The sequence below is a fragment of the Gavia stellata genome, chromosome 3, assembly GCF_030936135.1.
Source record: "Gavia stellata isolate bGavSte3 chromosome 3, bGavSte3.hap2, whole genome shotgun sequence".
NCBI classification, from domain to species: Eukaryota; Metazoa; Chordata; class Aves; order Gaviiformes; family Gaviidae; genus Gavia; species Gavia stellata.
The window spans coordinates 91,377,864-91,624,677 of record NC_082596.1 but is presented as its reverse complement, the minus strand read 5'-3'; the positions used below and the strand labels follow the sequence as shown (position 1 = coordinate 91,624,677).

The following is a 246,814-nucleotide window of genomic DNA, read 5'->3' as shown; positions in this document are numbered from 1 at the left end:
TTTCTTCTGTGGCTGCCCTGAAACATGCTCTGGATCTTTAAATCAAATGTCATCAACTTACTATACTCTTAGTGTACTTGTTAGTGTTGCTTAGTACTACCAGCCACAAATTTGGAGGTTCCTTTCCTGTAGTTTATAGGAATAACGGGAGTAAGTTGCTCTGTAAACCCAGCCAGCTGCTTAGATGCTGAACTGTAGATTTAGGGGGGTTCTTTCCTGTAGTCCCATTTCAGACATTTAATCTCTGCTAATGTTTTTTAGTTGAGAAAAAGTGCAAGCATATATATCATAAGTATGGGGTTTGGCTGTACAGCTTGAAACAGCATAGAGCTGCACTCATTCAGTCAGGTGCAAGTCCTGTACATGCAAATGAATGTGACATGTTAAAGATATTAATTGAAACCTGCAGTCTTTCCCTCTTTTGAATCTGAGATCAAGAAAGTTGCATACTGTTCTTGTACCTCTAAAATAGTTAAAGTTGGAGGAATAGCAGCATATCCACAGTTTGGAGCAGCTGTGGTTGATTATGTGACCTGAGAGGCATCTGGCGCTAATGACTGCGGAACCACAGACTCTGTGAATCGTCATACCGTACCTCACCTGTGTTCTCCAGAGAGTGAGGTTGAGAAGAGAGAAATGCCTTTATTCCCAAAATAATTATTAAAATTATAAAAAACCAGTTTTAATGTGACACCAGGTTTTCAACGAAAAAGAGGTATTTCTACTCAAAGCTATGGTGTACAAAACCTCATATTTTGCACGCCTAAAAGTATTTGACAGTCAAACAGTGTAAGATATATTGATAAGGCAAGGTAAAATTACTGTATATGCTGTCTTTTTACCTATCTGTCTTATACTTACCTTAAAGTTCTTAAACATAATATCACTTTTTTTTCCATATTAAAGAATACAAATTAGAAATTATATTTTACTTGGAGAAATACTTACCCACAAACTTCAAAGAGGCACGTAATAATCCAGCTTGCCAGCTGAACCTAAACAGATTTTCTGAGCTCTTGGTGATATATATTGTACCATTTGAGACACTCCCACTCTTAGCCTTCAAGGAGTCGTCTTTTGAGTCACTACCTTTCGTCACGACCTTTTGATTCATTGCACTTTGAAACATTGAGTAGACCAATGTTAGACTGGTACTCTTGCAGCAAGTCGACCTTTATTTGTTGAAGTAAAACCTAAATAAAAAAATAAATTATTTAAGATTTTGCTGTAGCTTATAAGGCTGTATCAAAGCAATTGGAGTTCAAGTCTAAAACTATGTTTCATGCAGTTCTTTTGAATTTACACATGAATGTGTTTGGGCCATATTAGGTAACTAGAGCCAAATGAAAAACAAATGCAAAACAATGAGGAAAAACAGTGTTACAAATATATCCAGTGAAACATAATACGTTTTTAATAAACCTAGCTGTAACATCAGATCAGGTGATTCTCACAGTGAAGTCAAGCTAAAGATCCCAAAATATTACAGGAAAATAAGACCTAGTCACAGTGCAGTGATCTGGGAGTGAGCAAACAGTTCCCACCACAGTCCATTGTTAGTGAGCATCCACGGATACAGCTGAGGAAAGAGTCTTGTATGACCAGGGAGTGCAAAAAAGTGCATCAGTCCCTGAAAACCCTAGCTGCCTCTCTTCTCACCTATGAGGCACTGTAAGTACAGAAAGCACTGTAACACAGTGCTCCCACCAAGCATGAAGGGAAAAGTGGATACTGAGCTAACTGCTGGGGGTCTGATATATACACAACAACTCACTACAGCATCTCTGCAGTGGAATGGAAGGAGGGAAGTTCATCAGGGACAGTGAACATCTGATGTTGCCAAAACAATGCAATTCCAAGCAGAACCCGCTGCGGGATGGTCATTCTATTCAGAGGGTTTTGAAATGGATTTTTTCCGTGTAAAAACAAACCCAAAACTTTCTGTTTATTTTTCAAGACCACAATAGTACTGAAAGGTGTTTTGATCTGCCAAAATGCAGAAGTATGCTCTGGAGTCCAAGGACTGGTGTGGTTTATAGCTTGTATTTGTTAAAAGCTCAGCCACATCTATTTCTCTGCCTAGGTGAGACCAAAGTTTTTTACCTGAGGTCAAACTATAGGGTCTACAGCATACATGTGGAGGGGGGGGAGAAGTTCTCTGAGGAGAAATCACGTTTTGTTAAAACTTCATTTTGATTAAAACATTCAGAGCGGCAGTGTTGAGATGAATTAGAGGTCTGAGGGTGGGCATGGCAGAGGAAGAGATTTGAGGAACAGTCAGGAATTACATATTTGCTGGGCTGTAAGTCAGGCCCCAGAGTACTCAGATGTTCAGAAACGGATTTTAACCAGCCAGTAGGATTTAAAGGATGATTGAGGGTCAGCTTTTAATTTTCATTCTCCGCAGGTCATGGCAGCAAGGCCCATGGTACATGCACAGGCCATTCTCATAGATCTTCCATACCTACCTTTTTACTATGGCAGGTGAATAAACTACAAAGTCTTTCTGCAGGAACATTCATGGTCTGTTAGACAATCATAATGCACAATATCAAATATAATTCAATTTTTAAAAGCTATTACTCTTTATTCAATAATAGACTTGATGAGCAGTAAAGAAACAAATCTGGCATCTGTATAGGCCATAGGGGTGGATACTAGAAATCCCAAATTTGTACATATTAAGTCACAGGGCATACAGCAGCAGCTGCACCCTCTGTGAAAGGGAAAGGGAGCTACTTTACCTTTAACAGTGTGTTTTGTTTTGCTGAAATGCAGGCATGTACGTGCAGAGCCTGGTAATTGGGGTGGCTTTCAGTTTCCCAACTCAGAATGAGCTTTTCGTCTGAGGATGTTATAGCAGTCATGAGGATGGGAAAATCTAAAGACAGTAAGCAACTGTCCTCTCACCTTATTCAGTGTTCCTTATTCTGTGAGCTGGGCTGCTGTAGCTTTTACTTTGTCCTATCAAACTGTTACTGCCCAAGGGCACAGGTTTTGTGTGGAAAGAGCTGTAGTGTGTCTTTTCTTATTCTCCCATTTTCACATATTCACATTAGACTTCCAGCTATGGGTCAGCAGTTGCTCAAACATGCCTTTGGGGCTTCCATGAAGAGTTTTCCTGGGTGCCCACACTTCTTTGTATGCTCTGATTCACTGTGTGTGTCCTGTGTGGACATCTGTGGAGCATGCACCTGAAGGACACAACAGGCCCTGCACAGATGGTCAGCTTTTTACCTAATGTCCAAGATTTTCTCAGCAAACATTTTGTTGCACCAGCTCCTCTAGAAGAGGGCATGTAGGTGTTTCTGGTATGTTCTGCCAGCCAATACATTTCCCTTCTTTGTACACTCTACATTTCGTTCCTCTGCAGTAGCATGACCACCAAAACAGTTCTCCACACAGGTAAGCTGGTTGAACGTCTGATAACTGCTCAGTTTCTGAATTATGCTAGCTACCCTAATGTGAAAAACTACTTTGTCAAGGCAGGTAGGATAATTTAAAACACCCAAAATAAATGAGCTCATGGAAGAGAGGAAGTTTGGTTCTGCCAGCAGTCATGGATGGGGCAGTACAACTTCTCCAGAGAGTAGCTTGTCACTACACACCCTTGGGTTTGTTTTGTATTTTTTTCTACACTGAATGTTAGTGCAAAAGTGGTTGCAGAAGCAGCCTGTGAGTAGCTGAAAATTTTGATCAAAACGGGCTATCCATGTGCAGTCATCAGCAGACAAGTACTCTTTTGTAACTTTAAAGAGGGCATTGGACCTGGGGAAATCAGATGCTTCTCCTGAAATTCAAAAGCTAAGAGTGTAGCACTGTAAAGCAAGTAAAACAGATTAAATTCTGCTCCATATCCATGTTTGTCCCAGGAAAGAGGTCAGCAAGGACTATGCTGCCCTTTATCTGCCAGGTAGTCCATTGTGGAGCTGTTCTTAAACGAATTCATGGTGTTTGCCATTCTTCCCCAGTGTTGGCATAATCAAGGAGATATTAAGCAGCAAAAAAAGCAGCTCTTTCCAACATTTCTCTGTTCAGATTTTCACATTTAATTTCTTATGGTTTCTCAGCAACTATTTTGCAGTGTTTGGGGGTAACGTTTGCTTATGCTTTGGATGGCCTATCTATCTGCATCACACTTAGCAAAGGCTATACTGGCATGTCTCAGTAAACCAAGATGTGGCCAGAGAAGTCCCATGTGCAGGATTTCATGTGCTTTTTATTCAGTCATGGTATCTGCTGTGTTGGAGATGATCAGCTCTGTGTGGTGTGCACACAGTCTGAGGCAGACTGTCATTGGTATTAGTGCTGGCACTTTTAAGACAACCAGCACCTTGTGTTAAACATCTCAGAGAGTCAGTAAAGTTAATGCCTAACATCTCCTTTCCCCTTCAGAGCTCATAGAAGCTAGTACGTCAATGTGTATTGTGTTTGCACAGCAACCCAAGGTAAAAGGAGGCCAAGCACATCCACCAGTCCTCTATGTCCTGTGATTGCTGGTTGGGTCTAGCAATAACTCAATTTGTTATAATAAAGCAGCAGTAAAACGGTGTCTTTTTTTCTGCTGCACATGCTTGCCAAAAGAAAGAAAGAAAGAGGCTTACCCAATTGCCACTCCTCAGGTAGCCGGACCTCTCACTGCAACTGTGTCATGCTCGTGGTGCTCTCTCGCAAGTGGTGCTGCTCTTCGCCTGGTGCACACAGCTGCTGAGTAGCTTATCTGCAGCCTCTGAAGGCACCTAAGTTTATCAATGCTTTCTTATTTTCTTTATGGTATTAGCACCAATAAATGGCATTTGAAGCGATACCTTACAGAGTCTGAGTGCCTTTCTTACTGGGATCATAAGGAACCAGGACTTCCTGGTATAAAACCTTCTACCAGTTATAGTTTGAAGGAAATAAGCACTAGTCTTCATATGGGAAAAAAAAATTACTCAAAACTGCTCTCTTTGGCTTTTTCAGGGAAAACCCAAAAATCTTCCTCTGCCCTTCTTGTCCATCCATTGCAAATCTTTTGAAGATATCGTAACAATTATCTTATACATAGGTACTAATAAACAGTTTAAAGAAAGCAAAATATCACAGAAAACTGAGAACAACTGCAGCCATCAGAGAGATTAGAGTCCAGTGGAAAGGTGAATATGTAAATTGAGAGTGACTCAGTAATCAGACTGTGGAAAGACACAGATCTGTCTAGTGTGGGACAAATGGGCGTTATCTTTCCATGGATGCTCATGCAAATAGTATTTGACTTCTTTTGCTTTTCTTTTTGGCAGTGTACATGTTTGTAGGCTGTGAGGTATGCTGGCATGGTTCAACAGGCTGTGCAGCAACACTCAGCATCAAGCCTGTCCCTGGAGAAGAGGTGGTGGCATCCTCTTTAGGATCGTGTCTGCTCCAAGCACCATTTGGAGTCTCCGGCTTTGCTCTGCAAGCTCTGTTCTTTGGCATTGTACATTTACAAGCTACAGTTCCCAACAGAAGCACTTGCTGTCAGAATGGAGTGTTTACCTTCTGTTTTTAAGTAAACATCTCTGATTTTGCGGGAGCACTGCCCTCTACACTAGGAGCTGCTACCACTACACTAGCAGCAGAAGGCTACTTTCCAGCAATTAGAAAAGAGATTATGTGAAGAGAAAATAGATATTTTTTTTATTTATACTGCATTTTGTTCCTGGTTTCAAAATTATCTAGATATCCCTGGAGCAAATTTAAAAAAAAAAAAAAATACAAAGATCATAAGTGACTACTTCTGCTGTAGTAAGCTAAGTGATAATCCTTGTTTCAGCCAGACCTTCTCCTTTGCTGACGCACAGAATTCCTTTTCCTATTGTGAGACTCATGCTTTTCAGGATAATATTTTACAGCACTTGCCTTTATCACATATGCCATTAATTGTTTTTCTTTTACGTTTTATCTGAAAATATATATGTCTGATTATACAAGCTAATACATTCTAACACTGTTCATTTCACTCTTTTTTTTAACATAAGTAATTTATATTTGAGACAAACCAGATATACACAAAATACCAATGGCAGTTGTTGAAAAACATGCATGGCGATTTTTTGCATACCCTATTCATCAGAAGAGCCCACAGCCTGTGTTTTGTGTTCTCTTCTCTTACCAGCTAATTGATATGAAAACTGTGCATCTACTGGTAATTTTACTATTTGAGGCTGTATTTCATACTGAAATTGCCGCCATGCGAGACAGCTCCACAGACTATCATCAGTCTGCTTTATTTAGCAATTAAATTTGTGTTGCGTACTGTAATTTACTGTAATTTTTCCTGCATATCTCAGCATTTGGAAAAGTCCTTTGAATCCGCAGTTCTGAAATGGCACTAGTATGCTCCCAGCGTCTACCTTCTTCCCATCAGCGAGCAACAGGAAAAGGAGAGTGAGTCATCAAAGAGGTGGAATATTTTTCCTTTAAAAGCAAGTATTTTTCATGTGTCTGTGGGATTTTGGACATTGCCTGCTGCCAAACTGGGTGGGCTGCTCTCTTCTTCATTACCCCTCCCTATGCCTTCCCACCACCTACTCTGCAACATCCAGGAGGTGGTTTAGCGAACTCGGTCATCAGCAAGCAAATTAACTTTACCAAAAATTTTCCTCTTGATTTAGGTCCCAGAGAACTGTTCATCACCTTGTCAGGCAAATAATAGTGGTGGTGTAGGGGAGGAAGCAGGAACACATGGAAGGAAGGAGAGACAAGGGGAGCAGCATCCTCCTGGCATTAGACTGGCTCAGCCATGTCCTAAAACTGGATTAAATTCCCTGGTAGAATCAAATGCAAGAGAGAAGCAGTAGGTGAGGCTCAGGGTTTACCTATCCTAATGTGAAGTTGTCCAGTGCCTAAACTTAGCACAATGAACATTTAAAAACGGGAGGTGACTTCAGTGTCACTTAGATGCTTTTGAAAGTATTACCATTATTTTTACCTGCTATATTAGACTACTCCTCTGTCCACTTAATTCTGCAGACTACTGCATTTAATATTTAGTTTGCAGTGGTTTTATTACAATAAATGGAACAAATACAGGATACCAATCTAAATACCATCACTATAGATGTTTTAATTAGTTTTTTATGCTGATGAGGAATAAAACAGATGGACCAAGAAACTCATAGTATCAGAGGCATAAAGAAAGCAAGCTGGTTTTTTTAAAAGCAAGAATGGCTGATCACAGCTTAAAGTTTTATATGGGAATTAAGTGTCTAATTCACAGCCATCGCAGAGCAGACCTTGTCAGAAAAGGCCTTCCATTATTCTGAAACCCTGTTTTTGTTACGTGGAAGTTTATGAAGAAGTTGGAGAACTTTCTAGTACATACAGGGTCTCTCACAGGAAAAAATATGGAATGGGTCTGCCCTGCTTGAGAACAAGCAAGAATACACCAGAAAAGTCTGCTTTCTCTGCTCTCTGAGAACAAATCCCAAGAGCCTCATTCCAGCTTGAACCATTACCCCCGATCAACGTTTAAAGGAGAGGTCCCACAGGAATACTTTGCTACTCCCAAAGTGGTATTTTGCTTGAGACCTATACAGAGGTTGGGTGGATAAAGCTAAAAGAGACTGAGTACCTAAGTTTATCCTTTTAATGCAGATCCCTATCCTCCTGTCTCCTTCATGTGGGAGAATCTATCACTCATCTTTAGGGCACTAAAATCATGGGTTTATTGGAGACATGCTACATTAGGAAGGGATGAAAATAACATTATCTATGCAGATGTCTCTAGAGGCCTACAGCTCTTTGGCAAATATCACATAGTGTATTTTAAGGTAGATGTCATTTTAGTGATGCCTCCTAAAAGTAAAACATGCCTGAATTTGATGTTAGAAAGGAAACAGTTAACAATTTTTACATTTTTATCTCTAATTTGGCTCTTACCAGATAGTCTTTTTTACAGCAAATTCAGGCATTAGGATAAAGCCTAGCAAAAATGTGTCCTCTGTGCTTGCCAATGCGGGTGTTAGTGGACAGAAAGATCTAATTTCCCAAAAAACCTCCACTTAAGGGGAAGAATATCTTCCAAAGAAGAGAATGGTGTTGGTTGGGTTGTGTCTGATGAAGAAGAGAAATGGATGGTCAGCTTTGAACTCATAAGAAATTGGGCGACACAGAGGCACTGCAACAAGTCCCATGGCACCAACTGCTTCAGTGCCCTCTTCGTTGACTTCCACAAATGACTTCTGGACGGCCTTGGACACAACTAAACCATCTTTTGTAGAGATTCCTGACAAATCAGCTTTTCCCCAGTCAAAAACATTCATCACTCCCATCTTCTGGAGAGTTTTGTTGAGAATGTAACTTTCCTCCATCTTGAACTGGGGCAGATACACCTTCACTCTCAGCTGTTGCATCCTAGCCGAGCTGGTCCATCCTGCTAGTTTTTCAGATGTGAGAGTGCTTTCAAGCTGTAAGGTGGTATTAACAGTAATGATTGACACCATAATGAATGGAAGGAAAAGATAATAAGGTTCGTTTTTTCCTGCTTGTCTTCTGACCACACTGGAGCAATGTTAAATTATTGCTCTGTTTGTAGCCCCTTACGTATGCTACTAGAGAGAAAAAGAAGTATTACCTGTTCTAGAACAGTAAAGTCCTCACAGACAACTTCAGGAAGCAGAATGAACATGCTCAGTTCATTCTTAAAGTATGGGAGCTCTATCACTTTCATTTTCAGTTCTTCTATGATGGCCATGTTAAAATAACCTTCTCGAAACATCATCTGCACTGTCCTTTTCTCATTCTGGAAGACATGAAATAATATATTAAGCAGAAAATGCAGAAATACAGAAATGATCACTCTGGTTGTAATTGTTTCAGTGTTGAGATTAGCGTTCAGTCCAGAAAACATTATTTACACTGGTCATGGATTTAATCTACTTGGAGCACTGATGTGTTCCTACTTCTTAACTGTAGCTCCAATGAAGTTATCCATTTTAGAATCATAAAATCTCCTTTTCCATTTCTACTGGTGCCCAATTACTTTGCTCACAACTCCCTTGCTATGACATTCTTTTTTCTGGCATGTCAGATGAGGAAACTGATGCATCTGATGCAACCATGTATCTAAATTCTTCATGAATAATGTATACATTCTCCTGAGATAATTTGTCTGTAACTCATTTTTTCCTGAAAACAAACACTTGTCTGTTGGTAAATAGTAGTAGAGGAACAGAATCCTCAAATTCAGTTTGAAAAGCAGACTGTTTTTGAAACAGCATCCTTAGGTGCGAAATCCCCAACAAAGTCAGTGCATGTGCTCAGTGACTTTGACCCAGCCAGGATCTCAGCTGCACGAGAGCCATTTCTGATGGGAAGTGATAGAAAGAATTACATATTTGGTTATCAAACTGGAGAGAAGATGTAGCTTTCCATTGTTCTAGCTGAAGACCAGTGTTTTGTCTTGGGATAACAGAGAGGAGGAAAGCTCCCATCTGTTGTTACAGGAGACTGACGTCTGATTTCCATCCCCCAGCTGTTTCAGTTCCTGCCCATATTGTACCTTGTTCAGTTGGAAATATGCTTCCTTAGTGTCTTCTTTCTTAAATTCTCCTGCCCACTTTCCTTTAAAATATATAGCATTGACCAGGACAAGTACAGTGGAGGGATCAATAAACCCAGCAGCAAATAGGTCTTTGATTTTACCTTTTAAAATAATGAATTAAAAAGAATTATTACTTTGTTCAGGCAATCAATCAGCTGCATTTGACTATTAATAATTACTTCTGTAAATCTGAAAAGTAGTATAATGGTGTCAGACAACTCAAGGCATTTTTGTACTTCTTCCTACATTTATTTCCTATTGAGCAAAAAAATGCAGTAAGTGTTTAATACATAGAAGTCTTGCTATCTTTGAAAAGAAAGGTGGAAACCGAAATTCAGACAAAATATTCCTAACTGGCTGGATTGCAAACCAAACAACCTGCACATACTTTTCTTTACCTTTTGTCTCATTTTCCACCCAGAAGTTAATCTTCTCTCTGGCTTCTTCTTCAGTGTATTTAAAATTGACTGGTTCCAGTTCTGCTCGATAGAACTTCTTTGTGGAATCCAAGTATTGCTGGAAGGTACAAATGAAAGAATTTTATCACAACATCATGATTTTTCTAAGATTGATAATTTCATGGCTTCAACATAATTCCATGTATTAGATCGGCAAGAAAGGAATGAGTAAAACAGGCATATATAAAAAAATTCTTTGAAATAACTCAAGCATGCAGTTTTTAGAAAGAGATTATTTATAATAAGTCATATTTGCAAATATATTTTTCTGTATTTTCAAGCTGTACTGAACAGCAGGAATGTCTCATCACAGTAAAAAATACCTAAGACCAAAACTTAATACCTCTCTTTAAGTTTATATATCATTGTTATGCTGCCTGTCTTCCCCCAACCAGCAAATGAAGAAGGTTGGCTTATTTTGAACAAATAACCAGGACTGATAATATCACAATGAGATATGTGTGTGTGTGTGTATATATGTTACTCTGTGTAGATACATATACTGTAAAACTTATAACTGTATTAAGTATAAAACTTTTCCAAGCTGCTGGTCACCTTTTTCTGGCTCTGAAGATCTGTCTTTACCTAGAGTGCAAAGTTTTGGAAGCAAGATGAAATCTTGACTTGAAAAGAGAAAGGTGGTTACAGAGATAAACCAGCACTGTTCCTAGCAATACTCTCACAAATGCCTTATGTCTGGTTTCCTGAGGAAATTACTTGTATGCACTCGCCTTGCCTAGGCTGTCAGTGTTCCACAGGAATGTTCTGAGATGGTCAATTCAACTTAAATTAGACTAATTGACAAAAATCTCAAAGATGCTACTTTCTTCTAAGCCTTGTTTGAAAAGGCAGCAGGAATCAGAGAGTCCCATATTCGCATAGGCTCTGAAGGAAAGGTGGAAGAGTGACTACAAACATTTTATTAAAAACAAAGAAGACACTGGAGGAGAAAAAAAGTCTTTTGCTCATCACAGAGCTTCGTTCCTTGGATAGAAATGATGCAGCAAGCCTCAGCTCTGTTACACACCACGTGTGCGTGGCAAGGATATAATGATGGTGATTAGTGCTACCACAATTTCTGGAACAGCCAGGGAGAGCTGTTACTGTAGATCTGTTTCGTTATATAAAAGCTTTTAAGTCATGGCTTCCCAGTGCTCTGCTGTTCCCACTGTCTAACCGCTGGGCAACTGAGATGGAAAGGCTTCCTCACTGCAAGGGCTGTGGAGTGCAGTCATTTGGAAGCACAACCTGACAGCACCGTTGTGTTTCATTTCCCTTTGCACTTTATGATGGAAGAAATTCTGCTGAGCTCGTAACTCCCAGAAGCCATTGAAATGGACACCATGGCCACTTACCTGGAAGAATGGATAAGTAATTTCTCCAAAGAGCCTGTTGGCAATGGTGAGAGAGCAGCCTGGTCTGGGTTCACTGACTGCAGCTAACAGAGCCTGGAACTGGGAATGGAATCCTCCAGCTCCAGCTTCTTCACACTTCAAACAGGAAAACAGAAGTTTCTTAGTAGGCTTGAGCTTTCCTATGCAAAGCTGGACCTGAGGGTGAAGTGCAGCCTCCCTCTGTACGAGCAGCCTGACTCCACTCAGTTGATATTGCATCAAGACACTGCCTCCAGCTCCTCCCGTACCAGATGTACAGAACGACAAAACGAATCCCCCTCAGGCCCACAGCAGTCCACCTCCAAATCACGCTGTATCCTACAGTGATCACTCTGCGCACACTGAGCTGAAGTCCGCTGGCTTAGAGCCTGGAAGAAGCAAGCTCCAAGGTGCCTTTGGCAGGCCCGGTAGACAAACCTTTGCGGGTGGCAATTTAAACACTTCTCACATTTTAGATTGGTACTGCTGTTTTGGTTAGAAACCGATAAGGAGAAGGCTTAGCTGTTGAAATGTGTGATCTCACAAGGCCCCTTAAATAACTAATGAAAGAACAGTAATAAGCAGGTCTGCAAATCTGGACAGAGAGGCAGCTCAGCCCCGCTGTGCTTTCTGATTAAGTGATGGTTTGCAAGGAAAAGGGCTGAGAAACCGGCGCCCATTGATTCATCTCAGCTGCAACTGTGTCTTACCTTCTCGGAAGGGTATCTGTTTCCCTGGCTTGTACTGCTCAAAACGTCACTGAAATGAAATACCTGCAATGTAAATGTTGGGTGAATGCAGCTGAGTGACGGTGCCTCAAAGCTAAAACATAGTGTTGCAAGCCTATCCCAAAACACAGTCAGAGAGAGTAAATGTGGAAAGTCCAGTTGTCCTTTATCATGAGATCATTGCAAGTGAACAAGAAGTTTTCATAGAGGGTGAGCTCAAGACATCTTTTAAAACTTTCTTCTTGGAGTGGTACCTCCAAAACACTTTCTTTAGCACTGATGTATTCATTGAATAATCAATTACTGTAATAGTGTGTAGTCAGAAAAAGTTTGGTATAAGGAATAGCATAAGAGAAGGGTTTTTAAAGGTATGCTTGCACATCAGACCTTTGGATGCTTAGGAACTATATCAGACGGTACTATCAGCCTCTTGGCTCATATCTTGTCACCATTCCCTTTTCAGAGCAAAGGAAACCCACCTTCTCAATCTGTTTCAGTGTGCTGCCCCTAGCTCCAAGGACAACCATCCCAAAGGCAGCTGAGAGACTTAGTGGGGAGAAAAAGATGTTTTCATTTCTTTTTATTTTGCTCAGTTCTCTGAAAAAGTCAAGACAGAACTTGGCATTGGCTGCGCTGAGAGAGCACATTGTGGCTCTGCGATCGCCTGCAACAAGGGAAACAAAGATTTAGTCTTCTCATCCTTAGGCCTGCTAAACTTAGATGCCTTGGTAGAGCACAGTAAGGTTTTCTACAGCAGCATGGCTGAATTGTTCAGCACTTTACGGAAGAGTCTTGACTCGCCATGTCTGGGATTTCACAGTGAACTTCAGACTGAACCAACTCATCTGAAAACCAGCACCCTGAATGGCAGGAGAAACACATTTCCAGAAACAGTATTCTGAGTTCAGCTGTTTCTCCAGCTCAAGCAATAGCTATGGCTTTGTCACTTAGCTTTAACCTTGTCCTAACCACAGTCCGAGCTCACTCTATGTCCTGATCTTTATTGCCTCAAGTCCTCTGGGCATAGCGCTTATTAATTACAACCCTTGATCATACCTCACTCTCTGCGTCTCTCTCTAAAAACTTTGTGCGTATTAAGCTGTGCCTCACATACTGTCTCCTTCTAAGGCTGGTTGCTTAATGAACATTCAACAGAAAATTCAACTATAGATAGGCTCACTTAGCAGGATTTTCAACAAAGGCACATTGTGTATTAGTGGAAAATTCCAGTCATATTTTTTATTTTATCTGCAGCTTTAACTCTTTTCCCAGATATACTTCAGTTATGATCACAATTATTACTAGCAGATAATCTTGAATGTTCTGCAAAACTCTTCACATCTTACACCTAGGAGGGCGTTCCTTTCTTATGAAAGTCTTTTCCCAGTGTCTTTATTCAGTAAAGTGATGCAGAGGCATCTGATCCCTTAGAAAGTCAGTTCAGTATTTTAGAGTTTCCACTATTCTAAGTCATTTTTGGTTTGATTCTTATGGAGGTTGAATAACTTGCTCCACAGATGTGGAAGATACCTTCCCCCATGACACAAGAAGAATTAAATTATCCGTATAAATATTTAAAACATGGAATGGTGTAGAAAGATTTTGTTCTCATAAATTACCAATCTGGATCATGCAGAAAAAGTGGGAAAAGGTTTGGTTTCAATCTTCTTTTAGAAACACACTTGGTAAAGCCATTGTGCAAGTTAAGCACAGCTTCGTCACACAGCCCATGCATTTTAATGTATTCCAAAACATTGCACAGCATCTTGAAAATATTCTCACTTCCTCAAAATATGTTATATACAGTATATATGTGCTAAGCAGATATGTACATCACCAATGCACGTATCTATCTTTACACATTCATTTGTAATGTAAAGGTTAGAATTAAACGTCAGGGAGATATTTACCTTCTCCTCAGGACTGATGGTGTCAACTTGACTGTTGAGTTTGACGACAGGGCTTCTGGAGCAATGGGATATAAAGCCATTGCCACTCCCAGTGGCAGCATAATTTTCATTCATGATGAATCACATTCCTGTCTGTTGCAAGCAGTTAGTATAATTAGGGGACCTTTTGTGGAATCTTGCATTTTGCCTTATGCCCAGGAGTTCAGAAAGAAGTCACCATTTCAACTGTGTACTGAGATGTAAAAAAATTCTACCTAGCTATAAAAAAGAAAAAAAACACCTAGAAACAAATGAGTTTTCAGGTTTTTTACCTGTAAAAAAATAAACTCTACAAAATTTGATCTGTGTTGCAGTCAGAAATGGCACCACAGAATGCAAACACGTATGTTTTTGTAATAGAAATTAATTATTAAAACCCCTGCAGGTGACACAGTAGCAAGGGAAAGGAAAAATACAAAATATAAAAGTACCTATTTGTCCAATTGTGACATGAGGCAGTGGTTCCAGAGTGGAGGTAGGGCAATTCCCTTTGACTGCTCCAGTTCTGTGATTCTGAAGACCTGTCTTAAAGATCCCTTCCAGGGACTTTTCTCTGCCTGTTTTCTTCCTCAACTGGAAATTTAGTCCTTAATGGAGAAGAGGAATTTAGGCATTTATTCCAAAGTTTGTTGAATATCCAACAGCTTGGACAAACAGTAGCTTGGTTTCATTTGTGTGACATCCTAGAAGAGCGGGCCTGGCTCTTGCACAGCATGACTGTGCCAAGTGTGCACATGGGGTATGCTGCAGCTGAGCACTCTGCAGTTGTTGCAGTGATGCAGCACAGATTGTGTGCATTCGTATCAACCACACAGCATGTGCAGACTAACTCTGGTGCACCTGGGATGCTATGCTTCCTGCAGAGACACTGCAGTTAGGGGCTCCCCATGCATCATCTGCATTTCTTTACCTTTTCCAGGTGGAAATATAGAATCATAGAATCATTTAGGTTGGAAAAGACCTTTAAGATCATCAAGTCCAACTGTAAAATGAGTCCTGTTCCTCTCCTGGGGATTCCTGATATTTCTACTGTAAGTGGGGAAGGCATTTGTGGCACAAGGGGCAAAACATAGAGAGGCTATCCCTGTCCACATAGTCTTCTTTCAAAACCTTGCATTCTGCAGATATGTTTGCAAGAGAGCTGGATGAGTTTTGTCCAGGCAGGCTTTCCAAGACACTGATGTGTCAGCTAAGTTTAGCCCAGGACTTCTCGATACTCGTCATTTTTATCAGTGCCCCTGAGGAAGTCCAGTCCTTGCCTTATATTGCTTCAGCAAGGCATAGCAGGGACAGAGCAACCTAATTATAAGAAGTAGTATGTTTCTGGGGTTATTTTCCTGCAAAAAAATCTTCCTTCACATTTAGGTTGATATGGTGTGTGGGTGTATGAGTGTATGCAAGCGCAAACGCTTATAACACTGTTTTGTAAGAAGTACTTAGTTAAGGCTACTAACATATACTTACATATCAACCCAATCAGATACTAAGCTTCTCTGATATTTAGGAAGCTCTGTAGGCAGTTTCATACCAGTCATAAGATACTCATGAGTTTATTTCCTTTCCGGTTTGAATTTTCTCATATCTTTTTCTTGGAGGAAATAGAAATTAAAAATGCGCTGTTCATTCAAGCCCTGAGGAGAAGAGGGTTGGACCTACACAGATGTTGCCTGAAGGGAAGAAAGCTGTGGAGTCTGGTTTTGCTTGCCTTTTTTCTTTTGGCAAGAAAAATTCCCAAAGAAGTGTCTGTTCTGCTTTCCTGGTTTCTGTCAAGGAAATAACTTCAAAACCCAGCTCCTGAGCCTGTTCCTCATGTTGTCGCCTCAAGGAAACTGCAGAGCAGAACCAGGCAGATGCTGTTCCCTTTCTTGCAGTGGTGGGCTGTTCTCTGCATTCTTATTTTTGGCACTAGGCATAGCATAGTTGAAGGAAAAATGTTGTGGTATATAAGAGGGGAGAGTATGCAAGCAGGAGCACCAAGGTGCAACAGCTCTAAGTCAGAGTAACATTCAGTCATCTCCCAGAATAGAAGAAGGGAAATGGTTTTCAAGAAGCAAGACACAACTACGTATTTCTTTTTCAGGAATACTGGCAATTTTAAATCCCAGTTAATATAGTAAATGTAAAATTACAATCCTGGAGCACAATAAATCATGTCCTTTAGGCACAGGGGTGTGTGCTAGAGCTACAAGTCCCGTTAAAAGTCATTCTTCTGTATATGAATCTGTCAAGACAAAATTCAAGTTATCTAATATGCTAGTAGAGTGAAACACTAGATTCCTAGCCCTGCTTAGTTTTCTGATACTTTTGAGCTCTTTTCTTAACTGTCTTCAACGAACAAGTTTCTTTGTTGTTGTTATTTCTCTGTTTCTTTAGGTACTTCTGTTCCTATTACATTTTGAACTATCCTGAAGATTAACTGTCGCTCCATTGCTCCATTTCATGGAGGTTTGTTTCACAGGGATCATTTTCTGTCAGTAGTTAAATTATAACTAATGAAGTATCTGGACTGGCATTAATTCCTAGAAAGGGACATTTTCTGCTGTTCTTCTAGTCTCTTCCTTTGATATTTTCTGCTCTTCTAGGTTAGTATAATGCAGGTTAGAGAGTGGTTGAGACAGGCATAGCTCTTTAATGGGAATGTCTGGGAAACATGGGAGTTTTCGTTCAAGTAGATTGAAGGATCTTCTGCACTGTAGGTTCTGAGGAGACTCAGTAGGCAAATGCCTGCTGGGAAAGACAAAGCTATAGTTCATCCTGCCTTTGGACAGGGAGCTGGACTAGGACTCACAGCACCCCTCTCAGCCCTGTGACTCCCTTCTTGCTCTTGGAATAATGCAAAGGTTCATTGCTGGCCAGAGGAAAATTAAGAGGATTGAAGATGGTCATGTTAGTCTCAGAACTGGGAATCTCTCTTTATTCCTTTCCAAGGATAAGCCTCCTAACAGAAAAGGATAAATAACAGGAGGATTTTTTTGAAAGGTTACAGAGAAGTAGTTGCTGAGATGCATTGTGTGGAAAGGAAGATGAAGATGTGAAAGCACTGCAAGTACAAAAGAAGTCACAGATTTTGTTTCAGATGATAGTTAGACTACTCTGGAGAGAATGCAGATTTCAAAGACAGCCCTTTTAGCTGGTGGTCAGATGCTTGTCATGGTAAAGTTGCTTTCAGGCACAGAGGAGTGGATCACAGACTGAGCTGCTTCCTACCCCTAAAGATCCCCACATTTAGATAAGACTGTAAATAGTGCCACATCCTTAGGGAGAAGTTTTGTTCAGCACTGTTTACCTGTTTCCAGTCATTTTGTCTGGAAGTCTCAAACTTTTCCTTCACTTGCCAGGGACTTTTCTATTACTGTTTCTGATGGCCTTGGGGCCAGGACCAAGGGAATGAAGACTTCTCTATGTGATCTATAAATTGCAGAGTTCTGATGACATGGATGAGGTAAGCATAGGAAGGCCAAAATGCAGAACAAGAGGTCCACTCAGCGATGTCGATCAGCAGAACACAATTTCACAGCAAGAAGCAACGACTTACTCTGTACAGAACAGACCATCAGCATGTCCCTTGTGATTATTCTGTGCTGCAAGTGGCCACACTGCAGTAAGCCTGGATGGCTATAGTTCTCCCTTGGCTTTTTTCTCACCATTTGCAGCTGTATGCTTCCCTTGCTGTCAGTGTCTGCAGGACGCAGCAGGGAAGCAGATTCTTGTGGAGGAACCAGAGGCTGATCTCAAGCTTGACAGAAAAGGCTCTTCTTGTCCCTTTCATCTGACAAAATGCACATTCTGCTACCACTCTGAAACTGCTCAGGTGGTAATTACAGAGTACCTGATGTGTCTGAGGTTGCCTGTGAGTAAAGGTACCATTGGATAATTATGGCTACTGAATAGTAAGAACAAAACAAGGACTCCTGTGATTTTCACTGGGCCAAGGACCAAGAGGGCCCACCCTGTTTGCCAGATATCTGCTACGTAAGCATCACAAAAAATAACATACTTTATACATAATATCAGAGCAATTAGAGTGATAAAGCATCTGTGGTGATGCACAGCAACTTTAGCATGACAGAAAATAACTCTTGAAGTTGATGAAGAAGTGGGAGAGACTTCAGATGTTGCTGATGGTCTCAGCTCATTTGGGAAGCACCATGTGAGCAAAGTCTGACATTAATTCCTGTGATTTTCACGCTGTATGATTCAAGAACATAGTGAAAAGCAAGTATCACTTTCTAAATTGCGCTGCTGTCTGCTGACTCTCCAATATTGAATTTATTGGCAACAGAGTGCAGGAATTGATGAGCGTCAACATTGCAGAGACTTGGGCCACCTCACGCTGGTCGTTCAATTTGCTGGGGAAGAGGTGAGCCCAGCACTAGTTTTTTCCACCTGAACTTCTTTCTGCACCAGAAGTCTTTCCATGATTGCAATGGACCCCTTGACTCTTCAGGGCGATTTAGAAATGATACAAAACAGCATCCAAAAATTCTTCATCTTTGATTCACTTACCTCATCAGCATCCCAAAAAAGCTCTAGCAATGCAGCCACTTCTGCCTGTTGTACCTTCTCTGCTCACACCCTTTCTCACCTGCTCATGAGCCATAACTAACAGGAAATTGCATTTGTAAGCAAGGATGGCTGCATGTGTCTTCTTAACTGGCTTCCACAGAGTAAGGCGTCATAGCTAGACAGATAAATATTTCTGCATGATAAACCTATTTTATAATGCCAGCTGATCCAGGCTTTGTGACTGATCTCATTTACAGTATCTCTGGATATCATTCCTTTGTGGCAGTTTAAATAATTTTGTAAGTGAGGTCTTTTTACCTAAATAAAAAATGTAGCATTTTTTAAAGCTGTGAGATACAGAATGTCCATAAATATTCCTCTCCTAGCTCTACCTCAAGTAGTTAAACTTCTGTCCATCTCAATGCATAGCTTTTCTTGTCAGCCAGCATTGTGGGGTGCAGTGATGAAGATAGCAGAAATCTTCCTTTGCATTTTAAAAAAGGGGCTGTTTTTCTATATTGATTAACCACTGAAAAAGTTAATAGATATTTTCATGCAATTGAGCTGGTTTTTGGGATTTTTGAAAGTGCAAAAGGCGTTGATTTGCATTTTGAAGTTCATTCCTACAAAGGTAGCGACTGGTTACATTTTTTTTTAACAATTAAATGTATGCATGAATGAAAATTCTGCTGAGATGAAACATCAGGATTTTGACATTTCAGTCTAGGCAACAGTCAATAGATGATATTGCAGTGGTCTCTCCAGACGTAAGTTCTTATTATTTCATCGCTGAGGCCCTGATAATCCTCCAAACTAGTCATTCTGCAGCCCAGAAAATGATGAAAACCCCGAACACAAATTCGAAGTGAAACTTGCCTATCATAATTCTGGTGGACTTTGGGGTGCTTCAAGTGATGGAAAAGAGAGTTAGGTGTGTTTATGCACTTGTGAAAAGGAAATTCCTTGGTGTTTATCACTTAAGCATTTCTCCTTAGAATCCTCAAGCTTTTTTCAATGTTACTGAGGATGTTGGATAGTGGTAAACTCTCATCACAAACATTGTTTCATCACTGATAGAGACATAGGTAATATCATAGAACGAGGTATATCTTCAGAGAATTGAGGATTAACACAAGAATTCATACAGTGCTAATTTAAATGAAATTTGGTGAGGAATTCCTAAACATTTTGGAGAACGCAACACATTCAACAAAGACCGGTGTTCATTTTCACATTGTTCTTGGAGCTGAGTTGTAAAGAACAAAGGACTGCTTGGAAACATTTTGTACCTGAAGAAATGGGAGACATTTATTGTGAAATCTGCATTCACCCGCTGGCCACAATCTACATGGTGTGCAGCCTCCTTCCTCTGGGGCTCTGGTACCCAACCATGGAAAATACAATGGATGGGCGATGGTTTTAGCATAGAAGAAGCTGATAATAGAATCTGTTGTCCATATGGCAAATGAAATTTCTAAGAGTAACATGTATGAAAAAGGAACGAAAGATCTATTCCCACCAACAAGTCTTGTAATAACTCTGAACAGATACATTGAGAAAATCTCTGTTGTTCTTTTGCAACTCCGTGTAGCTATTAATTATCTTTCACTGGAAATGACAGAAATGTGTGGCTGGAAGGAGCCTTGAGATTGTCTAGTGCATCTGCTGCCCTAAGGCAGGATCAAAGATGTCTAGATTACAGTTGATAGGTGTTTGTTAACCCATTTTTAGAAGCTTCTAGACAAAGAGTTTCCAAGCCTCTGTTATGCTTCAGTGCTTCCCTATCCCCGGAGTTTAAACTCATCTCTGTCCTAAATCGTCCTGACTGTAAATTGGAAGTTACATCCAGGCATCTTTAAACTTTGACATATATTACTGGCCAAGTCATGCAAATACTTATTAGTCAATTTATCCTTTGCACAAGATGTAGTGTTTGCCAGTGTCTCCCTGGTCATAAAATGTAATTACTGTAGATGTACTTGTGACCAAGAACTTGTTACTACACTAATCACACTACCCAAAACACTGTGGGTATTGTTAGCTACTGAGCTACCTCAACAAATTATGGACTTGGAAACCTGAAACGCCCTTCAGGGCTGCTCAGCCCTGTAGAACATAATTTTCACAATTCTGAGGAGAAAGGTATTGCTTTTGGCCATCAGACTGGATGTTAAAAGTAATTGTTCTTTCTCATTCCCGTGACCATCCTTGTGGTATGATTTCCATAGCTAGTCAAATTATGCAGTTGCTTTTTAGTCTAATATGTTATTAGCATAAAAGTTAGTGTCAGGATGCTCTGCCAGTCCTTACATCTAGTGAAATCAGATGTATTGTGGGCCAGAAGCAGAGTGTAAGCGATAGCCAATGTTGTGCACATATTGTTAGTGATTGAGTTTCTGAAAACAAAATAAAATTTGGAAATACTGCCAAGCCCTGTGAGGAACTGGCGGGTGAAAACACAGGGTCAAATTTTCAGCCTATGTAAACAGACTGAGCTCCAGAGGAGGTTTGAAAAGAGAATTTGTTCCCATGGAAAAAGACTCCTCTTCAGGCCACAGAATAAAGTGGATGTGTAAACAGTATGTTTTCCCCATCCTGCCATGGAATTTGTATAAAATATAATTTCATCATTCTGCAATTCAAATTCCCCATCTCCATGCCTGGGGTAACCAAGGACTACTAAACTGTCCTGAAAATAAAGTTCTCTACATCTCTCCTGGTTCTGCTTTCTCTCAGTTGCACTGATTTTTACCATTGATGAAGTTGTTGCCTCATATTATCCTAAATAAAATTTGACAGCCTCTTTGTTTCTGGCCTGCCTTTAACCCAGATACATCACCTTGTGAATACCAGATACTTGGTATCCCAGCTGGTTGTAAACATTTATGGATAATCTAATGTAGAACCTGTGACCAGTATCGCGTACCAACAACCTTCATAAAACAAGATACTTTTACTACACAGAATAAGATATTGGAGAAAAGCTGACTTTAAAGCAGTATGCTTCCATGAACCATTATTTCATGCAGAATATGCAAAGTAGCCCCTGCTATTTTGGTCTTGAGTGCTTGTTGGATGCGAACAAGAATGCCTTGACAGAACATGATGTCCAATAGCTTTGGTATTTGACCTGGGACACCCATGTGAAATCTATTCACACACAGAAGTGTCTCACACTGTTCCAGATGAAGGCAGGTATCTAACTATAAAATGCTGATGAAGGGACATTAAGGGTGTCTGGGAAATCATGACACAATGCTTCCCACACAACCCTCTATTTGTGGGCCAGTGGATCAGTGTCCCTGTGGTATAGCAGCACACACAACCACTGCTGCTGCTAGTGGAAAGTACCATTTCCTAAACCTCCATCTTGTACAAAGTAAACTTTGCCACTAAGCAACAGAAGGTAAACAGGAGCTGGAATGCCATCAAATGCTTGTGGGGTGACTTCAAAGCTCTGATCCTGCCAGCAAGCCTTCTCATTTGAGAGTGGTGAAAGCCTGCAATTACATGTCTTCATTTGCAGAGCTACAATTTACTATATATTTAAGACGTGGTTCATTTTTTTCCCCTGTATTTGGAAACTAGCTACAGGATGTGCTTATAAATATATTCTCCCTTTGTCTGCCTTTCTGCTACATGGAGAGACACAACAGTGTGGGTTCATTTCTAAATTGAGCCTTCATGATGGCCCTTTTTTATTCCCGGTAGGCACAGGTGTCTGAGCAACTCAGCTGGAGACTTGAGGCTGAATTCTGTTCATGGGTGTAAACCTATCATAACTCCCCCTATATCAGTTCACTGATATTTTAATAGCTTGTAAGTGCACACTGTGTAAAAGTGCAGAAAATTGTATAGGCAGAAGAGACCAGAATTACACTCAATTTAATTTTGCGGTACAGCTCCATTCTCTCTGTCCCAGTTGTGAATCTCAACAACCAGGACTGCAGGTTTCCAAACTTTGGAGCTACTAACATTCCCTAAACCCTACATTTATTGCAGTGCTTCATTCACTCCTGTACAGACAGAAAATGAGCTTTGCTATGCAGAAGCAAACTGAGTAAACTGCACAAATACATTTAGATGATAACAATTCTTATCACTGAAAATCAGTAAAGACAACCTTAATGATTCAGGGCCTTACCTGAAGTGAGTTTTGGCATAGAAGAACACTCAGCTCCCTATTCCATGTTATATTATAAAATGTATATTAAAACCTATGAATACCATGCAAGAAAAATAAAACAAAAAAAATTGCCATGTATTTGCTGTTTTAAAATACTCCCCTTTATATTACCACATTTGACAAACTGCAGTTAAACCCTGTGTTGTGGGTTGGCCCCAGCCAGCAGCCAAGCACCCAAACAGCCACTTGCTTACTCACCTCCATCCCCAAAGGGATGGGGGAGAGGATAGGAAGAGCAAAAAAGAAAAAAAAAAGAAGTGAGTTGAGATAAAGGCAGTTTAATAGGTAAAAGAAAGAGGAAAAAAAAACAAGCAATGCAAAAGCAATCACTCACCATCTCACACAAGCAGGCTGATGCACAGTCAATCTCTGAGCAACGGACACCTTGGAAGCAAAAAAAACCCCACCGCCCTTTCGTCCTCAACCCCAGTTTTTATTGCTGACATATTATATGGCATGGAATATCCCTTTGGCCAAGTTGGGTCAGCTGTCCTGGCTGTGTCCCCTCCCAGCTTCTTGTCCACCCCCAACTTACTTGCTGGGGACAGGGGCAGAGTGGGAAAAAGAGAAAGCCTCAATGCTGTGCAGGCACTGTTCAGCAACAGCCAAAATATTAGTGTTATCAACACTGTTTTAGCCAGAAATCCAAAAGACCACCATACAGACTGCTATGAAGAAAGTTAGCTCCATCCCAGTCACACTCAGTGCACCCCAGTACAGATACAAGACAATTGTATTAATATATTCTGAAAATATTATTTGGATGATATAGTACCTTAGAGGGACTTTCATCCATGATGAAATTCTGGACTGAGAAAGCCTTTCCCCTCAGTGGTTGCCCCCTCTATCGTTTAGTAAGATAATTTCCCACTCATCAGGCAGAGGGATGTAGAACGGGCAGGATGGGAGATTATAGACTTAGAACAATCTTCCTCCAAGGCCAAAAGTCTTGTGGTCTTGAAGGAGTGTGGTTTTTCAGGCACATGTCAAACACCAGAGCTTTGGGGAGGAGGTTTTTTTAAAGGTTTCCCAACTGGTACTAAAAACCGCCCCCACCTTTTGCATCCATTATTATTTTTAGAATGGCAAGTCAGACAAATGCAGGTGGAGGACATTTAAGTTCCTGGAAGTTGTAAATTACACCTCACTGTGCTTTCAGTTCATGGGTGAAATACAACAGGCAAGAGACAAGACATGTAGCAAGATGTTCAAAAGCATCGAGTACCTAAGGCATCTTTCAAATCAAGATTCAAAAAGCCAGACCAATTAAACACTTTGAATACGTTTATTGTTGCCACACTATATGGTTCAAGAAACTACTACAGTTTAACAGGACTACTATAGTTAAAATTACTTCTAAGCTGTAGTTCATTGCTGTAAATGTATCAAGCTTTGGAAAACCACACGCACTCATGGCATGCAATGTGCCAGACCATGCGTCTACACATGGTCTACAATTTGTCTACACACGATGCTTGCAGCAGGAGAGAAAAAAGGGAAGAAAGCAATATTCATCTGTCCCCAGAAAAAACACACAGGCATGGCACAGCTGAGGACAAAGGAGATGCAGCCAACTTTTTGTGGTCAGACAACACGTCACTGCAGGGTTTTCAGATTCCCCCTGAAACCTGCCCAGGCACCGTCAGACAGACAGCTGGCTTCGTTGTGAAGGTGTTCATGGCTTGAACTTGCACAGCAGGGAAACGGGACTGCGCTGGTGCCCTTAGGGACCCCTTACAGCACAACACTGATGAGCCGGCACTCCCTCAGGAGATGCTGCATCACACTGCAAAGGCTCGCTCCTGAATCACAGCCAGGCAAAGACCACAACCCTGCAGGACCAACCGGAGAGTATAAGAATTTCTCTCCCTTGTGCTGAATGGGAAGACCTGTTACCTCTGCCCAGGGACACCTTTTGTGTCTCTGCCCCTGTGGGAAGGGCTCTTGTCACTTCAGAGGTCCTTCCCAAAAGGGAGGGCTGGAGAGGGTGTCTGAGAAGAGTGAGGGACAAATGCAGCTACGTATCTCCATGCCCAGCATCTGTGTGGAGCTGCACTCAGGACATGAACATGACCTGTGGGTTTCACTGCCAACATGGCAGCCAAGACCCTCCCCTCATGGTGGTGTTAAGGCACTGGAGATGTGGTTGCTGCAGACATGTGGGAGGGAAGTGGCGGGTTCAGCACCGAGCTGTCTCTGGCTTGGGACCTGATGGCTGGGGAGGAAGATCTGCAACACCTTCTGGAGGCTGGTCCCACCACCAGCCTTGCCGTACAGCTGAAGAGGGGAGGTATCATTTTGGACTTCTTATTTATACAGCACTTCACCCAACTGTTTAGACAACCCAACTCCAATGAGAGTTTTCATGGCTGAGAATGAAATAAGAATGAAATAAGCTCCATTAGTATTGTTCTCTTGTTATAGAAGAGCTCTAAACAGGAAAGGCCCATTATAATTTTTTCCAGTAGTCTTGCCAAAGCAGCTTGGTGTTTTACCTTGGGATCAAGATTATGGATATCAGGAAATGCTGGTGACATTTGATAGCAACATGTTGTTTATACCTTACTCCTTTCTACCACGGTATTGGGCTCTCTTTGGGAAGAAAGAAGTAGAAGCTGCTCTACCCTTAGGGGGTGCAACATCGGCCAAAGAAAAGGATGTTCTTGCTAGGCTTGTGTTTGATCAAGAAGAGGAACGGGTGGTCAGTTCTGAACTCGTAAGGAATGTGGAGGCACAATGGTAGTATAGGCACCCCTGTAGCAGCAGCTGCCTCAGTGCCTTCTTCATTACTTCCACAAAGAACTTGTGAATAGCCTTGGAGAGGAACAGCCCGGAGAAATCAGCTTGTTCAAGGATGAAGGCATCCCTCATCCCTAGAGCCTGCAGTACTGGTATGAGCTCACAGTTCTTCTCCATTCTGATGAATTTTGCAGATACTCATTCTTCATGTTGGTCCATTCTACTAATTTCTCATAGGTGACAGCACTCTCTAGATGCAAGGAGAAAACACAGGGCATCACGGTCATGAGAAACTACATCAAAGTGCTCACAGCAACAGTTTCCTTTAAGGAAAAGCCTAGTTTTCATAACAAAGGCAGAACCTGTGCCCTAGAGCTACCGAGTGTGAAATCAGGCAAACTCAGATCCAGCCTTCTCAGAGGGATCATTCTCATTTGTTCAGATTTTTACCAGACACCAATATAGCATTGTATCTTGATAGTTTTGCAAGGAGGAAGTTCCCTTCGCTAGTGCTATGTTTTGTCCACTGAAACAGGCATTAACTCCCTTGGAAAGGCTACAAAGTGTTGCTTGTGCGTAGGTTTTCTCAGTCTTTCTCTGCTCTTCTGAAGCAATCTATAGAATCATGAATCTCTCTAATCTTTACACAGGCAACAGCATTCCACCTATGGAAAGCAAGATAAACCCCATAAGGATAAAAGATACAAGCTTGGCTTGCGTGGCTGGGAAGTTTAAGTACTGGATGGACAGGTAGTTTCTCCTCCCAGGAGCAGAGACAGGAGTGTTACCTGTTCAAGGCCAGTAGACTCATCACAGATGTTTTCTGGCAGAAGAATGAACATGCTGATCTCTTCTCCAGTGTACAGGAGTTCCAGCACTGTCACTTGCTCTTCTTGTCTCCTGGCTAGTTTATATTTTCCTGTCTGACACATCATCGGTACATTCCTGTGCTCTCTCTAAAATATAGAATGTCAATCAATACTCAGAAAAAAACAGGCAAAATAAAGCAGGTAATAAACCCCATAGGATCAACCTGCTTGAAATTTCTTGCTTATTTTCCATGAACACTCCTCAAACCACTAAATATTTTTGCTGAGGGCATTGGCAGAGGCTTGAACTCTGTGAAAGCTGTAATAGTGGCTTTAAGGGCTTCTTATCGTCTGCACTGTAGTTTGTACTGCTCCTCTCTTTCCTAAAGGATAATGCCAACTTCCACTACAACCCCTGGGAAAGGCTGATGTGCCCTCGGCAAAGTCTCCTCTATAACTTAGCCTCTCCAAGGAGATACCAAAGCTTGCCTTCACATGACCTCTGTCACAGAGGCACTTGGGAAGAGGATGCTGCTTTCCCACTTCACAGGGTGAGGGCTCTTGGCTTGGATAAACTGGTCCCCCACACACAAGCCAGGCAGGGATTTGCCCTGCAGACAGCAAAGCACAAGTTACCAGGACTTTCCCCGCTTTCCCCTGCTCCCCACAGCTCTTGTCCCAGCTGTGTAAATGTAAGGCATTTTCCTGGTGGTTTCCTTCTCAAATTTTATAGCTCATTGCCCTTTGAAGTGTATAGAATTGACCAGAGCTAGCACCATCAATAGAGCCAGGAGGGAACAGATCTTTGAGTTTCCCTTTAAAACAACAAACAAAGGTGAATTATGCTTTTGTTTTGACCATTAACTGAGGATGATCCCATTAATTCCTCACTTGAAAGAACTGTCCATTCACGGCAAGAATTGATCCTCAGTTTTAGTAGAGTCAAAGGTCCCAGGAGCTTGGGGCTATCTTATGCTCCAAGCTGCTTTTACAGCAGCCGCAAGCAAAATGAATCACTCCATAGCATTTCTGAATGTTGGTACACTCAGGAAAGAACAAACTCCGACACCAGGTATTGACTTCTCACATGGTCCCGATGCACACTCCCCAGGCAGCCAAGTGCAGGCCTTGTCCTTATCACCGGTTTGCTTTTCCACACAGGAATTCGTCTTCCCTCTGGACTCTTCAGCAGCATTAATGAAGTCCATGGCTTCCAGCTCTGCATGGTACAAGGCCCTTGCAGAGTCTAAGTATTGCTGCAAAACAGGGAAGAGAAGTGGCTCTCATGATGGTCATCAGGGAGCTACTTGACCACAGGAGTCCAAGAAATGGATGCCAGCCTGTAGGTCAGAGCTCTGTGTGGGGCTACCTGTTCCAGTATTAATGTCCTGCATATGCACTGAGACTCTTCAGGAGAGACTTTCTGGGCACAGGGAGGAGCCAAGCAACCAGTTCCTGGGACACCTTTCATGTAAGAGAGTCTCAGCTCCTTTTACTCTGCCTTTTACGCTTGCTGTTCTTTGTGAGAGGGTGTTTTGCCTTTTCACCACAACAACCATTTCAGCAAGATAGCTGTCGGGGAGGGCTGGACATGACCCTGCCAGCCTGGCCATGACCCATGGCCCCTGCTCCCCTGTCCTTGCAGAGCAGCCTCCCCAACTGCTTCTCCCTGGCGCTGGTTGCAAGCTGGCCCTCACTTCTCATCCCGCTGTGTGGAGCCCCATTCAGTTCAAAGTGCCAGCAAATAAAAAATGACATGCGAGAACTTCACCTCCCCCATTGTGCACAGCACAAACGAGCAGAAAGAACGCTCTGGGATCAGGCCATTAAGGTCAGGTCTCAGTATATACATGTGTGTGCAGAGAGAGAAGAAAACAACGTGAACTCTTTCCCCAGGATCCCAGTTTGCAGCCTGGACAAACTGGATTTTTTCCCTTGTCTGGAATGATGATTTCTGTGGAAATGCTCTGCACTACATTACTTTTCAAAGATGCAAATGTGCTGCAGCATTTTAAAAAATGTAGATGAAGGGTGCCAATTCCATCTATATTAAAGCATGAAGAAACATAATTTTGGTGAAAATTGCTACCCAGGGCTTTCAAAAGTATTCTTATCTCCTCCTCAGGAAATGCAGGCCCTTTTCCTTGACTTTGCCCAAAGCCTATTTAATCTCATAAGTTGCTCTCTTTATACTCTGCTCGTTCTATGTTTCATCCATCTGTGAGAGCTTGCTTTTCTGTCACAACAGCAGCAATACAGAAACATGCAACTTGTTGTTCTTAGCAGAAGTTCAAAGTGTAGTACAGACATTTTTCAAAACCACAAAACCTGTAAACAGTTGTCACTTACCTGCAGGAACTGAAAAGTCACTTCTCCAAAAAGCCTGTTGGCAATGCTGAAGGAACACATGGCATCAGCTTTGCCAAGGGCAGACAGAAGCTCCTGGAACTGAGAATGGGCTCCTCCAGCTTCTTCACACTGCGAGCGGCAGGGGAAAGGTTTCTTTAGCAAGACGCTCTCCCCTGTAGCTCCACCTGTGTACCCTCAGACTGAAATCATAGTCACTCTCCCCAGATGTACTTGTGGAGCCAAGGGGCGCGCAAAGACCCACGAACACATGTCTGGGCTTCCTGACCACCCAAAGTCACACACTTGTCTCCCTCCCCTCCCGTGATTTCCACCTCGAAAAAGGATTGTCCTGTTTAAATCTGGCAGCACTTTATGCAGCAACGCAACACGGTGTCTTCTGCATGCGCACACAGGTTTCAGAGTTTGATGAGAATAGGGCTGAACTCAGCTTTTACCATGCTTTTGGATGAAGTGCTGCCATTTAGCAGGTAAGTCTTCCTTGCCCTGCTTCACTTCATGCTACAGTTTGATGTTATCACACAGTTCAGATAACTCTCTCACCTTTCCAGTGGTGCTCTTGGTTCCTGGACTTCCCATGCTCAGCACCTCGTGAATATGAAGCACCTGCAATATAAATGCAATATAAATCTATGTAAATATATTAACGAAGACACAAAGAACGCACTGAGGTTGCACTGAGGCCTCACAGGCACTGCAAGTCAGATGAGCGTGTTTGGAAAGGAGAGCTTTGAGACCTGTAGCTGCCACGTCTTTCAGTTTGCTCTTTGTGAAGAACATGGCCTGGACTGCCAGAAGGCTCCTGCCTCTTTTCCATTTCCAAATGTAAGTCTCTAATAGCAGTTCCCAGGAAAAGGGAAAGAAATTCACCCTTTCCATCTCTTTGGCTGTGTTGCCTCCGGCCCCCAGCTGGACCATGCTCAGGGCAGCTGAGATGCTCAGTGGGGAGAAGAAGATATTTTCATTTCTTTTTACTTTGCTCAGCTCTTTGAAGAAGTCCAGGCAGAACCTGGCTTTTGTTGCACTGTGGGAGCCCACTGTGGCATGGCCAAGGCCTACAACAGGACAACTATGTAATCCATTTCACAAACATTGCCATGGTCAGAGCACGCAGTGTGGAGAGAGTTGGAAACACAGAGCTTTTCTCAGGGAGCTCAGCACCGCAAGCACTGACTCGCTCCTGGGAGCAGGTTTCAGACCATGCTTAGCACTTCATAGCAAAGTGCACCCCACACCCTGACCTAAACAACCACCTCTGGGCAAATCACCCCTTTAGTCATTCTCTTTCTCTTCCCCTGTCTGCTCCAGCTAGCTCCACACTCACTTTCATGCCCTCGATTTTTTTTCTAAAGGCTGTACACTGTGTAAATACGGTCACGTAGTCAAAATCCTGTTTTTCTTGCAAGAACTGCTACATGATTTAGAAGCATTGGTGAACCTTCAGACACTGTGCTTCACTGAAGTATACTGTATAAAAACTTACTTTGTTTGTATATTGCGTAAAACATGAAGCACATTGTATGAAAACAACCAGCAGAGAGACCAGTGAATTGGATTGCCAAGTCATAGCCAAACAACAATGTGGAAAGGCCTTCCTCTTCCTCCTGAATTTGAGGTAGCAAGTTCATACATGTCCCAGCACTTCTAAGATAACTGCCTTGCCATTTATCTCCTTTTGCCTTTTACCTTCACCTGGGAAGAGCTGACTCTGACAGCTTCTTCGCTGATGAAGGGCGGTGTCCTGCCCTGTCTTAAATCAAAACCAACCACTGTGTAGTCTGGCTCCCTGCCCAGTTTATTTCTGAAGAAGGAACGTGCCTGGGGAAATCAAGGGCCAACAGACAGAGTACCAGGAGAATGGCTTTTCACGTCCCACAGCAAAATGGGAGACACAATCCAGCCTCTTCTGGTTTTCACTCTCTGAAACAAGTAGTGAAAGAAGGAAATACATCTTTCCCCTCCCAGAGAGAAGGCACCCTTTTGATGCTGCTGCATCTCATTAGCTTGCTCTGCTGAATCATCTCAAAGACGTGGCAAGCATCTACAGAAAGCATACAGTAACAGCAAGAGGGAAACAGGAACAAATCATAAGAGTCTGATACACAGCGTTCAGAGGCACCTCTCCCTCTCCCTGAAGTATTTATGTGCATCTGATAACCTCTGTCTCATATTAGGGCTCATGGGGAGCCCTAATAGTCTTGCAGCAGATGATAGAGCTGGGCCCACATGTTATTTCTTCTTTAACCCAGGCCTTCCCGGAGAGGTGCAATGATCCAGACTGTGCCGCAGCAGCTTCTCTGCCTGAGGGCTACCACAGCAAGGGCACTTTGTCTGTCTCAGAGATCTCAGCATGTTTTCCTTTCTGTGTCAGCAAGAGCCAGAGAGCAGAGGTAGCACATGGTGGCCTTCAGCAGCGCATCCCACCCTGAGTTTTGAGCATCTCCTGGACTGTGGGTCAGGAGGTGGCAGGCCTAACCAGGTGCTACAGGACCTGGTCCAGAGGGCAGAAGGAGTCCCAGTTACACAGCTTTGGGAACAGATCCTGGCACCAGGATGCTCCCATATGGCGAGAATTCACAGAATCACTAAGGTTGGAAAAGACCTGTAAGATCATCAAGTCCAACCATCAACCAACAAACACCATCATGCCCATTAAACCATGTCCCACAATGCCTCGTCCACACGAGCGAACGAAAAGTGCAAGAGGAGGTGAAGTGAAGGCACCACCAGCCCCACTTAGGAGAGCTCAGTATGGCCAGCACTGCTGGTTATGTGCAGGGAATAGCACTGAGCTGGAGCAGCTCCTTCGTTCAGACTGGTGCTCCTTGCCCCTCCAAAGCTGGATGTGGATTTTCCCCGCGACACCACAGAGAGTTAGACACTGAAACGGGAGCACTTTCAGTTGAGGTGCTCAGCTCCGAATATTTGCTGCTGTACTCCAACTATGGATCTGGTTTCCTAACCCCCAGGTCTATCCCACGCGTTTCAGCAGAACTGTGTGGGGAGCTTGGGGCATCGATGGTTTTGGCTTGAAATGCATGTGGGGCTCAGGAAGCTTTTCTTGAGCTCCACGGTCATTGTCAGTCTGCACGTCTGGATGGCTTGCACAAAACAACAAGCAAAAAAGGCAGCAATGTGGAGTTGCTTCTGTCTGGGGGCACAGGAGATACACCAAAGGCCCCTGGGTATGTCTTCCAGTATCCTTCATGTTCATCGGCATTCATGAACAAGGAAATGGGCACCATGCTGCCAAAGCACTCACTCGTCTTTTGACCCTGGAGTCTGTTCTGCTTCACAAGCAGCAGTCAGCTTTCTCACAGTGTTTCCCCTTGTGTCTCGAGGCTGGCTGTGGGCTGAGCGCTGTCTTTATTTCAGGCCAACTGTGCTCAGCACTGCTCCGGACAGAATATTGTGTTTCTCGCAGAAGACCACCAGCTGACTCCATTGAGCAAAATACAGCTAAGCCCCCATATAGATATCACGATGATTGCATTAACATAATCTAAAAAGATGATTTGGGGGACTTTCCCCTATTATGAAACTCTGGATTGAGAAAGCCTTTCCCCTCAGTGGTTGCCCCTTATTTAGTAAGATAATTTCTCACTCAGCAGGCTGAGGGCTGTGGAAAAGGCAGGACTGGTCATTACTGGCCTGTGTTTGGGACTGCTTTGTGCTGAAGGAGTGCAGGAGAGAGAAGAGACAGGCAGCAGAGCGGGTTGCAGCTGGGGTCTCTTGGAAAAGGAGCTGTCAGGGGTGTGAGCAGAGGCAGAGCTGCAGCTGGTGCTGCAAGGTTGCAGGCTGCAACGAGCGCTGTGCCAAAAGCTGGCTGCCTTGCAAGGCGTTGCAAGAAAAGAAGACATCCATCAGGATATGCAAGAGAGGTCCTTCAATAGTGCTTTTCCAGCGTGTTTAAAGCTGTCAGTAAGTGCATGGAAAAGGTGGACCCTGTTGCCAAACTGTAGCAGTCAAGTGAGAGGGTAATGCAGAACAATCCTGGAGCTGTGTAGGCAGCAGTGCTCTTATACAAAAGCTGTGACACACCATCTCATAATTAAAGAGTATACAATTCCATGCCTGAGGATTCAGACAAAAAAGCTGCACAGCAGCACCTCTGAAGAGCTGAAAGGAAGCTCACAACTGAAGTGCTTTATTCACTATTTTCTTTTCTAGGCAGATACTAAGGAAGTGAGGAACAATTCATGCTATCAGACAGAGACCAAAATACTTCTATATCATTGTTGTTAGGATACTTGCCCACATACAGATACTTTTTTTCTGTCCTGGGAGCAGAGACTGGAAACCAGAACTCATCTACAATATAGTTATTGAACTGCAAAGTTATCAGTCCTTGAGTACTCTTCTTGTGTCATTAAGCTGCATTCATTCGAGTAAGGGTTTCAGAAGGAAGGTGGGCAGTTTTCGCACCCAGCCTGTGCTAAAACCTAGTGCCTGATAGTGCTTGGTGCATTCTCCAGGGAGATGCAGGCTTGAATTCCAGCAAAGGTATGGGATACACTGAAGATTGGCCCTTCACCTCCTGAGCCACATAGGTTTCTCCACTACAGACGTTATGTACCATTTTCACTTTAAAAAATGAAGTAACTCTAATGGCATTTTTAGGGAGCCCTATTTGAATAGCTTGCGTGAAGTCTGCTTTGAATGCTTTCACTAGATGTTCTCCAGGGACTTGTGCCTCATTCCACCTCATTGCTGAATTTCAGCATGGGCAAAGCACCTCATTGGTCACATCAAGGCAGTTCAGAGCAAGCAAAGGAAAGTGCTAGCTGCTAGAGAATTTACAAAAGGTGAAAATAAAATGCCTACAAGTTTTTGATACTTCCACATGCATAGGAAAAGAGAATTTTTCTTTCAGATGGCTTTTTGGATGTACATGCTTAAGGCCAGCCTATGTTCTGTTTAAGAGAGCCACATCATTATTTGTGTTGCTTCTCCTTTCTGAAGCTGTCTATAATTCTGTGCATTAAACATCTTATTCACTGATTCTCCATTACATATACACGATAAAATACAGTCAGGAAGTGTGACTTCTGAATATGGTTTTCATAAAGGCTATGAATACCATGATGTAGTACCCACTAGCAGTGATTATAATTCCATATAGAAAATGAGTGTACTTTACCAATAAAATAAAATCAAGGATTTACTAACAGAGACTAAAGTGACAAGTGACAGGACAAGAGGAAACAGCCTCAAGTTGCGCCAGGGGAGGTTTAAGCTGGATATTAGGAAAAATTTCTTTACTGACAGAGTGGTGAAACACTGGAACAGGCTGCCCAGGGAAGTGGTGGAGTCACCATCACTGGAGGCGTTCAAGGAACATGTGGACATGGTTTAGTGGGTGTGGTGGTCTTGGGTTGATGTTTGGACTTGATGATACGACAGGTCTTTTCCAACCTTAGTGATTCTGTGATTCTGTGGATTTTTCAATAAATATGGAAATTAGAAGTCTAGATTACCCTGCTGCCATTACTGTGTGACTGACTATACAACTGGAGTAGAATAGCACCTTGTACAGTACAGAAGGCATGAAACTACTTACATTACCATCAGTCAAGGCCAGCCTTTGAAGTGTGGTAATTTTCTACTGTATCAAATATTACATTATTATAATTAATATTAATAAATTATAACTGAATAAAAGTTAACCTATTTATATTGATAATAAATCAATGTAATAAATTATGTACAATTTATACTGTATACCATACCATGGTTGAACTTTGAATTTTAGTCCTGATAATCTGTTTATAACACCTTGTGCAGGTCTTTTAGCCAGCAAATGCTAACTAGTAGCACTGCCGTCCAGCTACCTTCCAGTCAGATTGCATGTTTCCTCCCTTGTTCCTCTCTTCAAGGGGAACAAGCCCCAGTATTATCTGAATATAGATAGATGCTACTATACGTTTACCCTGCTAAGTTGACTCTGCTGGGCTAATGGAATAATATATGGTATAACATGGAAGTTGAAACAAGAAATTAATTCAAAGCATCACTTCTGGATGATTTTCCGAAACCATTCAAGAAAGTGAGCTGGCATTTTCATACGTGTGTTGGAAGTGTGGGATGGATGGTCCATGAGAAAGGCAGTGAGTTGATAAATGCTGGAAGGGAGACTGGAAACTAGAAGTTTTACAATGCATCAGACTTTTTTTTTGTAGGTTTGGGGAGATGAGATAAGAATATTTATAAGAAATCAGTGACAGGATTGTTTCTAAACATCGTTTGATTACTGTTAGTATTTTTACTAGTGATACTGCTGTGTTCAGTCTTAAGATCAGAAAGAATTACTGTATTTTATTTTATTTTATTACTATGCTTATCTGAGTTTCTGTCTAAAATAGATTTGTCTCTAGCAATCCATAACACCAAGGCCAAACCCAAAAATGACTGAAAGCCAAATTCTGAGACATTCACAGCTTATGAAATAACAGGTCAAAGAAATCCTGCAAAGTAGCCTCTCTTGAAGTGCACCACTTGAACATTTTCTGGTTTATTTTTTAGCCTTTGGTGTAAAGCTTTTCCCAAGAGTCAAATCAGTGTTTAAGATTTCTACAGCAGTATCTCTGAGGGTCTTGAGTCCTCTGGAAACTTAAGTGTGCTGTCTTTATTAGATTTGAAATACACGTTGAATTGGTTTCTAAAGTAAAGTTCAGCTCTCCTTGAAGATAAGTGAATAATACAAATAGTTGTGTACAGGGTAGGCATTTCACTTTACTGCTTATAAGATACCGACTCATTTTGTGATTTAAGGGCCAAATTGTGGCCCTTCCCTCAGTTGATACCAGTGACAAAATGAGTACCTAACTCAGTGAGACAATGAGCACCACATGACAGAGCATCCACAGCTACTAATGAACCCTCTAAGAAGGGCTGTGGCCTTGCAACTTGGAGAAGAAAGCTGAAACGCTGTGCAACCCGAATGCACTGTGCCAAGCTTCAATAGGAGCGGCAGAGACTTGCTGTGTAAATTTCTACTGCCACCACTTGCCTCGCAGGAGAGGAAACCACAGGCAAAGTTAGCTCAGACTGAACACAAGCATTAAAAGTGATACTGTGAAAGTGAAACTTTCAACACTGATCATGTCTCTAAATCTAGTCTCAGGCCACAAGCACTGAAAAGTAGTATTACTTCACCTTATATCTTAAAAGCTATATATTTTGCCAATGACCATTATTCCAATCACAGCTGAGTTTCTCCCACTTCCAGTTCCAGATGGGAGTAGGAAAACGAGGTAGGTCCTACACGGTTCAGTAAGTATTACACGGGATATTAAAGTCAGCAGAATTTGAGATTTTAAAATGTGCATGTATGTTTTGGGTCTAAGACACAATACCTAATAACTCTTCTGTTTTTTACCGACTCAGTCATTTTGTCATACAATGTGGTTACTATAAACTTGTTTGACCAGCTGTAAATCAGTAACTGACCAGAGCTGAGTGGGGTTAGCCAAATTCAGCTAACCAGTGTGTGAGACACAGAACCATAGAATGGGGTTTAGGTTGAGAGAGACCTTTAAACATCACCTAGTGCAACTCTGGGGGCTCGGGGCAGGGCAGCAAACACATCTGAACCTTGCCATTTGCAAAGGGGGTGCCAGCTCCCCTGGCGAGCTGCAAGCTGTGGGGAGAGAAGAGGCATTGGACCTTGTTTGCATGGATGGGTCTGGCGGAGGGGCATCCCCCTTCAGTAGAGCCTGCACTGAGGGGAAAAAAAATAATGTAAAAAACCTATGTTGCATAGATGTTCGGTTTTTTCCTTCGTGACATTAGTCTTCTTTTCATAGTTCATGAGATTGTGGCAGTAGTAAAACGGCTGCCATGGCATGTACCAGAAATAGCCCAGCCGCATCTCTTACACCGTGTAGGGCTCACCACACATCTTCACAGCTGCCGTGCTTTGGCGGCACAGGAACAGCCCAACGTAGCTGGTGCTAAAGAGAGACTTCTATTGCAAACCTCCCTCTCCATTTCTTTCACTTTCAGGACTAAGCTCCTGCATTCTTCACTGGTAGCAAGTGCAGATCCATCCCCCTGCTAACCCACACTGTCGACGGAAACTCCTGTTTTAACTCAAGGGTGCCGAAAAAGGATATGCAGGGGGCAGGAGACTGTCTACTCATTTCTGAGAAAAGACGGAATAAAGGAAGTTTTTTCCCCCTGTGGCATTTGCCACTTCATCACAGAAATCCCCATCCCTGCATTTTCAGAAACATTATTGATTTGTGAGGTTGCAGTGCTCAGAACTTCCCTGGGGAATGTAAACACTATATGATGACAGCTTTAGGTAACAAAAACATCATCTAATAGGCAAACTGGGCTGCCTTCCTCCAGAAGGGAAACATGGACACAGCCTGGAGAACTACTCCTGCAGCTGTACTGCACTTCAGATTAGAGTGGTTTAGATTCAAGAGTAGTTTGTCTGTTTGACTCTTTTATTGCCCTGCTTCTGTCTGTTCTCACTCATTCATCATTCACTCTTATTTTCTAGACTTCCTTGTCCAAAGGGCCCCAGGTAAATTACGGTGCATAAGCTATGGTAATCATGAATGCAGAACATGAGGGCGCTTTACACCCAATTATATGGTGAATAGCTAATGTATATTTCCCTTTTCATGGGTCATAAAGCACATTGCAAATGTTAATTTGTTAAACCTCATGCAGAATCCCTCTGAGGATGATTTTACTTTTGTTAAACCAGCAAATTAGCAGTAATGTCTCCCTATCAGTCAGCAGCAAGTTTTATTTTTCTCCCACGGACTAGAAACATTCCCAGGTTATGTTTAACTGTGATTTCCATTATTTGCACTGCCCTTTACAAAACCTTTCTTCATTCCTCAGAGCATGGAGAGAGCCCTGTCTTTCAGAACTGCATCGCAGATTGTTAAAATTCACAATAGCAGCATGCGAGGAAGAAAACACATTTCTTGGAAGTTCACGGCTAAAGTTTTCCACATCAGTAACTTCAATGGAGTGCTTTAGACCATTTTCCTCCTATTCCTTGGGACTGAAATCAATTGATTTCTCCCCATATAAAAGTCAGCCTTCTTCACTATGTAAATAATTAACCCTCTTTAGAAATGTGTGTTTTCGTACCCTGTTCCTGCAGACACCGTGCATACAAAATTCTCTTTGGAGTCACTTGAGAGCTTGGGGGGAGTTAGGGGAGGTTGTCCAGTCAACCGTGTCTGTCTGGACACGGTCCTGGCCAGATGGCTGTATGTGGCCCTGCTTGACCAGGGCATGTGGACGAGATGACCTCCAGAGGTCCCTTCTGACCTCAACCGTTCTGTGAGCTTTTATTTCAAAAATGAATGCAGAAGAAGTCCAGTAAGAAGAGGGCCCAAATCCTGCTCTCCTGTACATATAATTACTGTTGTAATCAACTCTTTTTCTAGACGTGTCCATGAGGGCAGAATCCTGTCCTTTTCCCTGACTGAATATTCCTACTGTTATTATCATAAAAACCAATGCTACTACTAAAAACTCACACAAAAAGATCCAGGGCTCATGAAAGGAGTACATGTCACATCATTCTTCCAGTTGGTAAGATGACACTTTAGATGTAGGTGTACATCTAAATAAATAAATGAAGCCAAAGCTGCTTCTAGCATAAGCTTTTTATATAATGCAGAATAGCACAAAGGCAGATCCAGTACACATCACTGGGGAGAAAGTAGTACAGTTATCAGTAAATACAGAACGCAGATAAGGAAAAAATGTCTCTAAAGCACCTCTCTGGTGACCAGGACCCAGGAATCCAGTACACATCACTGGGGAGAAAGTGGTACAGCTATCAGTAAATACAGAACGTAGATAAGGAAAAAATGTCTCTAAAGCACCTCTCTGGTGACCAGGACCCAGCTGGCCAGGAATCAAAAAATACAGAGCAGGGGCTCTTCTGTTTTTACTGGCAGTTACTGAAAATTGTTGCAGACGATTCTCCTCAGACAGCAGCATACCAATTCCATCTTTGCAAGCCCAAGAAGGTGCTGTACTACACTACATGGCTGGGCTGGGGAACTGTAAGGAATACAGGAGCATACGTGGGCATCGAGGAAGCAAAATGTTCTTCATATCCAGTGAAGTTAAGGCAAAATGTACTCCTGTTCTGGATTCAGGTCAGTATTTGCAATTCAAGGAGCCTAGCAGCAGAGCATCCAATCGATGGGTTCTAAGCCAAACTGCTTGCAGTGATTACTTCGAAGTGCAAACTAGCTGTCAAAGGATTAAGAATGCATTGGGAAAAAATACTATTTCTGATTTTCATCCAGGTTTTTCTCACAATGTTAGAAAATGGCCCTGACTTTAAGGTGAGCAGAGTTTGCCAAAGAAAAGAATGGTATTGGTAGGATTGTGTCTAATAAAGAATAAGAAAGGGTGGTCAGCCATAAACACCTCTGTGAGAGGAAGAGACCTCCTCACGATGACAGCTCCTGTACCAGCCGCTGCTATGGTGCCTTCCTCATTGACTTCCACGTACGTCTTATGGACAACATTTGAAAGCACCAGAGATTTTGCAAATGACATTGCAGAAAGATCAGCTTTTGATTCAGTGAAGATGTCAGTCATCCCCATCTCTTGTAATACCTCATTGAGGTTAAAGGTGCCTTCAAGCTTGAATCGGGGGAGGTACACCTCGACTCTTGTCTCAAACATGTGCTCTGAAGAGGCCCACAGCATTAAATTTTCATAGGTCATTGTGCTTTCAATCTAGAAGACGGGGGAAAAAAGAGCTTAAAATGGGTGGGCAGCTTTCAGAAGTTTAGATCTTTACCCAGCCCTAATTCAGACAACCAACTTTCAGCCATAGTCCATGATATATGCCGTCTTACCTGCTCCAGCCCAGTGGTAGATCCATCAGCCATGTCACCTGGCAGCAGGATGATCATGCTCAGTGACTTCTGAGCATAAGGGAGTTCAAGGACCTGAGCACCCATCTCCTCAATGTAGCCTAATTTAAACATGCCTTTCTGATACATCATCTGCACAGGTTTTCTCTCGTTCTATTTAAAAGAAAATTATACAGTCACTTAAGCAATACAGCTCTTAACAATTAAACATTCTAGGTGTAATATCAATAGTCAGGGTATCAGCAGCAATTGGTGTTAGGCTAAACATTTTTCTTTATTTTGTTGCATCTACAGTGACACACAAAACATCATCTTTGCCATGCATAAATAAAGGGGATAATTCTCTGAAAAAAAAACAATTTCCCTGCAACTGATCAGATGGTGAAGTTGCTTAGTAGTGTTACACTTCCAAACAGGCTGATGCTGGTTGGATTGCAAGTCCTAACTTGGACCGGGATAAAGAAGAAATAGCACTGCAAGAATCAGGCTGTCATTTATCAGACTGTTTCAACAGGAAGCAATAAATATGTTAAGAGCAAAATCACAACCTTTCTCAGGCACGCTCTTCTAGTTCTTGTTATCTTGCCTTTTTTGTGACGGGGTTGTTTGAAAGCTGTGTAAAGACTCAAGTTTCCTTTTACAGTTAGCTAACTTTTCAGCTAACTTCTAAAGCAGTGAAAGAAGAATTTTGGTAGATGACATATTTTCAGAAAAAAATCCTGCTAGTATTGATTAGCATACAAAGAAAAATCTATACAGCTTCTACCTATCTCATAGTTTCTCCTACTGCAGTGGTGCACCAAATGTTCTCAGCTATAGACCATTCTCAATATCTATATTCAAAGATATATTTAAAGTCACAAATATAAGTACTCAGTATGACAGTTTCTTACCAGTGTCTTAACAATGGAATGCAACGTGATAACTAGCAAGATACATTTTTCTGACCTTTTCCTTTGATCTATGAGGAACACTCAAAAGAGACTTTTTCCCATACAAAGCTCTGCAAGTTAAGATCAGACCTAAATCTGTTGGGTTTTTTTTCTTTTGTTATGGATGAGAACTAATAGACTATTGGCACAAGATACGGAAAGAAGATAAAACTGAATTAAATTAAAGTTTTTCTGATAACATCTGTTAGGCTTAAATGGCACACACAATACTTGGAGGAATGTTCTTAAAGAACTAACTTTGCAACCTTATTGACAGTACCTTAGTTAAACAATGAAGGCTTTGGTGATATCCCTATGGCATGAAAAAATGGCTAAAATTAAAAAACATTTAAAATAAAACTTCAAATGTTGCAAATACTACAAATAAACCAAAATACCCTATAATAATTTTTCCTTTGTCAAATTGCAACTGTGTATTTGTAGGTTTTTTACTATCTGGCCTAGTTTGTTTGGTCTGTTTTAATTTCTTAAATGCATAGCTAATGTTAAAATGTATTGAACATATAAATGCCAGGATGACCCACTGGAGCCTGTATAAAATGGGATGTTCAGATTTGCTTCCATCCATGACAACTATCTGTAATGAATACTATGTTCAAAAGTGCTAATCAACACTAACACTTGTCTTTGCCAGTCATCAAAGCAAAACTCTGAGTTGTTGCAACTTCTGAGTGTCGCACACTTTTTTAGTAAAGATTATGTTTGTCTGTGAAAAACCCTCCTGCTACCTCTTTCCAACAGGAGAGGCAGGTTAAGTTCCCAGCACACCCACACCTTGCTCACAGGGCAGCTGATGCCTGGACATTGTGCTTCTGTTATGCTTGCTTCATTGCTCACAGTATCTAGGGTAAATAATGTTAAGATTTACAGAATGCAGATGTACCTGATTCAGTTTAAAATCTCTCTGTACTGTTTTTTGTTCCTCAAACTTGTGTTCCCAGGATGCTTTGAAGTAGATTACATTCACCAGCACCAGCAATGCGTGTGCGTCGATCACACCAGGAGCAAAGAGTTCCTTTATTTTACCTAAAGGAAATTTTGGAACACACAAGTATTTGCTAGTTGTCATTAGGACTCTGGACTGAGACTCAATTACTTGTCTGTGAACTTAGTTTTGGAGAAACTTAGAAATCCATTTCTTGGTTTATTCAAGGGACAGGGACAATATAGGCACTGTTACCAGCCAGGGAGGACAGGGGGGATTGGGGTCACCAAATTAGCCAGCTATCAGTGTCAGTGACCATACATATGTGCCAGGTGACATTAACCACAGGGAAGGAGGCAGCACCATTAATCACATATTTCGGTTTACATGAGGGCGTCTTTTCCTTTGCACCAAGCGCAGCAGTTAACCAGCTTGTGGAGCTTTTGACTTTCTACAGAGAGGCTGAAGTAGGAGTTAGCAGGTCCACAGGCTTCATATGAGCACCCAGAGCAAGGATGGCTCCTAACCCTGTGCAAGGTGGCTCCTGAACCTTCAGCCCTCTTACTGGGAGCCAACTGGGGTTAACAGCTCTTTCCCACACCAGTCACAAGCTGTTCTGCCAGTACAAGGACAGGTTTGGTCAGGAGATGGGCAACTGAGAAATTACAGAAGCCTTCAAATCTATCTGCCTGTCCCCCAGTAAGTTCTGGTTTATGTTCAGCCAGAAGATTTAGCAAATTCTCATCCCGCTGCTACTGCAGCTCTGGTAAAACTAAAGGACAATGGCATATATCATGTTTAGTCTAATCAGCAAGAGCCAATGGCCCCTGCTAGCCTGTTAAGGGCAAGAGCTGATTGATTGTTGCTTGTGATAGTGAGTCTGGCTGGCGGTCACATCTCTCATCTTTGTGGGCATCGCTTTACATATAACCAGGTGCTCAGTCATCCTCCCTCCTCCCCCAGGTTGTTCCCAGTCTCACCATGAAGCTCACAGCTTCCATTCCCTGCTGTCCTGTATCTGTATTTGTGGCTGTTCATGGAAGCAATTTGTCTGGTCAAGCCTTACAGTTATTATTGCAATTATTATGCCAGGCATAAGGGTGGGAATACAAAAGTATTTGACAACAAACACACTTTTAATTCAGAAATGATTTAGCTGATAACTTATTCTAATATTTCAAGAGTGAATGGGAAGACAAACCGTCTTTAAACAGCATAAGATTGAACACGCAGAAATGTGAACAAGTCTTTGCTTTTCATACCCTGGAATTTCTTTTGTTGAAATGGTGGAAGAAGGCACTGATAGTATAGCTATGGTTTTGCTTTATTTTACCTTGTGTCTCACTTTCAACCCAAGTATTAATTTTTTTTCTGGCGGCTTCAAGAGCACCATGGAAGTCCACTGTTTGCAGCATTGCTCCATACAGTTCCTTAGTGCACATCAGAAATTGCTGTAAAGCAAAATAAAGGTTATGAATTGGTCAAATCTGTTAAGCACTTATTCCCTTTTGGAAGAAATCCATGGTTCAGAACTATTTTAGAAATGGTGAGAGACCTGTTGACTCCATAGGGCAAAATTTCATTTTGGAAACATCAACTATCTGAAGTTTATTCAGAGAATCTTTGAAGAAGCTATAATTATCCTATTGCATAGGTAAAAAAGTAAATAAGTAAAAAGAAAGCCACTAGACAGAGTCTTCCCATGGAGAACGGCATACCTGAGATCCAGATAAAAATAAAAAAATAGAGAAGATGTAAGATGTGCTGTTTAATGCTTAAGTATCCACTTAAGTAAATTAAGAAATAATTGACAGGAAAGCAAAGATGTGACTAGCAAGATATCCATACTAGGTAATCTAGAGACCACTCTGTCATTCAGTAAGAAAGGAGTAAGACGTTCAGCACAGCAGCTCTGCGCATGAAACTATATAACATCTCAGGTGATAAGCCCTCTCCAAGCTTACTGCTGCCCTAGTCGTGCCACTTGCAAACCCAGACGTAAGTACCTTACAGACAGCTTGAATAGGCCATTTTTGGCTGTAGTCACACCTTTGGCTGAGTGTAGACATATGCCAAAAGCGAACAGCCTCCTGCTTTATTTTTGCTCTATAGCCATTGATATCCACAGGGTGGGGGATTTTTAAACAAAAGAACTGAAAGTGGACACTCTTGTCTCTTTTCCACCAGCCCCAGGAGATAGGGCTCCAAGAAGTACATCAAGTGCTCCAAAATACACAGGAGGGGGGCAACAGCAAGGCTCACCGTCACAGGGAAGCTTGAGGTCAGAGCCACAGCAGTTAACAGACACAGGTAACTTACCTGCTGGAGTTCAAATCCTTGTTGTATAAAGAGATTGTTGGCCAGGGTTAAAACATAGCTTTCACCAAGGTTTTGTAGTTGTAAAAGCAGTGCCTGGAACGCTTTATGATTAAGGTCCCCATCCTTGTTACACTAGGAATATTACAAACAGAACAATTACAATGATTCCTCAATATAGCTTTGGTTGTTAATTTGCATCCTAATTAGATTACACTATAGGGCTAATTCCTGTTGTACTGATTTTTAAATCCAGCCTGATCCTCCTTCAGATGAGATCACTGAAGGCTTTGGTATTGACTTCATGGAAGACTTGGCCCTTAGTAAGGTAACACCTTCTATCAGGCTTTTCCTAGCGGATTAGGCAGACTTTGTGCGTGTGACCTTGACTCCCTCCAGTGGTAGACTCTAGTGCTTTATAACTAGCAACCTACCCTGCGGTGAAGAAAAGGCTCCTGTGCTCCCCACCCACAAGGACGTACCTGTGAGAGGGATGACTGTTTTTCCTGCCTTCGTTCTGGCTCCATTTCTGGGGCTGCACTCTCAAGGTCAGATCTAAGGCTCATTCTTTCTGCAGCTTTCCTGACATGGAGAACCTGCAATTGAAGATGCCAAATTACGGCAATTGTAAATGGGATAAAAGCATTTTCCTTGTTTAAAAGATTTGCTATGTTGTCCTGGATAAACGGTGTAGATTTATGAAAGATATTTTCTCAGCTTCAGCCAGACTGAAATGACAGACTTGAAATTGTTCATATATTCATGTTCAAATCACATCTCTATATTAGCAAACCAAGAAGAACTTGCACTTAATCCCTCAAAATACTACTCTCCACTACCTCAAAATGTTTACATTTGATTTGTATTTTTATTGCTACAGTTACCTTAAATTTCAAAACAACAACTTGCCTCAGGCAAAAAGACAAAAACAGTATTCTTTGAAAACATCAAAACTGGCTTTTTGTAATCATTCTTAATCTTTGCATCAGCTTAGGAAATATATCAAAACCACAGTGCGCATAATGGAAACCAGTCCTTGATTCTAATGTGCAAATATCTCCCTGAAAAATTTCCAGCAGCTTCTCCATTATAATAATGTTGCATCATACATAGCCTTAATCTTTTTTATTGAGGATTCTGGATCCCCATTACTTTCCTAAAATAAGCAAGAGTCCCTGTGTATTTAGTTTATATGGCACGGTTATGGTAGCCAGGGGGCTGCAGGGGTGGCCTCTGCACGGAGAGATCAGGGGCTGCCCCCATGTCAAACAGAGCTGGTTCCAGCCGGCTCCAAAATAAGTCGAGTCTGTTTTGCCATGACAGTAATTGGTGAGTGATGTCCCTGTCCTTATCTGGACCCACAAGCTTTTTCATCTTATTTTCTCTCCCTGTCCTTGTTGAAGAGGGAGAGTGAGAGTGTGTCTGGGTGGGCACCTGGCAGCCACCAGCCAAGGTCAACCCACCGCACCCTGGGAACCTCGTGAGGAGGGCATGTCTGCCTTGGTTGTGGGTGACCCAACAGTCAAACTGTTCACACGGCAGTGTTAGGATATGCAAGCAATGTGGAAGCATCTCAGCATGTTTCATTAATACTTACTTTCTCTATTTGAGCAGCAGTGTTGTTTTTTGCACCTAGATGGACCAGGGCCAAGGCAACAGAGATGCTCATTGGAGAGAAGACGATGTTTGTGTCCTCTGCATTTCTGTTGAGCTTATCGTAGAGATCAAGGCAAAACTCAGTAATCGGTCTAGAAATGGACCCCATCATGAAGCAGCTGCTGACTGGGAGCACAAACGAAAGAAGAAATTTAATGCAGCTTGTTGCCTAGCTAGATCACACTGTGAAGCATCTGTCTGCCCTGAGATTTTCCCATAGCTGGTTGCTAAATAATAGAAGTTTCCTAAATTCTGAGAGTTTGAAACAGACAACCTTGCACGCATCTGTCAGTCCATGCTACACAGCGGGTGCAAGGACACAGCAGGTCTGGAATAGGGACCGACGCTCACAACATATGTGAATTCCTCAGAAGGGACCATTTTTCTGTCTTACCCCATGGTGTGTCTTATTTCAGATCATGGTACTGAAATCATTCAACTGTGGATTAACATTTTGCTTCTCCAGACTGCTTTGATGTATAGAGTTACGTCAACTCTTTCCTCTTGTAATAACATATTAGTGACAGAAACTACACCTGCATATAACCATGTCTGGTAACCAGAGCTGTGGTATGACAGTTTCAAACAACAGGTTTATAAAAATAAAATCACTGTTAATTAAATGTTTTCATATATGAAAAAGGGTCATTAACAGCTATGGAGACGGAACTACATATGGAAACATGGACAGTTTGAAATACACTTTTTCCCTCCTCATGAGTTTCCCAGGAGCCACAGATTCAGGCAGGATACACAATTAAAATTTCCAAACAAAGCAACAGTTCAACAGCCCTGAAAAGAAGTCTGTAAGGTCCTGCTCAATGATATGACAAGATCTGTGTCACTCTTTTCTTTTGTACTAGAAACACAATGGTCTGATACCTTTCCCATGGGTCATTTACATTAAATCCACTCTGCTAAGAACAAGTTGGGACCAAGTTCCAGCTTGGTCCTTGCAAGCAGGAGGCCATCTGAAAAGAAAGGGGTTTAGAAACTCCTCTCCTGTCCCCTGGGAGAAGAATTGTAAAGCTCTTGGGTGGATACCAGTGGGATCACACAAGCTTTTCTGGAATCATATCCAAAAAATCCCACATCACTTTCAGTGTCAAATAAATGATATTTTGGACAGCACACCAGAAAAATGTGTAAAAAGCAAAGCATACACTCCTGCCTGCTTGCAGACATAGAGATGAGTAGCTGTGGCCTGTGTTCCAGAAAGATGCTTTATTTAGGGGAAAATACACAGCCACAGTAATGGAGAGAAGGCCCCCATGTCTCCCACGGCACAGATCTGGCTGGCTCTAGCTTTCAGCCTGCATCAGGACAAGTGTGGGTCAGGCCCATAGCAAGCTGCCAGAGCTCCTCTTCATTGAAAAGATGGGTGAGGGCACGGCTGGGTGGTTATTCCCACTGCCCACAGAAAGCCACGGCAGAGCAGGTGCTCTTTCTCAGCCCTGTGCCCCCCGGCTGCTGCCGCCCACAGGACCAAGTTATGTGAGGAGCTCCATCCTGTGTCAGCAGAAGGCTAAGGGTGGGGAAAGGCTGGTGCAAAGCTGAACTTCAGGATTTTTCATCAGTAAAGCCCTTGCATGGCCTGTCCTGGGCTGTCGGTGTCCAGCAGCCACTTTGAGAGGGGTCTAGAGCCTTCTTGGGAAGGGGCTGCCTGGTGTTGGGGACACCCATCCCCTCCCAGCCAATGGTCCCCTGCCACCCCGTTCACCCACTGGGGCTCCAGCTCTTCTACCACAGCCACAGCCCCCCCACCACACACAGAGCCTGCCCTTCACAGAGCTTTCTTTACTCCAAGAACCACTCAAAATGTCTTGCGTTGTCCTCAAGGGTGCAGAGCACACGCTGCCTCTTGCTCAGCCATGAGCCAGACACATACTTTGCATGAGAAGCTGGGGCTCGGGCACCAGAAGTTACCAGACACAGAGAGTTGTTGTGGCTCAGCTGAGATGCAGAATTTGTCTGTGCAAACCATCTCAACCCGCAGCAAATGCCCGACAATGGGAGTGAACTCAGCCCACAGGAAAACAGACTTAGCCTAAGACAGATTGCTGCAGTGGCTTGGAAAAGCTGAAAAGTCAAGATAATGAATATACGAAGGTGCCGTGTGTGGCAAATGCAGACGTTTCTTGCCTTTTGACTAGCTTGAAAAGCACAGCAATAATCAATGCTTCATCATGTTTCTGACTGATGCTCTGTCGAAGGAACCTGCGATGCTGAAAGAAAAAGTTCCTAAGTTTCGTACTGAGACTTATTTTACCCTGAAGTCCAGAAGTACTTCACATAAAGACCTAATACAAATGGGCAAAACAGAGGAGAAATACCCAAAAGGTTCTCTGAACAAACAAATTAAAGATGAGTTATATCTCATTAATTCTGAAAACAGCTGTTCTAGCTCTGCTGTTTGTGTCTTTGTATGTTCGTGTCTTTCATTTTCCTTTTAATAACACAGTCATCTTACCACAAGAAAAAGACATTGCACTAAATAATCATTTCTCTTTTCTTCCACCTTCATTACCTACCATCCAGAACCTTCTGAAAACAAAACTCAGTGCTTCTTTAGTGCTGAAGTTTGTATTGCTCCACTTCCACACCTCTTGAAAGATCTGAAATGGAGCTGTGAATTCGTTCACGGCAAATGTAGGTCATGAGGCATATTGTAGGTGTGCCCAAACCTCAGAACGAGTCAAGGATAAAAAAAGAGTTAATAAACTTCCTCAGCAGGAAGGAGGCACCTCCACCCCACCCTGCAGGGAGAGGACCGAGTGCCAAGCGTGGAGGGAGAAGCCAGGAGCTGCGAACAGGTTTTAAAAGCAAGTGTCTGATGTATTGAGGTGGCCACTCCTTTAGAAAAAGCAGCAGGCAGTCCTCAGAGTGATGTCCAGGTGCAAACACTACGGCCAACTCCATGGTTTTGTGAGTGGGAACTGCTTAGAGAGCTGCCCTGTAAACCCAAAGCAAGGGAGGGGAGGTGTGGGCTCGTGGGGGAACTTTCTCACTGCAGAGCGAAAGGATTTAGTGAACTTTCTTAATCTAAGTTGGGGCGGGCACAAGCATATGAATGATTCCACATCATAAAGCCATGTGTGTAATCTGTGTAATCATTCAATCAGTGAGAGTTTTGGAGTTACTGTGAGGACAGTGGAGTTTGGAGAACACCTGCACGGTGAACAACTAATGGTAATGTTACTTTTAAAAGATCGTGGAGAGGTAAGGAGAGAAGATATAAGATCAAAAGAAGTGTTCCAGGAAGATCATAGCTGCCGTTCCGCACTAGCCAAAGCGTCTGCCCTGAACATTAGCAATAATGCAGAGACAGCAAGCTGGGTTGGGTCTTTACAGATGACGAAGGGAGATGCTTTGCATGATGGTTCAGTAGCTTTTAACAGTCCGGCAGATGGAAATTGCTGGCGCTGTTATATGTGAGTGAGAAGCGACCCAGGAAAAGAGCTTCCTTCAGAAGAAACCACGGTATACCAGAGACCATGGAAAGATGACAAACTTCTTCCATGGCTGGAAGAATGAAGAACACTCCTTTTCTATAACTATTCATGAACTGTTCTCTCTTTACGGTTTGTTTTTGGCTAAGGGTAGATGAAATCAAGACAAAAACTCTCGAAGTGTAAAATGCTGTGCTCAAAGCTATCATAATTAATAGGTGTATTAGATTACATTATGCAGTCAACAGGAGGAGGCAGTAAATAAGGCGGGGAGGCTAAGAAAGCTGTAGGTTTGTTTTTAAGGTAATTCTATATTTAATAAAAGGTAAAGCAAGAAGGAACCTGTTTTCCCTCATGCCACATGATAATTCCCATTGCGTGTTTTACTTACTCAATCTGCCTCCCATTAAGGTGCTTTAATTCACATTCATTTCTCATACACAAAGGAAGACAAAACTGGCAGAAATGACATGTGTCTATCCTAGAAAAGGAGAGCACATGCCAGATAATACTGAAAAATCTATGATTGGTAGAAGTGACTTTCTTGTTTTTCATGACCATTCATACAAAAAGACATTTCCAACTGTTTCTGTGCTCATTTGGAGTAAAAGGGACAAACAGCACATAAGAAAAATGAAATTTTCTACAATGTGGAAAATCTAATCATCCCTATGTGACACAAAATATTTCCAAAGTAACATGCTTTAAATTAAAACCCAATACATTTCAGTACAAAATAACTTTTCAAGGGAAATATTACCAAGTTCATTTTCTAAACAACTCAGCTTCTCAGGCTGCTACTTTTATGCCAAAAAGGCTTTTTCTGACTGCTTTTATTATTTTGCATCAGTACCTCCAGGATGTATCTTTTCTACCTCTTTCTAGGCCAATTATTCCTGCATAAACAGACGTGGATGTACATTGGCCTGTTGCAGGCTGTACAGTGGCAAGATATTTGCTATGCCCGCGTGCAGCTGCATAGGCTTCTCGGCAAGCTTCTAAACATCGTTGCCAAACACAAAGGCTAATGTGATGCTAGCGAAGACTAGCATCCCCACTAACAAAACACAATCTGAATACCACTCCACCCTTCCTATTTTATATAGTCATTGTTTAAGAACATAAACAATCCCCTGGCAGCAGGGATCAGGGTACAGGGGAAACGCCTCAGCACCCAGTCAAAGAACTGCATGCCTTCTCCCTCGTCTAGTGAACATTTCAAGGCTTGTTCTTGTGCCATGGAAACCTGAGTAAAGAAGGAAAATTAACCTGTATCTCCCACTTCGTGGGTGAGTTTACCCAGGTTATCAGCACCATCACTTCATGTGAAGCCCATTCCTGCCAGAGTGGGTAGAGGTGCTCTGAAAGAGCCTGCCTTTCAGCCCTCCCGGAGACATAGCCAGAAAAGCATCTGCCTTCTTGTATAAGCTACTGAGCTGACCAGTCCTGTGACAATTAGAGCTTTCTGGATGAGCAGAGAGGTCCTGGGGAAATTTCAGATTCAAAAGTCTGTGAAATTTAGTCAAGAATCATTAGATTCATAGCTTTGGACACGTGTTCCTAAATTCCCCATCTACGTCCCACTGAAGACCAGCTCCCTTTGTGTGAGCTCTTCAGCCACCAGAATTTTAGCAGTGTGTTTTGCTGCCTGCAGCCTGTAAAGGTATCTGCCCCTCTGTCCCATCTGTAAACATGAAGCTTACTTTACCAACCTGCAGACTACTTCAGAACTGCCAAAAAAAATCACAAATTATTTTTGAAAAAAAGTAATAATAATTGTTTACCTTCTTGCCCGAAGAGGTTAAATGAAGAGCACAACAGCTAAGCTCTGGAGCACGTTCTTGTGACTACTGTATTACAAAAATCTCCCACTCTCTTGTGGGAAAGTTCAGCCTCTAACCAATTGTTGATGATAGCAGCGTGTTGCAATTTAATGCAAATACCATCAACATGAAGTTTCCTGCAGAAGACTGGGAAACCTGTATCTAGCAATATGCTAATAGTATTTCTCTCAAAGCTGCCCAACAAGTTTAGTAGGCAGTATCTGCTGGCAACATCTCCTGATTACAATGCCAAGTCACCCTCAGCTGGAAAACTGGGCATTAACCCTGGAGATCCATGGCTGTACTGCTGTGCATAGTCCCTTTCAAATTTGATGGGGTCTGGCCCGGACACAGGGATGTTTAGGGTTCATGCCAGGATTCAGAGGAGCCTTGTTTGGAGCTGAGCTTACTTGCAGACACAGAGCAAATGAATGGGAAATGCATGAGCTTTATGTTGCCTACAGCCATCTCTCTCTCTCAGGTAAGGAGTCAGCTTTACGCATATGGAAGGAGCTTAATTAGAGAAGGGAAGAAGTATTTCCTTGAACTGTAACAGGAATACCCAGCCAGGGGGTATTCTTTTAAATCGTTGGAGTTAAGAATAAAAGACCAGGAGTCGTTGATCACATAGGTTATGTCTCCAGCACAAAATGAGATGGAAGTAAAGAGATGGGAGGCATGGACCTGCACCAGCACAGTGTTTGATCTCCCCTAATCAGCACCAGTGAGCTCAGGTGCAACACTGGGTTATGGCAGCTGGGCTCAGGGGTCAAAATTAAGTCCTCTAAAGTTGTATGTGGCTTTGCAACCCTGAAAATCTTCTGTCTTTCCTTTCTCACCTCTTTCTTCCCACAAAGCATAAAACTGGCTTTGGATTCATAGAACATTTGAGGGATCAGACATGGTGAGGGGAGGATGGAGGAAGGAGGAAGAAGGTCTCTCAGCACCATCTTGCCCTTCCCACACTTCCCTTCTAGTGCTGAAGCTGGGCCACCCTCTTCCTCAGGCACAGCTCCCACCAGCTTTGCTGTTTCCTGCTCCCCTGCCAAGGTCTCAGCCCAGCTGCCCAGGCTCCAGTGCTCCAGCACCCATCCGAAAAGAGGTATTTGTAAACAATGCAAGATACAATGATAAAATGAGTGTTCTTGTTACCCCTATTCTTTTCCTCGCTTTTTTGCTTCCATTTGCCATTCACCTCTTTGTTTCTGTTTTTCCTTCCTGCATGTTCCTGTAGTGTTCCTTAGTCTCCCTCCTCAGCTCTCTCTGTCTCTTTATGGTTTTTTTTAATTTATTTCTGCACATTGCCTTACCATGTATCTTTTCTTCTGCCTTTATGAGTCCTAGCCTCTTTTCAGTGGCTGTCTAAGTATTTTTGAGTATCTTTCAAAACTTTCCTTTTTCCAATCTCTGTGCTTTCTCCTTCCCTCCTATATTAACATCGTTCCTCCACTGATTTATTTTACTTGCTCTGTACATATATTCCCTCAGAACTTCCTTGACATCAGTTTAACTGCTTTGCCTCAGGAAATGTCAATGTATGTGCAAATTCTGTCTTTTCTAGGCCCTTAGGATAGTATATTCAGGGTTCGAAACTGTACTGCTTTTCCAATGGGGCCAATTGGCTCTACATAGCATTTTTCAAGTTTCAAAACCAAACTGCTCTTCCCCCCAAACAACTTTTGCTACCACAAGACATTAAGATCTATCCCTTCTCTTCTACGAAATGCTGGGAGCAGGAAGTGGGCGATGACTGTGCAGCTGAGCAAGTGATGTGATGACTAGACACATAACGCTGCAGTTTGCAGCTGCCTGCAAAAGCCAGCCACGGCTTGCTTTTTTCCATCAGGGCCATCACCTATCTCTGGATAGTAATGCTCTGTTGAAAGGTAAGGTGGAGCAGCTTGGCGATCTGAGCAAGTCCTCAGCTATGTTCACTTTCTCCATCGTAACCAACGCCTTTCAGTGCGTAAGTGTTCCTATACAGAAGCTCCCACACATGTTTTCCCATGTCCTCCCATACAATTTCTTGCCCAAGGCCCAGAGGCCAGCATAGGCGGAACCGAACAATAGACCGTAACAGCATTTCTCACACCAGCAGGAGCCTTGCTGATACTTCTCCCTCACATGCTGTAGGATGGATAGGTTTCATACTGCGACTGGTAGAGAGAAGAGGCAGAAGTGAAAAATGAACCTGAGCTTTTCATGTGCAAGCTACCCTGTTTATAAAAGACCGATAAATGGGCTTGCCTTCTGTAGACTAGGACAGCTTTGTATCTTTAACATCTGCTTGCCTTGCATAGGCTAGGATACCTTGGTATTAGTCAGGAAGTGGAGAAAAATGGGCCCCACCCTGAGACAGTGTTTCTCTCTACTTTCATGGGATAACCCTTCCTGGCAAAGCTATCACAAGGAACTCTCTGAGAAGATATGCTCACGTAATTTTATGTGGATGTGCTAAATGCTCTGATCAGCATTTAAACAGAGTATGACCTCCACTGAATGAAGACTGGCTGCTGGACTGGAATGTTTTCAGAACCTGAAAAAGCTGAGAGACTGACATCTGAGCTTTTCTCCTTCAGGAAATCTCATCCAGGCAGAAAAAAGAGAGATGGTGCAATCTGCCAGAGGTTTTCATCAGTCTAGAAGACCAGCACAGATGTGGCTATAAGTGTGATATGTCCTGCTGGACAACTGGAACTACCTGACCAAGAGTCAGTGCCCAAACACAAACAAACTGTACAGACTACAGGCAACTAGTCCATCTTCCCTATGTATGGACTGCTGTGCAGCTGCTTAGTCAGTCCTCAACCCCATATGCAATGCCCTGACCCACCTCCTACAGGAGAACGAGTAGAAACCACAGTGACGACAGCTCTGGATAACTCTCACCCCAGCCTCCACAACAGATGAGACAATGATGGGGTGTATAAAACATTTCCCAATCATTTAGCTATCACCGAAGTTATTGAGCTGGTAAAGATCTTTGCAAGCAATTCCTTCCAGACAGGATGGGCTGCAAAGTAATTGTTGTATTTTGCATTCTTCTTCTGACTACTATCCATGCATCAGGACACCTGATACATATCAGCAAAGATCCCCAGAGGTCTGCAGGGTCTCACCTCCCCTTGTTTTTGGTGGAAGTTAGTCCCCTCAGTACCTTCAAAGATATGGGCCAATGACTCCAGTTAACCCTCTGGTATTAAAATGCATTAGAGCCCATTAAAGGTCCACAGAGGGAAGGAAACTGGTAAAATCACAGAATCGTTGTGACTGAAGTCTTCTCGTGGGTTGGCAAGGTCAAGAATCAAAACAGAACTCCAAATTCACAATAACCACCATGCTCTTCTCTGGTGTTAGAAGAGAAGTATGCATATGAGAGGTTGCATGTTCCCATTTAGAAATGTCTTTCCAGTTTCTTTCAGACCTGAAGCACCAACAGGAATTCTGAAGTAAAATGCTCCCATTTTCTGAGGATACATAATTGAACTCTCTGTATATTGTGACCAGCTAGTAACATAGTCCTTACTGGGAACTATCATCATGTGGTCCAGAAGGGCAATCCAGACATGGATTTAGTTTTTTATTTTGACTTTGTGGCCTAAGTGAATCTGTTCATTTCCATTCGTACAACTTATTGGAGGTCAAGAGTGAACATTGACACTGTCAGTGAACACACAAGAGTGAACACGCAGACTGACGCTGGAGGTATTGCAGACATTTGACACGGGTTTTATAGTGTTTTATTCTGAACAGTAATTAGGTAAACCAGTACTGAACATATGCAGCAGGCAGTCTTTAGATAGAAATGAAATCTGATTACCATGATTTCGTATGGAATTTGGAGACGGGTAATTGCAATGTTAATCTCAGACAAGTTGAAGTCCTTATTTCTTTCTCATGCCCCAGACATTAAGTAATTGTATGGAGTCTCCTTAATGCTGAATCCAGAACTAGAAATGGCAGATAATCTGTGCGTGGAAAGTGTGGCACTTCCAATATTAATCCAACTGTTTTCTGTCCTAGAATTGCATAACGTTCTTTTTCTTAGGATATATACAACAGTGCTCCTCGTAGCTGCTGTGAACTGGTCCCCTCTTCCATGTCTGAAGCACAATGAGTCAAAAAAATCCCACGCAGCAGAATCCAACCTCCCCAATCTATGAACTGACATAGCTCACGCTGAGGAGTCTTATGGGTATACATTTTGTCACCATCATTATTGCCTCTTGCATCCACAGGTCTCAGTGCAGCTGCTGTTTCACAGATGTGAGTTCTGATGCTAGCCTGAATCGTCTAGCTATGCTGCAGAGCTTGGGCGCTGTTTCTCTGGGCGTTGGCAGGGTCCAGTAGCGTACCCTGGGCCACCAGAGTGTAGCAAGGTACAAGGGGAGGACTATCACACCACACATCCACATTTTCCCCTTCTAGGCAGTAGGAATCCACAGAGCGTGGCTCATGAGGGAGAGTGGTTTGGCTAGGGAGAGGGAATGTAGCTCTTCCTCCCTGAGCCCTTTCCAACTCCCGGTCTAAAACAGGCTCTCAGTTCACTTTGTTTTGGGAAAAAGATGTCACAGAGGAACAAAATATACTTGTTGCTGAGGCTGGGATACTTCTCAGTAAAATACGATGTGTTCTTCACAGGGGGAATCCTTCAGCTTAAGGGGATGAAACATAAGGAGATAAACTAGTTCTGCTGCATATGTAGAGTACATTCTATTACCCAGCTGATATATGAACCTCTTAGACTTCCTTTCAAAGGTGATAGTCAGGATGCCAAGCTTTACAGGAACATGCACCACCATAAATGTAATTGTGCTTTTTCATAATGAATACCCTCTGCTTAAGGGGAACAGAATCGGCCTGAAAGAATCACATTGCGAGTTTTGTTGTGCCTAAACAAAAAGATAAATGGATGGTCAGCTTTAAATTCATCTTTGTGTTGCAGAATCCGATATCCTGGTACCTCTCGGGACTCGCCACCTTGTTCATTCACTTCCAAAGAGACTTTATGGATAATCTTTGACAAAACCACATCTTTTGCCTCACACATCTCAGAGAAATCTGATGTGCTCTCATTGAAGACATTTGTCATTCCCAGGCTTTCCAGAAGTGGTTTCAGGTCATAATCACCTTCCACACTAAACTTCGGAAGAAATACATTCACTTTGGTGTTGGCCATCATGCTGGGATTTGTCCACTGTAATAATGTCTCAGGGGTGAGTGCCTTTTCCAGCTGAAGACATAAAGGAACAAAGAAAATTAATGAGCAGTCCAAGGAAAGAGAGAAAAAAAAAGACCATTCCTGAACTTCCCACTCCTATCAAGACCCCAAAAAATAAAGTCCAAAAGGCAAGCTTTGCTTTTGAATTCATAACTGTAGCATTCAGGGTTAACATATGTTCAGTTATATTGATGCAAGTATGATTTAATCCATAGGATACACCTCTGGAGCAACTCAACTGTGTGTGCATGCTCTGACTATTAGTCACTTACAAGCTTTTGATAGGCAGTCACCTCCACAACCATATGAAGGAATCTGAGAAAGACAGTCCCTACCCAGGTTACACCCGGCCAACTGGCAGATCCAAGTGTCTTGATTCCTGACCCTACAGAGTAATGAAATTGCTGGTAGAGACAGAAAAAGACTCTAAATCCAGAGCCTGATCTCAATCAAACATGCAACTGTTTGAGCAATTTTTTATTTATTTTTTTAAAAAAAACTGGGAAGTGAGACGGCAGAATTTGGGGCCACAACAAATTGGTATCAGGAAAGGCCTCACTTGCATTTTAAGATATGTGTGTTCTGGAATTTACTCCTACATATAAAAGTACCTTACAGCTGCAAAGGCAAATTCCTCCTGCCTTTAAAATTTACGGCCAGTTGCAGCAAATTACAAAGGAGACTTGTGTGACCATCTGTCTCTTAATCCTTAAACTTTGAAGAGAGGTGAAAATATGTTCTAAAATTTTCATAGAGAAATGACATAAGAAATAGTTGTTCTTTAACAAATTCCTTGTTCATTTTCAAATTCATGTCTAATTTTAATAAAAAATGGCTCATTTTCAGGCACCTCTGCTCAAAATTAAAACTTAGAGAAGTCTAAGACCTTAGTAAAATAAATCACGGATACACGTCAACTGAAAAAAAAATGAGGACACCAGAGTAAACCCAGCACTACTGAGTACCCAGTAAGTAAGACTTTAAGCACTTTACTATATAGCAAGAACAAAAATTTTAAGATAAAATTATTTTGGGGGTCCAGATTTTCAAATCGATGCGGATTCCTGAAGCGCATCATGGGCACCTTCTATGCTTTACACTGTCTTCTGTTCACACGCTATCTAAAACAAAGTCTTGTTCACAACCTCACACTTGGCTGCAGTGGAAACAATGATGTCACAAATATGAAATCAGGAACAGAAAAGCAGAATGTGAAGGTAAATTCACAGGAAACTTACTTACTTTTTGTTTCCTTCTATATAGCATCTAAATAACAAAAACCTTCCCTAAGCATATGGGATTATAAGCGGGCTGTTTCCAAGAGAAGCATCTTACCAATTCTATTTTTTTCTCTCACCTGCTCCAAGCCAGTGGTCTCATCTTCAATCTCTTTGGGCAGCAGAATGACCATGCTTATATGTTTGTTAAGGCATGGAAGCTCAAGGATAGCAACATTTAATTCTTTTACATAGCCCAGGCAAAAAGTAGCTTCCAGATTCATCATTTGCACTGGTTTAGTTTCAGTCTGCAAAACACAGAGGAAACAATCTAGCATTCCTTTTAATTCACAAATAAGATGGCGAGAGGAAAGTTTGTAAGCTTGCATGGAAGTGGTACATTGAGTTACCATCAGAGAATTTGTTGGCTTTCATAGGTAATGAAACCAGCTGTAAGAGACCCTGTTGGCTTTTTACAGTAGGCAGTTTTCCAAAGAAAAGTGGGAGAGAATTCTACTTAATGCAATAGCAATGTATTGGGGATGTGCCTTAAAAGATAAATTTACCTAATATTGGTGGCCCTTCATGCCTGTTTCACTGAGTGCTACAAACTATACTGTCTACAGGGCATCATAATGCCAGTAAGTGTCAAGCAATGAGCACTCCTCAACAGTGAAGGTCAAGCTGTTCATATGAATAATTGATATTTTGGTTCAGGAGCTAAAACAGAATAAGAAGAAATTTCAGGCTTACCTAAAGCCCTATGTCTTTGCTTTTCATGAATGAAACAAAACAAAACAAAACTCTTTATTTCATAGGGAAGGTTTACAAACTGTTCTGTTCATCTGGAAACTCATTTAAAATTTGAATTCAGCAGAAAAATGTTTCTTCAGGAAAAAAACCCTTGAGATGTTTCTTAAAAATTTTAGTGTCAATTGTATAATTTTAAAAACTTTTTTAGCCAAAACTGTTGGCTGATGTGGTAATTTATGAATATTTTCAGTAAACCTGAAACTCCAACTTTTCTCATGCACATATATATATGTATGTAAATATATATTTGGAGTATAACCTCTTTATCTCACAAACGTTGCCAGCTTTATATCTTGGTTTAAAGCTGACTGTCTTATCACAATATTCATCACTGGTCACAGATTCTGGAAGGCAACAGCCATGGGTGCTGCACCCACTTGAACCTCATGGCTAAGCAGGGCTGATATGCAGAGGGCTGTGGTCCTGAGCCTAACTGGAAAGAGGGAGATTGATGGGGCACCATCCCTGAAGAGGAAAGCACAGGGCCAGGCACCTAAGGGGTATGCTCAAAGAGACGCCACGGGTGTGGATGTTTCACTAGCTCTGTGACCACGAGAAATGCAATGTTTTGTGCTTCACACCCGCCAGTTTTGGGATGCGGCCTCTGGTACAGGCTGCAATCTCTTGGAAGAAGCTACCCATGAGAATGTGCATCTCCTTGTAGGCAATGGCTGCTTCTGATCACTTGCGCTCAGCTCCTGTTGTCTAAATGTACTAAAAGGACAGCCTGTTTTCACACTGGGCCTTTGAAAGATGGATGTGAAAGCACCAGCAAAGTTTTAAAACAACATGACAAGCAAACTGTTTTAGGAACCCTTGCAACAGCATATAGGTTTAGATAGAGTCTAATGGCTTCTAAGTCTAGTCTAATGAAATCTAAGAATGCCATAGTAATAACAAATGTTTCTCCTTCTCTCTTGTTAGGATTTCCTTAGCTCAAAGTTTTCATTTTCTTAAGTGGAAACACTATTATTTTTTTCCAGAACATACCTTGTTGACTTTAAAAGGACATTCTTTGATCTCTGCCTCTGGGAACTTCTTCATCCAGTTTGTGACAAAATACGCTGCATTAACTAGGAGGATCTGAGTCTGGTCACTTACACTATCCTCATTCAAAATATTCTCCATTTTGCCTGTGAACAGGTTTAAGGTGGTCATTAATACAACAATACATTATCAGTATATCAATTGCTTCAACTGAATATGGAAACATTTCACTGAGTTTGAAAAATTGTGTCCTGCACCTCACAGGTAAAAGATTTTAATTCTAATGGAAAGTTCCAAAAAGAAGCACTTACTTAGAACTGCAGTTTGAAGTTTGAAATAGAATTTGGGATCAAGGCAGATCTTCCAAATGACAGGTTTTATTGGCTTATATAGCATGGAATAAAAAATATGTCTACCGCTTTTGTTCAGTACCTTAAAGAAGGTACTGAATTTTCAGTGACATTCAACAGGCGTAAGCAAAAAAGCATTTGTCATTTGGAGAGCAAGACTTGAAGGGAAGTTCTGGATTAGCAGCTACTCATTTCTAGACTGATACATGAGAATAAAATATGCAGAATAACAAAAAGTGCTGTTCTGATTACAGTTCCTAACCAAATACTGCTACAGACTTCAAAAAGAATATGGCAATGTTGTCCCCCCCACCCTCCCGCCTCTGTTTTAGACCTGTTCAAGCACTTCCATGAAAGACCCCGAATTCAGAGCACTGGGGAGGCATGTCCTGTCGTCATGGATGGATTGCACAGGCAGGGCAAGGTGTTTCCACACTGGCACCTGTGTCAGCCTGGGAAGGACCAGACTCACCCACCCATGTTTTCATATCTGTACCCCAGGAGGGCAACAGGCAGCAACCGCCCCCAGAGCTACCGCTGCATAGGCTAAGCTGAGCTATTAATTAACAGCCTGAAATTCAGAGTCCAGCAAGTACTGCCCATTACAATAACATTTTTAAATGAAACCACAGCCTGTGTTCAATATATTGATGTCAGATGTTTGTGAAGCTCGGCAGACAGGAGCTGTCATTCTCCCAAACTGTCCTGCTGCAGTCAAATGTCAGCAGCTTTCCCTGAGGCTAATGCAAGGTCAGTCTCACATTTCCTCCTTCAGAAATGCTGCAGTAGTAAAGTTAGTGATTTCAAAATAGGGTGACGTTGCTAATTCTCATGAATTCAAATAGTAGGTCTAGTCCCATTGCTTTCACTATGTATTTACTTCTAAAAGCATTAGTAAGGAGGTGTCACGAGGATGAAGATCTCTTTCTCCAAAGAGGAAAACAGCATCCCCACGGTTAAGCTGTACTCACCATCAGTCAGCTCTGAAAGAGATTTGTTGATCTTCTGTCGGGTTTCCTCAGTTTTTTCTTTGAACTCCACTAATTCCAGTTCAGATGGAAAAGGCCTCTTTGTGGAGTTGACAAAGTCCTGAAAGACACAAGGTACCAAAGTCGTCCTTGGTTAAATGCCATCCACTCAATGGCTCTTTACAGAGCCTGCAACATCAGCATCCCGAGCTTCAACACACCACGGGGTAGTTGGGGAGTTTATTATGATGGGCAGCTATTAAATAATAGCGGGTGACAACCAGGATGCACAGCTGCATTTGGCACAATGCTCCCAAGGTTGTCTTCAAACCAGTGGTGTTACATCAGCAGCTAAAGTAACTTTGGTGTTGCAGGAGTGACCACGTTGCCAGAGTTTGAAAGGATAAACCAACCCTCAGTCCAGGCCTGGGTAAGAGAGGACTGAGATAAAGACCACAGGCTGCTCACATCGTGTCTGTCCTCACCAGGCGAGACGTTTATTGCTGTGGATGGGTATTGGCCTTTGCTGTAGCAGAGGCTGAACAGCAAGCAATCCGATTATAGCATCATTTAAGCATGTTGAGTTTTCTGAAACACCACTTTTAGTCTGACGTTGTCCTTGCTTGGGGCCCTATTCCAAGGCAACTTCGGGGAAAAAAAGCCCCACAATATTTTTCTGTTATTTGCAAGGTCCGTAAGTTTTAAGGCCAAACACCACCTTCCTCACTTGTGTTGTTTGAATAGGTGGGCTTCTGCCTCCTCAGACAGATTAAGAAAACTACGGCTTATGCAGTAATTACTTGGGTGTGTGAACTGACACACACTTGCACTGCCAACTTTTTTCTAAAACTCCTTTTCGCTCATGCTTAGAATGCAAAGACCTTGATGTGGCATAGAAGTTATGCTGCATTCAAAACGTACTGAGCTACTGACCTAAAGCATATTAATGAAAGAATTAGAAGTGTGGTAATAGTTGCATAGCTTGGGGTCAAGCAGCACACTCATCCATCCTCCTACCAACTCTTATGGCAGCAGAGAATATTATGTTGTTCATCATCTGAGTCTAGTCAAGTAACAGCCAAAAGTGAGAGAATTTATTTTAAATAACATTGCAGTCTGACACCATAACCTGTCAAGGTGCTGGCCAAGCAATTCATAGCACCAGGGCTTTTCTGCAGTACTTACTGTGGTAGGATTAAGAGACTTGTCTACAAAGAGCCGTTTGACCATTTTCAGTGCAAAGAAAGAGCTGAGTTTAGAAACATCTGAAGTTACTGTTTGAAACCCGAAAGAAACATCTTTGACATCTTGTAAATGGAGTACCTGTTAAATGAACATAATAAAATACTAAGCGTCTTCTTTATTATTATTATCTAAACATTCCTAACAGCAGAGCAAAAAATAATACTAGTTTATGATCAGAGCTGTGGCTTTTTGTATTTAAGCTAACAACACAGCCTCTTGCTGTTTTTACTCAAAAATCATTTATTTGACATCCTCACATAAATCTAAAAACCTGATCCTACCAGAACTTTGACCAAATGCATTTCTTTCCTGTGAGCAGTCCAAAGAAATCAATAGAGCTGTTCATGCTGGTGATGTGGCTTAGTTGACTAAAACTCTGTAGTATGGAGTCATAAAGTTTTCACTACTTACATTTCTGTCCAAAAACCTGGAGCTTTTAAGCCAGATAAATGAGGGTCCCAGTTAGTCTCCTTTCTAGAAGCGGGCTACACCCTTAAAAATGCTTAACAGATCATCAAGTTTTCTGATTGCTGTGACTGATACATGACATCACACGATATTTCAGCAAAAAATGATCAGATAACTATGTCTGTTTTGGTAGACAAAGTATGAGTTGGAGGTAGGGCTGCTGACCCACACATAGCCACCTCCCAGCTCCTGGGAATGACAAGTCCAGTTCTAGGAAGTTCTGGGGTGACCTAAAACTCACTGCTTTTAGGCACCAGATGTGAGAGGTTATTGCTGGTTTTGTTTGAAAATAACTGTGTAAATATGGATTGAATTTCTCATGCCTGCTTATTACAGGGTCTTTGATGGTGCCTGTTTCATTACAGGGAGCCTGCCCAACCCTCCTCACCCTCTCAAATTCCCGCATGAGACACAGTGGGTGCTAGCGACCTTCTTTTCCCTTTGTCCCTCACTCCTGCTCTTCCTCCCTGAACACATCATATCTTCACAGACACAACAAATTCCTGTCCTGCCTTAGCCACCCCTCCGTGTCCTCCCCTCTCCTTGCTCAGTGGGAGCAGAAGAAAGTAAGTTCCCAAAGACACAGCACCAGCACAGCTCTCACAGCCAAACTCCACAGTCATTTCCTCAGAAACAACCTTCTCAACTTATTTCCTTTTCCTCCAACAGTTTTATTTCTTAGCATGTTAAGTGCAGAAAGCTTCTGTGCCTGGAAACTCTGTTTGGGGAGAAGCTACGCTACTGCAACTTCTCTACCTGGCTTTTGGCACAAGCTTGTTAACTAGTATTCCAGAGTAAGACTGCCAGTCTGGCTCCTTTTGTATCTCGTATGGAAAACCCGAGCATGAACTCAGTGGCAGGCAGAAGCTAGAACAGACATGGAAAATAGAAGATATTACATTTAAAAACATACCAAGTTCTCCTTAGTATCTGTAGTCAGCACTTTTTATATACCACTTGAGAAATATGAAACATAAATGCGCTTGTGTAACAGAGCTCCATTTGTGGAGGTGTACATTAACTTATTACGGGATGGTTCAAAGCAAATTGCAGACACAAGTGAAAACAAAATTCAGGGCAGGTTAATATTTTGAACTCTCCCATTAGAAAGACAACACTTGAATTTTGAAATGGTGAGGAAGCTGCAGGGTCTCATTTAAATTTTAAAAAAAATCTAGATTAATTTTTAATTTTTTTTAAAAAACAATGCTGTTTGGAAAAATCTGCAATGCCTAGAAGATCTTAATGGATATGTTGCTGTGCAGCTCTGTGAATAGCACAAGACTCATTGTAGTATGTGGCATGAGTGGGGCCACAGGAGGCTGTGCTCGGGGGTACCTTCAGTGAATGAGGAAGTACAGGGAGGAATTCCCAAAGGAGGGAAAATATATTCAAATATGTAGAACATCCCTCAGAGCCAGGTGGTAATCAGCATATAAATGCATACTGAATTTGCTTCTCATCCATCTTTAGGTAACTGCAGAAACCGTGGGCACCCTCACTGGGATAAAAAGCAACTATGCAAATCTCTGCTTACACAGAGGCAGCAGAAGAGGCTGCAAGGCTGCCTCCCTGCACCACAGAGTGACCTCGGTAAACTGATTGCATCATGACTGACTGCCATGCTGCATCATGGTGTTGTAAACCCCTTGAACACCATGAGCTGCTTGTAAGCAGAAACATGGTTGAAGTTGTGCCCTCTTCTGCTGCATCCACCTCCTCTTAGCAGTACTGCGGGAGAAATGGGAAATGTCAGTGACAGGGCTGCTAAGCATACTTGCTGCTGACAGATAATGGCAAAATTACTTCCAGTTCTATAAAGCTTAGGCATTCTTGATAATGAAAAAAAAATTATCCAGAAAATGCAGTGATCTTGACTGTGACCTGCAGGCACAATCAACACTATGCTAAAAGGAGACAAGGCGTTAATGCAAGTGTTGAGGACTCTGCCACGGCCCCTTCCACCTTGTACACGCTTGAGAAAGCTTTTTCTTTATGCCAGATTTTCAAGCTCTTTTGCTATGTGGGGTCATGGAGTGTGGAACCATTCAGGAATTTTGGATGGATGGTTTGCAGCCTGGCTTACAAGGGAACCAGACCTCCAGTAGAATATTAAGAAGAATAAATAAGAAAGCCACTTCCAATACCCATATAATTTTGCAGCCACGGAACAGGATGCTGACAGCTTACCTGTTTCATTTGGTCTGCAGTATCACCTTTTGTAGCTTTATATGCCAGAGCCAGAGACGTTGAGGTACACAGTGGGGCAAAAATAATATTGGCTGTTTTGTCCTTCTCGCATAGTTTTTTGAACATATCAACTGCAAAGGCAGTGTTCGCTAGTTGCAAAGCGTCCATTGTCATCCTGAAACAGAAAACGGAAAAGAGAGATGACTGAGTGTAATTCTAGCTCCTGCTGTGGTGGGGCTCGGTCAGAGCACTGAAGGAGGCTGGATACCAGTATGGGGACTGGGCAGCTTGAACTTTCAGGGAGAGGAGAGGAGGACCTGAGCAAGCCCACTCAGCTTCAGAGCACACTGGCAGCTCCTGAGGAGCAGGGAAGGTCTCATCCATGTACAACCAAGGAAACACGAGTGGTTCAGTAATAGCCATCATCTTCTAGTGACAGCTGGCAATGCCACGTGTTACATGGAGTGAGTATTACCAGAAGCACTTGAAGAAATCTGGGTAGGTCAGGGTGACCCATGCATATTGAGTCAAATTGTATCACATATGAATTTAATCTGTTTTTAATTGATACTTTTACAATGTGCCAATTTATAGGGTACTTTGCCTATGCTTTGGGCTCTCTTGGCTCTCAGACAGGCCCTTAATAGTCTCATAATCTTTCCTGTCTCTTGCTTCATGGCTAATTGTTCATCAAAGCTTTAGCTTTGGTACATGTCCTTCCTCTGAGGGATGATTCCCCATTCTCCCTAGCCTTGCTAGAAGTCTCCAGAAAGCTGTCTGGTCCTGTAGGTTGAGATTGTCCCTGAAACTTAAAGGAGGCCTCCTAAATAAATACTGCTGTGTGCCCACTCATCACTTACACTGTTTTAAGTGCAAATATTTTCCTAGCCATTCTTAATCACTGCAATTGCCACAGGGCTGTTAGATGATCTGTGCAGTCAGGAATGGGAAGGGAGGTGCCCAAGGGACAGTTGCTGCAGTCCATGCTCTGGGAAAGCTAGAGAGTATTCCCATCTTCCAGACTGCTTTCACATACCTGACATTGCACTTTAGTGTAAGCAGGTTTGTGTAGATTCAAGCTAACACGGGTGAACCACAGAATTTCAGTCAATAGCACAAGTCTGGCTTTAGACTAGCAAGCACACAGAAGATGACCCCTTTGGCATAGTGAATTTGACACTACTCTGCCCCCAATATCATGCATCCCTAAAAAAAAGGCAATCTGTTAAAATTGGTGTTAAACAGCTCCATCAAAGCTATTGACAGAGGCAGAAAGGAAGTGGAAAAGATGAATATTGGGAGAGACTTCAAAAGGCATAAGATTTCACACAGAACCTAAAAGGTGTCTCCAGCATTTGCTCTCTCCAGGAAAAATGGCAAAATAGTGGAATAAATATGGTGTGGAGGGGTGATTTTAAAAGGTGTGTTCTTATCCGGACACATACCTATCTACATTTGCATTTCAGGCTCTGACACTGAAGATCTAGGGGTCCTATTTTATCCTATCATGAAAAGGAAAGTCAGTTATTTCTCACATAGATAGGAGGTTTGCTAATCTTTTGAGAAACACCTTAAGGACAGGGATTTCTCTCCAATAACTGACTACTTAATACTGCAGTCTCAAATATTTACTTCCCTAGTTCATATCATTTGCATCCTAGCCAGGAAAGATCTCACTGGGTGAAAGCAGATAGGTATGAGAAGACAGAAAGGGGAAGAGGGAGCATATAGGCGGGGAACTGTCTCCAGCAAGGTACCTTTCTTGACCATTCACTCTCATCCCAGTTTGGAAAGGCATTTTGAATTACAACAATCTTCTATTATGTGTCATAATGCCCAAACTTAGCTGAACATGCGACACCATTATACAGAGATGCTCTGGAGCAGTTGTGGTACTTGACAGTAGTGAATGACTTCCAAATAATCTGTGGTATTTATACATTTTTATGGGAGTAACAGAACGGGTGCATAATTTGCCTGCGACACTGTAGATAAAACACTTTGATTTACTTGTAAGGCCTGTTTCATTAGAGAAGGCCTTTTACAAAATAAATGTCTTTATTTTTATTTTAATTAACTTATGCAGGTTCTTGGATCTATTTGGTAAGACAACTGTTTTATTTGGCAGCTGGTTTATTTTGGGCTAAAAGATGCTGTATAAAAGGTTACTGAAACGCACTGCACAATCTAATTAAGTAAAAAAAAAAAGATACTGGCATAAACCCAAGGCTTTTTAAATCCATGTTTGAAAAGCACACCTAACCAGCACTGCACTCTTGCAAAATGTTCTGACTGTTGGTATTAGCAACAAACTGTTTGCTAACAAATCCCCTCCCACTGGGAAAAAAAAAAGGAAAAAAAAAAGGAATTTGTCTTGAAGAGGGGAAACATTAACTATATATCACTGAATAAAGTTATCCCCACATAAAAATATAAAGCAGTATGATTTGCAACATCTAGAGGCTTTGCCAGAACCCTGCATTCAGAATGGGTCTGGCTGGACTTCTCCATCTCCCAGTAGCCTGGCAGTGCCCAGCAGCTGCTTGGTAAAGAAAGATTATCCATGTGAGAGCCCATTTTACAGTGTTAGCAGGCATGGAGCTGATGTCAGAGTGAGCTTCAGGAAACGTATCTCAGAGATCCTATGGGTGTAAAGGGAGAACTAAGCACGAGCCCAGCACTGCAACCATCTATCTCCTTTACGTAGTCACAATTTCTCACGCATGAAAGCAACTAATTACCAGAAAAGTCAAGCTTGCCAGAAACCATGGGCTCAGCACACACCTTAAAGGAGGACAGTTTTGGGCAGAACAGTGGCAAAAGACAGTTAAAACAAATTTGAAGGACTGATACTGCTGATGAGGGAGTAACTTGGAACAACAGGGGCAAAGGAGCAAATGCAAAATCATCCTTTGAAATTCCTCTCTGCAGTTGCTCATCCCAGACGTGTACCTTTGTGCCTGTGCATGTCTTAAACAAACTCCCTTGCATAGGCTACCTATCTTGTCTTCCACTTCAACTCAACCATTCACACATGAACACAAAATACAAAAATATATACGTATATTTTGTCTCCTTTGCTCTCTCTCTCTGCCCCCCGCCCCCCGCTAAAATTTGAAGATTTGGGGTGGGTACCAACTTCCCAGGTATTTCTTGCTGAGAAGCTGGTGGAAAATTACCCAGGGAACCAAGAATGTGTCATTCTCTACGTGTCCAGAGAAGGGCAACGAAGCTGGTGAGGGATCTGGAGCAGAAGTCTTATGAGGAGCAGCTGAGGGAGCTGGGGTTGTTCAGTCTGGAGAAGAGGAGGCTGAGGGAAGACCTTATCGCTCTCTACAACTACCTGAAAGGGGGTTGCAGAGAGGTGGGTGTTGGTCTCTTCTCCCAAGTGATACGTGACAGGACAAGAGGGAATGGCCTCAAGTTGCGCCAGGGGAGGTTCACGCTGGATATTAGGAAAAATTTCTTTACTGAAAGAGTGGTGAAGCACTGCAACAGGCTGCCCAGGGAGGTGGTGGAGTCTCCATCCCTGGAGGTGTTCAAGGAACGTGTGGATGTGGCATTGTGGGACATGGTTTAATGGGCACGGTGGTGTTAGTTGATGGTTGGACTTAATGATCTTACAGGTCTTTTCCAACCGTAGTGATTCTATGATTCTGTGATTCGACATCTACCACCCTCAAGAAGACAAACAATATGAAGAATCTCACAATGCAGAATAAGGCATGCAGTTCACCTGAAAGAAATCTTATTTGCTAGTGGGGTAGAATATCATTCTTTAGTGCTGGCTGGCCTGATGTTATTCTATTTAGGCCTCTGGATCTTCCTTACAGGCTAAAAATCAATACGCATTCATAACCACTTAAAAATACTTCTTGTTCCTTTCTGGCTTAATATTGCAAATGCTATGCTGTCATTCTAACATCAGTATTTTCAGTTATATTGGCAAACCTAGGGTGATTTTAAGGTGTGTATGTGCTACCCGAGTTTCGCTTCCTTGGGTTGCAAGAGATTCAGAGTAAGAAAATAAAATAGGAAATTTTGCAAAATTGAATGACACTCTTCTTCCTTATGCCAGTGAAAAGCTGTACCATGGCTTAAAACCCCCTTTTTTCTGACCTCATTGGTGACTCTGATACTGTTCATATTGGATCATTTTCTACAAAGTTTTGATGTTCCTTTTCAGTGAGGAAAATGGGAGGTATTTCGCGGTGAAACTTTTCTTTACCTCTCGTTCATCCAGTAACTGCTGATACTCTCAAAGCTTCTTTTATAGCGAGTGAAGCTATTTCTGGTAGTGGTAAATCTCTCCATTCTTATAATTTCTTTCTTTTAGTGTGACGATTGAAATAATAGTCAATTCAGGGCATTTTATTGTGAAAAAAGCTCAGTTTCACCCTTAACCTTGAATGATGGGCTGGGTGGCAAAGAATAATCTCTATTCCACCATCTGTTTCAACTTCACCTAGTCAATCAGTTGTTTATGCTCCATTTATTAATGATGTATGATATTTAGGAGCTCATGACATTCATATTCTTTAAAATAATTTACTGTATTAAATATTACAAAATCTTAACTCTTGTTAAAGCCTTGAGCGTCCCAAGCCTTGTGAGTCCATTACAGCCAGTTCCAGTCAAGTGAGAAGGATTGAGGCTCCCATCAAGAGGAAAGCCCATTAGCTGCCCATTAGCAGTCTTAGAAACCAGACAGCTCCTGAGTCAGTAATCACAGGGAACCCTCAAACTGGGAGGAGTCAAAAAATTGAAAAAGAAATTTTAAAAAGGCCTGCTGGATGGATGCTGGCTGAGTCCCTCCTTTCCCGGGAAAGCGGTATGTCAGCATTTCCAGAGAGGCCTGTGGCACTGGGGCATCTTCTAAGCACAGATAGCTTGTGATCCACCCAGCTTTGCTTAAAACTGTGACTCTGCCACAGCATTATAGAAACGCTTTCGGATACAGAAGGGAGCTGAAAGGCTACTGAACCAGTTTAGAAAACCCTGATTTAAACTTGTTTATTGGTATAAGACACATTTTTGCTTAGTCACTCTTGAATGCAACAACAACAAAACAAAAAAAACCCAACAGAGATACTTTGTTTACTATCTGCTTACGAAGAGAAAAGCTAAATATAGCTTATCTTTTAAAAATATAATCAGGAGAATAGCAATGTCTGTGTGGAAGTGTCTGACAAGTCAAGTTAGCTATATGGTAGGGATAATCTGATAAAGCAGAACAAGTATTTATTTTATTCTTGTCTCGGTTAAGCAGTCCTTCCTGGGAGAAGACACCTGTGGCGGATAAAGAGTGGATAGTGCTGGACATCCAGTGCTGGGGGGATGCACTGGGTTTACAGCTTAGGAGCTGTGAGTGCTACTGCTATAGTCTCTCGAGTTCAAACAAACCCACCAAGAGGATAAATTATATGAAACAACCCACACACATGTTTCACAAGTGAGGCATTAGTATTTGAAACTAGCTCAAGCATTTAACATGACTCCACTTCAGCTCTTACTCGGCAAACAAAAAATATAAAGGAAATAAAAGACTTTTGTGAGCCTTTTCTTCTTACTTCTACACAGATGACAACTCTCCACCTGGCTATGCAACAAGGACACAATTTCCTCTGCACAGACATTTCTTTGAGGAACGCAAGACATCAGACTGATGTGGGACCAGAGCGTCTTGTATGGTTGGGGAAAAAGCACTGTCAGCAATATAGCAGGGAAAGTCACTCCAGGAAGGAAAGAGAGAAACGAGCCACTGCAATATGCTTTGTTGTACCTCAATAGCCAGTGAATTCTTCATACTAAATGGTCACACTGAAAGTAAGTTGGTAATTACTGGACCTAAGCTCCTGCCCTTCACTTTAAACAAGTGCAGATTAGTCACTTGATTAATAACTCAAAGCAAACATGGCAGAGCGTACACACCTCTGCAGAAAATGCAAGGAATATTCCCCTGTAACAGAAACTTACAAAACAGCCTAAATCCTACTTTGACACGTGGAGCATTTTCACGGCATCATACACAACCTGCTTTTTCTGATACGGGGAAAACCATTTGCAATAAACCACAATATTTTAATAATTCCTAATGCCCTTGCTGTCTCACCTGCCAGATGCTACACACCACTTCCAACGAATCTTTTCAGGGGGAAGAAATATAGCACAGCAAATGCAGCAATTTTGGGATGAAACCAAAATGTTGTGGTTTGGGAAGGCTTTTTTGCTCCTCTAATTCCACATGATATCTTTTTGTACAAATTTCCTTATCCCACTCCCTCTACATGATTATGTTTCACAATGGAGATATGTTAACTATTAGTTAGGCATTAATTAAAGTATCAGAGGAAGAAAAAAGCTGTACTTACTTTGCAAGGCTATAATCCTGGTAAAGGAATCAATGAAATGGGTACGGCACGAAGAACTAGCTACCTGTGGTTAAACCTTGCCGAGCTGAAGACTCTGTTAGCTTGCCTGCTCATTGACACCACTCCCACTTTCCCAACCTTAATTTGTGCACACACACACTCCCTCTCACTCTCACTGTCTTTCCCCCGCCCCCCCAATCATTCTTCACTGGCAACTCCTACACTGGAGGAGCAAAATGATTCACACCAGAGTTGTCTTTGCCTGCCCAGCTACTGAAGACAACAACAAGCTCCAGCAGGAAAGAGCAGCCTTTGTGCATTGCCTTCAGCAAGCGCAGTACAAAAGGCACCAGACAAGAATGAACGAAGACTACGAAGGAGAGAACACAGGACTGGATGAGCAATTAAAAGACCTTCTGAGCCAACCCAGTACTCCAAGTTACATTGGAATTGCCGCTATTTGCAGAAAAACTGTAATTGTGAAAAAGACGCCCAGGAAGACAACCAAAACCTGTAGGAGTGTGTGGCTGGGAACTTTGCATCTGTATATGCATTAAGACAGCATCTTAACTGTCTTTGTAAGGGGCATGTGTGTGCATTTGGTTGCCTTAAAAGTCCAAGGCCAGACTGGAGTTAACGCTCAAGGAAAAATATCTGCCCTTCTTGTTGCTGTAAAGCAAGAGCTTCCTCCCAAAGGCAGCCAGGTCCTCTGCAGGGGAGCAGCCTTCCCTGCTGCTAGCTGTCCCCAGAGGTGGCAGGGGAACAGAAAGTCCCATCCCTTCACCTCCAGGACAAGGACTGCTGGGTTCATCTCATACAGTCCACGTTACTACTGATGAACATGACAGGGTGGGAGAAGAAAGTGAGAGGGAGAGGTGATGGTGCATTTTTATTTGCACCAGGTCCATTTTTATTTGAAAGGTGTATGCAGTCATTAGCAAGGAAAGGGTGGCCTACCCCTGCTCCACACAACTCCCTTGTCGGGCAGCCGAGCCACCCGCAGCGGGGAACACAAGCAAGGACTCGCTGGGAGGCCATAGCTACACTTCAGTCCCCATGAGGAAACGGTGTGCCACACCACAGGCACAGCTCAGGTTCACCCCTCAGTAACCCCAGCTGGCCCTGCATACTTTTAGGCTACAAAAGGTAAATGCAAGATAATTGAGTTTGCCTTCAGGTTTGCAGTGCTGGTGTGCCCAGCTGCCCAAATGAAAGGGCTAGGAAACCAAAGGATGTGTTTTCACTGACATGGTGCCTCCTTGGTGACAGTGGGAATTGGGGAGCTGTTATCTCCTTCTGGAATGACAAGTTCCTGTGTTGCTTTGAGCATACAAATCATGTAATGTCACGGCATCCTGATCAAGTCCTACCCAAGTTTCCTTCCAAAAGGCTCCTAAGCTTTTATTACCCAAAGGAAATTATATTTTACCTTCTGCTGTGATGCAGATGGCGTTCACCTTCCATCACTACCAGACAGCAAATTTAAAATTTGTATGCTTTGCCATAAGTGAATTCGTAACAAAGACAGGGTGTGGATATGTTTAAGCAACTAAAATAAAATACGGGCCAGCTGGCTAAACTGTGCCATGTGGGCCATCATTGTTATATATCTAATTATGCCTTCTGTAGGAGAAATTTTGATGAAAATCCACAATAATGTGGGCTGCCAAACTCTGCCAGATGTCTGCAGGTAATCTAAAGCCAAACATTGCCATCTCCACAGGAGCAAACTTTCCCAGGTCTACCAAGTATGGTCACTGAAGTGGCTCAGGAGCTTCTGGATAAGCTGCAGGGAGGTGGACAACAGCCAGACTGCCTTAACAGCGACAGCACAACTCACCAGACCCATTTCCTTGACAGTGATAGGTGGGAAACACAGATATAAGTAGGTGCATCAGTTTCTTTTAAAGGCTGAACAGTGGAAAAGGGAAAGGATTCTACATTGCCAAGCTGAAGGTGTGTAAACATCACTTAACCTCCACTAGATAACTGCTCTGTGATAGCTGAGGTCTGGCACTCCATAGCTGTACAGAATCCTTCAGCTTGACCTAGTTACTGCTGAGAAATTAATTATTTCTGGTCATGGTGCCATGAAGTTAATAATCATTGCTGTAATTGTGATGCTTCAAATGAAGGAGCCCACACTGGCACTGGTAGCTGAGTGGCTCAGAGGGCAGTCCTGCTTCCCCTGAGAACAGGTATTTTGGGTTTGTTTGCTGTTGGAGGTAATGTTAAAATAACTGTGACTTCCCAGTAGCTTCTTATTCATATTTATGGGAATTCCTGACATACGACTGAGTCTCACTTCTAGCCTAACCAGGAAGATGTGGAAAAGCAGAAGATGCTAACTTGAAAAGTAGAAGATGCTTAACCTCAGGTAGTCGAGATTTGCAAGGGACAAGAAGTGAAGCAGCTCTCCCCCAGTTCAGAAACACTCTTTTTCAGTCTGACTGAATGACAGCTACTTTCATCAGCTCCCCCATCTCCTGCACTTACCTTTCACTAAATTAGTCTTGTTCAGTTTAATCCCAAAGTATTTTCAATACACACCTATTATGACCTGTATTTCTATCACCAAGTTAAAAAAAAAAAATAGAACCAATAACAGGATTTTTTCCTTACCAAAAAATCAAAACTATTTTTAAGCCCTTGGTGAGTTGGACACCTCCTACTGTGATATTATCTCAGAAAATAAGGTAAATAAATACGGTAGAAACAATGGGTATGTGACGTGGAACACTTTGAATATTAAAGTCTGAAGCCTTTTAACACAGACAAGTTACAGTCTGCTGACTAAGTAATAACTGAGCTCTTGTCCTCACTCTTCCAGGTCTTCAGTAGCCCAAGGAAAAACACAAACTGAGACATTGCTGGATGCTAGGATCCAGCAGTTACATATATGTGTCTTCATCTATGAACTGGCAAGCCGGACATGCTTTGTTGCAGAAGAGATGCGACCAGCCAGGTGACTCTCCTGTTACTCAGCCTGCTTTCGTCCCTCGCTCCCCTGGCTCTCCCTGCCGCTCCCTCTGAACACCTCCTAGGAACGCTGCTCCTACATGCTGCTGGAAAGGAAAGAAAAACAGCCTCCTTCTCTCCACTTTTTGAACAAACTCATTTGCAGGGAGAGAATACTCCTGCTGCTCAACATAGCATGGAGAACTATTTCAACTATTTCAGAGACTCAAAGCATCCACTGTAGTCTTTTTTTTATTTTTCTACCCCCAAACTCACTAATGCTCAGTGCATGTCTGATTGCAATTAATGCTGTCATGCTTTGGAGACCACACGGGAAATCATCTACAAGTGGGACTGAATAATGAATAGAACAAACTGGTGCATTCTTTCTATGCTGCCAGTCATGAAAGGTCTTCTAATTGAGTTACAGCTTTCACAGTAAGCTTTAGCTCTTGCAAGGAAGCCAGTGATAGGAGGTCATTTGTATGCTTTTATTTTGATTCAGTGACCTACAATTTTAACACAATTAGAAAAATTCAAAGGGTAAGATTGCAGTGTCTGAAACAGGTATACAGAGCAGAACTTTTTATATTCCTCACATAATATGGGTCTAGATTACTATTTAGCAACAGGAATAAGCCATAGCCAAAATATTTCTCATTTTCATAAGAAATGCTAGCAAAGATCAGACCAACAGTTACAAACCACAAGTTAATCTGAAATTAAAGTAACACTTAAAATAATAAAGTGTTGTTCTGTGGTTCCACTGAGAGAGACACAAACTAAACAGTAACAAGCGGTCTCTCTCTCTTTTCTCTTTCTTCCCAAGGCGTTTGCACTGATACACATAAAGGATGGTGTCATTTAGCAACACACTGATTCAACATGTATGGTAGCAATACAGTTTTCCTGAGACATGTCTGCTGACGTAGAAGTATTACTCACTGGTGATTACTTTAACAATGGGCAGGAAATTAATTTCTCATACTTAATATGTGCTCACTGTTGGGTTTTTTTAGTGAGGCTATTCTGGACTGGGGTATACGTTTCTTTGGGGAAAAAAATTAAATAGGCAACCAAACAGCTGCCAGCTTTCAGTGAGAACAAAACCTTTAAACTGGTGAATGGGAAATGAATGATCCCATGTGCTGGAATCAGGTTGTTGAGGATCTGACTATTTTCCCTAAAGGCGTTGCTCCCAACACTTACACTGGGCATAGGGCTTGGTGTAATACAAATAAATCAGCTTAATAAACAGATAGATTTGACTGACTGCTTGGAAGAGCCTGTGAAAATAGCCTCGCAATATGACTAGGAAGTCAAAATATAAGGGGAAATCCATATATGTAAAAGAGAAAAAAAACCCCGACACATTATTCTGAAACTTTATCTTCTTCCCAATCTACAAAGACTAAGATCAACTTCTGTGAAACGAAAGCAGAGAGACAATGCTTTGGATTAATTACTTCTCACTAAAGCATCTGTGATCCACTCCTTCCAGAGAGAAAAAATTTTAAACACATCCCTGTGTGCATTGCTGGTTCAGGGTGCCATCTCATGGGGACACAGATAATATTCTTTTTCCTTTGTCACCAATGCCCACAGTTACTGCACCAGCTTCCTTTGCCAGGCTAGAACTATGACTCAAAATCACCTGCCTTACCTTTGTCCCAGAAGAAATGCAAACACACTCACAGTTGTCATGTTTCCTCAGTCATTTTTTTTTCCATTTAGTGCTATTTTCAAATCTTTGAAGTGCTACTCCCTAGTATTGTTTAGGTGAATGGATTCACCTTACTGAAACCATCTTACCGTGGGAGTACTGTTACTGAGGATGCTTTCTCTACATATCCACAAGTTATTGTGCTTGATTATAGATCTGTGGAGGACCTCAACTAGTGAATTATTGGCAGCATAATAATCCATGAGTAAGTTCCTAACTGAGCATAGGAGCAATTTTAGAATTATCCTCTTTCACCTAGCAAAATAAAATCTGCAGGGGGATAGGATTGCTCCTGTGACTAGATCAATGTGGAAACTCTTTAAGAGAGAGGAGGTAACATTGACATAAGGTAAATTAGCAGAAGTACCTGTCCCAAGAGGAGTAAAGGGACCAAGCAGCCCTCTCCCTCAGACACCAAACTCAGAGCTTCAGCAGTTTCTGGAAGGGATTACTACATGACCTTCACTGCCCACCGTAGCAGACCTGGACTCTGACACACAGCTTCCCTTCCAGCTCTGTGTTTGTATTACTCCCTTAAGTGTCTCCTTATAATGTACAGAGGAAGGGGGTATGAGAATTAGGGATTTTCCCCCTTCTTTCTTTTATCCATTGTCATCGGTAGATGAGTCACTTTCTTCTGTAATCCAAGTAGTTATGTATCTGTGTGATTAATGTGGGTGAAGGCACACACTTTCCCAGAGTTGCTTAGTGCAGTTTCACAGCCTGAATATATGCATATTAAAGGAAAATAAAAGCCTAGAATCAATGTTTGCTCAAGATTTCACTGGAAATGGGCGTGCCTTCACAGGCTGAATTTTCTCCCGTTGTGTGTTTTCAGTGGAGGATGGAGTGAAGGCCTTTGTTTATCCCTGAATGCAGCTAACATGAGGTGTGAACATGTTAATTCTTGCTTCTCCAGTTGGTATTTGGCAGACCTGTTAAAGGCAACCAAATCACAGTGTGCATTCTTACGCACTACTTGAAGGAACACACCCTGCACATTGTATTATCAGTAAATTACAGAAGTTACACCTCCAAACCTATCTTGACTTCCAGATGTAAAATGTACAAACAATGGCCCAAAACCCCAGCTAATATGTAAACTGATTAGGGCCCATGAAAGCAAGGGAGCTAGTCCCATACTCAGCAGTTGCTTCAGTTCATATCACCACTAACCCCTAGACTTGTATCACAAAACACATAGAAAAGAATACTATATTAGCCCATAACAAGAAAAATATAAAAAAGTTGTAAATTGTAAAAAATTATTCTATATTTTACAAAAGTGCTAGGACTTGATAATAGAATGCCTTTTTTCACTTTCCCAGTTACATTTACCTAGGTGATAGGTAACCTACTAAGAAGTAGCTTTCCTTACCCCTTCTGAGATCTAATGGTCCCATTAAGCTCTATGGGGAAACTTAAGAGGATACTGCATGCATATTCCAGCAAGCTAATAAACTTATTAGCACAATAACATTAACATTTATATAACACAAGTAGGCCGTAAAGATGTAATTAGGTCTATAGGAACTTGTGGTAATGCAAATACCTACCCATCTGTCTATCTAAGGTCAAGATTCAAAGCCCACTGAGAATGTGGTTACTGACTTCAGCGGGTTTTAGGTAAAATAGGGCAACAGACTTGTTAGTGAGAATTGTATTGAAAGGTGTGGAGAAAGTGTTGTACATGTGGAAGGATTATAGACAGCTTATGGTAGAATAATAGCCTGGCTCAAAGAGATTCCTGCTTAAGATGAAAATTATTCTGCTAAGAGTAGCTTGGATGAAGAGAAAGTTAAATGACTTCTGTATCCAGTTTCTGCTCCTTTGCATACAAGATCTAATTAAAAGGCTTAGGGATTAATAAAGAGGGATCTAGGAGGAAAATGCTAGCCCAGAAATCTAGTGCAGACTAGATTGCAGTAGCTGCACAGCCTGCTACTCCTAGTACAGCTGCTGGCCTTTGGTGGCTGTGGGACTTCCATGTGCTCCCCTGAGCCTACATAAGTGAGAGTTGCAACAGCAAGTCTCTTACCACTGCACTGCTCATCCCCCAATACACCACCATTGCATCTTCCGTACTGTGGAAAGAGGGAACATATTGGTTGGAAGACACCTTGGATGGCCCCATTTCTTCCTACCCTCCCATGAATTAAAGAACTGTGAGAGTTCTTCTGTATTTAAGGTCTTCTGCAGTTCTGAAGCAGAGGGCATGTTTAGACCCTTCTTAAAATACCATTTTGAAGAAAATGACAAGACAAACCACCATTCAGAAGAAAAATTATTTGAAGGAGCTGCAGTATGGTCTAGCCCCAGACCAGTTCTCTTCCCCTTTACCTTCTTACTCATTCAGACTGCAAGTCATTCAGTAACGTTGTAAACACTGCTCTCTACAGTCACACAGGCAAAAAACACTTTGCATTTAGCATAGGAATAAAGTCTGCTGGAAGCATCAGAGGTAGCATGCCAGTTTTAAAACTTACTCATGCCGTGTGACTCTCCGTTTTGCAGCAGCTAAGTTGAGTTATCCTGCTGTCTATTGGAATGGCAAAAGTTATTCCCCTGTCATCTGTGTAGAGGAGTCTGGTAATACTTTTTAAAGTATCTACTGAAGCAGAACTGCTTTTGTGCTTCTCATTGCCTAACGCAATTTAGATTTCTGGTACTCTGGCAACAGTAAACGCTACAGGCTTTCCATTATGCAGGAGAGCAGATTCCCAGAAAGAAAATCTGGGTCAACTCACAGATTTGTGCCTTTTTAAGACAGTGAGACACAAGCTGTGACAACCAGCTGGCTTGAACCCTTGCATAACACAGGCTGTAGAACCTAAGCTACCAATTTTATGAGACCCATGATTTCTCTTTGGATTACAGCATGTATTTTTTAAAAATCTGGCAGTGATTAAAAAAGACCCCTAGGTGATGAGAGTGTCTACAATATCCTTAGGAGTTGTTCCAAAGATTCTACAGGTCATCAAAATCTTAAATGAAGGCAACGTAAAGCAATCCAAAGTGCACAGTCTGAACCTGAAGCTTTCTAAACTCGAAGAAACATTGGCTGGGGAGCATTTTTTCATTTTTTTAACAATAAAATCTCTGAAGTGAGTAGGGCTGTAAGCTTGTTAAACGCTGTGACTGTGAAAACATTTCAAAGAAAAATGCTGCTACACCAAATTCAACAATGCATAGCACAAAATCCCTCCCTGAACTCATATATAGGTAGAAAAGTTGGCAGTTCCAGCTGGCAAAATCGGGTATCTTAAATGAACTTGAGTCAACCAATACAGCCCTGAAGCTACATCTGCTCAATCGTGCATGAAGTCATCATCAAAGAAATTTTATTCCATTTAATCTCAGTGAGTTAGCAAGACCTAACCTACAAAATGCTATGCGGAGAAGAAGACCTAGGTGAAATGTTTCTCCTTGGCCTGTATGCAGAATGCCAATATGAGTGTCCCTGTCTGGTGAGTTTATGATGAGGAAAGCCTCAGAAACCCCTAGACTTATGCTGTATAGGGCAAATACTACCCCTGAAGACGACACCGGCAAAGCTAAGAAAAATATTGTTTCAGATTTCAGTTTTGTTCCTGTCAATTTCTGCTGGTACTCATGTAACAGTAGAAAAAAGTCCTGAAATTCACTATACTAAATGTCATTCAAAAAACATAGAAGTAGTGGACTTCACAGTCTAAGAAGTGTATATTTCACAATTTAAGAAAATAAGCTACATTTTGATTTCGGTGCTTTGTCAAAAGATCAAGTGAACTGTTTCAAAATGTGCCCTCAGATATATCTGCAATCATTTTCTCAGGCTATTTTCCTGATGCGCTGGATTAATCTCACTATGAAGTACAGGCGTATACACCTGAATCAAAATCACAGTGCATCTTCAAGCATTTACATATTTTGAGTTTCCAAGTTTAAAACCTAAACCAGAAGTAGAGTGAAAATTAACATAACTAAGAAATCTGAAGAGTTTAGCTCAAAAGGTACAAATTTAAGTTTTCTCTTCCAGCAAGGCACAACCAGACCCATTACTGTACTACGCCAGGAAATATATTGCCACCATCCACCACAGACTTTGAATGTCTTCCCAGTGAAATGGATGAGTAAGACCAAGGTCTACTAGCAGGCTTCATGTTCTCTCAAGCCAGACTGTAAAAGCAGGAGATGAATTAAGAAATGTTAGTTTTTGAATGCCAGTTTTGCAGAAGTAGATGATTCAACCTCTGAACTTGGTTTAAATTGGATTCTTCTCAAGAACCTGTGAACCCACGGTCCTGCCCAGCCATGCCAGGTCTGTGCCTGACCCCGCTTCCCCTCCTGGGGGCTGACCCTGGCCCCCACCTGTGGGCCCATGTCCCAGCCCAGCCTCAGCTTGTCCCCGGGGAGGTGCCCGATGCTTGGGGCTGGGGCTGCCCCGGTGCCCCCAGCTGCCCTGCTCCTGGCTGGGGTGGTGGGTTGGGCTCTGACCCACCCGAGGAGCCACCTCAACTCAGATTTGCTCAAGAACTGATCATTCCCATGGAACAAAATCTAAAACCAGTGGCTGGCGGCAGCTGGTTGTCCCAGCTGCGAACCACCAGGTCTGGTGTGCAGGAAGGGGTGGGTGGCATGCGGCCACGATGTGTGACTGTGTGACCAGTGACACTCAGGTGGGGGAATGGCCGGGCATGTAGGAAATCCTTGCTCAAAAGCCACTTCTTCCTCTCCTATGACTGTGCTGAGCCTGCAGGCTCTCCTAGAAGGGCTGGGTTTGTCCAGAGAAGACTCTGCCTCTCCCACCCACTGCTTTTACCTCCACAGACACAGGGGAAGGGGAAGGTGGGAAGGGGACACGTCAAAGTGGGAAAGTTCTGGCTTTCAAAGCAGGACTCTATTTTCCTTCAGTTGCTGCTGCAGCTGCTGAAGAAAGGAGTGCAAAGACCAAGGGCTCTGAGAAAAGGATCCCTAACCTATGGTGGAGATGCTTGCACTGACACCTCAGGCCATGGGATGGGATACAGAGTCTGAGGACCATTTACTCCTCAAAATCCAGTGCTTCAAGTCTTGTCCCAAAGCTCACCCTTGCCTCTAGTGCTATAGATATAACATGGCTTTATTTTGGCTTCAGTCTTTCTGGTCCGGAGTACAGCTTTAACTCTTTTCCTCCTGGGCTCCATAGCTATACAACACCCTCTCCAAGCCCAAAGTCCTGAGTGCATTAGAAATAAGGGCTCTTAGGACACAACCCTCCTCCACAGTGCTGGCATGGTTTCAGTGCTATTAAAACTGGTTAGGGATGGCAGCCATCCACCTGGGAATACCGTAGCAGCAGTACTCCCAAAGGCACTAGGTTACAGGTGGACACGTTCCCGAGGACAGCTGGTGGCTTGAATCTCTTAGAAGAGCAGTGCTCCTGCTTTTTGGCCCAGCATGCTTCCCAGTGCAGAGGAGGCTTGCAGGCCATGTGGCCAGATTGACTGTCTATGCTCAGCACAGCTGCACTGCACGTCCATTGGAGGTCCATTCTTGGGTGCATGTGCTCATTGTGTGTACACCAAACTGGATCAAGGTAACGTAATGGGATTTGGACAACCTGAATTTTACTTGCTAGTTTCGTTACTGACAGCCTTTGTTACCTAGGTCAGATTGATCTTTCTGCATCATTTCATCAGGTAGAAAAATATAGAAAAATAGAGGTTATATTTTCTTACCTTTCTTCTCTGCCTTGTCTGTCTGCACTGTCAAGTTCTCTAAGGCAGTGATTTCCCTTAACTGCATGGGTCTCATGTCATCTAATTAATACCAAAGTCTCACTCTGATACTAACATTAGTCAGCCCTAGCTACCTCTCAGCTGACACAGTGGAGGAGAATCACAGATACAAGGCCTGGCTGTGCTGTAGACATGACTTGCTTTATTGACGTATCCATCTATTCTTGGCCCAAGATGTTCACGCAACATGCAGTGTGGACCCCTTCCTTCCATACCAAGAGACAGCAGCAGGAAGAGTTCTCCACAACAGCTTACTCAGCCTTAAGAAACATGGGGGACCATGCGTGCCTGTGCCACCTAACATCATAGCAATGTGAGTAACAATGTCCCAGGCAATGAGGAGATGGGCTTAGCTGAGGCCAACAGGTACTTATACTAACATCTTTAATATGTTTTATTTTCATTACACTTAGTTGTACACAATCATCATGATATGGATTCTTAGAATGTAGTAACACAGAAACTTCAGCACTGGGAATTATTAGGACAATGTGACAGTACTTGCCCCTCATACTGAAGTAAATACCCTTGATGTTACACTTCATTAGCTTCTCAGGAATTAATCTTGATGTCATTACTCAGCATTCAGCTGGTCTTCCCTCAGGCAAAACTGTATGAGTAAGGAGTGCAAGATTTAGCCTGTAAAGACACAGATGCCTTTTCTGATTTTTTTTTTTTTAAATCTCATTCACATTTGCAGAAACCAGTTGTTTTTTCCGGAGTTTCAGAAGCCAGTTCAGTGTGACTGGAGAGGCATTTACTACTTGCACACCTCTGACATACTTATTATTTTAGACCTAGATCTAAAAGCTAAATACAACATTACAGATTTGAAAATTATAGGTACACATGACACAGCCAGAAATATTAGTGACAGGAATGTACCTGAGAATACTCTGTTGCACTAATCAGAATGAGAATGTAAAGACAGAAGGGAAATTATATCCCCAAGGAAGTAGTGTGTTTTAAAAAAAAGGAGGTTAAAAGTAGACCAAAGGCTCCATGATGGCATAATTAACAGTGAAAAGGTAAAAAGGATGTTTTTGCCTCATGCTTTGAAGATGGAATAAGAAAGGAACGGATATATGTGATTTAACCCACAGAGTTTTCTTGAGCACTTCACACCATCAACGCTATGCTTGAATCCTGATGACAGCACAGCTATAAGGTTCCTTTAGAATTCATCACCTTTCCCGTTGCTTGGCCAATTTCAGTTGTCTCTTGTGACAAACTCAATAAACTGCACCTTCTCCACCATCTCATTTCCCAAAGCCTGATGGACTTAATCTTTGGTACATTGTCTTTTCACATTTGCCATTGAGCCAAGGAGAAAAGCTGTTACTGACCATGCCTAAAAAACAGCCAAAGCGTCCTCCAGCATGTGGCTATATGAGAACACTTACCAAAATAAACTGCCAACCAGATGATTTGAGGAAGAGATTACCGCAACCTTCTTAGGTATAGAGGTGCCTGTGGACGTGCCTTTTACCCTCTGCCCAGAACAGGCAGCCTACTGACAGTATTGAAAAGGTTCAGTGAACTATTTTATTACAAAACAAAATCAAAAAATGACGCTGAAATTATTAAATCAAACTTGCATTGCGGTTACTTGGAGGTAGCTGGAAGAATGGGGTTTATTAATCTAGTGAAGTTTCCCAGATATTCCTTTTTTGCCCTAAAGGAATTACAGTAGTACGGGGAAGGACATGGCACTACTTTAGCAGACGTTCGTAAACTCATACAGCAAGTTAACTCTACAGAACTGGTTTGTAATTTGCTGCCTGTTCTGAGTCACTTCCTCCTTCATAGTCAGCGGGCACCGCGTACTACCCGAGTTCTATTACTGACCCACAGGTGAGTAAGACTTGACTGCTCGCGGCTGGGCCCGACCTCATTAGGAGCCGGCTCCGCGCCTTAGCGCTCAGCACTCCTCCCAGGCCGTGCAGAAGACGGTGCCGCTGAGGGCAACCACACCTTGGGAGAGGCCAGGGCGGAGGTGTAAGAAAATTTCTTAAACTTAGTGTGAGAGCGGGAAAAATAAACCTTACCCCAAACCCTAGCAGTGACCTTTTAACACTTTAAAGAAGTAATGCAAACATCAGGCCGGAGCGCTGGAACTCCCTTTCCCTGTGAAAAAAGCACGCATGCGCAAAGTACCCTCTGCGGCGGGGCGGGGCGAGGCGCGTGGCACTGACGTCAGGCGAGGCGCGCGGGGCGGTGCCCGGAAGCGGAAGCGGGTCCGTCGGTCTTTGGAAGCGCCTGGCGGAGGCCGCGGTTTTGGTTCTGTGGGCGGCGGCGGCGGCGAGAGGGGAGCTCCGCCACCAGCAGCCGCGGGCCCACGCTCTTTTCTCCAGTCTCCTTCCCTCTCCCGCACTGCTCCGCAATGGCGGGCACCACCGGCAACCTGCAGGTAGAGCGACGCCGGCCCTGCCCGGGGCGGGGCGGAGGTCGGGGGGCCGCGGGCAGGAGGGGCTGGGATTGGGGGTGTCCCGGGCCGGGCCTGCGGGCGGGGTGGGGGGACAGGGAGCGCAAACGCCTCCTGCTCGCTCCGCCGGGGACACTAGCGGGAGGGCCGCGGGCTGCCTCTGTTGGCAGGCGCAGGGGGGTGGCGAGGGGACTCGGCTTGGGGCTCGGAAGTAGCAGAGGGTACAGGTTAATCCCCTCATCAGCACTGGCCTCTGCTGGTGGCGGGCGCCCAGTCCCTGGGAAGGGGACGGGGGTCTGCCGGGCGGGCGGGATGTCCACCTGGGAAGCACTGTTGGCTCTTGTGGTCTAGACACATAGTTTGGCTTAGGTTTTTTGTAAGATTACTGACTGTAGGAAGTTTTTGCCCGTTACGTTTTTCAATTTGTGTTAACCCTCAGTTGGGACAGTATAATCAGTTCTGTGCCTGCTTGGCAAAACAGATCCAGAAACTACCTGTGTTAAAAATAGTCATTTTCTCTTTGGCTGTTTTGAACCATGATCGTATCTGTAAACTCATTATGGCCATGTAATGCTTCTACTGGCAAAGTTGGGTGGGGGTGGTATTGCAGGGTCTAGAATAAGAATGAAACCTGTTTAAGTTGACATTCTTTCTGAGGGTGATGTTCATCAAACTATCAAAACAGAGCCTGATAAATACGGTTTGTGCCTCGTGGATAGTTACAGCTGGTCATCTATGCCCTAGTTCATACAACTTCCTAATAAATTATTTCCTGTTTGATAGCAGTGCTCTTCATCACAGTAACAGGCTAAGATGCCTGCTGATGTAATGAAGCACTAGAGCTGAGAATCTAATACCCAAGTAACAGTCTTTTTGGTATTTACAAAGACAGAGTATACCAAAACCAGTCAATACATGATGTAAACCTTTTTCTATTTCAGAGGAGCAGGGCTGCAACATGCCCTGTTTTCTCACAGTTTCATTTTAGCAGGTGGTCTTTGCCATTTATTCTTTGGATTTAGTGACACATGTATCACTGTCTTTGTACTGGATCCAGGAATCATTGGACTGTTCTGTGGTAACTGAAGTCACTAAAGGAACTTAACAACTTAATTCTTAAAGTAACTTCTTTTTTGGGTTAGTTTTTGCTCTTTTGCTGGATTTGAATGGTGCGTAGAGGGGCCTAACAGAGCCAGCATAAGGTGAGCAGCAAGGAGGGGACTGCCCATTCATATGTAGTAAACTGCTTATCAGCTCATGTCTTCTCCAAAAAGGAAAGGCTAAGATCTGGGCCAAAGAAACAGATGCTTACAGTGTTCCAACACTTGCCACAATAGAACCGTAGAATCTGCTTTATTGGATTGTTGTTTTTAAATACATTACTCTTTGATTTCAGGTAGTTCTGATGAGATGATCTTTGCTTCCAAGACAGCCACACAAAGCAGTAGAATGAATTTGCTGTTCCTTCTCTCATGGCTGCTGTTTACTAGCTTTGTTTTGCCTGAAACACATCAGAATGTCTGGATAGTGGCAAGAGTATCTCTTCTGGAATGTCTAATGAAAACTCCTTGCTGCAGTTGAAGCTCTTCAGCTTGCTCCCCGACATTACCATAATCATCCTGAGCATACTAACAATGCTTAGGAAAAGAAGTTGACTGAATGTGGAAAAATACATGTGAGGCTATAGAAGATTTAGCGTGGGTTAACTCTGGCTAACCAACTGGCTTTTTTAAACTTACATGAATTAGTCGTTCAAACTGACAGTTTTAATTGTCCTGAAGTGGTATAGGCATTCCCCAGGAGCAAAGTGTAATAAAAGGTAATAAGCACTTAAGAGCAAAGGAATAACGGTGATACCAACAAATCTACAGGCCAGTGTATGCCATACGATGGCTTGGATCACAGTCAGTTTTATTTGAAACTAGCTCAGCAAACAAATTAAAAATCCATCCATAACTTCTCCTAGAACTTTTCTCAATGCTTATGATTTGAGTATGTTTTCTGGCTAGTGGGTTTTTTCTCCCTGCCTACTGGAGTGATAATTAGAATTTCTCACTCATATCAAGAGCCTAAATCCTTCTAGAGAAGCCAAACAAATAGTCAATCTTTGAAGCTGTCTCCCAGCACATGGTTGGAAAAGTGGTAGTGCTTGTTTCAGTGCATTGTAATCACATACTTCCTGTATTGACTCTGGTATATGACAAGTTATGATGTCATAACTCGTAGTTCAAAGTGTCTGTGTCTGTGATGAGAAAGCTTAGAATGGATTTCCAAATCCTTCCATAATAAATGCAAGAGATTGGTAAGGAAAACTGCACAGACAAACCGGTAGTAGTTCCAACTTAGTATACAGAAATTTTTTCTTCTCACTTACATTTTTTTGTGTGCTATTAAGTTTTATCAGTTTATTAATCACTGTTCATAAAAGGATAGAAATACTGTGTCATGAACAAAGCACCACCTAAGACTTACAATCAGTTGCCTTCAACTTCTTGGGGTAAATGTTGAAAAGCAGAAAAACTGGCCATCGAAAACAGTCAGAGCAACAGCTTAAAATGTCTCTGATCATGCAAAATGCTCTTGCGCAGCACTTAATTATTTGCTTGTGTTACAGAAAGCAATAGACCTTGCTAACAAGGCAGCACAAGAAGATAAAGCAGGAAACTATGAGGAAGCCTTCCGCTTGTACCAACACGCTGTGCAGTATCTTCTCCATGTTGTTAAATGTAAGTGTAATGTATTGGATGATTAAGTAGAGTTTAGTAGTCAAATTGCCCAGAGTAATCTCCTATGTTGACAGCAGTATTTAAATTTTTACTTTCATCACCAGTTGATACTTGCTAATTGTAGTTTGACTGAGGTCATATATTTTGCCACTTTTGCCTTTGCTGTGTTGTGTGCTTGCTCCATTCTTGTAAGAAATCAGATTACTTTTTACTTGTATTTTGGTTTAGGTTTTTTTAAGACAGGGAGGCAGGGGTTTGCTGTCTCTCCTCTGGACTTCTGTAGCAATGTTTCAGGCTGGCCATTGCGCATGAAGAAATGTGACAATAAGTACAGGGATCTCTGTGTTTCTGTTGTGCTGAAAACCACTTTACACAATAAGTCTTTGTTGTATCTACGGAGTGTTTTTTGCTCCTTAACTCATGCCGCTTGCCTTTCTACAACCTCTCTGCTGGCATTTTTTGCTCCTTAGTGTTATAGTCTTGCTGTTCATCGTGGCCAACAAAATGTATGAGATGGATTTGTATGTTGTAATTTTTCTTCAGTTTCCATATTCTCATAATTATTATTTTATGCCTTTCTTTTCACACTTCGTGTACCTTTTGCGTCATGTCCAGTGTTTGTATGCAAGGAGTGGGCTTTCTTAATGTAGGTACGGCCCTAATCTAAGTGGGCTAGGGTTGCTCGCAAGTAAGTGCACTTGCAGATCTCCATGATTTGAAAAAACCACTATTTTCTTTATAGTCTTCATAGGATAATTTGTGTTTATCACTTCCTACCCATTTATATCTTATGGACTTTATCAGAATATCACTTTCTCTGCTTTTAACAATACTGACATACTTTTGGAAACTTAACACATAAACCTAACGTTAAATTTTGATTGCTGATTTGAAATACTTTAATAGTGACTGAGAGAACAGTGTGGCTGTTGAACCACACCTAACTCTTTGAGATGTTTTATGTATTTTTTCTTTATGATGTGAACATCTTTTAAAATTAGCAGGCTATGGAAAAATAAAGTATGTTTCTAGATAAAAATTGCTCAGCACAAGCAGCTTCCTGGTGAGCTATTTTAGAAAATGAGTTAAGACAATGTATAGCAACCTGAAAGGCTGAGAGAAAAGTGTCCAGTGCCATTGTCCTTAATCCTTTACAGGCAAATTTTAAGCCAAAGCAATGTTCAGGTGTATATTTGATTTCTGGTAGGTGATGACATCCTTCCTGTCACTTCTTTCCATCGTATAGTGGAAAAATAAGTAGTTGAGGTGTTTGGTTATGTGGTGAGCCCTGAGAGAGGTATATTGATAAGATACAAAGAAGACAGAGATTTAGTCTTGTTTTCTGATTGATGCACATGTGTTTTGCTGTTAACAAAGCATTGTTTCTCTTCAAACTCTTAGATGAAGCACAGGGTGAGAAAGCAAAACAGAGCATTAGAACGAAATGTACAGAATACTTGGACAGAGCAGAAAAGCTGAAAGAATATCTGAAAAAAGAAAAAACTGCACCAAAACCAGTTAAAGAGTCTGGTCCTACTGATGGAAAAGGGTATGTTTTTGGCGAAGGTAAAGCAAAATACTTCCTGAACTCAGCTTATTCTAAAATTCAGCTCTTCAAAGATCATTTCAAGTACTGTTTTTGAAATGCTTCAGATGGCTACTAATGCTGAAATACTAAATAAAAGAAAAATAACATGAATTAGCATCATGGGCATTTCTGTGCTTGTTTATTAAAATGTGTGAACAGTTGCATAGGAAATTCACTGAAGAATGAAAGCTGTTTCAGACTAACACATTCTTATTGGATTTAATGGCAATGAACCCAATGACCCTTAACATTTTTCTACATGTAAATACTTACTAACTAGAAAATAAATTCAGACTGATGATTACTGTGGCCCAAGTTTGATCTGTCTCACACTTGGTAAGAGGTGCAAAGCTCTATGTAGGGTGAAGTTCTGTAAGATGGACTGAATCACTCTAATGTCTTGCTGCTGCCTAGTCTCTCCGCTGCTTTCCTTTTATTAGATTTGTTTTTCATTTTACGTATCGGAGAGCTGAACAAGCAGAGCCTCTTTTGCATTTGCTACTGCCTTTATTGGAATAGGAGACAGGAGGGGTTTCAGAATGATGCTTCTGGTGGGATTGCCCTTTTTAGCAGTCCTGAACAGTTAGAGTTGCTCAGTTGTCTCTTGAAACGTCACCTGATTTTTCAGTCTCCTTCATTGTCTACTTGTCTCATCAGTTTTATTTTTTGAGCTGTGCTGTGTTCTGCTGGTTTATAATAGGAGTTGGTAATATCACAGAAACTACATGTATTTTCTTGACCTCCACTCCAGTTGTTCACTATCTAGTCTCTTTTTTCCTTCTTTAACTTCCAGTTTCCTTTGCGCTGACAAGATGAGGGTGCAGAGTTTCATAGTACTAGATGGAATTGACCAAGTCCTGTTGCAATTCCAGATAGGGGATAAATGCCAATGTCTACAAATAAACCATTTTAGTGCTTCCATGTTGCTCGATACAAGGGCTTTTGTTTCCTAGAGGCTGGCTCAAAGCATGTAGAAGTGTGTTAAGAGGGCTCAGACCCGTAAGAGGAAGTTGAAATGGTGAGGAGGGTGAATTAGAAAACGTGGTATAGAAAAGCAGGAGTCAAATGATGTAAACTTGTAGAGATCTGAAAGCATCTCAAGGTTTCTTTCATTCCTCAGATCGGTGGGTTTTCTGCTTTTTGCATTCTGATTTTTATCCTAGGACAGCAGTCTCTTTTATTGTATTTCAACATTTTTCCTTGTTTCCAAATCAGGAATGACAGTGATGGGGAAGGGGAGTCAGAGGATCCTGAAAAAAAGAAGCTACAGAATCAACTTCAAGGTAATTTTGAAGCATCCTTTTCTTTAAGTAGGAGTAGCTTCAGTCAAGCAAATTCCTATATTTTTGGTGCCTGAATGTTATGGATTAACTTACTGTCTGTAAGTGGCTCAACCAGTATGTACCCTTCAAAAACAAAAGCATAGTCTTTATGGAAGTAGGGGTTTGTGTGCCATGAAATTATACAGTGACTGTGTTGAAATCTATCTCCTGTACGCTGTGTTTCATGTTAAAATTGTACCATTTATCAGGATAGCATTTTTCAAAGGGAGAAGTTGCAAGATCCCAGGTAGTTGTTGGCTAAACAGAATCAATATTTTCTTACTCTTAAGTGCATTAGAGTATTGCCTAGAGGCAATACACTTAATGTAAGCAGGACCATTTTCACAAAATAGCTTGTGCTCAAGTTTACGAGTTGAGAACATGGATTCTTGCTTGTTTATAGTAATGGGCAGCATTTTCTCATATGCAGTGATGATGCTCTCCCAGTTGAGTAACATAATAGTTTGGGTTTTTGAATTCAAATGCTGAATACAGTCAGTGATGCAATGTATAGCAGCTACCGGTAATTTTCTACACAGTGAAAAAGAGGCTTTGTTTGATATTTTATTACCCTCTAATGGTGAAGAATTGTTCAAAGCTTCCCTGCCAGAAGGTGCTTATGGATCTGAAGAAACTTCATTGTTCTCCCTGTATTTTTCAGTGTAACAAAGACATTTACCAGATTTCTGACTGTGTAATTTCAGGATCTATTGTGTCATATTGGGAAACTGTGCCATGCTTTCTCTACTTCTCTACGCGTTTATGTAATCCTACGCACAGTTCTATGGAACAGTTTCCTATATTTCAAAATGACAGAAAAATTATGACCATTGGACTTTTATGCTGTCAATCACCATAAAGACTTCATTTCTTCCCACATGAATCTGACCTTCAGTTCTTACTTCAAGAAATAGTTTCTTGCACCTGCCACTTCTTTGATACTTTCTATAAAATTACAACGTTCTTGCTTATACATTTGATTGCTTGAAAGTCTGAGGTGCAAGATCCTCGGTACCTTTAAACTTAACACAGGAGCCTGTTACTCAGATAATACAAGCTCTGGGTGGTCTTCAAATTACTCATCTTCATTTTGCTTCCCACAACAGCCACAGAAATTTCCTGTATTTAGTTTTGCTGCCTTGTTACTCTTAGCTGACTTTGCCTTATGGAACTTTCCCAAATCTATGGGTATTTATCAAGATTTTAATTATAATAGCAACTTGGCTTATTGTAGAAATGACCCGTAACATTCAGACTGGATAGTTGTTGTGGATCTATTGTCATGTACTCTTGTTTAGAATTTTAAAGGCCTTTTGTGCTCTATTGTTTAATCTTCCAGCTATTAATTTACACCTACAAAATTAGGAAGCCTACGATTCCAGTTCCATTTGCGTCCTGGTACAAATGATCTCTTACAGTGCAGTAATTTCAGTTACCATGGTATGTCTGGTGCAGATAACTCTAATATTTCAACTTTGAAATAATCTCCTGTTCCTATCCGAACTGTTACCTGTTCTGCTAAGTATTTTAGTGATGGAGCACATAGTTCTGTTTAAGAAAAACTGGGATGTAATCAACCTACCAAAAGAATTTAATGCATTGGAACTGGGTGGTTGATTAATTCCGGTATATAGATTGTAAACTAAGACAGTTGGCAGTCAACTTTTTCTATAACATTTTTAACATCTTTAACAATATGATGTTGCTTTTGGACTCTAAATTCCAAATTGTTAACAATTGCAATTGCTAACAGAAATTGTTCATTTCAATCTGATGGAAAAGGAATGCAGCAAAAGAAAAAAAACTCAAAGGAGGTACTTAAAAAGTAAGCAAGTGTTATTTGCTTTATTCATTAGCCAGTGAGTAACAGTAAATTTTCAGTCCTGTAGAAGAAAAGCCTTAAATTACTTCAGAACTCTGAAGGCGTAAGGTGAAAGTGTGAAGAAAATAGCTGGTGAAAGCTACTTGTGAAATTGTAGAAAGCCCCTTGTAGAGAAATAGGGCAACTGAAACTTTCAGTGTGTTTGAGGACTTAGATAAGCATTGGGTTGGTTGGCATTTGTTAATCTGAGAACATTTCTCTTACCCTTTGGATTTGCCTTGGCTAGGATTACAGGAGCTAATATTCAATCACTAGTTCAGATCCAAGTTGTCCCATCTAAAAATAGTCAAGACAAAATCATTTTTAGCATGTCAGACAAACCAATCTGAAGTCTGAAGAGAAGGCTAAATTACAGCTCAGTTGGTTAAAATCAAGCTGGACTTGGTGATAAACTTTGAGAGAACATGGCTAGACTAAGAAGATACTTCTTCTGCAGCTAAGCAGGCTCCATATAACCTTTCTGATGCTTTCAGCCCTAGCTCTCAAAGCTCTACCATTAGATGGTCCGACTCTTTGCTGCACATCTGGAGATACTCAACAAGTTACTTCATCTGCTGGAGAACCTTATAAATCCAGGGCTAGTGCAGCTACATTAAAATTCTTCAGGAATTACAAGGGTGATTGAGTGAGGACATGGTGCCTGAGTACCTATTAGAGAAGGTACTCATTTGTGACTACTAAACGCACGTTTGTTGGTCACTTATGGACTAGCTTTGACCATTGCAGGACTTCTGCTAACTCTGGAGTATTCTGGTTATCTATGGTTTATTGTGGTAAAACAGTGTGACAGATTTCTGTAGATATAACATCCATTCGACTAACAGGATTCAGTGTTTATATCTACTTAGAAATGCCTTGGTTTTATTCAGTATGGACATGGGCATAGATTTCTTACTTTTTTTTTCCAAAATGGAATTTATTGAAGTTGTGAGAAGATACGTGCATCACTAACTTATACAATCTTTTCTTATAGGAGCAATTGTTATGGAGCGACCAAATGTCAAATGGAGTGATGTTGCTGGCCTCGAAGGTGCCAAAGAAGCACTTAAAGAGGCAGTGATCTTGCCCATTAAATTTCCACACCTGTTTACAGGTCAGAATTACAGTATTTATTTGCTATTGGCCAGTCAGGACCGGCACTGGGATCTGAGGAGAGTGTTATGCCAATGTGTCTGAGACTCAAGCTGAGCTCTTAAAGAGATTGTGATCCATGTGACAGAAGTTTGGCAAATGTGGAAAACCTCTAAGTAAATTAGAGGGGCTTCATCAGAAAAATAGGTTCAGTCTTCCTACAGTATTTTGAAGACTGCTGGTTTCTCTCTTGCAGGAAAGAGAACACCCTGGAGAGGGATTCTCCTGTTTGGACCACCAGGAACAGGAAAGTCTTATTTAGCAAAAGCAGTGGCAACAGAAGCAAACAATTCTACTTTCTTCTCCGTATCTTCCTCTGACCTTGTCTCAAAGTGGTTAGGTGAAAGTGAAAAGTAAGTTGGAGTTGCTAGAGGTCCAGGAAAACATTGGCAAGAAGAAATTAATATACAGCTAGATAAGTTGCTGTAAAGAAATTTAAGGGAAATGTCATGTCTTTTTAAAAACAAGCCTGAGGTGTTTCTATGCTTCATGCTGCAGTGCCCTGTAAAGATATCATCATGGTGCTGCGTTTTGTACTGCTGCAGCTTGACCTCTCTTCAGTGTTCAAGATAGGTTTTGGGAGCACCACAGAGCTAATTTTCCTTCTGAACTCAGCTGTGATTGCACACCGCATCAGTCTGAAGTGTTGGGGTACTTTGCTTCTTAGCATCTCCCCACTCACCTGTCCCAGCAGCTGTGCCATTAACATGTTGCATTTCTTTGTCCATACAGAGGTGTTTCTTCTTTATCCTGATTTCAAACAAAATCTGGAAGACATAAGAGGCCTGCAGAAATAGGTTGAAGGAGAGGAGTAGTCATGAAAGAAAATTTCATGGTTCCCCATGCTAACTTTTCGTTTGTTACTATGTGATATGTGAAGAAGACCAGGAAGCCTGAAGTGACATGTTGGCTGCAGTCTAGCAGTGCAGGAATTTGTCCATCTAGGCTTCCAATGAAGATTTCCTGAATTAAGAAAAAGCTCTGGGTTTGTTATACAGAAAGGACTTTCATATGATGATAGGAATACTTGTCAAAACCATGCTTTAATAGTTTGAAGTGTGGGACAACTGAGCAACGCTATTTGAAGTTGATAGGATGAGGAAGAAAGACCATAAGATAAAGTGTTTGAACTGGGTTTTTTCCCCCAAAAGCTGGAAACCTTAAGCTGCTTTTCTTTTGTTGCAAGAGGAATACAGAACTGCAGTCCAGCTTGGCATTTTTTTTCTGGTTTGATTTCATTTGAGACTATTGCCTGAGATTTTAGTGCTGGTAATGTGAACAATTTCCCAGCATGTTCCTATTTACTTTCCTTTTTAACTTAGTAAAATGTGTTGATAAGATGGCTAGGTTTTTGGGGTTTTGGTTTTTTTTGGCAAACCAACTTTTCTTGTCATATAAAAGGTATTTACTAAAAGCTGTATGAAGTAAATGTACATGTTATTTCTTACAAAATCTCTATAGAGTTAATCTGATTAGGTTACAGATGTTAAATAAGAGCAAGCCCTGTTCTTTTGAATCTGTCTAGAGTGATGGTTTTGTATAGTCCAGGCTGTCTTGTAGAAATGTAAACCAAAAAAGGGCTTTTTCTTGGAAAACCATGCCTGGGGTACTCTAAAATGTTTCACCTCCCTTTATGCTGGGCTATCTCACTCAGTATAATGCTGAGTCTTGGAGCTGGAAGAATATTGTATCTTTGAGTAGCTTTATGTTAATACTTTTCTTTTTTTAGCTTTCTCTAAAGGAAGTGACTATATCATAAGTTATGTGTTTTTACTGGTGTAATCATTAAGATAACTGAAGCTGTTTCCTTTTTTAAGATTAGTGAAAAACTTGTTCCAGCTTGCCAGAGAAAACAAACCTTCTATTATCTTCATTGATGAGATAGATTCCCTCTGTGGGTCAAGAAGTGAAAATGAAAGTGAGGCTGCTAGACGGATAAAAACAGAATTTCTAGTCCAGATGCAAGGTAAGTTTACTTGGTTTTCAGAATCAGTCAAAGGAATTAAGATACGCATTTTAAGCATAACCTGCATGAGAACACTAAAAAGATCTGCAGTTCCACCCTGTTATATTTTTATGACATTTTGAAACAGTCTCTGTTTATCATCTAAATGGTGAAATTATTTCTTCCCTGATATAGGGGTTGGTGTTGACAATGAAGGCATCTTGGTCTTAGGAGCAACAAACATACCCTGGGTTTTGGATTCTGCTATCAGGAGAAGGTATGATGGCTTTTCTTCATGGTACGGAATTTCCAAATGTTATAAGGGTTCAGTCTGAGACTACTTGAGGTAGTAATCTCGCTCATGTTTGCAGACGTGGCTTATGTTCTACAACTCAATTCCATGAGATGGACTGAGCAAAACTAATAGCCCCTTGCCCCTTTAAAGAGGTAGGTTGTTCACTATTATATCAGCCCTGTCGTTTATTGGTTAGCTGATTGTGCTTGAGCAAGCAGAAAACTACTGTTTCCTTGTTGGTTGGTTTTCTGGTGGGCTTGGGGGACAAGTTACAAAATATGCACCTCAGAAGGGCAAGAGGGGGTAGAGCTTTCCTTTTCAGCTGTTAACAAGCTGTTGAATAGCTTGAGATATTTCATGGAAATGTACCCTTGTGTTACAGAGAACACCATGTTTTTCTATTGGTCAGGCATAATTTGTCATCTTTCAGTGCATGTTTTAAGTGCTTTTTTGTAGATAAACGGCTTCAATACCTGTATCTGAATAGCTGTATCTTTCTTTGAGCTGCAGACCAGCAGAGGACAAATACAGCTATGTGACAAGTATGATTATGTTGTGATGAGGACACAGCTTGGATAATGGTCATTTTTGTAAGCTAAAGAAACATTACCTTTTTTGTGACTTTCACTGACTTTTATTTACATGCTTTATTCAAGCTGGCCATACTTTGATTGGGGGTTGGACCAGGTGACCTCCAGAGGTCCCTTCCAACCTATATGACTACAGTTTTGTGTGAGACAGATTTAGAGGTGAACATGTTGCTTAAAATTTCAAGTCATTCTTGAAATCCCTGTTCTGGGGTCCACAGTACAAGGCAGAGGTGGACCTGATAGAGTAGGTCCGGAAGGGGGCCATGAAAATGGATCAGAGGGCTGGAACACCTCTCCTGTGAAGAAAGGCTGAGAGACTTGGGGTTGTTCAGCCTAGAGAACAGAAGGCTCCAGGGAGACCTTGTTGTAGCCTTTCAATATATAAAGAGGACTTACAGGAAAGATGGAGAGATGTTTTTGTGGTGTTTTTTTTTTACCAAGGCCAGTAGTGACAGGACAAGGCGCAATGGTTTTAAACTGAAAGACGGTAGGTTTAGATTGGACATAAGGAAGAAATATTTTGTGATCAGGGTGGCAAGACAGTGGAACAGGTTGCCCAGGAAGTTGTCGATGTCCCATCATTGGAAGTGTTCCAGGTGTTTAAGGTTGGATGGGGCTCTGAGCAACCTGATCTAGTGAAAGATGTTCCACTCCCGTGGCAGGGGGATTGGACTAGATGACCTTTAAAGGTTCCTCCCAACCCAAACCATTCTCTGCAGTGTGAGATAGTAGCTCTCTAACTCTCGTCTATAAGACTTAAAGGAACTTGTACAACAATGGCAGTAATCAAATTATTTTCATGGATTTGGCCCACTTTGTCATGTATATCAAGTTAATTGTGTTCTACAGAATTTGGAGTCTCTCTTATTTTGTTGGTGGGAGGCAATCCCCACTGTGAGAACAGATGCTGCTTCAAAGGAAGAGCTGCAGTTATCAACATTTTCTACTAACAACTGTATTGAGGATATGGCTTCAAATTTGCTTCCAACTATGAAGTTTTCTTTAATTTACTTGGAGACTGTAGAAAGTGGTTGTGTCAGCTTGTTATCAGGCAGTTCTTTGAGTGTGAAAACTGTTCAAATATACTTCAACACTTAAAGACTTTTTCCCCTCAATTTTTTTCTTATAAAACACAAGCTCTGCTGGAGAAAATATGGAAAAACTTCAGTCTGAAGAGAAGATCTTTGTCATGAAAAGGAAGTAGTTGTTATATTCTGGATGTTAGCTTATGCCAGCTACAGTATTATTTATGAGAACAGGTTGTTGAATATTTGCCTTAGATTTTTTTTTTAAAGGTTTAATACTGAAACTGCTTCTTTCTAATATTGTTAGGAACAAACTATATACTTATTTGCATAAGCTTCTTTCCACTGTGCACCTGCATGAGGTAGCATCTGTGGCACATCTTATTTTTTCTTTTTTAAACCAGGTTTGAGAAGCGTATTTATATTCCTTTGCCTGAAGACCATGCCAGGGCTGCAATGTTCAAACTTCACCTTGGTTCAACTCCAAATCTCCTAAAGGAATCAGATTATCGAGAGCTTGGAAAGAGAACTGATGGCTATTCTGGTGCAGATATAAGCATCATTGTACGTGATGCACTGATGCAGCCTGTTAGAAAAGTGCAATCAGCTACTCACTTTAAAAAAGTAAGTAGGAATCAAAAATTTTTTAAGTTACTTCATCTCTGACAACCATCTTAATTTGAAAATTCTTTGCAAGTAAACTGAATTTGGTTTTGGGTAATCCTGCATGCTTATGAATGTCCCTTTTATTGACCAGGGGAGAACTTGGGTATTCCCCTCTTTTTTTTCTTTTTTTCCTCTCCTCTTCCCCCATCACCCCCCCCAGTCCTGCCATAAGTCTGGTGGAGCTAGTTTCTGGGTATTCATGCTGTGTAATCCAAGCTCTGATGACTCTTCATGACTCTAGGTAGTGTTAAAAGTGTTCAGTTTGAAGTTTGACTTAAATGGCAATGTTAACAGGTGCTCTGTTTCTGGATCAAGTTACGTGGTTCTTCACGTTTTTCTAGCATGTTTAAATAAATGTATCCTTCATCCACATGGGAACAGATGGTTTATAATTATGTACGTTCTGCTTACTTGGTATTTTTTGAACTGAAAAATTAAGGTTCTTGTAAAGTTCTGGTAAAAATATTGAATCAGTGTTACTTGTGACACTAGTAAAGATCCAAGACAACTGAGCAGGGTCTGTGTTTCATTGGGCAGCATGTAGCATCCTATGGATGCTGCTGTAATGTGAAAACACTTTTACACTTATCTAGGTGCACTCTAAAGAGACTGTTGAAACTATATGGTTTGGCTTATCTTGCAGTTACCTCTATATACTATGTACTGACTTAAGAAACATTTCTTCTAAATGTTTGGATTTCAATAACTTTATCTGACAAAGAACCAACTAGAGTTCTCTAACACCAATATAAATCCATTAAATCTGGGGATGCTTTTTTCCTTTCGGAGAATTTGCACATATGGGTCTTGTTCAATCAAATTAATAGAGTTCTCAATTCTTGGCAAAGTAAGGAGGGGGGTCAGCAAAACCACTGCGATGGACTTCCGGAGGGCAGACTTTGGCCTGTTCAGGACACTGATTGAGGGGGTCCTTTGGGAGATGGTCCTGAAGGGCAAAGGGGTCCAGGAAGGCTGGACCTTCTTCAAGAAGGAAGTCTTAAAGGTGCAGGAGCAGGCCGTCCCCGTGTGCCATAAGAAGAGCCGGCGGGGAAGACGACTGGCCTGGCTGAACAGGGAGCTTTTGCTGGGACTCAGGAAAAAAAGGAGAGTTTATCACCTTTGCAAGAAGGGGCAGGCAACTGAAGAAGAGTACAAGGATCTCGTTAGGTCATGCAGAGAGGGAATTAGAAAGGCAAAAGCCCAGCTAGAGCTCAATCTGGCCACGGTCATAAGGGATAAAAAAAAAAAGTTTCTATAAATACATTAACAACAAAAAGAGAGCCAAGGAGAATCTCCATCCTTTACTGGATGTTGGGGGGAAACATTGTCACCAAGGATGAGAAAAAGGCTGAGGTATTTAATGCCATCTTTGCCTCAGTCTTTAATAGCCAGACCAGGTATCCTCAGGGTATTCAGCTCCCTGAGCTGGAAGACAGGGATGGAGAGCAAAATAAACTCCCCATGATCCAGGAGGAAGCAGTTAACAACCTGCTACACCACCTGGACACTCACAAGTCTATGGGGCCTGATGGCATCCACCCAAGGGTGCTGAGGGAGCTGGCGGAGGAGCTTGCCAAGCTGCTCTCCATCATTTATCAACAGTCCTGGTTAACAGGGGAGGTCCTGGATGACTGGAGGCTTGCCAATGTGACACCCATCTACAAGAAGGGTTGGAAGGAGGATCTGGGGAACTACAGGCCTGTCAGCCTGACCTTGGTGACGGGGAAGATTATGGAGAGGTTCATCTTGAGGGCGCTCACAGTGCATTTGCAGGACAACCAAGGGATCAGGCCCAGCCAGCACGGGTTCATGAAAGGCAAGTCCTGCTTGACCAACCTGATCTCCTTCTATGACCAGGTGACGCGCCTAGTGGATGAGGGAAAGGCTGTCGATGTTGTCTACCTGGACTTTAGTAAAGCCTTCGACACTGTCTTCCACAGTATTCTCCTGGAGAAGCTGGCAGCTCGTGGCTTAGACAGGTGCACTCTTTGCTGGGTTAAAACCTGGCTGGACGGCTGAGCCCAGAGAGTTGTGGTGAAAGGAGTCAAATCCAGTTGGTGGCCGGTCACAAGCGGAGTCCCCCAGGGCTCAGTTTTGGGGCTGGTATTGTTTAATATATTTATCGATGATCTGGATGAGTGGATTGAGTGCTCCCTCAGCAAGTTTGCAGATGACACCAAGTTGGGCAGGAGTGTTGATCCGCTTGAGGGTAGGAAGGCTCTGCAGAGGGATCTGGACAGGCTGGATCGATGGGCCGAGGCCAATTGTATGAGGTTCAACAAGGCCAAGTGCCGGGTCCTGCACTTGGGTCACAACAACCCCTTTGGTCACAGCAACACTACAGGCTTGGGGACGAGTGGCTGGAAAGCTCCCCTGCAAAAAAGGACCTGGGGGTATTGATTGACAGCCGGCTGAATGTGAGCTGGCAATGTGCCCAGGTGGCCAAGAAGGCCAACAGCATCCTGGCCTGTATCAGAAATGGTGTGGCCAGCAGGAGTAGGGAGGTGATCGTGCCCCTATACTCGGCGCTGGTGAGGCCGCACCTCGAATACTGTGTTCAGTTTTGGGCCCCTCACTACAAGAAGGACATTGAGGTGCTGGTGTGTGTCCAGAGAAGGGCAACGAAGCTGGTGAGGGGTCTGGAACACAAGTCTTGTGAGGAGCGGCTGAGGGAGCTGGGGTTGTTCAGTCTGGAGAAGAGGAGGCTGACAGGAGACCTCATCCCTCTCTACAATTACCTGTAAGGGGGTTGCAGGGAGGTGGGTGTTGGTCTCTTCTCCCAAGTGAGTAGCGACAGGACAAGAGGAAATGGCCTCAAGTTGTGCCAGGGGAGGTTCAGGCTGGATATTAGGAAAAATTTCTTTACTGAGAGAGTGGTAAAGCACTGGAACAGGCTGCCCAGGGAGGTGGTGGAGTCACCATCACTGGAGGTGTTCAAAGAACATATGGACCTGACATTATGGGACATTGTTTACTGGGCATGGTGGTGTTGGGTTGATGGCTGGACTTGATGATCTTACAGGTCTTTTCCAACCGTAGTGATTCTGTGATTCTGTAATTGTTCTCTATAAACTCTTAAGCTCTTAAATGGAAAAGAAGTGTGATAACATTATCGATAGTTATAAACAGAGTTCCAAATACATACAATGTGTGTTTGTTAAATAAAATTATATTTTTCCTCTGTAGTATTTTTTAGAGTAGACCCAGACTAAAATTATTTTTTGTTTATATTTTTACTGCAAACTTCGATTTTACAGAAACTCATGTATCTTGGGTGAAGGTGGGCCAAGGTCTTCTGCAGAAGTTTTTGTTGCTGTAAAGGGAAGCTTTCATTTTGTTGCTCCTTAAAAGAGTAGGGGTGGGATTGGGTAAGGTAGGAAAAATTTCAGATCCGAAACTGTCAAGAGACACACACACTATGTAACTTGTGTTGGCAGCAGTTCTTGGTCATGTCAGTTACAATCACAATTTTTTTACTAGTAACTCAGCCTGACATAAAAGGGCTAAGGACCCTAAACTGAACAGCTACAGTTATTTTGAATCGAAGATAGGTTCTTTTTTTCCATGTAGTTTCTTCCAAGGAACACATTCAGCTTAAGACTCGAAGACGAAGGAACACTTAAATCCAATATGGTCCAGAATATAAGAGGACTGCGTAAGTCTCCAGAGTCTGCATTGAGGAAACCCTTGTCAACTTTATTAAAAAATAAACCTGCAGCCTGGCATTTTGGCGGGGGCGGGGGGGGGGGGGGGGGGGGGGGAACAAACCCCAAACAGTTTAAAGGGTTTTTGAGGAGCTTTTTCCAGTTTAAAAACAAAATTAGTATTTTGAAGCACTGATTTGATAAGTTTCTTCTGGGGGCAACTCAGAAGTAACACTGTGATGTTAACTATATTTGTTTAAAAATAAGCATCTGTTCTGATATATCAAGGATTTTCTAGATGCTTCCCTCCCTTAAGCACTGATGCCTGAAGTATTTATCTGTTGTTGACTTTAAGTGACAATGACATTTCTGGCTAAAGGGCTGTTACCTTTCAGCCTTTTATTCAAATTTGGAAGAATCTGAGGCATGTCTCAGACTACCATGGAGCAATGAAATAACCTCAGTTGTCACAGTTTGCGGAGCAACCCAAAAGCAATTCTTACCTCTTATCTCCTTTTGCCCCAAAAATAGGGGCAAAAAAACCCCAAACCCCCAACTGTAATACTTTGAGGGCTCTGACATAAGCCAGGTTGATTCCACTTGTGTTGTTAGTGCTTTAATTGGCTGTGATTTCCTAGTTTTATAAGCAAAATCTTAGCTTTATTATTTGCATCATAACAGACAACTTGTCCCAGTTAAACAGTGCTTTCCTCAATTATTACTAATTCATTGTAAACCATTCCTTGCTCTATGATAACACAGGTTTGTCAGAGTGCATTTTGAATATTACAGTCTGTGCTCTTCAACATCATGCTTTAAGTGCAGTTTGGAATAGCAAATCCAGTTCTCGGCTGTTAAAAATAGCCAGTTAGTGTGTTGTCTGTCAGTCTTTGCATACGTTTTGAGTTCCCGTGGATGTGTGATGCTTCAGGTAACGATGAAGGAAAAAAAAGCTGTGGGTCCCAGATAATGTGTGGCAGAAAGGGTACAGACACCTGGCGCAGCTTTTTTGGGTCTGTCCGTGTGTCTGGAAAAAAAGGATGGTTTGTGTTCTCCCACTAGATGGCCCTGTTTTCTATCGAGTGCTGCTGAGGTGGTGTCAGAAAAGGTGCTTGGAGCTTTGTAGTGCAGTATGTCAGAGATTAAAAAGCCACCTCTGGCTTCCTGACTTGAGGGGCACTCAAGGGTAATTATTGAGAAGTTAACCAGTGCTGAATGGACTCCCAAAGTGACCAGGGATTAGGCAGGGTGGTCGTCTTCAATTCAATTCCTGGCATGTTAGTTTTCCACAGAAATCCTCAACCTTTCGGAGGAAGCAGCTCCTGGGATTTGACCTGATGTGAATATAAGTATCCGGCTACAGCTGCATGTTTTCAAAGTGAATGATGCCAGTAAATTTACACAATTTCTCTTTCACAGGACGTGTCTTCCCAATGGGTGGGACACCTGTATAAAATCAAGGAATGTTTTTGCTCTAAAGATGCTGTTCAGCTTCTGGTTTTTGTCTTTAAAATTACAACTCCTATAAACTGCGTATTTTCTTATTTTTAGGTAAAAGGACCATCAGTGTCTGATCCAAATACGATGGTAGATTTGTTCACACCTTGCTCTCCAGGTGATCGTGAAGCCATAGAAATGACATGGATGGAGGTTCCAGGTGATAAATTACTGGAGCCTCAAGTTTCCATGGTAGGTATTCTTTTGTAGCATTTCTTTCTTGCTTTGCAGAACTCTGAAGAGACTTTACCTTAAAGATTCTTTTCAAATAGTTATGCAAGTCAATTGGATGAGTTGTTTGTTTTCAGAAATAGTGGACATAACAGGTAACATTTGAGTTCCCAACATACAGCGCTACAGTACAGCATGCTTGTGAAAAAGCCAGCTCTCTATCCCTGATAAGCATTTCTTTCTTATTGTTTTTGTCTGCTGGCATGCAACTGCTGTCTTTTCATCCATAGACAGCATCTGGCTCTTCCACTGTTCTTTTCACTTGTCTTTTATTCATTTAAAACCTTTGGGATCCCTGCCCCATGATGTGCTTCCTTCCCATCACTCTGTAGCATTAATGTTGATACTGGGAAATGGAAAATTATATTCAGTGTAAATTGGGAAGTGATGTGCTGTAGGTAAATATTGCCCATGAAATAAATGCAAGCATAAACAATAAAATGTAAAAAAAGATGGTGGATCTAATGGTAGTTTTGGTTAAATTTCATCACAGATGATACAGCTCTTTCAGCTGTTTCCTTTGTGCATGTTAAAATACTTGCTTTGGTCTATGGAATATAATATGTCATCTTAAGAGAGACTGAAATTTCAGTTCACTGCTTAAAAAAAAGATAAAATTGCTGGACACTCATTCTGTATTTTTCCCCAAGAGCAACAAAAGATTCTGAATTTAAGTACAATGTTTGAAGGAAGGACTTGATATCAAATCTGTGCTACTGTCAGTTCTTGTGTGCAAACAGTCCTGTAATGAAGGAAAGACATCTGTGTATTTCACGGGAATCACAAACCTCTAAAACAGTAGGCACTGCTTTGTAAATATAACTGTCACTGTATTTCAGAAAAGAATTTTCTGGGCGTATTTGCATACTGAGGAAACACAAAAGGATGTATGCAGGTGTAGGCCTGCCCTAAAACTTCTGCCTGCGTGGTCTGAGCAGATTTTTTTAATCAGTCTTTCCTGGAATTAAACATAACAAGTGCTTGTGTGCTTCTAATGGTACCTGGGCTCTGATGCACTGTAGTTGCATTGGCAGTTGTTTCAGTGTCCAAAATGAGTTCCTGTCCTTAAAAAGATCAGGCTTTAATTCTTTCTAAGCAGGGTATCTCTAGTCTGATGAGACAAATCACAAGTCTAGAAAATAATGATGTTAACTTTTGGGTTTACCCATAATTTTATAGTAATGTGAGGTGTTAGGCATCTACTTTTTTCAGTTGCCTTTGGCTAGGAACTTGATTAGTTTCCTTGCCCCTTTTTATTCATAGGGTGTTTTAACTGCTACTTTCAACTTTATAGACCTGTGATTTTTTTAACTCCATTTTCTAGTATCTAAATATTTATCTAAAAAATTGACTGAATTGAAGAGACAGAAATTACCAGTCATGAACAGTAAAACTTTGCTAGAGATGAATCACAAACTACTGTTCTATATTGTTGGACTATGAAGAGTACATGGGAACATCTGATTATTTTCCACTTTAAACTGCTGTAGGTAAAGATGGGTTGAAAATAGTAACTGACAAAAAAAAAAAAACGGAAGTTCAGTTCTTTTCAGTAAAAAGAGATGAATAAAACTTGAATGGATGAGCAGCTTAAACCTAAACCTGAAGTTGTGGTTTCGTTATTAGAAAACTCACTGACAGTTGTCTGTCTTCACAGGGTTAAAAAGCTGCTTCTGTGCAGAAATGATTAGGCTTACTGAAAGTTTTGTGTAAACAGGAGCTCCTGTGGTGATCTTGTTTTAATGGGCTTTTTAATGCATATTTGTCTTGGCAACAAGATTGTTAGCAGTGGTACTGTACTTGTTTCTGAAAACACTTGTGGTGGTGTTTGTTTTTTCTGACAGGACGATATGCTCAGGTCACTAGCTAGCACAAAACCAACAGTTAATGAACAGGACCTGGAGAAGTTAAAGAAGTTTACAGAAGACTTTGGTCAGGAAGGCTAAACCAAAGATTTATGTGGAGCATTAGAACTTTTTTTGGTACTCTTGTATCTTTATTGATGGCACTTCAAATAAATGCCAATAAAATCACTCCTTTCTTACTTTGCAGAAGGAATAGAAGATACCTTTGCAAAGACTCTTAAGCTTTTGTATTGTACTGTTTTCCTCAGATGTCTATTAAATGTCTTCTATTGAAAAATAATATGAAAATACAATTTTAGGGTGAAACAGCAAAGTGATGTGGTAAAGTCTATCAAATACTAGAAAACTTTAAATTATTAGTTCAATTTTAGGTATTATATTAGACTTGGGTACAAGTGAGCTTTAAACTTCCAGTAGGCTCATAAACCCCTTTTTTGAGGGGTGGAAGAGAACGTATTTGTCGGGTGTTTTCAGTATCAGTCAATCAGCCTACATATTAATTGCTTTCAATTCATTCAGAAAAAAGCAACAAAATTTGCTAATCAAGCATACTGCAAGTGTGGGTTTGCTATTAAAGTAAGAAAGATAAGACTGTGAGAATAAGACTACATGGGCCAGTACTTTGTTTAAATACTGATGGAACTGGTATTTGGCTTTTTCTGCTATGCTGTGTTAAAATTTTGCCTTAAACAGCAAGCTTATGTTTTTAAATCTACTAGCTGATACACACGTGTCACTATGCAATTTAGCAAAAGTTTGTTAAATGCAGGTATCTTGGAAGGTTTTTTTTACTGGCTGTTCTTGTTTTTTTGGTTGTTTGGTTTTTTTTAATTTGGATTTACTTTCTGCAGGAGTTTGACTAAAGTTGGAAAAAAGCATTAGTAACATCCTGTAAGATTCCACATGTCAAGGCTGGCAAGGTATAGATAGTCTTTGGAGAATGTATGGGAGGTATTTTGGGAAATAGCATACTTTCATATGCGAGGAGAGTATAACAGATGTTTTAGCCACAGACTTTCCAGTGATAAATTAACTCAGAACCTGACTGATAACTGTTGCATATAGGTTACATCAATTTAGTGCTTAAACCTTGAGAAAAGGCTGGCGCTTCAGTACAGAAGTAGCACTTCCATTGATCTTTTTCTGAAGAACTACAAATTGAGATGTGCCTGAATGTAACTTACAACACTAGAGTGTCAGCATTGAGTTTGTGCCTTGTAAGTTTGCACTGGCTGTAGATATGAAACATCATTAGGATACCTGGAATGCTCTATGTTCCATTATCATTGTACAACTTTATCCTGCATATGCTTTGTTTAACTTGCATTAAAAGAAATTTGCACATTTTGTGTGTGTATGTTATATGTACATATACATATATATGATCATCTTTTGATGGAGTTTGGTTTCCTTTATGTACGTATTTTGTGTACTTTATAAATCATAGGACGGGTGAAATTTGCTGTACTTAAATGAAGTAAAATGTTGTAGTACAACATCAGCTAAGTTCTTTGAGTATTTCTTCAATGTTATGTTCAAGAATTTACTGCTTGATTTTTTTAAATTTTTTTTAGTCTTTGGTTTTTATGTTCAACAATGAAACAAGGTATTTAGTTAAAAATTCTTTGATCTGCAAGGTGCTGATATTTTGTTCACTAACATGATGAACTATTCTTTCCAAAATCATTTAGTTATACACAGCTTTACCTTTGTCTTACGTTGGAACATGTAAATGTGAATCAGAGGACTGCAAATCTTTTTGTGGACCTTTGTGGGGGCAGGGGGCAGGAATTCCAGTGTAGGTGCAGGCAACTATGGTTAGTAAACTTAATCGTAGTTGCAACAGGATTGCTTTTACTTGATTGCCTCTTGTGAACTCTTTAGAAGTGAGCCACATACTGGCAGGGCTCTCGCTCAGAGGTTTGAAGCTACTATCTGAAGTACTTGTCTCTTGACCTTTTTAAAACAAGAGTTCTTACTGCAATCTTAAAATTCTCAGGAACTTTTTTTTGTGGTAGGTTGATTTGTCCTATGGGTTTCCATAAGCTTGACTGTGTAATCCTTTTTCTTTAATGTAGAAGAAAAGTATACTGTATGTTTTAAATTTACATCTTGCTGCTTGCTCAGTTGTGGGATGATATCTGTAATGGAAGCATTAATGTTTGGTGTTTAAAGTTGGTTTTAGAAATGCATTCCAAATAAACATTGCTGCTTAGAATTGCAGCTACAAGGACAAGTTCCTGGCTTGCTGTCTTTGTAAAATGGGAACAAATTAATATATATCTCAGAGCTTCCTAATTAAGTTATCCCAGAATAGATGATAGCCAAATGGGGGGTGGGGGCTGCAAAATCACTTTTTAGTTTTTAGTGTTAATAGAAAATACTCTAATTTATGAAAGGTTATATTTGCTTTACATAAACAAAACCTCTGTAAATACTGAATAGATGATAGCCAAATGGGGGGTGGGGGCTGCAAAATCACTTTTTAGTTTTCAGTGTTAATAGAAAATACTCTAATTAATTTATGAAAGGTTATATTTGCTTTACATAAACAAAACCTCTGTAAATACTGGATAAATTAGTTGTACATTTTTCATGAGGTCTGATGTATGACTCATCTTTGGCTAGTTAGCTTATGAGTTTTATTTCCTAACTTCTGGTGTTACTGCTTACTCTGTCCACAATATGAAAAAATGTAATTTTCTTTCCTTCCTGTGGGTAAAATAGTTTTTCAATTAAATCAGTTGTATATGTGCTTGTTGTGTTCTTCACAGATGGTTTCTTCACACTGACATGAAACTTGGGATTTCCTGTCACTTGTGGTATATATCTCAATGCATAAACTTGTAGGGTTAGAAAAGCTCTGCAAATTAACTTGTTATATTTTTTCCCATGTTCCTGACTGACCTCCAGATCACAGAATCACTACGGTTGGAAAAGACCTGTAAGATCATCAAGTCCAACCATCAACCCAACACCACCATGCCCACTAAACCATGTCCCACAATGCCTCGTCCACATGTTCCTTGAACACCTCCAGTGATGGCGACTCCACCATTTCCCTGGGCAGCCTGTTCCAGTGCTTTACCACTCTCTCAGTAAAGAAATTTTTCCTAATATCCAGCCTGAACCTCCCCTGGCACAACTTGAGGCCATTTCCTCTTATCCTGTCGCTACTCACTTGGGAGAAGAGACCAGCACCCACCTCTCTGCAGCCTCCTTTCAGGTAACTGTAGAGAGCGATGAGGTCTCCCCTCAGCCTCCTCTTCTCCAGGCTAAACAACCCCAGCTCCCTCAGCTGCTCCTCATAAGACTTGTGCTCCAGACCCTTCACCAGCTTCGTCGCCCTTCCCTGGACACGCTCCAGCACCTCAATGTCCTTCTTGTAGTGAGGGGCCCAAAACTGAACACAGTATTTGACGTGCAGCCTCACCAGTACCGAGTACAGGGGCACGATCACCTCCCTACTCCTGCCCTGGGCACACTGCTGGCTCATATTCAGCCGGCTGCCAATCAACATCCCCAGGTCCTTTTCTGCGGGACAGCTTTCCAGCCACTCGTCCCCAAGCCTGTAGCGTTGCATGGGGTTGTTGTGGCCAAAGTGCAGGACCTGGCACTTGGCCTTGTTGAACCTCATACAATTGGCCTCGGCCCATCGATCCAGCCTGTCCAGATCCCTCTGCAGAGCCTTCCTACCCTCAAGCAGATCAACACACTGGCCCAACTTGGTGTTGTTTGCAAACTTGCTGAGGGAGCACTCAATCCCCTCATCCAGATCATCGATAAAGATATTAAACAAGACCAGCCCCAAAACTGAGCCCTGGGGGACTCCGCTTGTGACCGGCCACCAGTTGGATTTTGCTCCATTCACCACGACTCTCTGGGCTCGGCCATCCAGAGTCTTGTTTCTTCCCCAATTTACCTGTCGGCTTTGTTTTGTCATTCTCTAGCACAACGAAAACATACAAACCTCCAAGTTTTTTTATTTGATTGGTTTTGTTTTTCAAATTATCTGCTGGTCTTCAAGTATGCTTTTGTTTTAATTAGCGAAGCAGAACACATTTAGCTGAGACAGATGCTCGCATGCTTCTGTCTGTCAGGGGTGGCTCATCATAGTTTGCCCTTTTTGTCAACTGAAGTAAAAAAGCTGCTGAATGTTCTCTGGTCAGATATTTTGATCTACTTTTTGTGTTTATTTAGTTGTCTTCCTAATAATATATTCTGAAATTTTTTCATGTTATTTCTGAGGATTATTTTGACAGGAAGCTTTCTAATGGTTCTGAATTTGTTGAAATATGCAGGAGCATTTTTATTTTGCTGTTTAGTCTTTCCTTCCTCCAAAATTACAAGCTTGTTTCATGATTGCCTTCCATACGTGTTTTTGGTCTTAACCAGATTCATCCAAGTAATTAACCATGGTTGACTTAAAGCCATTCCTGTAGCTTACGTAAACTATTGCATGAACTTTGTGGACTATTTCCTAGTGTGCTGCTTTTCCAACAGATACTTAATTCTTATCAAAACGTTGTTCCTTTTACTCTTGAGCAGGTAGCTTTTGTTGTAGCTTATGGCATAGCTCCAGTGCTTTCCCCTTTGATTTTTCTTGAACTTTTTATTAACAATATTTTAATCTAGTGATTTTATTCCATAAATCCTCTGTCGTCATAATTAGCTGTGTAAAAACTCTTGATTGTTTGTTCATCCTCTGTCCTGGCATTTGTGTACTGACAGCCCAGGTATTAGATAAGCTTGTCCTGTTATTTGTCTTTTGGTCCCTGTGACCTAATTACAATTCTTCCTCTCCCTCCCTGCCTCTGCATAAACACGCCCTTCTGATGGTAGCTTTTTGACTAGGTCACTGTTTTGTGCCATTTTCTGTTTACTCACCTTTGCATCCTTTATCCTACCTCAGAGGCTTCAACTTGATGAACGAACTCTCAAGGATACTTCTTCCCTTCATCACATCAACTCAGTGTTTGGGGACACCAGAGTCCATCTGTCCATACCATCTGTGCACAGTATCTGCCATGTCTACAATCTGCTGTTCTTTTGCAGAAATACTTGACATTTTAGGGCTCACTTATTTGGACTTCTCAACCATTAGTCATGAAAACAAAATACGATGTCCTATCTGCCTCATAACAGGAGCTAAGTTCCCTTCTAAAAAGGCTTTGGTCGCGTTTTGAGACATCTCCAGGAAATAAGTCACCGACACCTGATCGCAGGTCTGATGTTGATGATGGAGCCAGGGTTTTCTTTCCTGCTTGGTGACCTATTACCAGGCACTGTGCCATGAATTGGCAAGACTTGCTTTTGCTTGCCCTCCCTCGTCCTCCACTGCCTTGGCTAATTTAAATCTAAGCTACTGATGGCAGGGACTTTGCTTTCAAACATGCTCAGTGTCACATGCGTTCTGTAAACTATAAACAATAATTTCCTCTGACTCACTGTGTTGTCGGCTGGTGACTGTCCACAGGTAATTTGTTACAAAAATCTCAGTTGGAGTAGTTACCTTCTACTACTGCTCCATCAACATCTTGGCAATAGCAAGTCAGCTAGGCGAGGGACTGAGAAAGTTGCTATAAATATTACCATCTCATATAGGAAATACAGTGGCAAATGAGGACTGTTACTTACAGCTGTGACTTGGGCTCTGGAAGAACCAAGTGAATGCTTTGCCCAATAGAAAGCTCAGAAAAATGAAAATTCAAACTATATGAATTCAAATGATCATTTCCCCTTCCTCCCCTCCTTGAAGGCTGGAGCATAGGCTGTAGCTGGGAGGCTCTGACCTGTCAAGGTCTTATTTTTAGGTAAGAATTCAGAAAATCTGGAAAAGTAGCTGACTACTGTTTTCAAATGTGCCATTTAAAATGCCAGTTGAAATGCTCATGCTCTTGCCTGGCTGAGCCTGAGCTCACTTAAAGTTTTAATGATGTTTTAATGAATTAATCACAGCCATGAATTGTTCTGTACACAACCAAACAGCAAAGCAGTTACTGTTTTTTTAACCTTTACACCTGCTCTTGTTTTGGTATGGACTTGTGTGTTTGTGTCCACCCTCAAAAAGGTGCATGTACCTGTGTGATGACCCACCAAATGCATAACAGGTAGTCGCTGCAAAGTTACCTTCATCCAGCACTTGTAGCGCTGCGAGGTGCCTGCTCGTTTCAGGTTTAGGTGGGCTCAGTCCATCAGGGAATGAAGTTGTTGGAGTGTGCGGGGGCAGGCGGGGGAATGTGGTGGTGGTGTTCTTCCTGGGCAGTCTGAGGCTCTACACAGGGTAAATGTGTCTACGGAGACACATGTCAGGTGAGGGACACCGGTCTCTGCCTCAGATCTCCTGTAGCTACCACAGGGTGGAAATCAACTGGTGAAGAAGCGCAGCGGCGCTGATGCTCTGGGCTCCCACGGGGGTTTTGTCCTGTTTTTTGTCCTAGGCGTCAGCTGTGTCAAATGGTTTCCACAAGCTTTGTGGCTGTTGGGCTTATTCTCTTGGGCCTTCTTTTGTGTAAAGTGTGCTCGCTTCACCATAGTGGATACTGGAAATGTATGATGCCTCTTAGAAGAAAAAGGTTTTGATGAGAATTTTCCTTTGATGTGAAATGTTAATTGGCAATCTATGCCTGCCTCTTTCCTATTGATTTTGGGTATTCTTCTTTTTTCCTGTTCTTTCTAATTTTGGTTTCTTTCTTTTTTTTGTCTGACTTTACACCATTGGTTTTTTTCTCAAATGGAAGACAAGACACTGATTCCTTTTTAAATGCTATTTCAAAGCTCTTTATGTTCCTGTATTTCTCCAGCTTTTCTACCAAAGCAAGCCTATTTGCAGCAAAGCAAAAGCTGAGAGTCTCTCTGACTTCCCTTCCCTTCAAAGCGACGGGGCTCATCTGTACACGCTGCCCTTTCCCTGGCTGACAGCAGGATGGCAATGGGCTGTGCTGTTAGAGGATTGAGACAGACTTGCAGGAGCGCAAGCAACTCCGATATGTTTGATAGCAATGCAAGGGGGAGAAACGGCTGGAAGTGTAAGTTTCCTTGTTTCAGCAAGTTATTTTGAGGAGGATAGAGGAGAACTGAGCTACGTACAAGACATCTTCTAAATTTCCATGGCGTAACAGCCATTTCTCTGCAGTCTGTGCCAAAGATAATTTATCAGGGATTGCTAACAAGGGCAGATGTTGTGTAATTGCATCCAGGATATAAACACCAGCCTCTTGCAAGTGCTGTGTATATCCAGTGTGTTACCTCAAACTGGAACAGACTTAATTCATGTTAAAAGATTGAGCAAGAAAAGTTCTCTGAATTGCTTTGAAAGAGAACCTGGCAGAAACCTGGAGGGAGGTAATTTCAGTTCTTCCAGTATTTTTAAGAGTGCAGCAATAAACCAAAGAGCAACAGGAGAGCATGGAGCTCTCCCATGCAGCAACATGGGGTCGGGCAAGCAGCTCTAGAAATATGAAACGCTGTCAACGAGAGGCACGAAGATGATCTCGAGAGCAACGCAGTAGCTTTACAAGCACAGAAACTACCTAAGAAGATTGCCTACAAAAGGTAAGTTTGTAAGAAACCAGAGGCCTACCAACACTGCACATCATGAGCTCAACCTTTTGCTATAAGATTGAGTCGTATGAATGCATGTGTAATAGTCGTGGCTTGACTGAATGACTTGGGGTAGTATAACTAGTAGCTTAATCCCAAAGCAGAGCAAACTCACAGAAGTTTAGGACGTGTCAATCTTCAAAGATTACCTAGAGGTACGTGTTTCCAAAGGCACAATATAAAGCACAAAATTATGCCTATTTTGGAAAAACAACAATAGTGGCTTGGGTGGGAGCAACTTCACCACCAAATTGATGACCAGAAATCAAGTGAAAGAAATAGGCCAGAAGTTGCTGGAAGTATAATGCCAAAATTGTTCCCTATCTGGCTAAAAAGTGAAAGCATTCATGAAAATATGTATCCAGGAAGGTAATAATGATAGAAATAGGGAAAGAATGCCTCTGAGAAAAGGCAAAACAGGATACAAACATTGCTCAAGCAATGTGATAGCTTCAGTGGTAATTCCTGAAGGACTAAACTGAAACAGCCAGGAAAGACTTCCTCCCTCAGCTGTCCACCTATAATTACTATCTGAAAACCTAAAAACATGTAGTGATCAAGGAGCTCATTTCTCCACAGGTGAAATTCTGTATTAAAGCTCTCTGTCACTGTATCAAACATGAGCTTAGAGATGGTAACTGCAAGCCGCAGCAGCTGTGGATTTCCTAGATAGGTAGGGAGCAAGGGCAGGTGAAACCACGGTGATCTTCACCTTACTGTTCTCAGGACAAAAAAAAAAGTACTACAAAACCCACATGCACTGCAGGTTTGTTAAACAAGGGGTCAGTGGGATTTCTTAGGTCTGTGAGACTCCTCCCTTTCTCTCATTATCCAGTTTCCCAGGGGGAGGTAGGTGCCACCCCACAGTGAGCACAGCACTGCCACCTTCTCTTCCATCCCCTTAAGCATGGGATTCCCTGTCGAAGGACAACTTCTTCGCTCCCTCCGGATGGCCGATCCTTGCGTTATGCACTCAGCTGTTCGGCTCTTCCCTAGTGCACTGGGGAAAGGGAGCAGCTGCCACCAGGACAGAGAAAGGAGTTACGGCATCCAAGTTCACTGGCAAAGGAGGAAAGGCTCTACCGCAGCGCTGAAGCATGGAAGGTTGCAGGGGGAAGGCATGGAAAGCCAAAGCAACTCCAGAAAAGACTGACATGTGTCACATCTTGAAATACTGTTATTGTAAGAATGGCTCTACAGACCAATTTTAGTATGAAGATCTTCAAAATACAAGGACTAAGCTTTCTGCAATAAAGACTACAGCATGTCTGCTATTAGAAAAACAGTAACTTTTTATTAGGAATCAAAACATCCTCTTACCCAGCATTCAAGGTAGAGTACACCTGAGAGAAAGGAGATTTTGGTGGACTACATTTTCAAACTGACAAGTCTGTCGCTTCTACTCGTATCATGCGTTTTCCTGTACATGTTCAATCATGGTGGCCTGGTAGTGGGTAGAGGCAAAGTGAATGTCCCCATGTGAAAAGCCTGTGTTCACTTCTTACAGGTACTTGAAAGTTTTAGCACTGAGCTTTCCAATGCCAAGGACAGCCATAGCCTGTTCCCTCCTGTGCCTATTCCTGCCTGCTTTCAGCAGTACTTGCTTCAGTGTGATCTCCATGCCACTCGAGGGAGGAGAGGGAACCCGCTCAGCCTTCTCCTCCAACCCACGATCCACAGCATCCCTAGGAAAATTTAGCAAGCTAAAGGAGTCTCTTATGTCCAACTGTGATCAGAAAATTGTTCCGGCGTGAAGTCTGGTATAAGTAGGTGTACCAAATGAAAAGAAACACAGATACTAAACGAAATTCAAGATCATCTTGGTACCAAGTTTAATTTATGCCTTTTTAAGTTAGACAGTAGACATTTCCTTTCTCTACTGAGTTGTCGCTGATTTTATTTCAATAGATCTGTTGCTCAATATGCAAAGTATCAGTACAATTATTTCTTCAGCATAAAAAATAATTAACAGATAATGGTTCACAATTTATGGGTGGTTAATTTTGGATATTTTTACCTTTTTTTTTAAACAACTACAGCAAACACATTAAACAGTTAAATAAGCTTGAAGAACGGTGTGAAGACAAAAATCTGATTTAAACAGTGCTTTCAGCATTCTTGTTTCCAGTGTGTTCATCCCAAAGCAGCTGCAGAAGCCCTGGGAAACTAGCCTGGTGGCTGGGCTATACGTGAGTATGTCACCGGCTTTTGTACCACACAATCAGCCACCAGCACCTCCTCTGCTCCCAGCAGGCAGCCTTGGTTCTACCTGAGCCTGGGCTGCCTACAACCACCACCTGCCTGTGTGCTGGCAACCTCAGGGAGTGATTCTGCAGAGGCCCCTGTGCCATCAGCCCTGCCCAAGTTCATGGTGATAAGGGCACCTGGAGTAGCTGGAGGCTGCAAGAGTGCTGGGATCTGTCCCTGCTGCAAGCAAGCACCTCCTGGGTGATATGCTGAGTAGGGGAGCACTGGAAATCTCCTTCTAGGAAGACCCACAAGATCAGCCCAATGGCTCTCCAGCAGAGAGAGTACCTAGACAGGGCATTCTGGCCTGGGTAGCGCTCTGGGAGCCGTCCGGCCTTGCAATACAAGGACAAGTCTATGATCTTTGCCCAGCATGATAACCAGTACATAAGCCGTTGTCCAGCTACAGGAGGCCTGTTTTTTTGTTTGTGGAAGCAAAGCCTGGCAGGCAGCTGGCTGTGATACATGTTTCAGTCACACTACATTAGTCACCACCATAAATAGGCCATCATTTCTTTCCTCTTTCTCAAGTAGCCTCTACAGACAACTGTCAAGGACAGACAATATGTTAGACAGATCCTTTTCTGATCAGGTACAGTTCTTATGTTCCTATTAGCAATTCTTCCTCAAGAGATAAGGGATCAAGAGAGCCAGTTGACAGGAACCACCGTCTAGGCTGCCATTATTCTAATACCTGGAGCTTCACAGGAATCCCAGAATTACTAACATGGCTCTACCCTCTTGTAACTATTAATGCTCATTTCCCAAGAGGGCTGTTGGATGCCGCACCTATGCTCACTGCAAAAAAAAAAAAAGGGGGGAAGTCTGGAAAAGAAAGCCAGTCAATTTGGAAGGACAGAAGGAAAAAGTTGTTTTCCTTGGCCATGGAAGTTACTCTTTTGCTGCTATTTCTTTTTCTAAATGCAGAAGGACAGGCTGGATGGAAATCACATCAAGAAGCCTCAGGTTTTATCACAGTGTAGCCTACAGATCCTGGTCTTCCCCACCCGCCACTTCCCAATAGGCAGACAACACAATCGGAAAATCCAGCAGGTGAATAGATGGGCACAAGACAAGTGACTCCAGAGGCTGCAACCTTGCCACCTGCTCTTCTAAAACTTCACCGCTTCTCCTGAAGGCATCTTTAAACCAGCCCTGTGTCTTTTACACATACCTAGTATGTTTTGGGAGCACTTACATTTCAAGAAGAAGATCAAAGGGACGCTTGTAGTATCAGCCATTTGTGCTGTGGTATTACCGATTCACAAATTTGTTTCCATGTTTAAATGACTACTTTGATTCTTTAGTTGCCACACTTTGGTTCGTACTGAATATTGCAACCCACAATATTGTTATTGCAAAAATCTGTTGAAAGATTTAAATTTACAAAACTGAGGAAGCAGAAAACCACAGCTGCAACAGCTCTTACAGTTTGGCTGCTTTCACCTGCTTGTATTGTATTCCCTCTCCTCTAAACATATCACTGTTGTGTTGAAGCTTCTTCTAAAGATTAATTAGCAAAGCAATGCGCATGTTTTATCCATTCTTTTTCCCTCCCCATCCTCAGGGTATATTCAGACATCGGTCAGCTTGCTCTTTAAAGTTATACATTTTGTGATGTTAATTATGAAGGTCAGATTAATTAAGTATTATTTTATGTACAACTGCAGTTTGGACTGGAAAGTAATGACGTTTACGTTAGCGTTCAATTTCCAGTTCCACAGTCATTGAGAAAACAGTTTTATAGTAAACAATTCCCTTATGCCAGGAATGCATTTCCTCCGTGAATGAGGTCATATGAGATGAATACAAACCAGATAACTCAGGGAGGGCAAACTTTAGTTTCCACTGGTGTATTTTAAAAGAATCAAAAAAAAAAATCTGCTGAGGAATTCATAGGTGAATTATATGCAGTTCATAAGGTCTTCACCTTTGAATATATTTTTCATACAGAAATACATGACACTTTACAATCCACAGAACAAAACAAGAGCAGACATTATCCAAGGTGCATTGACAACCCCAAGGTTGTAAGGTGGCCTCTTAGCCAAAAGAAAAAAAGCAGTATGGGTTTGTCCATAAGATCTACTGTAAGGGAACTCCACATTAGTCTAGAAGGGCTTTTAAAATGCAGTTAGTAAGGGGTGATCATAACTGTGACCCATAAGGACCGTATCATGCATCAAGGCTTTTAAAGGCGCCCTACCAATATGTTTAACCTCCGTTTTACCAGGAATTTACTACAGATGATTTCTTGCACCCATGCCCTCACCTCATTGCGATGTTGAGAGTGATACTATATTGTGAAAGACTGATTTATCTCTGTCTGCTTTGCTTTATCTCCATACTGCTGACATTTGAGCTTTGACAGTCTTACCGTCTTCTGCGGTGGAAGTCTATAAATAGCCTATAGTTATTACCTGATTAATCTCCTCTTTTGTGTTAGTTTAATATTGTTGGAAAGATAACACATCTAGACTGTCCTATATGTAAAAGAGGAAATGAACATATTTGATTGCTGCTTTTTCCAGTCCGCATCTTATTTTGACTTCTGCTAACAACATAATTAACATACTGTCTTTTCTTAGATGGATCGCTAATCAACTTCCATTGTTGTCACTGTAGCAGCTAGCATCTTCTTATGCACGATTTCGTCCTCTCACTTCCTCATACCTCTGCCTCTGTAGCACTGAACTCAAAATGCCACCAAAGTCATATTCCAGGTCAATCCCATTTCAGGACTAACTCTTGGTTTCTCACCCTTTTACTGCATCAGCTTCAGGTTCTTTGTTGTCACCTTGAACACTGCATAATCCCTGCCCATATCTCTGTTCCCATTTCCGCCTACTCACTACTTCTAATCTCCTCTCCAATATTATTTTCACACCCTTCTGCACACCCTCTTGCCTAGGGGTTTTTGGTTAGGGTTTGTTGCTTTGGTTTTTTTTGTAAACTATTCTGTATAAGTCAATGACTGCGTAATAACTAGTAAGAAAAAGTAATTTGAGACAGTTTTTCAGTTACAAATAATGACACAAATTAAAAAAAAAATCAAATGCAGACGTATACTAAATAAATATCTAAATATCTAAGTCAAATATATGGAATTATTTAATTTAGACCTCTCTGGAAGGGTTTTTTTGTTTCTTTGTTTTAATCTTTGTTCTACTATTATGCCTTAAAGCTGAAAACCATGCTTTTATCTTTTTTTCATGCGAGTAACACGAAAAACCTGTAGTTTCACCCAGCAGGGAAGAGCATGCTGAAGAAAAAAAATCAGCTTTAGATTTTAGAACAAGGGAGCAGCATTAACTCCAACTGCAGCCAGCAGAAACCGGCAGAGCTCAACCGCTCTGAAAACCGAGTCTTGCAGAATCCCCATCGGTTTTTACTGGAGGCGATGATGTAAAATAGGCTTTAAAACCCGCCCGTGATAAAGTCAGTTAATTATCTTTCATAAAACGTTTATGTTTTCAACCTCGCTGACACAGGATGTTTTCCCATACAAGGCAGCGCTCTCTGCTTTCGTCCCTTTCCGAGTGCGTGTCGCAGGAAGGCTCTGACACATCTCCACCATTTTAATCACGACAATTGGTAACCTCGGGCAATGTATTAAAAAGTTTGGGCACAAACAGGCGCTTAATATTCAAGGCTTTTTCGTCAGCACAGACGGAAGACAAGAGAAGTGCTTAGTATTGCCATACTTAACCAGCATCACTTTTTTCCTTCCCCTCCCAAAACCGGCGTTCACTGCCCCGTGAAGGGGGCCCTCGGCGCTAACACCGAGCGCACCGGCCACCTCCAGCCCGACGGCAGCGGCGAGCCCCGGCAAGGGGCCGCCCCCAAGCCCTCTCGCTAAGAGCCGGCACCTTCACCGGGGCCGAGCGCTTCTGCCTGAAGCTCTTCCTCGGTCACCTCCGGAGAGGCCTTCCCTCTGCCCCAGCACCCATCCCCTCAGCGCCCCCCGCCCCGGCTTCGGGGCGCCTCAGGGCGCTACGGACGCGACCCCGCCCCCTCCTTTCGGCGAGAAGCGGCCGCCCGCTCCATGTGACGGGGCAGGGTCCCGGTCCCGGTCCCGGTCCCCGTCCCCGGTCCCCGTCCCCGGTCCCCGTGCAGCCCCGCCCGCCCCGGGCGAGGACCCCGCGGGGCGGCAGGCGCAGCACTTCCGCTCCGCCCGTAGGGGGCGCCCGCCCACTCCCCGCCTCCTCGAGAGACATTCTCTCTTCCCCACCGCCCATTTGCCTCCAAAGATGACCCTGAAAACAGCCTCGGGCTCCAATCTCCGAACACCGTCCCGCCCCTCGGCCAATCCGCGGGCACCTTGCCCCCCCCACCCCCGCCGGCCAATCCTACCGCGCAGGTCCGCGCCCGCCTCGGCAGCCAATCAGGTCGCGGAATGGCGGCTGGAGTCTCCTCCTCCTCGCTCGCCCCGTGGCAGCGCCTTCCCCCTCCCGCCAGGTGCCGCGGCGCAGGCGGGCGGTTGCGGCGCCAGCTGCCTTCCTGGCTGCTGCGCCGGGCTGCGGTCGGCGCCCCCCCTCCCAGCAGCAGCCGCCGCCGCCTGACAGGCTTCGCCCCCTGCTCGCCGCGACCCTTCCGCGAGGGCAGCCCGAGCCATGCTGCTCCTGGCGGTCGCCTTCATCGTGGCCTTCGTCCTCCTCCTCTACATGGTGTCGCCGCTCATCAGCCCCAAGCCCCTCAAGTTGCCCGGCGCTCACGTCGTGGTGAGTGAGGCGCCCCGGGAGGGGGGCGCGCTGTGCGAGGAAGGGTCCCCCTCATCGTCCCTTTCTGCCCCGCGCTGAGGGAGCGGGGCCGTTGGCGGGGCGCCGCCGCTCGGCCTCGGCGCCTTCCCCGCCGCGGCGCGGGGGCGGGGGCGCTTCCGCGCAAGCCGCCCGCGGACGTTTTGTCCGTTGGGCCGGCGCGCGGGTCGGGGGGAGGAGGGCCGCTCGCGCCGAGGTGGGCGCGTAGCGCTGTGGGAAGGAGTGTCCCGCTGCCAGCCGGGCTGGCACCCGGGGGGCATGGCGGCGTGAGGGGCCCCCGCGGGGAGGCCCCGCTTCAGGCGTGGTGAGCGGAGGAAGCCTTTCGATGACGGGAACGGCGGGCTGCAGGCGGCGGGGGAGGAGGGGGGCTCTGGCGGGGCGTGCAGGCCGTAAATCCCTGCAGGCTGGTGTTCAGCGGCAGCCGGAGCGGGGCTGGTGGCGAAGGCCCGCGCTGGGGAGGTTCAGCGTTAGGGGTGCTTGCGAGGAATCTTGGCAGCTGGCTGCAGCACCCCAAGCTACCAAAACATGGGAGCCACAAGTCCGAGTGATAAGGAAATGACCTGTACAGATGACTCTGACAACCGCTGTCTATCTCGGTTGGCTTAAGGCAGTCTTCTGAGTCACCAGAAACGCAGTGTTGACTTTTTGAGACGTTGCTTTTGTACTCTTGAAGTTACTGATTACCTTGAGTTTTGGTTTTTTTTTTAGCATCTCCCAAGGTATTTAAGTGGTGTGTGCGCTTATAAACAAAAGGCAAAATCTATGGTTTCCTTGGTTTAAAAAAGTCAGACGTGAGGAAATGGGCAGACAAAGGATGTGGTCAGATGACACTCATGCACCTTTTCGACTTGAAGTACATAGATATCGATGTCTATGAGCAATATTTTGACTGTCTGTAGTCAAGATGGTAGAAGTACGTCTTTAGAAGGAAGTCTTCAGAAGTACATACTGTTAAAACAGTTGATGAGTAGTACACCACCAGAAGTATGCGTGTGTGGCTTTGGGGGGCGGAAGGAAGGGGAGCAATACCTAGGTGCTTTCAGGTGGATCACAGAGTAGTGAATTTGGACGCATGAGAGCAAATGAGTTAAGCGGTTGAAAGAATCAGGGTCTTAGAATCAGCTCTTTTAACTTAGCTTTAAATCCCTAAGGTATGTGCTATGCAGATAAGCTGTAGTTTACAGTTTGGTTAAATTTGCTTTTAAGTGGTGAGTAGTGCTTGCAGAAGCCCTTTATTACAGTGGGAGTTTGGGATAATCCAGAAGTTAGACCTTTTAGGTGCAAGTGAATTTACAGCTACTCTAATTTTTGGGTGCCTTTTTTGTTTTGTTTTGTGTTTTTTATTATTATTTTTGGAGCTCCTCTTTGGAGGATGGAGCTGTCCCCAGAATAATTTAGACCTGTCCAAGTTGCAACAGTATTCCCAAGTTACTTTATACAATAGGTGTTACTTGGATGCTGTAACTGGCTTTACAGCATGATATACTGTATGAGGTGTGTTCGAGCTTGCATTAAGGTTCTTTGGTTATGGCTCTTCCCACAGAAGTAATGCTTGTTAAGGAGGAGCCCTTCAATAGGATTTTAGGAACCCTTCAATACTGTGTCAGAGTAAAGGCGAAGCAGACTTTCTGCAACTTTTATGCAGAAATAGAATAGCAAACAATAAAAAGTTTAATGGATTTTATTCCAAAATTTTGCTGGTTTGGTTTTTTTAGATATTGTGATTATCCCAAGTTTTGTCTGTTCTTTATGTGATTAAACTCTTTAAAAGCTGCTGTGCTGGTTCTTCTAATCAGAACAGTTCATTTAAAAAAACTCACATTGAAAATGATGAGAATATTCTTGTTGGAGAAACCTCCCTATAACCACTGCCGCTAATTATATTAGCAGTTTAAGCTCGATTTGATACAAGTGGATGTCTCAAGAACAGTATTCCTACGTGTCTTACAAAATCAGGGTTCCAGCTAGAGACGTAACTGTATTAATATATATTGATGGAGGAGAAGGCTGTAGATGTATTTAACTTGATGATACAAATAAAAATCTGCGGGTAAACAGTTTTGTTGGTGTTACCACTGGCAGAACTACTTGTTTTATTTTGACTTTAGTTATGCTCTTAAAGTATTCGTGCAAACTAATGAAATATGGAGCGATTCACTAGTTCTTAGATTTGTAGATGCTGCTAATAATGCTGGACACTTGTACATTTGGATTTAAAATTTTGTAGTGTAATGCATAAGGAAGAATATTGGATGATGGTACTGTAAATCAGAAATAGTGTTGAGGGAGGCTTTCCACATTGCGTGTGTAAAATGGATTCTTGCATCGTATACTGGGAGTGTTTTCTGCTAGTGAAATGACTGAGAGACTTCATGAAAATATTTAAGGACCATAATATTATCTAAGGACTTCTTTGAAGTCTTCTCATAGAAAAATATCAAAATCTGTTTAAGTGATCTGCATATAAAAATTCTTTTTAGTTTATTACTTTATTCAGATAAGTCTGTAGATTAACGTTTGGTAATCTCTGTCAAGCCTCAGTTCAACCCTTGAAACAAAGAATAAAAGAATAAACCCCACAAATTGCATATTTAGCTGGTTAAGCCCTCTCAAGACGGCAAGTGATTACCATTGCACAGTAAATAAAATTTTTCAAGATATACTTGAGTAAATTGTTTTTCTAAAGTAGGAAAAGTCAGTCTTATCTAGAAATCCTTCTTTCTGGGGGCCTGTTGAAAGTATCCTGAAAATATGTTACATTTCTGAAGGAAGGTCATTGGGCAACTTCAGGTGCTATTACATACCAGTTACTGAATTTTAACTTAAGACAGCATTCTTTTCACTCTTAATCCTTCATAAAAAGTATTTCTCTTCACTCCTAACAGTTACAGTGAATAGATATTTGAGTTATGGCTAAGTAACTGGCTCTGGCTGCTTTTTGGGATAGAAATTTGAAGCAGAAAACTGGTGAGTTTTTTCTCTCTGTCCTCTCCCAGAGTCATTTGCGTGATGGAAGCACTCGCTATGTTAGGCAAGGTAGGCTTTCTGGAGGAATCATGATCATAGGAGTCTCTTTTTCTTAGAAAAGAATAGGACTGTTATTCAGAGTGGGAGTCTACAGAACTCCAGATTACTAGTGGTATAATCTTGTGGGGTCCTCCCCCCCTTATCTGCTATGTATTTTGGTGACCCCAATGAGCACCATTATATAAAAATGACTTCTCTGCTACCAAATTTGCTCAAGCATCAAGTTTAGCTTATTTAAAACAAAATGCTTTTTAGATGTTGTTTAATACTACTTGCTTTGTTTCTAGCACGACTAGGAAAGTGTTTGCAAATAAAAGGTATAAAAGTTATTTTTGTGCTGCAGAGCTGCCACTTCTTGTGCTGAACTTCTCCACGCTTTGAAATCCGGAGGACTATTTTACACATCTTTTCTTTTGCTGTCGGGTTTAATTCTCTCCTTGGGTCTCAGGCTACATACTAGCACACATCACCTATTCTCTGAGAATAAACTGTTAGTTTGGTAGCTGGTTGTAATAGTAGACAGGAAAATGAAAATAGGATAAGGTCAGGGATGTTACACCTGCCCTACACACATTCTCTTTGCTCTTTCTTCCATTTCTCTACAGAGGTACTTTCCTTGATGGAGCAGAATGCAGCAAAAACTTAAGATGTCAGGGCAAAAGCAGCCTTCTGTAAATTTCATGAGTGATGTTTAGAAACTGTCTTTGCTGAAATACCAATGCTAACCTTCCCCCCTCATTTCAGCCTTAATCTTTCTAAAACCAAGTTGAAATTGCTGCAAAAAAACCTGAGGTCTGGGTGGTATGAATGCAGTTTATCAAAGTTTGTGGACTAACAATGGCAGGAAATGTAAAGATGTTCTCTGCTTGGGACTATCTCCCATTCAGATTGAAAAGGGCCTTTCACTTGGACATAGTTCAGGATGATCATGCCAAGTCCACACACATAGGGGTCATCTCTAGTCTAGAAGTAGTTTCACCACTTCTGTGCAGAACCCAACTTGATAACTGCGGTCAACTTTAAGGATGGCCAGTCCTGGTGTCTCAGCATTGTAACTCTTGTGTTGGGAGTGATATGATCTGTGGTTTGGGTGCATCGAAGTGGTTCGACAAGAGGTCATTTGCAGTCTAGTTAGGCATACTAACCACTTAGAGCAGATTACAGGGATGTTCTGTTTCAGTGGAACTTAATATCTTCTGTGAGAGCACCGTCAAAGCATGAAGTCAGCTTGCATCCAGTGCTCAGTGAAAGTTAATAAGCTCTGTTGGAGACACCCTATCGATCAAGTCTTGATTTTGATCATTCCTGATGACAGTTCTGTTAATTTGGAGTTGGACTGTGTCTCATCAATTGAAGTGAATTTCCAGTATCTCAGATTCAAAAGTCAAACACAGCAATTCCCTGTACCTTACCCCAACATTTCCATTTGTCAAGGGGGAAATAAACCCCATGATCCTTAGAAGCTGAACTCTGTTATCAAGGATCATAGCTCGAAAATTGGACCCAGACCCCTTTTTGGAATGGCTAATTTGGTACCTGTTCTTCTCAACTATAAAAACAGCTCAGTAACACTGCTCAAGGGCTGGTAGTACTGCAAATTAGTCTGTGTTTTGAGTTGCTGTGACCAGATACTTATTTTTGCTAACTCCTCTGAGGTTGGGTCACAGTGAAATTTAAAAACAGGATCAGTGGCAATTCAAATGTCTCAAACTAATGAAACACAGTAGCACTGTAGAACTATTGGCCACAAGGGTAAGTAACCGTACTGTCTTGTTTAATGGAGTAGATGTGTGCTCTTCCTTTATTTCTGAGCATCTATGTTAAGTTACTTATCTACCTAATAGACTTCATAGATTTGCTTAGGCTAACTTCACTGTAGCACAAAGCAAAGTTTTCACTACTGTTAGGGGGCTTTTTTTCTGTTACATGAGCATTCACGGCGAATGTTCCTGAAAGTAACAGCCTCCCACCTAAATGCTGAAGTTCCCAGCTAATTGATGTTGCCTTTTGTCACTGACCTATCTGACATGAGCCCTATCCAGTTTTCTTGGGTGTGACTGTGAATAAAAACTTCCCTTTTCCATTTCTTGCATGACTTCAGACCTTGTCTTCCTGAAATGAATGTTAGTGTTGTCTGACAAGCCTGAGGCTTGGTGCCAGTACCTTCACCTTCAAAGTATTCCTCAAGCACTGGTGTAGTTGACCTGTTCACTCAGCGGTTTGTGCAGATAGTAATCAGCTGTCTGTCAATGCTATGCCAAAAATTGGAATTGGAGCAGTCTTCCATGCACATTGATTAGTTCATATGCTGGTGTACCTGCTGCTGTTGAAAATCTGTAGAAGCAGCTCATGAGTGCTGTGGAACTGAGGTCTGTCTGAATGTATCAAACTGCATCTTTTAATCTTTTCAGAGATGTATTGAAATCTTGCAAGCTATTTTGCCAATACACTAAAATTATTAACTTCTTTCCATCATGAAGCATTAAATTAATTCTGGGGTTCCGCTGAAGTCCTAAATCGTTAGCTAACGCTCACACTCTTATGGACTTAATCTACTTTGAAAGCAGTCATCCTTGATTCAGAACATTACAGACCAGGTTTCACGTTTCCAGAACAGAACATGCATCTTGGAGGCATCCTTAAAGGTTAGTGTAGTGGGTAGCTAATCTTGCAGAGAGAGTCAGTTAGAAGCTAATCTGAAGCAGCTATCTCTAATAATGGAGGAGGCCTAAAAGGTTGAAATGAATCTTTGTGAATGTTACCCATTCTTGGCCCATTTGTGACTGCAGACAAACCGGTCAGTAATCATAGACCATGTTGTAAATCTTTGTTTGCTGGGATTATTTGATTTACACTAAGCTATTTTTGAAGGTTAGTGATAAAATACTCATATGAGAGAAGAGTTTAGTGATTCATGGGAATGTACTTCTGACTCTTCTGCTCTTACGGCCTCCAGTAGTGGAAAGAATTTTAAAGATAATGCATCTCTGAAAACGAAATTCTGAGGCATTGGCAGTTGAGGAGACAACACGGGGTGTGTAGTTAGAGTTTGGGGATCTTTGCTTTTCCACTAATGACCTTAATGCCGCCATTTTGTCATACTTAAAATGGAGGAGATGCTTTACTTTCTCTGAAGTCTTTTGAAAGGTTTTGATAAAGAACAAAAAAATGACGATTTCCAGAGCAATCTGAATCACTTCTTTTTCCAATTATTAGGAAATCTGTATTTCAGATATCATTTCATCAACAGAATTTTTTTACAATAACTGCTTCTAGGCATTTTGTTCCAATATTTTCTTAATTATAGCCTCTTAATATGCTGTTAAAAGAAAATACAAATAATTTGGGTAAATGAGGAAGATACCAGTGTTTGTTTAAGGACCAAAGGCACATGCAGACTGAGACTGGGCTTAAATGAACAAGTCATCTAAAGGCAGTGCCAGACAAGCAGACATTTTTATTTTAGTCAAAAAGAGATGTCAGGATTGTCATCTACGTCTTGTTCCAGATGGGGTTCATAAGTAGGTTTATTGAGGGTAGTGAGAGGTGTTAAGGTGACTTTAACCTGTATATCAGTATCATTTGGCAGTGTATCCTCCTGCAATATGAGATGCAGGGATGTAGTCATCACCCCGCATTTTTCTGTAGGCAAACTATTAATTTCCTATTTGCGTATGAGACTATTCAGTGTTAGAGTTTAGAGGAAGAAGAAAAGGTAATGGAAGTTTAGGTGGTGGCATCCCCACAAAACTGGAATTGTGGGATGGCACAGACAGTTCAAGGTCCAGACTGGGGGACTGAGAAATACTCTACAGAGGGCCAATTTTTGAATTAATTGAATTTTTATTAAATAAGAAAGAAGGTATTTTCCGTTTATGTTTACGTGACGATATCTTCAGCAGGCAATCTACAATTGTTAATTTTACAAATAATTTCTACTGCGACCAGGTATGGAGGGGTGGTATGTAGTTTTATTATTATGGCTAAGTAAACTAACTTTAGTGTATCTTCTGTATGCATACCTCATTGGGTGATATTTTAACCAGTATATTTTTAGAATTTTCATTTGATTTGACTCTTATCTTAGGGGAGAAAGGATGAGAATAATGGACTAACACTGCCATTTTCAAATAACTTCTAGGTAACTGGAGGCTCCAGTGGGATTGGAAAATGTATTGCTATTGAATGTTATAAGCAAGGTGCTTTCATAACGCTGATTGCAAGGGATGAGGTAAGTATGTGTATTTTTACTGGCTAAACTCTGTTCACAAAATCTGTGTAGGTGGGGAATAGTTTTAGAGTTGATAAATATTCATACTTTCTTCAGTGTATATTTTAAGGGGATGCTAAGCATTTCAAATTAATGCATTTGAAGAGGACAGGTGGCTGCCTTTTTAAGGAGTATAGCCCAACATGGAATTTGTGATTAGCTTGCCTTAAAACTGTGCCAGTGCTATCACTTCTATTAATGGCATTCATTGTTTCACTGTCTAGATCTGTGGCAGAGAACAAAAGCAGGAAAAACCCTATATTCTTTAAAACTGTAGAATTTCCCTACAGTAAGTGACAACTGGGGCATTAAAGACAATTCACATAATCACACAGAATCACTAAGGTTGGAAAAGACCTGTAAGATCATCAAGTCCAACCATCAACCCAACACCACCATGCCCACTAAACCGTGTCCTGCAGTGCCTCATCCACATGTTCCTTGAACACCTCCAGTGATGGTGACTCCACCACCTCCCTGGGCAGCCTGTTCCAGTGCTTTACCACTCTCTCAGTAAAGAAATTTTTCCTAATATCCAGCCTAAACCTCCCCTGGTGCAACTTGAGGCCATTTCCTCTTGTCCTGTCGCTAGGCGCTTGGGAGAAGAGACCAACACCCACCTCCCTGCAACCCCCTTTCAGGTAATTGTAGAGACCGATGAGGTCTCCTGTCAGCCTCCTCTTCTGCAGACTGAACGACCCCATTTCCCTCAGCCTCTCCTCATCAGACTTGTGCTCCAGAACCCTCACCAGCTTCGTCGCCCTTCTCTGGACATGCTTCAGCACCTCAATGTCCTTCTTGTAGTGAGGGGCCCAAAACTGAACACAGGATTCGAGGTGCAGCCTCACCACTGCTGAGTACAGGGGCACGATCACTTCCCTACTCCTGCTGGCCACACTGTTTCTGATACAGGCCAGGATGCCGTTGGCCTTCTTGGCCACCTGCGCACACTGCTGGCTCATGTTCAGCCGGCTGTCAATCAACACCCCCAGGTCCTTTTTTGCAGGGGAGCTTTCCAGCCACTCTTCCCCAAGCCTGTAGCGTTGCATGGGGTTGTTGTGACCCAAGTGCAGGACCTGGCATTTGGCCTTAATTCTTAATGAGCAGAATATTTTGGTGTCTAATCAGCATTATAGCATACTTTTTACTAGTGAAAAACTGTTCATCAAGACAGCTTTGGAGGAAAAATGGTTGCTTTGGTTTTTTTGACTAAGAGATATTCAGAATTTAGTTAGAATGACTCTGTTTTTATAATGCGTTGTTATTTCATTTGTAGAGAGAAAACTAATTATTCAAGAAATAAAAGCAGTTAACTTTTTTTGGGCCTCAGTCCCAGCTGTCTTTATACTTGAGAACTTACCTCACATAACCTTGAATGCAATCAGAATTAACACAATTTTTCTTGATACAAGTATGACAATTCGAATTTACCAAATTTTAGTTTAATTTTTATGTTGATTCCATGACAGTAATTGTTCTTCAGAATAGTTTATGTAATATTACGTAAATATAAAATAGAACCAAAATACAGGAGAAAAAGTAATATCTACAGTCTTAGGTGCTCTGTGTAGTTGTATGAAACAGAAGCATTAAATCTGTTCTAGAAGTTGTTACTGGCTTTAGAAGATGAAGTGGTGAACGGGGAAGTGAGTTCTGGTAACTTGATGGAGTTCATGTTTTCATCATATATTCATAATTCTGTAAAATGGCAATAGTAAAGTGTTATAACTAGTTGAGGATAACTCCTTTGGGTTTTAGGGAATGTTTTTAAGCCTTACTGAAATACTGAAGACTAATACTGCTCTCAGAAGTGTAATGCTTTAGCTGTTCTTGTATCCATTTCAGAACAAACTGTTGCAGACAAAGAAGGAAATAGAAAAGTACTCTGTTAATGACAAGCAGGTAAGATCTCTGCTAACAGTGGCTGTTGTGTGTTTTGTTTTGAGATAATCACTACAACATAGTTTGGTAGTCCTGTCTTTAAAACAAAGCTGTTTGACAAAAATGAGTGAAGACTCAGTATTTGAATTTAAAAATACCAATCTGCTTACATGATATGTTGTTTTGAACTGCCACTTTGATGTGGCCTAGCTAGTGCATTAGCCTGCTTTTCTTAGAGAAGAAGATTGATGTCTTCAGCTGTAGGTGTAGTATGCTTTTTTGGATAGCTGCAATTTACTGTCACTTGATAAGCGTTTGTATTCTTCAAGATGATGTGGAAGAACCAAATTTTTTTCAAATATCTCACTTTTTGCAATTCATGAATACAGCGATTGTCTTGGGAAAGAAGTTTAGATACTTGTTTACAGGTTTAGTTCACCACATCATACTTGTATTCTTTTTCCTGGCAAAGTACTGTAATAATTAAACTTGTGAAGTTCTGAGACTTCTAAACACTGAAGCTGCTTTGGTGAGTAGATAGTGCACTCGTGTGTAAAGGCACTGTTTTAGAACTTGCGGAGGTACTGGCTTAAAATAGGTAAGCTTGCTGTGTTTGGAGTATGCAACTTCAAGATTAAATGCTAGAATTATTTTTTTGCAGTGCTAATAATCAAGGTGAGAGCGAAAAGAGTATTGAGACTGTTAACAGCTTTGACTTCTCCTTTCTTGTGTTCCAGAACTTCTTTGTTACTTTCATGATTACGAATACAAGAATTTGTACAAATGCAAATATTTGTCTCTGTAAAGGGATTTGAATTGATAAATTAGATATTCTGTTGAAAAGAAGCAATGGAAAAAGCTGAATATTTGGAGGCAATAATGTTAGTAGTAGTTCATACAAAATTTTCTTAATACCTACATTTGTAAGATAAGATTCTGTCTTCACTTCCTTCCATTTTTGTCAAATGGCTCAAGCTGATTTTTTTTTTTCTGTGCATGCTGCCTTACTCAGACCAACTTTATTTGAAAAACTAAGCTATTTGAGGTGAGGAGAAACTGTATTTTGCCCATTTAAAAATAAAATAAATCCCAATAACCATTTTCTTTTAGCTGCTCTAGTAGTTTCCCAAGTTTAGCATAAAGTTAAATCCGTTGTCAAACACTGTGTCAGAATGTTCTTTATAAATCTAAACTTGATAGATGTGGACTTCTTAAGAGTATTACTTGTTGCACGTTCATAAGAGTTTCAGTTAAAATCTCAGAAGGTTGAGTAAGCTCCAGTGTGGACTGAACAGGACTGCTTTTGCAGAAGCAGCTTTAGACTTGCTGCCAGATTAAGCATAGGCAGTGGGAGTGATAGGTGGGCTGGCTCTTCTGTAGCTATTGTTGAGTTGCAGACAACACAGGGAAGCCTGCCTGATCTAAGCACAAGGAACAGAACTAGAAAAAGCAGGGAGTCTGGGGCAGAGCTCACACTGGAACAGCAGATCAGAAGCTGGGAAGTGAGGGTAGCTGAAGCAAGAGAAGCTGTACTAAAGGATTGCTGAAAGACTGTAGAGAAGGGTGTTGTCTGATACTGATCACATACACAGAGACAGTTACGTTCACTCGATGTCGAGCCAAGAGGCAAAGATCCTCAGGAAAGATTACTTTTTACGTGAGCATATGCTGTCACCGTTCAGCTCTTGGATATACACATGAAACCAGGTTGCATTGACAACCAGGGTCTGGCATCTATGTACGTTTTAGCGTTCGACTGGGCAACTGTTCTTTTAAAGATGTTTGCATGCAATTTATTTAGAGTGCTGACAGTGCAGCCTTTAGGGTATAGGTGTGCAATGGAACAAAATCCTTGCCCTTAGAGGATTTTTTGCAATATATTTTTTAACCCTGTTCCTAATACAGAATATTCCCAGTTATTTCACTGGGAGTTGAATTGATCTTTTATTGTGAAAGCTTATTAATGATCCAACACTATGCAATATTTAGAACAAAAGGTGGGGGACAGGGCTGGGGATATTAGACTATTTCTGGCAGCGCATTCTAGTGCATGCTCTGGGGTGAAGGTAATCAGTATATTGTAGCAGAAGAAAGAATGTATGATAATAGAAGCAAAGAGGTGAATTGTATAATGTGATAGTAGTCAATAAAAATCTGTGGTAGTTCCTGAGTGTGTTATTCACAGTATGAATAACTAATCTATGCAATCTGATTCATTAACCAACTGCTCCAATTTTGATACAGAACTGTGATTTTTAACCTCCTCACTGATCTTGCAAAGACATCCAGATAATAAATCAATGTCATTTTTGTTCAACTGCTATTTTATTCTTAAATTTATGTAAAAGGTAAATATTTCCAAAATGTAATAAATACCCTAAGGGGAGATGCATGCAGACTCGCCAATAACTTGCACCACAAGTTTACTCTGATGTCCAACTACACACAATGCTGGGAGGCAGGAATAGCCAACCTGCTGTACAGGAAGGGCAAGCAGATTCTGTTTATGCAGCTAAGAAGTGTTGCAGTCCAACCAGAGGCAGAACTGACAAATGACTAGCTGCCAAAGCAGTTAGTTTACACTGTGGTAGGCTTTTCTTTTTTTGTGTGTCCACGTGCTCCATGACAAGCGGTCATGATGATACTTGTTGCAAACTGGTGATGACTTTGTTTTATTTCACCTCAAACTGAGTTTAAATGAGTTGACCAAAGTAATAGGAAGGATAGAAATTGGAACAATAATATAGGATCCCTCCTTTTATTGTGATATGAGACTGCTTCTCCTTTCAAGATGATGAATTGCCCAAAGCTTTCCTGATTGCTCAGCGGAGAGGGTAGCTTATTTGTAAATACCTGGCCTAGCTGGAGTTTGTAGCAACCTTACAGTTTGTAAGTGATAACACAAAGGCAGTGCTTCCTTTGGCCAGAAGTTGATTTGAAGGTGCTTCAAAATGTAACTTCTGAGATCATCTTGCTGAAAGTAATCAGTAACTTTCAAGAAAAACAGGGCCTAACTTTTAGCTGCAACAAAACTTACATATCGGTCATCTGTTTTTTTGTCGCCCTGTCCTAGCTGCCCCCCCTCCCCAGGCCAATGCTTGTTTTCATTTTTCTGTATCTTTCAAACTAAACCCCATAATCCCTGGTTTCCAGACAAAGAGTAAACATATATACATTATTTCACTTTTTAGATATTTATGACACTGTGCAACTGGTCAGTTTCTCACAGAGTTTTTATTTTAGTTTTGTCCTTGACATGTCCCAATTAAACAGTATGCAACTAAGTTTACTACTGTTCTTCAAAAAAAAAAATTATTAAAAAAGTGGGTAGCGTGCATTGCCACTACTAAAGTTAGCAGGTTTTTAACACTTGCTTTATAAATTTTGGAAAAGTTTTTGTGCATTTCTGATGCTGCAGTTTCAGAGCAACAGTCTGTGACCATGCCTTTCTATGATGTGGAAAAAAAAATGTTTTTTCTTAAAAGGTGAGCCTAAGCCACACAAATGGTTTGATTTGTGTTTAGCGCTGATGAAAGTTAAGTGTAGCACTGTGGAATTTTGACTGCCTTAGTTAGAATAGTTTTTACTAAACTTTATGTAAGTAACTCGAGTCGTAGTGTGTCTTAGTACAGTAAATTAGAAATGATACTTTGCACATGAGTAGCTGCTTTGAAGATCTTGAAGTGCTTATTCGTTCTTAATTTAATCTTTATTATACTAGAATGTCTGTGTGTGACGGGGAGGAGCTCAGAGGGGGCAGGGATTGCTTTCTCTAGTGTTGGAGAATTGCAAACTGTCCTATCAAAAAGACTTCTTGTTTTTCTGGAAAAGATAATGTCATTGGGTTTTGTTTCATTTTGAAAGGCTCGGAGTCAACAGTTACTGGACTTACCATGTTGTAAAAATGTTCTTTCACTTTCCTTTTCTAGGTTGTACTATGTATTTCTGTTGATGTATCTAAAGACTACGAACAGGTGGAGAATGTTCTAAAACAGGTGAGGAAGTAACTGATTCACCTGTGTATCTTAAGAAGCTTATCTCTGTGTGATGTATTTCTAATGGACATAGTTTCTTATAATGATACTGTGCTATAGGAAGGGTTTTTCCTGCTAAAGAACATCTTAACCTCTGTCCCCTCTTCCAGGCTCAGGAGAAGCTGGGGCCAGTTGACATGCTTGTAAACTGTGCAGGAACATCAGTTACAGGAAAATTTGAGGATATTGAAGTGAATTCTTTTGAGGTGAGTGAGCATACTTTTTTTTATTTTATTATATGATGATTTCTTACTCAACCATTGTAACAATTAGATGGCATTCCGGTGTCTTTGCAGACTTTGTACGAACAGTGATACACTTGATTTGTGGTAGGTGTCAGAATTAGAATGTATCTGTAGATTTGTGAGGATTGCCTCTAATTTCTCACCTAACTATCGGCCCATTGATGGGTCAGAACAGTGAATTCTCCCTCTGGGATAGAGAGAGTCCTCAAGATAGCAAAAAAGCCTGGCATGTATTTTTATAGTTTTAATGTACTGTGAAAGGCACTGAATTTCACATGGTCTCCTTTTTTTGCTGGTGAAGATTTTTTTTTATATATTTTTAACCTGTTTAAGAAAAATACAGCTGTTACCAGTGTTCAACTCTGAGGTGCACAAATTGTTTGCAGCTTGAGAAGCTGCTGCTCTGATGAAAAGACCAAAAAAAAAAAAAAAAAAAAAAATATATCCCCAAACCCCTGTATTTTGGTTGCTTTATGCCCACAGCCCTCAGGCCTCCAGTCATCTACAGGTAATGCTGAATGATCTGAAAATACTAAATAGGCATAATTTTATAATAAATTTGAATCATCCATTCTGTTGCTTGTATAGGCTATCAGTTGTGTTTAAGTTCTTCTAGAGAGTAAAATTTAAGACTTCCCCTTATCCTGTCAAAGATTAAAATCTCTGAAATGTGTAAATACATAGATTTTTTCCTGTTTTAGATAGCTCTTTAAACTTTCATTTTGGTATGTTTTCATACATCATGTGTAGATTGATTGCTTCCTGGATACTGTTTAGGTTAGATTTTCCCTCGGGTACTCTTCTTTTTTCCTTGAAGGCCGTATGGTTCACAGTATTATCAGTATCCCTGGATGCTATTAAGACTTCTAGATAGACTGGATTTCTCTTGGCTTGAAGTGAGACTTTTAGGTATAAAACAGTTTATGAAGCTGTAGAATAGAAAACAATTGTTGTTTCTTTTCCCAGCTGATAGAACTACAAATCTAGTGAACTTCATTGTTAAAGCAGACTGAAATAGCAGTTTTTGATAAATAATACCAAACAGCTGAAGGATTCTGAATCTGTTGCTCAAATACTGTATTAATATCGTTTGTACAGAGATTAATGGCAGTCAATTATCTGGGTAGTGTTTACCCGAGTCGAGCAGTAATCGCTACCATGAAGGAGCGAAGAATGGGAAGGATTGTGTTTGTATCATCTCAGGCTGGGCAATTAGGCCTATTTGGTTATACAGCTTATTCTCCAACAAAGTTTGCTCTTCGGGGGTTGGCTGAAGCCCTGCAAATGGAGGTAAGTGTGCAGTAATTTAAGTATTTTTGATTGTAAACAAAAATACTTTTTTTTAACTAGCAGCACAGCACATTTTCATTTAAATAGTTCTCTTTTTGTCTTGTGCAGCACTGCTGATATCTGTGTGCTATGTTGGCCCTTTTTTGGCAGCAGTACAATCCTATTGCTCTGCATGGGATTCCAGAAACTAAGCTGATTTCAGTTGCATAAGAGGGAATAGATTGAATCTGTTCCTAGAACTGAAGATGACCACATGTGCAGACTTTTTTTAATCTTTTATTTTAACTGAAAGGACTTGGATTTTAAGTCTTTTGAGTAAAAGTCTTTTTCAAGGCTCTAAGTGCAGAATGATATTGAAGATCCCATGGATGCATGAGGGGCAGGCCAGTGATTCCCAACTTGTTTATGAGGCCATGGTAAGTGATTTGTGAACCATATGAAACAATAAAACTTGCAAGCTAGAATTTGAGGATTGTCCACAAAAAAAAATGGTGTTGACAGTGGTTCACCCTTCTAAATTTCAGTATATATGAGCTTTTTATAGTGCAATGATCTAAGCTTATGCTTAGGTCAAGACTAAAAACCAAACAAACACTGTTTTCATTATGCAATGGAACGAGGTTGGTAAGTACATTGTAGTAAGACAGGTAAAATGGATTTGAAAATCACTTCCCTTATTCTTCTGTTAAGAATGTATATTTCAGTTGTTAAGTGTTTATATATTAAGTGTCTGTGTTTGGTTCTAGACCCTTGCATAGTCCCTGTTGTTACCCTGTTCTGTTCAATGTAGTTGTATGCCTTGCTGGGATAAGAATGTGGGGTAAAACTGCATCTAATCACTTCTGGCCTGCCAAATAGAGCAACGTGACTGCAGGGTCTTTCGTCAGACTGGTGACAGGTATTTTTGTGAAGGCTGAATTATTCAAACCTAAAAATAGGGCATTTATGGACCTGTAATGTGGTATTTTAGTAAGTGTTTTCAACATAGAATTTTTCATAAGTAAAAATGCTTAGCACTTTACAACACTTTGCTTTATCTTAGCCCTCTGAATATTTTCATTAATAGCTTCTTTATTTGTATTGGAGTACAGATTTGCATAGTAGTAGTTTCTGAATAGTAGTGCAGTAAGTGATATAATTCTATACGTAACTAAATGCAATCCTTGACATGACACCTTCCATTTTTCCTCACATTTTCTACTTATTTCTTGTCGTCTTAGATTTTGACTCTTTGCAAGTTTATACCATGGATTGAAAAGCCTTGTGATTTGAGTATACCTCTTAAAAGATACCAAATTTGAGTTTGACATTTTTGTTGTTTTTTTTCTCAGCAGTGAAAATATGTTGACATAAACAACAACAAAAAAGCATGCTAATAAGCCTCAGTAAAAGCCGTTTTGGCCTTGTGTTTATGAATGCTGCGTACTGGTGTTTGGCTATGGTTTAGTCTTTTTTTTTTTTTTAAATTGAAATTGGTAAAATTATAGAGCTAAACTTTCACATTCTTCCTAAATGTCTTAAAAAAAATGCTTAGGTTCATCAAATAATTTACATGATATGCAGATGTTTTAGATATTTTTATTAACTAAAACAACACAACCATCTCTAAGATCTTTGCTGTTTTGCTTTCTCATTTGACAAAGCTCTGAGTCTTGCAAGTGCTGAATATGAGGGTGACTTAACACTAGAAGCAAGTTGAATTCATGCTTGCTGTATTTCTTCAGTACAAGAGAAACTAACGAAGTTATGAGGGATGGGTAAAGGCTGTCAGTATTAAGATAACACTTACTTTTGTAAAATACAGGTAAAGCCTTATAATATCTACATAACGGTGGCCTATCCTCCAGATACTGACACACCTGGCTTTGCAGAAGAAAGTAAAACAAAGGTAAACTGTTCTTCAGTAATATCGTAATGTTTTTAAAACTTCACTTTGTAGTAAGCAATGCATTTCAGACTTCATTCACTTCCGTAGTACTTTTGAAATCTATGCATATTAAGATTTTAAGAAGTACTTTTCAACACTTCAATTTTAACAACTTAACTTGTCAGAGTTAAATAGCTTGTAGGATAGTTTTGTGTAGTTTATTATTCTGGCTTTAAATGGAAGAACTACCTACCTTTTAATATCTGAAACACTGCGAAGTCTTTTGTACACAAACAAAATATTGTTGTGGAATGGTAAACTGTAAAACTACTATTTGTTTTGATATCAAAGCTTAATGAGCCAAACCCAATATTCCTATTTTGCATCTTTGATAGTATGCAGTTGTTCTGATAGATGTGATAGATCAAAATAAGCCCCAGTTTCTGCAGTGAAGTCTGCAAACTAACCATGGTGTATGAATATATGTAATGACACAATTCAATAGTGGCTGCTGTCTAGTATTAAAGTAGGAAGGAAACTCTCTTGCACTGTGTATGTAGTGCAAATGACAGTATCGCTTCTGAGAAGGGTGTGTCAGCAGTAGGCCTTTTTCATTTGGCTTACCTTGAAAAGGAAAGTTTTGACCTTCAAAAATTTAGTCACCTCCTGTCATTTGACATACCCCTACATATGAAGTACCATTCCAAAAACTGCATTCAGGCCCCCTGTTCAGACCGAAGTATCGGGTAACCAGAGAAAAATGTGTCTATTTTTTTACTTGCATACTGTGAACTAGAAACCTGATATCTAAGGAGATCAGCCTTTTCAAGATTCCCCATCATGTATAATAGGAAATTGGAGTTGAATTCCTTTCTGTCTTTCACCCTTTGTGAAAGACAAACACAACTTTCACCAACACAATTCTTACTTCATAATTTCTTGATATAGATATTCTGTATTAAGTGTATACTCCCACACATTCATATAAAGTGCCAGAATTAGACATCTGCAGATACCTGTATAGCTTGTGTATTGTCTGGGATTTTTTCTTTGTAATAGCCTTTTTCGGGGAAATACAGTCACCAGCAAAATGCACTGTTCATCTAAGATTTCTCTTTTAAAGAGATTCAGTGAGATTTATCTTATTTGTCAAAAAGGTGTTGTCTTTTAAGCAAAAACTTACACTTTGTTTTAGCATACATGAAGTCTTTGGGTGACTTGCTCCTATCATGATAGTCCACCTTAAATGTCTGCAATATTGCATTGTTCTGACAGTTCAGATACTCATTTATTATTGTTGCATTTATTTAATACTACTTAGTTTAGAATTACTGTCTCTGTATCTCTTTAGGACTGCGTTTGCATCTCTTTACGACTAGGCTATTTTTCTCTGTAATTGAATACAGTAAAAGAAAACGTCAGGAACTAGGATACAGCTTTTTTTTTTTTTTTTTGAGGTAACTGCTTTACAAATGGCAACTATGCTTTGGCTGGCTGACTAGCCAGATCAAGTATTTAATGGCTGATTTCTGCCTGCCTTTTTCTCAACATGTCATTAACTTTAGATATTGCTTCTGAACAGCTGCTAATTTTTTCCCAAATTTACAGTATTTTAATTACTGTTAACATCCCTATATCTCTTTCAGATTTGGTTGATACTGGTCAGTCAGCTCAAAAGTACAGAGGGGTTATGAGATAGAGATCTGATGACATTAAGCCATATCACTGTAGGAAAGCACGTAAAATGTGTTTGTATGTGATTTCTGCTGGCAAAGACACTGATTTTGCCCCTCCCCCCTTAAACTACATATACTTTAAAAAAAAAAGTTGTCAGTGAAATCAGGATTCATAATTCTACAAATATTTGGAAATAGGCCTGTTTCTGTGAAACTTAATTTCTGTAGTACTTTGGATTGATAATGATAGAGAAACCTGTAGTTGCTTAGCTCTTCCCTAGAAGTGCTTTTTTAAAGTATTAATCTTGGAATTAAACTAGTCCCAGTGTTTGATGAGGCTTGAATGATTCAATTAAATTTTGTTACTAAATGTAACTGAATTACTCATTACAACAAGTCAACTTGCGACCAAGTACTCTTTTCTCCCTAATTTAGCGTTGTTTTTTCTTCATCAACGGGACCATGTATCTTGACACACTGAGTATTTAAATAGTTTGCTGTGCAGTTAGCTCCATCATTGGTTTATTTGTTAAAAGGACATGAATGACAAACATGTTTCTAAATACTTTAAAGCATGTTTTTGCCATTTGTTTTTGTAACAGACCAAACTTGGTTCTTGTTTTGGTTTGGGTTTTTTGTGTGTTGGGTTTTTTGTGAAAGAAATTTGTGATTGCTAAAATAACTGCCATAATTGCTTCCTTCTAGTGAGGTAAAGTGGCATAAATGCTCTAAAACACAAAGAAATAAAATAAAGTGATGGATTCTGGTGGACACTAGTGTGGGGAATTTGAGAAATTAAAAAAAAAAAAGTTCTTTTGTAGGCTTTTAGAATATTTCAGGCCTATCTTCTGCTTCATTTCTGGCAAAAACCATAAATGAACTAATACAGGTGTTGAGGAGATATAATTTAAGCATTTTTATAGCTTCCACTGAAAATAAAATACTTGAGGGAAAACCCACTGTTTCATATTTTATTAATAATAAACTACATTAAAAAAGTACTTCTCAAAGAAAAGTTGGCATTTGCCTTCATAAAATTGGATTATTTACGAAGGTGCTTTTACCTTTCTTTAAGTTCTAGGTGACAGTATGATACCACTTGCTAACAGTGATGTCATCCATCACAAAAGACCCTAAACCAAAATTTGACCTTCATATTTTTCTCTCCTGTGTGTTGTTACTCAAACTTATATTTGTGTTTTTCTACTAAAGCCCTTAGAGACAAAGCTAATTTCTGAAACCTCATCTGTTTGCCAAGCAGAACAAGTTGCCAGAGTTATAGTCAAAGATGCCATAGTAAGTAAATTATCTTTTTAAAGTATGTGTTTCGTTGGAGAGACTAGGATCGCATGTATTGCTTGTTTAAGGTTGTAAGACAATGGCTAAGCTAAATGCAAAATCAATTTACACCAAACAGTACTCTTTGCTGGTTAGTTTGAACATGAAGTATTTTCTTTATCCTTCTTTTGCCACCGTGCCCACAAATGATTTTATACGATCTCTTGGAACTAAAAAGTATCTGAAGTTGTATGTTAGACGGAGCAAAATAATGCATCAGTATGATGCAATGTCTCAAAGGCAGATTATGACTGACTTTAAAGCACTAAACTCTATTGACTTTTTATGTATCAAATACCATTTGTCTAACCTCAAAAGCTTGTTGGCCTATCTTATTTTTCTTGACGATGAGTTCACATAAAAATAATTTTACAGTAAATGAAGGCGTCCTAGCCTTTTTGGCTTTTAATGGCTTAAGTATGTGAATTATGAGTGATTAAAATACATAAAATACTGCTTTTAGTGGTTAAAGGTGTATTGCCTTTCTGAGGATTTTTTTTTTTAATGTTTTGTGCTATGGGATGCTTGCATGCTTAATAAAGCACCTCAGAACAGAAACAATGTGAAATTTCATGTTCATAAAGCCCAGTGATTGAATCCCAAAATCTGTAATTATTTTGCAGTGCCAAATACTCTTGATCTTCAACATGATTTACATCTACAGCAGGTGTTCAGTTGTGAAGCTTTTACAATATTTTCACAAATACAGCACATAAACACAAAATGATGTCTTTTTTTGGGGTGGTGAATTTTAAAAGCAAGTACTACCTCACATAGTGTTCTGCTTTGGTGCTTAAGGAAGACTACTCTCCTCTCTAATCTTAAGCATTTGGTATTTCTACACCATGCTTTCCAGTACTTTAGATAATATATTAGTTCGGACATGGTCTTCATGCACTCAAGCCATCAGCTGAGAGACTAAAATAGAAATTAAAAGGTAGCTCTGTACTGTTAGAGCTCACAGTCCTCTCAGGTGTGTGCTGGGAGATAGACTCACTCCTAACTCAGATTCAGGAATACCGCCTTTTCCTTTCCCTTCTGCATTCCATAGATTTAGTCCTGCAGTGTTTCTGAAAGTGTTTTCCAGCATAAAGTCTGCTGGAAACAAATGGGAGAAGCCTGGGAATCAGAGCTATAGAGCTGCAATTTTCCTGATGAGTAGTCAAAAACCAACCAACCAAACAACTTTTTCCTGGTGTCTGTCCCCCCTCTTCTGCCAGTTGAATTGCTTAGCAGGCTGTGTATCTCGCGATTTTGAGGAGGGCAAGTTAAAAATCATTGGCATAGATGAAGGAGGACCTGTTACCTAGCATTTGAAATACACCCTCCTGCCAAATCTCATGTGATTTTAACAAAAGGCAAGTAGCATTTTATTCTACAATTATAGTAGTGATTGGTGATCTGACAGAGCTAGGGTGTCATTCTGTCTCTGAAATATGTTTACAGATGGGGAGACCATCATGCATTTTCTCCATCAGTAAGCATGCTTCAAGAAGAAATTTAGAGCCTTTCTATCTTGTAAAGAAAAATGCAGTAATTTAGCACACCTCTCTCTAAAGAGAAGTTAGCTTCCTTATCAATTAAGTGAATGCCTTTTGGAATGTTGCTGTATAGCAGAAAATATTTTTCAATATTTTGATTCTTAATTGTGTTCAAATATTTTTATGTAAAAAAAAAAAAAAAATTGTTGTTGGTGACATCAGTCAGCTATGTTAATCAAGAATAGCTATTGAAATAATATACATGATTTGCCACAACTGGGTAAATTACTTTTTTCTTCTCTTAATCTGTTTTCCTTCCATCCAGCAAGGGAACTTTAACAGCTCAGTTGGATCAGATGGTTACATGCTATCAATATTGACAAGTGGAATGTCACCAGTCACTTCTATTACTGAAGGTCTTCAGCAGGTAAGATTTGGCCCCATAGCCACAATTTCTTATAGTTTAAAATACTTTAAAAATGTAAAACGTTACGCAAACATTGATAATTTTTTCATCAAATGGCTGTTAATGCTGTGGCGAGTTGGGTTTAGGAAACTGAAGTAGTATTTTCAAGCTGAAGCAGCAAGTTGGTGGGAAAGCTAAGATTACTACCTGCTACTCAGTCCTGAACTGTTAGATAGTTATGATGGTTTTAATAAGTTTGTTTTCTTGAGGTTGTATAACATAATTGCCTGGAACTTTTTTATTTCACAAGTAATATGCTGCAATCTGGGATCTTAAATGAATTGAAAGATGTTTCTCTTTGTTTCCAGGTTGTTTGCATGGGCATTTTTCGCATCATTGGCCTATTTTACCTAGGAAGTTTTGACAGCATAGTTCGTCGCTGCATGATGCAAAGGGAAAAATCTGAAAGTGCAGATAAAACTGAGTAATCTTTACTTTGAATTGAAAGAAGAATGTCAAACAGTCCTGGACAGCTTGCTGCTTAAGTGGGACTCAGTTTTTCTTCTGAAGGATTTAGACTGGAAGTACTTGCATATGTGACAGATGAGTCCCCTCAAAAGCTATGAAAGAAAACAAAAGTACAACTCCAGAAAATGCCAAACTATGCAAAAGTGTGAATGAGGATTAGATTTTTTTGGTGATATGAGTTGGAGAGAATTTGGGGAACTTGTAAGTGATCTGCAGAGTAGAATTTGAGAATGGACTATGTGTGGTAATTCTGGACAAATGCTTAAGTTTTCACACTTCGGTGCTTATGGGCAAAATAAGTACCGTGACAGACTGGGCTGAAGTAGACTGAAGTCCCCTGAATAAGTTGGTACCTTTTGCTAACTTTTTGGGACTGTTTTTAATTTAGAATGTTAACTTTTCCTTTGGCCAATCTACAGATCCTTCTGTCAATGACAGCTTTCCTTATTCTGTTCAACGTGCAACTGTGGAAACCTTAAGATGGCAGATACATGATCCAAGCTTTCTCAGTCTGGGAATAATTAAAAAGTATGGTTTAATACATGCATACTTTCTAAAGGGAGATGAAGAACCCGTTCCCACAGAGAAATGCTAGGAGATGTGACCAGGTCTGTAGCTCTTCTGGCCTTTGAAGTATGTTGTGAACAAAAAAATCAAACCAGTATCAAATGTTGATTGTGTTGATTATGACTTTCAGTATTTTAAGCCATTGAAATAATGTATGATTTTTACGGATACTTACTTTTCCTTATCTGCCGGTTTTTGCTCTGGAAAGGAAAGTAGCTTAATGCTACAGTTATGCACATTATTTTTCAAAGCTGCAAATGATGAGCCAAACTAAGTTGATGATAGAATCAATTGTAATTAAAATGCCAGGCTCTTCCAGTAGCAGGAATGTAGCTTTTTGGGGCAGGGAATCGGGAGGGGGAGGGGTATATGTCAGAATGGCATTCCACACTTAATTATATCATTACACGGAAAAACTTTCATATGACAAGAAATGATTTAAAATAATCTGCTTCTATGCCCCACTTCTAATTTGTTTCATTTACATTATATGAAACAAGGCTGCTCAATAACTGCTTCAGAATATACAGAACCCAGTGGTTGTTTCTAATAAGCTGAAGTTTAACACTGAAAAAGCTTGATGTATAACAATGATGTTTTAAGGGTGCACTATGTATACTTTTTATTTAATGGACCACTATAGCAAGTGCCTTGTGAGCTGCCTTTTTCTCCCAAAAGCTGCATATTTTGTGTTTGTTAGCACTGCTGTGTTTTCAATGTCATATTTTCCATTTACAGTCAGTAATCTGAATCTGAAATTACTCATAAAACTGGGCACTTTCACTTCCTTGAAAGTAGTATTTAACAACAAAATAGGCAAAATTGATTGCTTTTGTTAAGATATGTGATACATCTATTTAAGAAGAGGTATTCAGTTATATTGAGATGAAAAATAATAGGTGGTTAACTGGAAAACCTTTAAAATGTAATTTATTGATGCTATTTATTTTCCCTATCTGAATTTGGTTGTTTGCTTTTCAAGTTTTGTTCACATAGACTAAAATTCCTTTAATACCCAGTTTACAAACATATTTTTGGGGGAGGGTCACATTGGCACTCTCGTTTTAAGTGATTAGACTTACATTAGGTTGCAAATGTTGAGGCATTGAATTCTCCACAGAACCTATGTTTTAGGTCCTGCCTCCTGATTTTGTTTAGATATGTGAAGTTGTGCATGACTATAATACAATATTAATTTTGAGAATAGAGTGTATTCCTGCATTTTTAAACAGCTGGGCTTCAGTGCAAAGAAATCTAGTGTGCATATGTGTTTCCTGTGCTGCTTAATGTGAATGACATAATGGAATATTTATCATACATCAATTGTCAACATTGCTATGTTTCTTAAAGCAACATAACAATGCTATTTGGACCCTATTATCTATGTTAATTCTTATTTTCGTGCAAATAAAATACTCCCTTGACCACCTGCAAAAGATACCAAAATGGGCAAATCAGTTATGCTGTAGTTTGAAAGAAATACTTATGTAAATTACTTGACATCAACACAAGCTTTTGAAGGTCAGGAGGACTTAAAACCAGTAAGACTTTGGATACTTGAATTTTTGGATTTTCGACTTGGAATGTTAAAGGGCTTGCATTTAAGAAACATAATGCAGAAGGTCAGAGCACACACAAGACACTATGGCAGCTGTGCCTCTTTAAAATATTTCAGGTTGGAAGCATCTTAGATCACTAATTACTCTTTCTCGACTGAAGAGTCCTCCAAATAATGACTGATATAATTCAGCGCAAGTGTCTGTGAAGGAGGAGTAATAATACTGGGTGAAAGTTATGGCCCTGATCTATAGAGACTTCAAGTCACACCTAATTTTGCATAGTGTAAGTGGTTGCATTGATGGTAAAACTGTAGGTTGAACCCCGCAGCAATTCTGGAAATTGGAACAAGGCAAGTTTTTTGAAGGAACAAGTAAAGAATAATTTTTTAAAATGTTCTAGTTTCTGCTGTTGCAAGTTAATGCAGTTAAAATTAACTGATAAACTTTTCAACTGTTTTATTGTCAAAACATAGTAAATTGTCAACTACAGCAACCTTTGTTGTAAATTTTGTTTTCTTATGCACATTCTCTGTCTACCAATGTACTTATTTTAAGGTCCAATATTAAGTGAAGGAGATGCCTTGTAATTGTGTGGAAAAATGTTTAGCAGCCAAAAAACTGCTTTGCCAGTTTAAATGTTACAAAACTTCTGCATTGAAATGTTTTAGCAGTGTATTAGATCCGTGAAGAACTTCAAATAGGCTTTATTAGTTCTTGTCAAATTGTCAATAATTTAATCACTTGTGCCATATCAGTGTCTTGTCTCTTGTTTTCTTGATCAATCTTTAAGATTCAGTTTAGGCTTTGATAGTCTCTTCCATTCCATGTAGTTTCTAATGACTGTCTGCTTTAAATACAGATTTATTGTAACTTTTACATATAGTTTACTTCACCAAGGTGTTCATGTGCAATTTAAATAGATTTAATATTTTACTAAGAAAAAAGATATAGGTAAATAAACTTCATTTGCTGTGAAAAACTCTAGGCACTTTTAAATGGTAAAAATACATAGCATTATTTGTAAAAAGAAACTTTGTGCTTATTGCGTCATCATTTTTGTGCCAGAACTGTAAACTAGTTTTCGTATTTTATATTTCTCAAAATACGTGGAAAATCAACACAGCCTGTAATTTCTAAGTTCTTTGGAGGGGATGAAGAGCAATGGATAAATTCATTTGCAGGGTTCAGTAGTGTTCTTTTTTTTCCCCCCTTAAAATCTGGATTTAGTTCAGCAGGATCTTCTTAATTTTGTAGGACAGCAGAGGGGGCAATATATCCCTCCATTCTGGCAGCTTAGGGCAGAGGTGTACAGCAGGTGAAGGATGTAAAGAATTCAACTGAACGTTGTCAGCAGACCCTGTGTCATCAAGCCATAATGAAAGTGGGATTAAATTGACAAAATCTGCATTTATTGCAGGAGGTGCTGCCAGTATAACTAGTGCATGTGCTCTCTGGAAATGCTTGGGAATCCTGATGGAGCCAAGTGATGCTCATTCTTCCTAGTGGAAAACAATAGAAATGATAGTTACGGTAGCTGTCTTTCTGTACCACTGCTGAGCATGTAGCTGCATAGAAAATTAGTATATTGCATTTCAGCTCTGTGGTAGGAGGGCTTGAGTGGATAGCTAGCTCCAAAATAATAGTAGGGGAGAAATAGCCCTAAGAGACTTATTCTCAAAGTAAATCCAAAATGGCAAAAGTTCAGTCTTTCAGAAAGACATTCTTATTAAATTATCAGAGACCCAAAATCAAAGATGGATTGAGGAGAGTATATGCTATCTAAAATGTGTTTTAAAGCTGAGGGGCTGATGTTAATCTTAGAATGTTGGAGAATGAGACGTTTTGAAATGGAAGAAGGCCATGTTGCAAGTGGAGCTGCTGATTTTTCCTTTTCAGTAAAAGTAGCAGGCCAAAGTAGATTTCTTTTTATTCCTTTTTGTAATCGAATTTCAGCTACAAGGATAAATTATCTGGTAGCTTTTTTTTTTTCCCCTGCCCAGCCAGTACTAAGCACGCTGAAGGGTAAGTGCGTGTTTGATTGTCAGTCAAAGCTGGTAGTAAAACCTCATGAAGTCACTTCCTTTCCTCTGTCACTGGTGGGAGACTCTCGGGAGAGCCAGAGACCTTTAAATTAGCGGCTGTCTTGCCACACCTCCCATTCTCTTTCTCTTACTTCCTTTCTTTCAACCTAGATGCACTAAATTGGTGAAAAAGAAGACCATGCTAATCTTCCGTTGGTGGTGGTCTGCGGTAGGGGGAAATAATGCTGTTAAGCTTTTGGACAGAAACTTGCACTGAAGGAAGTGGAGAGTGCAATTTTTTTTTTTAACCCCAAAGATGCATATCTAATTTGATGGGGTGGGGGGAGGGGGAAGCATTTCATAAAGCTGATTGGGGAGGTTTGCTGTTTGGGGAAACCTTGATGGAGGAATATAATACCAAAGCTCCTCTGTGGTAGAACACCACCAAGCCAGTCTGAAATTTTATTTTTCTAAGTTGAAAACAAGTTTGTTTTCATCTTTGAGGGGAATCCCCATGTTAATTTTAAACCTTTCGAGTTCTAACTATGAAGTTGGTTCTGTAGTAGTGCTGCTAGAGCAATGTAAATAAACACAAGGGGCGAAAGCAAAACATACTTGACTAACAGTAAATCATGCTACCAAGCACTGAGAATCGACTCCCTTGGCCAAAATAAGGTCTTAAATCTGTAACTATAACAGCTGTAAATAATGTATATAAAAATAAGTCTAAAACCGAAATTTAATGTTCTAGGTAACTTGTAACTGAAGGGAATATCCTTTTCAAAGCTAACAGGTGCTTCAAAGAAGAGTAGTTAAAATTATGTGTGTCAGTCTTTATTTCAAAGCATTTACTCAAAAAATGCTTTCCCCCTTTTTACTTTGAGAAATTTTAACAGGTGTAATAAAAGTTTATGGATCAGAGATGGATGTTGCTATTTGTCCAGCAGACTCTTCCCATTTCCTATTCTTCCATGCTGGAACTGTCTCCTTCACTCTTCTGTTCTTTCAGCTGGGAAGTTATTCCAAGTTTTTCCTTTTTCCATAGCAGAAAGAAGAAAGGGCATAGGCGGCATTGCCCAAATAACAATAGGTTGGTAGCTTGCAAAAGGTGGTGAGACAGCTCAGATACTGTAAAGACAAGACCCTCTTGCCCCCTAGCAAAGTAGAGATGTCAAAGAGAAGGGGTTCCAGAGCTGGATGTGATTGGTTTGCCTCCTTACACTCCAAACCATGGGGCTTCTCTATCTTGACAAGAAGTGACGATGATTGAGGGATGAGTACAATAAAAGGGGTCTGAAAGTCAGGAGCCTTTTGCTATGTTGGATCCTAGGGATATTATCCGAGTACCTCATCCAGCTGCCTTTCTTGATGAGCACAATTAAGCCCCATGAAATAAACCATAATTGCAGGTTGAGCATGCTTTAAGTGTTTTACAATAGCATTCTGTGCTCTGCAAGCACTTCCAGCCAAAAAAGGTCCACTCCACACCTGTAGCATTTGCAACACCGGCAGGATGAAAGGCAATCTTCCATTTCAGGAATGCACTCTGAAGAAGTTTGTTCAGGTTAACCTGCCACTGTCCTGGTTAAAAATGAGGAAAATACACATCCAGGCTTCATGGGTGCTACTTTTCCCTATCTTTCCACATGCAGAAAACTTTTTTAAAGCATTTGATAAGACAGAACCTAGCTGCCACCTAGATAGCGATGTTGGGCAACATGTTGAGCAAAACAGATGAGACAGTCTTAGCAATAAATGGTGTTGTGCAGTTGATAGCAGAGAATTATGTGCACACATGCATACTGCGTTTAGCTCTGGGGCCCCCAATGTGAGAAGGACATGGACCTGTTGGAGCGAGTCCAAAGGAGGGCCACAAAGGTGATCAGAGGGCTGGACCACCTCTCCTGTGAAGACAGGCTGAGAGAGTTGGGGTTGTTCAGCCCAGAGAAGAGAAGGCTCCAGGGAGACCTTCTAGCAGCCTTCCAGTACCTGAAGGAGGCCTACAAGAAAGCTGGGGAGGGACTTTTTACAAGGGCGTGTAGTGATAGGACAAGGGGTAATGGCTTTAAACTGAAAGAGGGTAGATTTAGATTAGGTATGAGGAAGAAATTCTTCACCATGAGGGTGGTGAGGCGCTGGAACAGGTTGCACAGAGTTGTTGTAGATGCCCTATCCCTGGAGGCGTTCAAGGCCAGGTTGGACGGGGCTTTGAGCAGCCTGGTGTAGTGGAAGGTGTCCCTGCCCATGGCAGGGAGTTTGGAACTAGATGATCTCTAAGGTCCCTTCCAACCCAAACCATTCTATGATTCTATTCAAGTCTCTAGAAGAGCATTGTTTTCAAGTCGTTTCATGCAGCGTGGCAGAGATACCATAGGTCTGTGGGTCTCGTGGTCTCATGGACAGAAACAAAAATGAAAGATCATGCGGTTGGTGGTTAGTTTTAGTCAGGGCAAGTTAGAAAGCTCTTGCAGGCACAAAGGCATGCAGAGCAAATACATGCTGGCATGGAAGGAAGAAGCACTGAATGCCTTGAACAGAGGAACCCAGATGAAGCATGGCCATGGGTAGCACAGACAAATGCCTCAATGGACATAGCACCAACAAGCATTTACAGTGCCATTGGCTGCTAATTTTCGTATGTGCAAATTCCTCACCCGTGGGCACAATCTTAGCGGACTCTTTCAATAAACCCAGTATTTAAGCTGTGCTAGAACATCATAAGGCAAAGGACTTCTTTGGTTGTCATAATAGTATTTGCCTATACAACTCTAAATAACTACTTTTGGGTTACTCAAATTTAGTTTTTTGTTGGGGGTTGGGTTTTTTTTGTTTTGATTTGTTCTAGAGTAGAAATTCTTCGCAGATCTACAGGAAGAGATGTGGCAACGTCCTTGCTCACTTCGAGTGCTGACACACGGTGCAAACATACACCCCAGTTGTTTCGTGCCCGCTCAGGCAGGGCTTTAAACAATAGCTTGCTTCTCTCCAACTTGCCTGCTCGTGAGCCAAGGAAATAAAAGGGTGGGCAGGTTACCAGGAACCAGGGTTGCTGTTGAACTTCTGTTGATGTTAATACAAAGGTACAGGGAAAAGGTGTCCACTTTCAGATTGTCAGGAAGTTCGGTGTGGCCAGGCACAAAGAACTTTTCTAGAGTGTTTGTTAATAATGCACCCACTGTACATGGGGCATCTGGGAAGCTATCAAAGAAACAGCAGGCTTTGCAGGATCCTGCCTGTTTGGTCAGTTGCCCAAGCACGGATAAGAAAGCCGCATCACAAAAATAACCTGTCCTTCACACTGCCAGACCTGACCGATGCCTGTTGTCAATGCTCCTACCTCTGTAATTGTCAAGGGAGATTTTTTTCACATGAGCTTCTCTTTGTCTTCCTAACTGAGTTCCAATTCTTTATGCAGCTCATTCTTCTTATTAGTCTGATTAACTTTGGCGGGCCAACTCACATAAAGGTAAATGTGTGTGTGGAAGGATTTGCAGGATCAGATCTTGAGTAGTTGGCGTGTTATTCTGCTATCTAAAAGCACTGTAACAATTTCTTAGCTGACTTTAGGTGCTCATTCCATGTTCCTTGATAAATCCTGAGCCTCTCTTGCCAGTTTGTTCTATCTACCCCCAAAGGCGTATTGCCTTTGGTTTGGATGTCTTTTTAACTGTCATTTTATCCCTCTGAGCTCAAACAAACAAACAAGGTAAAAAGCAGTACTGTGATGCAAACTTGTGACACTTTAATAGATGCTCATCACCCACTCAGGTAGCATTATAACTGGTTTTAAGATGCCGCTCCCTTCAATTACAGCCATAAATGCAGGTCAGATGCAATGCATTGGACACATTACATTAAGAATAAGAAAGACTCTTTAACGCACATAATTCTGTTTTGCCTTTTTACAGAGTCCCAATTTGTCATTCTTCAAGGCACAGTTTTTGTTTCCCATGACTCATCCCTAATACCCTTGCTTAAAGCAAACAGTTCCTAGGATTTTCTCTTGTGTTTTTCATTTTTTTGGTACAGTCTCAGCTGTGTTTGCTATTAACAAGCTCTCTTGTGAACCATGACTGCTATTTTCCTATTAAACTTTTAAAAAGGCTGGGATCTGTCATTCCTATAGCAAAGCGCTGAATGCAGAGCTGGTGGGGAAAAAGCATCATTACTAAATCCATTCCAAACAGAGTATCTCATAAAGTTTTGTCATACCTTTTTCTATCAAAAATCAGTTATCAATTCTGAAACTATTTTATTTTACTGATTATATGCCCTCAGTACACTCTGTTCGTTTAGTTGATCTTACTTCCATTTCCACATACAAAATACATTTAAATACCCTAAGCAAAATCAGTGGTATTTTCACTTTCTCCTTACAAAAGTCCATCAATTTTACATGCATCTTTGTTTTCTGTATTAATCCCACACCGATTTATCCTCTGGGCTTTAAAACCAATCCTGCTATGACATTGTTGTGCCGCTTACCCAGACAGTTTTCCTGTGTTACTTAACATCTGCGTCTGATGTATTTTCAGTTGCGGGACCAACTATTTTAGATTTAGTCACTAGCACAGTGATGGACTGAATCAGCAGCCTGTTTGGTTGTGGCTATTCAGATTTTCTGTACCACTTGTTCCATTTAAATCATAGCATGTTACATGGAAAAGTCAGATTACTTTCTATATTCAGAGACCCTTTTTTTTTTTCTTTTGATGCAAGAATATAAAGGCGGTGATTCTACTTGGCTGACAGATCGCTTCTCTACGTTTCTGCCATGAGAAGCAATCCCTCAGCGCATCACAAAGGCCTTGATTTCTGAAGGCTTTTTGACAGACAGAGATCAGGCGCGTTTGCGCTCCAGCATTTAAGCATGCCGTGAGTTACACGCATGCCCTGGTGGGTACAGCCTTAGCCCATGGCTGCGTAGAGCATCGTCCATCTTTTGACTTCATTTCACCTGCGGTCCTGCAGCCTGTGTCCCTCTTACTCCCCTAGAACACAACCAACCGCAGCCAGCCCCGTTGTACACATCAGCAGGCGGCAGTAAATGCGAGACGGGGGAGGGGGGCACCGCCTTACTCCCCTAATTCCCCGGCCGCGTGCGAGGCGGGTGAACCCTTCGCTCTTTCAGGCCTGCAGGGACGGGGCGGGGGGTCCCGGCTGCCGCGGCTGAGCCGCCGCGCCCGGGGCGAGCAGCGGCCGCTGGGTGGCAACAGCCGCCCGCCGGGGAGGCGCTGCCGGCGGGGAAGGGCGCGGGCGGCCCCCGCTCCGCACCGCTCCGCGCCGCTCCGCACCGCCTGCCGCCCCCGCAGCCTCGGCCAGCGGGAGCATCGCTCCTCTCGGGGTCTGCATGTGCTCGGCTCCCCGACGGGGAGAGGGGAGGAGCGCTGGCAGGGAGGTGGAAAACGCTGGCAGTAGGTATGGTGCCGGGCGCGTTCCCGTGCCCCCCTAAGTAAGAGACGCCGGAACGATTAAACATCCTGAACGCCTCTCCAGGTGCCTGGAAAGGCGCTGGTTTGTACACGTTAGAGACAAGTTCCTTGGTGCGGCCTCGAAACAAATCCCTGGATCCCCCGGGGCACGAGCGCGCTCTGTTAGCGCATGGGGAATCCTTCCCCTTTGGATGCCAGGACCTCCCTCCCCTTCTTCTGGATGGAGCAAAGGCTGGTCACCCCCCCGCTCCAGTGCCTTTTCCTCAAGCAGGGGAGCTGCCAGCCTGTGAACCAGGCGTGATGGGTCAGCGTGTGAAGGAAACGTGAGCCTGAAAACGGAGACTTGGAGGGCAGCATTCATTCCCTGTGCCCCTTGTCAAAACCCGCTCACATTCACAGCTTAATTCATGCCTTGTCATCCTTTTAGGTTCAGGGTAGTTTATACATGAGATTATTATCCCAGTCGCCCTCAGATGGACAAAAATTGAGAGAATTTATCAAACTTCTCTTTTTCCCCCTCATATTAAACAGAGAACGGTGCTGGGGATCTCCTGCTCCCGCTTCACTGGGCTTCACCCTGGGATGGCTCCCGATTTCAGCCGGGGCTGGCCCAGCATCGCTCGTACCTGCCCTGATGTCGCCCGTGGGGGTAGCAGGGGGGCTCAGCCATCACCATTTCCCAGCGCTGTGGGTTTAACCTACTTGGAAGGTAACTCCGCTTCTTTGGTCAAGCTCCAGATTAACCTTCTCTCCGAACAGTTCGGTTCCCCCCCTGTTCAATCTAAAAATCTTCAGGCCGGGCGCCGAGCCCCGTTTCTGCAAGACGACCCCAAATCCAACTCCCCGCCTGTCCCACGGGCACGCCTGAAAACCGACCGGGCGGCGTCTGTGGAGCAGGTGTGCGGGACCCGCACCGCCCGGGCTGCCGCCGGAGGGGCCACCCGCAGAGGCGGCGCGGGGCCCCGGCCTCTCCCCGGCCTCTCCCCGGCCCCGCAGGGGCTCCGCGGCCGCGCAGCGGCTGCTGCCAGGGCAGACCGCTCTGACCCCCCCCTCCCCTGTCCGCCTGAAGCCCCTGTCCGCCTACACCGGGCCACTTTTCGTTTTAAAAGGGTGATTGGGGCTTTTTTCTCCTCTCCGCCCCCCATTCTATCTTTTTTAAAGTACTGTTTGTTAAGTAAACCCGCGCAGCTGCAGCAGCCCCACGCCTGCCGCACGGCGCGGGGCGGCAGAGGCGCGGAGCGGGGCGCGGGGGCGCTCCCCCGCCGAGGGCCGGCAGCCCGCAGCCACCCGCCGCGCTGCCGGCCTGCCTGCGCCGCCCGCTTCCTCCGCGGAGGCGGAGGCGGCGGCGGAGGCGGAGGGCGGGCGGCGGCGCGGCCCGCCAGCACCACCCGCGGCCCGAGTGCCGCCCCTCCGCCCCGCGCCGCTCCGCGCCGCTCCGCCCCGCCGCCGCCGCCCCGCCGCCGGCCCCAGGCCCGCGCCGCGATGGAGGGCGGGCCTGGGCTGCGCGGGGCTGCTCGCCTCCCCCCGCCGCCCTTTTTTTTTTTTTTAGCACCCCCCCTCCCCATTTCCCCCTTTTCTTGAATGAAGCGTGAGGCGGAGCTCTAGGAAACCACCGCGCCCGGCTGCGCCGCGCGGGGCCGGGGCCGGAGCCTCCCCCTCGGGCTCCGCTCCTCCCCGCCTCTCCCCGCCCCCGCCGCGCCGCTCCGCTCCGCTCCGCTCCGCTCCGCTCCCCCCCTCCGCCGCCGCCGCCGCCGCCGGGAGAGCTCCCCGCCCGCGCCCGCCGCCGCCGCTCGGAGCCGCCGCCGCCGCCCGGAGCCGCCCGGAGCCGCCGCCGCCGCCGCCGCCGGCAGCAGCAGCGCGGAGCGCCCGGAGGAGCCGCCCGGAGCCGGCGGGGTGCGCGGGGCTGCGCGGGCGGGCGGGCGGGCAGCGGCGCCGCGGCCGCGGTCCCCATCGGCACCAGTCACACCGCACACACGCCCCGTCCGCGCCCCTCCTCGGCAGCGCCGGGGGCTCTTCCTCCTCCGATACAAAGCTGCTCGGGAAATGGCATTTCTCCCCGGAGCCACAGTCAAAAGCAATTTTCCTTCTTTATTTTTATTTTTATTTTTTATTACTGTTTTTACGCTCTTCCTCGTGAAAAAGAATTAATTACCTAAATTTTTTTTTAATTTTTTTTTTTTTTTGGTGTGTGCGTGAGTGTGTGTGGAAGCACCGGGCTCCTGCGATCGGTGTCTGAATGAAACTACGTAAATGCATATGTCCGTACGTTGCACTGGAGGGAAAAACGGAGCACTTCTGCGAGAGCTTGGATTCAAATGTGGTTCATCTGGTCTCCAGGATTTTCCGTCTCTTTGGGGTTGTTCGCCTTCCCGGGCTGCGAGGCGGGATTTTCTGAGCTTTGACACATCTTTGGAGATGTCTGTTAAACAGGAGTCTGGGAAAAAACATTTGAAATCGTAGAGATTTTTTTTTTTTTTGTCCCTTTCCCATCCCCTTGGTGACTTGAAGCATCAAAGCGGCCAGAACTTAACGTTTCTGAAGACTTGTGATGTTTGGGTTTTGTCGTTGCTATTTTTTTTTTTAGAGGAAACTTGACAGAGGAATATATTTATAGTCCAAGTAAGTACTTTACAGAGGAAATTTAGTTTGTGTAACGTAACAAAAAAAAGCAGTGTTGAGGTTTCTAGCTTAAAGTGCGTTGGATTAACGTTCATCCAAGGCTGTTTAGCAAATCGTATCAAATTGCAGCTTTTACGGTGTGTGTTCGTCCGCTCCTTCGTGTCCGTGGTAGTTCAGCACCTAGGGGAAAATGCACCTGATTTTGAATCGGTATAATATTTTTTAAGATGTATTTCAACACCGAGGAGGAAATGGTCCTAAAGTAAATTTATAATAAGTAATAAATGTGCACCTGGAAGTAAAGTATTCACAGCATTTTAATCCCTATTTATACCGTGCATCTCAAACCGAGGAGGAAACACTGAGAAGACAAAAGTCCCTCCGAGACCCTGAGAACTCCCCCACACCACCATGAATGAAACCGTGCCCGATACAGTAACTGGATTATAATTTTTGGTGTTATTAATTTTATTATTATTGGCTGCTTTACTTTTTTGGGTTCATCCTGCTCCTCTTCTTCCTCTCTCCCTTCCTCTTGCTGCTTCCTCTTGGGAATTATGGCTCATCCGGGGAGAAGAGGCTACGATAACCGGGAGATAGTGCTGAAGTACATCCACTATAAACTCTCGCAGAGGGGATACGACTGGGCTGCCGGCGAGGACAGGGCACCCCTGCCTCCAGGTCTCTCTCCTCCTGCTGCTGCTGCGGTTGCTGCTGCTGCTGGGACTTCCTCTGATCACACTGGGCTGGTGTCTCCGCACCCCGAGCCCCCCGGCTCGGCTGCTGCTAGCCACGTGCCCCCGGCCGAGGGGCTGCACCCCGTGCCCCAGGTCGTCCACCTCGCCCTGCGCCAGGCGGGGGACGAGTTCTCCCGCCGCTACCAAAGGGACTTTGCCCAAATGTCCGGCCAGCTGCACCTGACGCCCTTCACGGCCAGGGGCCGCTTCGTGGCGGTGGTGGAGGAGCTCTTCCGAGACGGGGTTAACTGGGGCAGGATCGTGGCCTTCTTCGAGTTCGGCGGCGTGATGTGCGTGGAGAGCGTCAACCGGGAGATGTCTCCCCTCGTGGACAGCATCGCCGCCTGGATGACCGAGTACCTGAACCGGCACCTGCACAACTGGATCCAGGACAACGGAGGCTGGGTACGTCCCCCCAGTTGCTCGTTCCCTCTCCCGGCTCTAGCCCGCGGCCAGTGGGGTTCTGGGGTGGGCAGCGCCTGGGGGGGGTTGCACTCGCGGTGGGGGAAGCAAAAGGTTTGCCTGGGGGGGCGTCTGCGCTGGCGCGTGCTGAAACAGCGTAGGCCTTTTGCCGGCTGTCGAGTTTCGCCTCGTCGTGGTGTTACGGTGGAGTGGTTTGGGATGGGGGGAGCAGCTACAACTCGGGAGCAAAAAGGATGAGCGAAGCACCTTCTTCATCAGAGGGCTCCGCTCTCCTACCCCCAGCCACCCTTGCCTGCTGGCAGCCCCAGCCCCAGCCAAGGCAGGGTCCTGCGGTGGGGCGGCAAGGGGCAGCGGAGGCGCCCGTCCAGCTGCCGGGGGCTGCCACGTCGCGGCAGCTCCCAGGCACGGGGGCAACAGGGACAGCGTGTGTGTGTGTGCAGGCATCCCTGCCTGTGAGGGGTGACGTGCCAGGCAGGCGCGCGACGAACACGGGATCCCGGTGCTACAGGCGAGCAGGTGGCCGTCGGTGCCGGCGTCTACAGCTGTGGTGGCAACGGGGTTTTACAGTGTGGGATACGTCTAGTGTGAAAAATCTGTCTTTGTCTTGAGATGAAACAAAGGTGCCAGAAGCCGTGCCCGTGGGGTTGTTCTGGAAAATGAGTATTTGTTGGGATCCAACGGGTGACTGTGTTTCTGGGGTAGAGATCACCTCTGGCTGGGGCTGGCTTCAGCATCGTCCAGAAAGGGAAGATTTCCACTTGTGGAAAATGGACAGCTTTTCACTGGTAGTCAATCAAAAGCCTTTCCTTTTTCTCCCTCTCTCTTTCCAAAATAAACAACCGCATTGAAATTGGAAGGGTATTTCTTTCCTTTTTTCCCCTATTAATTGATATACTGTAACAAAATGTGGTCCCAGCCGCTCTCCCGCAAACCAAACCTGTTGTATGTGTAAAGCTTATGATATTAATGTGTTGAGGGAAGAAACAGTAAGAGTTATACCGAAGAAGAAAGTTCACGTATGGGCTGAGAGCTGGCGTAGGTCACCTAGAAATGGAGGTCTGCTAGGTAGGAGACTGGCAATTTCAGGTCGGGTCTCCTGTGAAATCAGAGAGCTGACTCAATTACACAGCACACCTTTAAGAGGCGTGTGGAAAGGAATGTAAAGTACAGTATATATTTCCCAGTTAACATGGTGCGCAAGCCCCGTGTTTGTGAAGCATTACCACATTAAATTCTCAGCATTGGGTCTCTTGCTAAGTCAGTGTTAGCCTCGGTAACGTGCCACCCGCATTGACCATCTCTGTTAAAAAAATGAGGATGCTGCCTTCCCGCTGCTCAACTCGCCTGACTAAAGGGTATACATGTCTAGGGATCCAGAGGACATCTATGTGCTGTCGTTAACTGAGGGAGTAAGGCTTTGGGGCCCTTTTCTCAGCAGGAATCCACACCGCGCACCTCCCAGAGGAGTGCTGCAGATCCCTGGCTGCAAGTCACGTTGGAGGCAGGATCATTCTCCTGCTCTCCCCTGCTTCCACCAAGAAGAAAAAAAATTCAAGACTCATGGGGCCAGAAGGGGGAGCAAAAAATGTGTGTGCGCGTGCATGTGTGTGCCCGTGTATTTATATACATATATACATATGTATATACATATAAGCATACATATACAGACACATACATACACACACACACACCCCCCACGCACACACATAAAATGACTCCGGTGCCTGGTGGTTGGCATCACAGCTGGGAGAGGGAGACCCATGCCCTGATCCCTTATTTCATGGGTCGCTACAGTGGGTTTGGTGGTGGTGGGTTTTTTTATTAAACAGATAACTGGGGAAAAAAAAACAGTCTGCAAACAGTTCAGGCTTTTGGAGACCTTGGCTGGTTAAAAGACGAGCAGCTAAAGGGTTAGGGATTTTGCGATCGCACTTCTGGGCTGGGATGCCTAACTTGTGCGTAAGTCCCTCCTCAGGCTGGAAGCCTGGGAGCGGAGCTGGGGCCCTCGGTTCGCTCCAGAGCCAGTGAAGTCATTCTGTTGACTCCAGTGAGCTTTGGATTAAATCCGTAAGCATGCTGGAGATGTATTGTCCTGCGGGTGTATTGTGTAAAGAGAAACATAAATAATGAATAAAACCAAGAACGTGAAAGGGCAGGTGTTCCTAGGCGTGATTGGCCAGATGAGGTGAGTGCTGGAGCTGTTTCTCGACGGTTAGAAATACAAGAAACTCGGACTATAAACACTGACTGCCTTTAAAAGGAATAGATGCTTCTTATCGATAGCTGTTTAGTTGTTTATTGAGGTTTCCTATAAACAAAAGCTCCCCGGTTTGGATGCATGTGATGCCATTTACTGCCGCGTATTATTTGTAATGTACACATTGAAGAAGATGGGCAAAATACTACCCCAAGGTGGCTTTTGCCTGTCAGTCTGGTAAACGGCTGGTACCTTTGAGCCATGGGATTATTAAACACAGGCAAAACCTTCTAGCCGGTTACAAAGAGCAAAAGGCTAACATGGAGTTGCAAATGCAGCTTTTAGGATCCCCTCTTCAGACAGAAGAAATCAAGGATGGCATGGGGCGGTGGATTTTTTTTTTTTCCTCTTTTTCCAGCTTTCAGGATATGTCAGTGGAAAAGCACGCTTTAATATATGCACTCGGTCTTCAACTTGGCACTTACGCCACACCCCGTGTGCAAACCTTATTAAAGCATCATAAATGGCTCTGCTGAAGTAGCTGATCACCTTGTAGGTGGTGATGCTTTGTGGGACCTCAGCAGGGCTGCGTGCAAGATCTCCCAGTCGCGCAGGTTCCTGCAATAAGCAGGAGTGCCGGCTGTTGTAGCCTTCTCCTCCTTTACACTGTGGCTCCCCGGTATGTTGTGGAGTGAGAAGTTTATTACAGGCTGTGTAGTAGTAGAGAAGAGAGCATCAGAGTTAGTCACGCGCGTACATTACACAGCGAGTAAGTTGGACAGCGTGTGCTTTGAGTCTGTTGTATGGGCCTATATCTTAACACTCAGGTCTGAAGTTTGGTTGAAATGTCTTTGTTATTTATCTGTTTCTTTTGAATCGGTTCTATAAATTGACAATGTATTTTCAGGATGTGAATTCTTTCTATAACAAGAAAAAAGAAGGAGGAAAGAAGCGTATTGAAGGGCAGGTTGGAAGGGGATATAGCTGGGGGAGTATAAATTCTAGGCACCAGGCATCCACTATTAATGGTGTCTGGGGATTTTTAATACCCTCACAATCCACAGTGTCATGGGTTTGTTCAAAACTTAGAAAAAGCAACAGATGGGGACTGCCTGCACGAAGGCTGTATTATTAGGTTGTGGTTCTGGTGGCAAATAAATGCAGCTTTCAAAGATTTTCACATAGGTCAGGATACCGCAATATTGTACTTTGGCCTGATAACATCTTAATTGCATTACAAAAGAAAGAAGAGGAGAACCAGCTCGTCTCTGCAATTTCGTGGTACTTGGTATAATGTATGCTTTCTGATAGACAACTGCATGGCTTCATTTCATTTTTTAGAGCCTGGTGTTTGAGCTGCAGAAGGACTGTCTTGGCAGCGGGCTGACGCGCTTGGTGACTTTTGACTTTGGCTTAGGGAACGTTGAATGTGATGCAGCCAGTGTGGGGGAAATAACCCTGTTTGACTTGCAGTGATGGGTTCCCTCTTTGGGCACACAACCTAATGTACGTGGGAGCCATGCTCAGCTCTGGGTGTTTCTAGTCCTACATATTGCTTCCTCCCTGAGCTGTTCAAGGAAAAGCAAGAGCATGAGCTATAGAAGGAGACACAGGCACCATCATATCGTGTAGACAAGTACATTTTTGATGTAAAGAATGTAAAGAAGCCCAGGTGAGAGAAGCAGCGTCGTGTTGAAAATTCAGCCAGGAAAGCACCATTTTAAATGACAGTATTTACATCTGAACCAGGAACGTGATAGGCATGCGTTTTTGTCGGATTCTGTTCTTTTATTGCATTTCTTTATTCTGTTCAAGAGTTAAGGCCAGTTACGGGGAAGGATTTAGATGTCTGAAGTGGGCCTCAGGTGGAATATAAGCGCGTGCATCCTCTGAGTGCCTGCCTGGCCAGAACGCTGGCAGAAGTCCTCAGCTTCCCACCATTCCTCGCCCAAGCCAGCCGGGAGCTGCCCCTGCCTTGAGAGAGGGGAGCTGACCGGCACGCTGCAGGGGATACCATTCCCAGGACCCTCCACGTCCCGAAGCTGGCAGGCATCCTCTGGCCTGGCTGTTGTAAGTCGTGTGCCATCCTCACCGGCAAATGCAGCCGGGGAGAAGCCCCGGCTTTTCCTGGCGGCTTCGTGGTTTAAGGCCTCTCCTGAGGTGACGGGAGGTTTGCCTACAAGACCTTCTCCAGCCTGGCGGGGGGCTTTACAGCTGCATCTCCGACATCTCAGGAGGCTTCGCCTGCCAGATGGCTGCTGGTTTTGCTGAGGTGTCCTTCCCTTTGGCAACAGGGCTCCTCCTTCTGCAGGGGTGAGATTTCATTTGGCGGAGGAGGAAGAACTGGGGTGTCTAATTCCTGCTGTCTGATGTGTTTTCTCAGGTGGCTGTCTACAGCCAAATGCATGAACGCTTCTTGGACCAGCAACTAGACCCCAGGTTTCCCTCCTCCTGGGTTGACTGCCCTAATCACTGAGCTTCCTCTTTTTTTTTTTTTTTTGCCTAGTAAATCATTAATTCTCTTTGCTCGGTGGCACACCTTGGAAAGGAAGCGTGGAGAGTCGCCGTGCCCCAGGATGGTCCATAGCCCCCTCACAAAGGCGAGGAATGGCAGACGTGTCTGCCTCCAGGGCAGTGCTGGAGGTCGGGGATGTTGGTGTGATGCTGGGGCCTTCCTGTGCTCACGTGTGGGGCACCAACCGAAATCTCATCCCTTTCGGGCTCTGGAGCTGCTCTCCCAGCAGCTCAGCTGGGCACCCGCCTGCACAGCACGTTGCTTCTCTTATAAGTCCTGAGCAAAAGCGGGATGGTGCCTCGCTCGGAGCCGGATGCCTCGCGCTGGAGCAGACGTGCTTTGAGATTTTTTGCCGGCGACATGCGGCCTTGTAACGACTCAATCCCCAGTGGGGCTAACCCCAAGTCGCTGTTTGACTGGTAAAATGAAACTATCTGAAATCCACTCAGTTAAATAAATGAGTTGGCAGTTTCAAGTGTTACACCTTCTAGGTCCTTTGCCAGTTTTTGTGGCTTTGTGGGTTTATAATCGAATTCTCAAAATATTATCAAAATATTTTTCTTTTTGCTGTTGCTGAAGAGCAAGACATTCATTCTGCGGAGGATCTGTGCCGAAGCAAGGAGTAGAAGAGCTAGGGCAGAAAGAGAAAATGATTGTGGTTCTCTAGTCCCTTTCATTTATAATAGGTTTCTCTGTAACTTGCAACAACGTTAGGTCGCGTATTTTCTCAGAAGTCTCGTCTGTTTTGGTTTTTTTCCCTTTTCTTTTTTTTTTTTTTTAAATATGTATTGACCGTGACCTTTAAAATTTCAGAACCAGGGGTCTCGGTTATGGAGGTGATGTCATTTGCCTTGATCTTGCGAAGAACCATAAAGTTCAAACAGCAATCCTATTAAAGTTTTACTTTACTTTCAGTATTGAGAAAGAAGTTAGTTCTGTGCCTGCATTAACACAGGCCTCTCTTGAGCTGTTGCATTAGCTCTGCTGGGCAGTAAGTAGCTTAGTTTTTCGAGTACGTAGCTTGAAATTCGGAGTCAGTAATCCACGAAGAAAATCCCGTTGACTTTTTCTGCCAAGGCACAAGTGTGTCTGCAATGGCAAAGCACAGCTCTAGCAGGAGAATCACAAGACCTATGCAATGATGTGTGTAATTGCATGGGGAGCAGAAGCGTTTTCTCAGCAGCCAGATACCGGGGCCCGGGCTTCCTAAGGCAGCGCGGGAACTTTGTGCCGCATCGCCAGCAAACATTAAGCGCTTGTGCCCGATACAGGCGTCCCTGATGAGAGGGTCATCTTTCAGTGGGTAGAACCTGGGACAGTGGAGGGAGGTGGATGTAGAAATGGGAGCGGTGGTCGGGTGTCGCTTAGAAACCTCTGCTGTGGCTTTGGTCTCGCGTGCTGGTTTGTGCCTGGCACGCTGACGAGCCAGCCTCACGCTCTGCCGTCGCCGCCGAGGGATCCGGGCCCGGGGCTCAGGGCAGGGCTGGCTGAAGCGGCGGCTCTCCGTACGCCACTCTGCTCGCTAACGCAAGCTGCCAGCAATCTTGCTGTGTCCTTGCTTTCCCTCTCCCTCCGCAGCCGCCTCGCCAGGCTCGCCCGCACTGTTCTAGCACCGCAGTCCCACCCCAGGGCTGCCGGCAAGGCAGCGGGCGCTCGCTCCTGGCCTGGGGTCTGGGCAGCCGCAAACTGGGTCAGCAGCTTTGACAGTTGAGCAGCCGTAGCTAAAAAACTGTGCGATAGGTCTGATTAAGTAACAACTTTCCTGCGGCAAAGTGAATTTTTATTTTTTGGCTATTGCATTTCCATCCCTTTTAGCGATCGGGGTTACGGTGAAGGGTGCAGCTGGGCAGGGGTGAGCACGCAGCGGTGCGCCCCGTGGCATGCTGTCCAGGCACGCTCCTCGCTCCCATGGCACGCAGGCTTGTATTTGGCGGCTGTCTGGTTCTTTGCCTGTTTTGTCTTTCCGCTTCATGGAGGGCTGGCGGTCCTTGGCTTTTTGCAGGCCGTTCTGACCGTCCCTTTCCATCACCGCTGCTGGCACCGGGCATTGGGCATCGGACGTGGTCCTGGGGGCTGCTGCCCGGCCGCCGGCCGAGGCGTGCGCTGGGTCCGGCCCTTCCCACCTCCCTCCCTGGCCTGTTTTATTTTCCTTCACGCCCTTGGGAGGGTGGAGCCCAGCCCTGTTCGGTTTGTTGGGTTTTTAAAAATAATTTATTTATGAATACCTCGTGGCTGCTCTCGTACCTGCTGATTTAATAATAATAATAACACTTGTTACTCGGTGGCAGCAAAATACTGATTATTTGTGAGGGCAGTACTGGCCTGTTTTATTTTCCATTTCATATAGAATAATAGGACGGATGAAGGTGTGCGGTGCCATAAATCTTCTCTTCCCCAGCAGGATAACATCCAGGCCTTCTTGGCAAACATGAATGCCGATGACAGATTTGAGGGATTTTTATTTTCCTCTGGCTTTCAGTCTCATTAACAATCTGATGGCTTTTTTCTTTATTTTTGCCCCTTTTTTTTTTTTTTTTTTGGCTCCTGAAAGACTATGAAACCAGATAACTTTTCCAAATGCATCTAAGAGTCTGGAATTTATTTTCTGTTATTTTATCCTAATGTTAGTTTGCTGTCATAATTATTGTGTATCAATAGACTTTGCTAAATCCCCCTTGCTGGAAAGTTCCTTGCAAGTTTCTGGATTTTACAGTTAATGAGTAAGAAAACAAATCTGATTTTAGAAAGTGTGGCCATTGACTTCAATAAGAACAGGAAGAGGCACTTAACTGGACAATTGTAGTTATGTTTACTTTGTATATGCAGCAAGAAAAATAAGATCAAATGAAAAAACCACAGGTTTTCAACTAATAAAGAAAACCAGCCTTTTCTGCAACGCATGATTAACCTTTGGGAGCTGTTTTCATGGGAGAGCTGTGAGTGGAAGTACTAAGTTGCATTCAGGAAAGGTTTAGGTATTTATAAGGGTAAGGAAAACATCTATACTTACGTTCGAATAAAATTGCTTGGAAGGGCAGTCATACACCTTGGGGTAAATTTAACATCAGCTGCTGAAACGAGATCACCAGGTGCTGAGGGTAGACCTTTCTCCAGGGAATTATCTCTTACATTGCTTCTCCCCCAGAGCACCTGGTGCTGGTCAGTGACTGGGGATACTGGGATGGATGCACTGCTGGTCTTATCCATCCGGGGAAAACTTCTTACTTCTGCATGTGTTTGGTAAAAGTGGTTGTAAATGCGCTTGTTGTGTTGCTAAGAGCACCCACGTTACTGAATTTACTCCTGTGCTGACTGAAGATCTGTTATGAATTGCTGCATTTAGAGTTAGTTAAAAGAAATAGTCAGCATCCTTCTGTGCATACATAATTTTATTGCTATTTTATTTTATTGAAGCATAAAAAGGATGATTCCATTTTGTTGATTGAAAAGGTAACTCAGTGGGTTTCAGGGTATTTCAATGAGTAATTTATGTACATGGGCCAGGTACAATCAAAAAGAAAAGGCCCCATTTTTCCCACATAGTGATTGAAAGAGGCTGTCACGCAGTTGTTCAAGAAAGCAACTGAGAGTCAAAACTTAACTTCCTCTTCTTGGCTCTAGTACTGAGTACACGATAGGAAATGCGGCAAATCATTAATATCTCTCTTTTTCAGTTAACCCAGCTATGAAATTGATATTCTTGCTAGCTATACAGCACACCGGCGCTGGGGAATGTATTGTTGCCCACCATGCTATCATGAGTTGGGCTGATATTTTTTAATTAAAGAAAAGAAGTCATACAAGGTACAATTTTGAACAAAATGTCTGTCGTGGTAATTTGGGGCTTAGAATAAAACTCAAATCTGTAGCATTACATTTTGTCGTTGCTGGCGCTCGCTAACCTGGGAAAGAGCAAAGTGAGTCAGATTATGAAACTACCTGGGGGTGAGATTTGAGTGGAGAGAGGTAGAAGAAAGAAAGAAAAAGTTAAATGGAAATTAGGCTTAAACTTTTTCAGCTCCACTGTTCGGATATGTTTAGCAGTGCTTGTGATGGAAACAGATTAAACAGATCGGTTTCAGGTGTCGATTTCTAATTTTTATTTAGGAAAAGGGTGAGCAGTGTGAGAAATGGCAACTGACAATGTTAGCATTTTCCTTTATGTATCAGCACAGTTCATCGGGTGTTTCAAGACGGAAATTGTCCTTCCTTTTCCATTCCCACCGTCTGTGGGACTGGAAGGGGGAAGGAGCAACAAGCTGTAGTACATGCACCTGTAACAAGTATCTTCATGCACATGTATTCTTTTGCTTCCATTCACAAGCTTCATTAAGTGTTCAGATTACAGACAGAAAAAGCAATCTTAAAACATTAAAAAAAAAAAGTGAGTAGTAAACAAGCCTTTGGGCTTGACTGTGAAGTCAAAGTTAGTTTTAACTATCTTGCTGAACTGAGGCTTAGGAGACAAAATTCCTGTTGCATGCTCTGGAGAGACTTGGGTGAGTCACTGGAAAGTCAGGATAGGACCTTGGATGGGAGGCCAGTGAAATGCCTCTCTCTGCGGTACAGGACAGTCCTGTAGCGTGTCTTTGTGATGGAGTAACTGTTGCCAGCTTTGTCTGTAAAGGAAAGAACTCCTTTCTTAAGAATATTCATCACATGTTCGGACTGTGTATTATAAAATGTAGTAAAGGACCCTACTTCTAATCTTCTTTCTAGAGAAAAACGAATTAAAAATAATTCAAAGACAAATTCAAATACAGTAGTAAATGAGTTGGCATTTCCATTAGCAGAATAAGATGGTCAGTGTTGTAGATTAGTAAAATCTGTTGAAGTTCTCAAGAACGTGCACACAGCTCAAGTAAAAAATGACATAAAAAACCCTGAAGTAAAAACTCCCTCGTTCATAACAGAAGCAAATCCTACATCGTGCTCCAAGTGTCTGCAAATTTCAGCTCAAGTTAGACATATCCAAAGCCCCTCTCTTGAAGTCATCTGGCAAATCACAGTAAATCATGCTGTCTAAATATCTAATCCCCAGTCTGCTGCTGGATGCAAAAGGTCCCGAATATAACCGAGAAGGAGGCCTAATGCCCGTGTTATTTTTGGGTTCCAGCTTGACCTGCTCTTTTCTCCGTTGCCCAGATCTGCAATAAGTAGCAGTGCTGCCGTGACGCCTGGGTGAGGGAAAGGCTTTCCTCCTTGCGGGGCTGGAGTGAGGCGGCGGGGCGCACAGGCAAGGGAGGAAATAAAACTGGTCGCCTGAAATGTCAGGTGGCAATCACGGCCGCAAGTAAACGAGCCGGCCTGGAGTCTGTTCAGGCTTCTGCAGTAGCTCTCAGCTGTCTGCAAAAAATTCCTGCAGTAGAAAATTTGCGTATTTGGCTCTGAACTGAATGTGTGAAATCCTTGTCCGGTTGGAGTCAACAGCTATTTTTTTTCCAGTGGATGCTAAAACCGGCGGTATCCAGCCTCATATAGCAGTAAGCATGAGGGCAGATCCAAGAAGGGATCTATAAAGTGTCGTACAAAGCCTTGGTTGTTATGGATGGTTGGGTACGTCTATGCAGCGGTGGAAAACTGGAGCAGGGCTGCGTTGGGTTTTGCCTGGAGAATGCTCCTCAGCTTCCTTAGGCGTCCCCGCTGGAAGGGGAACCTGGCCTGGGATGCTGCGGACGTCCCTCTGACAGTGCCTACGTGGGCCAGGGGCGGTGGTGTCCCACCAGGACCACGGTGGCTTTCTAGAAGTTGGTCCTATTCAGCTTCTGCCAGTAAAGCCATGTCTCAGCCCCAGGGTTGAGCTGATGAGCCTCCCTGGTGCTTTAGGATCACGAGAGGTGGAGCTCCCCCCTCTGCTCTCCAGCCTGGATGGCACAGGTGGTGGGGAAACCTGTCAAGGCATCTCTTCGTACCTTTTTTCGTATCTTTTGAAGTTGATTGTTTCACAAGGGAATAGTGTATTTATTTTGCAAGCAATTGGAAATTTTTTGCCTTTTTTTTTAGTATTTCATTTTATTTTCCCCAGCCCGGTGAGAATGATGTTTGGGGCATGGTAGCACATCCTGCAGGCTGGGGCTTCAGTGGCAGTTTAATGGGCTGAAGGCAGAGGCAGCGCTGGCACGCAGTTAGGCTGTGTGAACGGGCTTAGGATTTGTTTTAGAAAACTTGCTCTCTTTTTTCCCTCTCTGCTCCCTTCTCTCCCCCCTGCAGACACAAATACATCATTCTCACAAACGAAACTGTTTAATTTTAATAACTGGCCCCGAGCTAAAACTGACAGTGGGAGAGGAGCTGTTTGGTTTGCAGTTGCTGACAGCTGGAATAAACTACCTGTTCTCTTGGAAGGGATGGACAGCCAGCTTGTTTGGTTTTGAGGACACTTTGATCCCTAAAGAAACTCCTCTCAACAAAAGAAATAAAAGACTGGAACTGTGGCAGCTTGGTGTTACTGACTGCTCTTTATACGTAAGGCTCCAAGTATGATGGAGAAATGCTGTGTGCAGATGTCCCTTGTCTCTGTAGTTCAGATCCTTCTGTTGAGAGCAACTCCTCATCGTGAAAGGTCACTGTCACCAGCGCCTTGGGAGAGACTCGGAATCCCGCTAAAATAAGTTCCCTGCGATCAAGGTCCCTACCAGTCTGGTCTGAAAAGAGCTCTTCGGTATAGCTAAATGGCCTGGGTTCTCAAAACCCTGCCTTGAAGCGACGAAGGCTGGGTGATTAGTTAGATATTAAATAATTTTGCAATGACTAGTTTTACCTCTGGCTCCGTAAGAAAGACAGCCTTCTTATTTTGCCAGTTCTCAGAAGAAAATGGCAGCACTCCCATTTCCTCTTCTCCTCCCTCAGGGCCTGCCACCCTTTTTATTTTTATTTTTTTCCTCCCAGGGCCATTAGACAACATGCAAATTATTGTTAATAGGGCCAGAACAATACTCCATTCCCAGTGGGATCGTTAGGGTCAAAGCCATCGCGTGCCAGCCCTCATTGTGATACTGCTTTTGGCCGTGTCTCCCCAAGGTTTGGAGGTCAGGCAGAAGGGGGCTGTGAAACATGGACCCGAGCAGGACCTGTCCCCGCAGCCCCCCTGCCCCACAGCGGGCTTTGGCCGGGCTGTGTCTGGGGGCTCTCCTGACCCCCGCAGCAAGGCTGGTGCGCTACAAGGCACCGGCTCCTTGTTCTACCTCTCCTACAACCTCGTCAGAGGTCCCTCAGAGGAGACAAGTCCTCCCCTGGGCAGAGACCTTGCAGACCGCTTCCTTCCCTCCCTTTCCCTGCTGCTCCGGAGAGGAGCGTCTTTGTGCGTGAGCAGTAAGAAAACACCGTGTGGCTCATTTTGACGGGAGCTCCCACTTGAAATATGGGGCTGCCCCCCGCCCCCCGGCTGTGGGGCTGGGCTTGCCAAAGGGCAGCTGGCAGCCCTCATCCACCCTGAGCTTTGGTGCAGAGTCTCCAGAGGACAAGGACAGGTTGGGGGAGCTGTGGAGAGGATGTTTTACCCCCACATCTCCCTCCTCTGCCCCATACCCTTCCTCCTGGAAACCCTGGGAGTCCTCCGGCAGAGTGACATGAGGGCAATGAATGTTTTAGCATTAGCTCTGTAAACTACGTGGACTGTCTGCCACAGCTCAAGGAAAAGAGGGAAGTGCCTTCAGACCTTGGCCTTGGACTAGTTTCTGTCTCTGCCTTTGCTTCAAAATAATGGGATTTTGTCAATGGGGTTGTTGGGGAGGGGGTTTAGGGCGTTTGCAAGGCTCCTTTTGTAACACCTTTTACAGGTGGGTGGCTGTAACGATATTTAAAAGTGAATATAGGGGAGGAAAGAGAAATGTACCTCCGACATCACTGACTGAAGTAAAAGTAGAGTAGAGTACACTGGATGTTTTTGTCAAGACTGGGGTTGTGAGTTCCCTGTTTCTCCTGCAAGACTTGCTGCGGGGGCAGTTACCCCTGCCGCAGGGCAGGGGCTGAAATCCCTGCCTTGGTTCCACTTTTGGAAATGGCAAATCCCTGACATCGTATCTTCAACCCAGGTTTTGGTGGATGAACAAAAGGAATGCTTTGGATTTTATAAAGTATTTCAAGTAGTGGTTTGGGCCTTTTTTTTTTTTTTCTCCCCTCTTTTTGACCTTGCCAGGGATTCTGCTAGTCCCCCAGTGCTGTGAAGCCAGATGTTTGCTTACCTTTAAGAGGTAGCAATAGCCTCGCTGAAGTCCCTGACTTCCAGGGAAGCAGGATGAGAGGGCTGAAGCAGAAAGTGAAACTCTATAAAAACAAAAATGCAACAGAGCAGCCTTCTTTCATTTTCCCGACTGAGCATAATGCAAAAAGTAAACAGTTGGCACAAATGACTAATGCAGGTTTGCCAGGGGGTTGATCAAAAACATGCCGAATTCAGCAGTATGTTTTGCACAAAGTTCAACGGAGTTTTGCATCAGACCCGTAGCAAGGTAGGCAAGAATATTTTTTGAAAGAAAAATGTCATTTAAAAAAATGTGGAAAATTCTCCTGTTCTACCTCCTACATGTTTCTATTGTCAAACAGCCACTGATCTTATTTTAGACTTGACCTTCGTGTTCTTTCCACAGCACGCAGGCTGAATGACATGTTATTCAAGTTCTCAGACAATATTGTGATATATCTGCTTTTATATTTAGCTGTAATTTTTATTCTCCTTATAAACAAACCCACCTAATGCAACCACCACCTATCCAGGGAAAGTATTTCCATTCCCCTTGGTTTAATTTGGACAAATTTGGCATGAAAACATTCAATAGTTCCATAATAACCTTTGCAACAGGATGCCTGCTGTGCTGACATGCAGGTCTAGAGCGACTTGTACCATATGCCAGGAAATTGCATTCTTAAGAAAAATCTAGACATAAATTCTGAACAATCAACACTTAAATTTTGAAAAGTCTGGCAGCAAGCTGTTATCTGCCTCATGGGTTTTCACTTTAATAGCTTTTTACTTTCTGAGCTCTACCTCTCTGTCCTTTATGCAGGCTGTATGCCTCTGGCCCAAGTCAGCTGAGCTCTGTAAAGTGGAGAGAGGGGGCAATTAGTTATTTCTGTCTTGTTGTAGTTGTGTGCCTGTGTGCTCCAGCACTGCACCTTGACGCGGCAGGGAGGTGATTTCTTACCAGAAGAAAGCAGAGCTTAGCTGGAAGTGACACAAACAGGCGTTTAGCTCTCAGTGGGCCTGCATGCAACGGGGGCTTGTTGGGTTGCAGTGCAGTTCAGCCTTGCCTCCCCGCCTGGAGAGCTGGGAAGGGGATGGAAAGAGATGAAGTACCACCAGACCCAACTCTCCTAGATCAGCTGGGGGTGTCCTTCACCCTGGGACAAGCCAGTTTGCTGAAGTGTGAGGGGACCGAAGAGTAGACTGACTGCAGGGTGAGAAGAACTCTTCCCCACCTTGAGGTCTCTGAGCACTTCGATCTTGCTGCTCATCTCACTAGAAGTGGAGCAAGTAAACAGCATTGTGTGGATGCCCATCCTCCAGAACTGCTGCCGGCTCCATGGCTGGAAGGCTCCATGACTCTCAAATGTTTCTGAAACCTGCATTGCTCCTACTTAAGGGAGCAACAGCATGGCTGGAAGACCTTTATGTGACTCTCTGCCGAGACCCTCTAGATGTACGTCGAATGATACATCACCAAAAAAAAGGGTAGTTGTAGACAGACACAATGGCATCTGTGAGCTTTGCCACTAGGAAGTTGCAAGAAAAACTGACCAAACACGCGCAACTCCTTGGGAAAGAAAAAACCCACTCTTTTTTGTGATGAGTTCAGTAAAGCAACCAGCCAGTTTAATCGGCAAAACATTAAATGGGATTCTAGGAGGAGGCGGGGACAGGGAAGGGATGTTCCATGCATATGAACTCGAAGCAAAATGAAGGGCTGCGAAACCGTGTGAACGGAACACCATCAGGGAAGGCTTACTAAAACTTGAGCCAGGAAAAATTACAGAGCTCTATAAATAGCTAAATTGAAAACTGAATGCATTTGTGTGTGTGTGTGTGGATGCACACATCTATCTATGAGGTCATGTGTGTAAAAGAAATACAGTAGTACTTCATGTGTTGGGGTTTTTTAAATAGTGGAAAATGTTTTAATGATTTTATTTTTTTTATTTTTCCTAGAGACAGTACGTTATGTTCTGTCCTTAGGGCCAAAAACACAAAGTGCCTATTTTCATGAGGGATCCTACAGAAGGAGGAAGGGAAAGTATTATGCAGTGTAGCAAGGGTATAGTAGCCATTCCACAGTGATTACACATCCAAGCAAAGCCTGCACTAGAAAACTCAAAAATATATTAGAAGCGGAAAACAAGATGTGTGAAGTGTTTCCTATTCCCTCCCCACACTTAGTGACAACCAAGCAAGCAGGGAGGCGGTCATGGAGTTTAAATTTAACCCCTTGTATTTGATAATAAGACTGTATTTCAGTGGCAGGCAGCAAGCATGTTATGTACACACTAGATTGAGGACTTCCTCTGCTTATTAATTTTGCTCCCTCAAAACCTTCAGTTATTTTCAGTATGTTAAAATAGTCCAGACACAAACCAGAAGTGACTGAAAGCCCTAAATAATGCAGTAGATGTTCAGGAATTAAGGTAGCTGAAATGAATGCCAGCCTGAACGGCTCCTTAATTAAAGTATGAAACTGTTTTTAGTTTTATACCAATAATTTGTGATTCAAATTCTAACCCCCCCGTTACCTTTTTAATATGTTTCATTAATCCTGCAGTGCTCAAATGATGAATGATATCAGTCTTGTGGGAAAAAAAAAAAAAAGGCTCTTTTTCATACGGAATTTAAATGAATTAAAGAACGTGTACAGTTGTTCAATTTGATTTAAGAGCAAGACGCAGTCTGGAGTGTAATGCCCTCATACCACGAGGGAATCAAATTTGTATTCAAGTCTCCTTTGCCGGCTTGTTTAATCGTTTATGATAACATCAGTAGCTTGGTAAATGATGTAATGGGAGTTAAATCAGGATGACCAACATAAACATCTGTCAGTGCATGTGAACATTTGATGTATGACCCCAGGGCCCAGTGCAGCAGTCAGTATCTTGGCAAGCGGTCCTTGGACATCAGCGTCACTCGAGGTTGCAGGATCGCACGCTGGAGAGGATACGTGCCGTCTTCTCTGTGCCGTTAGCCAGTAAGTGGGTATGTGATCTGGCTGGTTGGTATTGGGTGTATCACTGGGCAACGTGTCCCCTCCGGTTACTCACTGTGGGCAGAACTCACCCCAGTGCCGAGGGTCAGGGCAAGGCATCGGCATCGCGGTGCTTCTCCCAGTGAGTCTCAGCTGGCATTAGGTGATCAGTAGGCTTGTGGTGGTCCTCTGAGGAGCAGGGGAGTTTTACAGAGATAACTGATATCATTCTGGGTAGCCACACAGACTGACATTCACAGTCCGATTTGCACCCAAAAAATCAGCCTTAGTGTTTTGTGACCTTAATATCAGAGGAATCATTTCCTAGGCTTGGATTATAGTGTTGTTATTTTCATTCAAAATCATCTTGTCATCATGTTCTTGTATGGATTTGTAATTTTCTGAAAGCAAGCTGGCTAGTATGTTTGTGTTCCTCGTTAATTTTTTTTTTTAATGAGATTCATACAGGAAGCTAATAGTATCTAATACGGACAAATGAGTAAGTTAGTGAATGTGTATGCCCTCCACAGACAGGGACAGAAAGGATCTGAAAAAAATGTGTTGCAGAGGAAGCACAGAGCTAAGGGAACTCTGCCTGCTACTCTGTTGGATTAAATTGTTCTTTGAAGGTAGAGTCTTTGGTGCAAAGGTAACACAGGTGAGAAATGCCTCAGTGAGGGGTACGGGGGGGCGGGTGGCTCTGGCTCCCTTGTCATCGACAGAAGCCTCAGCCTATGCAGTGGCTGGACACAAAACCATGGCTGGTCCCGTATGCCCACCCACCCCGAGACAAGCTTTGCTTTGATGTGTGGAGTTACAGGAAAACTGTTCCCATTCATGCTACATCCTTGCTGTTACAAACGTGATTGTTTTCACAAGAAAAATAGGCATATTTAGCTATTTTACTCCTTTTTAGTCACTTCAAGGTACTGCACACTTATAATTTACTTCAAAAGACGACTTTTGGTCTTGAATAAGTACATGAAGTTGCAAAACATAGACGTCTTATTGCCATGACTGTTCGAAAGAGGGCTGGCAGCATCCCTTGGGTTTTATTAGGAATATAATCTAGAGTCTGTTTGCAACAAGAAGGAATAAGTTATATATTCCAGAGTTATTAGGATTTTTTGGAGATGAAATGCAAGCCATTCAAGAATGCAACTTAAGCTCCATTACTTCAAAATAAATTTATAGAAATAAACATAAATGCAAGCTAAAATATTTTATCTCTTTAAAGAGGGACTACCAACTTTAAAAAAAATCATAATTAGCTGGGTATGTTAAAATTGAAAGTGTCAGAACAGCACACAGTTATTCTAAATGAGAAGGAAGACTGAAGAAATAAACCACCCCTCCTCGCCTGCAAATGTGCACACGTGTACCACACATGCCCAATTTGGTTTTTACAAAGTATGCTGTCAAGTGAATGCTGTCATGTTCCCTGTTTAATCAGTTTCCTCTTTTATTTGTGTGCTGTTGTGTATAAAAGGAAATCTGCTTGTAAAGTCAGGCTTTTTAATAATTCATTAAAAAATGATTAGAGTTCAAGGGGGAAGTTGTTCCTTTAAATGACTGCGCCAAACAGCAAAAAGCCATGGGTATCAGAGGGTGAAATTCACTTCTGTCTACGTTATGTATTGTATATTTAAATTCTGTGTTCAGACCTAAAAATTAGGCTTAAAGTGGAATGTCAGTAGTTATCATCTCTGTTTGGGTCCTCCTTTACCACCCATATGGGTAAATTTTGTTTGCTCTGACTCTTCAAAGGCGCTTTTTTATGCAATAAGATAAGAAAGATGACTCTTTTTTTTTTGGTCTTTACATGTACTGTGTCTTCCCACAGTAGGCCGAAAAATCCCAATTGGAATTTTTTTTTTGCCAGCAGTGATTTTCATCTTCTCTTCAGGCTATGCTCTACTAAATAGCCTGGCAGCATCCCTGAGAAATGGTTGTTATTTCCAGTTGGGTGCTGGGCTGGCAGGGGGAGGACCAGGTGTGGCAGGGCGTTTGCTCCAGCAGCACGGAGATGCCGATCAGCTCCCGTGCAGTTGCCATTTAAACAAATGAAACGGTGCTGACCGATTTGGTGGCCTGACATTTGGAGGCTGGCGGAGGGATGGTGTGAGCGAGTCAGTGGGTGGGCAGGGTGCGGGACTGGCTGGGCTTCAGCCCTTTGGGTGATTGCGCCTGTGCCCTGGGAAAGTGCTTGCAGTGGGTTTTTTATTTCATGTTTTCCCTCCTTTCTCTTGTGCAACAATTCAACTACCAAGGGCCTGGATTCAACAATGTGTTTAGGCTCGAAACTTCCCTTTGAAATCCCTGTCAACACTTTCCCAACATTCAGTTAAAGCAGTGAAACAACAGGGCATGGGGACGCTGAAGCAGAGATGAGAGCCTGTGCATGTTCTGACTCTGGTCTCCAGAACTGTCCACGTGGCCCCAGAAAGCCTCTTTCTATTAATGAGAACATTTCCTTCAACTGCTTCGCTTTCCAGAAGCAGCCTAACCAGCTGCAACCTGCGTTTCCAGTATTTGCTGGGGGCTGTTTTTGCGAGCGCTGCTCAGAGCTTGCATGGTGAGACACAAACACCTTTCCATTTCGGGGAAGCTCAGTTGGGGTGGTCTGCACTTGCCCCATGCAAAGCTGGTATGTTTGCCTGTGGTTAGTGTGCGTACCATCCTTGGGGATGCTGCCATGCCTTGCGCTTTGTCTCTTGTCCTCCTGAAGCCACTCTTGAATGAGTGGGGCGTTGTCATCCAAGTCACTTGAGTGTGATGATGCCACTTAGATGCGACTGAAGCCCAAAAGGTGATAGAGGTATGAAGACAGAGGAAGATAGTGCTTCTCCGATAGCACTCTGTGGTCAGCAGATCCAAGGATATTTATAGGTCAATATTGCAGGTATGGTCAGGAACGCCTTGGTCATGGGAATGCATCATCTCATTTCTTGAGCTGGAACAGCCTTAATCCAGGCCCGTGGTATCATATGAGCTGGTTCAAGTCTAAGCTGTAGGCGTCTCAGCATGGGAAGGAGTTTGGTAAGTCCCAGAAGTGTCATTGGGGTGTATCCACCATGTGGGAAGGGCTGTTGTTAGTGACAGAGGGACCCTGGACCTGGTGAGGTCCATGGTTTTCTTGGAGGAATGGGCAAGTGACAACTGGCCGTGGCCTGCAGGCAAATAAATAGTTTGATGCTAGGTACGGTACCAGTAGATGGTGCTGAAGAATGGATAGCGCATTTCCCGGGTTTTGCGAGGACCCATTAAGACTTCTTGTTTGGGGGCATTTTACTAGCTCCTTGCATGCTGGTCTTTGTGTGGAGGTCATATCATCAGCTGGCCACAACCTGGGCCCTGAGGTCTGAGCCAAACAGGTTATTGAGTATATCTCAACTTCAGATTCTCCTGCTAAATTGAAGATGTTTCATGTTTCAAAATTGTGCTTGTTGCTAGTATAGCATTCCCTCTACTAAGCATGCTCTGAAACTGCTTACTTACTGGCAGTAAACAGCATTATTTTAGCAGCTTATCATAACACCCAACAGCTGCTCATTTTCAGCAAAAGGCCAATGTTTATTGGCCTCCTGCTATTGCCTCTGTGCTCTTCTGTCATGTACTGCTTTTGTCTCAGAAGTTCTGCAGTCCTTGCGGGCGTGATCCCAGGCCCAGCAGACTCTCACTTGATCTTGGTACACTTTGAGTCAGATCCAAAGTTGTCTTTTTTCACCTCGGGTTGTGTCCTACTTGCTACAGGTCAGAAGTGCTGGAGTTCATAACCGAGTAGGTCATTGCTATAGTGCTTTCCATCTGAGGTAGGGAACCATCTGTACAGGAAAAAAAAAGTAGAATTTGAGATTGTTTCACAAAAAATAGATTCTGTATTTTACAAGTTCAATTATGAGTGATTTTCCATTTTTAGCTTTATATGCTTTTAATGTTGAGTCTAAATTAGGCCACAGGAAAAGGATGGTCTATCTTCAAAGAAACAATTAGGCTGATTGCGTTCTTCAGATTCGTGGAAAACATCTGTGGGTGTAGCGGTAGCTCTCAAGCTTTCTTCCATGCTAGCGTACAAGATGCGGATGCAAGCTGGATACTTCTGCTGTGTGGGAGTTTGGAGGAAAGGCTTGGTACAACCGATTGTTGAAATTGCCAACAGAGCTGTAGAGCTGTGATGGTAGGACCTTTCAGAGGTGTGTGAGCCAGGGGAAGTGGACAGGAGGAAAGGCATCCCACATCCTCCTCATGAAACTATTAAGCCTCACTGGATTTTCATGGACAGAGACCACATTGCACAGATGCATGAATACGTTCTTTTTCACTGCTGCCTGCCCATTAAGAAAAGTTTCTTTAAGTACATAATTATCATTCCTTTGATGGAAATGCAACCCTACCCTTACTAATGCAACCTACAGGAAGCATGTCTTGTGCACTTATGACACATTCACAAACCTTTGTGGGATGTCTTGAAGGCAAGTGGGTATGTGGCTAACTCTGCTGAATTAAAAAAGATCTTCAGAGGCAAGAGCAGGAAAAGAAAGTATTACCTTAAAATGTATGAATTGTACTTAGCTCTTCAGTACGTCTTCTTGCTATTCCTTGTGCAATGTGCTTTTAGAATTAAATTTAGAAAACACAACACTAATTTTCATGTACTTGTTTGCATGTTAACTTTCGTACATGAAGACTGAACTTATATGCAAAATAAACTGCTTATTTTCCGTGTGAGAATACCATTTTGTGTGTTCATGAGGGATCATGTGTACGTAGAGTGATAGGCCATGAAAATTGCCAGTGATTTGGTTGTATCCAAGCTGGAAGGTAGTACCAGGGGGAGAGCTCCTCAGAAACCCTTTGGGAAACCCGTGGTGGTTCTGCCAGCAGAGACTGCGCTCTTTGACCTTTAAGGTTTTGTAGTGACTGTTCTTCTGATTTCCTAGCAGTTTTTCATACAGCTCATCCAGGACAGTTAGTTAACCTCCACTGTTCATATTTGGTATCCAGTGACCTGCATGTAGGTGACTAGCATAACTCACTAGTCCGTAGCTTGACGTTTTTGATTACGCAGACTTCACAGGATTTCTCTATTCGCATGGTATTCAGAAACAGGGGTGGAGGAGCAGCTGTTCCTGAACGAGTCCATGAACCAGTAGTCTTTTTTTGGAAAGAGGCCACATTGCTCCTGAGCAGTCTGTAGCATATTGCAGCGTTGGTTTTGGCTAAAGAGGAACAAAGCACTCATTGCAGAGCGAGAGTGGCAACTCACGAAGAATTCAGAAATAGCTGCTCTTCAGTAATCCCACATGAAGCCGAGCTCCATTCTTTCACTGGGCTGTGTGGATGTGCTGCAGGGCTTGGTCTGGGGCTTCTGAAGACCTGTCGTCACAGTTTATGTTACTTAGTGTTTGTCTGAATGGTGACTTCAGAAACATTTAGCTTGGCAGGCAAACTGAACAAGCTTTGTTTGAATAACCAAACAGGTACAGGAGGCTGTTTGATGTTTGGAATTGTCAACAGATGATGTTGAATATAAATTTTTCAGCAGAATCTTTGTAAGTTTCCTACTGCTTCAAAGTACAAATTCAGAGATCAGGGTTGGTTTGAGAATATGAAATGTACAGGGGTACAAGCGCTGATATGTGAGGTGCTGCAGTTCGGTTTGGGCAGGCAGCTATTTGCTGGCTTGCCAATGGTAACAGAAGCAATAGCTGGGCCTTGCAAAAACGTGTGTTTCTCTTCTTCTGAGAAGCTCCAGCCCTTTCAGCAAATACAGAAAAATTATCAAAATCTTCATTGTTTTGGTGTTACGGGTTTCATCGGCACCTGGTAGAGGAATGCAGTTCATCATTTAAAACCTCTCCAGTCTCCCTTCCAGCACAGGCCACTTGGTGTTTCTGAAAGAGACTCTCTTCATGTGTGCGTCCGGACAGGTCCTGTAGCCCATCTTCTGTTTTAAAGCTGAAAAACACAAGAAGTCGTTTTGAGCGGTATTCATTCTACCTGATTTTCATGATACCTTCCTTCTGGCCAGGCTGTGATGCCTTTGCAGAGGCCGAGGACTGCTGGGGCTATCGGAGAGCCGCTGCTGAGCCTCCCCAGAGCTGCTGGCTCTGGCCCCGGGCCGCAGCAATGGTTAGGCGCTGCAGGCTGTGTTTGTGCCCGAAAAGCCAAGAGTATGTGGCTTTTTTTGCAGCAAATGCCGGTATTTCAGTACAGTACTTTGCATTGCTTTTTGTCTTTTTGGGTTTGCAAGTTACTGAGACTTAGGAAGCCTTCTGGTTTATTGTTCCCTGTCTCACTTTCACATGACTTTTTACTGAAGGCCCGAGCACTTCTTAGGCAGAGTGTTAGATTCAACATTCTTTTTAAATTAAATGTACTGGGGTGACCTAATCAGATGCTAGCTGGTTGACCACAGGAATGGGAACCACGATACTCTGTAATCTAGTTTAATGTTAATTCACTCTTTGACCTTAGGCAAACAGCTTAGTTGCTGCAAAATGGGGATGATAATTCCTTTGAAATGTTGACAGAAAATTGAATAAATAAGCAAGTTTTACTCTCTGTGGGTCAGGCAGTCTTATTTTCAAAGGGACTTGAGAGCTTCCATTCTTTCAAATGACTTCGGAGCCAAGGGATGTAGCACAGGCTTCTGGATCACCCAGGACTTACCATGTTTTCCAATACCGACCCCCATACCTCAGCTTGCTGTTGTGGGGGGGGTGTTTTTTTCAGGATGGAGCGAGGGATTCATGCCTTGCCTCCAATGGCCATGCCATTCGCCATCTGACACCTTGTGGCGTGTGGACACTGGACGGACGGACGTCTTCAGGCAGAAACGTGACACTCAATTCCATGACGTTTTTAGTTTTCAAATAGTGTGCCTTTATACTAAATAATGGCATTAATGAACTCAGCTCCATAGGGTTAAGTGCAACAGTGGCTTCATTTGCTGCCAGTAAGTTTGCCTCTCTGGCTTTGCCTGAAATTTCCCGTGAAGCCCAAAGCGATCCACTTGCTGTTTAACATCCCGGTGACAAAACACCTCATGACAGCAGAGCAACCTTTCCAGTTTTTCATTTCTCAATTGTGTTTTTTAAACTTTGAAGTGCCATTTATTTTGACACCTGGTATTTTTCAGGCCACGCTTTTATTTGGTGGGAATAGCATTAACGTGTATTAAAGACAGAAAAGCCTGAGGAAATGGTTAGAAGTTATTCCCAGAATGTAAATAATTTCCTAAATTTTGAGCTCTACAAGTCTGATGTGTTTTAAATGGCCTTCCAGAGTGCAAAATGAAACTCAGCGTGGCATTTAACCAACAGTTTACAGAGGTGCTAGTTATTCCACTTGGCTATATTTAGGAGTCCAGGAAACAACAATGACAAAAAAAATAGCGAAACATTCTTGCAAAAAAAATTAAAGGAACAGTTTCAGCTATAAAACTGATGTCTACAGCAAAAAAACACAGCTGCTAAATGTTACCAAATCATAATAATTGTGACAGAGTTACATCCCGATCTTTCTTTAAGACATCTTCACCCATGTGAAGGCCTCTTGATTTAAACAGGGCTCTGCAGCAGCAGGGGGGTTTATGTTAGAGGATCCTGGTAAAACTGGACCGCTCATGTAAATCAAGGCTTATTTTTGCGTTCCAAAGGGTGAAAAAGTCATATGAGGGGAGTGAGATGCAAGACGTGTGAAGAAACCTTTATATAGAGACTCTGTGCTGGTGAAGTCTCAGCTGGACACTGTGCCCCACTTCAAACAAAAAAAGCAGTCGACCAGTCTGAGAGGGGGTCCAGGGGACGCCCCTGTGGCCTGGGGAGCATCCCCCAGCAGGAACACCGGAGCAAACACTGCTTGTTTGGTCTGTGAAAGAGCGCAGAAGGCTAAGGGATGGCAGGACAAGCCTTCAAATGAGCGAGAAGCAGCCACAGAGCCCGAAGTGGGTAGGACAAGAGCAGAAGTGTCAAAAATTGCATAGGCGTAGTTGAGGGAGCACCTCTAGCTTAATGAAACCTTACTTAGTAAAGACAAGACTGTGCAATTAACGTAGGTAAGTGGACATAATTAGTCCCTCTCCAGCAAATAAAGTAGGTGAAGTAACTTAAGCTGATATTTTGCACTCTGCCTTATGAAGTGATGTAACTTTTACCAACCTTTAAAATACTGATCATGAATGAGTCAGTGTTTCTCAAGGGCTTTGGTCAGCTGTTCCCGTTTACTGGTCTGGAATCTCACTTTTATCCTCCAGTCTCCCTGAGCCTCCCCTCATGTGTTTAAAACCGAAGTTACCGTCTTTACACTGAGATCTCGTCGTAGTATTGAGGTCAGAAATTCACTGTGATAGATGCTACTTAAATATACGGGGAGGCAGCGTTACCTGCTTTTGTAGGTCTGTGGTTAAATTGTTTTCTTGCTACAGTACCGTTCATTAGGGCTGTGATTTCTCGTCACGGCACTTTTATAACCCTAGCATAAATGCAGTTTTATCATCAAAAGGGTGTTTTTTGCTGCAAGAAAGTGCTAGAGAGCGTATTGATGCAAGCTTCCTTCCTTAATCCCCACCCAGCCCCAGGATAAACGGCGTTTGCACCGCCTGAGCTCGCCTGTGCGATTACGCTGCCGCAGTTACACTGGTCAGCTATTCCTAGTGCCGACCTGGCCTCCGCCGGGGCTGCTGTAAACACAAGATTCATTGCAGATTAGAGGGCACCCGCTTGAATAGGAGCATCAGCGGGCCCGGGCCGGGCACAGACGCTGTATTGTTAGGAAGGGGAGGGAGCTCGTCTCGCAGGGCTAGTCTCAACATCCTCCGGCCGTGCCAAAGGGAGAGCCTGGGAACGACTGTGTTAAAGGGTGGGTTGACATTTAGCGCTCGTGTTTCTCCTCTAAGAGTTTTGCCGCTATCCAGCGGTGCTTACTTCATGGGCAAAACACCCCCTTTGCCCTCCTCTTGGGCAGGTAGAAAGTAATTTTATAACCAAGCACCCTCTTTTGCCCGTCCTCCCTCCCGCCCCCGGCCCCTTGCCATGAGCAGGTCGATGGCAGTGGTCAGAGGCATCTCTAATGAGGTCCCTAGCTGCTGGCTGGGCTGATTTGGTTGTAGTTTTTAATAATGCGAGGTTATTTTGTTAGCGGCTTTTCTTTCCAAGTCTTTTCCCCCTTCCAGCACCCCTAGGTACAGCTCTACTGGATCAGTTACCATCTGCTCCAGTGTTTGCATTTAGCCTGCAGGGCCTGTGATCTCAGAAATATTTCCTGTAAATGGGATCTCTCATGCCAGGCCTGTCACACAATAGATATATAATTGGATAAAACCTAAACTGAAAACAACAAACAAAAAGAAGAAAACTACATGTTGTGCCATACACAGCACGTGAGGCTGTCCAAAATGGGATATGCTCCTTGTTTATGTCTGAAGCTGCTCTCGTATATCTTTTTTGTTCCCCTTTGCTGTTTAACGAAATCAAATTAGTGTAATAGCTAAATTCCACGGTGCATTTTTTCCCCACTTAATATCTGGCTTGAGCAGTTTGTGGTGCACAAGCAGAACAGCGTTAGTGCCACAACAAATGCATTTGCTGTGATTTCAGTCTTGATCCTGGTCTTGGATACCAGGTGGAGCCCGCGTGTAGGTCGCAAATCTTTCTGCTTCTCCATGGGTTGGCCGCGCGCAGCATTTCTTGTTCAACGGCAGGCAGGATGATGCATGGCCCGGGAGCAAGGCTGGGCCCAGGGGGAAACAGCAGGCAAACCACAGGCAGCCAGTCCCCTGGTCAACAAGAGCAAGGGTGAACATGGCAAATGATGGTCCCTGATCCTTGCAGAGGAAAAAGAAATGCACCATGTCTTTAAATCCTTTAAACACAGTTTGAAGGCCTCCTGAGCAGGGTACAGGTTGGCGTAAGATGCGTGCTGCCCTCTGGGACAACTTGCCTTTGGGACCTGCCAGCCTTTCTGCAAGAAGGTGGAGGTGATGAAAAACATCTGACGTGATGAATCCACACCTAAACGTAAAAAAATCCCAACTGATTAAATAGATCAGAAATCGATCACTGTGATTTTCCCCTTGCTCATACTGGGAATTTTCTTCATCATCGCTGCAAGAACAAACTGTGTGATTCATGTCCGTGCCGTTATTCTAGTAGTAATAAGCTTACAAATATATTTTCTGTTTTGTTGGAGGGACTGCAAATGCTGTACGCTAGTCATAGCTTGCAAAAGCTGCTCAGAAGTGTACTGCAGAACATCAAAAAAGGAATTGAATTCAGCTTCAGTCAGGACCAGTAATTGGTTTTTATACTTTAAAAAAAAAAAAATCCCCAACCAAGAGCTGTTCATCTGTCTCTGGAAGATAAAAAAAAGCCCAGAGTTTGGATTTGAGTGCCCTCCCTTAAGGTAATAACCATAATCCTAATAAAGGGGCCGATTTGTAAATTTTTCCCAACAGACTGTGCCATGACGTTATACTAACTTAGGCTTATTTATGATAAATGTAGTCTAAAGCACCAGAAATATAAACCTTGAATCCTTTTTAATTCCAACATAAAAGGATTACATTTTATCAATATAGCTTATCTCCTAGCACTCTGCCTTTTTTCTTGCATTCTTTTTTATGAACCTGCAAAACATGGTTTTTTCTCTTCTTTTTTTTTTTTTTTTTTACCATAGCCAGCAATTTCTAAATCAAGAATAAAATCCTAGTGCCATTTTTGGCAATGGGCTATTTTACTGATTTCCACAATGCCAGCATTTCATCAATAACAGTTAAATATAGGCCCGTAAATTTACCCTTCCTAAAAGAAAGTGGCCTGATATTTCGTAGCAGCTTCCATTTGCCTTTGACTTGAACTGTAGGTTTACTAGTTCAGAAAAAAAATTGGGTTTGATGAGCCTTAAAGAAACAAATAAACCAAGCCAGAAGCAATCAAAAATACATGCAAGTTCATAAAAAGTGAGCCTTGGTTTCTTTGTCTAGAAGATTAACACTTCCTCAGGAGGGCTGTAATAGGATTGAGCCTTCCCTATGGTACTTCAAAGACATGTGCTCCTAAAGACTTTTACTGAGTAACTAATGGTATCGTTGGAAGCTTTGCCTTTGCTTTCCTTCCCAGTTTCTTTCAAAACTTCAAGGAAGATCTGAGCTGAGGATCGTGTTGCTCCTCCTCCTTATTTTTATCCCCCAAACATTTTCTCTCTTTTGTGTGCAAATTTTTATCCTTAAAGAAAAAAAATGTAAGTTGCATAACAGTTGAAGATGTTTAAACATAAACATCCATCTCTCTCATGTTACTACTTCAGTACTTCCACATGCTGTATTCGTGCATTTAATGCTGTGTAATAAAATACATAAACTATTTTTTGAACTCAGAGAGACCCACAGCACATATTTTTGTTACATCCGCGGCGCTGTCATTCTTCCTTCAGGAGGACACACTGTAAGCTTTGATTTCCCGGGTTCTTTGTACGGGGTAATGAATTTAGCTCTCGGTGTTCGTGTGAGGTTGTAACGTGCCGTCTCCTTTTTTTCCATGCTCGGGCTCTTTTCCCCACTGAGGAAGACAGCCCCCATTCAGATGGTTAGGCTGCTTTCCTTGATGGTGGAAACCTTGAAAGCCTTCAGACTGAGAAAGCCACTCCCTAGGTAAGTGTTAAATGCTGGCCTGGAGACAGCTACTGCTACGTGTTTAGAGAAAAGAAAGCAGCTGTATTACGTGGGAGAAGCTGGTCCTGTGCATGGGTTAAGCATGCTATACTGGTTTGACTCCACAGGTAATAGGTCCCACCTGCTCAGGTTGGGCAGCTTCGAAAAGTGAGGTTGTGGTGACCCACCAAGTTCCCCTGGCTCCAGGGCTGCGCGGTGCTGAGCTGGCCTCTCTGGTTCTCGCTGTGGGTCTTACAGAGACCCATGGAGCCTGTGTCCTCCTTAAATGCCTGCAACTGCCTTTTCTGGATCTGACCATGAGTTGATGTGCCCAGAGTCAGGCAGGGAGCAGAGAATCAGACCCAGATACGTGCAGTCTTTGGTCAGCTGGCTGAATCACAGGATGAAAATCCCTCTGTGTGCCCCTGAGGAGACATCAAGGAAAGAACCAGAAAGTCCCCAAGCATCTTGTTCATGTAGCTCTTGTTCTTTCTACAAGTTTTGCTCTCGTACTGATTGAAATGAATGGGATTAGACGGGGCACACCAGTTACGATTTAATTTTTTACTTCAAATGTGCTGTCAACCTCTGTAATTCTATTCCCAGGATTTCTCATAAAGCATCTTGGTATGTTAGTTAATACATTTAAATCTACTTAAAAAGCCTCTCTCCCTCCAGCAAAGGGAGCCCTGCTTAACATTCCTTATTAGCTTGCTTAGGGGGAAAAAAAAACGGTTGTCCTTGCCATACTGGCTTACAAAGGGAGTTGCATTCTTACTCTGTGTACTTTGCTAATTTGTAATCTTTTGCTCTAACTAGCTTGTTTCCATCTTCTAGCGATTTGGTCGTTTTAGTGTCTGCCTTGACTAATAATGCGGTGTAGCAGTGCAATTTCGATGGCCACAAATAAGCAAGCAAAAGTTGTAGACTAATTCTGGTAGTTGGATGTACCCAAACAGAAATTTCCCGCCCTCCACGCGTCGTTCATCTAAGCCCCAGCGAAGCAGCCCCCTCTGCCCAGCCTCTGGGCTTGCTTGTCACCTAAGCGATTACCAGGAAACATTAAGCAAGCTATGGAAAGTACCCTTTACTGGCACTTCTCGCTCCAGTTGTAGGGTGGATCCCAAAGTTTCCCAGCATGGCTGCGGGGTGGCGGGACTTGGCACTGGGAGGGCGTTGAGGGCTTTTTGGAGCAGCTGGGTGGTGTGGACCCTCTTCTGGTCCTCATCCGAGGGGAGGGGGGTGGTGGGTACCTGGGGTGGCCCTGCTCCAGTCGGTACCCAGGGCTGTGGCTGGTGACATTGTCCACGTGTGACTCAGTGTGCAGCTATGGCCCGTGTGATGGAGGGGGAATGGGTGGTGTGTCATTGACTTCTTTCGTGTCGGGATTGGGCTCCTGGCTTATTGCAGTTCTGTAAATTATGCCTTTGCTTGCTATAAATTAACAACCGTATTAAGTGCAAAGTCCAGAAATAAAAGGACATAAATACTTGCGTTTGAAAGCTGTATCATCGTCTGTAGATGTTTAAGTGGGGATTTTATCCTTTAGATTAGAAATACTACTTATCTCATCCTTCTGGTTATTTTCACTACCCTTCCAACTTGGAGATAAATATCCCTTAATGGTTTTTTTATGTGTTTTATTTCTTTTTCCATGATGATCAGATCAGTTCTGACTGAAAACGAAGCCAATTATCAAGAACAATAAATAAAAAAGAAGTGCGCGTTGCTCCTTCTGCACTGGAAGAAAGAACAGTAAGTTGAGACAAAACAAATTTGGTTGCCAAGTCCGAGTACCAAAGGCAGCAAGGAGAACTCGGGCCCCATCCTAATTAAAGAGATCTAAACACAATGAAAACATATTGTACTGATGTCATATGTTAAAATATTTATAATTGCACAAAAAGGAATTGCAGCCTATTGAAAACATTTACAGAGCTCGCCATTTCTGCGAGCTAAAGAGAAGAGTGACTAAAAAGGACTGGTTTTGCTCAACCATTAAAGTTTTGCTCTTTAGGTTTCTCCTGTGAGGTCCAACATTACCTTGCCACGTCATCTTATCACTCGCTGAGGTAAATGAAGAGCACTGCTAATGTGGTATCTGAAGACAGGAGATGGTATCTGTCAGGAATTGCTGTTTCCCCCAGGCATTGTGTTGCGATTGGCTCTGCTGGAATAATTTCAGCTGTTGGGAAGCCATTTGCAACTTGAGGGCCCTTCGTATTGATCCGGCATGCCGGGTCGTGTATGGGAGGGCCGGGGGCTCCCAAAAGGAGAGGGGGGTGGCGAAGGAGAGCAAGGCAAGCGCTTTCCTCAGATACTTTCACCAGGCTCGAGATTCCGTTTGGCAGTGATACTTTTGCCTGTGTGCTGCAGGGAAATAGGGGAGGGAAATCAATGTGCTGGAAATCACGGTCCCTTTTAGCAAAACCAGAGAGGCAATAGGAAGATCACAGTCATATGTATAGAGATTCTGAAAATGCTGGCAAGTCAGGCTGAACCAGTTTTCCAAAGCTGTGTGTAACAGGGAAGGTGGGCAGATGGCATGGGTGGCGCGCGATGCTCCGGAGTCCGCTGTCTATACGTGAATCCACCTGTGTATGTTGTGTGAACATGATCCCTGGTATATGTTCCCACAGAAGCTTATTGCAGATGTGCTCACTTAAATACTTTCTGTAGTATAAAAATAGGTTTTTTGGCTGCACATCATGTACTCATTAGAGTAGGAACTTTTCAAATGTGGCTTAATTTAATATCTTCCTTGTTTGTGTTTATGTTTCTTGGTATTGATTTTCATGTTTTTCTTCCTCAAATGCTGGTGAGATCCTTTTGTAAGTAAGTAAAACTAATACAAGCACCTTTCTAAGTTTCTCTCATATTGAAGAGCTCTATGGCAATGTGCGGACATACTGAGGTTTCTTATTAACATACTGAAGAAGAGCATTTTTAGCTACTTTTTTAATTAGGAATTTATGTGGCACCAGAAAGGTGATTGGAACTTGAAATATCTAAAGCATCATTTTAGGGAAATAAGAGTATTTCTGTATAGCAAGTTAATGTCTACCTATGATATTTAATAAGAGATGACAAACTAACTCGTAAATCATACAACAGAGGAAAAATGGGGTTACCGCTCTGAAATTATTAATGAGCCCGGAAATGCTAGTGCATTTCTGTACGGCTTTGCTATAATTGGAAAAATTGACACTTCTTGTCAGAAAGAGATTGATAGCTCTGCAGGGGTTCAGAAAAGAACAAAAGCAGGCTAGTGGGGGAGTGCTAAAGAGACATGTATGAGGAAAGATGCCTGTGTTTTTTCTAAGTGGCTGTGGGTCACAGTGGGGGGGATGCAGAAAATCCTGCACTCGCCCCGCTTACCCACCAAGGGCAGCTTGAAGGTTAAGCCAGTTCCGGTCCAAAATCTATATACGTGGGTGAGCGTGAGGCTCTCCTCAAGGTAATGCGCTTGCTGGGAAGCTGGAGACGGTGGCTGGAGTAAGGTGCCACGCTAACGTGGCTGCATGGCTTTCCAGCAGCATGGAGGCAGTTCAGCTCACGGGTGGCCAGAGCGACTGACTGTTGGTAAGCAGGACTGGTGTTATGAGGACTGACAGCAAGAGCTCGGCGGGAGGGGAATGCCACTGAAAAAGCAAAAATTTAGCTTAAGTGCCAAGGAAATCTTTCTCTCCTAGGTTAAGAGCTTTTAGGGTTTGCAGTTGTCTCCTGAGGGAAGTGAAAGATGGCAAACCGTTTGCAGAACAGGAGCCAGGATAGCTTTCCTAAAGCTAGACAAAGGTGATACCCAGGTGAAAAACCTTCACAGGCAGGGGAGGGATGGATGACCGCTTCAGCCTCCAAAGCATACCCCCTCCACCCCTCTGGCTGGTGGTTCCCCACCTGTGGCACGGACATGGCAACGTTACCCCAGTCTGCACCAAGTAGCGTATGACCCTCTCACGGTCAGAAGCAGCCACCAGATTAGGGGATACCTGCTAGCTTTTGTCTTTTTCTCTTAATAACGCTAGCAGCAACAGTGCATGGCCAGAGCCTTGCAATGGCTTGCTTCTCACTGCTTCTTGACCCAGGTTTTCTAGCTGTGCTCCTAACAAGATGATGCTGGTGTTTGCTTTCCAAGAGGCCAGCCCACCGCCCGTGCACAGCTCTTTGCTAGAGCAATGCGGCTGCTTGCCTTACCCACTGAAGCAGACATCAGCTTGCCCTTCTGCTGCAAAGCTCTGTTCTCTATTTGCTCCTACAACAACTCAATTAGTTTGATGGAAATGAGATGTCAAAATGCCCCAGGCTCCAGTGACTTACCCAATGTCACTCAGAAAGCTTTGGCAGAGCAGTGCCTCCTGAAATCTGCATGTCCTCTAGCAGTGGGCTATTTCTCCTCCTTACCTTCAAAGACAGCTGGGGTGAGTGAAAGTCTGTGGCATTCAAAGGACAGTTTAAAAAAAAATCACTTGTTTATTTAACTTCCTAACAATTTAATCAACATCCTATTATTCTTAGGAAGTTTAGATACGGCTCTACGGGTTTTTTTTTTGCTTTTCCTTAATTCAGCTTGACATATGCACTCCTGGGGTCAGTCCTTTTACACAAAGCTTCAGCCTTGGCAAGATAAATCTAGACTAACAGAGATGAAACATATTTATATGATTTGTTTAATAGAGTATGGACATATTCCTACAGTTCAGTGTTTAGCAACTGAAGCTTACTATGAATGTAATTTGACTATGGGGAAAAACCCCCCTCACTTATCTTCAAATACTGCATATGAGACCTGCCTAGCTGACAGATTACAGAGCAGGTTTTAAAGTGGACATGAAAAGAATGCCAAATTCAGCTTTCCTGGCAATAATTGCTGTAGAAAGAAGCTGGATTAGAGCAGCTGGAATAAAAAGTCAAGCACTAAAAGAAAAATGCTAATTACCGGTTTCTCTATTCATGCAAAATGAATGTTTTATGACATTTTAATATGATGCTTTTAGCCTTTCCCACTTCGTCAGTGCCAGCATCCTCTGAGCAGCTCAGGGATGCTATAATTATGTGCTCAAAGCGATCAGCTGCATTGTACCTTACCTGACTGATTCAAGCTGAGCTGGAGACATGATATTCTGACTCAGTACTGTGCAAACCACCGCTCATTGGGAGGCAGAAATGAGGATGCCAAAACAGAAACCTCTAGCACTTACTGTAAGCTTTTGGAAGTGGATTTCTTATGGAAACTGAGGCTTTGGATCTAGAGAAGAGCTTTGCATCTGAGCTGTCTCAGTACAGTAAGGTATCTGAATGCAGGCTCTTGATGTAGCTTATTAAAAATATATAAGCTAGTCACAATGTCTGGATATAAATTTAGACCTCCACAAAGTTTAGGAGCATTTGGATCTCAGCTTTGGGGCCAACCCTGCCCCTTCATTGAGATGAAAACCCTTTACATATTTATTAAATTAAATTTGCCTGCCATCAGCCCCTAACCATCTTAATTTTTGAGAGGGGTGATTATAGTTTAATATTTGAAAGGGGAACACTCATCTACCCTTTCCTTTTCTTAAGGCTTAAAATTTTCCTAAGGCCGACATTATTTCTCTATTGATGCCTAATTTAGATGGTGAGATTGGCTTATTTACGAGGTGACTTGGGTGCACTACTATTGAAATTAAATCTGCAGTTTAATTTCCCTTTTAATCTGTTTCTTCATCACAGAGAATCATTATTTCTTGGTAATGCTCTGTAGGAGGAGAAGGCTGCTGTTCCTATTTCAGCATTGCACCTCAGGGGTATACCACAGGATTTGGACTTAATGCATCTCTGTCAGGTTGCTAATTTCCTATATTTATTCAGGTATATGATTTTTAAATAGTATGGGAAAGTAAGGGGAAAATATTCTCATTTCAAGTGGATGGTGGAGACCGTATACAACTGTTTTCTACCCTACCCCCATCAGGACATGAAACAGCTGGTATGTCTCTCCAGAGACTAATGTGCTGTCTCTAGCTCCATTTTGCCTTCATAAGCCTCAGGCATTACTCTGTAAGTGCACTCCAGGAATTAAATTAATTTACAAGCTGAGGAATACGTTGTTTCTCCTTACTTACAGGTCTCAGATAGGACTGCTACTGTATGGTTGGGAGGATAACGCACACATCGCAGTAGAGACTAACGAGCATCTTCCCAGGGCAGTCAGCACGTTGGCCAGGGCAAAGGCAGCCTTGCAGCCTGCACCCCTGTCTGCCCATGTCATTTCAGCTCCCAGTAATGTTAGCTCACTGGTGGGATTATTAGGGGGTAGTTCAGATAAACTGTGCCTCGCCTTGTCTTAACCTGTATCCCTGCCATGCACGTGTTTCTTGAGACGCCAGCTTGGTTCTTCCAAATCATGTCCATCCCTACTTAAAACCAAGTAATGGTCATGGAAAATGACTGCTTCTGGGACCTAGCTCATGTTTTCCTGCATAGAAAACGCAGCTGGTGTGTGTCTTTGAATCAGTTCAAGCTCCAGCCCCAAATACGCACTAGCTGGCTTTAACCAGCAATCCAAAATGGACCATGCTTTTTTGTTGATGTCACTAATAGCCACGTCGGTTGTAGTTGCTGCAGGAGCTCAGTGGTTCCTCCTTTCTCCCCCCTTTGCCCAAGCCCCCTCCCTGCCAGGGTGTATGTTTAGGTGTGCTGCTGCAGTGCTTCATCACTGATGGCCCTGGCCCTGGCATCCTCCTCTGCCTTCCCGCATTGAGGTTCATCAATATATGCATTTAGTGCCCACTCTCATTAGCACTGAAATAAACCAGAACTTTGCTCCTGCCTTCAGCTGGAGCGGGATTCATCTTTCCAGTGAGACCATGATAAGATCTGGTCTTGACAGCCTCACGGAGGCTCTGCACATAGGCGTAGTTGGGAAGTAGGGAAGTATCTCACCTCATACTGTATTACTCTATTAAAATAAGATTTTTGACATGATTGGGACCTAATGTTTCAGTGTTCTGGGTACCTTTAATCCCTCTGACATCCTCCGCCGGCGGACTCAGCCCCATTGGGGCTGTCGTCCTACTGCTTTCCATCACGCAGCCAGCCCAGCAGCTTGTGTAATCAATTGAACCCGCCGCATCCAAAGTTTATTTTTCTGTTTCTACGTTTGTTGCTAGGGAGATTCGCTATACCTTGCCTTACGTCCCTTCCAGCGAAACGCCACTCACAGATGGGTCGTGCGTTATAAACAAAAGCTGTGCACCTAGATGGAGAGGAAGGGCACTGGTGTTAGAAACCCAGTGGTCAAACAGCAGCGTTCAAATTAGAAAAGCAATTTTTAAACAGCTTCAAAGCCTCATTCATGTCACGGTGCAGGAATGCCAAAGGCTTTTTGATCTTCGTTGTCATGGACCTAAAGGTGAAGGGCTTTTTTTTTGGGGGGGGTAGTTTCTTAAATCCCCTGAGAAAAGGTAACTATAACAGTAAGGGAGCAGATGTGTGGGAGTAAATGCAGCTGTAACTGAATCCAGGCGCTCTTCTGTATGTAGGGACATGAAGGGAATGTTCCAATAAAATTCACGTAATAAAAATGTGAGCCCTTTTTTTTTCTTGCTTAAACTTGGATTCACATGTGTAGAATTCCTGTGGACTTTGATGTGGATTGACATTAGCACCATACAAAACCAGGCTGGGAGAAGGATTTTTAACAGGCATGGGGTACTGGAAGGTAAATGATCTACGGAGACCTGCAAATTTCGACAGAAAAACACTTGCCCAATTAAAGAGTTTAGCAAACCAGATATTTAAGTGATGCAATCACCCTAGTAGGATGAACTAGCTGGTCTAGTAAAGAGTTTCTCAAACTTTCTGAAAATGGGACTCCCTTTTGGCTCACCTGTTTCTGTGCCACCCTGAAAGCCATGCAGAAGCAGCTCGGCTCCTGGGGGAGAGGAGAGCAGAGGGAGGGTGAGCTGGAGGTGCCCATGCCTCCCCCCAGCCCCAGCCCGGAGAACAGAGCTGCTGCTGGCGACTAAAAAAGGAGGTGAGCAGTGCCCTGCCAAAGGTAAAGGCTCCCTGTTTGTTGCTGCTCCCTGTTCACTCTCCTCTGCTCTGAAAAAGAAGTTTCTCGTGGTTGTTGCTGCCCTCTGACACTTGCTGTCCCCTCGCCTTCCTTTGAGCTGCTCGGGTTCATGACCAACAGTGTGAGCAGCTCTCTTTCTTCTAGGAGAGAGGAAAGAGCAGAGCGGCAGGGTATGCCATCCACTCGTCTTTGTTGTCCTGTAGTTCGGATAGATCTGTGCTGAATTACTTTTTTACCAGACAACTTACATTGCACAGTAGTGTATTTTGTTCTTGCCCCACGCATGCTTCCGAACGCAGGCAGTACCAGACATTTCAGCGTGGCCAAAAGCTCCTTCCATCTGCCTCACAGCAGCTGAAATCCTCTTTGTGTACAAAAACAATTTCATTGAATGCACACAAACCCCGTTTGCGCTCACGCTTGTGTTCCTCTTTGCTGGGATGTAGCTGGAACACTGCGGCATTGTCCCGGTGGGACATCTGTAGTGCTTCGCTTCTTCCTTCACATGGTGTTCTTCCCCATGCCTCCCACACCCGTCTCCCTCCCGCACCGGGGAGGGCAGCAGCCTTTCACCACGAAACATCGCTGGCTGTTTCTCATCAGCCCTGCTGGTCGTTACTCGCGAAGTGTGGGTTCGTTAAGGCGCCAGCGATCACGAATTGTCTGCAGGGCGCAGCATTGGTTGAGCAGGCAGAACTCGGTCTGTTTGCCGAGATGCTGGGTACCCATATAAGGCTGTTCTATGAGTCTGTCTCTGACATAAGACTATTTAATTAGTCCAAACTCCATCAAGCATCAGTTTGCATAACAATTTATCAGAGAAGTGTTTGGTGATTGGTACATGAAAAAATGGTGAGCTCTCTAAAGCACTGGCCTTGTCTTTTTGTAGATTTTCCAAGGGAGGTATATATATTTCCACTCCATATAGCTGTTTATTAATTATTATTATTATGTTCAGTTGTAAGGAATAATTTTGGGCTTACTTGGGCCCTGTTTTACAGATGTCCTTAGTGGGCGATACCAGGAACTGAGAGAAATATGATTATTACTGACTTGTTTGCAATTGTTTGGCCTTCTAACCTTTTAAATATTTAGTTGTTATGCTACTTGCAGAGGAAAATTCCAGTTCTTGTCCAAATGTACTTTGGAAGTATATGTACATAGATTATCTCCCTGGTGTCTTAACTGTAAATATGTAGCTATATGTATCTCACTGTAGCTGGAAAAACTTTGCTGAAAGACCTTTTCATGTAGCAGACTGCAAGTTATTTTCTTCCTTTCTTTGGAAGACGTATACTGGAATTACTGTTGTGTCCTAAGGCTCCTCTTCTTCTGTTTTGCCGTGTCCTGTCTGCTCGCTGCCACTCACTACTGTGTGACAGGGAGATACGTGTGCCCAACGGAAACAAGACACAGCAAAGACTATTTTGCATGGAGCTGCTACGTTCAAAACCATCTGCCTGGCCGGCACGTCCCCCTCAAGCACCCCTGGGTGATGTCCTGCAGCGCTGAGCATCCTTTGCACCCACTGTGGTGCCTTTCCTTAGACGCTGGGTGCTGCAGCTGAGGATGCTCTAAAACTCGGCATTCAAGGATGCTCTGAAGTTTTGCCCTCTCTGCTCTTTGCCCAGGCTAGGAAATCCAGGTCTTTCTGTTGTGTGTTTTGATCATAGACTTTCATGCTTTTAGGAAATTTGGACTCGTTTATTTTACTACGTGTAGCCCAATTATGTCATTGAAAGTTTACTCAAGTGCTTGGTAGAAATGTCGACGCTTCGTTAGGCAAACAATGCCAGCTCTTACCCGGCGGGGGCTGGCACATGCCCACAGCCCGGCTCCGTCTCCCCTGCACCCAGCACACAAAGGCTGCGATTCAGCCACCTCCTGAAGAGCGGACGCGGCTTTTATGTACCTAAGGAGGCCCGGAACCGAGAATGATTCAAATCCCGCGGTTCAATGTCTGTCTGGCAAGGGGTTAAGTTGTTTTACACGCACTTTGCACTGATGGAAATAAGTATGGAAGCGGCAGGAGAGTGCCAAGGGGGAAGCAGTAGGCACAGTATGGACGTCTCCTTTTATCTCACCGACCTTAGTGTGGCTACAGCTTTATGCAGGGGTCAAATGAAGAGGAGGAGTTAGGACCTGCTTCTTCAAGCCTAGGATTGTGTTTCAAAATCCTTTCCACCCACAGCTTCCCCTAAGGTCTGCGTTATTTAGGTCTGGGTTATTTGCCGAATACCCAAGGGAAACACGGTAACCCATTTCTGTCTGCATCCCAGGGTGGGGACAGCAAAGGGTGGGCAGCAAAGCTGTGGTTCCCACTCCCCCCGTGGGTACAGGGAGGCAGAGGGATGCAGTCCATCATCTCAAGGACCTTCAGGAAGCAGCCACCCACCTCAACAGCCAGTGTCCCACCAGAAGGAACAGTGCCAATGGGGCATGGTAGGGTGGGCCGCCCCACTGGTGTACCCCAGGAGCACCCAACGCCGCTGATGTGGCCTCACGGGGTGTCACCGCCGCAGCCTGAGCAGTGCAAAGAAAAAAAAAAGAGGGTGTCCAGAGATCAGCTGTAGATGTTCTTGTGCTCTCCATGTGCTGTACCAAAAAAAGGAAGTGTTTTTTTTTTAAAAATGAAACAAAAGGGGAAGATTAGGCTATTGAAATCTAATCTGTGCAGAAATTATTTAGTAATAATTATATCATTCTTTATGGTTTTATAGCCTTAGTGAGTAACGAAGGATGACAGGAAAGCATCACGATTGCATCAGGATTTCCTTGCTAACCGACCTTGCTCTACGTGAGACAGAAAGAAACTGAACACTGAGCAAGTGAGAAGGAGGGGGAGAAAAGGAAAAAGGGGAAAAAGTAGAAAGTAAAGGGAAGATAAAGCATGAGATAAAGAAGCTGAGAAAGAGACAAGATTAGTACCGTGGTCTGTACCAACAAAACTTTAGCAGTGTTTCCACAACTCTGTGTTTTAGCAATATAAAGCCAGACAGTTTAGTTTTTTGGTTTAGTGTTTGTAGCCACAAAAATGTGTATTATTTCCTTCTTACCCACAGTGTACTCAGAGTCATCCATCCAATACAGAAGTTAATCCCAAATAATCTTGTCACCCAGAATAGGGAAAGTGCCTTTAGTTTTACCACCCTTTATTCACTTTTTACTTACATACATGTCTTAGTAGAACTTGTTTTACAATATTTTGGACTTTATAACCCTCTCCTTGCTCTTTTTTTAGATAAATAACTTCCTTAGCAGTAAGCTATGCTTACTGCCAGTTTTTCTAACTGTTGTGGCATAGTTCACAAACCTGGCGTTGGAATGGACATGCTGAGAAGGAGTTAGTTCATCATAAGGTAAAATGTAATATAATCTCTTTCCTAGATTTCAGTGCTTAAGTAGAGGAAGATTCAAGAGCCTCTGTATTTTTGTCAGCTATTTATATAGAGAAGATATTATAAGGTTAGAGGTTGGTGGAAAGAAATACAGCTATGTTCAGGCTCGCCCATAACCACTGGCTCTGCCCTTACACCTGGGGAGGCAGTTGTTCCATTAATATTATCAGCAATGCAATAATTTGATGCTGTTGTCATTTAAGTTGTCCATATAGCTCAATGGGAGCCATTCCCAGAGCTTTGATCTTTTTCTACCGGTATGCTGGTAGGCTCGAGAATATTAGCGTCACATCAGGTCACCTTCAGAAGCTTTGCTTTGCAACTGTACAATGTAAGAGCAGGTTGCTTAAAGCAGGGAAACTGCACTTTGGGACTAGGGGAGAAGTCCTTCTGTGATCTCTGCGCATCCACTAAGTCCATTTCTGCTGAGAAGTTTTAAAGATATTTTTTAGAGAAACAGATTTAAGAAAAAAACCCACCTCTGTTCCTTCTGCTTATGAAATCAAAGAACTAATGGTGCAGTAGTGGGAGTGTGCTAAATACCTGCAACTTCATGGGCAGGAGGTCGTAATTTCCCAGTTGCTAACCCTAAAACCCTGAAGTTTTCCAATGTAAAGCAGTAACAGATGGTGCAGAATGCCCAGGCTTTCCATTTTAGTCACCATGTTTTTCATCACGTAGGCTTTAAAACACTGGAAGAAAAATCCCCAAGCTATGCAGAGCCTCCCTAAAACCTGTTGGTAGCAGCTTGGCATGAAACCGGGAGAAATTTTTACCCTGGGGATTACCCCTAAGAGTGAAATCAGTCATGAAATAGAGACTCATCAGTTTGAATTTGAGGCAGTCTATCTGTTGACTTGCTGTTGTAAGTGCCTTTTGGTATCTCTAAGGCACTTGTCACTGTGGGAGTGGAGACACTTTTTGTCTGTCTGTAGTTCTGCTTATATGGGCCTCCTGGGTTTCAGAAGCCTTTTGGGCTGCCACGTACATTGGCAGCATTGCCAAATCTTATGGGACTGAGTCTCCCCCTGACTGATGTTCTTAAGGCCTCTGCTTCTGGAGCTGGTTGCAGAGAAGTTTCTTGGTTGCGGAGAAGTACTCTGAAAACTCAACCCCAGTGCAACCTTAAAGGGTCAAAACCAGAGGCTACACAAACCCCCCAGAATTACATTTTTTCCAAAACCCAACGTGTTATTTTTAAGCTGATGGCTTGGAAGGGGTTTGGCTCTCACGTGGGAATTCACTGGGGAGTATTCCCAAGAGGGGAAACACTCTGTCATCTCTGTCATCCTAAAGCAATTAATTCCTACAGCTCAGATCTGTACTGAGCTCCACCATCTTCTTTGGGACTGGACGCCAAAAGTAGAGTGAGCAACAGGCACAGGGTTATATGGGCAGCAGAGACTTGTGTCCAGCTGTAGCATCAAAGTAGGGTTGACCCAGGAGCTCTCTGTTGTTTCAGGCAAAATTGGGTCTCACCACAGCACATATTCAAGAAGGAACCCATCTTGCAGACGACTGGAGAGAAAACACAAATGCAAATTCAGCCCCTCCTAAAACATACGTAAAAAGCTAGAACTACAGAAAAAGGCATGTTTTCTGCAACGTTTCATTATGTGTTTGTATTCTCTTCTTCACCATCTTGACTGAGAGACTTTATTTCAATTGTGTAGCGTGCCTGACAAAGTAATAGTTTCTTCAAGCAATTTCTGTTGAAACGTAGTGGCTCTTTTGTTTGTTTTCTGTCAGGAGAAATTGTTGAGATTATGAAAATTAAGAATTTGGTATTTTTGTAATTACCGTCAAAGAATACTAGACAAAACACTTACATTACTAGCCTTAGCTAGATTCATTGTAGAGTTTATTAACTATTTAGTAGTTAGAGATGATGGTGCTTTTCTGCGTAGGATGGATTTGAGATATCTAAAAATTAGGCATCTAGCAGACATGCTTTCAGAAGGTGATTCATCTTGTCCTAAAATAAGTAGGGTGAAGTGAGATGATTCATCCAGGGAAAAAATCTACATGACTAGCTTAGTCTAGACTTGCAGTTTTAAGACAACTCAAGCTAGGTAAAATGCATCCCACCCTACATTTTGTGACTTCTCCGAGTCGCCTGATAGTCCGAGCAGGGAACTGACAGCGAGGGCTTTGTACCCGCCTGCAAAATGGACCCAATGCTATTTCCATACCCAGCAGATGACGGATGAGTGACAGAATTCACAAGCACTTAAAAAAATATCTTTAGATCCTCAGGCTAAATAGATGATATAAAAAGCCAAGAAGAATTGCTGTGACCCGGAAGACTACCCATCTATCTAAAGGCAATAAAATTATAATGATGACGTTTTTCATCTCTTTCTCCATTGTGGGAGAAGAGGGCGGTAAGATTTTCCTATTTCTCATTCCACTGCTATATTTAAGAATAATTAAAGCCATTCTGGCTAAGGGTGATATAATGCATATATTCAGAAGCAGGCTTTCAGTTTAATTTTTCCAGCTGGTGGGCCTGTTAGCCCATTTATTTGACTAATCTTCACACGTTGATTGAAATAGGTAATTGCTCTGTTCCCCCTGAGATTTTGCTTCCATTTTTTTCAGGCATGAAAGATATTAGGCTGTGTATATTTTAAATTCAAATACACTGTAGGATAGATTTATGTCCTTAAACGCTATGCAGATCTAGCTATAATTCATTTCATATAGAACTCGAAAATGGATTAAAACAAGAGTGCTAGACAAGAAAATCCAGAGTCTTATCTGATGAGGCTGGAGTCCTTTAATCCTCACTCCTTGAAGTGACAGCAGTATCTCCCTTCATTTTATGTTCATTTCACATTTTTATCTTAATGGGAATGCACAGTTGATTTGTTTGTTTGTTTGTTTTTAAATTTTTGGTGTTTCTTTAACACATTGATGTGGGATCGTGGATAAGATACTGAAGGGGTGTAAATCAGGACAGCGCTGTTGAACCGGGGGGGGTTGTATCAGACCTTGCAAGTCCAGCAGTTGTCCTTGAGGAGTGGGTTGTGCAGACCCTCACCACGAAATGAACAGGCACCAAATATTTTTAGTAGTCAAAGGCTGTGGACCGGCTATATTCAGAGCTGGACCCGTGCCAGCAAAACATTGCTAGAGGAAAGAAGCAGCAAGAGTTTTAAGGTCCAATAGCTCATAAATCACCAGGGATAGACACACATGCCGTATCCCACGGGAACGGGGGGATTACGCTGTTGCAACAGTATCCAAACAATGTTCTAGCTCTATACTATCTGAGGATACTAACCTTATATAAATAAAAGTCTTTATTCGTGTATATATAGATAATACTTGTCGTCTTAATTCAAATTTCAACATGCTTTTGCTGTCCATTGTGTCAGGAACTATTAGACATAACAACCTCCTTCTTCATACAGTCCAGAAATGCAACATTCAGATGGTACAAAGCAGGGGTTGCTCGTCAGAGGAAATTTTAACTAGTGGGCTGCTAAAATCGTTTTAGATTTAAACAGCTGTCAGGAGATGGGAGGATAGGATTCAAGGTACTATTTAGTATCAGACGTGACTGAAGTACACGATTTTTTCAGATAAAACTTCCAGGATGCGTTAGGTTTCCTGAAATAAAATTGAAGAAAGGGAGTGATGTGGCAAGAATTTCTGAATTGATATGCAGATGGTTTCCTAGGTTTATTTGGTTTTCACCAGCTTTTCTTGGCTTACTAGTGTTGTGTTTTTTAGGTCCTAACAAAAGAGAATGGCATTTTCAGGTGAGAGGAAATCTTAATGTCCAGGTATTGCGTGGTGTATAATATATATATGTGTATTTCCCCTGAAGCAAGTTTAATGTCTTCTCCATTTTTGACAAGCTGCAAACCCCATGAATTCTCTCTCAGTTTATTCTGGTGGAGCATAGTTTTCTGGGTAATAAAATAGGGTTGCACTTACATTAAGTCCTTTGTTACAGATTATTTATCTTGAACTTTGGAAATGACTGAACTAAACCCAAGTCTTCGTGGTACCTTTAAACGTGTAGGTGTTGCTCAGAAACCTATTTCTTATTATTACTGCTTAGGTATTTTTCTCTATTATTAGCAAAAATACAATCCAGAAGGATGGTATGTTGTTGTGTATTACGGTTTTCTTTCAAAAGTACCTTAAAATTGCTTGGTGTTTTGTAGCTTTTTGAGGAACTGGCTTAGAGTTTTCTTACCTATTCGCAGCTGCAGAAACCCCATTTTGGCTTCTTGCTGTTTGGGAAAACATTCCAATATGTCACCATCTGTGAAAAGCATGAAATGCTGGCTGAGGCTTGGAACCCATTGATTTCATAGATATCTTGTCCTCCAAATATTTTTCCCATAAACGTGAAGTTGCATCACACTTTCTGTTTTTTCCTCCTCCTCCATCCCCCTCCCCTCCCACCCAAACACTTGCAACTGGGCAATGGAAAGCAAAAATTAATTAAACCCCCTTCTCCTGCATACACTTTGTTTTGGTTACAGAGTTTGATTGGAGTAGTTTCTTAAAAGATTAAGGCCACTATTATCATTGATAATGAGTAGACAAAATAGATCTGAGAAATTATGAACTACATCTTTTCCAGTGCACTTAATAGTATAGGTTGTCTTAATCCCGTACCCTTCTGGGGTAAGACTTCAGAACTTAATACCAAGAGAAATCATAATCCACAATTTAATATGGCTATTATCTGGTTTTATCTGTCTGTGAAGAAGATTAAATTCCAGATGGTAGAAGTTATAATCCAAGCCTGTTATGATCACCAAAATGAACCAAATAACCAAATGGAAAATGGTCTCACCAGAATTATTTGTTCAGGAGCGTATCTGCTGTAGCTGTCATTAGAAATGCAAAATATCAGAAGTATATTGGAAAGGATTTGGTCAATGGTGTCCCCCAGCAAACTGAGAGCTGCTGTCAGGCAACATACTGGATGTGATGAAAGCCCATTTCCTAGGTCATCACTTTGGACCAGCTTTTCAATCACCTTGTTACTGTCTGTGAACCGTATGTTCCCTCCTCATGTACATCAGCCTTTGGAGAAGAGGAGGGAAGGAGCAGCGAGAGCAGTACGGGAGATGCTGGGAAATAAATGTCTATGGAGAAGTGCCCTGCAGTGATGCTTGCCTGGTCACACTTCATGGACATCGTCAGGCTCTGCCGGAGGCACCCAGGAAAACACCAGAAGCAGGGTGAGCTCTACGGCAGTGCTTCCAGCCCCGGTGAGATACAGGTTCATCTGACTGCATTGCCCTGAGGCCAGAGCGGGGATGGTCAAAACGCCGTCCAAGCCCATAGGTGGTCTTAGTCTCTGTCCCAAAGGCCTTGCAGTCTGACAGAGATTTGGCAGATGGGCTTTCAACTTGTGCTAAGATTTAAGGCTTAACGAAAGTGGCCATCTAATCAGTGGTTTGTGCGCTGCTTCTCTAGAAAATTGGGCTGTGACATCCCTCTGAAATTGCATAGGTCAATTGTGAAAAGTGTGTATAGAAGAGAAGTTTATATTTTAATGGGCGCTACCAGCAGAATTCGTGCTGATTTTATTCATTCGGTAATGGCGTATGAAATGGGCAACGCAACACACTTCTTTGGGGTCATTCAGGGAAAGATTTCCTATAACACAGCTCAGAGGCTGCATTTCAGAGAGATGTTAAAAATGGTGCAGCACGAGTACTCGCGTATCTGTCAAATATGTGATAATTCCTCCCATTAACAGTGGCTTCCCTGCCTAGAAAAAAGCATTGTGTGTCTGCATGTAGATAAGCAGTCGTATTTCCATTTTTATTGAGGAGGAAATTGAGTTGCGTGGTGGCAAAGCGACTTATCTATGGTCACCCTTAATGGAAACTGGACAGGGCACAAAAACAGGTTCCCCTCTTCGCAGCTTATCTCCTACGTGTCCCAGTTTCTCCAGTCATTCCAAAACATTGACTCCCAGTCAGCTGCAGAGATTTCCCAGTAAACAAAGTTACTTCATGTAGTCACATGCAGGATCCCTAAAGGATTTATTTTTTTAAAGGCTATGATTTATAATAGCCCCTTTTCAAGGACTAGCCATGCTTAGGTGAGGTTAAACCAGCGATTATTCCGAAGTCCTGTTTTCAGTGCAGGCTCTCCGGATGGTTTCTGATTTTGTTCCATTTAAAGCATTTTGTGGCATGAACTCACTTTGTTTCTGCCCACATCACTGCATTCCTGGGATGTTTTTCACAGGCCTTAGCAAGATCATCTGACAGCAACTAGTGAGGTCAATGAACTTTATACACAATTAAACACTTGAAGCTAGGAGAATTAATTGTTATTTTTTTCCCCTGCAAAGTTAGGGAAGGATACACGGTACGTTATAGTCTGTAACAGAGTCAATGTTATGTGTGGTAATCAAGCTAGTTTCACATGATTTAATGCTGAACAGAGTCAGAAAATGATTGCATCCTTTACATGGGCCTCACAGAGCAGTCACCACCCACACTGTTTATTCAGACTCGGAGCTCTGCCATTCACTGTTTAAGCCAGAGGAGGAAAAAAAATCCCTTCGTGAATGCTCTTGAAGCCATGTATTCTCAGTGCAAAGTAGAGCTGGGGGGAGGAATCCGAATAAGGTCCTTTCGATTGCCGCAGTTGCAAGGAGGTGCGATTTTCTTCGAACCTCCAGCGGCACGGTAAAGGAAGGATTATTTGGAGCCGGGGATATTGGGGGGAATCAAACCAAACGTTTGTTGATGCCACTAAAATTTCCAGAGACAGCTGGGTAGCTTTTCTCCTCCCAGCCTTCCCATCTGTTAGTACCTGAACAAAGAGGTAAAATTACCTCCTCCGCTCTCTGCAAAACTGGTACAGTTTACTGAAAAGGCATGTGGTGTTGCGGATTTTGTTCGACTCGCTTCTTTCAAGAGTGAAAAGTTTTTCTGCTGTCTTATGCCTTAACTTTTTTGGTAATAGAAGTGTTTGGGAATCAATTCTTTGCTCCCTCATGCCTACGCATCTGTTACAAAGGAAACTCTAACCAGAAGATGTTGCAAACAAGGATGCAAGACATCTATGACAGCCTAGTAAAATTTTACATGCATCCAGTGATAGTGTTTTTACTCCTTCTATAGCTAAACTGATCTCATCAGCAAGGCTTTTGCCACACTTCCATTGATATTTTCCCTTTTACAGTTGTTCACGTTTCTTCTGCCTAATCCCTTTCCTTTTAAAAAGGGATTCCTCACTTCCCCAGGCACTTACATTTTAAAGTTTCTGCAGATCTAAGCCACTCTTAAATTTATATCTGCAAGTTTCTGAGGTTATAGAAATGCCAAGAGTATATCATCAGCTAGTCTAGAGACATAAACTAGAACACCCCCCTTAATTTTATGCAGCAATTAAACTTTTCATCTTAGGTGCCGGATAATCCTAGTGGCAAGTATGAACTAGTTGGTCCCTCATCTGAGACTGCTCCCGTGCTGTGCTCTATCCAACACACAATTTTGGGTCCATGAGTGGGAGATTTTGTTTGTTTTCTCCCCACCTCTTAATTGCTGGTCTGTTTGGTGGGGGTTTTCCTTTCTAATTTGTTTTGAACAAATGAAACAAGGATTCCCTTGCTCAGTACACTCACAAAAAAAAAAAAAAAGAGTATTTTCCTTCTTACAATAATAACTGTGTAATATATAGTGATGTAGTGTTAGTGGTACCTGCGTTTTATCTTGCCTTGAAACATTTCAAGACCCACTCAGTTTGTGTGTTCCCTTGACTGGAACAGTTTTATTCCGAGCTCAGGTATCTCATCCATTTTTCAATTTAAGAACTGATCATGAGATGTGCAATAGCCATGTCCATGTGCTTTTGTTCTTTTCGTCAGACTCCTGCTTCATAAATTAAAGCTGAGCCATGGTAAACCCAGGGATCTGGAGTGTCCTTCAGGTTGCCGTCTAAAAATACTTAGGGCATTTTTCCAGTCACCCAATATCTTGTAAGACGGGTTTGATTCATGCTCATTGTAGTTAAACATCATGGATGAAATTCTTCTTGGAAAAGCATAAACGGGGCTCTCACTGACTTCAGTGGGAGCTGCATGTGCGGATCAGAGAATAAAACTTGTCCAAAGCGTCTCCCGTTAGGAGGTTAGGGGGCACGTGAGCTTACAGAGCACAATGACTATTTCAGTCATTGTTTTCCTTGTTATTCAAAGCACTTACATAAGGCAGTGCCTGGAGGGAAAGAAAGTTAATTACCCCCAAACAGAAACCCCTTTAGATACAGTAAGGGTTATTGAAGCAGTATTTATATTTCCAGCATAATGCTGCTTTCCCACTTGCCTTTGAGATGTGACAGATATGTTCCTCTCCTCCCACCAGTGAATACGTTGTTAATACAGAATTCATTGGTACCAGAATTATATTTGTATTTCCACACTGGGTCATTTGAGTGCTTTTAACCCACGTTTGCCTCTTTCCTAAGCAGCCTGGAAATTGCAGTACATTGTGTTTTGTCTTGGTCAACCGTGGTCGAACAACCAATTGTACCTTCAGCCCAGCCCCACATGTTTTGACTCTCGTGATAACAGGTCCCCCACCGAATCAGCTGGCTTAAGAGGAGGAAAATTATTTGCTTTGTGAAGTGAGTGAACTTGATGTAAGAGTCTCTGTGGGATTAAATATCTTTACAGATACAAAATAATCATATTTGATATGGAAAAGTGAGTCACCCAATGGTTTTGGGTTTTTCCTAGGCATCACTAGAGTCTTTCCACTTCCCTCCCAGAGCTGTCAGCCTTACAGGGTCAGCGGGGATGCGTGAAATCTTTGCCCAACTCAAGCCAACAACGGTAGTAATTAGTAACTATTCAGTTCAATAGTTCAGAGCCTATTTAGAATATGGCACAAACTACTGCAGAGCTCCTCAGGGCTGTGCCTTGAGCCAGCTCTGCCCATGGGCCATGGGCAGGCGCTGCCAGGCTCAGCTGGCACATCCCGCTTTTACATGGCCCCTGTCCTGCCTACAGCCGCATTTTAATTTCTGTCCTCGGTGGTCATGGCTCTGTTAGCTCTCTTGAGGACCCAGGGAGTTAGGAAACTGATTTTTCTGTTACTCACTGCTTTTCACAGGCCCTGCTCCACTAATATTTGGATGTCCTGCATTCCTCTGTATCAATATTATGCAGGCAGTTGTCATTTTACAGCAAATACTGCCCCAAATTGCAAATACGTTCAGGGAAAATGTCAGCAATTGCTCTGAGGCTTTGGTACAAGTGGCCACCTTACCCTGTGAAAAGCATCTTGGTTTTTACTGTTGAAGTATTGAGACAACTTTCAATTCTGCCGGATTTATTGCTGAATCCTGACAGTCACCTAACAGTGAAGGCCAGAAATCGTCTGTCATCACCGAGAGCCTCTTCTGCCAGATAGGGCTTGTTAACTTCCCTTTGTCAGCTGGAGAGCAAAACCCTTGCAAGCTTGGATTGAGAGTGGGGCTCGTTCATAGTAACACACAGCCCCCTGACTCCTGAGAAGCCCTGCCAATAAATGCTTCATTGAAAGGTGCCCTTTCCCTTCAGCTACCTTTCCTACATGACATCAGGATTAAACCTAGACCGAATAGAAGGCTTTCAAGTCATCTAGAAAGCTCTGCGTTGCTCTTAAAATGCTATAATATGCTAACAGAGCCTCAGGTGAGTCTCTATACCTTTTGACTTCCACCTTCAAGCAGATGCTTCAGCAATGGCTGAAGGCTGTGCTGGGACAAGACCCATGTGTCCTTTTCCTCCTCCCCCTGGTTTCCTTGAGGAGGGGACAGACATGCGTGAGCTTGGAGGAGTGCAGGATGTGCCCCACAAGTCTCTTTCTCCTAGGGACGGTCTGTGTCTCTGGAGCTCAGATTTGGGTTGCACTGTGCAGGTGCAGGGCTATTAATTCCTATTTCTTCTTGGCTACCTGAAATAATAGTGAAAAAAGGCCCACAGAAGTAATGTTACTGGCAGTTTGTCGCATTAGGCGTAGGAAAACATCTCCATGGGTTGTTTTGCTGTCCCGTTCCATGAGCCTTGCCCTCCTCTTCCCCCCAGGACAGAAGCTGCTTTGCCAAATACTTTTTGTAACCGCACAGCTCACATGGACCCAACTTTGGATACCAGCACGCTGTAAAGGCTGTTCATGCTTCTCCGCTGGAAAAATCCAGTGAGCCTGAGGTGGCCCTGCCAAGGCGGCAGTGCTGGTGGCAGCACCGGCTGAAGCTGGGCCACAGCACGTAGCCCAGGCGAGCAGGGAGTTCGCTAGTTCCACACGGCTCCGCGAAGGGTTAAGCATGGGCATTTTTAAAGTGTGTTTCTGAACCGGGATGCTTGCTTGTTTTGGAGGCTGATTTATTTCCTCCTGTACGTGTTTGGGATCAGAGCACTTGCTTCCTCTGACTCCTGGTGTCTCTCTGGTCTCTTTGGACTGCAGCTCTGCGAGGGAGGGACTCTTACTTTGCTATGAAACTGGCACGGTAGGGCCTCTCGGCACCACTGTAACCCAGAAGATCAATAATAATAAGTGGTGGAGACGTTTCAGATGCCTTAAATTAAACAGTCATATGGAAAAAGAGTTCATATTCCCCATGGCTTTAACGTGGATTCCTAAGAGGGTGGTTCAGGAGGTTGTGTTGGGAGTCAAAATGCTGGATGTGCATCTGAAAATCCTTGCTTTTGGATGGCAGAAGCTGGGGAGCGGGGGTGGAGGTGGGATTTAAGACCCTTAATTCTATATAAATATAGCTTTGTGGTTTAATGTGCACAGCAGTAGCTCTGTGGTTTATCATTTACTGAGAACTATGCTTTTCTAAGAAAATGCTCTCTTCCTGGTGCATATCTAAGCCAAGGCCTCCACTGTCATTTTGTTAACCGTAAGGATTACTCTTTAAAATAACTGTTTGGTAGTAATAAGGCCAAACAATTGCTCGATTCACGCTGCAGGTGAGTTTAACAGAAATCGTGTTGACTAAAGCTACCCTGAGCAAGACATCAATGTTGCATTTGAGTATTTGCCAAGAAAAACCTAAAAGTTCCTAAAACTGGCTACAAGGACAAGGGATTAGCCTGTCCTTCCAAGTCTGTAAATAAGGTCCTCAGGCACTTTTTCCACTTGGGAACACGAACACTGACTGTTTATGTTTTTTAAAGAAAAAATTAAAAAATCCCATGATTTTGAAGATTGCAAAGAGTCAGCTTTGCAGTTGCTCAGCTACCAGCATGTGGGTCGTTTGATGTTCTTTTCTAATCAGGAACGCATTGTGGAACTGCTGTTCCTCAATGAAAGGTCACTGGATTTTTCATTTCTATTCACCATTTGTATTTTTCTAATAAATCACACCCTCTGATAAAGTGAATGACTGAAACCACAGAGCAAATGAAACTTTGAAACAAAACCTTTCCTTTGGCACACGTATGGATCGTAGAGTTTGCCTGAATTTCAAAAAAAGGTACCTTTTTAATGAAGTAGTTGGTTGTTGGGAGGCAGGTTAGATTAAGAAAATAAAGGGTGTGCACTCTGTATAGCTGTGTGAGTTTGGGCTGCCAGAATATTTTGGTATGTTTGTAAGCACGGATATTTAGTTTCAGAATTAGTACAGGGGCCGAGTAGTTGACAGCCCAGGCTGTTACGACCACATTCACAATGCAGAAATATATCCGAATGCAAGTTCCAAAAAACATAGCTTGATATTTGTGATGCTGCTAAAAAGCATCTTCTGCTGTATCTGTTCAGGAAAGGCCAAAACCATTGCTTTGTTGCTGGGTTTTATGCAATGTGACTCCCGTGAAATGCCTCCATATAATGGATTATCGGTAAAGAGTCCTTTCTTCTCTTCTTTTTCCTCTTTCCCTTCCTTAAAAAGAAAAATCTGACCTTTATAGCTAATGGCTTGCTTGTTTTCAAATAACGGGAGTTGAAGTGGTGTAAAACTGGAACAAGGCGATATTGAACCAGACTCGGAGCTTCATTTTTTCTCCGCTGGGACCCACACTGGGACGGAGCTTGGGTGCAGGAGGGACTGCAGCCAGGCTAGAGCTCCCTGGCTCAGAGCTGCTTGGCTTCACCTCTCCCTGTCACTCCCCTGCCGCTGAAGAAAATATTTCCATTTGTTCTCTCCAGGTACTTTATGGCAGCGCGACGTGGCCAGAGGATGCAGTCCTCCCTCCGCAAGAGGGGCAGGACATATGTCCTGTATTTCAATCGCCCGCTGCTTCTGGTATTGAGCAGGCCGTCTCAGTTCTGGCATCTCCGAACTTTTGAGTACTTGCATTTGCAAATTTAAGGTTCTTTTGATTGGAGAGGGTTTTTTTGGATGTCCCGTCACTGTAACTTATGGATACTTTTTTCACTTAACGAAAAGAAGAGGAAAAGAGAAGACATACGCTTTGTTTTGCACATTCAGCTGAGACACAAAGGGTGCGTTGTTCTGGCCCTCCCGGCACGCCGGTATATTTTTTGTGTTGGCAAAAAGGACCTGGACCTCAGAACTCCTGAGTGCTTCTGGTTTCCCGTGCAAGAGCTGGGGCCTGCAGCATGAGCCAGCACAAAGTCTGGGAGCTGTGTCCGGCAGAGCGAGCAGGAGCTGGCAACCTGCAGGATAGAGCATTTCCCAGGGTGGCAGGGGAGCTTCCCAGCATCGCTTCCCCGCTCGGCTGAATGCTGCTGCCTGTTAGGCATTGCACAGAGCTCTATAGGTAATATTTGAGGCTCTGTAAGTGCCATTCACAGGTGCCTGACTTTCCTTACGGTGCACATGTACCCATGGCAAGCCACCTGATTCACCTCACGTGCTGCAGCGTTAGGCATGGCGCTGCCAAGGTCTGGTCCTAAAGCTGTCAGGAAGATGCCCGGCCCTGATTTAGTATTCCAGACCCCACGCACATTTCACAAGCGAGTTTGGTGCAGCAGAGAGCCACCTCTGCGAGCCAGTGGGAAACCTGCCTCAGGGCCAGGAATCCCAGCAGCTCCCGGGGGGGTCCCAGCAGCTCTGGGGGGGTCCCAGCAGCTGAGCACAGCCGTGCTCAGGACAGTGGGGGCTGTCAGGCAAAGGCGGCCCAAATACCATGTTTGTTTTCTCCTTGCAGTTGTTTTCTGGCAGCCAAAATGATTCCCTGAAGCAAGAGGTGTCCTTTAAAACAGGGCAGTGGTGAGTGCACAGATGCATCACTTGGGTCCAGAGGCAGCCTCATGCATCTGATGGGCAGAAGAGATTGTAACCCCGATTCACTCGCACAAAGGAAACACCCCGTCCTCGCTCGGAGGGTTTGCTTCCTTGCTGGGGAAGCGTCAGTTTAAGCTGCTGCCTTGCTCTTTGCCTATTCTTCAGGGTTTAGGAGGGAAGAAGACCTTTCCACAGAAGCCGCACAGCAGAGCTCGCTCGCGTTTAACCCTGTGTGTCAGCAAGGTATTGCAAGAGGAGAGCAAAGGATATACTTCCTCTGGCGGGGTGTTTTCGTACGCTGCTTGCTCGTTCAGAGGAACAACTTGCTTTTTAGTTTTCCGTGGAACTGGCCCTCTTACCGTGAAGTGCTTTGCTTGCATCCTCCCTCCCTCCCTCCCTCCCTCCCTCCCTCCCTCCAGCGTACACCCCTGCACGCCCAGGATTAGGGCTTTGGCTGCAGCAGCAGCGATGCTGCAAGCTTGCCCCGGGACCTGTCCTCTCTCTGCTCTCTGCAGGTGCCTGTGTGAGGACAGCCCCACTTCTGCCTCCCGTGGCAAATGCTGGCTAGCGAGGCCAGGGGTGTCCCTGCCCGCCTCCCTGCCCCCCTGGGGCCACTGTTATTCCTGGTCCCTACCCGCCGCCCCAGAAGGGATGGCGCAAGCTGGGGCGCTTCTGGTCCCCTCCTGCCCCGTCTCAGAAGCAGGCAGAGCGTGAACCCAACCGGAGGTATCTCCGTCAAGGCGCAGGGTGCAGCTGGGAGCCTGGTAAGGGCCGGGGCGGAGGTAACCATAGATGGCTCTGATTCATTTGGCTTCCTGTCTCTCTCTAAGAAAAGGATGTAAATAGCCAAAAGCCGGGGATTCCAGTGAAAAGAGCAGGCGGGTGTCATGCGGTGCCATGCCGTGCCGGCTGCGGTGCCGGGCCTCGTGGAAGGCCGGTAGTGGTGAGCCCCAGGGTTCTCAGAAGCGGGGGAGGCGCAGGCTTGCGCGGTGCTGCATCACCCCGTCGCATCAGAGAGGCTTCCTGCGGACGGAGGAGAGCGTGGAAGGAAAAACCTCTGCAGCAACGGTGACCTCTCCCCCGGCTGCAGAAGGGGTGCGCCCTCGCCTGCCGGTGCCCTCGGAGCCAGACAGGCACCCCTGTGCCCTGGCCAGCCCGCAGAGCGGAGAAGGTCCCAAAGTGCTGACAGCTGGAGCTGCTGTGACTTTTTTTCATGGGAGCTTCATGGCTTGAGGCCACTGGCAGGGTAATGTGGGCAAGCTTTGTGTCCATACTGGATGCTGATACTCATGGCCATGGGTGTTGAACAACTCCCTCCTTGTAGAAATACAGCCTCTCATCGCCGGTGTTTTCCATGTTCCCAATGCAATAGCAAATTACAATGATCATACAGAGGCTCAGACACCAGTGTCCCACTACTGTAAGAAGGCCAATGTCACTCTGGCCTCCCTCTTCTTGAAGGCATTGGCTGGGTGGTCTCCTGAAACCCGCTGTGCTGGTGACACTTGGCAGTGAGGTGGTGAGCTCCATCCCCCAGCGCATCTCACGCATTGCTTTCGCAGTCATCAGCCAGCTAAAGACATGCTACCAGTAGTGCCTTCGCCCAGCTGTCTCCAAGGTCCCTCTGCCTCTTTCTTTTTCCTTACGCTCAAAAGGAGAGCACGGAGGAGGCAATCCAAGTAAAGACGGCGCAAAGGGGCTCCAGTTTTGTAGCAAGAGTGTGCGTGTAATTGGGATAACATTGTCAAGGGGCATGGGGGGCGTTAGGTACCCACTGACAGCCAACAGATGTGGGCGTTCACCTGCTTTGCTTACCTGTGATGGCAATCGCTGTATAAATCTAACAGCCTGGTACCTTTCTGATGAGGAAGCAGGGAGCATGGCTCACAACGTGGTGCTGGAATCGCCCATTTGGTGTGCAGCTCCATGCTCCGGTGGCAGGAAAGCCACACGTGCTCCTTGTGTGCTTGCCCTAGCTGTCTTTAAAGCTGTTACATACCTAAAAAATGCAAGAGCTGGGGGCAGAACTGAGGCCCGAGGTATTAATCTGGAGCAGCGTTTAAGATCTTTTTCAGAGTGCAGCTTTCTGAGACAAGGTCGCAGTGACGGAGTTTGTGGCACATATAGAACCAGAGTATGAAACTGTTCACTTGGGACAGCACAGTTCTGCTTATTTAAAAGTAGCTGCATATTTACATGGAGCTCAAAGAACTCGTTGCTTTTGTATTTTCTATACTACAGGCCTAAAAATCTGCTTTGTCGATGGCAAAGTTGCAGGCAGCAGAAGGTGGGAAATGCAATGCTTTTTATAGGGAGCAGTAACCTAATACAAAATACATTCAGGACTCTGAAAAAACAGGTGTGGGTGAGTATTAGCTAGCTGTATCTTCTAAGTGAGGGCTGTAGGGATGCTTCCAGGTTACAGAAAAAGCTGTTCACCCATAAAGAAATTCTCAATGCAACAGATACTAGCAAAAACCCACAAAATTTCACATACAGACCAGTTTAATATTTAGGAATATATTTGCTGGTAGAAGACAAAATTAATCTACTGGGTATCACTCTGGAAGAGGCTAGAACCACCGTTACTGACTTTAATGGAAAGGCGATCTGCTTTCCCCGCCATCTTCTCTTCATTTATCTTCCAATGCACTCTTTTCCCTTTCAGGCTGCTCAAAATGGTTTTTGCTGTCTTCCCTCAAGAAATTCAAGCTCCACCTGTGTTTAATTAGATATTGGATAACCTGGGTTGTTGTATTACGGACATCTAGGGCAAGAGTCTAGAAAAACTAATCAGTCTGAGGTCAAAGAGCAATAGTTCCAATTTTAAGCCAAGTGAAGTGATAGGAGGTATAGAGCACGAGACCTAACAAATCCAGAACAGTTGTTAAAAAAATAATTCAGTGACCCCTGTTGTTCGTATCTACTGGCTCATAATATATTTGTGATTGCATAAAGAAACAAACACATAAAATGATATTTCTTAAAGACACATGAAAATTATTGATTTTTACAAGAGTTTTTCATACCCTTTAGTTCCTTTACATTTGTCTCCTGCTTCACAGCTTTAGGAATCAGGACTTACATTTGTTCTACAGGAAATTTTAGATACACAAGGTAATTCCTACTTGCAAAAGCAAAGGATAAAGGAATTATTTTCCTTTAAATGCTCATGCTGGCTTTCGAAGAAAGGAAGGAAAGCAGAGAGTGCATGCCTCTAAAGGCACTGCTCCAGTGACAGACAGCATTTCTACGGCCTAAGATACCACACAGGGAGTGCAGGGATCGGCAGTTTGCTGCCTATCCCAGTGAACGCTAATGCTAGAGGGAGGCAGGGTTTGTATGGAGGGGCTGTATCTTTTTAACATTGCTGGTCTAGTGGGTGGCGGTGGGGAACAGATGCACTTTGGGGCATGCAGCCCTTCTTTGGTGCCGTACATGCCGGATCTCATCATTGTTCCTCAGTGAGGGCATCTGCTGCTGGATCACAGGGCTTGTTCCTCCCTCTGTCTCAATAAATTAGCTGTGAGCTGTGGAAACCGTACAGCAGGAGGGGCTTGCTACATTTTCACCTCGGGATAACCCACAATGTCGGGTTTGAAACGAAGTGAAAGAGTGGGCTGCAATCCCTTCAGGCTGGGAGAGGAGTGATCCCAGGTCTTCCCATATCCCTGCAGAATGGGGTGAGCCCAGACCCCCCGGGTTAGATCAGAGAAGTAATTTTGAAAGGAAGAGGAATGTACACGCCTCTGGGTTATTTTTTTCTTTGAAGGAAAGTAAGTGCTTCCAAATGTAAGCATCTAAACTCCCCGAGGACAGAGGCATTGCTCTGCAATCCCGAGTTAACTCCACACTTTGGCCTTAGGGTGAGGGCATGTTTTGTCTCCCACATTTTCTCTGGGCTAGCTCTTTGCTCAGCCAGCTGATTTCTTTCTTAAATGTTTAAACCCTGCTCCGGGCAGGGAAGCCCTGGTGCCACATGTGGGGTTGGCCGGACTCAGCCCTAATGTGAGGTGCTTGCAAGGCTTGGCGCTGTCATGGGCAAGCCTCTCCCAGGGCAAGGTGGGTGGGCATGTGCAGTGCCAGGGGCTGATTAGAAAGCCTGTGGCTTTGGCACCCTCTGCTTGGATATGTGAAGATGTCCTTAGTTATAAGAAAACTTTCTCAAGATCGCCGTTCCACAGGATTTCATTTTTCTAGCTGCAGGCCCAGTGCAACCCGTGCCATCTCTACAGCTGACGAACCTTCAAGTTCATTGCAAAACCTTTCACCTTCAGATGCTAAAATATATGACTCTTTTCCCCCTCCCCACCCCAAAATTTCAGCAGCCCAGCAGCAGTACCCTTCCTCCTACAGCATCCACCAGGCTCTCCCTCCTGACTCCTTCCAGTCAATGGCCAAACTCTCCTGCCCTTAATTTGTTTCCCTGTGGGTGAAAAGGGGGTCGGCTCTAATGACAAAAGCTCTGATGGTGATAAACAACCTCATCCGCTCTCCCAAGAGCTCCCCTGCCACGCATACGCGTCTCCTTAAGAGCTTGTGGTCTCCTTTCACTGCAAAGGCTCTGTGAGTCAGCAAAGCTCATTGGAGCGTTCACGTACCTTTACACAGAGCTTTGTAAATACTGGACTTTGGTTTTCCAAACCATGCTTTGTGGGGCAGCGATGTGCAGACTCCAGGCTAGCTATGGGTCCAGAAACACAGAGGCAAATCAGAACAGAGACAAACCAGTTGAGGCGGAGTTTCACTCCTCCTGGTCCTGGAGAGCAGCACCATCACCAGCATGGCGTTGCACCATGCCGTGTTGCCCCCAACAGTGTCACGTGTGGCTCCCAAATGTGGTGCTTCCCTCCTGGATAAGCCTCATCCTCCCTTCACTGGGTTGGGACCATGGAAACAGGCAGTAGGCTTTTCATACCAGGCTCCTATTCTGATTTTTAAATCCTTTACTAACTGAATTTATGTCTTTCTGGTTTTCTCATCATCTTTTGTACTTGTATTTTTAATCACTGCTTCTGTGTCTCCTTCTTCAGTAGAAATGTCCTTCTATCTAGACTAATAGTTTTAGGCTTGTTTTGTTTTGAACTTGCCTGTGAAATTGTGGATATCTTTTTATAAAACCATGTTTTTGTCAATTCTTTCTATTGCTAATTTTGTTGCCAGTCAGTTATGCTAATACGTCAAGTTTGGGTATACTGACGCATTTAAATTTCTGTCACACATTTCCTTGGTTGATGCTTTATTCTACTTGATCCTAATATGGTCATTGTTATGCACAGCCACCTGCTAATTCCTCAATCTGTAAACTCCGTTTCTTTTTTTTTTTTTAATCTATCTGAATGAGGGCAGTACTCATCTCAAGTATGCTGGGTGCATGACCGTCTAAGGTATTTTTTGAATGACTACATGAGATCTCCAGCAAATATCTCTGAGGCTGAAGTCACCAGCGATGGTAATTCCTCTTTCTACACATTACAAACAGATGGTTGAGGAGATGTTCCATTCACTGGTAAAATTCGTTCTGTAACAGATGCCTGCCAGCTGCCATTCCCTGCCCTGCTGCATGATTTTATAGAGCTAACGAGATTAAGAAACTGTTGAAATTGATTTTTGCTTCTAAATACAGCAGATCTGATTCTGAAAATGCAGGGGGGGCTCTGTCTCAGGTGGTGCAAGCTGGCGCAACTCCAGTGAAAAGTCAGCGGGGCCGAACCACTTCACAACAGCCACGGCGCTGCCTTGAAGAGCAGCTCTCTTAAATGAAAGCGTCAGCATTAAGAAATCAACAACAAAAAGAAGTTTCCAGAGCAGAACAGCAATGCAAAAGTGGGAAGAGGGGAGAGTTCGGGACAGTTTAAAAACCTACCCTTCACTCATACAGGCAGTTCAAGACTGCTGATACTTCTTGAAAAACGCCTTTCATTGGAAACTCCGGTACATCAGACAGCTTATTGCTCAGCCTTGGTGCCATGGCAGACTCTTGTTTTGCAGTCTTCGAACTTGCTCGCTAGTGAATCAACACTTCCCACCTGTAGCCACTGGGGCTGAAGCCACAAAACATCCCAGGCTGAAATCCTTCTGCTGATAAAAATCTAGAATGAACTCAGCATGAAGCTGTGGAAATATGCAGATGTATATTTTGAGAATCCATGGTCTGGCTTTGAACAATCAGATGAGTATTAAGAGAAAAAAAAAATGCGGTAGTTTAAAAATAACAGATCTACTGCATGGCAGCCATAAAAGGAGATTTTAAGGAAAGGAACAGAAAATCATGCCAGACGAATGCATTAGGAACAGCAGTTGATACGGCATGTACAAATGACAACATATATATCCTCTTTCTCTCTAAAATACATGTGAGAACGTTACAGGAGCAGCCAGAGCCCACTGTTGAAATTCTACTAGTACAGCTAATAGAGTTCACCACATATTTTTATCACAGTAGACTTTTGCTGAGTGCTACTGCTGTTGCTTATGTCTCCAGCCCAAATTTAAACTCAGATCAAAGCTTTAGCAATGCTTAATTGAACAAACCAACGTAAAGCATTACGTGCTGTTTGAAAGCATCTGCGACCCAACAGATTTGAATAGTGAAAAACGTGACATTCAGCATGACCTTTCCTTCCCCACTGCTCTCACAGCTTCTTTCTTGTCAGTAGGTGTTTGAATCTCTACCACCTTCCTAGTCTCAGTGCCTGCTACGCTTAGTTCGCTGCATCTGTCCCACTGGGATGACTAGTTGTAGGGTCATTTATTCCCTCTCCTCTGTCTTTTAAAGGGACGAGAAGGCAGTGCCGGGTCTTGGCAGCATCTCCCAGCTAGCCAAACATTGTCACAGGCTTCCCAAACACCCTTGTCCCCAGAGAGCAGGACTCCGAGGTCTGTCGTGGCTTGATCTAATCGGCAAAAGAGTTCAGGCCTGCCACAAATGTCCCCTGCCATCACTACCCCACAAGCCCAGCCTGTCTTAAATTACTGTTTGCCTGCTGCCTACATCAGAAGCCCTTTGTGAAGAGCACAGTTGCTCTTCTGTAACTGATCTACATGGAGCAGGTCATCAGCTTTCCTTTTTCTGTTTTTCAGTTTTTTTCTTTAAAAAGACACGGTATGAAGTCATGTTAGAAACAAATAGTCTCATACCTCTCCCCTAATTATAGAAAGAGGAGGCTTGTTAGGCTATGTGTGATTTTCAGTGTCAGCTCCTCACCTGGGAGGATGAGTGGATTTCCGTATGCAGAATAGGTGTCTCTACAAGTTATAGCAATCAGATTTGGCAAAAAAATTAACAAAATACTTTATTTTCTGCAAGTCCAAAGGATGATATTTGAATTACTGAGTCTTTCCTCAAGGTGACTTTGAAAGCCATCTCCCTCACCCCAGCAACGAGATCTCTGTGCGTGGCATACAGCTGTGACAGTCCCTGGAGAGTTTTGTCCGAGCCGAGAAATGAAGAGCCCCGTCTAATGGGGTCACCGGCTGCTAATGAAGTTGCACGTTCATAAAGTACAGCTACAGCCCTCAAGGGAAACTCCCCGTCATCCCTGCTTCAGGAGGTGCAGTTTGTCTGTGTCACAGCAGCTCATAGGACCTCTGAGAGCTGCTGGAGGCAATCTGCTGTGTGGGCTTTATTTTTGTCCCCCCACGATCAGGTTCTTCTTTCATTCCCAAATTGAATTGAGCAGAGTTTTAATTTTGGTGCCTATGTCAATTTGTCAGCGGTAGTGCAACAAGACGGGAGTTACTCAGCTTTTTCCCTCTTGTGTAGGATCAAACAACAAATCTGTATAAGGAATTCCTGATGGAGAAGCCTAAAAGGAAGATCACAAATTTTCAAAGCCGTGGTCTTGTAAACCAAGCGTCTCTGCAGAGTTCAGGGAACAAGAGCTCATTAGGAATAATCATCTGAAACCTGACTGAAATCTCTGTAGCTTTTCTGCCATACGCCAGATGAAGATCTGATGCATTCACCTAGTTTTAAGTTCAGACACACACTGTTGCGGTGTAGACATAATTTCCTCTGCTTGCTGTAACAATTGCTTTGCGCTGTGACAAGCACATGTTTATTGGGCTTTGTATGACTCAGCATGAGCTTATAACACATTTCTTCATGGCGTTTATTTTGCTATAAATGATGTATATTTTGGTGTTTTTGCCGGTACTTTATTTGATGCTTGCGATCACTCATTTCTGAAGCTCAAAAGTGTGACATCTTGGGAGAAATAACTTCCACTCACTCAGGACTAATCTATCATGTTGACTTTATTTCCATCACAACATACTGAGAGCAAACAATTTGCCACTACTCTGTGCTTTTCAGCTAGATGCCTTTTCCAAAAGGCTAGGGAAATGCTTGTGTCATGGAAAAAACAGGATCCAGCTACGCAGAAAATAAAGCAAAAGAGGTGCAGTGGATCAGGCTTAATTGAGCACTTAACAGGTTCAGACTAGCCTGAGCTTACGTTAACTGAACCGCTGAACCCGTCCAAGCTGAACAGATGTAGAGCGTTTTGGATATGCAGTTAAAATACGCTTTAACACAGTGTTCTTTTTCTGCAAGTAGTAACACATAACCACCTGGGCAGCTGCGCTGAAAATGGCTCTGCAGCGTGGGCAGCAGAGAGGGGCTGCTGAGGCAAGTTTGCATCAGCACAAGGCAAGCTGCTCTCGGGGTCTCCAAGTAGGATATGCCCCTCTGCCTCTGAAGATGCAGCTAAGGATGCTCCCAGGCTCTCGTTCTTTTATTTTCTCAAGTGTTTGTCTTGGAAAACGGGCATCTGGGACTATTCTTAGCATTTCAGGTGGCTCGGAGGCAGAGGAACTAGTGGATGACTTCGCCCTCTCTGCAAGAGCTTCGCTCTCGCATGCCTCTGACGTCTCGTTACCGTGATGCTACTTTTTCCTTTCTAGGGAGCCAGCGTCTCAAAGGCAGCGTGGGGATTGCCCCCAAAATCTCCACCTCACTGGAAATAGTGCTTCTAAAGCTAAGTGTTAGTCTTTGCTAAGTAGACGGTGTTGCTACCACCCCTGTCACAGCTGTTGGTCATTCTACAGTACTTTTTCTGCCAGAGAAGGGTTTTTCTTTTTGACCTGGGGAAAAAAACAACTGTGCACGCTGTTACGCTCAGATAGGTGATAATGTGCTAATGTGCCTGTCCTAGGTGATCACAAGACACTTCGTATCATTACTATGTCTGCAGTTAATTGAGGATTCTTTAAAGCAAATGTTCAAGGGGGAAAAGTGCAGGATTGCAGTTTAAGGCGGTGGTTATTACAGCATCCCTGGCTCTAGCAGGCAAATCAGGAACATTGTAGCTCAGCATTTTCTGGATTATAGGGATCTATCTGTTGGCTTAGGCTTTGCTAAAATGTAAGTGGTATTTACAATTGCACTTGGCCATGAGCTGCTTCTTTTGGTTATAATTACTGTGAATATTGCATCCTGCAGTCTGGAAGCATAAGCTCAGCATGCATTGGGTTGGTCTTCAGAAAGAACTTGCTGAGGGCTGCAGTGGCCATCCCTGAGGAATCTTCCCACAGCCCCGAGTTACATAGCAAGCCCTCATCTATGTAGTCTCCTCTCAATGCTGTTTCATTTTACCTGCAATAACTGTGTTAGACCCCATTGCAGACTGACTCTGCAGCCTGATGCTGGCCCAGGCATAAGATGTGGGATACATCCTCTGCCAGCGGCTAATTTTAAATACTTAAAGCAACGTGGAAAAGCTTCAAGAGGAAAGACACCCACTTAGAAAGAGATACTCTCTTACAGAGTAGTCTTGTAGGTCATCTTGTAGTCCTTGAGTGAGCAAGGGAGGGAACAAACCTTGATTCTCCCAAAAAGGGGAGTAGTAGCACTAAGATAATACAAATTCCCTTTTTGTAAGGCCTGATCCTGACTGCCATCTGACCAGATCAAGTCAGAGCAAATCAAGATAGGCAGCCATCATCTAGAGACCTAGGAAAATACTACTGGTGGGAAAAAATATTTCTGGTGTCTGCTGTTGCTGTTGAAGTGTTCGGTGTTGTCTGCGCCAGGCCCCCAGCTACCAAGTGGATAGCCTTCCGAAGGGATGGACGATTGACACCTCTCAGGCCAAAACACCGTTTGAAATCTACTGGACTCAGTGGATGAAAACTGAAGCTAAAACACAGCTGAAAGTTTGGGCCGGGCTATAAATAAAGTACCTAAGTAAACTGAGGAGAAGTTGTTTTTAAAGGAACCGAGCAGACAGAGGCACCTGTCCACACGCCTTGCACTGCAGTGCTGGGACGCGACTTGGTTGTGGGTTTTTTTGGTGGGTAATTCAGAGTGTGCTTACAACAAATACATTTGGCCAAACATGGATGCTACGTGATGTTGTTGAGGTTTTTTTCCCCCCATAAGCAATTTGGTAAGATTTTCTGTAAAATTTGATTAGCAACATCCTTCTCATAATGTGTAATTGGTGAATTTCCTATGCTAAACATCTTGTCTTTCTCACAAACATACAGTGAAAAAAGGTTAAGACACAGGTAAGCTTGTTGTCTTAATTTTATCTATAAGGAAAAAATCCCCTGAAAACCATACAGGTCTCAAAATGCTCTTCTCTAGACTTTGGTTTTGCACTGTAGTCTGAATTTGACACAGCAGGAAAATTTTCAGCTAAAGATAGAGGGGATTTTATACAGGCTGACTTGCTCTTTCTGTCCTGTGTGTATCTATGTATATGCTTTTATACATATATACACATATATAGTTTAGAGAAGAAAAAGATGAAATATGCCTTCTTAAGCTTTGTAATAAATTCAAACGTAAGTGAAGCCAGAGGAGGAGACTTTGGCTGTATATTCGGCCTCTGCAGGTAGAGTCTCATTTCCAGTTTGTTCTATAAACAGACTGTTTTCTTCCATTATTTAAAACTGCTCAGCTGCTTCTCTGCAAGAAAACAGCAAAGGCAATTGAATACAGCCTTGGTCATGTAAGTGGCTCTTGTCTCAAAAGCTAGTTGGCATTCGATGCTGTCCTAGTTTTTCTTTTCTCAGTCCTATAAAGGTCCTTTTCAGAGTTGAAGAAATTCCAATTAGTGAGCACTGGAATCAGTGTGTGAGCAAAAAAAGTACAGTATATAGCATAGTGCTATAAAATTACATATAAATATTTACATAGCCTTTAATGTCACCTTATGTTCAGTTAAGCTGTTGGGGGTTTTTTTGCAGCTTTTCTCTAATCTTCGTTTGGCCATTTCAAGCATGACTAACATATTTTGAATTATTTTTAAACTTCCAACATCTTCTCTGTAAAATGAATGTACATGAAGGTGCAGGTGGCTGAGCTGAGTTCAAAGGATTAATTTGCCGAGGAGACCTCGGACTTTCCGACTGTATTTCTGTGCTTGAGTTTCTTAATAAAGCCACTGCGTTATCCTGAACTTAGGCTAACTCCATGGTTACAGTGGTGTTCATTAACCGTAGTGTCAAAGAGAAGAATTCAGCCTGAAGCAGCTAATACAGGGATTTTTATTTTCCTCCCCTCTCCTCTTTACCAAGCACGGACAAAGGCGTGGGTTGCTACGTATTCTTGTTACACCTTATCTGAATATATTGATCAGTTCCTCCAGACTCTTATCTGTTTGCTCGGCAATGGCTCTGGTTCATTCACAGTGGGATTGCAGGGGAGCTGAATGGATACAGCCGCGTGAAAGGTAGCGGTGGGCTGGTTCAAGCTGGGTGACACCGTGCCTGGCTTCTCTTTTGTTTCTCCTGGCTGGTTGTTTGACATCCGCCAGCCTCTCTGTTCATTAAGTCGACATGATGAATAGAAGGCAGCGAGTGTAATTCGGGCAGTTAAGACCACCTGGTCGATAAATATAATAAACATCCACTAGTGCATCTCTTTCAGCACCGTGTGCGTCAGTGAAGTGCAAACTGGAAAATGTATGATAGTGAATGGAAATCTTAAGCTGATGTGAAGATACTAGCAGTTTCCAGAGTCACACTGGCTTCTCTTGCCCCCAGCCTTTTTAAGCCAAATAAAAGAACATTTTCAAAGGTGGGGTTCCACCAGTAATAGAGAGATTACATTCATGTAGTAGTATTTTTTGTGCAGAAGACATCTGGTTCTGCTAGTTTTTACACTGGGATAACTTTATTGGAGTGGATCCTGCACTGCCCCACAGGTAGGTGTTCCATCCATGCGGGATCAGGCTGGTGCATACAGTCGGCACAGTGGTTTCTGTGCCGTCCGTGCACTGTGTGTGTGGCACAGGTGATGTGCTGGGGAAGGCAGGAGAAGGGGTCTCTTGCGCCACCAGTAGTCCTTGTGCAAAGGGGGGGGAGGGAGCTCAGCCCACAAGAGCCCCAACACCAGCTGATTTTAAACACCAACTTTGCACTTCACACTCCCAGCCTGTGCCTTTGCCTGAGCTGAGCTCTGCCAGTCCTGACTTCAGCAGCATTACCGTTGGCAGGGATGGGTAACGGGCTCGAGTCAGAACCAGGGACGCACCATTTGTGCGCATGACTTGATAATACTGACTCGTAGATGCAACCTGGGACTCAATGCTGATCAGTGAAGGCAACGCTTACGGCGTAGGGAACAGCCTCGCGCTGGCCAGTGAGTGTAATGTCTTTAGCAGACTTTACATCATGAAGCGGTTAACGAATTCTTTTGTACTGAAGGGCTGGATTCAATAAAAAGTTTCTGGGGCAAGTTACCATAGCCTGCCATACTGCAGTGTGTCAGGCAGACCCTTTTTTTTCCCTTTTCATTTATTTTTTCTTCCCCTTTTAATTTTAAATTGAGTGCAGCTGACTGCCTCCAATGCTGTTAACAATGGCACTTCTTTCCCTAGGACAATGTAACATTTAAAACAGATAAAAACCCATGTGGGGCTAATAAAAGTTTGCCCCCATCCTCATTCCTGTAGGGCAAGTTTCCCCATCGTTAACATTTTAAGTAGCAGGCAACTATGAATATGAATGTAATTGACTTTTACACACTATTACTCATCAGCGGGTAACTCTGAACAGGCATCACTGGAGGGATGTGCTGAATCTCAAAGAAACTTTGCGTGGCCCAGCAGTGGGGCAGCAATGCGGAGCTGCATGAGGGGCAGCCTCAGTGGGGACTGAGGAGTCAACGGGCAAACAGCCGTGGGGACCAGAGAGCTGGGCATGGCAGCCCAGCTGCCCCAGTCCAACAAGAGTAGGAAAACGGGAAGGATCCGCAGATGACACTCAGCGTTTTGCCCCAGTAAGACTCCCGTGCGCTCCTTCTGGTGGCTAATGGAGAGAGGGAGCAAGTCAGTGGGTTGCCATTTCAAATTTTCCATCTGAATTGCTTGTGCAGCTTGGGTTAGGGGTCTAAATGCAATCCTCTGAGCGCTGGTCTTTCTGTCCGTATCAGGGAGAAGGCATATGACTTGCATACCTTCTTGGATGGAGAGTATTAATTGAATCCTTACAAAAGTCTATACAAGCAACATGATTTCCAGGGCACTATAAAAGTGTTAGGTTTTATAAATGCACTTTGAGGTGACTTCTCTTCTGAGCAGTTTCTGCATGGTATATACGTGCTTTTACACGATTCAATCTAAATTCTCCTTCAGTCAGCAAACTGACTAGTTTTAAAATAGTGTGAGTGGAAGAAGTGTGCATTTTAACTATCCCCATGCAGAGCTCAATCCAGAACATACATGACTGGAGTCTTCCTTTGCCTTCGGTGGTTTTTGGATTAGGCGCTGTGTTGCTTTGCATATCCATGCACGTCTGTGAGGGGGATTTTTTTTTCTCTTTTCAAAAATGGTTTTAAGGCCTCTATCAGTGCTATGATGGGAAGGTGCCTCTGTTCCTTTCCTCCACCTCCTGCCGGTCTCCCTGTCTCCCTGTCGCTGGACAGCTCTTGGTTCCCCCACCAGTCGCCGGTGGCTGTAGCTACCAGACCTGCCAGGCCGGGCGGGCTGAGCCTTTGCCTTGCCCTTCCCACCAAAAACTCACATCAGTAACAGGACCGAAGAGTCGGCGTGCTATGGACTGTTTTTATTTACAAATCTAGAAATATAATTGCTCCCCGTCGGTGTTTACCAACTATACATTCCAGCCAAAGCACGAATGAGTCATTTTTACATTGCTCATAGAAAAGAAAAAAAGCCTTAAACACCCACAAAATTTGCTTACTCTTCAGGTATAGCCCCCGGAAGGGTGAGGACAGCTTCCGCCGTATTCTGGTTGGAAATATCACTCACATGACTATTGGAAAGTCAAACAGTCCCTACCAGCGATAGGTGATGTGGAAAAAATAAGGAAAAGGCTATGGGGTCAAATCCTGAGGACAGTTTTAAGAAAAGGCTGGAATGCAAAAAGTGTACTTGACTTCAGTAAGGGCTTTTCATGACACGTAGCCCAGCGATGCTACCTGCTGTTTGTAGAATTAAGCCAGTCTTTGTCCACACAAATATGAAGGTAGATCTTGTGATGCACTGGTGGCTGCAGACTGATACAGATGATCATTTTGTTCAGAACAACATGCACAAAAGTATCCCAGAGGTGAAGCTCAAAATACCCACATTGCTCTAGTGTGCTGCTCCCTCTCTTTCCATTAATGCAAAATGACTCACAGGCTTGAAAAGGCAAGCATTGATCAAAAGACCGAAGAGTGATTTACTGGTGCGGGATGGGACAAGATGTTGTTTTAGCCCAACAAACAGTAACTGCGTTTAGAGGTGAGTATTGCCAAGGGAGCCCAAGGTGGTACTTGCTTACTAAATTGGGTAAAATGCAGGGATTTCACCAAATGCAAATGACAATGAACAATATGTATGACTCAATATATCCGCTATGCTTTCAATGTGCAGTCAGAGGGTGGTATAGCTGACCTTTTAAAGTGATGCTTTTCAAACCGCATTGTTATGATTATCAAAGTGTTCATTTTAGAATACAATATTTGGACCCACTCCTGTTAATATTCTCGTGTATCGTTTGAAGGCTGTTTTCCCTGCTGTTTATAAGAAAGCACTTCCAGGCAGCCCCTAGAGTGTCATACTTTTATTTCTATTTCTAACCAGGGCACAAAATTTGCCATCAGTGCTCCGAGGCTTGACGCACACTTCTGGAATACTTCAAGTCACGTATGGAATTAGCTAAGATAAGTTCGATGGTGATTTTGTGAGTCCTTCCTGTGTGCCAGAAATAGTCTCCAAGAACAATGCAGGGCGAGAAGTATTCTCTGCTCTTTAGCCTCAGCTTCCTTCTATCTAAAAGCCGTCAGTGGCATCACTGGCAGTGCAGAGCAGATCCCAGCACGCTGTGGGGTGACTCCAGTTTTGCAGCACTGTAAGAGAAAGAAAAAATCTGGCATCAAATTTGTAGATTTAAGTGTAGAAAAGGGAAAAAAAAAATTAAAATAATCACAGCACAGTGTCTCTAAGATGGTCAGCCCAAGGCCAGCAAGCAGACTGGAACGAGGCCCCTGCGAGTCCGAAGAGAGGCAGTTTTGCTGAGATGTGTTTCCTCCCTATCCTCCATCGGCCAAGCCAAAAACTTAACAGGAAAAAAAATAAAAAGGAAGCCGTACAGAGCAATTTGGCTGCACAACGGTACTTGTTACAAATAAATAGCCTTGGCCCAGCTCCTCCACGGTGCGGGGCCTCGGCGCGGTGCTCAGGGGCCAGGCGAGACGCTGCCACTGTGACTGGTGGTGGCCACCGCCCTGGTCCCCGCCGCACTGCTCCTCCCCGAGCAGCCACCCCTCTGGCCTGCGAGGGGTCTGGCGCAGGCTGGGCCGACCACAGCTAAAGCGCAGCTTTCCTGAAGCGTGATCTGCGACGGTCAGATACCCGGTCGGGGGAAGAGTTAAGTACTTACAAAAATGGCAGAACCTTTTATCGGGTTGAGGATGCCTTATTTTGATCGTGGAGGTCAGACACAGACGTGGGAATTCCCCCAAGTTGGTTTATTTGCAGATTTGTTCAGACAGTTTCTGGTTTTTTTCTTTTTTTTTTTTTTTTGACAAATCAGCCTTTTTTTATAATAATCTCATCTTGAAACTTGAGAGGAAGGGAATGTATGGGTGAGCAGCTAATATCAGTGAGCTTTGGAAACTCCCTTTTTATGATCTCTCTCATACAGCAGCTGTACTGTTTTGATGCTTTCATTGCATTAAAAAGTTATTTGACAATACTGCCAATAAAGTAACTTCATCTGTTCCAGTAAAATTAGCTTCAGCTGACGGTAAGTTTGAGAAAATCACTACTAAATAATATTAATTTACAGACAACAGGCTTTGATCTAATATATCATAAAGAAGAAAAACATCAGAGGTGTTAGGATCGGAGAAGGCAAAGCTATTTTCCTTTTTCTTTACTGATTATACTCCTGGTTCAAATATTATTTTAAGAGTGTATATGTAGCATCCAGTGACTGGTAGATGTAAACACTGGTTTAAAATTAATTTTAAAATATGTCTTTATACAAAGCAATATATTTACTGATTTAAATCATACCCATCTGGACATGTTTATCAAAATCAATCCTTGTCTACTATAAGCCATTTGCTGCCATTGCCACCCACTGGCCAGGGACAAATAACCATCCTGTTACTGACCCAGATCAACAAATATCCTGATTAAACAGACACATCTTGCTACACATCCAATTGCTTCCTATAGAGTGTCTTGCCTTTAATACAAAATCTGGCCAGCTTTGTACAAAATTTATTTACTGATTTTATCTTCAAAACAAAAGTCATAGGGCAATGGTGAGGGAACATGTTTTGCAGACCGTGAACTCTGAGCTGGTCGTTTCATCCTTCTGTCGTCTCTTTAAATGTGCTATTTAAAAACCAAAGGATCTCGTCCTTTTATATTTCTGTAATAGAAGACACAGTTTTGGAAATACATAGTAAAATAATGAAACTGAATTATAGACTGCAGGGAGCCATATTTCTCTCATAGGGGTCAGCATACATGGTAATACTTTGGATTAAGGATATAATTACTACAGGACCATAATAACTAACCTTATTTACTTCTTCTCATTTTCTTAAGAGTATCACAAAAAGAAATACTACAGCAATTAGAGCTTAACATTGGAATCATTCTCTACTTCAGTCACAGTCCTTTATGTACTGTGATTTTGTGTGTTATTTTGTACTAATCATACTAACAATTAATTCTATTAATCATATCTGTTGTTATTGCTGGCTTACCACTTTCCCTCACAAATGATTTTAGGGCAAGGTATTTGGGCCTTTGAAACAAATTTGAAAAACTGATGTAAAAATAATTCTTCTTAGGGGAGCTGCTGTTCACTTAGATAGATACCCATAAACAAAAGGTAAACCAGGCCCTTACGTTTCTCTTTCTTGTGCCTTTTGATACCATACCAGGTGCATACCACAAATGCTGAGATAGCCTTCTCTACAAATAGTTAATCAGAGGCAAAGAAAGGCAATAATGTTTTTTGTTCTCTGCATCATTAGTACGGGGGAAGGAGGAGAAGGACGTAGCAGAACAACTGCATCTTTTGTTTTTAAGTTCTTTGGAACAATTCTGCCAGGCAGCGCGTTTTCCCTCTTTCATTTGTCTTTGTTATTTTCCTATCTAATTAAAATTCTGCAATGCTGTCATGAAATTGTTGTCCGTTTAAGGTCACAAACAGCTTCTGTCCTAATGAAATATGAATTGCTTTAGTTAATTGAATTGTGCACTTATTGCGTGTTGTGAATGGTCTGAGCGTACTTGTATTCTTAATATATACTGAGCATTTTGTCATTCTAGGGAACGTGTGGACATAGAAAATGCTGCTATCATTCTTTGCTCCACAATAGGGAGATTTGATTGGCAATACATGGGGCTAAGAAGTATTTGTGAAGGACAAGAACTGTAAGATCTCACACAGGCATCTGCTAGCTGGCATGAGATCGGCTCTTCAGTGGTCTGGGGTCAGGTCACAGTCCCGAGCGGAAGGCTCGAATAAACCCGTATTATGCATGGCGTCTCTATGATGTCTGCAAAAATAGGAAGAATCAAGGAAGAGTAACGAAACATCTGTGGCCTTCTGCAGCAGCAGGCTTTTTGGGTTAAGTGAACCTCATAATCAAAACCCTCAGCACACGGTCGAGACCATTCTCTTCCAGGATCTGTCTGTTCTCCATGCAGACACTACCCTCATAGCCCTGGTAACACAACGAGCTTAGCTCTGGCATCCTTTTCACAGATGGGAGATTTTTCTCTGAACTGTGGGAAAGTTCAGTTTAGCATGTCGAGGACCTGACCAAAGTCACATGAAAACACAGAAGCTCTTTCTGCTGACCTCAAAGATGTGGATGAAACAGGTGCTTAAGGAAAGTGCAGGCTCTAGCACTCAGCCTTTACAATATCCAAGATGGATATATTGCATCTGTAACCATTCAATGGTGGACTCTACTAATGAACCAGGCTATTTTAGAGGACGGTCATTAGCTGGGAAAACAGTAACGGAATACTAAATTTAATTTCTTTACATGGGTCTTGATTTTTCAGTTAGTTGTTCAAACCATTCAGCATTATACATACATACACATGTACTGATGTATATATACACACATATATGATATACGTATGTATATCATATACATACGCATATACATGTATCTCCAATGTTTAGCCTTTAGATTTATTTACAGAGAAAAGTATGTTTGGATTCTGCATAATACTTACATAAGATAATAGATCTGAATGTAGTACCTTCCAGTTACTCTTTAACTTGACAGGTGTGGAGAGATATCTATTGTTCTGTCAAATAGTGCCTCCCTTGGCTTGAAACAATATTTCATTCAACAGTAGCCTGAAAGAAAAGATAAGCAATGTTCAGGTTGAAGAGTAGTTGCGAAATTTCTTCTCGTTATCATTTTCCACTCAAAAACTGAGGAGATATGCAAATGCAAATGGCAATCTTTCTTTTACTGCAGCAAACTAATGCAGGAATATAAACCCACTTAAGATAAGCACAGCTAAAATTGACTTGCCGTGATACACGGTTCCCAAAGGGAAATACCATGACCCTTTCTACAAGAGTAACAGAGAGAAGAGTATCTATCCTTGTTCTGAGCAGGCATGGACAACCTTTTTGCGTGGGACTTTCCAGCTCTGTGCGCACGCCGAGCCACTCATAATTTCCCACTGTGAGCAATCCTCCACAGCTGCTGTAGCACTTACCTTCCAGGAACACTCCTCCACATGCCCCAGTCAAGCACTTCATTACCAGCATCCACAGATGATGCACTGAGATACAGAGACTAAACGAGGCGTTCTCGCGCAGATATGTAGGCAAGGACTTTCCCTATACACTCAACAGAGGGGGAGAGAGGTTTCTCCAGAGGGCTACTGGGGAGAGCCACATTAGGCTGCTTCTTCTCTGAATCACCTTCTGGAAGAGTTTCTTTCTCTCTTCATCATTGCATTTACTGAACCTAAGGGGATCCGCCTCTGGGTGTAGTTGTTGCATTGCAAAACTGCTTCAGGCAGATGAGTTCCTTCACTCCCCAATCCCTCTGAGACAGTCGTACCTGCTAAATCTTCTGACTAAGGAGCTTCCCACCTAGTGCCCGTACCACTCAGTCATCTCCTCTCTCTCTCACTTTGCATTTTCTGCATTTACCACAGTACTGACAGCTCTAGCTGAGGTACTGTTGAATATCCCTGCCTGCATGAAAGGCTTCGGGAGGTGAGTAAGAAGGGGTGGGCGTCTGCGATGGTTTGGTGAGGTGCATCCTGACAGAGTCACGGCAGTGGGCAAATGACTGAGAGCGAAAGTGGTGGGATGAGGCGTGAAGGGTGATTGACAGTGGTTGGTTAGTGGTCTGAAAAGAGGTGAGTGAAAGTACTTGGGTGGGGGGGAGGGGAGTTTGGGAAGCAGGGCTGATCGTGAGAAAGACACCACCACGTTACCCGTGGCACACTACAGGCGTGTGTGCTGTAGGCTCTTCAGTGAATGCAATTTTAAAAGACTTGATGTAATTAAGAATATTCACCTACTTCTAGCTAAAAAAATATAATATAGTGATGTATAATGAAGGAGGGGAGAAAATGAAAGAGATTCAAGGAAGGTTGAAAAGTAAAAATAAACCATGTCCTCCTCTAGGCAGAGTAGAGAAGAAGCAAAGACCCGTACAGCCTTGCAGACTTTAACATGGCTTTGCCGTCCTCTGCAGCACCGTCCCATGCAGGGAGACAGTCTGGGGCCCCGCTCCTACCCGTGACCCTCAATGAGGACACCTGCGCTCAGGCTGCCCCTCTGTCCCTGGGTGCAGCCACAGGGTCCAGCGGCCCGTCTGAGGCTTGGTGGAGCCTTATCTGACCCAGCGCTGTCAGCCGTACCTCTTGTGGCCTTCCCTCTTCCAGCGGCCGCCCCCAGCCCTGTGCCGTGCAGGGACGTCTCTCTAGGTGGCAAAGGATGGTCCTCAGAGCAGCCTGGGAGAGCTGGCTCCCCAACTGTAATTAATTAAATTAAAAAACCACAACCAACCATCACAGTCATCTATAGCTGGACAAAGGGGCGAAGGCAGCCGTACGTGAACAGTAGCATTTTATACCCTGGCACACGTTTAAATTTGGTATTGTTAGCTGGTTGTTTAGCTTTATTTTCAGTTAAATAAGGAACATGGCTATCTTTTTTTTTAATACAGCCTCTTCCCTTCATGTTGCTGTCATTATATGTTTAATTACTATTACTTCTTTTTGGATAAAGCACATGGACAAACACAAATTTTTACTCTGTTTACTTTTTAGTTTTCATTATGTATTTCATGAAAATGTTCCTTATAAGATTAAAGAACTTGCCTATTTTAAAAATGTCTTGAAATTCTTTTCTTAACCTTTTATTATGAATAGCATTTAACTTCCAGCAATTTTTTTGCATACTAAAGAGTCACATCAGTTTTCCAGATGAAAAAACATATTCTATTTTTTCTCAAGTTAAAGGTACTATGTTGCTCATTTTTTAAAATTTCTGTACAAATCTTATTTTAGGGATCCATGGGTTTTGTCTCAATCAAAGTCTTTTTTAGGTAGAAAAACACTAAAAAGTTTAGAAAAAATCTTTGTAAAACACTGAAGGACACAAAACTCCCCTGCTCAGCTAACACCCAAGTTTTAAAAATCACCCTTCTTCACCAAAATAATGATCCATCCAGCACAGACGGTGCCAGTGCTCAGCACCACCTGCTTCAGATGAAGGCAAAGAAATGCCGCAGGAGGTGGATTTAGTATCATCTTTTCTCTCTCCCATCCTTTCCCCTGTCCTGCGTAGTTCCCATGAAGACCTCACACTAATCCCAAGAATTCAGAGTTTTAATCCTTCAAGCATAAAGCTTCCATAATTACTACTACTACTACTACTACTACTACTACTACTACTACTACTACTACTACTACTACTACTACTACTACTACTATTTTGGAATAACTGTTAACAGCTTTTGTTTACTACAGAAATATTTGCTTATTCTTTGAAGCTTGCTAAACTCACTTCTCAGCATCCTGTAGCAATCATCTAATTTAAATAATTTAAATAATAAAATGGTCTAATTGTGGTTCCTGTGCAAAAGTACATCCTCTTACCAGCTCTGAATTTCCTGTCATTCCTCATGTAATTGAAATCCCTCTATTTTTGCATGATGAGGACCGGGAGTGCTGACTCTCCATATCTACATTCTCTCTCCCTGTCACTCATTCTTCAATGGACTCCTTGTTCAGTTGGTTGGTTACTTACTATAATGGCTAGTTCCAGTGCCCTCCATACTGAAAAGGTTTTTTTGTGCTTATAGTCTCATTGCTCCAGTCTGATCCCTGTCAAATAAATAGTGCAGAAGATTCAAACACAATATTTCAAAGATTCAAACACAATTCAAACACAGAAAATATTTTTTAAATCCCAACAATTTTAATTAAATTATTATCAAGGCAATTATTATTTAGGTTGGACTTGATGATCTTACAGGTCTTTTCCAACCTTAGTGATTCTGTGATTCTGTGATTATTAATGAATAATATTAAAATTTTAGAAATGGAATCAGGAATTTAACTTCCCCATCCCCATTCAAACAGTAGTTTTGTAATATATTACTTGGCCAATAACTAGGGTGCTTGGCACGTACCTAACTTCAGACGACCAAGGCAGGAGGTCCCCGCTGTGAAACTCAGTCTGTTCGTTTAGATGCCCACTCATGTGTTTAGGAATCTAACTTGAAAGCATATTTTTTCTTTAAGATTTAGGGAAATGGGATACATGATAATGAGAATGAGAAAGAAATCCCTTGGGCAATACAGCACTGACAGTTATTTGCCCAACCAAAAGCCCACTATTTTATTAAAACTTAAGCAAGTAGATAAAAAGATAGTGACTCTTATGCTGACTAGGGAACTTGTTAAAATATCTTACCTTCTGTTAAGGACCCTTGATCTTACAAAGCTTCTGCTTCTTTACTTTCAAATGTTCTGAAATCCCACAAACGTCTGTGAGAAATTGAGGAACCTCAGAAGCTGAAAGGTCATCTGGGAGGGGAAGGGTGGCTCTTGGGCACAAGCTAGCCAATGCTTTGTTTTAAGAAGCCAGCCTCCTGATGGAAGAGAAGCTCAGCTACAGAGCAGAGGGTTGGATCACCCTCCTCCTCTGGCAGACAATGTGATTCTTTGCAACTGAAGATGGCTTTTACCACCGGTCAGAATAGGACTGGCAAAACAAACGCCCCCAGTCGCCCCGGGAATGCAGTCGTGAGGAACATGAACTTGGCAAGCTTCTTAATTTCAGCCAAAACAATGGATATCATGAGACACTGGATGAGCTTTTCCTATCAGTAAGTGAGAGAGACTGTCTGGGAACTAACATCATTTGGCTAGATAGAAAACTCTGGGTCCAAGACTAGGCTAATGGCTTTGACTCAGTTGTTCCCAGTTTCATATGTAAGCCTGATGAGGCAGTGAGATCTATGCCAGTTCTGAGTGTGGCCAGAAAAGACTGTGCAAGAAGATGTTTTAGTTTGTTGGATAGAGGGTGAGGAAACGTTCTGGGGAAAGGAGAGCCTAGAAAATGGAGAAGACCAGAACAGAAGTAGATCCTGCAAATAAACCAGAAGTTATGAGGATCCGGGGAACATATTAGTCAGATATGTCTATTAAAGACATCTGTATATATGGCAGCATCTTGTGAATTCAGAGAATGCAATGCCAATTACGGCCATCAGAGAGTCATAATTTTGGTAAATGCATAAAAGGGAATTCAGTAAAACTGGGAAGGTATCAGAAAAGGGAGTTGAATAAGCATAAGTATTCAGACAAATGTAACAAGCTTAAAAGCAAAAGAACAATCGGAGTATTTTGCCGTGGAGGATGATTTCAATAATAATGGGCGGTAGGGAAATGTAGTGGAACAACATCATTATCTCCCTACAAACTGTTCAGGAAAGAAAGACTGGGCCACAGAGGCAGAGGCGGTACCGCTGTATAGAAGGACAACTTGAACGTTATTTAGCTGAACTTTAAGGGGGAAGGACTATGCAACTGAATCTCTGAAGACAAATAAATAAATGCTAAACTAGAAATTCCAAAGCATTTTAACTACTTCTGGAAAGTAAAGACATTAGAAGGTCTTTGTTGCTAATATGCAGCTTAAGAAAGGGAAACGGAGTTTAACTCAAAAGAACTGCTAAGAAAATTGTAGCTTTGCCTACTGCCCTGTGCTTGGCCAAATAGATCAGGAGGCACACAGATTAGAAGAGAGATTTCTTGACATCTGAAGCAACAGTATCTTGGAAAAGTGACACACAAAAGGAAGAAACTAGTCTTAACTCGGGTATTAATCACAAACAGGTTGTAGCTGACTCATTAAGTCTTAATGTCTAGATGGACCACAAGGCTAATTCAGAACAGCAGCTCCTATGTTCATGGATCATACCTTTCATCTCTTCGAGATGATGCTATTTTGTTTTCTTTAAAAACTCTGACATAAGTACGTATTTTAGTATCTAAGAAATTCAACAAAGAGCAACTTCATCTTTCTCCTCCTAAATCTTCCCTTAAAAACTGGCCAGAGGAGAAGTACTAAGTAAAGCTTTATGAGCTGCTCCTCCTCCCGAGAGTGTGAAAGCCTTCAGAGAGCTTCTTGTATGTCTCAGCAGCTACCAGCTTCTTGATAAAACACACAGACTGCGCCTTCCACATATTAGGATTCACTGAGCAATGCTGAACTACAGCTATACAGTGCCCAGGTATTCCTGCTTTCTGAGCACGGTTTTATGTTGGCTTCACAGCAAATCAGACACAACTGGTGTTTGTATCAAGCCTTGTTTCAAACACTGCTACCCAACCCTGCTTGCTTCTAGAGGAGCGCCACCTCAACTTAGGTTTATTCGAGAGACAAACCGGGTATTGGAGTCTCACCGAGTACTGGGCAGGACTAGTCTTCACTGCAAGCTACCACTGTGTCACCACACAACCTTGAAGAGTCCCCTTGGCACAATGCCCACGGTGACTTGGCAATTACATCCACCTCGGCTGCACTCAGCTTTGTGGCAGCCAGCTGCAGTTAAAACCTGCTGGGACCACAGCTCAAGCACGATTAGCTGGCACGATGACAATCGTGTATTTGTCTCCGCTAACTTCAACTCTATAGACAGGAATAAGCAATATACTGGGAAGAAAAGGCATAACTTGTGTAAGCATAAATGCTTTGCGGCAACTGTGCAAGGTAGGACTGGATGCGTGAAAATGACTAGTGAAAACAGAGGTAATGAATTAAGGAAAGTTACACAGCCATAGAAAGAAGGAATCATACAAGGAATAGCTGAAGAAACACACACGAGAAGGAAAGTGAGTACATGAACAAAGCATGCAAAAAAATCCAAGGAATTAAAGGGGTGCAAGTTAAGAGGTACAGTTTGGGAGTGGACAAAGATGACAAAATTAGACTAGATTGAATGTCGGGGGTCAGGCAGGCATGAGAAGAGACTCACTAACCTTCCTATGGTTGTTACATACATAGGAAGGCCATTTGGATGGGACAGAAAATATTAGGCAAAAAGGATGCAAAGGAGCAGTGTATTTTTTCCAATCAAAAGCCATCTGTAACCTATGCTGAAAATGTCTTTTTCCTGCACTTCAATTATATTAACAGCTTTAATATATGATAGTATCGCTGGTGACACTGAGAACACTGGGCTTTAATGAATCAATAGATTTGTTTCATCTTTAACTAATTTGAACCTTTAATCCTCTTGCTTGTGCAAAGTCGTCTTCCTTCAGGTCAAAGTATTAAATAGGCTCAAGAAGTAAATAAGGAAATAAATACCAGAAACCCCGTGGGGAACATTTAAATTAAAGTTTTCTAATAGTCAAATCAACTTAATGCCATGATCACAGGCTCAGTTCATCTTCTTCCCCTCCCTGCCACCAACTCTATGGCTAAAGCTGTGGGAATAAATAGCCAAGAAAAAGAAAGGGCTTTGGTTTTCTTTTGGTTTCTTGATGTTGTGTTGCTCTGATTGTGGTTTTTTTTTTAATTTTAACTGCTCTCATTATAGACATACAGGAACTTTTAAAACAGAGATTTGTAAAAATTAAACACATAGCCCAAAGCATTAGCCTGCAAATTTTCCCCCGTATTTCATGCCTGGTTTGCACTCTACTGTATGCCCATGTTGCTTATGCATCTGACTTTTTTTATGGATATAAATTATACTGGTGCAAACTCTTGTGTAGACAAAATCTTCCTGATATAACTGTCTTCCATCAGCACAACATATTTAAGTTAGTGAGTCAGAATACACTTCGGTATCAGTGTAAATGTTTCCTCCTGGGGGGAGGATTGCTTCTTTACTCTTAAAGTATAGATAAGTTCTGAACTTTTCTCTTCCCTTACTTGGGCTTAAATCAATCAAACCCGTATCTAGTATTTCTCATCCAGAAATAATACAGCTTCTTTTCATCACCTTTTTAACTGTTGGTCCCTTTCTGTGTTCTTGCTTCAATTGTACGGTCATCAGAAAAGGGTATATCTAAAATCCTCTTGAAAGCAGAAGTCCTGTTTCAAGCAACAGCAACCGCAGGATCAAATGCCTCCAATCTTAAAAGAAAAAGAAAGAAAACCAACTTGAAAGTTTGAAGCTAACAAATGGTTTGTAGTTGGCTGAGGCACTTGTACTTAATATTGAGAAAGCAATGACTTTCTGGCCTCCACTGGAGCATCTCCTAGACAGACAGACAGACAGGCACACAACAAAATGAAGTCTTAATGCCGTGAGCTTCTTGAGAATGCTACAATAACATTCTGGCAGACTGGGCTCCCTTGGCTCCTGTACTCGCTGCAATTGAACGTCTCTTTCAGTTTAGCGTGATGCTTGGCAAGCTTCCCAACCTTACATTATCTGGGAAAGGAAGACAAGAGAAGCTGGTATGTTCAGGGAGCCTTTGAAGATGCTTCTTCACAGTTTGCTCATAGCAAAACAGTTGGCTGTGTGTAGGAGAAGTGTCAGGACTGCAGCTTAGACTGCTAGCTTGAAAAGGGTTTAACTGAATTGCATCCAGGCACCGAGATGCAAAGATACCACAGCAATGTGTGTGGTATAAGAACCTAGATAGAAGAAGATTAGATAACAAATCAGGCAGAATTTTGCATGTGATTTCCTGGGTTTGTCTGTACTTATAGCAGCAGCAGTTAATTATAGGAGGTTCTGAAGGCATCTCCTGCGTGGGTTATGTCACTTATACATTAGATTCCAGCCATAAATTGCCAGCTGAGAGTTACCCCTGTGGCAGGAAGCCCCTATTGATGCAAAGCTCAGGGGTAGGAGCAGCAGACATTGGTGATGGAAGATCTGGGGGCGAAGCAGCAGGTTGACAGTAATGGCAGAACTCCAACGAAAAGAGCATTGAGATGGGCACAGGTCATCACCCGAAGAGAGACAGACGCAGGAGGTGGTTGCACACAGGAGTTATTTGTGGTCATCCTCTAGATGATTGCTGTACCTACTTCCAGATCTAGTCCCTCTCCTTCTACCACATGTGAATCCCTCAGCTCCTGTAATCACTTCCTCTGGCTCTTAAGCAAGGGCAGCTCTTCAACTGCAGATTAATACTTTAATGAAATTCTTGAGGCTACTTTGAAGTGACTGGGCAAGAGACTGGCCTTTCAGCAGCAGCTGCTGGCACAAGAGTCACTGCGCACGCTGCTGTATCGGGAAGGCGTTGCCGTAAGACTCTCGGCACGCAGCAGGATCCATCATTTTTTCTCCGGTAGTGCCTCAGGGCACATCTACACGACACAGCGCAGCACTGCACAGGGATACTTAAGCTGCCTCTAAACAGTGGCTGCACTAGTTTCACAGCAGGGATAGTTAGCCTACCTGGAGTACTACCCTAATATACCTATAGTGCTTGCACCCCTATACTTGCCCCTGAGTTGGCTTGTTCAGTGCAAGGTCAGCTCTCTCTTCCTCTCTGTAGAACTGCACTCTGCCATGTGGACCACCTGCACTTAAAAGTATTTTAAAAAGTAAATGACAAAGTTTAGGACCTTATATAAATTTTGATCTGCTGTTTCCGATCTGCGCAGTCTTACTTAGTTTAGAAAGTGGGAAAGCTTTCAAGCACTGATTTCATAGGTAATGCATTTATTTTTTCTTGGTTGATACTCCTGATTTTGTTTTTTATTCTTTCCTTTGAGTAGCTGAAATTTTGCATGAAATTTCTACTCCCTTGGAAACACCAACACATGAAGTAATTACTAATCTTTCCTGCCTAAGTTAACAGCCTTCTCCTTCCTCGTGCTGTTAGTTCAAGGTCACAATGATAGATTTAAATCCTTCATGAATTTTCATCTGACTTGCTGTCCAGAGAAATTGTTCATTAAAAGATCCAATTTCCATTGGCATTCTCCCTTTCAAAGGATGTCAACAGGAAATATAAATGCTCAGCCCTTTGTGAATGATCTGCAAGGACATGCAGGCTTATGGAAAAAAAAAGCAGCAGTTAACCAAATCCTTTAGTTTCTGTTTTGAATGACTGGCCATAGGAATGCAGGCTAAGCTGTATTTCAGCTGTTCCCAAGGATGTGTATGTGTAACTTGTTGATAGTGGTAGGTACTTCAGGCTCCAGTGACAGCTATGTGACCACTCTGATGATCACTGTCCTGTAGCAGAACCAGCCCCTGCCTCCTCACAAGAACACCAGGCACAAAAGAGAACAAAGAGGGATCTGTTTTTCAGAGGACTGGCACTCGTACCTCCTGCTCTTTACCGAAAAAAGAGAGATCCTAGGTCACCTCAGCTCTCACCCTATGCTCCCAGTAACCATTAGGTTGTAAGGAACTGCATGACTTGCTCCAGAAATTGATGTGAATGTCTGATACCCGGGAGAGCTGAGACTTCTGCCTTACAGGACCTGTAGGGGATCTGACTGACAGGAGCAAAACTCAATACCCAGAACACCAGCTTACTTCATTGGGAACTACCCATCACCACCAAAAGGAAAGAAAAACGTACCACAACCTTAAAGTTTCAGCGTTATGTTTTTAAAATCTTACCGGTGTCCAAGGTATATGTCTTTCACAGGAAAAATTACTTGGAGTGCACTGTGAATACACAGACACAGATCGGTGTTGAACATCTGGTTAAAATAAATTACAGTCTTATTTTGCAAATAAAAGTTCCTAGGGTCTACATGACAAAGTCTGGCCAGCATAACTATCTCATGGGGAAAAAATCACATCCCTAGCTTACAAAGATAACTATTTTGGCATGATTCCCTTCCCCACTATGTAGACTTATGTAGACTTACACCAAATGGAGGAGTCCTTTTGCCAGTATAACTCGCCTTTTTTGGGAGGTACTTCAACCATGCTGGCAGACTCCTGCAGCTGGTATAAGCCATGTCTCCATCGAGGGATGTGGCCAGGACAGTGACACCCACAAAGCCCCTGAAGTACAGAATAACCCTTTTTCTCCTGCTACTAGTCTCTTAACATTTTCAGTTTTAAAGCTTCCTGCTAAAAGGAATTTGTGCCCTTTCTTGTATCAGCAAGACATTATTTCTTTATACAGAGGAATTAAAGTATACATATGGGTTGGAGGTGTGCTGCTTTCAAACATCCCACTGGTACTTGCTTTTGGATGGGAGAAGATCCCACTTCTCCTGTAGGATGCCTGTTGTTTGTTTTGGTGTTGCTTTTGGAGGTGGAGGAGCAGAGGTGGTTTGCATTTTATTAAGTCTTCATATTTTGGTTTTGTGTGGTGGCATTTGAATAAATCTAATGGTCATAGTTAATGGATTACAACTGTGTATGCAAATGGATTTGAGCTGTTTTGAATAACAAAACCAGGTCCTTCAGTCTGTTTGTGAATTATATTCTTACACTCTGACTCTTCCTTGTTTTTTCATACGGTCCCTCTTAGCTCTTACCTGATAACATTTGCCAAAGGACTTTCCCCAAAAATTCAAGATTTACCAGCCAACCCTAACCTATAAGCCCCGCATAAGGCAACTCATAAAGGCATCTTAGCTTAAAAGTAGGATTCAGCTCATTGTGGCAACAGGCAGTGTTCACCTGTCCTATTTAGACAGTTCTTTTTGTCTAAATTCCCACTTGCCTCAGTCTACACAGACTCTCCTCATTCCTTTGCCTGCTCCTCCACCCTGCATTTGTCTCCCAGGTCTTGTGTTTTTGCACAAGTGGTGAACAGGACAGAAAGGACAAGAAGGAGGAGTGGAGGGGAGGCACCCAAACCAAAACCAATCTCTTCCGAGCAGATGCAGACCAGGAGCTTCCACTTACTTTAATTTCCCATTATCAATTAGCCATGAAATGATGAAAACATGGCGCAAGCCACCGAGAGGCCTCCGCTCTTGCATGCACCATGTTGGAAGGGGGGTCACTTGCAGTTTGCTCCATCAGGCTGCCTGATTGCCAGGACACGTCTGCCTCCCCTACAGCCAACGCTGTCACACAGTACCTGGCAGAGTACAGCACCCAGGGGCTGACGTAGGAAATGGCAAGAGAACGCAATGACCAAAAAATGCTGCCTCTTCTCTGCCTCAAATAAGGCTTTTACAGGTGAGCAGAAATGCTGTGGGCTGCTAATGAGGGGTACACTGCCAAAGAAAACACATGCGCAAATTCATATTTTCCAGGTGGCTGCTGGTAGAAGAGTAACTGTCCATTGAAGTCTACAGCATAAGCTTTTTTTGCACTTACTCATTAAATTGCAGATTTATCGTGAGGTTACTTTATCACAATGTTAGCTGTGTTGTCTCATTGGCCCTGTAAGTCAGTTGATGGTCACAAGATTTAGAAAAAGCAAGAGCCTGCTTCAAGTCATGTGAGGAACGAGTGGCACTTCTGCAGAAGGTGCCAGTGGTTTTGTATGACCTGTTGCTGCTGGAGCACCAAGGAGTGCCAAGGCCACCGCTCCAGTTCAGTGTTACTCTTGCTCAATGCCGAGCGCGAGTTAGTCAAGCCAAAGGGATTTGGATCAGAACTGAGTGTTGAGACAACAAACACAGCATGGAGTGTTTCCCTGAGGGATGTTAAAACAAGAAGCAGAAGAATGCATGACTGGTCCCTCGTGGTTCAGCCGATGGGACAACCTGCTCAGACTGGTTCGATTTCACGCTTTTTGTTCACACGTGCGCTCTGCCTTTTCTGGCCAAGGCTGCCCCGAATCAGGCCCTCCTCACCAGACTGATAACCTTGCTGTCTTGCTTTCCCCCCTCTACCTCCACTAATACCTGTGCCTCGAGCCCAGCACAGCTGGACGTGCTTGTTAAATGAAACCCTCCATGGTCTTGATGACAAACGCTGTGCCACAGCACTTTGAGCATTTCTACAGGCAGCTACTTTCGGTTCCCATTTCTCAGGCGGTTACATGATTTAACTCTTTTGCGGCTGCCTGAGAGCAGCACAGGCAGCTGGAGCACGCAGGGAGCATAACGGGGGATGTGTTCACATTTCCCTCTACTGCCAACGTACCCGCTGTAGCCAAATCTTCAGATTCGGGCTTTTAAATTAGGTAGGCTATTTCCAGTGTAAGGGCACTCATATTGAAAGTAAGTTACGAGCAAGATGGAGAGTTTAGACAAGCTTTTGAGAGAAACAGGCCTGTGTTGTCATTCAGACCCGTTTTGTCATCATTTTCACTTTAAAGTCATTCTGAAGATTTGACAGGGGTCCTAATGCATCTAGCTCCTTTCCAGAGGATGCAGGTGTAAGAGCCATGTTACAGGATGAGATGAGTCCCCCCAGCAACTCTGTGACACTTGTTCTCTCCTCCAAAGTGATCCACAAATCCATAAATGAGTGTTGGCTAAATTTACTATTGTATGTGAATGTAAACTCCCTAGAAAGGGTTTGATAAATTTGAGTAGAAGGACAAGAAGGTGGCCTAAAACTGAATGGCTCTCGGTGCAACTGAGATTCATGAAAATATGTGCAGGGACACATTTGTTTTCTAGGTATGAGTTACATGCAGCTTCTAGCACTCTACCCAAGTAGGGTACTTTTGGAAAATAAAACTGAGACTGCTAAATATTGATGCAAACAAATAGCAAATTAGTTGAATAGGATTATCAACCCACAAAAGAGCTGAGAAGAAAATTGTGAAGGATTGACTAGAGCAGCTTTGACCATGTTGTTTGAACATTGAGGGTTTTGTCCAGAAGGCCTTCTCACCTTCTTTCTCTCATTAATGCTAATATTGCTCCCTCAGAAGTGGCCCCCATTAAATACCACCAGCTAGCTGCTGTAGTGACATTACAGCTGTTACGCTGATGCCAGAAATACCTCATTTTAGCGTGGGCCTTTCCAGGCATAAGAAAACAAGGCAGCCTCCACTAGGTCTGGGCTTTTGCATATCGCAGAGCCACGTCTAACTGAATTAAGTAGAGACGCCAAGACTAAATTACTGAAACATTTCTTATGCTGACTTGGTTTAACAAGAATGCAGCTAAGTCTGAACATGGCATGGATTTCCATGCATGCCGAATGATCAACACCTTATGAATTCTGTGTTTAAAGAGATGACTTGACCATTCCTCAAAGCCTGGGTTTGTCCTTCATCTCGCAGAGGTCCAGAGGAAATCTGCCTGCCAGCAGTGTCACTCGCTGGGAGTGTGGACAGGAGGAATAGTCATCCCTGTTACTATAGCCACTCACATTTATATATTTCTAAGCATATGCACCAGTTTTCATGAAAAAACCTAACCACGATTAGTCCCTACTCCTTAGATGTCTCCATCTGAGTGCCATGTTTAGTCAGCCTTATGCAAATAATATTTCCACTGATTAAAATTCACACAGACTTCAGTGAGAGCTTGGCAAGACTAGGACCTGCAAGATACACCCGCAAGATCACAGGCTCAGGCTCACTGATACAAGAATTTATACAAATAGATAGAAAGGACAAGGAACAAAGAAGTTAGGCAAGACCACTGTGATGAGAACCAGTTTTGTCCGAAGTCAGAAACCTCAGATACCACTGGAGAAACAAAAGGGTTACGCAGCCAGCAACGAACACGTAAGCTGCAGACCTAAGACTATACTGGGCATTGTGGAAACAGAGAGTTCAGAACAGACCCAAAGGTGAGGGGGGAAAAAAAATGGATGGGAATTTGATCAGAGGTGCACGTTGCCAAAGCCACTCCCCAGGCAGGTTCCCTGCCCATGGTCAGCAGGGCTTGTGTGGTGACACCTTCTTTTCCTTCCCATTATAATTCGATAACGTGCACCTGGCTGGACTGCCAGCATGTCGGCACTCCCAGGCGTAAAAAGATATCAGTGTCTCCAAAGATACCGACCTCATGAAACACCACACCTCGGCACAACACAGTCAAGGTCTGAGCTGTCCTTATTTGCATGTACTCACGACTTAGGCTTGCATAAAAGACCCATGAACTCTTTGGGAAAAGAACAGCTAGAGATTTGTCTATTTTTTGTGTTCCAAGAACTTTTCTCGTTAGCTTCAAGATGACATTTTAATGAGGTTTCACTGCATAGAAAACATGGGACGACTTAACCAGCTCTCTCCACTCCCTCCCTCCCCAAACTCTTTCTGAAATGAGTTACCATTCGGGAACGAAAGCTTTTATGAGCATTTACGTCGTTCGTATGGAGGCAGGGGTGAGGGAAAAGTCATTCAGCTGCTAAGCCTTGGCATCGGAGCTTATGCCATTCCCTCTCCTACCCCGTACCGGGTGGCAAAGCTGCCGTGTTCAGACTTGTGCAGGTTTCTTCAAAAGCCGGGAGCTAGTGTGTGTTTGTTTGTTTGTTTTGGTGTCACGGAGAGGGCAGCGTAAAATAGCCGCAAGGCAATTCCCGTTCAGTAAAATGGAAGTCTCACCGGCTCTTCATTCAATACAATGTGGCTCAAGAGGATATCCTGTCAACCCAATGATAACGAGGGAAATAAAGTCACTTCCTCACCAGCTGTTTGATTCAGGTAGAAAAAGGAAGCCTTTACTTCCTCGTGTTTGCTCTCCCCACCACCCCCTCAGTCAGAAATGCCAGGCTGAAACTGCCTTCTCCCTCCGTATTTTCAGTAAGGAGCCGTCAGATCCGTAATGCTTCGCTGGGCTCAGCCTATGGGAAGTATGTACTTCTCTGCGGCCAAAAAGCTATGCCTTGCCTCTCAAGCAGGGGTGAAGGCCGAGTTGCAAAAGGACCGAGACTGAACAAACTCGGCTCAATGCACAAGCAAAGAATGCCTGCGTAATTAGAGATGACATTTGTTTCTTGGATCAGAGCTGCCGAATTTGGGCCAGCAGAAGAGCGGGGTAGTGTGATCTGGATGCTTTGTTTTGAGACTGCCCTGACTCAGTGCACTATTACGCCTCCTAATCCTCCAAGGGTGACAAACTCCACTTTTGCCCTGGGCTCCCTGCAAATCCCAGGAGCTCCGGCCAGGAACACGCTATGTCCTCCCTGCATATAGTTCAACAGGCAAGAGGGCAGCGAGGGGTGCCCTCGGGGCAATCTTCCTGGCTTGCCAATCAAGCCCAGGTAGGCGAGGCAGGCGTCTGGGTGCTTTGGTGCTAAGAGGAGCTCAGGCAGAGCATCTTTCCCTTCCCCGCTGCCACCTTTCTTGCTTCACAGAAACAGTCAATGTAAAGCTGCATAGTAAACCAGCAATGGACTGATTTGACTTAATAAAAGCTTCCTAAGAAATGACTTTTTAAAAACTTACAGAGCTGAATGAAGAGTTCTTTTCCATATAATTTTTAACTGCCCTGATAGAATTTTACATCCAGGATATAACTTTCCATTAAATTTTGAATAGGTAGGTCTTAAAAGCAAGGCCTGCAACCATTTTCTTTCCAAGTGTGTAAGACTTCCAGAAAGGTTGACCAAGCCAGAACTTGCCTCTGTCTACTTGCCAAGGGGACCCTTGCTTTCATTATAAAGAGTGCTTTTCAGAGGACATCAAGTATTTCAAACAATTTTCCTAATCTTATTTGTTTTAGCAGAGATTCTCTTATTTTAAACAGACCGGTTTAGGCGACAAAAATCCAGTGACAAATACATGGGTTTACAGAAGGAGACAAACCTTATGAAACAGTTGAGATTCTGTTTAGGGTTCTCTTTGTGCTAAAATAGTTTTCAGCAACGGGTCATACTTCCCTCCCCCCCCCCCCCCCACTCCTTGTTTTAGTACATAAAATGGACATGTGTTTATTTAAAACAGGTTTGAAACTTAAACAAATAGTGACAGGCTGTTCAAACAAGCTTCGGAAATAGGCCTAATCAGGATGTTTGAGAAGGGGAGGGGGAACGATCATAAAGAGCTACTTGTAATATATAGTGCAGACACCATTAGGTTGGGTTCATGTTATTGTTGTAATAATCTCGGACGAAAAAGTACTGCATGCTGCACATTTTTTGTTAACAATCCTCTTTTGAGCCATAGGTTATGCCATACTTTTGCCTTGTCTTCAAGTTTTAATGTAACTCTCCGTCCATCTTCATACCCAACACCAGGAGCTCTACCAAATCGTTAGAAATGGTCTCCCAGACAAACTGGGAGGAATGTTCCTAAACTGGGATAGAAAGGAGGCACAAAATATGCTCATTTTGATATTGATACTGGGTATGCATCGGCTGTCATGAATATATAGAAGTGAGACCTTCCCCACAGAAAGAAACCATGGAAATCTTAACGTTAAAATGTTTTCACACGACTTGCACTTCCATGGGGTTTTTTTTTTCATTTCCTCTCTTTTCCACCCATAATAATATCACCAAGTGTTGAACTTTACCCTTGTTGCATTTTTTATAAGGCCTGATCTTGAACTCCCTATACAGACAAAGCTCCCATGGAAGTCAGTGAGTCTGCACTGGCGACAACAGGATTTAGCCCAGTCTGTAACATTTTAGGATATTGTGTTACTTCATAGCCTTAAGGAGAAATAAAAGCAGCTTTCCAAAGAGCTGCACAGCAAACTGAGTGTGCTTTTTCAGTTCTGCAACAGCACAGCAGAATATTAAGGCCAGGGTTTGTAAATGTCTATTTCAAAAACCAGGCAGCTAAGCAAAAGTTGCCAAATTTTCTCTGGAATGAAGAGTTTGCATTAAAACATTCGCCCCAAAGGTTAAGTTGCTTTCACTTAAGAATATACCTTTGGAAACCCAAGTTTGAAAATGATTGCCTGGAGGAACAAGCATTGAGAAATAGCAGGAGGCAAACGTATTTTCAGGTCAATCTGTTGGCCAAAGCCTATAGCTATTCTGTTACCGACTCTTACCTACTGACACCCACTCTTACCTACAACATACACCAATATTACTTAATGTAATAACATATTTTGGAAGTAAATACCTATTATTTATTTGAATGTCACTCAGTGTCTAGTGAACAGGAGTCAAAATAGCAAAATATTAAAAAACCTTACACGCCCTCTCGTGGTAAAACCACAAACGCTCTTATTCGGACAATAACTAGAGATGGCTAATGATGGAGGCTAATTTAACTACATAATTTATGGAAAATTAACTTGGCTGGAAGGCTTATAGTAAAAATGGAGACCTTTCTCTCCTTAATTCCTGCTGTAAACCGTAACATATATGCATTTTTAGAAGGCAGGTTACCTCCTAGCATAGTAACATTACAAAACAGCTAAAGGCACTATAACAGAAATAGAGAATGTTAACTTCCACCAAAACTGGGAAGTCTAGAGTAGTGAAGGTAGAGATGGAAACCCCCACATTAGATAGCTATTTCATGGGTTTATCATCTCAGTAGTTTGGGAGCAGACCTCGACTGGCTGCACAATAAAAGTTGCCCTAAATGATGCTATCAGTTTTGTCACGTTTTTCAAGTCATTCACCTTCGATGTTTGTGCTTTCATGCCATACGGTATGATTTATCTATCTCTTAGGAATGCTCTGAAGCTTCATGTTTGTTAGGAATTGCAGCCTGAAGGAAAGGCATTACGCACAGAGTATCACCAATCTGATCACTAGCCCAGTCAAATCCCATTGCATTTATGAGTCACAAAAACTTTATCTTTGCTACTTAAACAGCCTTTCCACTCGGTGCCTACACGTAGCTCCAGACTTTCCCAGAGCAGCTTTACAAAACAGCTCTCCATACATGGAGGACTGCAGCTGGAAGGAGAAACCCAGGGTGGTTTGGGCAGGGCTGAGGGAGAGAACTCTCCCTACACCTCACACCAGGTGACTTGTGGGTGGCCATGGGAAGTGGCATCACTGTATGCTTCCCCTCCTCTTCCTCTAGATGAATGTCTTGGCTGTAGGCTGGAGGGCAAGTCAGAGTGACAAGACGATCCCATGGCAAGACAGCTCTTTTTTAGACAGGGCTGTCAGATCAGCCGGTTTGCCCAACGGACCCTATAGCCAGACCACTGCCGCACCCAAGGCATGATTAGCAGGAGCACAGGACCAAGGTGTCACCCCTTTTGGTGACAGTTGTGAAAGACTGTCAAAGGTGTAACGCAACCCTAACAGCTTCAGTTCATATGGAAGAAACATCTGTGGCTACTACATGTAGTCTTATGAACCCATCCCAAGGGAATGAAATAAAGACTGCCTTATTTTCAGCGAAGCCGACCAGCAATAGAGATGCCCCATGTCCAGTGGAAATGAAAGGTTTGGAGAATGAAGGTCCATTTGTCTCCTTTGTGTATGTTTGTATATACAACATTCAGGAGCCAGAATGGTGGTACTCATATTTAAAAATGCTGCTCCCATATTTTCTGTTAGACTGGCCATGCCTAAAGCAGAAGTCATGACCGTAAGTAATTACAGCAATATTTGTAAAGGAATAGGCAGGAAAACTTTGTGCTAAGCACTGTACTAAAACATAGCTCCCATATCACTATTTTAAAAGGTTTGTGTGGGTTTTTTTGTGCCAGCGTGATTGGTGGACAACCATTGAGCATGAAGAAGTTGCCCTCCCTCTCTGAAAAAGTTACTGCAGTTCTGATATTCCATTATTTCCCTTTCTAGGATGCCTTCGTGGAGTTGTATGGCAACAGTATGAGGCCTTTGTTCGACTTCTCCTGGATCTCTCTGAAGACTATCCTGAGTCTGGTTCTGGTGGGAGCTTGCATCACCCTTGGCGCTTATCTTGGGCATAAGTAGAGTCACCCGTTTTATCATGGATTACAAAAGTCTTTCAAAGCAACAAAATAATATTTTTTTTTTCTGTAGCACAATGATCTTTTATGAGCAAAACAACTTCCCAGCTAAAGATTAAATCAGCTATTACTGCCAAAGGAAATATCATTTATTTTTACATTGCAGGAAAATTATTTATTAAAAGATATTTACATTTTAACCTGCTATTTTCAGAAACTCTGCAAGTTGTATCTGTCATCACATCATGTTTTTTATTCTTAACCTTAATGAGCCTCAAAGTCTTTTAGGTTCTTTTTTTAATTAATGCAGCTGAGTGGATTATTTTATCTCTGAAGAGAAAATATACTGACAAAGACCTACCTGCTTACACTTATGAGGGCAGTTACTTGAGCTGCTAAAGGCTGCGTGATTGTGTTGATTTTCCTTGCATTTTCTGGATGTCTGGGAGGGATCTGAAAGACAAGGTCAGCGTGAACAAAGTTCTCACCCTGTCCTGCTGGCAAGAACTGACAGAGTAAACGATTCAACATGGTACATACGTGGAGTCAAGATGGCAACTTCTTGAAGGACACCTGGCTATCCCTACAGGAGAACAGTTGGAAATATGATTGCCTATGCCTTGTAAACATGCGTTTTCAAGTTACCAGTTGTGCCATCACATCATAATCACAATACTCTAATACATGTCAACTCAAATACTGTCTTTTAATAGAAGTGTAAAGTTAAATCTTTGGGGCTTGCAGGAAATTGCCGTTCCAATGATTTTCTCAGCAGTAAAATGTTTTTTGCGGCTACTGACACAGAAACATCAGGAGACCTTAAGTGCCTGCTTCGACAGAGCAGAGCTGGAGTCGGAAGACCTGACCTGTGTCCCACTTTAGTGGGCTCATATCTGCAACTAATCCTGTTTACTTACTGAGTTCCTCCAGGGGTTTGAAACCAATTAGATGCGGTCTCTAAATCCCTGAAAGTTGAAAAAGATCTTAATTTTATTTGGCAAGGAGCAGACCTCAGCTGAGTTACAGATTAGCTCTGACTATCCTTGTTTATCAAACTGGACACCAAAATCAAGTTCATTTTCATAACAGGAAAAGAAAGTGAGCTTTATCCTCCTGCCCCTAGCCCTCAAAATTATTTCATGCTAATAATTTCCTAAGACTGTCTACAGAAGAATAGGTGATGAAGAAACTCCAGATCCTCTCTCTGGACAGAGACTCTTTGACACCTCGATTGTGCAGGTGCCTACTGTCATTTCAAGTGAAAATAGGGTGGAGGAAAAGGGGGGGGTGAAGTCATCTGTTCATGTTACAAAATGCAACTCAAGTAAAATTAACGCGGAGTACTCAGTATACAGTTTTATAAACAGACCTGCGTTCTGAAACCAGAGGTATCAATGCATTTTAAAGCGGGGCTTTCTGTGTGCTCGGAGGGGGCCAGGAGTCCCGACAAGGCTGAAGAGTTTGAAGCATGTCCCACGGGCTGCTCTGAGGCATGGAAATGTCCAGCTTCAAATGGTTAAGTCAAGCGCTCCTATTTTTTCTACAAAACTTTTGAAATCCGGGATTTGTGTGCATAAAAAGAAAGGGTTGCAAAGCTCTGGATAAAATGTACCGTACAATACATAAGTGCTCTAAGGGTGAAAAAAATACAGTGAATAAACTGTAGATTCAACCTCAAGATTTCAGTCGAGTAACTTTGTGGCATTATATGCAAAATATCTCCATTAACTTGGGAATGTAATATGTTCAACGTTAAGGCTGTAGTTGATGTTGTGTCTTCAAAGCTGCTTTTTGTTTGTTTGTTTTTTTTAAGAGTTGTACATCTCAGCATTTTTACTGCAATTTAGTTGTGGCACCTACACTTTGTATGAGCAAAGATGGAGCGAGCTTACATTTCAAATTTGAAATTACTTTTAATTTTATAGAAACGTAGAAAAGAAATGTTTCTAAGAACACAAAGATGTGAACTATGCTTGATTAAAGAAAAATGAAAAATCCCACCATCAAACAAAAAGCACCTGCAATGTTGTCAGAGTGCTTCTGTCAGAAGTGGGCACGCTCGTGTAGAGTTCATATGAAAAATATTTGAAATGGGAGCAACCGAATATTGTGGATTGAGTGTGGGCTTTGGTTTTTTTCAGCTTCCAAGCCGAATTTGTCTGCAGCCAATTTCACAACTGGAATTGGCTGGTATCGAGCTAATGTTTCATTTCACAATCTAGTCTTCGTTTCAATTTGTGCCCATACGCCCATTAAAGTTCATGAACTATTAGACCTCAAATTGTTTCAATATTGTTTATTTTATTAAAGGTTTACATTGTCAAAAGGAGTCAAAGAGTAACTATCAATTCCAGTGCTGCTATACTACCAGGATAATTTGAATGGGTTTTATTTTTTAATACCTTCCAATGGCAAAAGTTTTTTAAAGCTGCTTTAGAAATAATATGAAGAAGACACATGATACACATTTAAATGAATACTGAGGATTTTGTGTTCTGTTGTGTCTACTCACTGGACTTTCCAGTGTATTAGTTAATGCCAGGCAGAAATAAGAGTCATGATGACTGTTGATGATTTTATTTTATTAAAGAGCTAATGGAGTTTTCCCATCCTGACTGCAGAATAGTACAGTATTGTGGCTGCATTAGGTATAATGATAGTTGATAATACATTTATTAAGAAACATATTAGAAACATTGAATGTATATAAAAGCTTGAACTTCTTTAATAAAATCCTCTCCTCTCACTCCTGCATTTCTTTTGCAATAATTCCTGTCTTTCCTATTCTTCATTACACTTTCACGTAAGACTTTTTTTTCCACAAAATGCCTTATAGACTTCCATGCTCCAAGACTATGCTTCAGTGAAGATCCATCCTCTGTCACTATGTATGCACACACAGCTGACCACTCCCAGCATATCCAAGTTGTAAAAGCAAAAAATAAAAAAGGAGAGACACTTCTGAAGTTGGTTAGGTATGGAAGATCAGAGGACAACAAAGGAAGAGGTCAAGAAGTGGAGGGAAACAAAGAGATCGCTGAAATATCTCCTTGATTAAAGATGACTGTTACCTGGAATTTGTTCATCTCTCATCCTTTCCTTTGAAAAAGGACGATATAAGGGCAGAGTAAAAGATTAGAGAGATCCCACAATTATTCTTCACTATAAAACTTTGTTAATTCTGAAGGCAGTCTTTTCCAAAACAGGAAATCTGTAGGAATTCAAGAGAAATACTTGATTTTGCTGTATTCAATTTATTTGTCATTAATTCTTTTTCACTCCGTTTATTAAGAAAAT

At 42.8% G+C, this 246,814-nt stretch overlaps 7 protein-coding genes across 8 annotated transcripts; 3 read left to right on the top strand and 4 right to left on the bottom strand.

Annotated features, from left to right (window-relative positions):
- Positions 1–8,018: 8,018 nt before the first annotated feature.
- LOC104254598 (leukocyte elastase inhibitor A) lies at positions 8,019–12,765 on the bottom strand. The gene is made up of 7 exons (XM_059836240.1): positions 12,598–12,765; positions 12,101–12,163; positions 11,373–11,507; positions 9,958–10,075; positions 9,518–9,660; positions 8,591–8,758; positions 8,019–8,423 (listed from the first exon to the last, which is right to left on the bottom strand). The coding sequence occupies exons 1-7, from the start codon at positions 12,763–12,765 to the stop codon at positions 8,019–8,021; spliced, it is 1,200 nt and encodes a 399-aa protein (XP_059692223.1).
- A 12,620-nt stretch (positions 12,766–25,385) lies between these two features.
- LOC104254599 (leukocyte elastase inhibitor A-like) lies at positions 25,386–31,919 on the bottom strand. The gene is given in 11 exon segments (XM_059815659.1): positions 25,386–25,549; positions 25,552–25,683; positions 25,686–25,752; positions 26,287–26,454; positions 26,991–27,084; positions 27,086–27,122; positions 27,449–27,563; positions 28,657–28,785; positions 29,218–29,280; positions 29,545–29,729; positions 31,820–31,919. Coding segments are annotated over 11 exon segments (1,254 nt in total).
- A 7,081-nt stretch (positions 31,920–39,000) lies between these two features.
- LOC104257207 (serpin B12-like) lies at positions 39,001–49,766 on the bottom strand. The gene is made up of 8 exons (XM_009811904.2): positions 49,720–49,766; positions 45,337–45,517; positions 44,222–44,335; positions 43,743–43,874; positions 42,757–42,874; positions 41,382–41,524; positions 39,528–39,698; positions 39,001–39,405 (listed from the first exon to the last, which is right to left on the bottom strand). The coding sequence occupies exons 1-8, from the start codon at positions 49,764–49,766 to the stop codon at positions 39,001–39,003; spliced, it is 1,311 nt and encodes a 436-aa protein (XP_009810206.2).
- A 5,741-nt stretch (positions 49,767–55,507) lies between these two features.
- On the bottom strand, positions 55,508–64,300 carry SERPINB5 (serpin family B member 5). The gene is made up of 6 exons (XM_009811905.2): positions 64,127–64,300; positions 61,409–61,546; positions 60,227–60,344; positions 58,909–59,051; positions 57,246–57,413; positions 55,508–55,900 (listed from the first exon to the last, which is right to left on the bottom strand). Exons 1-6 carry the CDS (start codon positions 64,298–64,300, stop codon positions 55,508–55,510), a joined length of 1,134 nt encoding a protein of 377 aa, XP_009810207.1.
- Positions 64,301–83,251: 18,951 nt separating this feature from the next.
- VPS4B (vacuolar protein sorting 4 homolog B) lies at positions 83,252–105,459 on the top strand. Its single transcript, XM_059836347.1, has 11 exons — positions 83,252–83,347; positions 85,977–86,088; positions 87,490–87,637; positions 88,892–88,959; positions 91,854–91,973; positions 92,208–92,364; positions 93,829–93,977; positions 94,152–94,233; positions 96,271–96,490; positions 101,728–101,865; positions 103,749–105,459. Exons 1-11 carry the CDS (start codon positions 83,321–83,323, stop codon positions 103,848–103,850), a joined length of 1,323 nt encoding a protein of 440 aa, XP_059692330.1. The 5' UTR covers positions 83,252–83,320; the 3' UTR covers positions 103,851–105,459.
- Positions 105,460–118,231: 12,772 nt separating this feature from the next.
- KDSR (3-ketodihydrosphingosine reductase) lies at positions 118,232–143,565 on the top strand. Its single transcript, XM_059836120.1, has 10 exons — positions 118,232–118,339; positions 125,544–125,633; positions 127,518–127,574; positions 131,483–131,548; positions 131,698–131,793; positions 132,931–133,122; positions 134,927–135,010; positions 137,878–137,961; positions 139,810–139,911; positions 140,259–143,565. Exons 1-10 carry the CDS (start codon positions 118,232–118,234, stop codon positions 140,376–140,378), a joined length of 999 nt encoding a protein of 332 aa, XP_059692103.1. The 3' UTR covers positions 140,379–143,565.
- A 9,608-nt stretch (positions 143,566–153,173) lies between these two features.
- On the top strand, positions 153,174–243,563 carry BCL2 (BCL2 apoptosis regulator). 2 transcript variants are annotated; one of them, XM_059815601.1, is made up of 4 exons: positions 153,174–153,758; positions 172,044–172,059; positions 173,016–173,030; positions 243,387–243,563. In XM_059815601.1, exons 1-4 carry the CDS (start codon positions 153,174–153,176, stop codon positions 243,515–243,517), a joined length of 747 nt encoding a protein of 248 aa, XP_059671584.1. In that variant the 3' UTR covers positions 243,518–243,563. The 2 variants fall into 2 exon arrangements, with proteins under 2 accessions (XP_059671584.1, XP_059671585.1); XM_059815602.1 differs by lacking the exons at positions 172,044–172,059; positions 173,016–173,030.
- The last annotated feature ends 3,251 nt before the right edge of the window (positions 243,564–246,814 follow it).

What these genes read in the sequence shown, in the direction of transcription:
- LOC104254598 (XM_059836240.1), bottom strand. Translation starts at nt 12,765, where the DNA reads ATGTGCTCTCTCAGCGCAGCCAATGCCAAGTTCTGTCTTGACTTTTTC. An exon ending in ACAGATACCCTTCCGAGAAG is followed by an intron (nt 11,508 to 12,100) that starts GTAAGACACAGT and finishes TCCTGTTTGAAG; the next exon opens with TGTGAAGAAGCTGGAGCTGG. An exon ending in ACTTTACTGTTCTAGAACAG is followed by an intron (nt 8,424 to 8,590) that starts GTAATACTTCTT and finishes ACCACCTTACAG; the next exon opens with CTTGAAAGCACTCTCACATC.
- LOC104257207 (XM_009811904.2), bottom strand. Translation starts at nt 49,766, where the DNA reads ATGTACATCCACGTCTGTTTATGCAGGAATAATTGGCCTAGAAAGAG. An exon ending in AAGGATTTGAACTCCAGCAG is followed by an intron (nt 42,875 to 43,742) that starts GTAAGTTACCTG and finishes TTTGCTTTACAG; the next exon opens with CAATTTCTGATGTGCACTAA. An exon ending in GAGATTTTAAACTGAATCAG is followed by an intron (nt 39,699 to 41,381) that starts GTACATCTGCAT and finishes TCTTTTAAATAG; the next exon opens with AACGAGAGAAAACCTGTGCA.
- SERPINB5 (XM_009811905.2), bottom strand. Translation starts at nt 64,300, where the DNA reads ATGACAATGGACGCTTTGCAACTAGCGAACACTGCCTTTGCAGTTGAT. An exon ending in AGTCTCTTAATCCTACCACA is followed by an intron (nt 60,345 to 61,408) that starts GTAAGTACTGCA and finishes TGTGTCTTTCAG; the next exon opens with GACTTTGTCAACTCCACAAA. An exon ending in TCTTTCAGAGCTGACTGATG is followed by an intron (nt 59,052 to 60,226) that starts GTGAGTACAGCT and finishes ACCTGTTCACAG; the next exon opens with GCAAAATGGAGAATATTTTG.
- VPS4B (XM_059836347.1), top strand. Translation starts at nt 83,321, where the DNA reads ATGGCGGGCACCACCGGCAACCTGCAG. An exon ending in GCTACAGAATCAACTTCAAG is followed by an intron (nt 88,960 to 91,853) that starts GTAATTTTGAAG and finishes CTTTTCTTATAG; the next exon opens with GAGCAATTGTTATGGAGCGA. An exon ending in ATTTCTAGTCCAGATGCAAG is followed by an intron (nt 93,978 to 94,151) that starts GTAAGTTTACTT and finishes TCCCTGATATAG; the next exon opens with GGGTTGGTGTTGACAATGAA.
- KDSR (XM_059836120.1), top strand. Translation starts at nt 118,232, where the DNA reads ATGCTGCTCCTGGCGGTCGCCTTCATCGTGGCCTTCGTCCTCCTCCTC. An exon ending in TTGAAGTGAATTCTTTTGAG is followed by an intron (nt 131,794 to 132,930) that starts GTGAGTGAGCAT and finishes TCGTTTGTACAG; the next exon opens with AGATTAATGGCAGTCAATTA. An exon ending in CTGAAGCCCTGCAAATGGAG is followed by an intron (nt 133,123 to 134,926) that starts GTAAGTGTGCAG and finishes TGTAAAATACAG; the next exon opens with GTAAAGCCTTATAATATCTA.
- BCL2 (XM_059815601.1), top strand. Translation starts at nt 153,174, where the DNA reads ATGGCTCATCCGGGGAGAAGAGGCTACGATAACCGGGAGATAGTGCTG.